The following is a 241,713-nucleotide window of genomic DNA, read 5'->3' on the forward strand; positions in this document are numbered from 1 at the left end:
CTCCCGTTGGTGAGATGACTTTTCTTATGTCAAGTGAAGTTTGACCTTTGAGTCTGAGATGTGTGAAACACTCCCAGCTGTTGGGACACCTTGTGGCGTGCTGAAATTAGGTAATTGCGATGAACTTCCTCATTCAGTCAACCTCACCTGTGAGAAACTGCTGACCACTTTGTCTTGTGAAACATTCTGACTTGTGAAATGACTTCCTGTTGATGGAGGTAAGGGCTGCTTAGAAAGAGAACAAACTTACTGCAGGCCATCTACTTAAGCACATCCCTGATCTTTTGCAGTTTACCTGATAAAAATCTTAGTCTAAAGTGATTGAATTGGTTTCCATCTTGATCCTTTTGGAGTTACGGTTCCATCAGTAAAACTTTCTGTCAGCTGATGTTTGTGCAAAGGTTCTGATGCTCTGCGGGAACCACAACACGTTAGCAGAACAACCTGTATGAAGCATAAAATTCCTCCCAGGCGCCGTTTAACAGCCATGAAGGATTGAACCGCCCACTCAGACTGTTCTCAGATCAGCACCTGGACCATAATCTGCCTTCTGACTCCCACAGACTCTGATTATCACCTGGAGTCACCTGATCAGAGGCGGTTATCAGCCGTCTGCAGAAGCACCTCCACAGTGTGGAGCAGGAGCATCAGAGAGCTGATGAAACTGTTCAGGTGGAAACTCCAACATGTGGAGCAAACATGCTGCAGAATTTCAAGTTCACTGTTAGGGTCGGAGGGAGTCAGGTGGACCGGCCTGGAAGGGGATACATCTGAAACATGTTGGATCAGATTGAAAGTGTGAAAACATCAGCAGACAGCTGTTTGGTCACAACAAGTCACATAAGTCAGGCTGAGTTCTCCTGTCTTACTCTCTTACCCTTTGACCTTCAGAGGTCAGCTTTGATGGCAAGATAACATTTCCTGTCAGAACATTCTTCAGTTTTAAACTGAATTGAATTGCTGCTGTGAGAGTGAAGATGTGTTGGGATGAAACCAGGAAATTTACCTGGAATGTTTCTTGTCAGACAGCACAGGAAACTCCTCCACAATTCACTCCTTCCTGTTCTGAGTTTCCACTACACACTCTTTAATGTTTGTTCCAATTCAGTGTGAACTGAAAGTTTGCACTGTTTAGTTTCGTTCAGTTCAGTGTCACCCAGTACAGTTGAATCCAAATCGGTTCACATCAGGTAAAGTTCATTTAGTTCAGTTCATTTCAGCTTAATTGAGTTCAGTTCAAATAATTTCAAACCTGCTAAACTAAACTCAGTTCACTTCAATACCATTCAGTTTCTCCACTCTCATGCATTTTAATTCTGTCCAGAGTTATTCTAATTATGGTCATTTCAGTTTATTTTAGCTTAATCCAGTTTTCTTCAATTTATGTTAGTTCCCTTCAATTTGATGCAGTTCAAATATTTTCAGATCAGTTAAATTAAGTTAAGTTTAAATAAGTCTTGTCCAGTGCATTTTAGTTCAGTCCATAACAGTTATTTTGATGTGGGTAATTTTAGTTAATTTGAATTTAGTTTATTTTAGTCCATTCAGCTAAATCCAAGTCCAAGTCCAAGTTAGTTCAGCTTAATCCCTTTCATTTAAGTTCATTTTAAGCCAGAGAAGTCCAGGTTAGTCCAGGTCAGTTCTCTTCTGTCCAGTTTATCTATTTCAGACCAGTTCAATCCAGTTAATTTTGTTCATTCCAGTCCTGTTTTCAGTTCAGATTTGTCCAGTACAGTTCATCCAGCTTAGTTCCAGTGAAGTGATTTTAGTTCTTTCTGGTTCGGTCCACTTCATTCATGTTTGTGCCACTTTGCTAATCCAGTTCAGTTCACTTCACTTCACTTCATCCAGTTCAGACAAATTTAGTTCAGTTCAGTTTAATGGAGTTCTGCTAAAGCTGGTCCTGTCAAGGTCAATTGATTTAGTTCATCCAGTTCAGCCCAGTATCGCTTAGTCCAGTCCTGTCAAGTTTAACTCAGGTTGTTTTGGTTGATTTCTGTTCTGGTAATTTGAATCTATTTAAGTTCAGTTTCTCCCAACTCTGTTGTAGGTTCTATCTTTTCCTCCGTCTCTTTTAGCCTCTTTTAGCTGCTTACATGCACATGCTGCAGCTTACATTACCATGTTTATGTATGTCTGCTGGCAGTCATACATAAACAGACTGAAACTGATTAGACACTGATTAGACAACCTTTTAGGGAGGGTCCAGATTGCAGAGAAGAATAAAAAGTTAAACTCACGTTACAATCTTTCTCTCATCCATAAATTGAGCTAATTGTGGCCCAGCGCTGAACAGTGAATGTAACTCTGTATCTGTTCCATTTGTATGACACAGGTATGGCTTGTTACATTTGATCATTTCTCAGCATTAAAGCCTGCTTTTATATATAACCAAATTTCATTATCTCTCCAGATAATTTACACTTAGGGGTTCTGGTCGGGTCCTGAACCTGCACAGAGACAGAATGAATGAACTCCAACAACTCTGTCCAGTAAAATTCAAATGCTGCTGATCTGGAAAAATGTAATGAATCGTAAGCTATTTAACCTCCGGATGGAAGCGCTGTTGTAAGTAAAATAAAAAGGATTTTGAAGCATTTTGAGGTCTTGACAGAAGCGTTGTTGTGTGGAAAGCTCTAAGGAATATTTATCGTAATGTAGGCGCTGTTATCTGTGGGATGCAGAAAATCATTGAAGCACCAGCCAGGAAGGACCGGCGGAAACACGCAGGTATCCTCCCATCAGATCCAGTTTGGGAGCCGCTGTCACTCATCAGAACTCCACAGGAAGCGGAGGGTCTTTATCAACCTGCACGCGCCACCACAGGGCTAAATTTACTCTCCAACTCTGACAGCATATCAGTCCATATACCCTGATACGGACAGAACTTTCTGCTGTCAAACACCAGCAAGCAGAAATCCAGTCCGGTCTGGAGAAATTATTTATACTCCATTACCATCAGTTACCTGTTCAACACCTGCTTTCAGCGACCTGTTCACCTGTTTCTGACTGAACTCCCTGCAGCTGCACACAGCTGAGGACAGATGTTCTGCCCTCTCTGTCAGCGTGATGGGAGCACTTACACTGTGATTAGTGTAATACTCCTTTAAACCCCCCACTCTGACCCATAAACACCCCTAATACCACCGCCAACCCCCACAGCTCAGATTTAGGTAAAACCAGACAGTCACATGACTTCAGAAATGTCACATGACCTCCTTCAGGTGTTCAGCTCTGGCTGTGAGTCAGGAGAGCCATCCAGGCTGAATCCACCTGACTGCAACCTGAGGCCTTGAGGCCCCAAGATGTTACAGTGATTCAATGCTATCCATCACCACAGGAGGGATTCTATCTTTTTTTTTTTTAGCAAAAAGTTGAATACATAAATAATAATAAAAAATAATTTAAAAAAATAAAGGGGGTTCTTAATACAAATTTAGCTCCTCTTATTTTCACAATAATATTATTGATATTCTATAAAAGTAGAAAATCTGTAATGCTGTTTAAACAGCATTCTGTTGTCAGAATAATAATACTAATAATAGTGATAATAATAATAATAATAAAAATAATAATATGAAATTTAAATAAAATAGATTTTAGTCTGATGCAATGCATTTTGTATGTGATTAAAATATGTGCATTTGTTATTTTATTTATTATTATTATTGTTATAATAATAATAATAATAATAATAATAATAATAAAATAATAATAATAACATCCACAATAACAATAATAACAGCAACAACAACAACAATAATAATAATAATAATAATAATAATAATAATAATAATAATAATAATAATAATAATAATAATAATAATAATAATAATAATAATAGATTCTTTAAATAAATGATCAATTCCCTTTTTTAATGGATGAAAAATATTTTCCTTTGATGTTTTCTGACATACCCATTGATGCTGTCTACATGTGACTCATTATCTCAGAAGCCTCTGCGCATGCTCCACCTGACCAGGTGAGACGCATCACCTGTTCAGGTAACAACCTGTGAGCCAATCAGCCGCAGCCTTCAGGTATGGAGCAGAGACCGGAGCGCGTGAACAGTCAAGCTGATCAATTATCCCTCCGCGTGAAGATAGATGGCGCGTGCGGCCACGAGTTCTCGCGGCTGTTTATGAGGCAGAAAGACGCGGTGACAGGCGGCGGGAGGCGGCACACGGAGCGGACCAACCTGCAGTCCGGACTCGCGGTCCAGACCCGGACTGAGAGACCTGCCTGGACCCGTCCGGACTCACCGAGACCCGGCTGGACTTTTTCATTCCGCAGCAGGAAACAGCGGTAAGAAGAACCCTCCGCTGCTCTGCATTCTCTCTGCTCCGCTTCTCACAGTTTACTCCGCGCAGCCAATCAGAGCGCAGCACTTACCTGCACGGCTCTACCTGCGGACAGGTGAGAGAAGAGCCTCCAGGTGGGACGGAGGGATGAATGGAAGAAGGGATGGATTAAAGGATGAGTGAATGGATGAGTGGACCGGTATGTGACAGACTGTGTGACCGAGCTGCAGCTCTGTTTGCTGGGCTTAGATCTGCTTTAATTCCCGCAGCGTATGTATGTATGAATGAATGAATAGATGGGTGGGTGGATGGATGAATAGATGGATGGATTAATGGATGGATGGATGGATGGAATGAAGAATGGGTGGATGAAAGTGAAGCAGCAGAAATATTCCTATTTAAAGCGCAGCTGATTCCAGATCAGCAGGCCTGAATGTTGCTGTTATATAAGCAGGAAATATTCAAAGATGACATCGATACTTTCATTGATGAGTGATTGGAGAGGCCTGACAGATCAACAAGTTGGTTGTTGGGTGTAGTTCGGTGAGGAGGTGGAGCAGGGAGTGTGTGAGTGTCTCTCTCTGTGTGTGTGTGCGTTGGGTGTGTGTGTGTGTGTGTGTGTGTGTGTGTGTGTCCCCTCCTCCTGTCAGACCAGCAGAGACGCTCCTCATCAGAGATCAGGCTGACGGGGACGCGGCTCGGTGCGCGCTCTCCAGCCAACAAAGTGTTGACAAAGTCCGCAGAGAGTTCGGGTCGGGAGTGGATCGGGAGTTCTGGGAGTGGACCAGGAGTTCTGGGACTCGGACCCGGTCTGGGACTGACTGTGTGTGTGTGTCTGTGCCGTTGTTCAGGCAGCAGGAGGACCGGGACAGCCGGAGATGATGGCCCAGAGTCCCCGATGGAAGAGGCGCAAGCAGCTCAACCCCCGCAGAAAGAGCGGTAAGACCGCACACACACACACACACACCGCAACTCCGCTAAGTGTTACAGACTGCAGAAAGTTTGGAGCGGGACGCTGCGCGGAGGGGACCGTTACCCGGAGCTCCGCATGCGGGTCACCGCGTGTCCGGGGAACCGCTCGTCACTCTCTGACTCAGAGTTTGTTTGTTTCTTAGAGGGAGTTCCCGTTTTTCTTCAGAGTTAAAAAAGTATATACATTTATATATATAATTACTAATGGTGAATGAAACTAGATACAGAATCTGTTCTATTTAACACAATGAATTGGAAATGACGCTAAACAAGCTGGACAGGTGCAGATAATGTTTTGTTTTTTTATGTAAAAAATGATTAGAAATGAAAATATAAAAACTCGTAATTACATCAGTCTAGGCGTGAAGTGTAGATCAGCCCTTATGAAAGAAAAACACAAAAACTGCACATCATCAGAGGTTTGGATTTTTATTTTTAGTCTTTATTGTCATAGACATATTCAAGAGGTAATCAGTTTGGTTAAAGGAAAACATATACTCTGTTGCTTCTGACTTCTTCTCATTTGATTTATTCAAATGTACCCATTTAAAATAAACTCAGAATTTTTATTTTTATTATTTTCACTCAGGTTTTTTTTAAATAGTTTTTGGTTCTTGTTTTTGTGCAACTTTGTGCGTTAGGGTTATTGTCCCCCTCCCTCCGGGTGTCTTTGGGTGTCTCATGGCGTCTCAGTCAGCTGCAGATCTAACTTTTGGGGGCTGAAGGGGTCAGAGGATCTGTGGCCTCCTCCACCTCTGGAAGTCTCATCCAGCTGTGTGGCTCCAGCTGTTTGTTAAAGTCTGTTGTTTTCTAATGGCGCTCCGATGCTGTCTGTCTGAAGGTGTGTGTGTGTGTGTGGGTGTGTGTGTGTGTGTGTCACATGTTGCTCAGGCTGCAAAATAATTTTGTGCTTGTTATCCATAACTGTCAAGTCTTGAATAAATGTAGTCTTAAATCTAATTTTCTTTTTTATAGCATAGTAAAATACATTACTACAGTTGAAATATAGATTTTTATTAGAATATATATTTCTGTGTATATTTAATTTGTTTGTATGGAGCAGGACAGGAAAAACAAAAATCATAGATTTAAAATCTGAAATGTAAATAGAAAAATATATATATATTTTATTTTACATGTTGATTTGATTTCTTGCATCAGAATGAAACAAACTTTAACTCATTGACTCAGTTTGGATTGAAGAGTTTTAAGAAGCAGCGCGTTTTGCTCAGGTTAAATCAGGTTCTTCTTGCTGGAGTACGGTGGCCGTCATGCGTGGAACCGTTAATGGAACTGTTTTCAATCCGGATGGTTCTGTGTGTGTGTGTGTTCTCAGTGTCTGTGTGTGATGCAGTTTGATGGTTCCCTCAGAGAGGACTGGAGGCTTTCCATCAGAACCAGAACCACAGCTGTCAGTGAAGCTGCAGTGAGTGAACTGAATCATTCAGGATGAAACCAGAATTCTGTCTCTGCCACAGCTCAGTGTCTCTCTGTCAGCTATCAGCTCGGGTCAAGCCTGTTGGGTTTTTGTCTTCATTTTCATGCCAACGGTTCTGTTCTTCTGACGTTCTACACCGGTGCTGTCCAAACTCTTTAGCATGGGGGCCAAAAACGTCAAGTTGAAATATTTTGTCCTCTTCTTTTTAATAACAACAAAAACAAATTTATTTTAAAAAATTTTATCTACTAAAAAAACAATAAACACAAGAGAAAATCTTAATAAAAATTAGCAAAGCACTTGGATTGCAGTTGGCAAGTGATGCATAATTATTGTAGAATATTAAAAAAAAATAACAGCAAACCACATTCTACATTTTTCAGGTTGATCATCTTTTTCTAACTTTGTTTTAGTTTTATCAGCAATGATAATGGAATATGCCTCACTTTGACTTTCTATTGCTAAGTTTATTCATTTGCTGTTCCCAAGTCTGCATTTTTGTACATTGGTCTGTATAAATTAAATTAAACTGAAAGCAAAAACCTGAATGAATAGTTCATATTGCACCCTAAATTTTAAATTTTAAGATGATTATGTTTTGAACAACCTGGCATCAGTGAAATATTAAAACTTAGGTTTTTCTTGACTTGTGATCAAAGGCCTCTCAAAGTTGTTCTGATGGCCACAAATGGCCCCAGGGCCCTCACTTTGGACACACCCGCGCTATACTGAAACAACACAAAATCTTACCAAATATGTTTAGTCTAGTTTCTGGTGCAAATACGTTAGTAAGTATACTTGAAATAAGACAAAACTATCTTACAAGAAACTTTTTAGGAAGATATGGGAGCTTTCTTTAAGCCAGTAATTCATTTTTGATAACAAAAAATATTAGCTCCACTGGCAGATCATTTTACTTCTGACAAAACATTTTTTCCATGATATAAGTGAAGTAATCTACCAATAAAACTAGTACTTTTTCATCAATATTAAGGAATTATTTATTTAAGACAAGTTCCTATATCTTGCTGAGAAGGTTCTGTGAGTTAGTTTTGCCATGTTTCAAGATATTTGCATGAGAAACTAGACCAAATATACTTACAGACCATGCCATGGTCACATTTGTTCATGTAATTGTTTGTGTCTTATTTTGTTTTCCAACAATTAAGAGGCAGATGGAGGTACCTCTGAGTGACAGCAGTCTGATTGTGTGTATGCGTCAGTTGACCCCAACTTCCCTCTAATTTCACTTCATTAAATCTGATGATGGAAGGAAACTGATTATCATGTGACAGGAGCTACCAGGAGCTCTTTTCAAGCTGACAGCAGCTCTGTGCACATTGACAGGAGTTTCATGGAAGCTGACTCTCGCTGACAGAAGGCCTGTTCATGTTGACATGTTGACTGCCTCACACTCTCAGGAGCTCCATGCTGGTGGAAACTCTTGTGTGTGTTGACTTAAGTTTGGTATTGTTCCCACCTCTCAGCTGTGTTTCTGTCTTGTCTCTTTAATCTGATTCTGGGTGTCTATGCATCTTTAAAATGTCTTAAACTCATTTATCTAAAGTAAGGCCATAAAATGTCTTAAATTCATTAAAGAAAATGCACAGTGGCCTTAAATGTGTTAATTACATTTCTCAAATTTTGTGGCAGGACTATTTAATCCTATGCAGGATTTTTTCTTGATGAACTTTTCCATCAGGCAAAAGCATGTGTTGTGTGCAGATATCTTCACTCACTATGTTTTGTGACTTAAGGCCACCGGTAACTAATTGCTAATACTTGCTAGCTAGCTTGAGAGCCGAATGCCATGTGAGAAACACGTAGCTGCTTCTAAAAGCCACAAAAAGACCCCAGAAGTTTCCGTTTTGGTCCCCTGCATTTCTTTTGTTGTTATATAAGTCTTAAATTTTACTCATAATGATCTTCAATAGGTCTTAAAAAGTCTTAAATTTCAGTTGGTGAAACCTGCATGAACCCTGTGATCGGCAGAAGAAGCTGTGTCGTGTCAGGATGGGATTTTCAGCTTGATGTTTGGTCCAAATTGGTTCTGTCACTTAACTTTGAACTTGGTTAATTTCACTCCAGGATCTTCCTCATTTCATTCGGATCTAAAACTGTCTGAATTTCGGGTTCTGGTGAGCAGAACCATGTTAAAGTGACATGACGGGGGCCTTTTTATGGTTTTCTGATGAAGCGGTTTAAAAGCAGGTCGGAGCTGCTGCTCTCTGACCTGAATGTCTTTCATATCTGCCCCCCTCCCTCGGTAAATACCCCCTCCCCGAGGGCAGAACAAAGAAAGCAGCTCCTCCGCTCCTCCTTAATCACCATTCAGAGGCTGCGAGCGCCGCCGGGGACTCTCAGCTCGCCGCCATCCCAGATGAAAGGAGCTGCAGAAAAGGAACTGAGCGCAGAGAGGAGGAGGTGAAGAAGCGAGGCAGGAGGAGGCGCGGCTGCGGCCTTCGCGGAGCTCCTCCTCCCTAGCGGCAGACGCTTCGATCAGAAACTAAAAACTTCCTGAAAGTTTGTTTTTAAATGAGAAAATTTCCTTAAAACCACCTTTCCGTCTGCAGCTTCTCTACTTCTCCTGACTCCTCACTTTCATTTGGATTTCAGTTCATTTGCTGCTGCTTGTTTTTAGTATGTTTTAATATGTAATGTTTTCTAAATCTGGAGCTTCACTGTGTAGGAGGCCCCTGGTGGCCCCTGGCTGTTCTGTTTCTTTACAGGTCAGGAATCAAGTCTAAAATGCAGCATGTGATATGAATTCGTAATTTTTCAGCCCCGCCCCCCATGAAAGCTTTTATTGTGAAGAAAAGCAGATTATCTTTATTCACCTTCATCCCCCAGTACCTCCTGTCAGACTCCCCTCGCCCCCTCCTGCACGACTTAGGCAGATTTACTTCAGCAAACACCTCTGGTTGGACAGCAGAGGAGGAACCGGGGCCCCGCTTTCAGAAGAAGGGCCCTTTGTTAACAACAGGAAGCCTGCTTAATGCAGCCCCCCCTCCCTCACACCCTCCGCCAAAATAAAGGCATGGTGACATCACAGTCACATGACGGAGGGTCACTCGCATGATGAACCTTTATCTTCTGATCTGAATGAAAGTGTGATACAGTGGGATGATGATGTTTGTGAGGGTCAGAGGTCAGGATGGCTGTGGCATCATCGTGTGTCAGGTGATCCTGGCTGAGAATCAGCATCCTACCAGTCCCTGACCTCTGACCTCTGGCTGTGGACACCATGTGATGAAACCGTTTGTTTCCTGTTGATCGGCAGCAGAAACAAGCAGAAGAGGTCGAACCAGGTTCAGATTTATCCCGATAAACAGAGTTGGGTTGTGTGGCATAGATCAGATTTTTCACGATCAAGTTACCAGGTGAGACTTTTTAGAATAAGTGTGAACACTCAGATGTACCACAAATCTGATTTCTGAAGTCCGATTTGAGCCACTTCCATATGAGATCCTGAAGCCGACTAGCATCCAATCTTTTTGAATGTGATTCCAGTGGGAACAACCAAAGTGGTTTTGATGCGACTTTGACGTCACTTTCCATTGACATTTGTCGTAGTTGTGGACCGGTGAGAGGTGTTAGTACAATACACAAGCATAAAATCCTACCAAGTATTTTTGGCCTCATTTCTAGTTCAAATATTTTAGTACACTAAATATAAGAGAAAAATAACTTTTTAGGAAGCTATCAGCACTCGTTTTAAGTTAGTAATTCCTCAATATTGATGAAAAAGTACTAGCTCTTCTGAACCAGTATTTTTACATATATTTTATAAGACTTCTTTCATATTTGTTGGCTTACAAAACTGAAAATTAAGTGAATGATATTTTCTTTGTTATGAGAACTTACTTTTACTTTTGGTGCCTAAAGTCTGAATTGAATTTTAAATAAATCCAAAAACACCGAAAGGCGCTGTTGTCACGCTGCTTTTAAAACAGTCTTTCATGATTTTGAGAAGAAATCATCTGTTTGTAAATGTTTTACCTGAGGAATCTTTTAACTAATTACGGTGTTAACTTTTTCTGCTTTGATGTGAATATTCTGTAATCTCTGCGTTCTGTTGCCAGTCTTGGACAGAATTTATTTTACCAAAGACACTTTTTAATCTCAGTGAGATTTTCTTGTGAAATAAGCTTTAATAATATTAGTAATAATAATATTGGCCATGCAAAAAAAAAAAAACAGATTTCAGAATAAATTAGATTTGAGCATCAAGTTCTGCAATGTGAATGAAGCCATCTCTGAGCAGAGGGGTTTTAGTTTTGTTTCCAGTTCTGGTGTGTGAATTGGGCAGCAATTAGAAAAAAACACAGCAGACTTTTCCTTTGTCTAAGAAGGAATCTTGTTCTGATTTCCTTCTTATTTTGACGGAACAGTTTGGACTTGAGCCAACAAAAACTAATTTGTCTGAGAGTTATTGACACCCACACAGCTCCTCCGTCGCTCACTGACTTTCACATCTGTCCTGCCTCTTTAAACTTCTGTGCATTAAAACTTATCAAGACCCCCCCCACCCACTGCCGCCACCTTTATTCCTCGGAAGACATGTCTTCTTCTCTTTTCTTGTGAAAGCAGCTCGTCTCTGAGTCACCAGTGTTCCTCCACCTCCCATCGCACCTCGGTATTTGATGTTTTTGCAGTAAAACTCTGTTGTTTTTCATATTTTCAAGGTGACTGACATGCGCTCACTTTCACTGAACCATGCATATTTTGTTCATCAGCGCGCCCGGAGCCGACTGGTGACATTTTGTTGCCGTTAGCCTAAACAGGCTTCATCAAGGTCAGAGCGGAGGTGCATCAGGGCAGAAAGATAACACACACACACACACACACTGAAACACACACATACTGTACCAGACAATAAAGCACACCATCACACACTCTCAGGTCACAGCAGAGGCACATCAGCATGGAGAGATAAGACACACTTAAACAGTCAGAAACCGTCAGAGAACAACACACACCACACACCCACACATTTAGGAGCAGGCGGTGAGATTAGATCAAAACAGAAAGTTACATAGATGAACTTCAAGAGAAATTGTTTGTGAAATTAAACTGAGCTGTTTAATTTCCATCAGCTCAGTAATGTCTTCACTTTCTTCTGGATTCTGATTCAATTTGGACTTCCAGTTCACCTGAGTGATGTGAACTGGGACCAGTCTCCAGAGAAAGCAACCTGTTCAGTCCGTAGGCCCCGACCTAACAGGAGAGGTGCATTTGATTGGCTGAGCTCCTGCGGCAAGGTCACACACATGGAACAATCAATAACGGATGGCTGGATTAAGGTGTCATGACATCTGTGTGTCCAGACCAACACTGTACGCCTGAATAACCTCCCTCCTCCCCACACCGACACCCCCAGGCTCCACCCACCTCTGCTGGGATGGTCCTGCCTGGGTCCACCTCCAAGTTCTTCGCAGGTTATCGTGGGGATGATTGATAGAAAGCAACAATAACTGGGCTGATTGACCGGATATTAAGCAGATACTGTAATGAGCTGAATGGGTTATTATTGGGCTGTTACTGGGATGTGATATTGGCTGGACTCTTGTCTGGGTTTGGATTTTTCTTTTTCTTGTTTTGTTGTGGTTCGTCAAGGTTTTTAATTGCTCTAATGTTGGTCTCGTTTCAGGTCTTTTGGGTTTTTATTATTGGTTCTAGTGTAGTCTTGCTAATTGGTCGGATATTGATCTGGTGTTTGGTGCACCAGATCCAGCAACAACTTCCGGGCTGTTTCTGGATCTTTAAGAATCTAATTGATCTGGTATTGTTCTGGGTCTTTAAGGCTTTTATTGGCATAGCTTTGTTGTAGTTCTGGGTTATATTGGGTTTGGTACGTGGATGTTGTTGGACTGGTGACAGCTGGCTCATTCTGGTGCTGGTTTGTGTTTGATCTGGTACTGGTCAAGATCTGGATATTGAAAGTTGTGGTTTTTATTGGCCTGATTAAGTTCAGGAATGTTCTTCTCCTGAGCTCTTTATCTCTGATAACCAGTGAAATTTAAGACATCTGAGTGTTGAATACATGTCACACTGATGGGCAGTTGATGTTTGAATGTTTTCATTTGAGATTTTGTCAGCACAAGTGTTTTAATGCTCTCGAACATTTGCTTTGACGATTAAAAACTTTTCTTTTGTTTCTCAGTGAGTTTGCATCTCATGGAGGACTTTGTTCACGTTACCTCTGTCCACTTGGACTCCCAGTGTAACCTCCTCAGGCCAGATCAGATCAGTTTCTCTCATCACTTGCTGGTCACAGATCTGCCAATTAAAGTAATGAGGCAGAGGAGCGCCTCTCGGTGCGACCCGGTCGCCTCAGGGAGAGTCCTGCTGGACTGACCTCACAGTATGAAGGTATCAGAGCTGACACTCCTGTCAGAGCTGCTCGCACTGTCCGGTCTGAAGGAAACGTCTCCGCTATGATGACCACGAACAAATGAGTCCAGAGACGATGGGAGCAGGGAAGCTTAATGTGAGGAAGCTCACAGGTTCCTGATCAACTCAAGTTTAAGAGGAATTTACTGATGGGAAGAACTGCAGATGAGCCATTAGGTCAAGTTTTGCTAAAACTAGTTTAAATGATTCCAAAGAAACATATCGCACACACTTTGTTGAGTTATGTTGAAGAGTTGATTTTAAAAATGACAATTGTTGAAAATATATTAAATTTTGAAGCTTGTGCACCTCAGCAGTGTTTCCTTCACTGTTGGTTCCCACGGTGATGAGCACCTTTCAGCTGTGAGACGTCTCGTGCATCGCCTCTGAGCCTCACAGCCGTGTTTGCTGTGGGATTACCAGACTTTGTGAGATTGTTTAGGGCGGGGGTGTAAAGGTAGTCATGGGAAGGGCCCCCTGTTGGCCAGGAATGCCGGTCAGGTCAGGGGGAGCAGCCGGGGGGAGGCGGGGGACACTCGGAGACGGGGCAGGTGCTTTGTAAGTCCCGTCAACCTTCAAAGAGGCAGCAGAGCTGAAAAGGTTAGCAAAGGACAATAATCCCCCTCCCTGGCTAAAAAATACCCCCCCTCCTTCGGCCTGCAGCCTGACAGACGCTTTCTGCTTTTGTCCCACTGCTTCATTTCAGCTGAACACACTCATGTGTCACTCTGTCACAGACTAAAAACTGACCAAATGATGGAGAACTGACCGAACACTCGTCAAAGACCGAGAGTCTGTTTCCATCTTCTGTCATAGACTGAGAGTCTGGGCAAATGATTCATCAGAGGGTGAAACACTCACCCAGTGCTCCATCAGAGACAGAAAAACTCATCACAGCCTGGAAAACTAACAAGGTACTGTGTTACAGATGGAGTAGCTGACCAAATGGTTCAACAGGCAATTAAAAAAAATCCCCAAAGACTGAAAAACCTACTGCAGACTGAAAACAGACTCAGTTCTCCAAACTACAAAGCAGCTCGACTGTTTCATCAGATACTACAAATCTGACCAACCTCCCACCGGAGATGAGAAAAATCACAAACCCCTCCATCAAAAGCTGAAAAACTGACTGATTACTGAGTCACAGACAGAATAACCAACTAAACACTCTTCAGAGGCAGAAAAACTGGCCCAGTGACACATCAGAAATGACAAAAATAACACAAACTCTCCAACACAGCTTCCCAAACAAACACAGCATCGATACAAAACTACCTGGACATCCATGGTGGAAAGCTGACTCATTTGAGACTTAGTATGCATTCACACCAGCCCTGTTTGGTATGCTTTAATCAAACTCTTATTTATTTGTTTAGAAAGTTCAGTTAAACTCTGATGAGGTCCGAAAAAACAAATTCTGGTCCATCTAAGAACCTAGTTTCAGTTTGTTTGAAGTGAGCTCTGGTGTGATTTTAATGCATATGTGAACGCCGAATGGACAGGAGGACAACCCAAAACCAGTTAGCGGACTAACATGCAGGGCCTTCTGGGTAAATATAACAAAACAAAAGTGTAAGTCTGGTGTTAGCTGGAAAAATGCTTTGCTGTCTTTTGACAGATTGCAAAACCTACAACCACTAAAATCTGATGCTACTGCATTTTTGTTTACATTTTGTAAACAAGGAAGTTGTGCACAACTCAGATTTTTTTCTAAGTTTCTGAGTGGGTAACCAGGTTTTTCAAAGAGTTTGGTTCTTTTGACAGCACAGTGTGAAAAAGAAGGGCGCCATATGAAAATGTAACAAATGTTTCAATGTTAGTGCTCAGTCAAACCGAGTCTACCGGACCATCAGCCGGATATATTTTTTGGGTACAAAAACACCCCAAAAAATGTATCTCAAACTCTACGAGTTATAAAATGAACAAACTAATCAACTTGTGGTCAGTCTAAAAAAACAAACAGGTTTTGATTTGCTTTATTTCAGTCCAAATGATTCCCTCTAATTAGATGTCATAGTAGAGGTCCTTCTCTACATCCTGATTGGTTTATCATAAAGTTATCATCCAAAGGAACTCAGACGTTCTCTGATGTCAGATGTTTCAGTCCTAAAGTGAAGCAGTAGAAACTTCCTGGAGCTCCTGGGTTTGGGGGCCGGGGGTCAAACTTCTCTGGGACGGTGATGTGGGGCTGCCGGTTTCGTCATGGGACCCGAGGTGTCCTCTTTTGTGCGCCCTGTCAAACATGGTTAACATGCAGCCATTTATCTGCTGAAGACCCCCTCCCCTGGTGAACAATGGGCTGGCCCGACGGCAGTGGGAGGAGGGTGGGAAGGGAGGGGGCTTCAGTCGCCCCTCTGGTCCCTCTTCGTGCCGACGCTCGTGGTTGTTCTAAGACGAAGTGCCTCAGAATCCACTTTCTGACACGCCATAAATGTGTTGGGGTGAGCATGCTCCAACCAGGCCACCACTTTGACCCAGTGTTCCTATTAAAACCTGAACCAAAGCAAAATAAAAAAACAAAGAAAACGCCTTGTTCAGTACAGTTCATGTCATAGAAACTCTTAAAGTTGTGAGTTCAGATGAAAAGCGCCACATTGAGCCCAGATTTGTTTCAATGTTTTTCACTCTGGATAATATTCCAGACGACCCTTCCTTCTAATCCTTCATGTGGCGAGAGCAACAGCTGACAGAAGCCTGTTTTCACTCCATCATCTGTGCAACACATATTTCCATGCACAGTTGTTGTCCATTATTGTTGTTTCACCATGAACTGAAGAGTGTCTACTCTACTGGTTTAATCAAACTCTTACTGATTTCTCTTATATCAGTCATGGAAACAATTGGAGGAAAAACAAATGGTGTTTTTATCGGTGTTAATCTTTTTGTTAATGAAACTATGCTTTCAGCCTTACTCTTCATTTTGAATTAAACTTCCATAAGAGATCAAGGAGTTCTGCAATGCAAAACCTTACCATGTATTTTTAGTCCAGTTTCTCGTGCAAAAATCTTAGTACACTTGAAATTAGACAAAACTAACTTACAAGTAATTTTTCAGCAAGGTGAAGTAGCTTGTTTTAAGTCAATAATTCCTTAATATTGATGAAAAAGTACTCATTCATACTTATAACATAGGAAAAATGTCTTGTTATAAGTCAAAAATCTGATTTTGGAACTAGTACTTGCTCATCAATATTAGGAAAGTATTTAAAAAAGCTCCTGTATCTTGCTAAAAAGTTACTTTCTACTACTAACTAATTTCAGGTGTACTAAGAAATTTGCACTACAACCAAAATCAAAAATACTTGGTAAGGTTGTTGTGTTTCTGCAGTGTGGTCTTATATTGTGGTAAAAGCCTAACTGGAACATTTTTGTTTCCAGAAGTCTGATGTCCCCCGGGTTGACCCAGGGGACATGAAACGCTGCAGAATGTTTCCAGTGAAGCTGCCGATACGAGATAAATCATGTCAGTCGTCTCCAGATCTGCAGCCCGATGTTATTTGGTTTGTTTGCTTGGCAGAGCGTTTGGCTGTGTAGGCTGAGGTGGCGAGCGCAGGCGCAGCGGCTTCCTCTCGCTGCTCTGCAGTGGTTCTAATGTGGCACATAAAACCCCAGCTTTGATATCGCCTGCTCCAATAAGCCCCTTCAGCCTGCCAGCACCTGCCAGCGGGGAGGTATGCATTCATCTGGCCCCTAACAGGATTATGCTGCTCTGTAATTGATTCATTTGCAGTGAGGGGAGGTGACAGTGCTTTGGAAATGAGAGTTTAGGTAACAGGCGCCCCAGAATTCAGCCGACTGCATGTGTCAATTTTATTACATCAGTCCAGATGAACTTGAAAGGCCGGCTTTGTGCGTGCTCAGAGGGAACAGAGTCAATAGGCCTCATTGATGTGAGTGTGTGTCTGTGTGTGTTCTTTCTTCTCCCACGGCCCACTGGGTGTGTGTGTGTTTACTGTATGCTGCATTTTATGAGTGTGTGTCTGTGTTGTGATCAGTTTTGGGTCGGTGGGAGCGATCAATGTGACACACATGCCAAAGTCTGGATGTGTTCACACATGAATGGAGGTACGACAATGATGATCCGACAGGAAAACAGGCGTAACCGGGTCGATCAATACCTCACTGTGTTAAAGGCCAAATCCAGTCTATCAGACTGTAGGTTAAATAATATCTTAATTTGTTAACATGGATCACATAAATCCTTCTGCACAGTTCAAAACATTTGCTTTATTTTCCCCACATGGATTATGTTGCACACATGAGTCAGATGTGAGTCTATGTGGGTCTATGGCATCCATATGTCAGCTGAATGCCACAATATCTTAAAAAAACCTTTTGTCCCATTTAGACAATTAAATTAAATCACACATAACCAAAAACTTATTTTAGTGCAGCAGACAAACACCAAATGGTCCTGTTTAAAATATTTCTATAAAGGCTGAATACCATGTTGTTTACAGTGGTTCACTACATCATCCCTGCTTGTTTGTAGCCTTTGTTTGAGATGAGTCAATGTTAAGTCTGTCGTCCTTATTTAGACGTCTATATTTAATCTATGTTTAGACAAAGCAAAACTGCCAACTAGAGAAAGTACCATGGTACATTTTGAAATACATATTTGTACTGTCCTGGTGAGAGAAAACAGGATCTCTTTTATTCTGAAATGTCATGAAATATTCTAGTTGAACAGGTTGTACACAAGACCCCTCCTCATTATCATCAAAGACAACTTCCCGGACGTTTACGTAAAAATAAATCTGTAAATTGTTTTGCAAGAATCATCATTTCTAGATGAATTTACTGCAATTTCACCTCTGTGTATTTAAAGCATATTATCAATTTGATATGGCATTAACAAAAACCAAGACTGGAATAAAAACGTCTTGAACTGATATATCATTCTCTTATTATGAAGGTCATCAAGTAAAGTTGCCGTGTTAATAAAGTCAGTTCCTGAGTTTGATGCCAGCTCACTCTATTCTTTTTCTTATGCTTGTTCATCTTGGTTGAAACAGGCCTACATTAAGATGTCTAATAAATGTCTAAGAACACATTAAAAAATACTTTAATTTCTTTGGAATATTTGCATGTTGCTTCAGTGTATTTTAGAGAGAACAGGTCCCTAGGCAATCTTTATATTTACAGCCTTTGTGCTAAATCACATTTAGTTTTCAATTCTCTCCTTGTGTAAACTACATTAACAGACTTTCCTCTGTTAGAAACTTTAGACAGTCTTTCCTGTTTATAGTTCTGTTGCTAAGCTATGCTAATTTTTTCATATTATGTTTGAGGACGCTACACTAATTTTACCTGTTTACGGTGCTCTTGCAAAACTATGCTAACAGTCTTCACCGTTTTCTTGCTAATTTTCACAGCGTTACTTCTTAGTAATATTTAAGAGATAATGGATGTATTTAGAGTTTTTCTTTGACATTTGGTGTTTGTGCTTACCAGTGCCAACAGTTTTACCTTTTTTAAATGAATGATGCTAAGCTATGCTAACTGTTTTTCCAACTTTATGTTCTTTCTGCAAATGCTAAGACATTTACCTGTTTATAGTATTTTTGTAACATCACCTGAACATTACATTGATAATCTTTGTGCTAAGCTATGCTCATAACTGATTGTGTTCAGCTTAAGGTGCAGATATTGCACGTTACTGGGAGTCTGACCAGTTGTCATGAAAACCAGTTCACCTGAAAGTAATGGTCCCACCAGACCAGGCCCCGTTTCGTGCCCATCTTAATGAGCCTGGGAAAAGTTCCCCTGCTCCCGTGGGGCAGAACTAGATGACCCAGTGGACACAGTGTGCCCTGGGGGGTCGGGGAGGGGGCGTCTTCACGTCGTCCCTCCTTTGTCCGGATGTCTGGAAAGCTGAATGTGAGGCACGGTGATTTATGACTGAGCCCAAGAAGCTGCAGCGGAGAAGACGGCCGCCTGTCCCCGTTTCTCTTGGCGGCCGCAATCCTCTTTGCTCCCAAAATCTGGGTTAAATGCAAATTGATCCAAGCGATACCAGACAATAATTACCGTCCGACTTATGTGTGTGTGCAGCAGAGCAGAAGAGAATTCAATAAGACCTGGATGTGTCTGCACTGTAGCCCCCGTCCAAGTCAACCCACTGCGGTCATTAACAAAGGACACGGCGTCCACAGGGGCTGCCGGTGTTTTAACTTCACATTGTCCATGTGGACAGAGACAGAGCAGTTTATGATAGTCATATTTTCTTTTAATTTTTCATTTATTTGGATAAAATCAGAATGTTCACAGGAAGAACCAAAGATTCAATAGTTCAAAGCAGGTCATAGAGGTTTTTGTTGGTTTATCTGTTATAAGTGTCAAATATTTGAATGTTTCTGATTCTTTTTCCAGCAAAAAGTACATTGATATAGTCAGTATCTGGTCAACAATCTCCAACACTAATGTTATTTTGATTGGTTAAGCTTTTAAGAGACCTCATTCCCCAGGTGGAGCTTCGTTTTCTCAAGTTCTTCTCTGGTCTGAAAAGCCGACCTGCTCTGGTGCTCCTGAGGTTTCAGTATCAGTTTTAAATGTTTTTATCTCTTATCTCAAACTAACAGTTTTATTTGCAACGTTCTTGACCCTGAAGACCTGAAGTTTAACCAAAAGTTACCTCGCAGAACACATTGCAAGACAGCAGATAGTGGTTTTAGGAGTGCCGGTAGTGCCGATATGTCACACTGCTCAGGCACTTTTAGAGTCTATCCAAAGTTAAAGCCAAGACATTTTTTCTTGTCTCTTGGAAAACTGGACAGGAAATATTAATCAGACATAAAAAGTGATGGTTCAGTCTAATCAGAACTATGTTAGTGACCATAAACAATGTCAAAGGACAATAAAAGATTTGGAAAATGTTGGTAAAGCTGCTGGTTTTTTGTGGTGCATTGTCACCTCGGAGCCATACAACTGAAGCAGACACAACTATTTATTGAATAACTGTTAGTACATTTGCTGCTTCATGGAACACTCTGTCTTTTTCTTGACGCATTGTGTGTGTGCGCACGTCTACACCAGCAGGTAAGCAGCAGAAAACCGTCCTTGCACCAGTTTCCTCTTTTTGCGTCGTCCTTGAGTTCCCTTTGCCGTAATCTGCTGACACTTTGTTTCACGAGTTGTGTTGACCGTGTCACCACATTGTTGCTTCTCCTTTGGTTCTGAGAACACGCATACACACACCTTCATGCGGTGCCCTCGCACTCTTTTTTTATTTCCTTTTCTGCTCTCACTTCCCACTCGCCTCCTCGGATGCTGGACGAGCGTCTTTCACAGCAGTTGGCTGTTTTTACGTGAAACTTTGAGACTCAGTTTGTTCAGGTTTTAGGAAGTTCCCCCCCAAACGTTCTCTCTGACACAGCGCCTGTTATTTTCAGACCTTTGAATATATTGACGTCCATTACTGATCCTCTGATTGGAAGAGAAGCAGTGCCTTTCTCTCTCTCTCAAACTGTTTGGATTTCTGACAGTGCTGATGAGATTCAGATTGAGTCAGGCCTGTGGTTTGCACAACAGAGTTTGTGTTTTTTCACCCTGACAGTGCCCCGGACTCCGAGGTTATGACCTTGGTGATGATCAGCGGCTTCAGACTCAGTGAGGCGACACAAACTAACGAGGAGGACGGTCACAGTTTGTTCCTCTGATCCAGAAACTGGGAGCAAAAAACTCTGATTTAAAAAAAGACAAAAAGGAAGAATTGTGAAATAAATCCATTATGCTAACAGATTTGAACTAGAATGTTGCAATTCAACAACGTTTAAAGGACAAGTTTGTGGCACTTGGATGTTAGTGAACCAATTGTCATTCAAAAACATTTAAACACCCAAAGAACGTGTCATACATCTATGAAATTACTTGACCTCACATCGGAAACATCGCACACCCTTGCATTACATGTATGACTATAAAGAGACTTTAACCAACATTATCACCTAATTTAATATTTATAACTTTGCAATGTTTCAAACTTCCTCCGCAACAACAGAAAATAACTGCTGATGACTCATCCCACACTTGGGGGCATGATCTAAATCCGGGTCCAGTGAGCTGGTGCAGGATTGTGGGTTTGGTCAACAACCAATGAGCAGCAGGAAGAAGCTCTCTGCTAAACGCCGCCGTTACTCTGAGATGACACGATTGCTGAGATTACACAAGGATTATAGTGGCAGCCATGACGGATTAATAACAGAAAAATCAACCTGCTGAGTAATGTGCGACCCAGATCCTCAGAAACTGTTGAGTCACTGGTTGTCATGGTGATCCCACCCTTTTTTGGGGAGAAGGGCGGAGGGGGAGTCCGAAGCAATGCCCCTTTCTTCTTATTGGCAGAAAGAAACCACAGATAACTAACCAACAGTCATTATGTGAATGTCGTTCACTCATTATCTATTTTTTATTTGTCAGCAGTGGTCTATGTAGGAGGTTTGTTCAACTTTTTTACTTTTGAAAGAATGATTCTAAGCTAAGATTGAATGGTGTTCTATTAGTTGGGTGTGTGTACTTTGCACTCTGGATTGATTTAACAAAATACTGTAAGTCCCCTAGAAATAGGAAACATTCTTTGACAAAGTCTACAAAATTGACTGTGCATTGGTGTATAAATCGTATATATGAAACTGTGGACATGAGTGTAATTTGAATCCAAAAAAAGTTTCTGTGTTTCAAAATCTAGACTGTGTGACATCAACATTCCAGGATAACTTTTTAAAATTTCATGAAACTTAAGCTATGATTGTGTAAAAGCAATAAAAAGTATCAAAATGCAATTTCAGTCAGGGAAAGTCCAACATTCTGTGATTTGCTTAGAATGTAAATTAAGTTCCTTCTCTAAAGTTAGAGCTAAAGATGCTCCAAACAGACCTGGGTTTTCTCAACACTTTCACTAAAATTCTCTTAGGGACTATTCTTGTAATTTTTTAATCTATTTTTATAAACAATATTTGATTAATAATTTTACTACATTGTGCACAGTTTTGATAGTTTCCATTCACTTAGTGTGAGCATGAATTACCTATATGTCTGGGAGTTCCAATGATTTTTGTGAACTGTTCAGTGTGAAGTTATTTTACCATATACTGTATACATTTTATAACACAAGTTCGGTGCAAAACTTTCAATGAATGTATAAAATGCTGCATATTGTCACTTATTCCCTCAGGATTAAATATAGACAACCTTGATGTTGTCCCTTAATCAGTTGCAGCTCAGCTTTTTCTGTAGCAATCAATCAACTGAGCTTTTTTGACCAAAAATATGTCAGGAATAGAAGAATGTGGGAATAAATGATTATGCTTTGGCATCCTACAAGCTAAAATTAATTTCAATTAATTCGTTTTCAACAAACCAAGAAGATCTAATGCTACGCTGATGCATCTTTCTGGTAATTTTCATCAAGAAACAAACAGACCTAGTCATTTTCAGGAAAATGGCCACAGATGTTGCTGCATCGTTCCCAACAATCCAGCAGCTGTTCTCAGCCTGTCCAATATTCTTGCATGCAAACATTTCAGACCCAGTGATTTGAGAATCCATCCAGCATCCTGACAACTGACAGCTCACTGAGCCTATCGCAGCCATCATGTGGTGTCCAACCATTCACTCCTCCTTTAGGGAGAGGCTGTGGAAAACCTCCAGCTTCTTTGCTGTTGTCCTCAAATCTGGTCTGGTACCGGTCCAACATCAGGCTGTGGTCTGATCGGGTTTTCTAACTCCAGTCATCTGCATGTGTCTGTTCCAGGAATATTTTGAGTTTTCAGGATGTTCAAACATCTGCAAGTCAGTCCAAGGCACATGTAGTGATTCTGACTGCTGGGGGGGAATATTTTGAGAGTTGGTTTCTAGAAGGGACCAGTACCACATACTTACTGCTGATGATTCTGAAAAAGAACATGAAGAGCACTTTCAGGGTAATTTTACCAAAAGAATAAATAAGTAATTCTTTAGATGTATTGTATTTATTTTCTTCTTATTCCAATGAGAGAGTTGATGTGCTTCAGACTGATTGTGCTGCATTCAGGGTCCTGGTTGTGTTCACAGAATGAACTGCAGAGTTTCCAGCTCATCTTGTGTTTGAAAGAACTCTGAGAGCCTCTTCATGTTGTCGACTGTAACAAAACTCTCTTCTTCTTCTCCTCCCACTAATTTAGCTAATCTCTGTCTCACACACTTGGGACATGAAGAAGGAAAGTGAGACAGAATCAACTCTGACCACTTTGCCTAAATGCTTTAATTAGCAGAGAGGCTACAGAATAAAGGGCTTTTATTTTGGCGAGGGGTGAGAGCATGGCTGGAGAGGATTTAAACTGCCCTCCCCCATGTCCACTGGTCTGCAGGCAGAGCTAACAGGAGGGGGGCTACAAACATGTCAAATCTCTGCTGACATTGCTGCTGTTGTTGTTGAGTTGAAGCATAATTTTTTAAAATTTAGTTTAAATATGAGGAATGCTTTCCTATCTTGTTCAAAACTCACAGAGATGCACTGATTTCTTATTGGTCCTGATATTGAAAAAGGTTCTAGATTGGGTATCTAATAATGTCTAATTCTCTTGCCCTCTGAGGGACGTTGTTCTTTATTTTTTTATTTTACATTATATTTGGAATTCCTAATTAGGCTTTCTGAACCATGGCAAAACCAAAAGGTTTTTTGCCATTCATTTTTTACATGTTTGACCAAGGTAGTTTCAGTTTCTTTATTGCACTGACTGAACAAATTAAAGTTGTGTTGTTTTTACATATTGACCAAGCTTGTGAAGCTATTGGTGTATTTAAGTTGTTGTACCAGTGCAGAGAAATTAAATAAATTTGTAATTCAGGACATTTATGTCTGTGTTTAAAAAAAAAAGAAAGGTCAAGCTCTGATTTTATGTATTGGATCAGTATCAGCCAATACTAATCCTCAGATATTGGTAATCAAAAAGTGGATCCCTAAAGTAACACTTCAGACTTATTTAAGTGCAACCTAAATAAGCTGCACTTAAGAGTGAGGCCTGCTGGGCTCCAGGAACCAGCTTACCCACATGATAAATAGGAAGCTTTGTTGTCCCAATTGATTGATTTATTTGTTGTTTTATCAGCTTTGATACAATAATTTGGTTGGTAGAATCTTAAGGTGGGTTGGTGAGCAAAGAATTCAAATTTGTCATGTGACTCAGGTGGATGGACAGAACAGGTGTTCAGCTGTCACCCAGGTAACCAAACTGTGAGCTGCGATCTGATTGGTTGACAGTCTGGCATTGAGTGACAGTCAGTGCATGGATTTCTATTTCCTGCAGCCACTTGTTCATTTGGCTGGAAAGTTGGACCCCGGGGCCTGAGCGCCTGTCACTTCCTGTCACCTCAGTGGTAATCAGAGCGAGGGTGGGCCCTGAGTAGATCAGGACTGTTCTCAGGTCACATGACTGAAAAGCACATCTGTCAGTCCAAAGGTGCAACCGCAAGCGCTGACTGACTCCAATGACACCTCACTTCCTGTTTGTCCTTCACCCCCGATTACACACATCCAGATACACACTCTGAGTCTGGGTCTTCGGGGTGCTTATTCACCTCAGAAAAGCTGAAGTCTTATTGGCTACAAGTTCTGCATGCTGATGTTGTTTCTGTTTTAACAGTGACCAGAATCGCCTAAACAATGACATTTATCTGAAAACCTGATAACCTGACAGCAGAACATCAATCATTTAATGACGGTGTTGGGAAGTTTAGTGAAGCAGGTGAAATTTCCCAGTCTGACCTGTATGTGGATCAACTCTGATGTATAAACCTATAGGCATTTTGGATGGTGGGTGTTCGTTGTTTCCCAGGTATTTGCTGGTTCTCAGTCCATAAATGTTTCTTGGTTTTTTTAATGTTTGATAATTTGCTTGTCAGTCAGCAGGTGTGTGTTTGTGATTCTCAGATGTTTGTTAGTTTTCTGGTGTTTGTTGGTTTCCAGATGTTTGTTGTTTCCTAAGTGTTTGCTGGTCAGTAGATGCTTTTTGCATCCCATCTGTCTGGTGGTTCTCAGTCCTTAGATGTTTCTTGGTTTGTTTAATGCTTAGTAATTTGCTTGTTGGTCAGCAGATGTGTGTTTCTTGGTTACTAGATGTTTGTTAGTTTTCAGGATACACAACAACCAAGTGTATTTTGGCTGTTGATGCTTTTAATAATGATTTCCAGGTATTTGTTGTCATGCTTTTATTATCAGATTTTGGTGACTGTAACCAGGTGGTGTTAACAATTAAAGACATCTTTGTGTCGGATAACAGTAATACTGAGCTTCTCCAGCTTGGTGTTTACTGTCAGAAAACAACTGGCGCTGTGACACACCGACTTGTGTGACCTGAGGAAGTGCTGACAGCGGTGTTTTCCTTCTTCTTCTCTCGGCTGTGCCCGGTGCTGGTGTCCGGCTGCAGGTTGTGGTGAAGGATGGAGGTCTTGTGAGTCAACATTAGAGCAACTTGATCAGCAGTTTCACTTCTGCAAATTGTTCCTGGAACAGATGAAAATACCTCTGAAGACCAGTCAGTGTGAAGTGAAGCAATACCTGACACACGCACACAGACACACACCCCTTAAGCCTGTAGTTCAGTTTTGTATTTCAGGTTGCAGATGATTCATTGAAGTTTTATACAGTTTTACTGTGAATATACAGTTTGTAAAGTTTGGTTTGGTTTACTGAGGAAATCTGTCCTCAGTGGAAAGAAAATATGTTTGTGTTGTTTCTTTTGCCACGACCATTTAGCTACACTACTTGACATTATGTCATAACTTTAGAGTCTCCAGGTGATCTATTTTACTGTCTGATATTATTTAGGTTTTATGAATTATTTTCCAATGGATCAGGTTTTTATGTTCCTGCTGCGTTTTCACTGATTTTTCTACCACTACTATAACGTCCTCTCTCCTTCTGGCAGAGCTTTGTTGACCACCAGATGTTTAGTTTTGTTCTGGGGTTGGATTTGCAGTGACTCAATTTTAACTCAGATTTCTTTATGTGTTTTGGCTTGGAATTGGCTCAGCGGACTGAATGTTGACTGTTTTATGGTGTTAGTTTGACTTGACTAGTTTCTGGCTGATCTTCAGCTGTGTGCTGTGTTTGTGACTCAGTTCTGGCTCTAACTCGTGTGTTTTCAGCCTCTTTGGCTGATTTTCTGAACCTTTTTGTAGGTCCGCTTCTGAACCTCAGCTGGTCCACAGAGTTCCCTCCGTCTGCAGCAGCTGATCCTGATGAATTAAAGTCTGACGGCACAAACTGACAAAGAGCTTTAAAGCTTGCAGTGCGCCTCTGCTGCTGCTCTGATGAAGAAGAAGTTGGAGTGATGCTTTTTGAAGCAGCGGGAAGTTAAAATACCTGCAGTCATGAATTATTAGCAGAAAAAAGTTTTTCTAGCGCTGCTTCTCGCAGGAAGAAGGTATTCATTGGAGGGATTTAATAACTGCGCTCTTCCTGCTTTCTCTTTTCATAAGGATTCATCCTCCACCTGGGAAGATAAATAATTCAGACATTTTGGATTTTCTTTCCCCCTCCTTCCCCCAAGGGGGGCTGTTGGGCTGTAAACCCTCAAACTTCCTCATCATAGTGTGAGCGAATCTATCCATTATTCACTCCTAAAGTCTGACTTTCTCTTAAAGTAACCTACATTTTTATGGACATGGCCCCCCTGGAAACCTCGGAGACTGATGATTAATTGATTTCTCACACAGAAAGACGAAGTTTGACGGGCTTCAAAATGCATGTAGAACAAGACTGTGACTTAAAACGGTAGAAAAGTCAAGTTTTTCGTGAGTTTTTGTAGAACAAGAGGAGCGTGTTCATGTTCACCATGAAACCCATTCACGGCTCACCGGCTGCGTTCTCTCTTGTTCACACCTCCGACCTCCTTCTGCTCCTCCTGAAACACACACACACATGAGTGGATGGCGGCCATGATATCGGCGCTTCACCTCTTATCAGAGCTCAGCAGCTCTGTTTTCTCCTCTGTTTGTCTAATCAGGCGACACACCGAGGCCGAGGTGAGGCTTCAACGGACGCCTTGCTGCTGATAAACTTAACGTTAAACTCCTGCACATATCTGCAGACAGAAACAACTTGTTCCCTGCTCATTTAAGGTCTGAACTGAGCGCTTAAATCACTTGAACTACTTTCTTGAAGAGGTAAATTGCTGCAGTAGATCAGATTAACAAATCTGCTGTCTGATCTACAGTCAGAAATTTATATTTAGTTTTCACGTTTTTCTAGAATGCAGATCATCTGTTGTAACATCGATAATCTTAATTCAGTATTTAATGACCGGATCTATCTTTTCTTATTCTCATCCTGTGGGCGTGCTCAGGGGTGTGTGTGTGTTGTGTGTGTGTGTGTGTGTGTGTACACTAACCACACAGTGCTTTAGCAATTTGTCAAACCTATAAACACAAACTGCCATCCAGTTCTAAAACTGGAGAAAATAACTTTAAATAGTATTTAAAAACAGGATATAGTAATTAGCCACTCTCATATCAGTCTTATTATAAAAGCTTTTATTTTCGGAATGCAGTCATTATGAGGTTTTCATTTCATTCACATGAACAGGTTGTAAACATAGCATCATAATGAGATTGGTGAGAGATGTTGATTGCAAAGACTCATTTAGATTCTAACAGATGTACAAATTGTGAATCCAGATCAAAATCTTCTATTAAAAGATTTTCTGACAAGTGACCCATCCAAGTGTGGTCAGTCTGACACTCTAGGTGTGAACTGACTTATGCTGAATGTGTTAAATTAGGAATTACTGGTTTGGTTGGAAGAGGAACTCAGCTTTATACTGTCACAGCTAAACATACTTTAACTATAAACTTTAAGACAACACCACACAGTTTAGTTTTTGCCGACTCTGTTAGTTTTTTTTTTTTTTTTTTTTTTTACTCAGAGATTTTTATGTTCCTTGTTGTCACAAAAATAAATCCTCAGATGGCTGTTTGTTGAATTATTCTTTCAGATTGGTGTACATGGGGTCTATGTGAGTCTGTTGTTTTACTGCTGAATGTTCATTAATTAAAAAGGGCAGAAATGCAACATCAGTGCATGTAAACATGACATCTCTACTGGTAAAGTCATGTCATGGTTTTTAAATGTGTTGTCATTGCAAGCTAAATCACTATATTAGGCTCTGTAAGTGAAATGGATGCCACAGCATGTTAATTTTGTTTTACTAAGAGTAATTGTAATATGTGATGCATGTGAAACATGATATCACTTTCTGTAAATCTAGCATCACTGCATGTAAATATGATGTCACTGCAAACATATTTCCACTGCATGTAAAAGTTTACAGGGCTCCATTAAAAACTGTGACATTGCTGGATTTAAAGCTGATATTTTTAATAGGGCTGAAATGATTAATTTGATTAATTGTGATGACTCGATTACTAAAAGAATCATCAACAAATTTAATAACTGATTGTTAACTGAGGCCATTTGCTGAAGAAATTACATCCTCAGAACAATATTTGAGCCAAAACTGTATTACAAATATATACGTTTTGCATTTAAGATTAAAGAAAACCTCTGCCTGCAAGTGTTTTGTACCCACGTTAGAAGAATGATTTTAGCTGCATATGCATCGTTTGTTACAAATGATCAAGCGCTCACTAAAGAAATGCGAGGTTATTGCATTTTAGAAAATAAAATGTTTGTTTTCTTATTTTTAATTATTTACTTACTTGCATCTTTCAATGTATTTTTAATATTGCATTAAAAAGGCTGAAGTGATTAAATGTAGTATTTGACAATTCTTCTGAATAATTTATTAATCGCCAGAATCATCACCTACTAAAATAATCATTTTACAGCCCTAGATTTTAGTATGATGTCATTGAATGTAAACTTAATGTCCAGTGAGGTCAGACTCGGCGGGCCGCGTTGCCAGAGCTGTTTGGAGATGATTGAGGAAGATGCCTCTGTTTCACCTCTTGTCACATTTAGGGAACACAGACTTCTTCCTCCCTCATCCCTCCACCCCACAGGCAGAATTACAGATTCCCCGGTTTCGTCTTGGAGCGCTCGGCCTCATGGGAAAGTGGGGTTGTGGTAACTGTAATTACACAGCAATTCTCCAGCAGAACATCTCTGCCTTTGGTGCCTCCCCCATCTCTCCCTGCTCCCCCGTCAGCGCTGTCTTTGAGGGATTTTGCTCCATTCTTAGAGGCAGCACATACCTTAGAAATGAGCAGCTGTCGGTTCCAGCTCCTCTTCATCACTCTGCTCCTCTTTAATTCTCGCAATGGTAAGCTCTGAGGTTGGAAGTCTGTTGTTCCTGAGCACGTTTGCAATTCTGTGTACAGCTGGAGGCTTGAAATGATTCACAAACAGTTAGTGTTCTCGGTTTGGTTCTGCAGTAACTTTTTGCAGAGAGGCTTGGGGTTCATTCACACCAGCCCTGTTTGGTCCGCTTTAATCTAACTCTATTTCGTTTGCCTAGAAAGTCCGATTCACTTGGGAAGGTGTGAATGTGCAATCAAACTCTGATATCAACCAAAAAAGTGAACTCTGATCAGCCTAAAAACCTAGGTCTTGGTTCGGTTGACGTGAACTCTGGTGCGTTCGAATGCTTATGCAAAAACAAGAAGGATTAGGGTTGCAGGAATTCTGGGTAAAAACAATCAAAACAAACACTCATATCTAGTGCTAGTGAAAGAAATAGCTTGTGGTCATTTACCAGACCAGAGTGAAATCCTACAGCTGCAAAAGTCTGATGCCACTCCATTGTTGTTTACATGTTGCGAAGAAGCAAGTTGAGCTCAGGGTGTTCTTCAGAGGTTTTTGCGTCTTTCTCTTCAGTAGTTCTTGGTGCAGTGCCACCACAGATGAGGAATAAACAAGTTTTTTGAATGGTTTGGTTTGTTTGACACACTGCAGTGTGAAAGCAAACTGCACCAGCTGAAAATGTAACAAATGGTACAATTTGTTACATCTAATTGAACCAAGTCTATCAAACTATCTTGGTTTATTATTTCAGAGCGCCATGACAACTGCTCTGTCTACTTCCTGACAACATCAGAGGAAGCACAGGAAAGAATAAAGAGGGAAATATTTTATAAAATAATGCTCATCAGGGAGAAACGTGAATCAGATCAGGCAATCAATGTTGTACCAGAGTAACAGTGTATCAGGAACAGCTCTGCTGCTTCTGTGAGTCCGTTACGGTTGATGGTGGCGAGTGGGGCCCATAAACATGGGAGTCGTACCATGTGTGGAGGCGGGCCTCAGGAGGAGGACGGCTGATTTGTGGGGGTGACGATGATGATGTTGGGCTGTGGCCCCCTCCTCGCCTCAGTTTCCAGCCTGTTGCACAGGTCCCTGCAGATAAATGAGACCTTAATTCAATCAGGAACCGAACACAATCAGCGGCTCAATGCAGAAACTCCCCACATTCAGCGAACTCCACGGACCCAACACAACAGCACACCTGTTCAGAGGAAGCAGCAGCAGCTGCAGCGATGCTACAATAAATTGCAAATTGGTTGTTTTCTATTTAACACCTTCCAGGGACGGAGTGGCTGCACAAAGTTAAAAGACTTTAAGACTGCCTGGAGAATATTTGGTCAAAATCACAATAAAATATTGCAGAGGATTCAGGATAACTGGATGAAATGCAAACATTGAGTTCCAGGTAGCAACCTGGTATCCATGGGAACCACATCCCCTCCTCCCTCGGGCTGCTGCTCAGGTGATCAGCTGATGAGGAGGGGGAGGAGGAGGATGCATCAGCCTCCACCTCAGAGTGAGGCAGCGAGCGGACGGAGGAGGACGCAGCACCTGGACCAGCGTTGCAGCAGCTGGAAGACGGGCTGCTGTTTCTGAAGGTTCGAGCTCAACGTGATGTTGAGTCATTAATCGCCAACCAGGTCACATGTCCTACAGAGCCATGAAGAGGACACACTGTTTTCAGTGTGGCTTGTTTTTCTGTCGTGTTGCTGCTGTTGTTTTCAGAGCTGCGTGTTCCATATTTGTTTGCGTTTGCTGTTTGAGCTTTTCAGATTCCAGTTGTGTGTGTGTTTGTGCCCCCTCTGAGGAGTTTCCTCTCAGAAACAGCTGGAGACAATTGTGACAACAGAGAACGTGTCGGAGGAGGAGGAAGATTAATGTGTCTGTGTGGGAAGCTGGAGGAGGAGAAGGAGGAGTCTCAGCTTTGTCCTCGGCTCTCTGCTCAACACAAAGACAGCTGACAGAGATGTTCTCCTCAAGCGATGCCTCACTCTGATGAAACAGAGATGCTCTCCGGTGGAGACCTTTCACTCTGAAACATTGTTGGGTTGCAGCCACAGGTTTGCTGGAACTGATGTGGGGTGGCAGCGAATCATGTGACCTATACGACAGACAGCACTTTGAATGCAGTTTGTTGGGAGGTCAGCAGCTGTTGACCAATCAGAGTCTGGAGTTTTAATGCGAGCCTTTATGCCACTGATAGATCCTGGTTGTTTGACTTATTGGGGGTCCAAAAGAAGGCATCTGGATCAATAAGTATCAGCTTTGACAACTCATGAGCCAAAATTCACATGTGGTGGGTCCATGTGAAGGTGTTCGCCTGCTGCCGTTTGGAGATGAGCCATCCAAGCTCCAATAGGGTTTGCTGAGCCATCAGCATCCCTTCAAGTATGAGGCAATTCTCTGTCTGAAGTGGAGAAGTTAAAGTATCTTAGTGTGTGGTTGATGGAAGGACAGAGCAGTAGATGCATAGACAGATTTGGTCCTCATCTGCAGGCCTCAATCTACCCATCAAGCCATGTTCCAACTCTATATCGGATATCTTGAATACAACCCTCTGAAATAAACTTCAGTAGTAGGGTGGCTTAGAAAAAGGGTGAGGTTCTTTAGGGCTTAGTTTTCTGGGCACCACTGAATGGAAAGAGACCCTTAAGGCTTCATGTACCCAAGTCACAGCATACTGTGTTTGAAAAACACATAATTCCTTCACATTAAGGCAAAAGTTGAAAGTTGGCTGAGTTCTCTGATCAGAAAAAATGAAAATTAGCCGGTTAGAGACACTACCTGATACCATCAGTACGTTAAGACCTAATGATTATTGATCCTGGTTAGTGGTTATTGATCAAGCTGGATAAATCAGCATCCTGCTTTGGAACAGCTGAATATTTCAGCTGCAGCTCACATTCTTTCAGTCAGGAAAGAAAGAAATAATAGAATAATAGAGGGGATGGTTTGGGAGTGTGTTGGCCCTATGGGGTGTGTGTGTGTGTGGTGGTGGGGGGGGGGTCACATTAGACCCCCACGTATACCTTGGACCACACAGCGAGCGCTCCATCTCTCTATGTTTGATCACAGAGGGCTTTAGCCGTCTGAAGCAGTCACACCTCTTATTAAAGCCCGGCCTGTCCCACGCCCCCCCTTCCCCCCACTCCCTTCGCTGACCCCCACTCCCCCTCTCTTGGTATTCAGCCCAGGTCAGCAGATTTGCGCCCAGCCCACCGTGGCTCCCTTTTTAATTTGCACCTGTTGCGCAGTTGTCCGGGAGGCGAGAGCTGCAGCGGCTGCAGACAAAGATCATATTATGAACAGACTAATCTCCGTGTAGCTGAGAGGGTCGGGGGTTCGTTGGGGGTGTGGGTGGTGGTGGTGGTGGGTGGGGGGGTCTGCTGCCTCCTGTGGGAGATCAAATCTGCAGCAGGAAGTGTGATAAGATGCACCAGAGGCGCTCCAACAATCTGTGTTCGCTGAACGAGCCTGAAAATCTGAGGCTGTTTCTGTGGCTAGACTCCCGTCTGCAGGCTGTTCCCATGATGTCATGCAACCTCCCCACCCCCCAACCAACACTCCCCCCCACACACCCCAACCCTCACCCCTCCACACACAATTCACCTCAGTCAGGTTCAACTCAGTTCAAGTCTACAGCCGACACAGCTGACAAACATCACACTAAAATAAGTAGAGCTGCAACTAACAATTATAGTTATCGATTAATTTATTATTCTGATGATTAATCGATTAATCGGATGAAAAAATTGGCATGTGCTTTCAGTGATGCTTTTCTATACAATATTAAAAATTCATTAAAAGATGCAAATAAATAAATTCCTTCTTTAATTAAAAGCATAAACATTTTGTTGTCTAAAATACAATAACACCATTTCGTTAGTGAACGCTTGATCATCTGTGGCGATGGAAGCATCTGCAGCAAAAAATTATTTCTAACATCAACATGTGAGAAGCTCAGCCGTTTTTGCTGGACTTAACATCAATACGGTGTAGCGGTAACCTATTGACTATTTAATCTATTAATAATTGAATCCCAAATCGTGCTTAATAGATTTTTTTACAGCGTTTTGGCTCAAACATATTCACAGACAAAGTTTTTATTTCTCTTAAATGCAAAATGAATATATATATTTTTTAAGTTTTGGTTTAATTACTGCTCTGAGTGTGTTGTTCTTTCAGCATCTGACTTTTTTTTTAGTCTGTATGTGCGGAACAATTAATTGATTAATGAATTAGTTGAAAATTATTTCAATTACTGATTCAACATGATTAATCCTGATTAATCGATTCAGCTCTAAAAATAAGTCATAATGGAATCAAAAGAAGCTTCTGCTGTTTATTCAATGGAAAAGAGATTAAACTATTTTACATAACAAGACAATCAAATTAGTCAATCAATCACACAGGAATCGTATGGTGATTTTTTTTTCTAAGTCTATTTTCTCCAAGTTTATATGTATATTTATTGCAGACAGACTTTAATGAGCTCATTGACAGAAATCGAGAGGAGAGATTAATCAATGTCGTTCATTTAGGAATCTCATCAAAGATTGAATTTCACTTGACTTTTCTGGATGGAGATCCAGAAGAAAAGCTGGTTCCAGATGTTTTACCAGCTGTCTTATCTCCTCCTCCATCTCTGTGTTTCAGTTCTGAACTATGACAGTGTTCTGGAGACAACCTCAGAGACAGATGAGGACGACCAGACGCTGCTCCGTGATGACTGCAGCTTCACCGGAGGAGCAGGAGATGATGAAGAGGCGGGCAGTCCAGTTGCTGTCCCCGCCCTGGAGGCGTCGCCCAGGGTCGGCCACGCCCTGCTGTCCAACCGGGAGCCGGACGACTCGGAGCACCGGGGGGAGGACGAATGTATCGGTGAGTCTCTGATCTGATCAGCACCAAAATGCTGTTTGTTCTTCTCCAGCACATAAAAGATGCTGCTTCTGATGCTTCAATAAGCTTCAGATAGCAGAAAGAAGATAGTTATCATCTGTCTATCAACGTATGTGTCTTGGAACTGTTCTTGTTGAGAATTTTTGATCAATTAGGTTCCTCTGAACACAGATAAGCTGCAAAAACAATTTTTAGTTTACTGAGTCTGAAAGGAGGAGAATAACGGTATGAACCAGGAGTGGAGATGGGATACTAGCTTGTTTTAAGTAAATAATTACTTAATGTTGATATATTTAAAAAGTATTAGTTCCATTGGCGGAATGAAGATACACTAGTGGGAGAAAAAATATCGAGAGCTGGCAAAGAAATAGGGAGAGAAAAGCAGAAGATCTTGGACAACATGAGGAACAAAACAGAAGGATAATTAAGACAAACAAAAAACAAAATGGAGAACCAAGAGGAAATTTATGAGGAGATCCAGGAGGAGAACGGGAGCGCCATATATAACTATAATATATGATTAGAACCAGGAGAAAATACTAGGAAGAGAAAAAGAAAAGAACCAGAACCAGTTTTAAAATCAAGAAAATAACCAGTTGGAGGAAGAAACAAGGAGTATAAAAACCAGTGAAGAACCAGTTTAGAACCAGTTCTAAAGAATTAGAAGGAATAGAAAAACATGCTTGTCTTTTGTTCCTTTAGATGATCGCAGCAGCGAGTACGATGCTCTGGGACCTGAGGCCTCTCTGCAGGCGGTGGAAGACAGTGCAGGTGAGATCAATAGTCAATATTCTGATCAATAACAATACAATGAAGTGAAACAATAGATACACCCAAAATCACACTTTTTTACAAAAATATTTGATTTTTAAACACAACCTTTTCATCTGATTCTCAGAAATTAACTACAATAAAAATTGAGAAACCTTACCTCTATTTAAATATGAATGAGCTGTTTTTAATTGTTACAAACATAATAGTACGTTATAAGTAAAACATGTCTGTGTTCTTTAACACTATTTGCATTTGTGGTCAAACTGTATCTGACAGGAAGATTTCTACTAATTTTGGTAAATATTTAGTCAGTTAGAAAGACTTGCAAGGTGTCTGTTGATTTATATACCTGTGAGACAAGAGTCAGGGCAGAAAGTGTCTTTTTATGCCGATGATCATCTTTTCTCCGTCTACTTTCTGTCAGGGAGGCGACTGGACGGCATCTCCGGGCTGGATGAGTTCTTCCTGAAACGTAAGCTGGGGGATGACGATGGTCACCAGGCAACCATCGCTGAGTACCTGCAGCGTAGCGACACCGCCATCATTTACCCAGAAGCCCCGGAGGAGGTGACGCGCCTGAGCACGCCCGAGGCCGGCGGTCAGGATGAGAGCGAACATGGTGAGTTGATGGTCACAGCAAAAAGATCATAACCAATAACTTAAAAATATGACTAATCAAAAACAACACATTACTCATGATGTGACCTTTCACCTCCCCCTGCAGATCTGCCTTCCAGTGCCACAGACGACTTCGCACAGCTGCTCACCTGTCCATACTGCGAGCGCGGCTACAAGCGGCTGACGTCTTTAAAGGAGCACATCAAGTATCGACATGAGAACACAGAGGAGACCTTCACCTGCCTGCTGTGTGCAGAAACGTTCAACCAGAGAGCCCAGCTGGAGCGGCACATGACCACACACAAACCCACTGTGGACCAGGTGAGAATACACACCTGTACAGGACGGGAAGGAAGGGATGGACGGAAGAATGGAAGGATAGATAGATAGATAGATAGATAGATAGATAGATAGATAGATAGATAGATAGATGGTGATAGTTGTAGCCCCGCCCAGCCACTGCAGATGCATCCTGTGTGGGCGGAGCCTCGTCCTGCGGCAGCAGCTGTGTTTGGGCGTGCAGCCTTTAGACGCAGCTCATCGCTTCGCGCTCTAATCTAATGATGAGGCCGTGTTAAACGCTTCCTGCGAACGCCTGCTCTCTGCTCCTTACATCCAGGAGTCTCATTAGAGTCAGTAACTAAGCTGCAAGTCATTCCATTTTCCAATTACACCACGATCGTAATGGGATTACCTTATCCAGGCAGTCGGCTGTCAGGATCCTCTGGTTCCTCAGACCTCCTCACAGACTGAACTGGGACCAGATGGTCTTTTCCCTGCTGGGCTGGAGAATCCTAATCCTCTCAGTGTTTATCTGAGGACTCCCTGAGTTAAACCGTTAAACTGAGACCAGAGGCTGAACTCAGATCAGTTCAAGTTTCAACATAGAAACGCTCAAGTTGGATCTCTAAAACATCTGAGACATAAATCCTTCGCTTTCATGTCTGTTTGATCACAAACATGAAACACAACAGACAATGAGACACCTTATCAAGACTTCTGACCTTTCCATGGAAAGAAGGAAGGAAGGATGGATGGATGTGGTTTCATCTCCTTGAGAAGCTGAAGGAAAACAATTTCCATATTAACTTCCATCTCTGATGTCATGAAAAGTTTTCTCCTTCAGTCCTTCCATCCGTCCTGCAGAAAGCTTACCAGGGAATCAGAATGGAGGAACTCTAATAATAATGTCATTAATGTGTCCAAATGGCGTGTAACTTGATCATCATGTCTTTTCTCTGGTTAAACTTGTGGTTAAGCAGCGTCAGAGCAACCAGATGATAGAGGAGCTTTATCGGCTGAATAAAGGAAATGACTGTTCAGGTTTGCGTTTCATGTAAAATGAAAAGACGTGAGCTCCCACTCTGCTGTGGGGGGAGGACCCCCCCCCCATTACGCTTTGTTTTTGTTTATCAGGGTATTTGCATTTGAAATGTTGGGAATGCACCTCAACCAGAAACTGCAGCATGTGAACAGAGTCAGCCCACGCTGTTTCTCAGAATGCCTCTTTGCACTCAGACTTCCAGGAGAATCTGTTTCTATCCTCTCTGCTCCACTCCCACTCCTCCTCTCTCCTTTTCTAATCAGTTTCTCCTCTCTGCAGCCACCTCTGCTCAGTGAGGGAGCTGCAAACCGCAAGTTCAAGTGCAGCGAGTGTGGAAAAGCCTTCAAGTACAAGCATCACCTGAAGGAGCATCTCCGTATTCACAGCGGTGAGTGGAGCAGAGGGGTGGAAGAGCAGATAAATACACACGTTTATCACCCTGGGCACTGGCATAACACCAGACACACACACTCAGAGAAAGAACCCAGACAATGCAGTCTATTGGTAATAAAAACACAATATCCTGTTGTCATTAGGAAGTACACCAAAAGTATAACTGCAACTGTTTCCTTTATACAAATAAAGAAAAATAAAAGATGAGGTCAGTTAAATAAAAAACAGGAGCAATTTCCTGAACTCTTCATGATTCATGTTATTTTCTAACATTTCAACCTAAAAAAGCGACATATTGATCGAGTTGTAAAGCTCAGTTTATCAAAAGTGATTCCATAGATTAAATTGTTGGTGGTCTCTATCAAGAGCACATATATTCTGAACCAAAAATTGGATTGTTGGTCTGGTTAATCAGTGATTGGCAGGTTGAGACAGTTGGGTACTTCAAAGCACTGGGTACTTTAAGCAGAGGCAAGTAGTAATGAATTAAATTTACTAGAGTATGTTCTGTACTTTGACAGAACTTACTGAAACTGAGTACTTTCTCCACCACTGAACTTAACTAAGTCTGTGTTGCATTGCAGGTGAGAAGCCATATGAATGCTCCAACTGCAAGAAGCGCTTCTCCCACTCGGGATCCTACAGTTCCCACATCAGCAGCAAGAAATGCATCGGTCTGGTTGCCCTTAATGGACGAGTACGCAATGGGAACAACAGCAAACCTAGCTCTTCTCCAAACTCCACAACATCCTCACCTGGAAGCCCCGCCTTGGCTCACCTCCGGCAAAAACTAGAGAATGGGCGTCTTCTTGGCCTGCAAGACCAGCAAGGTCAGGTGGACATCAAAACCGAGCCAATGGACTTTAATGACTACAGGCTGCTAATGGCTTCACAGCATGGGTTTGGGGGACCAGGTGTCTACTTAAATGGTCGTAGTGGAAGCCCACTGGGTATCCAGGGCTCCTCACAAAACTCCTTTCAACACCTGGGTGGCATGGGAATTGATCTCTCTCTGCTAGGATATGCTGGACCTCTCGGGAGCAGCCTAAGTGAGGTACAGAAGGTTCTCCAGATTGTAGACAACACTGTTTGCAGGCAGAAGATGGATGGAAATCCAGAGGAGCTGTCCAAGCTTAGAGCCTATATGAAGGAGTTGGGTGCCCAGATGGAGGCACATGCCAGCTTTCAGGTGATTGGCAGCAACAGTCCTACCAAGAGCATCATTGACTACACACTGGAGAAGGTCAATGAGGCTAAGAACCTTATCAATGACTCCAAAATGCAAGTGGATGTTAAGAAAGAGAAACCAAACCAATCAGTTGATCTCAGCGGTGAAGAAAAGTTCTCTGATGGACAGAACCAATTCCTAACATTTTCTTGCCAATACTGCAAGGAGATCTTCCCTGGACCCATCCCACTTCACCAACATGAGCGCTACCTGTGTAAAATGAACGAGGACATCAAAGCAGTCCTGCAGCATCCAGAAGGCAGTCCTGTTGGCTGCAGGGGGTTGAGGGCTGATGAACTGTCCCGTACTGAGAGGCCCCACAGTCCCACCAACCTTTTCAAGGACCACATGTCAGTGTTAAAGGCTTACTTTGCCATGAATGCTGACCCCAACTCTGAAGAACTGCTCAAGATTTCCCTTGCAGTTGGCCTTCCACAAGAACTGGTAAAAGATTGGTTTTCACAATGGAAAATTCAAAACAACCACATGGACAGTTTGAGGAAAAAGTTCCCGACTCCCGAGCGTGGGAGACCAGACTGCAGCTTGAGTCGGTCTCCAGGGTCCCTTCCTGTTATAGATTTACACAATGGCTTTATTAACACTGATCCCACCCACAGACTCACAAAGATCAATCAGTTTACAGCCAACAGGCAGACAAAGGGGGACAAACCAATAGATCCTGCTGATTCCTTGAGGAGCAACACTTCGTCACCTCTAAACCTATCTTCCACTTCATCAAAACACTCCCAGAGTAGCTCTTACACTCCAAACAGCCTCACGTCTGAGGATGCCCATGGGGATACTCCTCTAGATTTGTCACTGCCCAAACACATGGCACAGAAGCGACCAAAGCCAAATGGCTTTATTACCGAGCACAACGGTGAGGTGTCGGTACGTGAACAGGGTTCTGGATCTCTAGCGCTGGTCAAGATCAAGAAGGAGGTCTTGGGGTCGGACAGTGGTGGGAGCTCTATCCATCAGCTGGAGAAAAGCACCAGCCCGATTTTTGGGATTAATCCCTTTGCTGGTGGTCCTATGTACACCTCCTTGCCACCCCATGGAGCTTTTCCCCCACCCACCTTCATAAGTCCTGCTCAGGCCACCATCCCAGGCCTCAGGCCCTACGCCGGTCTTGACCCCATGAGCTTCCTGCCTCACATGGCCTACACCTACGCCACAGGGGCTGCAACGTTTGCAGAAATGCAACATAGAAGAAAGTACCAACGGAAAGCAGGTTTCCAGGTAAAACTATGTTATTATATAGATTTTTTTTTTATGATATTCTATCACTATGATCAGTTTTGGGCTTATGTGGTCAAACCTGAGAATCATTATTGTTGGACATAAGAGCTAAGGCCTCAGAAGAGCTAAGACTTAAAGAGCAAGCGCTAATATTTGAGAGTCTCTTCTGCAGAGTTAGACAGGTGTTCTAATCCTTACCCACAGCATTGCATCTTCTACTGGTTCAGGACCTTTTTGGGCACTGATAGTCTCTAATTGATCATGTGAATGAGCAGGGACATTTCTTGATTAGACTGCAAGATAATTATGGGTTTTTAAAACCTGTTATGCACTGTGACAAAAAGAGACAAAAAAGTTGTATTTTTAATTTCTTTTTAGATTTTTTTTTTCACATAAAAAGTGATACTTTCATCACTTCAGCACATGATCAGGTAGATTAGATTGATATTTGTGGGCCTTCAATTTACAGCTAAAGTGAAAAAGCCTTTTAGGTGGTATATAACTCCATTAGTTATGAGTCAATCCATGTCTTCAGAATTTGTACAAACCACCAAAGTTACCAAACCTTTAGAAAGGTTTTCTGAGGTAGAGCTGGAAATGGATCCTTCTCAGAAGCTCTTTGAACCACAATCAGACAGTGTGCCCAACAGTGAAAAAAGGACTGTCTTCATTGTTAAAGGAACCATAAAAAGATTCCAACAGATTAGAGCTGCACAATACATCAAATCACAATCAATTATACCTATATATCAGATATCAATATGTGCAAGTTGAATTAACTTTCCTTGCCTTAATGCCCTCATCTGATATGGACCGGTACTTGTTTGATTGAAATGCTGAGGCTCACTGAGTCATGGCAGCATTGTGTGGAAGGAATTGATAACAATATCAATACAGTATTTAACAATATTTCATTAGCAGGTCATTGTTCAGATCCAGAGGACAGTTTTCATAATGGAGGAACATTTTGTTTTTATAGCTATTGGTGTGTGTCCACAGACTGGAGGACATTCAAAGAGTATGTAAAGTATTGGTTAGTGCTGACTGGTTGAATGTTGGATGGTGTTAGTTGTGTAAGCTTTTAATTTGTTAAATATTGAATCAAAAGTTTGTGAGAGAGGAAGCCCTAAATGTTTTGACTGATGTATGATCCAGCGGCCGCCTGCTTTACGTCAGAAAATTTCTGTTGTAAATGCAGACAGAAAACAACCTTGAAGGAGTGTTTGTGCTGGAAGCACCTGTTTAAGAGGAGCTGTTTCTGACCACAGTTTGGTTCTGTGAAAAGTCACCTTGAACATCTCCTGCACACCCTTGTTCGTTTCATTCCCCTCCCCCACCTGTTTTTAAAAAGTCTCCTGGATGAAGGGACTTACCCAGGTTGGGCCTTTAAGCCCTGTCCAGACTTGGGATCATGGAGCCAGGAGGGGGGTGGCAGCAGAAGGTGTCTCAGAGCGTGAAGTCGACAGGTGTGGGATTATGACTGCAGCTCTGTCTCTGTCTCAGGGGGAGCTGCTGGACGGGACGGCGGACTATCTGTCAGGCCTGGACGACCTGACAGACAGCGATTCGCTGCTCTCCAGGAAGAAGATTAAGAAGACTGAAAGTGGTATGTACGCGTGTGACTTGTGCGACAAAACATTCCAGAAGACCAGTTCCCTCCTAAGACACAAATATGAGCACACAGGTATATATAACACTTGGACATTTCTTTTTAACCCCCCGTTCTCCTTTTATCTCTAATTTCTTCACACTTTTGTTTCACTCCCTACTCTTTACTTCTGTTTCCTACTTAGCTTCCAACTCGTAGCTCTTCTGATCTGTTTTGTTTCTCTGCAGGCTGCGGCCTTTAACACGTTCTCTTCTTTGCAGCAGCTGGTTGGGGAGGAAAAAACATGTTCTGCAGCATCAGTTTCAGATTGTGGTATAAGGGGGAATTTGGCTTTTGTTCCTGTTTGTGTCTGAGTGAAGATCCAGAGGAATAACTTAATAAAAACAGAGAATCGCTTTTTATATTTACCCTGGAAACAATTTGTGATGAAACTTCACTGGTAAAGATAAACCTACCGTCAGGCCTCGCATTAAACATAACTTTAGAAAACATGACTCATTTTTACAGCAAAGGGGTTTTACGTTTACACTGCAAGACAACACAAGTCATGTGTATGGCATCATTCAAAACCAAGGTATAGTGCAAAGTCATAAAATAAAATAAAAGAAATAAGGTAAAGAAAATAACATTAAAAATAAGAATACATTAAAACAGCAAGATACAATTAAGCTTCAGACAAAAAAGAAACAGTAAATAAGATCTGTATCAAACTGCATGCATTAAATCTGTCTAAGGACAACCAGTTGGTGCCTTTTTGACTAATTACAAGTATTCACTACTTTTTCTCAGTCCTGTTTTGACAAGAAGCCGTTTAATATAGCAATGTGATTAAGATGGCAGTAAGTTGATTTTTGTAGTAGACTTTATTTGAAATTTTAAATTCAGGTATGGGTCCAGAACCAAACCACAGTTTCTTGCATGCTTTGTGGTTAGGCCTTATTGAGAATAGCTGAGTTCTGATAACTAATCTTGTGTTTTTTTGCCCAAAAATATTAATGCTTTGTTTTATTTATTCATCTGACCCTTTGGTCATAATATTATGGCTGCATTTAATAAGTGTAATCATGTGGCAAAACAAAAATATAAAGTTGCATGTTATCAGCAAGCATATAGGAAGAGACAGTAGTTCTCTATAATCTGTCGGAGCATTTGAATGTTGAACTAAAGTGTTCCAAAAAAGAAGCCATGAGGGACCCCACATGTAATATTTCTCTGTTTAGATTTATATTAGCTAAATGACTCAAAATATTCGCAGTCTGCCAAGTAAGATCTAAATCAATTTGTAGCAATGTTCCACCTACTTTTCCAGTCTGTTAGTCGGTATGTAATGGTCACTTTTGCCCATAGGTGAACTTTCTGTGTACAACTCATAAATGGAAGTTGTTTCTGGATATAATCTGGAGTCCCAGTACGAGGAGGTGACTTTCTTTTAAAGCTGAGAGAGGTTTTAAGGCAGGATTCATGAAGGTGATTCATTCCCGTCCTACCTGTTTTAGTCCCTGTCTTTCTCTGCATTGCATCATGCCGTCGTCATGTTGGCCAGATGCAGAAATCCTGAGCAGAAAAAACAGGCAGCCAATATTTAAACCCACAGACTTCATGTTTAATTCAGCAGTGTTATGTAAACAGTTTCTCAGTTAGATGTTCTGGATGTTTGAAGTTTCCTGTATGAACTCTGCTTGTTTTAAGTTTTTGCATATTAATGTTTCCTGTTTATTTCCTTTAATATGGCGCTTGAAGCTCAACAGAAAGCTGTTTCAATCTGTTTGTTTGACTGTTGATTGGTTGAGTTAAAAATAACTGCTTAATATTCCAGAAAAATACTTTTTCAAGCTTTCTATCAAGAAAAAAAATCTAAGCACACTCTTGCTTCTCAGGATTGACAATTGCAGTCAGGTACGCCAAATCATACCAATCATAATCAAAATCTTTTTCATAAGAGCAAGTAATTTTTGTTAGTTTGATTCTCTGGATGCTACAGGTGTGTGCTATCACCATGCCAGCAAAGAAAGGCATCACCTTTGAGAAACAACCATTGCTATCTGTCAATCTGGGAAGGATTATAAATATATTGTAATTCCATTTCCTAACAGCTCAAAATTTATAATTCTTGAGAAAGAAAGGTTATTCATCAATGGAAACAAGATAAGACAACTGCCATTCTTCTAGGAAGAGGACATTTCACCAAATAAGTTTAGACTTTGCAATGTTTAGAGAAATTGCAAAATATCTCTAAAGAGCTCCATCCCAGACTCAGAGACAGAGCTGAGAGCTGTTACCATGCTAACAGATCTCAATTAGCATGGTAAATGTCAAAGTTTTGTCTGCATATCAATATTTAAAACATTAGCTGGTTGTTTTCACTTTTTCCCCCCAAAGTTATTAAGAGCCGTTCTGGAAGGTCAAAGAGCCGAGTGTTGCAGATCCGTGGTGTAAACCATCAGTTCAGAACAAACCTTTTCTCAAACCAAACAATGTCTAACAAATTTATTGAAAAACTTAAGACATGTCAGTGTTTCTGTTTAGAATCGGTTTTTCTACTGGAGTCTGTTTCAGAACTGACCAATCGGTTGGTGTCTGTGTTTGAACACCTGCTCTACCTTCATCTCTTTCACTTTATTGCATCATCCTTCATTTGACTCCCCAACACTGGAGCAGAAAGCTGCCACCCACTGATATTTACTACTGTGCATGTACGTGTGTGTGTGTGTGTGTGTGTGTTACAGTATGCTAGCTGTGGTGGATGTTTCAGGTGTTTCCAGTGTGTTTGTAGGAACAACCTGCCTGCATGTGTCTACAGAGCTGTGCAAGTGTGTGTGGAGCTGCGCTTTTAGTGCATGTGTGCGTGGGATGCCTGATTGGATGAGGTTCTGACTGCCGGTTGGCAGCAGACGAAGCATCCTGCTCAGTCAGATGGAAGAAATTTCCGCCCATACGGAGTCGTAGTAAATCCAGCAGAGCGTGTGTGTGTGTGTGTGTGAGACGACTGTGCTCCTCCTCAGGTTAAATCTGGCGCCGTGATGTCGTCGAAGCTACTTGCTGCCTGACGACATTTCTAGGCATCTCACAGTTGTCGTGGCAATAAATTATAACCAAACTAAGTTTGAAGTTAAAACTGTGATAAAGTTTTTTCTTTGATAAAGTTTTTCAGACAATACTGCATGAAACCAATAGAAAATTATTTTTTAGAACAGAATGATATGTATGAACGGCCATGGCATGTCCAAAGTCAGCCCTCCAGGGACAGAGTCCTGCAAGTTTTAGGTGTTGCCCTGATTAATCACACCTAAATCCTTAGCAGGCCTCTTTAGCACTAACTTCCACACTGAGGCAGTTTCTATGTCATTTGAATCAACTGTGTTGGAGCAAGAACTCATCTAAACCCTGCAGGACAACTGACCATTGATGGCTGAAGCCAAACACTTTTATATTGCTTTTATATATATCCATGTTTTTTATGAGAAACTGAATTTTGAGTTCACATTAGCTGCAAACATCTAAAATAAATGAAACACATCACTGTGATGTGTGATGAATCTGTATACAGGATGTTCTTGCAATCTTAAAGTCTTTATTTCATGTATCTAAAATTAAGGGCTTATAATAATGTCTTAAATTCTTTTAAAAACATTTAAGTTGGTCTTAGATATGTTTAGCACAGGTATTAAATTTTGTCATATCAGGTCTTTAACTTTGTATATATTTCACATAGTTTATTTTTCTTGAGGGAGTTTTCTCCCAGGCAAAGGTTTCATTTTCATTACATTCTGTGATTCGAGGCTACCGCTAACTAGCTGCTCATAAACCCTTGCCTGCTAGCTAGCTATTTTGCATATATCTATAAGTGTAATTATAACGCCAATTGACTGGACAAAGTTTGCTTCTCTGCTGATGCCAACCTGTATGATGCTACATGCATTCTCTGCAAAAACATTTGGCACTAGTACATGCAGTTTTCTTTTTGTATATTTGTCATAATATAATGTGTTAAATTTCATTCATAATGGTCTTATAACAGCCTTTAGAAGTTGTTGATTTGAGCTGGTGAAGACTGCAGAAACACTGTGTATAATAATAAAGATTCACTTTTTTAACTAAGAAAATTGAGTTTTTGATCACTTTTTATTTTTTTAAATGAAGCTTTTAAGTTACTTTGATAAATGTGAATTGAGTGTGCTTATAGATATTAGTATAAGCAAATGTTTTGTTACTGATGGCTTTCACAGATAGTCATTAAAAAACTACTTCTTTGTTACTTTAACCTAAAGCTGCTGTCTCTGTCTTTACCGTCTTGCTGTCTCTATCCTTACCGTCTTCTCCGTCTGTCCTCTGTGTCTCCAGGTAAACGTCCACATCAGTGTCAGATCTGTAAGAAGGCCTTCAAACACAAACACCACCTCATAGAGCACTCACGCCTGCACTCAGGGGAGAAACCCTACCAGTGTGACAAGTGTGGGAAGCGTTTCTCCCATTCCGGTTCGTACTCACAGCACATGAACCATCGCTACTCCTACTGCAAGAGGGAGGCCGAGGAGCGCGAGGCGGCCGAGAGGGAGGCTAAGGTGGGAGGGCTGGCTGGAGGTCTGGAGCCCACCGAGTTGCTGATGAGAAGGGCCTATTTGCAAGGGTTGGGGCCTCTCGGATACTCAGATCCCGAGGAACAGCCAGAGGACGGCGGTGGTACCATCTTAAGGGACGGAAGAGAGGGAGGAGGACGGGAAGTGGGAGGAGTGGACAATAAGATGTACGAGGAGGTGACAGATGGACAGGAGGCAAGTTTCAGGAACAGAGAGGAGGAGGGTGACAGCAGGAGCCAGATGGACTCAATGATGGATGAAGGGGGCAAAGACTCGGCACAGCTGATGGACACTTGTTCACGAGAAGGGAAGACAGACGGAACGTTGGAGCAGGAGGACTGACGGAGGAAAGAGAACTCGGAAGATGAAGATTTGTTTGTAAGATCTAGATTCTGCTTCATGATGAAGGGTAATAGAGTGTCTGATTGGTTGGGAGGATGTTTTAAGCTTTGTGCTATTCATCAAACTACCATATAAGGTCAAAACTGATGTCATGAGGGTGTGGTTTACCTGGGACACCTGTTACCTTTATGACAACGTATGGATTTTTAAGGCTACGACTGAGTTAATTCTGTTGTTTTTAACTACAACAAAAAAAACCCATTCTGAGCTCTGGTTTATCACATTCAGTCAGATTTTTTTCTAAAATCTAACTTTTATCTTTATTTTATTTTTGCAATTAGATTTGTCCCCGACCTGTTTTAAGTTTTGAAACCTTAAAAGAAAAAACATTGTAACCCCTGGTGTTTGAATTCTGGAATCCTACTTTATATCGTTGGATAATTAGGTATTTTTATCCAATTTAGAATAAAATAGATAGTCATGTAAAATGCTCACATGTTGTATACAATAGAATTTAATTCTGAAATATTTTCTGAAAGATTTGTATTCCTCAAAATTTCCATTTCTTTTGGGTCCATTTGACCTAGTTAACTCATAAAATACGATGGACTAGGACCCTTCATCAAAATAATAAAATAAATGAATATTTTATAATGCATTTATATTTATTCCAAATATAAATGTAAATACACTAAGATTTCATGAGCTATCAAAGTGAGCATGAATGTCTCCTTGGTGGGACTACAAAGTAGCCCATAGTTGGCTTGAAGTGTCAAACAGATCCTTTTGGTACCCAAACATAAATTTTAGCTCTAGGTAATGATAAGTTTGGTAATTGGGTAAACATGAAGGGGGAGAAAATAACTAAGCTTGCCACTTCTTAGCTTGTTAGCTAGCTAACTGCTATCTTGTTAGCTTACAACTGTAGCTGATTACCTGTTCAGCTAGCTACTTTTTGGCTTGTTCCATCAATCACCAAAAATCTCCTTTTTTTTTTTTTTTTGCCAAATTAAGCTACTTTCCTCAGAGTTGAACCAGAACTTTACATTTCTGGTTTTGTTGGAGGAAAAAGCTGTAAAATCTGACAGACTGAACCTGGTAAATTACAGATGTTTAACGTCTTGAGCTGAAGAGTGAGGTGTTCAGATGAAAGAAGTGTCCATTTTAGCCTGAATAAGAGAGAACCAAGTTTTTGATCAGTAAATTTTAACCCTTTATAAAGTAAACCAACCCTAACCTTCAGGTGTGCAGGAGGACCAATGACCTGAATCATGAAGCAGGACCAACTGGTTTAAAATCCATGTTATGCAAAATAAGAAGAAAATAAAAATAAATAATAATAATTATTCTAATAAACTAAGTGAAGCGCTTGTTAATGTACAGTATTATAAAGGCCTGAAAGCTGTGTGGTGCTCTGATGTTCCTAACCTCTGTGTCTTGTTGTGTTCGATAAAACCACTTCAGGAAATTGCACTTGGCTCCCTGAATCACTACAAAATAATGAAAAAATATTGAAAAATTAAATTGGGAAGCCTGGAACACTCGGTCACGTTCTGTCAGTGTTAATGTTGTTATTCTGTCTCCTTTTAATGTGACTTTTTTTATATATTTTTTATCCGACTTTATTATTTTTGCCATCTAACCACATAACTCCAGGCCTCCTGAGTTGTTTTTTTTCTATGAAGGAATAATTAAACCTGTGTGATTTTTCAGTCTTAAATCGGAGAGGCAGGGGTAGGAAAATAAAGGGCTCGGCTGGAAAAAGAGGACGGAGCCTTTTTCTCCAGAGAAAGCCTTATATGCAAACCTTTCACCTGTCTGTTTCTAAGAAGTGCCATCCCTGTGCAGTGACACATCTGTCCTCTCATCCTGTCAGTATTACCGTAGATAGATGCCATTCTGTAGTTTACAACTGTTGGTGCAATTTCTATTGTTTTTTTTTCATGACAGTACTTTTGACAGTATTACTTTTTGATTTACCAACAAAAAATTCAATTTTTATTTGAGAATTTTCCATTTTATTTATGTGTGTCCTTTTATATTGCTGTCTTTATTTATTTCCTACTGTAGTGTACAGTATTGGGGTTCCTCACAGAAATATATTTTAGTAAAATGGTTCTGTCATCAAATATTGGGACTTAAATGTTGATCAGGTCGTATCTTTGTTTTCTTCATGTTTTATTATTTGAAACTACTGAAAAAAAAATCTAAATTTGGGGAACTTTTGATACAACAATTATTGTGCAAGCACTGTATTAATAAAAATCCACTTTATTCATACCTCTGAAGAGAGGATGAAGAACTGATTACGAAGGAAGTTCTGAAATGTCTGAAGTATTATGGTTTTAATTTTTAATTTTTCATGTTGGAATAAATGTAGCCAAAATAAATTTTAATAAAGCTGTGTTATTCTTCTTGTATCACGTCTGTTTAATTCAATGTCACCCTAATGAAAACGGTGATGATGTTTTTAGCCTCCATATATTAGCTTAACAGGGTTTGGTTCCACCTTTTCCACCAGAACAGCCCTGACCCATGATGGCATGAGCTCCTCTGGATAATTGAAGGTGTTTTGGTATCTAACACTAAAATGGTTAGCAGTGGATTCTTAAATCTTGTAAATTGTGTGATGGGATTCCACTTGTTTGCCCCACAGATTCTTTATTGGATTAAGATCCGGGGAAATACGAAGCTAAATCTACTCCTCAAACAGAAGCTGTGCTTTTCTGTTTCGTTCCATGAAGCACTTTTCTGCTGAAAGGTCAGAGAATATAATTTTTATTAAGAAAAAGGTAAAGGGTGTGAAAAACATCCACACAGTTGTCATAAAACAGCAGTCAAAAATACAAAGGAATTAACTCCTTTAAAGTTTTTAATATATAAATATTTACACATGCCTTGAAGGTGTCACCAAATCTACCAAATCTAACTGCTTTATTTATCTAAAATAATTGAGTTGAGTACTGCATGCGTCATTTATTACTGAAAAGCTAAAAAAAACAGTTGTCTTTATTTTTTAACAAGTTTTAGTTTTATTTCTACTGAGTATTTTTGTCTTATTATGTAAACAAAATTTGAACACCACTGCAACACATAATTTATATAATATTGTGTTGTCATCACTTTATCAAACACACAATTTGGTTTATATAAAAACCAAACAAAGATACAAATATGCTAAAATTTTAAAAAAAATTATGTTAAAAGCTAAGAACTGTAAATTCTTAAAGTTAATAATTAAAAAATCAACTGAAGGTAGTAAAAGCAGTTTCAGTTTAAATATCGGATAATTTACTACATTACATCACAAATTATTTAGCCTTTATTTTTTTATGTTTTGCTTTAAATCAAATCCTAATTAGGAAACAACAGAAGGGGGAAAAACAACGATCCCTACCAATCTTACCCATTTCTATCGACGTGATGACGTCAGAACTAGCGTGCAGCGTGAACCGAGCGTCAGATGCAGCAGTCAGAGGTGAGTGTTCAGATGGAATCAAACATGTGTTTGTTTGTATCCTTCCTTCTTTGTTGCAGTCAGGGACTCAGCCGGTCTGAGGTTATTTGTGCCCGGCATGCTGGTTCCGAACGGGAACCAGAATGAGGGTTCGGTTCGGCTAACGGAGCTAATGTAACTCTTCCAGGAAGTAGACGGTCCCTGCAGAGCTGTCAGGTTAATTTTTGAGAATATAACTGTAAATTTCGCTAAAACAACCTGACATTTAGCAGATTTCGAGGCTTAAAAAGTTCACCTGACTTATACTTTTACTTAAAAAATCTGACGATAAAACTGTGAAATATTATCTTACTATGAGGCAGAGCAGTGAGTTGGGACTCCAACCTGTTTGGATGCAGAAGTGATGGAGAGGTTCTGGGAATGTTGTCCACATTCCTGCTGCCTGGATAAAACGACATGAAGTTTTAGGTGCATTACAGATCTTTGCAAAAGTATTGGCACTGCATTTGACTTTTTATCATTTTATCAAGCTAAAGTCCCAAACATGTGTTTTTTATGATTTGGTGTGACAGGCCTAAAACAAAGTTATGAATTTAATGTCAAAGGGAAATTACGCATGGTTTTCCAGAATTTAACAAATGGAATAAAAGAAAATGTCATCGTTATGCTGCAGGCAAGTCAGTTTTAGGGCATGCATCCTTTTGGTTACTGAAAGTTTTACCCAATGTTCTTTGATAAATATTTCTAGCTGAGTATCTTCTGTCTGTACAGGTCATTTCTAAGTACAGTTTCTCAATTGAGTTTGTGTCCAAAATTTGAACGGTTTAACTAATTAAAATTGAGAGAAATTAACCAGTTAGAGATTTAGGACTAAGCACAATTTATACAAACAAATTTGTAGTAATCAAATATGAATAGCAAACAATAAAATATGTAGCAGTACTTTTTATAATTCTTAATGCTTTAAACTGCAAGAAAATATTAGATTGATCATATAAAACTTGCTAAAACTATTAACTAATAACTAAAATTTGAACAAAAACCAATTTAAATAATCTGAGCAATCTGTGAATCTCTAGTTTAATAAAATTTTAACTGAGTCTAGTTAAAAGAGACGTTCCTGTTTTATCCACATAGCAGTTTCTGATGTTTCATCTCTGTATTCACAATATCATCAGATGAAACTGGGTGAAATTCAGCAAGGGCAGTGTTAGCTTCACAGATTACTGTTGAGTCAAAGGAAAACAGAAAGGAAGTGTAAAGGATCCTGAGAAGCAGATGTTTGACAAAAGCAGATTAGTTTTTGTCAAACATCAACATAAAGATTTTGGTTTAAAGATGATCTGATTGACAATAAGGAGGAGATGTGTTAGTTAGAGGGTAATAATCAGAGTGAAGTAAACAGGTTTCAGTCGGAAATTAAATGAGAGGACATTAACAGGCCTGAAGGACACGAAGACATTAAAATGGACATAATCTGAATTCATGAGTTCAGATGAGTTGGTCTGAACAATGAAGCCATGTAATAGTTGTTCAAGACAGCCTTTTCATCCTGAATATTTCCCTCTGCTCTGCTTGGCGTGACTCAGGGTTTAGAGTGAAACCAGTCGACTCAGATCGAAGCAGATTTCTCCTGGTTCTGTTTCAGTCGCTGATTCTGTACGAAATATTACAGCTACTTCATAATGTCTCAGGCAGGAGCTCTAAGTGGAGTAAACCGGTATAAAAAACTGTTACCGCTGAGATGAGAGACTGGTTTAAATGACAGTTTATCAGTTTAAAGTTTACCTGATATCTGAGATGATGATGTTAAACAACAGACTGTATTACTGAGGGTAAGGCTGCAGTGATTCATTGAGTACTAAAAATTCTCAAAATGAAATGTAGTTTGTTGATACATTGTCTACAGCCACATAAATGTTATTTTTTTAGTAACCAGTGCACTACAGGAAGTTGTGGGGACAGTAGTGTCTCCATTGCAGACTGTGCAAAGCAAAGCTCTTGTTTTTACATCACACAAGCCTCTAAAGTGCATTACCACGCAGCTGTGTGGCGACTCTGGACGGCTGAAACAAAACCACATTGGGATCTCTTCAGCGTAGTTATATGCTGTTGGTTCTTGCTATTATCTTACATAAAACATGCTGTGGTAAAGTACATGGAAGCAGAATAGATCAGTTGACTTCTGTCGCTAATAATTTCTTCAGTCATGATGCACATAGCCAGAACCTTTTTCTGGAGTTACTGTCTAATTCAGATCTTGAGTAGAGAGCTAGAGTGGGGGGGAAAGGTTTACACACCTTTGCTAAAGTACCTTTTTTTTGAGATGTCAAAAAAAATGAGAGTAAAATAAATTATAGCACCAAGCCTTGGACGGCCGTGTGGCGAGCCAGTGGTAAGTCTTAAAAGCTTGGCAAAAATCCGACCTTTCAGACAGGAATTATTGTCGCTTTGCTTTTGATGGTGATGGATTGGTGAATGTGTTGAGTCAGTCTGTAATGACTCACAGAAAGTTTGGTACAGCTCTGACCTTACGTGTGGAAGTTAATACGCTTTCATGTTTTATGCCGAGGAGTTAGATTTTGAGGCTTGGCTATGCCCACATGCTTTATTGCAGTATAAAGGTTTTGATAACTTTTGATCTCTAATGCTTCTAAACAGTGCCGAGTCATTTTGAAGTCTAAGTCAAAAGCTGTAGGAGAAGTTTGCATAGATGCAACGTGTGTAATGGAGAGAAAATGACGGCTTTCATCCAAAATGGCCGACTTCCTGTGGGGTTTAGACCATGGCTTGAAGAGACATTTTTTTTCTAAGTCCTGAGAGGTTATCTATGTGCAACAAGAGCATCTCAGGGTTTCCCCCAGTGTATTATTAGCCTGGCGGCCCGCCATGCTTTACTAGCCCCCGGCCAGGCTAAGCGTTGCTTGTTTATGTTTTTATGTGAAATTAAATTAATTATATCCCAACTTCAGAAGATTTGCCTTTACCTTTACAGAACTCTTTAGTTCCTCTTATCAGTCTGCAGCTTCTCATATTGACGTCATCAAACCAAATTTCAGACCTACCATAACTGACTGACACCTGCTGGCCTCAGGTTTGCAACCAGCTTGTGACTGAGAAACCAGTAACCTCCTCCCAGTGACAGAGTCTCACTGAGGAAGAAACTGCATTAGGTTTTCTATCACTTTAATATTTCTGCTATAACTGATGTATATTTGCATATAAAATAAGTCAATAGAGTTTAATTTACAACTTTTATGTCTTCGTGTCATGAGGCAGATCTCAGCTGGCTGGTGAGAGAAAAAGTAGATCTTGGTCTCAAAAAGTTTTGGTCCCTCTGATGTAGAGGTTGTGTGGATCTGCCGTTTTCCTCATCTAGCGAAAACATTTTGCTGTGACCTGAACAATGTTGGAGGCATTGCGTAACTCAAACACCTTGATCTCATCCAAAAAAGATGACATGAACTTGTTAGTTCCTCTGTCCATTGTAGTAGCTGATATATTGTGAAAATCCGGTAGAAATGATGGACTAATCGAGTCATGTTTACATAGAAACAACGCGCCGTGAGGCTTTGTTTGTGAGAGTTGCGGTCACATGGGTTGGTTGTAGGCGGAGCTTGGTAAGGTCCATGACACAGCTGACTCCTCTGCGCGTTGCCTCGCGCTCTGCCACTGCTTTACCTCAGCGCAGATTGCGCGAGCCTCCTTTTACTCAAAACTGGACACAGACTGACCTGCATGGATATTTACATAGACTTACTGTGAGGAATTATGTCTCTTTGGAGAAATCAAGGTAAGAGTTTAAAACCCGCTCGTTAGCTCTGGTTGCGCAGCTCTATGTGAATTGCAGGAATAACTTGTAGTAGGGAATTCAGAGGTGTGTTGAGCGAGCGGTGAGAACGCTTTATCTTTGTGAACAAAGAATTATATTTTACAGTCTGCCCAGCATGTGGGTCTGTCTTCCCTGCAAAGTTTATGTATTTGGTCCCGGTTGGCCGGAGCGTTAGTGGTTAACCAACCAGCGCTAACCTCATCATGCAAGTTGTCAACTTAACATCTTTTAATACAAAAACACGGTGGGCCACCGGTGGACTGCCTCGGCGCCCCGACCACCTGGCTTAGCAAGTTTTCTGGAACCCTGCATCTTGATATCTGACTTCTGACACAGTTTCAGAAAGGTCAAAATTCAGAGATGGATCTTTCCAAGTGAAAAAAATTACTTCCTATTCTCAGAGGGAGGAGCTTTGACAATGTCAACAGATGACTACAAAGTATCATCGGGCATCCAACATGGATCCATCATACAGAGTTTAGTGTAATTCTGTCTTTCTATGTGAAAATTATAGCATTTTGAATTTTTTGGCGCGTATGCCACACTTGCCACTAAACATGCTCAAACTTTTGATCCCCCGTCCTTTAACTGCATACTGACCACATTTGAAGCCGATAGGTTAAAATTTCTTGGAGCAGTTTGTTAAAGTTCAAGGTTTGTAAATGTCTAAGAAGGTCAAAAACACCTAGTGTAAGACTTGAGTCGTGTAATCAGGAGTCATAGCATGCCAGTATTTAGGCTCTGGTTGTTCCCTGCAGTTTCATAATAATGACCATATAATACCTTTCTAACTGACTACTGTATAAATGACTGGCTTGTTTCAGAAAAATATGTATTCACTACACTTTACTTTGCTTATGTTGCAATACTTGATATACATTTTAATTTATTTCCTATTTAGACATAAGAGCAAAGGTTCTAAATAAAGATTTATAACATGATTTCCTAGAGTTATTAAAAATGATTCAGACACTCCCCTGAAAGAATCAAGGTTTGAATTGGACTTTAAAAAATTAGTTTAAAAAACTGAACATCTCTGGCCTATATGTTTTTTTTTTTCAAAAATAGTTTTTCCTTCCACTCAACTTTCAATTAACATGCTTTAATACAGCACTTTGTGAGCTGGTAGCTTATTTATCTTTCACCTTTTGTGGTCTCGTTACCTTGTCTCGTTACTAAAGAGACATGAAACTTTAGTTTGACTGACTTTGTCTTAGTTTGTCTTAGTTTGACCACTAAATTGAAATGGACCATAACATAAATATAACATTACTTAATTAAAAACAAAAAAAATAATTAATGGCTAATTTTGGATTCTTGTTACTTATCAGCCGAAATCATCAAAATGAACATAAACACTTGAAATGTATAAATCTGTGCTCAAAGAATTTACATTTAATAACTTTCTGTTTTTAATTAAAATTACTGAAGTAAATGCCGTTTTAATGGTATTGGAATTCACTGTGATGCACATGTCGATAATTTATATCAGCATGATTGACCTCCAGCTGTTCTTTTTTTGTTTAGATGAAATGCAGAGGAGTCATTATGAACTGAAATCTGTGGGATGCTGATGTGAAAAATGTGGGCTTCATGCTCTTAATAATCATTCAGAAAACATGATGGTATTTAAATTTCCCACATTCTGGATTAGACTCATCAAACTTGACTTATTTAGTTCATTAATGTTGGTTTTTATTGATCTTCATACGGCTGAAAGTTCCTTGTTTCAGCAGAGGGCAGCTGAAATATTACCCCCTGACATTTAATGCTGAGCCAACACTGACTTGTTGATCTTTCCTGAAACCAGTACAATAATGTGATGTGTACAAAGAAACTGATTTTAGTCAGATATCCGCCTTCGAGAGAGCCGTGAAGTGTCAGAGAGTCAAATGAAAGAAGCTCATCGTCAGAGTGAGAACGATTCGAAAGCTGAGGCAGATCAGGAAACTCTGCCTTCAAATAACACGGGGACTGGCTGCTGATTCATTCAGCAACATTTCATCATCTCACACTGTTAATACACACAAACACAACGGGACGGCTGAGCACAGCCTGCAAAGAAACACTGCGAGGAGGATGGGGAAGGTAGTGAATGTCGGGGATTCTCCAGTGAAGCTGCAGTTTCTGCAATGTAGTTAGTTTTACTTTTACAGTACCCATTCATAATGAAGACTCGTGAAGGTTGATTGTTTAATTTTATTCCAGTTCATTAAAGTTTTTCTAATGCAGCTTGTTGAATAGACCAAAGAGTTTTTGTAGAATGTTTTAGACTTTCTGATAATTAAGAAAGTCTAAAACATGCACATAATGTTGCATATACATTCTGTGAATGTTTATGCAACATTCACAGAAAGTTTTTTTCAGCAGTAATTGATTTGATTCAAAAAGTTTAAATATTAGTGGCCTAAACACTGAACCCTGTGGTGCTCCATAACTATCTGAAGAGTTACCAAACTGGAATGTGTCAGACTAATATATTCCAAACCTACTTTGTGATGTTTCCTTTATTCATACAGTCAGCTTTATGAAATTATAGACTTCTGGATGTCCATGCATCCTTAAAAGTCTTTAATTCATGTATCTAAAATTAAGGCCTTAAATGTAGTAAATCCATTTTAAAAAGTAAGTTGACATTTCATATGTTAATCACAGCTATTAAGTTTTGTTTTTGCAGGACTGTTTCATCTCATATATTCTATGTATTTATTTATTTTTTGTCTTGAGGGACTTTTCCATCCTGCCAAGTCACACTCACACATCTTTATTGCATACTGTTATTTACTCCTAGCATAACTTTGCTTGCTAGCTCCCTTGCTAGCTTTTTTGCAACTATCATGCCTAAGTCTAAATATATCTCCACTTGACTGGACAAAGTTTGTATTTTATATCTGTGGAGACAGAGACAAACATTCATATTTTGCACTAAGCAGTTTAGCAGTCCGTATTTAGAAGTTTTTCAGATCAGACCCTCGGTCATTAACGTCAATTTCTCTGTGGTTTACCACAAATAACTTCCCAAACCTAATGTATGACTCATTTGAATTATTGTTATTTTATTTTATTTTTTTAATAAAAATAAATAATATTCACTGATGAAGCAAATTGTACCTGAGACATTTGGTGAGACATCACTACCTCCACAAATTGCTTGTCGGAGGTCCGCTGTACCTGAGTCACTCTTTTGCATGGTCAGAACAATCTTGTCGTGGCATCGTGTCACTTCTACGACTGTCAAATTATTTTAGCTAATAAAGATTTGATGTAAACTCGAGGACTTCCTTGCATAATTTGGATTTTCTTAGCATACGTCTGTTTATTTTCTCAGAACCATCCTGAGCTTCAGCTCCCGGTCCTGGTAGCTGTCTCGGTTGGAAAGGGTCACAGACTTTAGTTCATGCCAATCCTGTCCACCCAGGAAGGCTACTCCACGGTCTATTGCTTTTCCTGTCTTTGGGTTTTAAAATATTGTGGTGAATAATAGCACAGCAATGAAATTTCAATCAAGTTGATCAAGGTGTGGATAATCCGATTGGACACAATTTGTTGGTTCTAGTCTACTGTAGTTAGTCTAGACCAGACATTGCAGTTCTAAATTGGTTGGATATCATTGTCTTGTCTTCAGATTCCAGTGTTGTGACCTGAACCAATAAGCCTTATTTGACTGGCTACCTCTCTGGCTGGTGTTGGTGGAGTTTGGTGAAGCTGTTGCACGTTGTGTCCATCAGACAGGTGAAGATCAGTCTCAGACATAACAGAGTTATCTTGGTCCTAAATCTGCTGAATATTAGTTGGAGTGACCTACATGTTGGTGGTGGTGGTGGTGAGTCTGAGATGGCATGAAGTCATCAGGACGTCACCGTGGATGAAGCAGCAGACTCGCCCACAGATTCACGACAAACACGGCGAGAAGCGTTTCCAGAGATTCCACCGTTTGGTTTCCAGGCGGCGCGGTGCGGTGCTGACTCAGCCCGGGCGCTGCAGCTGCTGGGGGGATTCCCTGCCGGGGAAACGCCCACATTAACCCTTTGTTTCATGTGTGTCTGCAGCCTTCCATGTTCGAGGCGGTGGGAGGAAAGGTGTCTAAACTGGAATCCCCCACCGTGGTTGTGTTTGATTTAAGGTGGAATGATTGATTTCACATTTACTAACACACTTCCTGTCTGGTTGATCAATAAGCAGCTCAGAGCGGTTTGACTTTCCATTGTCCTCGTTGTCCACATCTGCCTGCCTGTCTGGCCGACTGCCCCGAATCTCATCAGAGTTTATTGAGATTTAATCCTTTAACTGGTTCAATTATCATAGTATTACCACAAAATCTAAATACTTTTTAACGTTTTTCGATTCTTGTTCTTTTTGACTTTTTTTTTTTTCGGCTCTTGTATTTTACTTTCTGTCTTTTTTTTTTTCAAATGCATGTTTAAATCTTTTGGAAAATATTTGTAGTGGTATATATATTGAGAAAAATATATGTACATTCAATGCTTTTATATTTCTATCAGTTTTTTTGTCCTTTTCCTCTTATGTTCTCACTTTTTTTGTACAACTTAATTCTCAGATTATTGTGATTTTTTTTCTCGTATTATAACTTTATTCTCTTATCATTATGACTTTATTCTTGTGATTTTTTTCACCTTGCCCCTGACACTAGTAAAAATTAAATCTTTCAATGTTTATCTGTTTCTACACACAAGGAAAGGAATTAGTAGAAAATATGCTGAAAATATACCTATTGTCAGAATCAAAGAAGATAATTATTTTGTACTTAGTAAAACAATAACATGTTGATAATCACACTATATATTTTCATGTTTGTGTGAAGAAACATGACCATCAAATCTACTTTAATGGAATTCCATGATTGCTAGATTGTAATGATAAAATTCTAAAACCTTTTCAAAATTATTATTTTTAAATGTAATTTTTTTTTCTAGCTTTTTCACTAATTAAGTTTCCCATCTTTGTGTATTTAATTTTTGCCATGTTAAATTGTCGGCAGGCTGCAGACCAGACTGCAGCCTGTGGCTCACATCCTGACATCTGTCTGAGGAGTTAATAAGAGACAAAACATTGAATTATTTCAGTCAGATATTTAGTTTTAATAGGTTTCTGCTGCTGTCGGCTTTGCAGGAGTCTGAACCTTCTTTATCTGGGGAGTAAAACTGTTCACTGGGAGGCCGGGGCAGAAAAACGAGTCGTCAGTTTTTCTTCTGAAGGCCAAAAGGTCGCCCATCCGTAGTTAATCAGCCCTCCTGACACGTTTTCATATTTCACATTATTTGGACGCATTCAGGAAACAGATTGGTCCATTTTTAGCACAAAGGCTGACATTGTGCTTCTGTTTCCAATCAGATTTGTCTTTCTGACACATCTGCATGGCAGAAGGCTCGTTGGTATCTGTCTCCAGCAGAAGAAACAGCTCATTTCCTTCTCCTGATATGAGTGGCAGCGAGCAGATATGGACTGATGGAGCCGCGTGTGGGCGAGCGCTGAGTGCTGCTGCAGCCACATTAGCTCCCATTGTGGGCAGGGTAATGGAGGAACGGACTGGAAATGGTTGGGAGGGAATTCAGAGGAAGAACAGGGGAGCTCAGGGGACCGTAAGCTGTCCACTTCCTGCCGCCGGCTGCGTAAACCTTCCCGCAGCATAATGGATCCTATCAGGACACATTGTGCTGCAAATAGATGGATGTTACTGGGTTTTACTGTGGTTTGTTACTGCAGAGTTAACTGGCTGCACAACAATAGGCTTTCTTTTACAGCCTGAAAGAAGGAGGATTCACTCTGCCTCCATCAGGCCGGTTTTTCAGCTGCATGGTAACTTTAGCACAGTGTCTGCTGCGACCTCTGACCCTCGCCGTGTTAGCTGCTCTGTGTTTCTGCAGCTGACGGGGATTCCTGTCAGGCTGGAAGAGCCGTGTTGTGGAAATGTCGCCGAATTCTTACAGACTGTGGAAACACCGTAGGCTGGTGTTCCTGCTGTTCTCATGAGACTCTCCTTCAACTTTCAGATCAGTTCTTAATAATGACGCAGCGTTCGGTGACTCACGATGGAGTTTTCAGCTGAAAACAAACTCTTTTTAGGTGAAAAATCACTGACGGAACAGGTCACGATCAGAATCTGAGATAAATGACAAACTTTATTTCAAGGCATTTTACAAGACAAAAAGATCAATTTCTGAGCTAAAATTTCATAGAAAGATACAGTTGTGTTCAATAAATGTGAACTAATTATGATGAATTTCCTCTTACAGTTAATGAAAACACAACATTTAGGATTAATATATTACAACAAACGGATAAAAAATATTTATAAACTAGAAATGTAGGCTCAGGCAGCTTCAGAACATTTTCTCATTCTGCCACATCATAATGACAAACTTTAATGTATTTTGTGTGATTGATAAAGACAATATACATGAAAAGTGTGGTGTGCATTTGTGTTTAGCCTTCCCTTGTAGAATCACTTTTCACCACAGTTAGAGCTCTAAGTCTTGTTCATCTGAAGTTTGAATTTATTTCCTATTCCTCTGTTTAGATTTTAATATGCAAAACATCTAATTTGTTCCCACTTCATAGCTTTTATTGTGTTGTAAATCCCAATAAAAAAATCACAGAAGTTTGTCACTGGAAAATGACAAAACCTTTCAAATCCGTATACCTTTGGAAGAGACGTGTACCTAGGACTACTTCTTCACCTCACAGATTTCATATATATATATATATATATATATATATATATATATATATATATATATATATATATATATATATATATATATATATATATATATATATATATATATATATATATATATATTGGCTCACATATTGATGAATGTGCCTGCTGACTTTTAACCTCTCTCATCAGGTCGGCGGCTCCTCCAGCGTTCTGCTGGTCGAAGCGTTTTATGGCGGCTCTCACAAACAGCTGATCGACCTTCTGAAGGAGAACGTCGATGGATGCTCCGTCTTCACGCTGCCGGCCAAGAAATGGCACTGGAGAGCGAGAACAGCAGCTCTGTACTTCAGCCAGACCATTCCTGTCTGTTCATCATACAGGTGAGAGGCACACATGTGACATCATGCAGGTAACTCCTCAGGTAGACTCCAGAATCCAAATAAAAACTAAACGGTATCTTTGTAAAATCAAATAACATTTCTTTGGTTTTTAAGACATTAATCGCCAGAAATGAGCATTCACATGACCTCATTATCAGAGTTCTGGTCATCAATCAGAGTAATCAGAGATACAAACAGAGTCATCAACAAACTTGATGATGTGTCTGCCCTTGTTTCAACTCTGGCACTCATTTATGTATAAAATGAATAAAAGTGTTACAAGGCCACAGCCCTGAGGGGCACCAATGGAGGATAAAAGTACATCAGATAAAAACTACAACCTCTAGGGTCTGTTTGTGCAAACAAACCCCAGTTTGCATGAACGCAAGTACTATGCGGTTAAAAGCTGAGGAGAAGTCAGTGTATTTATGGGTGTGGGTCTGTAGTAGATTTTAGGTCATACCCTGTTGAGCTCGATTGGAGGCTTAGGATGCAGAAGAGTCTTCTGCTGGTTTCAGACGGTGTGATGCTGCTGATCTGATGGGGGATAACAGGAACAGTTTCATGTGCGAGGCTTCTGTCCCTGCTTCTGCTGCTGCTGCTGCTGACTCATTCCCAGACTGGTTTCACAGCAACATGAGCGGCAACCATCACTGCTCTGAACTTTAAGATAACCAGACACAGGTGGGAGATCTCTGAGTGCTTTCATCAGGAACTTCACTTCCTGATGAAGTGAAGTTCATCTCTGATGATGTCTTAGTTCATCTCTGACTAGTCTGAGGGAGTCACAAGATGTTTGTACTGTAAATATATATATACTGTATGTATATATATATATATATATATATATATATATATATATATTTGTTGTGATTAACTATAGAAACTCCTCTCACCTGAAGAAATTCAGGGTCCTCCCAAATATTACATCCAAGCAGTCCTTGCCATTGTGTTCCTACCCACATTTATGTAGCAATGATTATGTTTTGACATATTAGGCAGCTCTAGTAAAAACCACTGGATCAGGAGAACCTCTATGCAATTGTGGACCTCATGATGCATAAATCTGAAACCAAACTAATTAATGTAAGTTTTTTTTTATCAGCTGAGTCCAAATGTTGTGTCTGTTCTGCTAAAAACAACTCGTGGCTTTTATCAATCCGGTTTCTGAGAACAGATAGCAATAGTTGGGTCCAGACCAGAGGCAGTGAACCACATTAAGGTCCTACAGCCAGAGATTAGAGAAGCTATAAGGATGAGTGTGACCTGAAGACCCAGAACTGATCGTCTCAGGGGTCCAGTCCTGGTGCGGATGATCCACATTCAAACAATGGTGTTGGAAACAACATGTTTATGTGTTTTTAGTGTCTGTTTGTATTGATGAGATCTTACAGAAAACTGATTATATTTACTTTTTAGAACCAGTGTCCAATATTCCTAAAGTTTCTGAGACATTTTCATCTCTGTTTATAATACACAGAAACTATCTGAAGGTCTTACAATTTCAGCTTTAGTCCCCCTGCAGTGCAGTAGACCCTGGGTATTTGTGGGGGTTAGAACCACGAACACTTATAGCTAAAATATCCCCTCTAAAAACACATAATCACAATAACCACTTCTATTTTAATACCTAAGATGCCAAATATGCCTTAATATATATTATTATGTATAATAATAATTATTATTATATATTAATAATCTATATTAACATATATATTAACCTAATACCTACAGTCTTCCTTATATTTGGGTTCAGGCAGTCACCACCAAGGAAAATAAATAGTTCTCTCAGCAGTACGTTCAGGTTTCACCACTGTGCTTCATAACTGCTTAAAAATAAAAACAACAGCATGGACTGAAAGGAGAAAATGTCAACAGCTAGAGAAGAAACAGTGGATAAAACAAGAAAGGTCACATCTCCAGTTTGCCAGTATTTCAGATAATTAAAACAAAACAAATAAATCAATAAATATCAATATCAATTGATATGAAATGCTTATACCATGGTACATTTTTCAGTCATTTTTTGTCCATCCTTAGTGTCTGCCCTTGTTTTGACCCTGGCACTCATTAGTGTACAAAATGAATCAAAGTGGTGAAAAGACACAACCCGGAGGGGAGAGAGAGTCAAATATCTTCCTGTCTGTTTGCCCCAAACTTGTGAAATGTTACACAAGAAGACTGTTTCCTCATCTTTATAGACCAGTAGGAGATTTTTGTTTCTCTACTATTATATACATTTACTTAAATGAATTTATTTATTTATTTTATTTCAACTGTTTTTCTCCACAGGGTTTTGTTTAGCAGCTCGGTTCTGAACCTTTGTGAGCTGGTAGCTCTCCGACCCGATCTGGCCCGTCTGAAGAAGGTCCTGTACTTCCATGAGAACCAGCTGGTCTACCCGGTCCGTAAAGACCAGGAGCGAGACTTCCAGTACGGATACAACCAGGTGCTCTCATGGTAATCCCAGTAACACATTCAACCCGACTGATCATTGATCACAATAAGCTGAGCTCAGTTTGACAATGCAAAGGCCCTCTGATTGGTTAGTGACGAGGAGCAATCTGATTGCTTGATTGTGTCTAATTAAAGTACTTCAGGTTATTGATCAGCTGTCTGACTGTAAAACTGATTGTTGTTGATCAGCTGGCAGCTCATCAATAAGCCGCAGTTGCTCCGTCTTCTCTAACCACATTACAGCAGGGATCATTAGCAGACGTCTGATGGGGCACTTAGAGTCCAATCAGTGTCCCAACCCGTCCTCGGGTTCTCTGGTTCTGTCCCCTCTGTCGTTCTGACCGGGTTTGTCTCTGGGTTCTGCAGCCTGGTGTCGGATGCGGTGGTCTTTAACTCCCGCTTCAACATGGAGTCCTTCCTGTCCTCCATCGGCTCGTTCATGAAGAAGATCCCAGACCACAGACCCAAAGACCTGGACAGGCTGATCCGTCCAAAGTGTGTGGTTCTGAACTACCCGGTCCAGTTCCCTGATGTCAGCAGGTGGGTTTAAGGTGCTTCACTGATCTACACTCCCATTGGTAAAAATTTATGTCGTTTTTTTCTTGCATCAGTCTAACTCCTCACAACACCTTTTTCATATTTTACTTATTTTGTATCTGTTTCAGTATTTTTCTTATTTTTTTTAATTATTATTAGTGTTAGTTTTTTATGTGTTTTACATGTTTGTTTCTGAAAATATGAAGCTTGAAGTTAGTGGTGTGTACACTACGTTTATGGTGAATCTAATTGCATCCTCGTATATGTAAACACCTTGGTTCAGTAAGCAAAAATATCAATAAACATATCAATCAAAAAGTGGTTCTGATCTGGATCAGTAAATGTAAAATGAACTCCTCACATCTAAGATTACAATTACGTTTTCATAGATTTGCTTATAATGTTTTCAAGAGAGATGGATGCACAATTGGATCAGATAAAAATATCAAATATGTTGGCATCATTCAGTCGTTCCAAAGGAGAAATCTGTGTGTTTTTGTATTCAGTCATTTTTCCCGCTCTGTGTTTAGATTTGAACCTTGGAGGTTTCTTTTTTCTTCTCGCTTTTTTTTCTAAAAAAGAACTTAAAAATTCCTGAAAATATTTTCAAAAAGTGACTTTTATTTCAATCATCCCTTCTGTGAGTTGTATGATGGAGCATTAGTGCCAGGCTATGAGAATACAGTCATTATATTGGCAGAAAAAAGACGCAATTCAAGATTATGAGATTATTTTTCATGTTGGATTTCTCATAAAATTACAAGTTAATTTTCATAATGTCACAACTTTATTCTGGTAATATTAAGATTTTATTTTTGTAATACTGTAAGTGTATTCTTATATTTGTTTTCCAAAGATTAAATCTTAGCCAGATTCTTTCATCATAGATTTGACCCGAATTTAAAGAAGTTGTGTAACATACTTGTCAAACAAGATGGCCACCCTGGGCATGCTGACATCATCCTGAACTTTGGAAACCCAAGGAGTGTAGTGGCAAAAAATTCAGACCTCTCATGAATCTTAACAAATCAAAAATTTGATAAATTGTTAAAACTGATTTGTTGCCCAGCTCTGGTCTGTTGAGTTTTAAGATAAAACGTCCTGTGTCATGTGACCTCTCATTTCTGGAGCTTTGTTCAGGTTCAGCCTCAAGCCATGAAATGTGGGCGGAGCCAGCTGTGTGAGGGCCTTAGCTGCGTGTCTGTGGTTGCCGTAACGACAACCTCCATCCATCACTCAGCTTCTCATTGTAACTGAATAGTAATCGAGTCCTGCTGAGAGAGACAGACGTTCCATCCATCATGGCTGCTGCTGAACCCCGACTCCTCTGAGATAAATGAGGATGTCACGAACAGCTGAGTGTTCCTTCTTCTACTGCCCCACTGCAGCGAGGGATGGGGACTGGTTCTGGTTCTGGTTTCAGTCTTCTACATGTTCAGAGTGGAATGTGAAGTCAGAGATGATTAACTGTGCAAAAGAGTTCTGATCCAACGAGGCAGTTCAAAGTGCTTTACACTATAAAAACATAATGCAGTAATCAATTAAACAAGAAATAAACATTTCATTTTATCAAATGCCATCATCAAGCAAACACATCAAATATGTTGGCCAGTTTTTCATTTATAATGGTTCAACCTACTCTAAACAAGTAGGGGTTTTAGCCTAGATTCAAAGGAACTCAGTGTTTCAGCTGTTTTACAGTTTTCTGGAAGTTTGTTATAGATTTGTGATGCATAGAAGCTGAATGCTCATTCGCCATGTTTGGTTCTGGTTCTGCGGATGCAGAGCAGATCAGAACCAGAAGATCGGAGAGGTCTGGAAGGTTGATGCAACAGCAACAGATCTTTAATGTATTGTGGTGTCTCCTGGAAATGTTCTTTAGGTGATAGAAGACTGGCTTTGTAATTGTCTTTATGTGACTCTGAAGGTTCAGGTCAGAGTTCTTCACTACACCCAGATTTCAGACCTGATCTCTAGTTTCTATCTGTAATAACTGAAGCTGTACATTGACTCTGGATCGTTCCTCTATAGGTCCAAACATACAAACATCAGTTTGTTTCTGTTCAGCTAGAGAGAGTTCTGATTTCTCCAGACCCAAACTGCTGGATTGAAGTCCTGCAGTTTAGACTCTGCAGTCCCTACATGTTCTGCTCAGTGATCTGTCCTCCCTGCGGCGTCCCTCTCTGATTATTACCCCGATTATAAACCCCGGCAGCCTCGGCGGTCGCTGACCTTCATCTTTAATCAGACTCAGAGGTGACATCATCACTGTGATCATCAATAAGCTGATTGGTTTTACTGCCTGCAGTCAGATTGCTCATTCCTCAAATGGATCACTGAGTCCTGTTTTCCAGCGTCCTCAGAGAAACAGACTGACCTGGAGACGCTTGTGTCCTGCTGTCTGTCCCTGTCTGTCTGGGTTCTGTTTGTGTAATTCTGGTTTTGGTTCTGTCTTCAGTCTGCTGCCTGAACACAAACTGAGACGTCTTCACCGCTCTGCAGAGGCCAATCAGCAGCAGACGTCGAGGTAATCACATGATCAGCTCACTGGGTCGGATCGCCTGTAGGTTATCACAGCTGTTGGTTCTGACTTCATAGGTGTGAGGAGGATCCATCATCTGATCCCAGAACCGTTCTGATACCTGTGGACCAGGTGAAGCCTCTACACATTGTGTGGCCTCATAGGTGGTGAGTTCTGGTTCGACCCGATCTGCTGCTGCTCTGTGCCGCTATGCAGGACCTCCCGGAAAGTGTGGACCAACATATTAAACCAGTAAACTTCACAATCTGCTGCAAACTTAATAGTTTGAGAATACAGGATGAAACAAGCAGAACTGAACTGAACTGATTCATCCAGCCTTTCATCGTTCAGTCATAGCCTAATTAACTGATTTGAAGTGTCAATCTGCATGAATCAACATAAAATATCTAGAGCTGAAACAATCAAATTAGTTGTGATTAATCTATTAAAATAATAATCAAATTAATTAATTAACTGGAGTATACAGACACCAAAAAGTCAATTTGCTGAAAGAACAGCACACTCAAAGCAGTAATTAAGTTGGAACTGTACAAAATATTTTCGTCATATTTTTTTTTCTTTTTGTATCTTTTGCATTTAAGATTAACAACCTTCTTTTTCTGTCAATCAACTCTGAATCCTGAAGAGAGGCCTGAGCTTTTTCTTATGTTAATGTTGGAAATATTTTTTAGTTTTTATTTTTTGCTGTGGATGCCTCTTTTGGTACAAATAATCAACTACAGAATGCTGAGTTATTGAATTTTAAGCAATAAAATATTTTTATTACTTAAAAAGAAATACAAATATTTGTTTGTTGCATTTTTATGTTTTTAATTCTGCATAAAATAATCTTAAGTGGTTAAATAAAAATGTGCAGATTTTTTGTCAGAATAAGTGGTAACTAAAATAATACTTAGTTGCAGCTCTAAAAATGTCATTAGCTTTACAAAATATAATCTATTCCATATTTCCACTTTTTAAATTCGAAGCACATTTATAGTAGAGAAAACAGATCCAAGCACAGAACCCTGTGGGACTCCATTACTAACTTGGGGAAGGTGAAGAAGACTCATTTGTTGCATTAACAAATAGGAATCTGTCAAACACATTATATAATCCTGCCTGGTGCAGAATTATGCATCTCTCACATCAATGATATAAAAGTTATTGAAATGCGGCATGACTGTTCAAACTGGAAATGTTTCAATAACAGCAGGATACGTATCCGACGTAGTACCACTATAGGACATGGCACAAATTGGATTTTTTGGGGGGGTAAAAAGAAATAGGCCATTGAGAATGCCATAAAAAAATATATATATAGGCAACAAAATATTGCACTTAGGTTGAATTCATGGTCCAAACAAAACCTCCTGCCATCTGTGTTTAAAGGGAACATGACAAGAACCCGGAGCTGTTCTTCAACACTTTGATCAAACTGAAGGAAAAACAACTGGATTTCCAGCTGTCAGTGTTGGGAGAGACGTTCACCGATGTGCCAGGTACACACTCACCTGCTCAACACACACAGTGAACTGCATGGAGCTGGAAGCTGCTGTTCGTACCATTCAGGACTGTCGGTTCAGGTGTGTGTTCACCTGTGTTCCGGTGTCTGTGTGTCTCCTCCGGGTGAATTTCAGTGTTTTAATAACGATGTGATGGTGTGTTGATGAGTGTGTGTTTTAGCGGGCCGAGCCCACTCTGAGTTATTGGATCATAAAGTTTTAGTGCAGAACAAACAGCCGGCGGTAAATCAGCCGAGAGCCAATCACATTAGGAGCTGAGTGATTTCACTAACAGCTCTGCGTATTGATCACTTTCACCTGTTAGAGACTCTGCTGGTTTAATCAGAGAGATCTGTCCTCATCAAACTGTCCTCTTCCTCTAATTACCAACATAAACCTCCTGCAAGATCATCACAGCCCAGGAGGAAGAGGAGGAGGAGGAGGAAGGTTAGCAGACTGAAGGCTGAGGGGAAAATGTTTCTATTGATTTTTAATCAAAAATAATATTCCAAGAGTCAAATCACTCGGTTTCTTTAAGATTTTAGTCACATAGAATCAGACAATCTTTTGCATTCATCATCCTTCACAAATTATAACCAACAGGAAGTTCAGCCAATCAGTTTAAAGGAACACTGTGACCTTCCTCACATGACGAAGCTGTGATCTCCTCCTACAGAGATCTTCTCCTCCGCCCAGCAGCTGCTCCAGTCCAACATCCTGAACTGGGGCTTCCTGCCCAGTAAGGACCAGTATCTGAAGGTGCTGTGTGACGCCGACGTCGTTGTCTCCACCTCCAAGCACGAGTTCTTCGGAGTGGCAATGTAAGTTTTTAAATAACGATGAATAATAATAATATAGTATAGAACAGCTAGGGCAAAAATGATTAGTCAATTAACTATGATGAATAATTTTTTCCAATAATCATCAGTTAATTTAGTAATTGATTAAGTGTAAGTTAACAGAATGCTATGTTATTCTATTTTAGGCAACAACATTATTATGTTATTATTTAAAAAGTTAACTGAATTATGTGTTTATTTGCATCTTTTGATATATTTGCAATATTTTATTAAATAAGCTTGAGTGGTTAAATGAGAAATCTGCAGAATGAGGCACTTTTATCCAATTAATGGTCAGAATAATAATATCGATTTCTAAAATTGTTACACACAAACCTGCGTCAAAAAAAGGTTTTGGCACAGTAGCAAGATCTAACTCTATACTGATACAAAGAAACAAACATTTTTGATACAGCTGAAAAAATTCAGATTATTAGGGTGATTCAGAAAAAATCACCCTAATATTTTGTTTAACCCTTTAACCTTCCCTCCAGTTTTTAATAATACGTTGGACAATTCTCAGTCCAAGATTCGTAGTTTCTGCATCTTTGTAGATGTTTCTTCTGCTTGATGTCAATGATTCCACCCTTCTTAAACAAACTAACATATTTTCTATAAAGTGTCTCTGGCCACGGTTGCTTAAGAAACGAGAAGCTATTCTTTGGGTAAAAATATGGTCTCCTGTATGAAAAATGTTAATGTCCTTTACTGATGTATCTTGGATTCAACTGAAAAAGTAAGTGTAAAACAAGTCTATAAATGTAAACCAGGACTGGGTCCATGCATGCTGGGTTTATACTGAGTTGTTGGTTTTCTGCGGTGTTGCACATCTGGAACCCAGAAGCTGTTGTAGACGTTCCTACTCTGGATCGTTCCTGCTTTTTCTCCCAACGCTTCCAGATATTCCAGGATGCAGCTCCCCGTAAGTCAGGCTCAGCTGTCAGAGGTTCTGGAGCGGAAACAACACAATCATGTGGGCCTGAGGCCTGGCTGACACTTTGATCCTCATTAGGTCTGAATCTGGTTCTGTCTGATGAATCCGGATCATCAGCAGAGCTCATTAAGGCCCTGCAGCCAGCAGGATCCGGCTCTGATCGGATAGCTGGGTTGGTGTGTTGATCCAAGATCAGCATCTGAAGGAACCCTTGTCCAGGTTCTGCTCTCAGCTGTTCTTTTAAAGTACTGGTTTTTAGTTTGCATTCTCACCGAAACTCCAAAAAGTCCAGATCTTCGTGAAAAAACCCAGACCCTGAACACATCGTCCACAGAGAGCAGAGGAAAAACGACTTCAGAGATTATCCAGAAAGGATCAGAACCAAGATCTCAGAATGAATAAAGATCTTAAATACATGTACCTCAAATTAAAGTTTTAAAATGTCTTAAATTTAATTTAAAAAATTCAAGTCTGTCTTAGATACGTTTATCATAGGTCTTAAATTTTGTCATGAAAGAATTATTTAATCTCATATGTAGTTTTTTTCTCACAGGACTGACAGTGAGAGATGAAAGACGAAAGTCTTCACCGCTCGGTGTGAAATCCCACACACAGCAAGTGATAAAAGTTGAGGGCCACAAACAGATTTTACTTTTGTTATGCCTAATTGTAATACAGCAGGATTCCCCAAGCAACCCCTTTGTTTTTGGTCTTAAATTTAATTCAAGGTGACATTGAAAAGTCTTATAAAGTATTAAATTTGACCTGTTAATGGAGCTGATCCAAAGCCCGATTCTGCCTGACTGTGTTGATGAATGTTGGTGAATGATGATTCTGGGATGTTTCAGGTTGGAAGCAGTTCACTGTGGATGTTTCCCTCTGTGTCCAAAGGCTCTGGTGTATCCTGAAATATTCCCAGGTAAACACACCTGAGACGGCTCTACCTCTCTGGCTGCAACACCAGACCTCTTCCTACTGCCACTCCTGCAGTGGGACACCCAGAAAATGTTCATATGGGTAGCTAGACCATTAGAAAACGTGTGAATTCACAGCTAAAAAAAAAATAATAATAATTATATGTTTATATTTAAATTATATAACCAATTTATTTATTGGGTTTTCCATTCATGTCTTCACTGAAGAAGGTGACTCTCTATACCTTTCTATGACATAAACATAATTCTTGTGGGTGGTCATAATTTTTCAAGAGGGGGCTATGGCCCCCCCTAGTCCCTGTCTTGGGACCGCCACTGACTTCCTCCTTTTTGTCCCAGATCAGTACCTGTACTCGACCCCTGAGCAGCTCTGTAAGCATCTGCAGGAACTCTGCAGGAGGCCCGACCTCGCCCGTAGACATGTCGTCATGGTAACCCTGTTATTTTTTTTGTTTGAAAGTTGTGTTCTTTATTTTAGAGGCAAAGCAGGTTACAGACAGGTTGTTCTGGTTCTGATTCTGCAGGTGGACACCTCATTGTACTCCTGGACCTCTCTAAAACCACAATTCCAGGCTCTCCTATCTGCGGAAGGTACCTGAACGCATCATGATGCTGGTTACTTCAACTTCCTCTGAGCTCTGAATCAGAGCGGTTCTGTTCTGACTTGAGTTGGATCAGAGTGAACTTTCAAACCCAGGCTGGACTCTAAGTCCAGATTAGAGATTCCTTATGCTCTTAATCTGGCGTGACACTGCAGGAATAAGAAGCCAGGTCCAGGTTCTGGTTCTGAGTCTTTCATGGGTTTACGACTGTTTTTCAGTGAACAAATGTCTGTAAAGGTTTATTTTATTCAAAGTATCTATGTTTTTTTAATAAAAGATGTAAAATAAATCCAGATGTTTAAGCATCTTTGAGTGTCCTGAAAAGCGCCATATAAATCTGATGTCATTTATTAAAGTTTATTTGTTTCCAATAATCATGGGATTATTGGAAACAATTATCGCATGTTAGTTTACAATAACGTGTTGGAAACTAAGATAACATCCATACAGTTGCAGAGACTAGATTCAAAGATAATAAAAGACAAATTCCAGCTTTATATCCAATCAGTTTTTGTATTAAAGGAATCTAAAACTTCTATAACTGGTCCGGTTTGGAAACTTCCAATCGTTTTTTATTTTTATTTTTTTTCTACATGTTGACTTAATGTCTAAGAAAAAGAACACCATCCACATAACCCGTATAGAAACTGAAATCCAAATTGCACATTGAACAATTTGGATTTACTACAACGTCGAAGCTACTTGTTACCATGTTTTAGGTTTGCTTAACTAATCGTTTAGCAAAAGAAAAAATTTTATCGAGTGATTTTTAAAAACCTGCGATTTGTCCTCTATGTCAGTGGTTCTCAAACTTTTTTCAGTGATGTACCCCCTTAAAAATATATTTTTAGTCAAGTACCCCCTGACACGGGCAAAACATTTTTGGAATAAAAAAGAGGTACAGTGCTGTAAAATCACTGTCTGATTTATTAAAGCCAAACAACTTATATCAGTGAACCTGACAAATACATCCATATTACAAACATTGCATGGTAAAACAAAAAAGAAAAACAGAAGACGGTGACCACCAGGAAGGTATAAAACCAGTCAAACCGTTTTATTTTAAAGGATATTGAAACTAAATACTGAATATAAAATTCAGTGCATGAACACACATTTATATTTTATCGAACTTTTTACAAAATAATTTTTCCCAAGACTTATTATGAGGAGCCTACTGATTTTTTAAAGATATTTTGAAAAGCTTCACGTACCCCCTGCAGTACCTCCACGTACCCCCAGGGGTACACGTACCCCCATTTGAGAACCACTGGTCTATGTAGTTTAATCCATAAGATAATCAAATTTGTGTTTATTGAGAGTTTTCCAAATGGCTTTGCATGTTTTGAGATGGATCAAAAAGAAAAATCAGCAAAATTAGTCTTTGTTTAGTTCTTGATCTTTGCAGACTCATCCACGGTTTATTATATAATGAAAGTTTTCTGACAACGTGATATATGGTGTAAAATTTATCCAAAATGTGATGACGTTGACCATAGTGCCACCTATTGGTCGGGAGTAGCAAATTTCTCTCAATAGTTAAGAGAAGTTTCCTGTCTTGTTTTTTGTGTTCAGGCTTCAGATTTTTTATTTTTTTTTTTGTTGGGGGTTTCCTCGGGATTGAACTCCTAAAAACCATCAGTTGTTGTATTTAGAGTTTAAACTAAATTTGTGAAATAAAGAGCTTGATTAGGTTCAGTCAGAGTCTTTGATCAATCATCTCTAAATCCTGAATAAGAGGAGTCCTGTGTTCCTAACTGAGCCTGAATGCCTCCAAAGAAGGTCATCAGTCATAGCAGCTGCTCCGATGGTTTAATCCAGAGCTGCAGACTGTAAATCAGAGCTGTAGGTGAAGCTGGAAGGAAAGTGGAGCTCCTCTGATTTAGAAACCATTTAATCTCCAGCCGCAGTTGTGTTATTTCTGAAGAAAAGCTTCCAGAAAGCTGGAAGAGTTTATATTTTATTGTTAGCAGAGAAGAACCAGAACAGCAGCAGGTTTCTGTTCAGATGTTGTAACTAGGATTGAGATGTTTAAATGGATATTTGAATAAAACCTAGTTCAGTCTGAGACATGTGGCAGCTTGAATTGAAAGAACCCGGCTGGTTCAGATCTTCCATCAGAGACAGAAACCGTTTGCTGCTTCAAGGCTTCTCTGCAGACTGACGTATTATCACCAAACGGCAGCCGCCATGCTGCTGCAGGAGGAACGCTGCTCGTTTCTGATTGAGACTCTGACTCCTGCAGCATCAAACCAACAAACTCCTCCTGATGTCTGTTCATCACAGAGCAACAGAGAGGCAGATTTACACAAACTACAGTCACCGTGAACAGGAAGTGCTCTGGGCTGACTGGTTCAAACATCAGGACGGCATAAAACTCACACACATTAGAAACCAACACATAAAAACAGCAAAGACACTCAAACAAATACATATGTATTTTTTTTTTATTTAAAAATGTACAAAATGTGCATATTGAGCATTAAAAGACAGACTATTTACCAATAGTGACAATAAAAAAATGTGCAACAGTAAAGTTGTGCAGATCAGCATGGATGTAAACACTGAGTTTGATGGGATCAGTTACAGAGTCTGAGAGGAAGGATCTACAGCAGTGCTTCTTTGTGCATTTAGGATGCAGCAGTCTGTCACTAAAGGTGTTCTTTAGTTCAGCAACAGCAGAACCCTTTGTGATTCAGAACCTGATCAATAACAGATATTTTAAATATATATATATATATAATTATTGCAGCTTCTTGAGGGAAACACTTTTTATAGCCAGTTAAGTGAAACAGATATCCTCATGTTGATCTGAGGCATTGCTACAGGCTAATTCTAACACATCATAGGGGCTGATGAAGATGATGAAGAGGAAGAGGTCAGCTAAAGCCTCAGAGTCTGATGACTAATTAGAAGCTGATAATGGAATCAGATTACGCAGATCAATGACAGTGAATGATCTGAGTTCCCATGAACAAACTAAACGATGACTGCAGATTGAAATCAGTCAATTAAAAACATTTTTCTCTGGTTTTCCTCATTACTGTGAATTGTTTCCTAATCTTCCCTCCATCATTTGCTCAGAGCCAATCAGGTTTGAGTTTGGTGACCTCTGCGATCATCAGCTGAGAGACCAAACCTCACCTGAAACATCCATCACCTGACGGCCCGTTGTCATGGTTTCACGATCCAACCTGTTGTTCTGAACCGGGTCAGAACCATCAGAGGGCCTGTCCTGGTTCTGACCCGGTCCATTAACGGTTAACAGCCAGTGACAGTAAACATGTTGTCCCGCTTCGTGTCGTCAGCGCTCCACGCGCGCGAGGCGAGCACGTGATGAATATTCCCGCAGCTCATTACGGAGCTGAAGACGATCCGGTTTGACAGCATCAGAACCGATGAGGATCAGAGTCTGATGGAGCAGATGTAGCACTGAGATGTTAAGAACCAGAACCAGAACTTTTATCCCAGCAATCAAAGAAATAAAATATGAGATTTTTACATTTTATTTCAGCAGCTCAGAGATCAGACAGACTCCATGCAGGGGTGTGTGTGTGTGTGTGTTTGCGTGTGTGTGTGTGTGTGTGTGGGTGTGTGTTAACAGTGGACACATTCAGTTGTTTAATAAATGAGCCCTCGGGGGAGTGTTGTGAGGAGCAACACTGCGCATGCTCAGTGGCCCCGGGCCCGGCTGATGCGATCTGGATCAGTGTCGCCTCTCCTGACGAGCGGCTGCAGACGTCAGAATGCATTAACAAGCTGATGCTGCAGGGCGGACCGGAACTGGGTCAGAATCATTCACTTCTGGAGAGTTTTCTAGAATCGGATCCATCAGAACCGATTCCATGAACCCAGATCTATCAGACGTAGATCTGGGTCCATTCAGAAACCCAACAGGAGTCACATGAGTTGGTGTCTGTATAATCACAGACAGGTGAGTCCAGACAAACCCTCCTCCACCGGGTCACACCGGTGCCGGCCCCAAGTGAGGGTCAGCTGGGGACATGACTCCTCCGTGGAAAATGTTGGCGATCCGTTCTGCTCTAGAGAATCATGTTCAGGTTCTAGAAAGGCCTAAAGAGTCGTCTTCTTCAAATAAGATAAAAATGTTAAACTACATAAATTAATACGTTTCTAAAATCACAAATAACATTTAAAATGTATAGAGAAATTTGGACTAAGAATAGCCAAATTAATCGCGATGAATTGATTATTGAAATTATTGTCAACTAATTTAGTAATGGAATAATAGCTAATCGGAGTACAGACTGAAAAATGGGCCAATTTCTGAAAGAACAAAACATCCAGAGCAACAATTAGGCCAAAATTGTACAAAAAATACCCGAACCTCCTAAAGTGGCAGCTTAAACTTAACCTGATTCATATTCTGTAAAAAATTCCAATTGCTATCCAATTATTAATTGGTTAATAAAAAAACATCAACAGATAAACTTTACACTCTATTGATACTAAATCAAACATAAAGGGCTGAGTTTAAAAGTATTGTAGAAATATCTTTTCAGCTGCAGATTTGCTACAAATGACCAAACATACACTAAATGAATGCTGTTGTTGCATTTTAGAAAATAAAATGTTTATTTTCTTGTTTAAAATAGGAATTTAATTATTTACTTGCGTCTTTTCTAATTAATATATATATATATAATCTCTTCCTAATTTTGTATTAAAAAAAGCTTAAATGACAAACCTGCAGAATTTGACATTTTTTTCTTCATTTAAAAGTTGAATAATCAAATAATTCATAGCTTATAAATTGATAACTAAAAAAATAATTAGTTGCAGCCATAATACACTTACATTATTGCTGTTTCTGAGTACGTTTAAGCCAGTTTTAGGTTTCAGATTTAAACAGATCTGAAACAGATTCCTGATGTGATCATCAGTAAAATGTTCCTTTAATTAGATGTTTTCTTGTTTGTGGTTCTGTTCAGTACCAGAACCAGAGGACATAAATCTCATTCAGCTGAACTCGTTCTGCTTTACAGGACGTCTCCAGTCCTTTCTGTAACCTTCGCTCCTTTTCCTGATCACAACATTCGCTGCAGCCGCGGTTAACGGGCCGTTAACGTCTAACTGGACCTTTTACGTTGATTAGTTTGTTTGTAAAAGTAAATTAGATCTGCTGCAGCAGACGGCTTCAGCCGGAGAGGACGGAGAGCCGGATGAAGATTACTGTCAGTTACATCATATCTGAGCTCACACTGGAAAATTAATCTAAGGAATCTGTAAAATATAATAAAATACAGCAGAAAACAAAGGGATTCATACTTGAATGTTTTCTTTTCTGTATGAAACCTTTGATTCATTTGAGTTGAAATGTTTTGCTCTCAGCTAAAACTTTGGTAAATTTTCTGAGGCACTACATCTAAATGCTTCAAATTTTACTGTCTGGTTTGTGTTCATTTGAATAATTTACTTGTTAACATTTCAAATTTACTTAAACATTCATTCCTTTATGTCCACCTGCTCTTAAATAGGTAATTGCATTAATTTTCTGGATCCGCTGAGTCTACCAGGCCTGGACTACGCTAAAATAAAAATAGCCTGAGATGGAGATGGAGCCCTGAGGAGCTCCTGAAACGGCAGATCAGATCAGATCAGACAAAGACCAGAAGCAGCAGCAGACGCTCATGTTCAGAGCAGTTCTTCAGATCCTCGACAGCAGATAATCTTCTGACAGAAGGTTTGGGGTGAGTGAAAGCGGTGATCAGAAAGTTTGAGCATCCGGACGAGGATTTCCAAGTGTCACTGCTCAATCTTCAAGCAGGGAGATTAAAAAGGGAATTGCATCTTAATCCAAAATAATCCAAACAGCACGGACCCTCCGAGTTGTTCCAAGTTGTTCAGAGGTCCGACGGCTGCGTCCATCAACGGCAGGATTACGGTTAAAATTAGCACGAGGACTGGGTGGTTAATTTGTGTTGAAGCTGCGAGGAGATGATTAATCTGTCAGGAAGCTGCAGGAGATCAAATTGTGATTAAAGTCGGAAACAACAAGAGTGTTTCTGGGACTTCTGGTGAGAGGTCAGAGATTTTACAGTCAGTCTGCAGAACTCTGCTCTAAATCCAGCTCACATTGTTTATTAAATACATTTAAATGCTAAACACTGTTAGAGAATAATAGATCTAAAGAGCACTGCTTATTTATTCTATACCTTACCTGGATAAATAAAGGATTTGTTTGCAGCTTAAAAACTAACAAGCTATAATAAGACTGGGGGACATGTCTATTTCCTGGAGTAAATGTTTTCTGAGGACCTACAGACCGAAGGAAATTGTAAATCGAATCATTCAGTCTGTTTTTAACCCACAGAAATGTTTCTGTGGTGGTTTCACATGAAGCTGACAGACTTCAGAATCACTTAATTATGAAATTAAAACATCCTGATGTGTTTTTATGCCCTGGACAACAAGAGATGGGATAAATATTGAAAAAAAACTTTGTTCAGATTGTTTCATCGTTTATCTGACGAAGCTCAACTTGCCTGCAGAAACTAAAACGCTTTGTAATTAAAGAAAAACATGTTCATCTGGGTGTTAATGAGTGTTGTTGGGGCCCTTAGGGGCCCCTCAGGAACCTGATGTCCCTGTGCTTCTGCTCTGTCGCCTTTGCAAAAACTCTGATGGTCTGAGTAGTAAAGATCTCAGTGGCATCTGAGAAGTTTCTGTAAACTTCAGTGTTTCTGAAGCTGCTTCCCTCCGTCACTCTGTGTGTCCTGCTGTCAGTATTCATTGTGCATTCGACCCGCTGAGCCGCTTTACACATCTGAACCTTTCTTTGTGCAATAACTCAACTTCAGTCGCTCAGTTTTATTTCTGACAGGATTTCTTCCATCTTCTGATCTCCTTTGACAAGCTTCCAGTAACACATTGTGTTTAGTTACTTTCTTTTCAATGACCTTACAGAAACTGTTGCCTTTGGCTTGGAAATCTGCTGACAGTCTCTGACACACCAGTATCCATTTCTCAGAGAGGCGATTACATTGCATGAAGCGATAACACCAAGAAGCCCCGCCTGCAAAATCTTTCATATTTATCTCCTTGACAGTTATCAAAGCATGGAGATGTATCGGCACCATTGACCTCTCCTTGCTGGACGTACTTCAAGCATCCATGTGCAGATCACGTTTTTTCATGGCTGCAGGCGGAAACATTTCATCCTCGGTTCAGTATCAACTTACATTTAAGGCATCAGTCAAAAAATGCATCATGAAGAGGAAGAAAAACATAGAAGTCACACCTGACTATGAGTCACAAAACTAGTCATGGTACTGAAAAAAAGTGTTGCTTATAGTCTGAAAAATTCAGTAATCATCTCCTTGTTTAGTCTGTCTGCTTTGATGGGCCGTCATATCTTTGTACAGTTGGAGTTGTGTTAAATATTTTCCATTTTCCGATGATGGATCGGCGCTCTATCAGATGTTCAAAGCTTTGTTTAATCTTCTAAGTTTGCTTTAAACTCCTCCACAACGTTCTCCATCTCGTCTGCTGTTCCTCTGCCTTCATGATGCTGTTTGTTCAGCAATGGTTTCTAACAAACCTCTGCGGCCTTCAGAGAAGAGTTGGATTTATACAGAGATCACGTTTACTAAATTCACACGTGTGGAAGAATCCCAGTAAAACACCTAGAGATCAACAGTAACACATGGAAACGTTGGATCCTGGTGCCGGGTTGCTGTTTGCTGTGTTCTCCATCGTTTCTCTGTTTATGTAGCTGCTTCTCCGTTTCGCTCGTCCCTGAACCCTTGGAGGTGCGTCCCGTTGGACCTGCTCTGACCCGTCTCTGTTTCAGGCTCTCTGTTGCTCGCGGTGACATCAGACCTGATCAGGTGTCAGCATCACCGCAGCAGAGGTGGCTGATGGGAAGGAAAGAAGGATGGCCGTATTTATGCAGCTGCTGTCCTTCATCCTCCTCCTCTACCTCGCCCTGAAACACAGCGACTTCCTGTCGCTCAGATATCGACACCTGAGGGCCTCGGGGGCCCTGGGCCCCTCCTAGCTGTGGGCACCAATACAAACAGAGACAGAAACAGGAGCCGCCGCTGACCTCGGATCAGAATCTCAGGTTGATGTTGAGCTGATGGGAAAATATTCCAGTGGAAATAAAGACGGGATAACAGAGGATGGATCCGTGTTGTTCTGAAAACTCCATCAGCTGCAGACGGGTCGAGATGGTTCAGATTTAAACCTTCATCTTATTTGAAGTTAGTTCATTCTGATCATTTGAAGCTGAAATCTTTGCTAGTTTAGACATATATTGATTCCTCTGAGACTTGTTTCTCTGTGCTTGTGTGATCTGCTCGGGTTGTTGTCTCCAACTCAGCTTTAAATCAAATTCAACTCTGGTTTTAAACACAAAAAGACCTGCCAGAGGCTCTGGTTCTTCTCAAAAGGCTCATAAAAACTCCTTTAATGATGCAGAAATAATAAAAAAGAAGCAGAAGTTTGAATGGAGCTGATGAATTTTTCATGCCGGTTTGAAGCGTCCAGCCCGAAGCCTCCGCAGAGGAAACAAAGACGGGATCTGGTGTCCGCGGCGCCGCTGAGACTCCCATCATTAACTGCTGTTTGGATCTTTGCTGCAACAAACAATCTGCAGAAAACAGAAAACAACAACGAAGAAACAACAGCCGGATGATGAAACCACACCAGAGGTCAGACATTATTGAGAACCACAGAAGACAACCTAGAATTGTGAGCTGCGTTTCCATTGACAATATAAATGCAGAAACTGGAACTATGAAAATAAATTTGCTTAATGCCAACTTTGGAAAACTGCAGAATTTTTAATGAAATGTTTTTGCGCTTGGATGAGGTGGTTTTTTTGCTGCATCAAAATCTGTGTATTTCGCAAAGATGCAATTTAACACTTTTTTTGCATCAGACCAGTCACATGATCAACAGCCGGATGTTACTACTGGCAGAAACATGAAGAAAGCAACGGGAAGTAGTTGGACGATGATGTTTTTTACTGACTTATTGTGTGAACAAATTTATTCACATCTGATTTTAATTGTTTCTTATTTGATGGAAACACCGCAACTGTGAGGCCAGACGTAGGGATTAAAACATCTAATGAAGAAAAGATGCTTCAGTTTTGTTCCTGACGACAGCTGCTTCTCCTTCCCATCATCGTCAAGGTACAAAATATTTATATCAGTGCTGGAAGAAAACAGACCACAGATAAACCATTTCTGGTACAAACTGATCCACTGATCAGAACTGATCCAGAGACGACCCAAACATGATTAGTGTAAGACACGTAGAAGATCTTAAGAGGTTTTGTGTGGCGGTTCTGTTGAAATTTGGTGTTTCCTTCTTGAAACTGGACTCAAACTGAACCAAAAAGAAAAAAAATAGAAGATAGTACTGAGAAAAGACGATGTGCTTAGCTAAAGCGTAAATGAAAAGTGAGAGGAGATCTCCATTCAGGCATTTAGAATCTATTAACAGATTTCTCTGTGTATTTCTGTGGTAAAGTATCATGACTAACCGAGAACAGCAATAAAATCATTTCCAGGATGTCCAGAGGTTTGTTGAGTCAGAGTTCTGATCCAGTCCGGTTTGTTCTGAGCTGCTGTGTGGAGGTGATAAGGATCTGTTTGTCCCCAGACCAGCTGCTGCTGCTGCTCTTAGTGATGTGGTGATGCTGACCTCCGGGCCGCCGGGATCTGAACCTCATCAACATGTGGGCACCTTTCGTGCCGTCCAGATGAGCCGGAGTTAATCTGCGGGTTTTAGCGGTCTGATCTTGGCTCGGCGGCAGAGGAAAGGTATTTTGAGCTTCACTCTTCAAAGCTGCTTACGGGCTGAAGTGACTTTAATTTGGTTCTTGAGACAAACAGAGAGAGCAGGACGGTGGTGGATTAACGCCCAGATTACAAGCTGGATGCCAACTCTCCATCTCTGGGTTTACTTCAGGAAACATGTTTGTTTTCCATAAATTCAGGTTATTATCAGCAGGATCACAGCTGGATTCAAGTTAAACCACAGGAACACAAACCTCCAGTTTTAGAGAGTGATTCAATGTTTTTCAGCAGATCTTAGTGATTCTGTGTAGGACTGAAATGATTCATAGGATTAATTGTAATGAACAATCACTAAAGTAATCATACAGACTCAATAAAGGCCATTTGCTGGTTGAACGATATACTAAAAACAATAATTAAGCAAAAACTGTATTAAAACTTTATAAGGCACTTTGAACTGCCTTGTTGCTGAAATGTGCTATGCAAATAAACTTGAATGATTGTTTGATTGATTTAAAACTATTTACATTTTGCATTTAAAACTTTCCCTATAAATGTTTTCTACACACGTTAGGAGAATTTTATTAGCTGAAAATGCATTTGTTGTTGCAAACTTTACGATATTAAAATGTAGGCAGTACAATTTTTATTTTCTTATTCAAAAAGACATTGAATTATTTGTTTGCTTAAATCTTTAAATGTATTTCTAATATTGTATAAAAAAAGACAGAAGCAATTAGATGAAAAATCTGCATAATGTGTCAATTTTTTATCCGATTAATCGATAATCAGAATAAACGATTACTAAAATAATCGTTAGTTGTGCTTAATTTTTCACCTCCGTTACAACAAAGACAAATAAATCCTTCTTGTTGTCTGAATTGTTTTCCGAATGCAGCCGTCAGATAATGATCCATTGTGTGGGAACATTCCTCCACTAAGGCCTGATCTGATGAAACTGTTTTCCTGCACTTTCACAAGTGTTTGTTCCTGTAAATCAGTCGGAGCAGCAGCACTCGGCTCCCTATTGTCACTGTAAGAACTGTAGTCCATGTTTAATTTAGCAGCCGTTTAAAGCGAAGTGTCGGCAGCAGCTCTGCTCTTTAATTATTCAGGACTTTAGTGGAGGAAAAAAGACCCTCAGCTGCTGCCATATTAAAGAATCTCTTTCTGTTTCATTCATTTCAGAGACGCCTCTGACTGACGGCTTCTTCTCTTCACTGGGAGTCGGTGCAAACAGTGAGAGCAGAAAGAGCTGGAAGCTGCTCAGAAAACATCTGCAAACATCTCCGGTCACCTTCTTCCACTCTTTGCTCCTCCTTTACACCCAAAGCCTCGTATTTCTAACTGGAAACACAAAATGAAGAGCACAACTCTCTAACTCTTAAATTCTTATATTTCCTTTCAAAAAATTTTAATATTATTGGAAAATTTGTTAATTTCAGGAACATAATTCACAATGTAAACACATTGAAAAGGTTAATTATACACAGAGGCTGTTTTGTTTATTTCAGTCATAATCATTTTCTGCTTACAGCTCATAAAAATATTACATTTAAGATTAAAATATTACTCCAGATGAATAAATAAACATTTTTAAAAGTTGTTATTTTCAAAAAGTGTTTTTTGGTATTATTTTTTATATATTGTAAGCAAAATATATGTCTTTTTTAAATTTTTTAAAAATTTTAAAAGTCTCACCATCATTAGAATACTAACAGTGTATTTTGTTTGGCATTTTTAGTTTTTGTCAGAAAATGTTTTTAAAAGCTTTTTTTGTTTAAAATGTATCTATATAAAAACTGAGTTCTGTTCTGATTAATAAATTAGTAAAAATAAATATAGAAAGAAAATAATATCTAAAAACCAACAACAGTCCGACTAAATATCAGTAAACTAAAACATGTGTTTCAAGATTCCTGTACTTAAAGTTCATTATTTTAGTCTGACCACCTTTCAGATGTTTTTCTTATTTTTCTGTAGAGATCATAAATTAAATAAACATTTTCAAACCAAAGAGACTTTTAGAATTTAAGATTTCAGTGTTTTATCACTTTTTTTCTGATTTTGTCAGAGATGTTGCAGAGTGTTGGTTCCTCCATCCTGTGGTTGTGGTTCTGGTTCTGTTCCACAGAGGAGATCCTGACCTTTGCATCCCTGATTGTGATTTAACAGTAATGATGTTGTCAGTGTCTCTGTGATGCCTCTGAAATGCTCTTTTCCTGATTTGTTGTTTGCATGTTTTCTCTCTTCACCTTTGTCCCTGCTGAGATCCCCTCCTTCAGACGACTGCAGGAGCTTATCTTCGCTTTTCATTCGCGGCTGAATGAAGCAGCGGAGCTTCCTAATCTTTAAAACCTCCTGAAGCTGGAAGTGTTTCCTGTTGTCGGGACGATTAAGAGGAGGCTCGCCTTCATCGCCGTGTTCTGGTCAGAAAAGTTTAATCATCCTGCTGCAGGAAGCTGCTGCTTTCTTTAAGATTTAAGAGGATTTAGAGATGATTGTGAAGTGAACATCACAGACGTTAAACTCCTGGTTCTGGGTCAGACACGGGACCTACAAGGTGGGATGTTCCAGCTGGGATTCATCCATAGTCCTGCATGCAGACGCTCCACCTGAAGGGTGTTCATTTTAATTTTAAAGTTCACATTTTCTGCTTTCTTAAGCTGTGAAGTTCTTTCAGAAAAAACAAAACACTGGGGGTTAATTAATTTAACATCAGGTCAATATTTACTTTAGTGGACAAACAGATCAAATTCATATGCAGTATGTAGAAATATATAGTCAGATCACTCCAACAAAATCTTCAAGTCAAAGTGAAGTAAATCAAGTGAAGGTAATAAGTGTGGAGTGAGAGGGTCTGCTTTGGAAAAAGTGCAAAGGACAAGCCTTTTTTAAAATTTAAAGTAAAAGTTATATACATTTTCTATTAGAATCTATACTTTACTATAACAAAAAATAAAAATAAAAAACACGTCTAAACACATTTAATGCATGTGGAGAGAATGATTTGTTTCCATCCCGACCGAAACCAATAATTATGTGGTTTCTGCTGCTCAACATACCCAATAACCACATAGCAGCTGCTATATAAACTCTTTTAGACGCAGTGCTGTATATAGTTAGACCACAGTTCCTTCTTATTGTTAAAGGTCAAGGGTTTTCCCACAGAGACACACAAAAAAAAACCCACTTAAGAAAAGAGGAAGATATGTAGAGGCTGTTTCAGTGAAAAGTATCGCCTTTTTGACTCCTTTAGAAATCGTAAATGTGTTTTAGTCTATTACTTTCCAACTTCTGGATTTAATGTGATTAAGTTAAAAGACATGAATCCCTTTTTAACAAAGTATGCAAGAAATCAGTAGGGCCTCGAAATATAAAAGTGAAGTATTTTTTATGTATGTGGGTTATTTTTACCCTGGAAAACTGAAGTATTCAACAGCCTCATCAGCAGCTTCATTATTGCACACAATATTTTATAAACACGCGATGACATCTTCTGATACTTCCTCTATTGCAAACCAAGAGTTTCAGATCTTCTGATCAGTCATAACTCTGGCACCATAAAGTCGGAGCATTTCCATGTTTCTGTTGTTGTCTGGGTGAATAAATACAGGAGAAAAAAAGCTTCAGATTGTCACAACTGTCTGAAGAGAACCTAAAAGCAGATCCAAGCTCGGCACATTGAGTTGTTCTGTAAAACTCAATGAATGCAAATAATTCAGAAGGCAGCCAACAGGAGGGTGTGGAAAAACACAAACAGAATTAGGTCCACATATTACTTAATTAAATAGATCAATAACTGCTCCCTCAGAATAATTGTCCTCTATGTTGATAATTAGCTTCAGTTGAGACTTATTTTCTCTGTGTCTGAGCTAAGTGAAGGAAAGTGTCTTCAACTGCTGCTACAATCTGACTGATCAGTTTATTACTAGACTGGAAGAGTTTATTTTGACTGATGCTGCCTTTGGAATAACGTTTGTAGTGCAGTTAAACCTTCACAAGCAAAACACAGACAGTAAGATTTGTGCGACTACAACCAAGCTTCCTGATAGAAAGCAAAGTGACATTTGGTTGGAGAAATTTTAGTGTTAATGCACGTGTACGTCATCTGCTCTCTGGTTACATTTCACCTGAATTCCTTCTCTTAAAATCTTCAGCTTATTAATGCATCCCTGGTCAAACTCACCTGAATCAAATTAATAGCTCATAATTCCATCTCTGTAGAACCTGAAGATGTGCTCACCAGATATTAATGCAGGTGTGCTGCAGCAGGACGCTCATGAAATCATCTGGATGGCGGCTGGAGACACTTCCTGTTACTGCTGTAGTCATGAACATTATGTTGGGCGTTATTACGTGAGTTTGATTCTACAAGTGTAATATCATCAGTTTTTATCTGACATCCTCAGGTTTTCTCTTTCATACATTTTTTTTTTTTTTTGCATATTGTTTGTTTGTGGACAACCTTAACAAACTAAAAAGTAAAATTGTAAAATGGATTATTTATGACCTGCAGTCCAGAGAGAAGGGTTTGAATCTAACATAAAGTGAGTTTGTTCATGTTTTCCTGAATGAAAGCTGTAAACAAGATTCATCTGATCCTGTTTGTTGGGATCCTGATGGTCTCTGATCTTTTTTATCTTCAGAGTAAAATCTTTAAAGTCGCCTTCATCTTCAAAGTTCTGACAGAAAGACTTCTGATCATCGCCAGGCAGAGAAAACGCAACGTCAGTTCTGCTGTTCTGGTTCTGATTTCATCTCAAATGGCCTATTTAAAGGCTTTAGCTGTTCTCTGTGAGCCGTCTTTTGATGAAGACCTGCGCTCAGGTTCTGTTTCGGTTCTCCCAGCTCTCCTTAGTCACATTAAAAGTAAGAAACAACAGATAAATGAAGCCGCGCCTCTCCCAGCCAATCAGAGCCGCGCAGCACCGCGGCCTCTCCTCGCAGGGGGAACTAATTTATTGAGCTGACGGATGGAGGAAAATACACCATTAAAGGGCATATTTAAGCACATTTGGAATCCTTAGAAGAAGGTAACGGTATTTGAATTTGCCCCGGCTTGAAGGAGAGTCTTTAATGTTGTGTCCACGGGACAAACGCACATCAAAGGCAGAGGACGATCCTGACGCTCCGAATGAAATAGTGCCGGATTAAAGCGAGGACCAGGTGGCCCCCAGACTGTCCTGTCTGGCAGCGCTGCCGGGCGCGCCGCCTCGCTCAATGCGCTCCGACTGCTGCCTTGCGCTTCGCTATCGTTCCCCGAATGCAAATTAAATCCAGGCTGCTTTGAATTCCTGCAGGAGGAGGGTTCTTTCCCCTTCCTCCCTCTCTTATCAGCCCCGCTCTAGGGGGAGCATGGGGGTATTTATATGAAGAGGTGCTCTCCTCGCTGTTATTTCTACCCCCTGTGCACCACTTCCACCCTCTCCTCTGCTGCACAGACAAGAGGAGGCCATGTTTGATGTTCCCACAGGAGGAGCTGACCTCAGATCAGAGGACAGAAACCTGGAAGACACAGCTCTGGGCTTAGCATCACCTGGTGGTCAGGGGAGCGCAGGAATCAGAGAGAGACACCTGCTGATGAGGGAGGGAGTCAGGGGAAGCTCAGTGAGAGAGAAACCTGCTGGACCGAGATCTGGGTTTACGTTACCGTGGTGATGAAAGCATCAGATCCAGCAGCAGGTGGAGATCAGGGGAGACACCTGAGGGGAAACTCAGGTCTAACAGAGGGTCAACACTCTGATGTGAAACATTCAAAGAGAAAGGTTCAAAACTCACACTGGTAACAAAGTCTAATTAAGACAAATGAAATCTTTCTGGGTTTCATTTTTGTTTTCATTTTTCCAGGATTTTAGTTTTTGTTGTTATTTTTTTAATCATAAAGTGGAACTTTAACACCTTTTAACTCAGACATCAGACCTTCATTGGACACATCTGAGCTTCAGCTTCGAGTCTTTTATTCGTTCACCTCAGATCTGTCACAGTGAAGTTAGCAGTCAGTCCTGCTGCTGCCTTCACCTTTAGTCAGGAGCTGAGCGACTGGAAGAACGAGATCAGAAGAAAAAAAATGGCTGCAAGGAACGTCTTCTGGACGAGGACCGGACTGTCCAGATGTTCTGACATCTGTAGAGTTGATGTGTTCATCAGTATATTAAAGATTCTGATCACATTAATGTTCCTCTTTCAGCCGGTGAAACAAATCATGATGAATAAGCTTTACATTAAAAAACTCGTTGGGAACATTTACTTATTTCATTTTGAATTAATCAGTTTCCACTTTTTCTACTTTGGATCAGAACCATCAGCTGAAACGAGACACCAAAGTTTAAGAATATTTTAGTCCAAACTACCTGGATGGAGTCAGATCTGCTCCTGTTTGGTCTTCAGTCAGTCTGTGGTTCCTCAGGTTTGGAACCACAGATCTCACATCAGCTCTGTGTCTGGCTGTTCTCAGGCTGCTGAATCAATAAACTTCAAACGGAAAACAAAAAGACAAACCGAAGGAGAACACCAACAGTTTACACACGGACAGACGGAGAGATGAAATAATCCGACCTGCAGGACCGGATTAAACCCAGGAGATAAAATCGGGATTAAACCTCGGAATAATCCTGCTGTGTGCCGCTGCCGTGTTGTCGGAGTGTCGGAACGGTGAGCAGCTGCTGGAGGCGTGACGTCGGGATGCTGACGCTTCGGTCGGCTCCCGGTGTTGGATCACAGCAGGTCTGATCGGTAGCATCCTGCAGAATGAGGTGGATCACATCTGGAAACTCACATGAAGGTGGAAGCAGATCAAGAGCTGATAGTTTATGCTTTACTTTGGAGAGGTCAGAGGTGAGATTCCTCAGGTTGGTGTTCTCTCCTCAGAGATCAACCAGCAGATTTTCCTGAACACAGAAGTTCAGTTCTGCTGAGAGAAATTGACTTTCACATCTTTCTTCAAGTTAAACAAAACTGGCGTCTAATGTTTGTGCACCACAATGTTTTGTTTGTCATTTTAAAGATATTAACAAATTATTCCAGAGGTCATCAAGGTCAACCAGCCAGTCTATATTTGCACAATAAAACAAACTATGATGTCAATTAAATCAAATGTGCTGCATGTTAGTTTGTGCTGCAACAATAACAAAATCACACAATATTAATATAAATTAATAGTGCTGTTTGTGCAGCTAAAACGTTCGCAGCACAGTTGATTGACACTTTTTTTAATTTTGTAAATGTGGGGCGGACTGGTTGACCTTCGATGACCTCTGGAAATGTGATATCATCTTGAAAATGGCAGCAGCTCACACAAAACTTTTTAATGCACAAACATTAGACACCAGTTTTGTTTGATCTGAAGAAGGCAAAGTTTCTTTTAAGTGATCTTTGATATATAAATATAATTTTTATAAACTCTGAAGGTAACATAGTTACTATGAAATGACACTATGTGCCTCGATAAGATAACATCCTCATTAATATCAGCAAAGCTCTGATCTGCTGAATAGTTTCTGTCACTTTACTTTCCTGAAGGATCCCCAGAGTCTGTCTGTTTCCCCTTCAGGTGAGTCTGAGACTCCAGCTTCTCTCTGTGGTCTCAGGGTCGATGTGTGGCCCCTGAGGGCCCCGTCGTCTCCTCCAGGTAAACATTAGCTCAGTAATTACCCTCTGCTAACAGAACAAATTACCTTCCAGCTGTTGTTTCCTGAACCCGCCCCGGCGGAGCAGCAGGTTCTGGATCAGAGCCAGAAACAGAGCAGCTCCGGTTGGTTCTGGTGGAGCAGAGCCAGAGGTGAACTCTGTAATCCTGTTAGCACTCAGAGGCCCGTCAGCCCTCTGAGGGACCCACCGGCTCAGACCGAAGTCACACCGGTGGAGCCCGATCGGTTCTCCTCTTCCTCTCCGTGTTGAAGAGTTTAATCATCAGAGGAGTTCCTGCTCGGCTGCAGCTGCAGGTTAGCAGAGGTTCTGTCTTTATGTGGGTCAGAACCGCTCCCAGTGCTGCAGGTGATCACATCCACTTCATCTGATCACTTTAGATAATTAGGAAGCAGATAATTGGAGCGATCTGCTGCACATCAGACATGAGGAGGAGGAGGAGCGCTCTTCCTCCTGGGGGAGGTCAATGGAGCTCCAATAAAACCTGCAGGATGATGAATCTCTCAGGTTCTCTGAGGTCTTTACTGACATTTTTCCAGTTTTTCCCAAACACATGACTTTCATCGACTGTTTATCTGCTGAAACGAGTTCCTCACATCTTCTGCCCTCCAGTTTCGTCACACAAGAAAAACAACAGGATTGTGATTCTGCATTCATGCTGGACGGTTGTTGGAATCAGCTCTGAGCGCGTTCACATCCATTATTCATGTGGTCAGTCTCAGAGGGACGGTCTGCTCTCTGGGTCTCTGTGGTCAGAACCTGTCGGACTCCATCTGAGATCCTCACAGCAGCACAGATCTTCCTCTCAGATCAACTTTAAAACAGGAGAACTTGAACTAGACCTTTATTTCTGTTTTTCCATCTTAACCAGATTTTATCTTGGATAAGATCTAATTCAAGTAAACCTCCTAATTTTGCTAAGCTAGCTTTGAATGTAATTGTTCCATGTCTTAAACACTCAATTTCATAGAACTAGCTTATATCGTTGATAAGAGAAGATATACTGCAGTTTCTGCAGCTCCCATACCTGGAGTTACCAGGGTGGGGTAGGGGGGTGAAACTACTGGAACATGAAAGCTAAACACTCAGCCATTAGTCTGTGAGAGATGGAAGAAATAAAATGAAAGAAATAAAGATGAATAGAGATCCTAATTGTCTTTTACAATAGGTCGAAGTTCGAGTTTGGCTGTTGGGGAACCAGGTTTGAAACTGTCAAGTGATTGTGACTTCTGTAGTGTGTTATAAGCATATGGCACTTCTGTCTCTAATTTACGTCTGGTCGACACTTTAGGATGAAAATATCCTGAAATATCTGTATGATGGAGAAGAGAGATATTCAGGAAACCAGGTCACCTTTTTATTCACACCTAAATCACATAATCCTGAAGACGACACTTAAATCAGCTTCAATGTGTGTTGATTGTAATTTAGGCAGAACAAGTGACTAGATTTGAGCAACCTTTCTAAAATTGGCTCAGGTTGCCATGAAGATCAGCTGATTGGTTCATGTGGTCAGGCAACATGATCATGAAAAGAGGAAGGACAATTTGAGGAAAGCTGTTAAATCACAGATTTGATCCTTTAGATCTTTACCAGACTGTCTTTGTATGAGGTTTTCAACCTGAATTAAAACTTTACAGTGTTCCTTAGCAGATCAGTGGGATTAGATCTGCTTAGATTCAAACCCTGAGGTGGAAACAGGAACATGTTAGCATCTGAGCTCAGTGTGAAGTTCAGGGTGAGTCAAAAGCTTCCTGTTCGACTCTTTGACGCTCCTCCGTCTCTTTTTGGGTTCCTGAGTTTCCATCGCCTCGACCATCAGCGACGGTGTCGCTGTTTGTTTGTTTGTTGTGAACGCAGTTCGGTGTTCAGGGATTTCTAATGGCCTGTTGTCATCACAGAGCATAAATCACCGCTGTCAGCAGCGACATGACTAATGTCGGCCACTCCTCGGAGGACCCGACACGTTTCCTGAAACCATCCCAAAGCTCGGCCGGTTTTAGGCTCTGATTGGTGCGTAATGATCCTGGTCTCACTCCAGATTCACACCCGGGGTTTTTCACAGATTTACAGAAAGATGTTTTCCTCAGAGAGATGCTCACAGCCTCATTAATCTCACTGATCTACTGCACTTAAACTGTCAACTTGTGGACAAAGGGCTTCTCAGTGTTCAGCTGAAACTTTCTGCTGATGGAGATCCAAAACCTCAACTGGATCCATAAACTTATTTTATCACATTTGTCCTTTTGCATAATCATAACAGATATTCTACCTCTGGTGTCCAAAAGTGCAGCCTGGGATCCATTTGTGGCCCTTGGTCATTTTACTATAGCAAGTGGTTGACCTATGTGGAGCCTTTTTTATTGTAATCAGGGTAAAATTATTGCCAAAATTATTGTCTTAGAATGAAAAATGTTGAGTATATCATAAAGGATGCATCTTTTTACAGCAAAGCTTTCTATAAGTAGAAGCACATCTTTTCAGAGACTTTAACTGAAAAGCTGATATTGCTGCACCCAAATTAGCTCTTACTTAATGTGTTAAACTTGACTAAATTGAACAAGTACTTTGAAAGAAAGTGACCTAAACCAGCTTTTTTCAACTGAAAATGAATTTGTTCAATTGAGCCCAAAAGAATCCGAAATATACAATAGATGTATTTCTTTTAATACAGCAAATGTGCAAAAATCCATTAAAGGTTTTGGGTCTTTGATGAATAAGATCTGTCTTCAAAAAGAAAAAAAAAGCCCAGAAAACAAACAATTTTTCACAATAATCCGTATAGAGTTTTGTTGCAGTAGGTTCCTCTGCAATTGGAGCTAAAAATGTCCCACAGAATCACAGAGTGTGGGTGGAGTTTGTCTACAGGAACAGAAAAGGTTCCCATCAAAAGTTGTATGAACATCTGCTTTCTTGCAGTTTCCTAGTGAAGTAAAGAGAATAGTGAAAAAGTGGGCTTGTGTGCATGCATGTGTGGTGTGTGTGTGTGTGTGTGTGTGTGGTGAAATATGGTTCTATATGGTTCATAGTTGCAAGAAAACATATAGAATTGGACATTTTTGTATCTTTCTTACCCTTCAACTTGACTGCTGGGACCCTAACAGTCTCTGTGTAAAACGTAGGGTGGTGCAAATGTGTAAAATGAATAAATTTTCAATTTATATGTAGAGTGCACCTATTAAGACAAACAGAAAAAGTTTCATGCAAAAAAATACTTCCAACTATTTTTAAAACATTTTTAAATTTAACATAACAGGAGGGTTAAAAATGTCCTGATTATTTACAAACATCTGAGCAGCGATCTGCAGACCCCCAGGTTGGATTTTTTTCATCACATCTTGAACTCTGATCCATAAAAAATGTAGGAATTAAGTTTTATGATCAATGAGCACTAAACAATCAGTTCATGAAGTTGTGAGTTATGATTCATGAGGATGTGCTACTGCCCCCTAGTGTTACTTTGCCTTTCCTGCATCATGATATTAAATTACCTATAATATTATATCTTATCTACAATGTTCTCCCTAAAATCACATTATTTTCAGCCACTTTTCTTTTGGGTGAGGAAAGTGGTCCTCACCTCCTGCCATCAGTTCTCCTTTCTGTTCCTGTTGCTGTAAATAAACTTCTTACTTTAACAGCGTCTGTATTTGTAAATGTTGTCTGATATAACTAACATGACAGTACGATGTCTGATCTTCATGAGTTCATCAGTGTGTTAAAGATGCTGCTGACATTAATGTTCCTGTCATTTCTGTCAGTCTTTTCTACAGATCCACCTGGTTCCTCTCACCCTGGACCCGACCTCGTTCTGTTCCATCCCTCCAGCAGAAGGTTCTGATCCACCAGGACAGGAACCCAACACAACCAGAACCGCTTCTTCCCCAAAGCAGTAAGTCTGCTGAACAGTAATCCAGCTCCTTCTCCGTCATTTTTGTTTATTATCTCCTTTTGAACTTCTCAAAATACCGTGAATCTATTTTTTAAATATGATAATATGACTCAGTTTGTGTTGAACCTTTGCTTTGTTTTCATCTGACATTATTACAATAGAGTTGTTCTTGATTCTGAACATTTTTTTAATCAGGTTAGGTTTTCCTTCTGCTGCTGCTTCTGCTTCTCTTATCACTACAATTTGCGTACCATCTGTCATACGACCTAAACACCAATACTTCAATAATTGATATTTGATCATTTCCACAGTAGAAGGCTGATTCAGCAGATCTCATCTCTCCCTGAAACATTTCTGCCTGTTTTCTCTGAATAACAGAATCCTGACCATCTGTGTGCTGCTGGAGGGGCTCAGAGCATCTGCAATGTGTTCATCACCACCGGCTGAATGAATGAATGAATCATGTGGCATGTTACATGTTTCTCTACAGAGACTTGGACAGGTCCAACATATGCAACTTCTGCCTGATAGAAAGCATAACTTTGCTGGTTTTACGTTGCTGCCAACCTGTCAGGAACATTTATGTGGCATATTTAAAGAGGAAAATCCTCCACTCACACCAGTCTATCATCATGTTGATCATGTTGGGTTATGTTCAGGATGTTTTATATGTTCCAACACTTTTCCTCTGACACGAGCACATCACCGTGCATGGCGAGCTGCAGGCGCTGCAGGTGTCACATGATCCAAACGACTGCCAAACGCCGGTAGGGAGCAGATGGAGCGTTGAGGAGGGCAGTGGACCCCGACCCTCTGTCACTGGAGGTAAGTCCCTGCCGACTCCTGGATGCCTCGTTAATGAGCGCCGAGCTTCCTGTTGACAGATTCACCCATAAGGGCAAAGGTTTGTCCTTATGGGTGTAACACCCTGTAACACCAAGAGAAACAATCTTCTAAAAGTTCCTATAAAACTGGAATCACGGTGAAAAAAATCAAATAAAACTCCCCTCCTGTGATATGAAGGGAAATGTTGAATAAAGCTGAACACTCTTGGTGACGTAAAGGAGGAAGATTCAGAATAACCTGAGATGGAACCAAGACTTCCTGTGAAAACATAAAAGTTCAAAACAAGAAGTAAAACCTGCTGAAACTGGATGTTTCTGTTCACGCTGACTGGAAACAAACTTTAAATAAGATTTAAAAAAATAAACTGATGAGAAGGAGAGTTAATAAAAAACCTCAGTCATTAGGTCTTCACTGGTTTCAGGTTCCGACTTAAAGGCATTTATTTAAAGTCTGCAAAATAACCAAACATTGAAACTGATCTCTAAAATTGCTAAATTGATCTCCAGTTGTTGACAGAAACTGTTTTATTGTTTTATTGACCAGCCCTCTGATTGGGAGTGGTGTATTTCTCCCAGTAGAACCACTGGGAGGAGGCAGAGGACCTAAATTATTTTACAGACTATCTGTCTCATATTATACTGTCAGGATATGGTGACAGTTTTAACAAATATGTAAAAAATATATTGTTTATAAAAGTTACATAGTGCAGCTTTAATGTCCTGAAACTTTTTCACCTTGAACTTGTTTTAGCTGCACAGTTTCCTGCAGGTGAAGCCATTTTGTTGCAAAATGATGATGACCACATGTCAGTTTGGATGTAACCATTAATAACACAAAATCATATTATTTCCTGTCACATCCATCTTTTTTCATTGTAATCAGTAAACTATTAAGATTGATCAAATGATTTCAGTTGAACTGATTTACTGCCTCACCTGAGCTGATGATATGGATACTGAAATGAACTCAGTCTGTAAAAAACACAGTTAAGGTTATGAATCAATAGATGTGATATAGATTTGATAATAAATGGTGACACAGGTTTTCTGTGGAATTTAATTCAAACCTCCAATGTGTTGCATCTTAAATCTCTCTTTCATCAGGAAACAGATTGAAAGAATCAAAATCAACAGGTTCATCTCTGGGTCAGAGGTCACATGACCTGCCTGTTAACCACGGAGGTCACATGACCGGTCTGTTGAATACTCGGGTCCTGAGCAGCTGTGGTTTACACACAGCAACATCTGTTCTCAGATTAAAGGACACTTAGTGGGAAATTTGTCCGTCTGAATTAAAAGTGGACTTCAGAAGGATTAGAGCTGAGCTGCAGGTTGATTATCCTGATGTCCAGGAAATAAAACCTTCATCACAGGCTGGAAGCAGCTTCTGTAGCTGCTGTTTGGAGTTAGACAGGCTGAGAGAAAACACAGAGGTCAGAACGTGTGAAGATATGTTATATATAAAAAAAATAAAACGAATATTGAAGATGATCTTTAAGATCTATTAGTGCCATCAGTTTGGTGGCTGAGCTGAAAATGGAGTAGAGCTGATGGATGGATGACAGAAGGATGGAGGGATTGATCAGGTCTCTGAGGATGAAGGGTTATCCAAATGTCCCGTCAGCCCACCCTGGACAGCAGAGTGGACCGGTTGTGGTGCTGAGGTCACTTCCTGTGGGAGCTGCAGACTGCTGATCTGAGGACAGCTGATCAATCTGCAGGACAGCTGACAGCCGGCCTGACTCAGAGATTACACCCCTCCCTAGGAGGTTGGGATGTTTTCCTTAGGAAAAAAAACTGGGAAAAATCAGGATTCAGCAGGATGGGAGGAGTGAAGGATGAAGAGGAGACATCTGAACACAAGGTGGATCAGATTAAAAGGAGATCAGGTGATCTCTGCTGATCTGGAAAAGAAAAACAAACAAAAACCTGACAGTAGTTGAAGAAACTTGCAGAAGTGAACATCCTAAAAATAAAATAAATTTCTTGTTTCTTCTCCACAAAGACAGTTTGAAATGGACTCTGAACTCGTGATGGATGGTTTTTCTTCCATTACTAGATAGCAAAGCAGCTCAAGCACAGAGACATTTAATGGCGTTTGTCTGTGAACATCAATTGCAGGTCTTTTCTAGAGATTTGCCAATCCAATATCGATATCTGTATCATTCCTGAAATTGAAAAAAGTTCTAGATTGGGTATCAGTAACAATGTGCCAGAAGATGGACTGAACAGAGCTCTGTGATTTATTCAAAGAATCCCTTTGCTAGTCCAGATGCATTTATAGAAAGATTAAATTGGAAGAAGAAGGTGACAGGCAAATTGATTACACTGGACTTTATTTAGACCAAGAAGCGGCTACAACTCGTTAAGGTTTGTAATTGTCTCTGCTAGATAGGTGCTAACATATTGGCAGAATAATACCTCAGCAGGTATTTGTTTTGGATCCCATGTTTTCCTCTCCTACAATATCTGAAATAAGTAGTCAGTAAATGCTACACTGTAAAAAGAACTCTTTAAATTTATGGTAAAAAATGGTGGAATACCAACAGTTACTGACCGTAATATCCAAAACATTTTATTACCGGAAAATACATGGAATTACCATAAGTCAAAACTATAAAAAAAAATCTGTAAATTTACAGTAGAAAATTGTGAAATACCAACAGTTACATCCATCCATCCATCCATCCATCTTCTTCCGCTTATCCGAGGTCGGGTCGCGGGGGTAGCAGCTTCAGAAGGGAGGCCCAGACTTCCCTCTCCACGGCCACTTCTTCTAGCTCTTCCGGGGGAATCCCGAGGCGTTCCCAGGCCAGCCGAGAGACATAGTCCCTCCAGCGTGTCCTGGGTCTTCCCCGGGGCCTCCTCCCGGTGGGACGTGCCCGGAACACCTCACCAGGGAGGCGTCCAGGAGGCATCCTGACCAGATGCCCAAGCCACCTCAACTGGCTCCTTTCGATGTGAAGGAGCAGCGGCTCTACTCTGAGTCCCTCCCGGATGACTGAGCTTCTCACCCTATCTCTAAGGGAGAGCCCAGCCACCCTACGGAGAAAACCCATTTCGGCCGCTTGTATCCGCGATCTCGTTCTTTCGGTCATGACCCAAAGCTCATGACAATAGATGAGGGTGGGAACGTAGATCGACCGGTAAATCGAGAGCTTCGCTTTTTGGCTCAGCTCTCTCTTCACCACGACGGACTGGTACAGCGCCCGCTTGACAGCAGACGCTGCGCCAATCCGCCTGTCGATCTCCCGCTCCCTTCTTCCCCTATTCGTGAACAAGATCCCGAGATACTTAAACTCCTCCACTTGGGGCAGGACACCCCCCCTGACCCGGAGAAGGCACTCTACCCTTTTCCGGCTCAAGACCATGGCCTCGGATTTGGAGGCACTGATCCCCATCCCGGCCGCTTCACACTCGGCTGCGAACCGCTCCAGCGAGAGCTGCAGATCACGATCTGATGAAGCCAAAAGGACCACATCGTCTGCGAAAAGCAGAGATGAGATCCTAAGGCCACCAAATCGGATCCCCTCAGCACCTTGGCTGCGCCTAGAAATTCTGTCCATGAAAGTGATGAACAGAATCGGTGACAAAGGGCAGCCCTGGCGGAGTCCAACTCTCACCGGAAACGAGCCCGACTTACTGCCGGCAATGCGGACCAGACTCTGACACCGGTCATACAGGGACCTGACAGCCCGTATCAAAGGGCCCGGTACCCCATACTCCCGGAGAACCCCCCACAGGGCTCCCTGAGGGACACGGTCGAACGCCTTCTCCAAGTCCACAAAACACATGTAGACTGGTTGGGCGAACTCCCATGCACCCTCCAGGACCCTGCCAAGGTGTAGAGCTGGTCCAGTGTTCCACGACCAGGACGAAAACCACACTGCTCTTCCTGGATCCGAGGTTCGACTATCCGACGGACCCTCCTCTCCAGGACCCCTGAATAGACCTTGCCAGGGAGGCTTAAGAGTGTGACCCCTCTATAATTGGAGCACACCCTCCGGTCCCCCTTTTTGAACAGGGGGACCACCACCCCAGTCTGCCAATCCAGGGGAACTGCCCCCGATGTCCATGCGATATTGCAGAGTCGCGTCAACCAACACAACCCTACAACATCCAGAGCCTTAAGGAACTCCGGGCGGATCTCATCCACCCCCGGGGCCCTGCCACCGAGGAGCTTTTTAACCACCTCGGCGACCTCGCCCCCAGAGATTGGAGAGCCCAACCCAGAGTCCCCAGGCTCCGCTTCCTCAGTGGAAGGCATGTTGGTGGGATTGAGGAGGTCTTCGAAGTACTCTGCCTACCGGGCCACAACGTCCCGAGTAGAGGTCAGCAGCACACCATCCCCACTATAAACAGTGTTGGTGCTGCACCGCTTCCCCCCCCTGAGACGCCCCCCCCCTGAGACGCTTCCCCCCCTGAGACACCCCCCCTGGATGTAACTGGATGTACATCCAGTTACATCCAATCCATTATATTATCATAGAAAATACATGGAATTACAATAACTCAATAAACATATATTTCAAGTAATTTTGACAGTCATGCAATGTAGAAAACACAGAAATATATTGTAAAGATATAAGTAATTGTAAAATTCATAGAAAAATATTGAAATGTTGCCAGCAGTTAATTACCCTAAAATTAGTGGTACTAATCATGAAAAATGACTAATTTTGCTGATATTTATATTTACAGTGTAAAGCCGTAAACTAAACTGCAAAAGTAATTTTTACAAACAATGGAATGCTGGTGTGATATTTTGGTTTCTTTTTCAATAATGCTTTTTCTACGCCAAACTGAAATCTCAAAAGTAGACCAGGGACCGATCTGGCGATCCACCTATTGCAAGGCAAACTCCTACAGCCGACACCACCATCATTTATGAGAGGCTTATTACATGTTGTATTTGGGATTATTTAATTGTATGTCGCCCATAGATTTGTCATACATTAAGAGAACTGTATGTTCGGCCCTGCTGCTTGGAAGAAGTTGAAGTTGGTTTCCAAATACAGCTTTTAATTTGGGAAATGGCTAAAGGGCGATTCTACCTAATTTTTCACTACCGTCAGCATCTTTAATGACTAAACGTGTTTAATGACTCTGCATCCTTGCGGAGTAAGGCAGTGCACTAGCATTAGCCTTTTTCCTAAAATAAGCATTTTATCTATTTCCTATACATTAGCTATCTTTAGTATACTGAATGGAGGAAGTGAATGTAAGACAACATGCTAGTGATACCCCACCTGCTGCTCACCTCATGCATGCTAACATTAGCATTTTGGCTAATTCTAGCCCTCTGGCTCTGTCCCTGCTCACAAGACATTTATTAAATCAACACATTTGGCCAAATGGAGACACAACTCGAATAAATAAAATACAAGATTCTTTGATTCTTTGATTGTTTTTGTCACCTGTCCTGGTGGCAGACATTACAGCACTGTGGGACAGAATGAGAACAGTCAAGCCTTGTGCTTGGTTACTTCTTGCTTGTTGCTCCTGGGTTAGTGTTCATAGTTGAACATTGTTTATTGTTAGAGCATTACATTAATTGCTATGTTTAGTAGTGCAGACTGTGGTGGTTTTTGACATGGGCAATATGGGCAATTGATGTTATCTTGTTTTAGGGATGGCAACTTGGTCTCTGTGGTGGATGTTCCTCCCACCACCACATCGTGTTAGTATTTTTTCTTTATATTATATTACAGTTTATATGTTTAAGTTAGTTATTTCATTTAGACATATATTTTCTAATGGGTGCACACTTTAGTTAATGTCTGTCTGAATGGTTTTTTATTTGAGGTGCTGCTGATACAAACCAGCTGGAGGAGGAAACCTGGAGCAAACCATTTGTTTTTTGAAAGACTGAAGGGGGAGACTTGTTTCAAGTTGTTTTTAATTAGTTAATTTAGTCACTTAAATATTCACTTATTGTTTCTGCTAAGTAAGAGTTAGTTTTGCTTTATTTGTTTCATAGAATGCTTTAGTTAATTTTGTATTTATTTGTTCTTTTGTTATGTCGTGCCTCCCTCATATGGTAGATTTAGGTTACTCCACCCCTATTTAAGCAGCGTTTTGTTCTTTGTTTGTGTTCAGTTAGGGTTCAGTTGACCTCACTTGACCTCAGTTAAATTGGGCCCAAATTTGTTATTTACCCTTTGATTTATCCTTGCATTAAATCTTGATATTTTGCTCACTATTTTTTGGAAGAATTCAGTTGAATTTTGTTCTACTTTGAACACTTTTTTTTGTCCTTGTTTGAGTCTGATCCCTCACAGTCTTTGACCCTAAAGTCTTGCTCTTGTCTCAATACTCACTGGTCTTGGTCTTGACTTGGTCTCGGGTTAGGTGGTCTTGACTACAACACTACATCAGAGCAATTAAAAAATATTTTTACTACAGAAATGTGGGTCTAGAGAAAAGTATGTTTAATACTAAAAGATTATTTTTTAAAGGTACTTTTAATCTGGCTAACAATCCTTATCAAATCACAAATTCGAATTCATTGAAAGGTACCTGCATGTATATATATTTTTTTTGTTTTACTAGAAGCTCAAAACTCAAGAGGTTACTTTTTCTTAAATCAAGCTTGACTGAAAAGACACATCACGGCCAACTGCCATTATAAACTCAACCTGACTGCAAGGATTCAACTGAAATATATTTAATTAATTGGAATAAATTTGTATTAATCTGAATGTATTCAATTGAATTGAACTGCTGGAGATAGACGCCTTCTCCTCCATGGCCCTACAAGAGGAATATGATGCAGACAATGGATGGATGAATTTAATTTAAATTGTATTGAACTGAATTCACTTGAAATGAACAACATAAAGATTGCCCGGCAGTACTCCTGTCATCCTTTAGAGAGGAATCTGGAGAGTCACAAGATGAAGAAATGTCTGATTTTCCACTCAGAAATTGCAGTTTTCCTGTCCTGATCCCAGAAAAGCTAAAAACAAACAAGCATAAAATCCCATATGGATTAACAGTATTTGTAAAAACTATATTTAATAAAGAGTTGTAAATATTACTGTATCTTCCTATCAACTGCTAAACACTGCAGCATCATGCAGACTGCAAATGTCACATGCATTACCAGTTAGCAAAAGGTTGAGATGTTTAGACTTTGCTCTCCTTTATGTTAAGATTATTACGTAAAGCCTGCTGGGAAATCATATTTGTTATTCTTTTATGACATTATTTGTTGTTTTTTTATTATTTTTTTTTAAATGGCACAAACTATTTTGATTGCTGCAATGTGATACATTCCTGTTTTCAACTCCATAAATTCACTTCAGGTTAGAATTTACAGGTTGTGGCGATTCACAGGAAAATAATCTGGGATTCTCTGGCGCTCTGGAAATGATTATGCTGCTAAAAAGGAGACAAGAGGCTGAAAGAAAAAAAAACTCATGTTCTCATATTGTATAAAAGGTCAAAGATGCTTAAACTTAAAATAATATTAATGGAGAAAGGGTCAGTGTGCCATTGATTTACACTTAACCAAGAGTTTCAGATAAGATGTAATGTTGCCTGTTCTGATCCTGGGGGCTTGGACTATATGTTGGTTTTTCCAACAGCACTTGCAAAGATCAGTAAATGTATTACACATACCTTTATCACTAAAGGAGACCGACGAGTCACTAAACATCTGACAAACAGAGCAGGAGAAAGGAGGAGATTCAGGCAGAAATGGAGAAACAACAGGAGAGAAAAGATAGCTACAGTAGAGCTTAAGCTAATGCTAAGTTAGTGAAACACCTTACAACATCTAGGAAAACTGCATTAAACACAAAGCATTCGTAAAGTTTGAAGTCCTGAACGAAATATGTGCTTTAGTGTACTTATGTGTTGGATTAACTCAGAAATGTCACAATTTAGATCAAATTGAGAGAGATCAAAACCCAAACAAATCCAGATCTGGTAAAAAGAGACAAGAAATGTTAAGCAGGGATGTTAACAACAAAAGGTAAATGGTAAATGGCTTGTACTTGTTTTTACTTTATCAAGTCCACTGGATCCCAGAGGCCTTTACACTACATTAAATCATTTACCTGTTCATAAAGACATTCACAGGCTGTTGGTGGCAAGTTACTGGAAAGTAGCCACAGTTGCCCTAGAGTTGTCTGACAGTCTGACACAACAAGCCACAACTTGAAAATTTTACCAAAGTAATAGCCTGCCTATTGGAAAAAAATGGGAAGACCATTAAAACTATGACTTATAGTAAGGTGACTGGAGGGGATGTGTCCGTGTTTTATGACATCTTTTGATCTCTTTAGATATTGAAGAAGTATATGAGTTCCAGTGAGAGAAAAGTAGAAGGGTTAGTACTTGTTCCCTTCACTTTTTTACTGTATCACAACATCAAGTTATCTAAGTTTTTTACTTAAATCTTTAGCTTATTTGTCCAAACTCCTTCAAGTCTGTAGATTCTTAGGATTAGCAACAAGTGACTGTCATAGAGACGTTTTGCACGTTTTAAGTCTTTTCATTGTTTGTATTTTGATCACTTAGATCATGTGTATCTGCAACTTTTGTGGATCCCACAGGATATTTGAATTTCCCATGGGATTAATAAAAAGCTATCTTATCTTAACCTAAGTAACTTTGGTATGTCTCTCAGTGTGGATAAATAATGTTTAACACAAAGTAAAAATTAACCACATAGGTTGGTGACCTCAACAGAGCTTTATTGCATTTACTGGAATAATTTATTGTTATCCTTATCAGTGTTCCACCCCTATGTGTCAAAGATTTATGTTCTGAGAAATGAGTCTGCTGGGAAATTATTACTGTTATCACCAGTTTTCTGTTTTAATCTTTTATTGTCATCTGATATGAAAACTTCAGTGCAGCTACAAAAGACTTTTGTGGTACAAAGGGCAGACCAGGAACAACTGTAAAGCAATCACTTTCTGATTTGAAGGAACAGTTGCTCTAGCTTTTGTGTAGGGAAATTTCTGCAAGGAAGTATTTTTAGATAGTCTCTAGATATTATTTGACTGAAGAAAGACAATAAGGCTTATTAAAATGTAACCTTCTAGTAAGACTCAAACCAGTCAAGTACGGTACTAGAAAATCTGACCCAGTTCTAGAGTTCTGATAGGACTGGCGTTCTAATTTACAGAATTCTTAGGAAAAAACCAGCAAGTTCATTGCAGGTTCTGGTAGGATGGAGTTTTGAAACAGGAGGGTTTGTTTATTTGTCAACTTTGGCAAATGAAGCACAAGGATTATTATTGGTTTTGTTAATGATTTCAAAAATGAAGGATTCCCCTGGTTTTTTCAGTTGTGTGTCACAGGGAACTTGTTCAGACTTTGGCCATCTCCAGTCAAGTTAAAGAGAACATGTATAACTGGTTAAAGTTACCAGTAACTATGTGAACTAAGATAACAGAAAAAAGTTCAGATAGGGCAACATCATTTACAGAGACCTTGGAGATATTAACTATTGATCACTTTTAAAGAATGTCTTAATTTGCGTGTTGATTTCTTAACATGTTGAGTTAAACCAAATTTTTTAAGTTTATGATATAATTCTTTTGCACATCTGCCTTGAGGATCAATCCTAATCAACTCATATCAGAGAGAGTTGGTCGTTTAAGATTCGGACTGTATAGCAACATATTTCAATGAATTCAAGTTCCCAAATGTTTCTTGAGGCACTGTAGTTATTCTTCAAGTAAGGTGCCAAATTGACACCTCTTTTTGTTTATTCTACATTCACAAATATAAACATAGGACAGCTGGGTGCTAGCTGGCTCAGTTGGTAGAGTGTTAGTATCTTATGCAGAGGCCATAGTCCCTAACACAGTTGTCCTGGATTCAGGGGTGGAAATTTACATTTTTCTCCACCAGCCACTGTGGCCGGTGGAGAAAATGGTTTTTCTTTCAATTACAAACTCCATCAGTATCAGCAAATTATATAAAATATATGATATATTCTTATTTCTATGAAAACCAATTTATTGACAATAAGATTACCATACATTTAGGCCATAGACTGAAGGCTGGACTTACTGAGGTTCTTCTGCTAAACATGTTTAGGCATTTAGAGGCGGAGCTAAACTAGCCCTCACTGGTGCTGAGAGTTTCCTTATTGTGCTCACCTTTTCTTCTTAGTTGTGCAACAGATCAGTTTTTACCAAGTGAGCTTCATTTGAAGGTAAGGTGTTCCTTTTTTATTCGTTTTCTAATCTATTTTATTCAATAATTGGTCTGAAAGAGACATAATCACATTGTTAATCATTTTTTGTACTGTCAGTATGTTGTAAGGGTTTGTTTTTAGATTTCCTGCTTGTTCCAGATAATTTAACAAGATCAGTCAGGCTGTCCCCAAAGAGTTAATTCAACTTGTAAAAAAAATCACTTGAGTCAAAATGAATTTAGAAAACCTCTATCCATGCTCACATTCAAGAAATAAAACAAACAAAAAATGTAACAAACACAAACATCAGTTCTTTTTGTTTTGTAACAAAAACAAAACAACAAAATATCCAAGAATTGACTTCACACTTATTTTTTAGTTGTGACATATCCAGAAAGTTTTGGAACGACTGAGTCTATTTTTCTGTGCTGCTAAAATTATTATTCTCATTAAACTTAATCATATTTTTTGCTATCAAAGAAAATTGTGAATGTGAACACATGTTGAGCATTATCATTTTTATATATTTTTTTATTCACAAACAATTTCCAAACTCCAAACATAATATAACTAATTTTCCATCAAAACTGGACTTTCTAATTGAATCCTACAAACAGATTACATATTTTTACTCCATATTATTTTTTTCCTGCATTTACTTGGTATAATCTCCCTTTATCTTGATTAAATTTATCTCCCTTTATCTTGATTAAAATGATCTTTCATTACCTCATAAAGTTTAACCTTTAACTGTATATCTTGCATTTTGTTTTTGATGTGCTGTTCCTTAATGTACACTTTGTTTTTGTAAATATTTGTTCTGTAAAAATTGCATGAAAACTCCATTACTGTTTTTTCACAAAGTTTAAATATAAAATCATTAAAATTTTTATGAAATTTTATGATGTTCAAAGTTCATCATAAACTTCAAAGTTCTTTACATGACTAAAATATAATTTAATCATCAGTTATGAAACAAGCAATAATTATTACATTTAGTCAAAAGCCAACAGAATCATCAAGCAGTTTGGTAAATTGTAATTCTGTGAATATATATTTTTGTTTATGCCTTCAGAGACTATAATATATTTCATTTGAATCAATGTTAATTTTAAAATTGCTTTAGAAACATTTTTAAACATTGGCTAACTTTGTTTGGGTTCAATCCATTTATTGAACAAAACTTAGTTTAAATGCATTTTAAAATTTGTATAATATTGATTTCTGATGTTCAGCTGTAGTTCAGCTGCATGGCTCCATCTAGTGGACTATTAGTAAAGGTGCAGCATCTTGTTTTGCCTCTTGACAACATTTAACTGATATGAAGCAGAGAATAAGAACCAATCAGATCATCAGCTGATATTAACACAGTGCCAATGTTAATAATGATTATAATAAATATTTAGATAATAATGAGTGTTTCTTCTTCAGATGAAGGTAGAACCTGTGGGTCAGCTGTTGTGAACTGAACAGAATGGCGGAGGGCTCGAGGAGAAAGGCTGCAGTCCATCCAAGGAATATGAACTTCAGCAACAAGAGGTCAGATCAGCATCTTTAACTGTCCAGGATGTTATTGTTGTCAGAACTCAACACTAAAATCACTAAATCATCTTTATTCATAGGGAATATTCATCACCAACACATGAATCTGATGCAGAATCTGGTTACAGCAGTCAGTCCTTCCGGAGCGACAGGTCAAAAGATTTTAATATTGAATTTAGATCAGAGCGACCGTCAGGTGTTGAGAGGTGAGTTGGATCTAAATCTTGTGACTGAGTCAGTTTGAAATGTTTTATTCAACATGTGTTGAGTGGAATTTTAAAGGAATATACATTTAGGCTCTGATTAGAACCTAAACTTGGAGTGTTTAGGATCGTTGTCCTTCTGCAGAACCAAGTGACCTTGATCTGAAGGTCATGAAGTGATGGCTATTCTTTGTCAGAAATATCTGCTAAAGAGCAGAATTTATGATTTCATCAGTCACAGAAAGTCATCCAGTCCCTGAAGCAGCAAAGCATCATATTGTTTGTCTGATGGTCAGTTTCTGAAATTTTAGATCAGATTTAGTTGAGATGTAAAAACCTATAAACATTCCTAAAATGTTCCACTTGTTTCTCTTCAGTCCACAATATATTTCCCAAAACCCTGAAAGATCATCAGAAATGTTTTTTGGATCAATCTGAGAGACGAGTCGTTGTGTTCTTTTGGGTCAGCAGTGGGGAACTCTCCCATGGAGGCCATTTTCTCTCTCTTAGTATTGATTCATGACCTTTGACCTTAACTGACACAGAGAGGTCTGCAGAGCTTTAAATGTTGTTCTGGGCTCTTCTGGTACATCCTGGGTCAAGCCAGATTTATTAATTCTGCCAAATATACAAAAACAGAAGAAAATGAAAATGTAGTTTCTCCCTGACCCACAGGGAGTGTTACAACATGAAAGACAATCACAACAATACAGATAAATAATAAAAATGAACTAAAAACATGGTTATTTGTGTAAATAGTCTATAACTGCATCCTTATAAGTTAAAATTTCTGGAGTTGTTTCTCTATGCCTCATTTTTTTTATTTAGTCCTGAAAGTGGTCTTGAAGAATTAAAATATATATATTTTTTATAAAAATGAGGTGGATGAGTAGGTACATTGGTTCTAGTGAAAAGGCAGTAAATATAAAGTTGTGTTTTTAAAAATTAGACTAAATGACAAAATAGATTTAGTCTATGATATTTAACAAATCAAAAAAATCTTTCAAAATGGTGAAACATATGACCAGTAAGAAAACAGAGTTTAACAGAGTTTCTTTATCAACTCTTAATTGTTTTCTTCCTCTTCTCCTATATTTTTCTGCTTTATATTTGTAAATGTAACTTTGGTTTTGTTTCAAAAATGAAGTTTGATTGAAAATGGACGTTTCTCAGAAAAATGTGGTCAGTCACCTCAGTCTTTCTCTGCCTGTCCTGCAGGTAGATCTAGGGGTTATAGATCTATATGCAGAAGCTTTTATTATGAGGTCAGAACCACCATTTTTGAAAAAACACAGCAGAATATGCAGAACATTTTTTTACAGAGCAAGTTCTTTGTAAACAGTTTTTGAACTATGTATGTAAGAAAAGAAAATGACTGTAAATAACATCTTGTTTTCATGTTTAGGCTCTCAGAAAAATCAGACTCTTCCATATTCATGAGCCACAAAGATGACAGCTCTAACCTTCCTGATGATCGAACAGGCAGAGTGTAAGTTAACACCAGTCATAATAACCAACATTTCTTTTTTTTTACCCCTCCAGGGGTTCTTGTTGTGGGCTCTAGTGTCCCTTATTTGATAGTAGGCTGACAGGAAACGGGGAAGGAGAGGGGGGAAGACATGCGGCAAATGTCGTCGGGTCCGGGAGTCGAACCCGCGACGGCCACGTCGAGGACTCAAGGCCTCCGAATACGGGTCGCTCTAACCGCTACGCCACCACGGCACGCCCCATAACCAACATTTCTGATCTGATCACAAACTTGTCAGATGTCTTCTACATATTTATACAGATGATTCTGTAATTTACTGCTGTTCACACTCAATCATTTGAATCTCTACTCTCTGCTTTGGACCAAAACTAAAGAAGGTAGAGGACTTTAATACTCAGCGTCATTGATCCAGAGCAACAAAAAAAAAAAAATTACAGATTTTTTTTCTTATTCTTTTCAGAGAACTTCAGCTAATACCTCCCAGGGTTAAACTCTCGAGGTAGTGTCTAGTTTCAGTTATCTGAGTAAAACTGCACAGATTAATGCACCAATCGTTAAAAATCCTGACCTGCCAATTCCAATTTTGGCCAATACCATTTTTTTCTTGTCTGAAAGGTTGCTACATATAGCAAGAAAGTAGATGAGTTGACAACAGTAGGGTGACTATTATTAATCACAAATGTGCAGAAACGACCTGGTGGGCCGGTCTGTCAGTTAAACCTCTCAATGTCTTCTTCTGCTCTCAGCGCAGAGCAGAAGAAGACAGTGGTTGATTTTTAAACCTCTGCCAAGGTAGATATAGTCGGGAGATAAGATCGGTTTCACATGTGAGTATTGGCCGATCACAAATCTCCTGCAAATTTTAAGCACGTAGAAGTTTTAGAAATTAAAGAAATCAGCATCAATAAATCGACTGGTCGATAAATCAGCGCGTTCCTGGTTTAGAAGGGTCTCATTGACTTGGTTCCTACTTAGTGATGCTCTTTTCTTTGGAGAACTGAAACTGAGAACTGAAGGAGGAAGTCCTTCAAAGTGTTCAATGTTTTAAATTTTCAACTATTTCTGTTTTTATCTTTTCTGTAATAATTAGTTCCACATTTGAAACTAATTATTGTCAAATTGTTTGCACTTTATTTATATGTTTTGTGATTGTTTTCCATCTGTCTCCTTTGTGAAAGAGGTCTTGATCTCATCTTGTTTTAAATGGTTAAATGAAAATAAAAAAAATCAACATTTCATAAAAGAAAACAATATGGCTGTAAATAATATGCTTTCATATTTAGGGACCCTCCAGGATCAGACTGTTCTTCATCTGGATATAGCGATGCGTCTTTTAGGAGCAACAGGTCTAAAGACGCTGACTGTGACTTTGATAGTCACACTCCATTTACACCTGAGTAAGTTTCCACCAGACACTGAAACCTGCTATGCATATATGGAGCTATAGAAACCTGAACCTGTTCTCAATTTAGGATTAACAGATTAATGTAAAAATACCTTAATATGTGTTGCAGTTAATATAAATTCGGACTAATTTTTACTCTGACAATCTGAATTCTGTTTTTCACTGCAAATTTTAAACACGTAGGAGTTTTATAAATATGTATGAGAAGCTCATACAAAGCCAAAAGGAGGTCAGAAGCCAAAAGGAGGTTATACGCCAACGGGAAGATTTAGTACGTCAGCGGGAAGATTTAATTCGCCAACAGGACGTCATACGCCAGCGGGAAGATTTATTAAGCCAGCGGGAAGATGTATTAAGCCAGCGAGAGGATTCCCTACGCCAGCAGGCAGTTCAGCAGGAGAACCAGGAGGCCCAGTGGAAGATACGGTAATAATAAATGCTGTGGGTGATAAACAACATTTGAACTGTGGAACGACTCATTCATGTGGATTAAAATGGTAAAATATTACATTAAATACCCTTCAGGTTTATTTGAGAATCCTTTTTCATAACAGATTTCAGTTCATCAGATGTCAGAATTTCTTAAAGCTCATCCCTTCTTTTATATCTGATAACCCTTTGGAAAGGAAATTATATTTACCAATATACAACTGGAAATATATTGAAATATATTCTAATATATTTTTCCCAATATGTTTTCTATTGTATTACATGTAAATACAACATATTATTCATTTAATAATTCAAAAATATTGCTCAATAGGTCATGAAGTGATGGCTATTCTTTGTCAGAAATATCTGCTAAAGAGCAGAATTTATGATTTCATCAGTCACAGAAAGTCATCCAGTCCCTGAAGCAGCAAAGCATCATATTGTTTGTCTGCTGGTCTGATGGTCAGTTTCTGAAATTCTAGATCAGATTTAGTTGAGATGTAAAAACCTACAAACATTCCTAAAATGTTCCACTTGTTTCTCTTCAGTCCACAATATATTTCCCAAAACCCTGAAAGATCATCAGAAATGTTTTTTGATCAATCTGAGAGATTACACATATATTTACACAGACAAGGGACTAAAATATCCAGCATGAGGCCCACAACAAAAACTGAGATTAAATTGAGGTTCCAAGTAACATCAGGACAACATAGTGAGTCAATGACTATCCCTTTCATGTATAGTGATCATGCAGTGGACGGCTATCTAAAAGCCACTAAAAATCTTTGTAAAAAGAAAAAATGTTGCCTTTAGAAAATCAAAAACACTTTGGAAAAAAATTCTGACGTAAAGGATCAAAATTCATGTATGAAAGGGTTATAAAACAAAATGGACCCATCGTAATTTTGACCCACTGATTTTATTTAATGGAAGATTTAAGTTCAAATGACTAATCATATTTATTTTCTGGTGTTTTCTACTTGCAACATCTTATTTAGTATATCATTTGTAAAGATGTGGCTTTTATTAAAATGGAAAATAAAAACAGATTCACCTTTTAACTAACTCTTTAAACTTTGACAGAACAACCAGCCAGAGTAAAAAATGTTTTGGTTTGTTGAAACTAAAGAAAACTTATAATTTTTGTAGGATCCAAGAGAAGGAAGTTGCTCAAGAAAAGCAAAAACTGAGGTAAGTAATTACCTAATTTAAATTTTAAGATAATGTATTCTATAGTTACTGCCAACTGTAAATGAAGGCCAAACGTGCTCAGATATCAGCTAGCCAATACCATGTATTGGCTAGCTGATATGCACATGTAAATTGAACATGTGGATTGAACATGTGGATGTTCAATTTACTATTGAACATCCACATGATTAAATCAGCAGAAATAATCAATGAGACTGATTGTCTCATCAGACTGTGGCCAGTGTTTGTTCAGTTGATGGTTTTGCATTGATTCAGGGTGAACTGCTCATTTTACTCCACAGATCTCTAAAAGACAAAGAAAAGGAAACTGAAGATCTCAAACGAATGTATGTTACATCCAGTGATTTAAAACATAAAATTAACTTTTCTTTTTCAATGACTATGAGCTGATGACACACCTTAAGATAAATAACTCTGATGCTTTTAAACAGAATAAAAGAGAAGGATGTACAGCTTCAATTGATGAAGTAAATACATTCATTCATTCATTCATTCATTTATTCATTCATTCATTCATGCAATGTGAGCTGGTTTTCATTGTTTGTATTTTACTTTACAGATCTGCAACAGCAGAGACAGAAGCTTTGGTGCAAAGGTAGTTTTTTGACACTTTGTTGCTATGATACCTTAATAACACCTGTAGGAAGATCTTATTTACCATCCATGTGATGGTAAATAAATGACCATCACATGGAGTTGATGGTCATTTATTTATGTTTCTCTGTTCTACTGTCTAAACGCAAAAGCAATGAAAAAAACAACAAGGAAACGTAAGAAAACTAAAATTGTGTTGTGCTCTACCGTCTTGCATGCTGAGAAAATGAGTTGTTGTGAATGTTGTTAAATAAACAATTTGTCTTTAAAATTGAATGGTCTCTACTTTGAAAAAGAATCTTAAAACAGGACTTTTCAAGAGTTTGCCATTTGTCTATTCTTCCTATTTTCTTGAAACATTGTGTGGTTACATTGAACACATTCTGATGAACATGTCCACTGCTTTTACAGAGTTCATGAGATGGAAGCACAACTTCAAAAATCAAGGTAATAAAGCACAAATGGAGCTGTCACATGTCAGGTGGTTGATAAAGCGAACTTGACACTGGATAAACATAAGTAAACAGCTTGTACAGGGCATCAGAGTTACTTGTTGTTTCAACATGGTCCATGTAGCTGGAAATCCCTGAAGAGTCCAGAAGTTTAATAACATGGTGCTTCCATATACTGTAGTAGGAGAACATCAATAATATGCAATGCAGATGATCTGTAAAATATTCTACAAGATTAATCCAGAAGACCCACTGTCTTGCTCAGCCTGTAATTTTTTAAACAGTACAAACTTTTTTTTCTGTCTTTGTTCACCAACAGATCTGCTCTGACAAAAAAGGAAGATGAACATAAGAAACTGAATCAAAGGTAGAGTTAAAACAACATCTGAAACTTTTTAAAATACAGTATGTCTACATTCAAATTTTTTTTCAGCTCAATTTGTTTACCTCAGTCTAACTACAAATTTTCTTGATCCACCAAAGGTAAAAAAATACAATAAATCACGTTCACAGCAATAGTGACTCATTACACAGCCTTGTGGTTCACCAGTATTTATAATTATGGTTAAGAAGCTGTGATGGTCTAATTAAAAATGATGGAACCTGCTAGTCAGAAAGTCCTATAGTCAGCTACAGATTGAGGCTTTATCAATGTGGTGATTAACTTAAAGTGGATTATTAAACATTATTGGACATTATTAAATTCAGAACTGAAGCCTGCAAACAGCATTCTAGAGTTATTGTCCAGATGTGAGCAAACACACTGCATTATAGATGCTGGATGTTCAGAACCTCCATTTTGCAGTGGGCAAGTTGATGAACATTCAGGGTTGGGGTGAGACAGAGGCTAAGATGTGCCAGAACGCAAATTCATCAGGGTGGTGAGTGCTGCTTTGATACTAATACAATGAGTATCAAATATATTTGAAGCAGCTCATCATAACAGTAAGGGGACAACAGAATCACAATGCAAGGTGAGCAATAATATTGCTTTCTGTCATTAGTATAAAACAGGCATTTTACATATTTAATGATCAAATGTTTAGGCTTTGAACCTGACAGAGTTAAGAAATCAGGATAGTCGAGATTCAACAGAATAAAAGATTCCCTTTTTATAATAATTAATTTCATGAGATTCAGTTATCTTAGACTAACATTTGTTTGTTTTAAAGAATTACGACCCTTGAAGACATTGAACAAAAGGAATATGAAGGCATGGGGTAAAGTGAAACTAACAATGTCCATCATGTTAGTGGAAAATCTTGATAGATTTTTGAAAAATCTATCAAGATCATTCTCACTTTCTGACATCTTTTTCATTTTTATTTCTCCACAGAGCTGCTTTGAAAAATGTGCAAGAAAACGTAAAATCCCTCACCCAATGGTAATGTACATAGATTAAGTTTTTATGCTAAAATATTGTATCCACATCAACATTTAGAGAACTAAAATCTTAGCAATTATTTTTGATAAATTAGTTTTCTGTCACTCTTCAAATGTTATCTTCCAGTAATTCTGCTGCTTTTGCATCGTCTCTAACTAAAAACGCAGATACTGATCCTGTGTTACTTGCCTGTATCTAGAAGTCAATTAAAATGACAGTTGAAGGGACTGAGACTGACTTGTTCTAAAACTAAAAGAACTCACACTAGTTTCTAAGGATTACAGATCATTTGTCTCATAGTCAACCAGTGAAAGTTGAAAAGGCTGATTAAAAAACTGGAGATTCTGGATATGATTGTGCAGAGAAGGATGTTTCATGAACTGAACAACATAATTGATAACCCTCCTCTTCCCAAGAGAGCAGTAAAACAGCAGAGGCTTTTTCAAATCTGCAGCTACACATACTGCTACAGCAGAACCTTTCTGCCTGCAGCCATCACCACCTACAATGCTTCTTTAAATAAACCTGGATAATCAGAGCTAATCCTGCAAATAATTTTCTAATTTAATTAATAAGATAAACAAATAAATAATAATAATACTTTATTTTAAAAAAAAAATTATTCAAACTCAAGTTGCCATTTCGTCTCAGCATTTGTGTAATTATAAGCCTGTCATCTCAAACACATCTCACATTTAATGAGTGGATCGTCTAATTATAATAATAATAGTTTTGTTTTTGTTTTTCTTAGCATTAATCAGATGAAAGACTTTCAACACCATCACCAGCTTGGGATGAGGTAAATAAAGATCTGTTTGTACTTTTAAAAACCATTCATCATCCAACATGCTTATCCCTCGTGGGGTAGCGAGGAGAGCTGGTGCAGCTCTCCAGCGGTCAACGGGTGTGAGGCAGGGTACAGCCTGGACAGGTCGCCAGGGCAACATAGAGACAGACTGGACACTAAGGAGAATTAAGAGAAACCAATCAACCTAATATGTTTTTTGACTGTGGGAGGAAGCTGGAGTACCCAGAGAGAATCCACACATGCACAGGGAGAACAAATCAAATTCCATTTTGATAAAGAATTTGTTTAAAGGCACTCCACTTAAGATAAGATAAGATAAGATAAGATAAATCTTTATTGTCGTTGTCCTTGTGACAATGACAATTCAAAGGGTGCCATCAGTCGGTGCACATGCCCAAAAACAAAAAATAACTGTCTCACAATTCACACACAACGCAAGAATCAACAAACAACTGGCAAAAAAAAAAAAAGTAAGAACAGCCACATTCTCACATACATCATTTATGATGATTAACAGTTGTTTTTGATTGCATTTAGTTTTGTTATTGCTATCGGGTAAAAACTGTCTCTGAGACGGTTGGTTCTTGTTCTGGTTGCTCTGTATCTGGTGCCTGAAGGCAGCGGTGTGAACAGAGAATGTCCGGGGTGAGAAGTGTCCTTTGTGATGTGTTGTGCTTTTCTTAGACAGCGGTCGCTGTGCAGGTCCTCCAGTGAGGGGAGAGGGCAGCCAATGATTTTTTGGGCTGCATTCACAACCCTTTGGAGATCTTTCCTTTGAGCCGTAGTGCTGCTGTTATACCATACGCAGATACAGTAGGTCAGTATGCTCTCTATGGAGCACTTGTAGAAGGACACCAGCAGCTTCTCCTTGATGCTGTTCCTCCTGAGAACCCTCAGGAAGTGCAGTCTTTGCTGGGCCTTTTTTATCAGCTCGAAGGTGTTCATGTTCCATGTGAGGCCCTGCTCAATGTGGACCCCCAGGAAACGGAAATCAGCTACCCTCTCCACACATTTTCCCCCAATGGTTAGTGGTGTAATGTCCGTTTTATTCCTCCTGTAATCTATTATGAGTTCTTTTGTCTTTGAGTTGTTGAGGAGCAGATTGTTCTCCCTGCACCACTGCAACAACCGCTCCACCTCACCCCTGTAGTTGGACTCGTCGCCTCCTGAGATGAGCCCCACCACTGTGGTGTCATCAGCAAACTTGATGATGGTGTTGCTGTGGTGGGCAGAGGTGCAGTCGTATGTGTACAGACAATAGAGCAGGGGGCTCAGCACACAACCCTGTGGAGAGCCAGTACTAAGGCTGAGGGCAGTGGATGTATGTTTCCCCACCCTAACTCTCTGCTGTCGGTTGGTCAGTAAGCTCAGAATCCACATGCAGGTGGTGTGAGGGAGGCCCAGGTCCCCCAATTTGTCCACCAGTCTGTGAGGGAGGATGGTATTAAAAGCAGAGCTGTAGTCTACAAAGAGCATCCGCACATAGCTCCCCTGCTGCTCCAGATGTGACAGAGCAGCATGGAGGGCCGTGATCACAGTGTCCTCTGTGGATCTGTTGGCTCTGTAGGCGAACTGGTGGTGATCAAAGCCGGGAGGGAGAAGTGCTGTGATGTGACCCTGGACCAGTTTTTCAAAACACTTCGTCACCACAGGGGTTAGTGCCACTGGCCGGTAGTCGTTGAGGCAGGAGATGTGAGGTTTCTTGGGTACGGGGACTATGGTGGAAGATTTCAGGCAGGATGGGACTGTAGACAGGGCTAGGGACTGTTTGAAGATCCTGGTGAAGACTCCAGCCAGCTGATCGGCGCAGTCTTTCAGGACACGTCCAGGGACGCCATCAGGTCCAGCAGCCTTCCTTGGGTTGACAGCCCGCAGTGTGCGCCTCGCCTCGTGCTCCTCTACAACGAGGGGTGTGGTGTTGTGGGCCGCTTGGTGTAGTGTGGCTGCCTCTGTTGGCTTCACCTCAAAGCGGGCAAAGAAGAGGTTCAGCTCCTCTGCCAGCGTGGCGTCGCCTTCCGCAGCTGCGAGGTTGGTCCTGTAGTTGGTGAGATGCTGGATTCCCTGCCACACCTGCCTGCTGTTGTTGCTGTCAAGGTAGCCCTCTATCCTCCTCCTGTAGTCAGACTTAGCCATTCTGATGCCGCTCTTCAAGTTAGCTTGGGCTGTACTGTAGACGGTCCTGTCCCCAGACCTGAAGGCGGTATTCCTGGTCTTTAGCAGTCGCTGGATCTCCTGAGTCATCCAGGGCTTCTGGTTTGGGAAGACCCGGATGCGTTTATCCACAGCTACAGTGTCAATACAGTTCTTGATATAGCACAGTACACTGTCTGTAAAAACCTCCAGGTCCTGATGTTCAAAAACATCCCAGTTTGTCCTGTCGAAACAGTCCTGCAGCTGCTGTGTCGCATGTCGTGTTTTGATTGTTGATTCTATGTTGCATTGTGTTTCTGTGTTTGATATGATGTAAAGCACTTTGAAATGCCTTCCTGCTGAAATGTGCTATACAAATAACATTTGATTGATTGATTGATTGATTGACTAGCCTTCGAGTTCACTGACAACTTCATTCAGTTTCTGGTAGAGTGGAGTTTTGTCACAGGAGGATTTGTTCATTTGTCAACAGTACCAAATGAAGCACAAGGATTATCATTGGTTTAATGATTACAGAAATGAAGGATTGCCCTGGTTTCTTCAGTTGTGTGTCATATATGTAAAAGCAGACTTTACAGATGTCACAGGGAACTTTGAGTTCAGACTTTTCCATCTCCGTTCAGCTTTTTAACACTCCCTTTTTGTCACATCTTTTGGTAACACTTTATTTGACGGGTTGTGAATAAGACTGTCATGACACCGTTATAAACATGACATAACACCTGTCATCAACATGAGTAAGTCTTCATGAATATTTATGACTGTTGACTTTAAGAATTATGCAGCTATATGTTATTAAAGCTAAAGTTAAATCAGTAATACTTTTATAACAAATTTATGTCAGTTCATGATTTCTTGGTTAATGTCAACTTGTCGTAACAAAGACATTTTGAATAATGTCAACTTTGTATTAAAAGTGTCATGATTTACCAAATGACACTTTATGACAACAGTCACCTCAGTCAGTCTGGATCGGACAACACACCTCCGATGTCATCACCCTCAGCACAGGCTCCCCTCAGGGTTGCGTCCTGAGCCCTCTGCTGTTCACTCTGACGACACACGACTGTGCCCCCAGGTTCGCCACCAATCACATCGTGAAGTTCGCGGACGACACAATGGTGGTGGGCCTCATCAGAGACGACAACGACCTGGACTCTTTTTGCGCTGGCAGCTGAAGGAGGAACAGCTTGTCCTGCTCTCTCTCGTCTTTACTGATAACTTTGCCTGAGTTATTTTTAAAGTGACAGTTTTTATAGTTATATTCACATTTTCAACATCATAACTGGATTACTACAAACCTAAGGACTGGGGGATTTTCTTACTTTTATTTTTACCTTACTTTTCTTCATCTCCAAGTTGAACCAGGACAAAATGCCTCCGGCCGACCCCAAGGACATTAGCAGTATTATACAACGACTTCAGTCTATAGAAATGAAGATCAAACAGCTGGAGGTGAACTTTGAAATCAACACTAACTGTGGAAATCAGACAACTCTTCCTCAAATCAACGGAGAGGTTGTACGCCTTGTATCAAGCAGCTCATCCTGGAACGCTCTGGGTGCCAAGCCGAAGCAAAAGTCTCACACCGCAGATCAGATGAGGCGACTGACAGGGAGAACCCCTCACCTGGACGAATCAGCGTGGCCGGCTCTGAGCCGAAACCCACCTTGAACCTCAACAACTGCTCCACCAAAAAAAACAAACAAGCAGCTGCAACCAAAACGGTTCCACCGACCCCGCTCCCAAGGACAGAGCGACCAGCCCGAGCCTCAAAACATTCTGACTCTGTGGGAATCCCACTGAAAAACAGATTTTCTGTACTCCAGCCTGAGCCTCTGAGTGAAACCTCGCTTTCAAACATCAATAATGAGGCAAGACCAACACATACATCCCCCAAAGCTCCAAAGGACAAAGTGGCTACCATGAAAACGAAAGGTATGCCAAGAGTGCTTATTGTTGGAGATGAGGAAGTAAATGGAATCAGTCATGTTTGCAATCCCAAGAAAACGAGAGTGATTTATTTTCCTGGTGACACTGTATCTGATTTAACTCGTAAAGTTCTTTCGCTGACCTCTGATCAGCCAGATATTGAGTCCTTAGTTGTGCATGTTGGAGCCAACGATGTGGCAAAGCAGAAATCTGAGATTCTGAAAAAGGACTTTAATATTCTACTGAACACTATGGGAAAGTTAAAAATGAAGTTATTTCTCAGTGGTCCAATTCCATCACCTCAATGGGGAGACGAAAAACACTCCAGGCTGGACATGATAAACAAATGGCTGATTAAAAGCTGCTCTGCCAGCTCAGTGACCTTCATCGATAACCTCTGGATCTATTGGCAGCGCTTTCACCTCTTTGGAAGAAGCGGACGCAATCTTAATAAACATGGGATAAAGCTGCTCACTGCAAATCTTTTTCACTTTATCAACAAGGACAGCAACGTGATCATCGCTTCAGAAGAACAGGCTCAAGGATTTCTGACTAGGAAGAAACCGTTCAACAGTTGTTCAACAGTTGAACAAACAGTTGAACTGTTTGTTCAACTGTTTTTGAACAAACAGTTTCAAAAACAGCTGATATAACATCGACTGGAGATGGAGCGACTGGTTCCCTTCCTCCTTCTTCCCTCCCTCTCTGCTCACCCACTCATTCACAGGATTCACAAGATACACATGGAGAAATGTCTTCTGGACCGGAGTTTCTTAAATTTACAGATGGAATGAATCAACAGGTTGTACTTGGGACGTCGCTCCTTAGCGCTCACGTAGCAGACCTCACTTCATTTAAGCCACCTGACTCTAACGTCCCAGAGGATCCATCACTCTGCGTTTCTGAGGTCTGAGGCCGGGGTCCAGACTTTATCTATACACCCTTCTTGCTCCAGAATGTGTCTGGCCCCCCGGCACTGCAGAACAGGACATTACCTGTCCGGATCACTACAAGAAAATTTACAAGAAACAGAAACATAAAATACAGCTGTTTTAATTCAAACATCAGACTGATCCCCTGCCTAAAGAAACCTCAGACTGAAGATTTCTTGGCCTCCAAGTCACTTAAACTAGCTCTTTTAAATACAAGATCTCTCTGTGCTAAAGCTCTATTAATTAATGATTTCATCACTGAGCATAATATCGATGTTATGTTTCTGACAGAAACATGGTTGAATGACAATAATGAACCGATCGTACTAATTGAATCTGCGCCTCCTAACTACAATTTCTTCAGTGAGAATAGAAAACACAAAAAAGGAGGAGGCGTGGCTTCAATATTTAAGAATACCATAAATTGTAGTAAAATCTCTTTGGGTCATTTCACCTCTTTTGAGTATCTTGGAATTGAGGTTAAAGGCCACAAACGAACTTTGACTGTAACTCTATACAAAACTCCAACTTTTGTGGAAAATTTCTTTACTGACTTGAATGAGCTTCTATCTCTCATATGTATTGATTATGGTTGTTTAATAATTGTTGGTGATTTCAACATTCATGTTGACAACCCCCAAGACAGAGGGACAAAAAAGCTCGCTAATATTTTAGAGACTTTTGGTCTAACACAACATGTCAAACAAGCAACACACACTCAAGGACACACACTGGACCTGGTTATCAGTAAGGGTGTGAATATTTCCAATGTCTCTGTAACTGATGTCACCCTGTCGGATCACTTCGCTGTTATCTTTGAAAGTTCTTTATCTTTTAACCCACTTGGACAAACAGCAACCATCACAAAACGTTCTCTCACTGAAAACACAGCAGAAACTTTTAAACAAATCTACTCTTCTTCCTCACCCTTAAGCTGTAATGACGTAGATAAGTTGGTAAATGATTTTCAGTCTAAAGTCTCAGATATTATTGATTCCATTGCCCCAATTAAAATGAAGGTTGTGTCTGGTAAAAAGAAATCTCCATGGAGAAATGCACAAACAGTTAGATCTGCAAGACAACTCTGCCGTAGGGCAGAACGAAAATGGCGTAAAACTCAACTCCACGTTCATTGTGACATATATAAGGAAAGACTACGTAACTATCATTTAACACTAAAACATGCAAGAGAGGCTTTCTTTGCAGATGTCATAAACAAAAACATTAACAATGCTCGAGCTTTATTTGCAACAGTTGACAGAATCACAAACCCTCCTGTGACATTACCGCCTGAATTCCAATATATTGCCACCTGCGACCAGTTTTCCAGCTTCTTTTCAGAGAAAATTCAAAAAATCAGAGGATTAATCTGTACATCCACTATAAAGTCAGTACCAATGCTGTGCCCAAACAAAACAAATACAGGAAAAATGACCCAATTCCAACTACTTAATTATAAAACCCTACAGGAAATTATAAGTCAACTAAGCTCCAGTTCCTGCTGTCTGGATGTTTTACCCACACATTTCTTTAAGAAAGTCCTGCCTGTTATTGCTGCTGATCTGATCCAAATAGTAAACTCATCGCTCTCATCAGGCGTTTTCCCCCAGGCTTTGAAAACAGCAGTAATCAAACCACTTATAAAAAAGAACAATCTGGACAAATCACTAATGCAGAATTACAGGCCGACCTCTGACCTCCCATTCATCAGCAAAGTTATTGAAAAAGCTGTGTGTAAACAATTAACTAGCTTCCTAACTATAACCAACCTCTTTGACTCCTTCCAGTCTGGTTTTCGTGCTCACCACAGCACAGAGACCGCCCTCGTAAAAGTGTTCAATGACATCCATATAAATACGGACTGTGGGAGAACCACAGTGCTGGTTCTGTTGGACCTCAGTGCAGCTTTTGACACTGTTGACCATGACATATTACTGAATCGACTGGAGTGTTGGAAGTCTATTATGTTGAATGAAAAGAACAAAAAACATAACATTATTTTAGAATTATTGTACAGCAATGGAGCGGAGTGGAAATTTGTGTTCCAAAAACTGGCACAAAGTCGAGTCTGACTTGTTTTTACCGAACTCTGGTTTGTACTGATGATCGGGTATGCTCATCTGTGGACAGCATTTGTAAGAGACAAATTATTAACTTTGCCACAACTGTGCATGTTGGAACATTCTAAACTAAACTTATCTTAAACTGAAGACAATCAATCAACACTGAACAATTGGTGTCAATCAACTCGGCTACGTTTGTGCTGGTTTGTGCAGCAAAAATTTTCGTTTGTGCCGCTATCATTTTAAAGATATAAAGAAATGTTTTTAGAGGTCATCAAAGGTCAACCAGCCCCCCACCTTCTTCAAATCAGACAAAATGGGTGTCAATCAACTCGGCTATGTTTGTGCAGCAAAGATTTTTGTTTGTGCTGCTTCGGTTTTGAAGATATTAAGGAAAGGGTAAAGGTCAAAAGGTCAACCAGCCCCCCCACCTTCTTCAAATCAGACGAAATGGATGTCAATCAACTCGGCTACATTTGTGCTGGTTTGTGCAGCAAAGATTTTCATTTGTGCAGCTATCATTTTAAAGATATTAAGAGGGCTGGTTGACCTTTGATGACCTCTAAAACATTTCTTAATATCTTTAAAATGATAGCGGCACAAATGAAAATTTTTGCTGCACAAACCAGCACAAACGTAGCCGAGTTGATTGACACCAATTTTGTCTAATTTGAAGAAGGTGGGGGGGCCAACTTCACTCAGGTGTTACCCAGCTATCCTACGAGTCTTCCATAATGGAAAATCCCTCGACTTCAATACTCCGAAAGAAGCACGAGCTTACTGCAACCAGCTGGTGGTTGGAGAAGAGGACTGACATGGATTAGTCGGGTCGTGTGTACCTGTTGTGTGGACACCATCTTACCGCTTGGAAGACGCTCTGACACGTATGTGAACTTTCGCCAAAGTCTATTTTGGGTAACCTAAATGTTTTTGAGAATTTTGGATGTTTTCTTTTTCTTTCTCTTTTACCTATATACTTAACATAACTGAATGTAAATTAACGGTATGTTTAACGTTATGCCTTTACTTTAATTTTAATACCGGAAAGGTTTCAACTAATATAAGCCATCCCTGATAAAAGATCATAGGCTCTTCACAAGTTAAGAGAAGAGTGTGTATCGGAAGGTTCAGGAGTTAGAAGAGAACCTGCAGTCTGCCCATGTTTTGAGGACAGGCATAGGATATGTTCAGTTTGGGGTTAAAGGGAGATTTATTTTTAGGAAGGGTGGGTTTTTTTGTTTTTTGGTTGTTTTTTTTTTTCCTTTTCTTTGGACGGAGACCTCGTTCTGCTGTCTTGTATTGTTTGGGCTGTCTTTGTTTATTGCTGGCAGATATGTGGAGGTGCTCAGCCTGCTTTTCATTTTTGAAGATGTCATATGTCGCACAACATTGATAGTGTTAGGGCAGATATAGGTGTAACACCAACACGTTTCATTACCTGGAATGTGAGAGGGATGAATGGGCCTAACAAGAGAGCAAAGATTTTTTCTCACTTAAAGAGACTGAATGCAGAAATAATATTTTTACAGGAAACTCATTTGAAAATAGCGGACCAAATCAGGCTTAAGAGGAATTGGATTGGACAGAGTTTTCACTCTAACTTTAATAATAAGGCACGAGGGGCGGCCATCCTGATCCACAAAAAAATATTATTTACGCCATCTCGGGTCATCTCTGACCCCCAGGGACGATTTGTGATGGTAGCTGGGTCGCTGTTTAACTCTCCTGTAATTCTAGCTAGTATTTATGCCCCAAACTGGGATGATGTGGGCTTTATACATAAACTCACTTCTCTTTTCCCAGACTTAAATAGACATAGTCTTATTCTATCGGGGGACTTCAACACGGTCATGGACCCAATTATGGACCGCTCTAGCCCTAGAAACTTAACTCGCTCTAAAATGTCTCTTGCCCTCGGTGAGTTTGCTGATAAGGCAGGTTGGGTTGACCCATGGAGGTTCTTTAATCCTAACAAAAAAGAATTCTCCTATTTTTCACATGTTCACCACACATACAGTCGTATCGATTTTTTCTTCATTGACAAGACACTTCTCCCTTTTACAAAGAGAATTGAATACAATCCTATTGTTGAATCCGACCATGCGCCGGTCTCCCTGGATATTTTGTTCTCTCAAAATGTCACACAACCAAGAGTTTGGAGATTAGACACTTCTTTACTATCAGACAGTCATTTCTGTGAATTTATTCGTAAAGAAATAGATGAGTTTATATATTTTAACAGATCTGATTCCATATCCCCATCCATATTGTGGGAAACACTTAAAGTAGTTATAAGAGGGAAGATAATTTCTTATTCTATCTCACGGAGTAAGGAAAGAAAGCAAAAAGCAAACGATCTTTTAGTATCATTAAAACAAATTGACCAACAATATTCTACCACTCCAACACCTGAGTTATATAAAGAAAGGGTAACATTGATGACCCAATATGACCTATTGTCAACAGAAATAACTGAAAAACACCAATTTTGGTTAAAAGGACAATATTATGAACATGGGGATAAGGCAGGCCGTCTCTTGGCCTATCAGCTTAAATGTAAAACAGCGTCCCATCTAATACCTCAGATATGTAATACTCCACAATCTTTCACTGTAGATCCAATAGAGATAAACAACACCTTTAAGGATTTTTATTCCAGACTATACACATCTTGTTCCCTGCAAGACAAATCCAAAATGATTAGCTTTTTAGATAATATTGATATACCACAAGTAGATACGCAAGCCAAAGACAGCCTTGAGGAAGCCATAAAGCTACAAGAGATTATTGATTCCATTCATAAAATGCAGAATGGCAAATCACCTGGACCTGACGGTTATACCGTTGAGTTTTATAAAAAATTTTCTCTTCAACTTGCTCCCCTGCTACTTGAAATGTTTAATCATTCCTTTAATCAGAACCATTTACCACAAACCCTAACAGAGGCTTCCATTTCACTTCTTTTAAAGCCAGGCAAAGACCCAAATGATTGCGGCTCATATCGACCTATATCTTTGCTCAATGTTGATGTCAAAGTTTTAGCAAAACTGCTAGCATCAAGGCTAGAGAATGTTGTACCCAACATCGTCTCAACAGAACAAACTGGTTTTATAAAGGGTCGTCAGTCTTTTACAAATATTCGCAAACTTTTAAATATCATTTATTCCCCTGCGTCTGGGGAGATTCCTGAAGTAGTTGCCTCTCTGGACGCGGAAAAAGCATTTGACCGAGTGGAATTTAATTATTTGTTTACTGTACTGGAAAATTTGGCTTTGGTTTAAATTTTATAACCTGGATACGCTTGTTATATACATCACCCAAAGCATCTGTTCTTACAAATAAGATATCTTCCCATTTATTTTCTCTCTCAAGGGGCACATGCCAGGGTTGTCCTCTAAGCCCACTTTTATTTGCATTAGCTATTGAGCCTTTATCAATAAAATTAAGGACAACCCCTAATTTTTTCGGTATTCGTAGGTTTGATACCGAATATAAAATTTCTTTATATGCCGATGATTTACTTTTGTATACTTCTGACCCAGTGTCATGTATTCCTACTATTGTCAATATTCTTAATGACTTTGGAAGTTTTTCAGGTTACAAATTAAACTTCTCTAAAAGTGAATGCTTTCCAATTAACTACCTAGCCCTTCAGCTACCAGACAATGCGCTCCCTTTTCATATATCAAAGTCCGGATTTAAATATTTAGGCATATACATCACCCGTACGTTCTCTGATCTCTATGGAAAGAATTTCAAACCTCTCTTGCTTAAATTGGAGGCTGATTTTCAGAGATGGTCCTGTCTCTACTTATCTCTTCCGGGCAGAATTAACAGTATAAAAATGAATGTATTACCCCGCTTTTTGTATTTGTTTCAGTGTCTCCCAATATTTCTGCCTAAGTCTTTTTTCCAGTCTTTAAATAAATTGTTCTCCTCTTTTCTCTGGGCAAATAAAAATGCTAGAGTTCGCAGAGAGTTTCTAGAAAGGCCCAGAGATAAAGGCGGTCTGGCTTTACCTAATATGAGAAACTATTACTGGGCATCTAATATCCAAAAAATTATATATTGGTATCAAAGCCCGCAGCTGGATTGGTGTAGGATTGAAGCAAACTCCTGCACCTCTTCCTCTCTTTCTGCTTTGGTTACTACTGGATTACCACTTTCACCCTTTAAATTCAACCATAATCCTGTAGTATCCTCCTCTCTTAGGATATGGATACAATTCAGACAACACTTTAATTTAAAAGAATTTTCTTTATATAGCCCTATTTGTAATAATCACCTTTTCCCGGCTGCCAGGATGGATCACACCTTCGCTTTATGGAGGAGGAATGGTTTGGAAACTTGTGACCATTTTTATATAGACGGTGTTTTTGCCAACTTCACTGACCTGTCGGCCAAATTCCAATTACAAAAAACTGATCTTTTTAGATATTTCCAGGTCCGTCATTTTATTCAAAGTCAAAGTCCAGTATTTCCTGCCTCTCCAGCAGACTCGGGGCTTGAGAGGATTTTGCGTAACCCTTTGTATCTCAGGAGGCACATTGCAAACATCTCAAATATAATAACATCTCTTCAGGAAACAACACTAGATGAGCTTAGAATTGCATGGTCTGAAGAACTTGGTTCTGTTATTTCTGAACATTTCTGGGAACGTGCTCTGGAAAGAATCAATGGAACATCGTCCTGTGCACGGCTTAGCCTTATACAGTTAAAAATCCTCCATAGAACTTACTATACCAAATCTAAACTCTCAAGAATTTATAAGGACATTGATGACAGATGTGAGCGGTGCCATTCTGCCCCAGCAAATATGACCCATATGTTTTGGAATTGCCCGAAATTAACCGAATTTTGGTCATCCATCTGTAAAACATTGAATGAAGCATTTAATACCAAAATCAAACCGTTTGCAGGATTGGCCATCTTTGGAGTATTGTTTGAGGAGCACATGCTATCTACTGATCAAATGAATGCGTTCGCCTTTGCTTCCTTGGTAGCCCGTAGACTTATAGTCTTACTCTGGAAATCCTCTGAACCACCTAAAGTCTCGGTTTGGCTCACTGATTTAATGTCTCTCTTGAAATTAGAAAAAATTAAATACTTTATTAGAGGCTCAACAAGACAATTTCACAGGGTGTGGGACCCTATGATGGAATACTTTAAAAATCTTAAAAATATAGAATCACCTCCATAAGCCTATAGAGCCCTAAGATGTGTATGTATGTATATATATGTATGTATGAATATTTATATATATAATTGATGATGACAAATTGTTGTATTGTCGACACGTAATGCTCCCCGTCATTTTCTTTTCTTTTTTTTTTCTTTCTTTCTCTTCTGTTGAATGTGGGTGGGTGGGGTCGGGTTGTTAAAAGATAAAGCAAATTTAATTCATGTTACCGTATTTTTATGTACCTTACATTGTACTTTTTTTGAATAAAAATATAAATAAAAAAAATATATATATTGGAACTAACATTTCTTTGATGTTTGAGTTTTGATCCTCAAAGCCTCCAGAAAGACTTAAGGTAATAATTTGTCTTTTAAACCACAGGTTGATACAATTTAAGCCATATATTATTATGATTCTCCATCAGTACTGATTTGGCATGTACCTGAGGCCAAAATTTGTCAATTGACATTTGCTGGATTAATTCAGTGATACTATGAAGTTTATTAATATTTTCTTTTTCTTTTCTATTTTTGTTTTCACAGCTTGACTCAGAAGGAGAGAAAAGAAGCACAGAGAAATCTGGAAAAAAACAGCACAAAAGAATCAAAGTATTCAAGGTATATTTTTGATATGGGAGTAACATTATAACATGGTGTAAAGTTTTAAAAAAGTCAATTTTACATAAAATCCCTCCACCTTAAGAGAAAAGGATTAAGAATAATACACACATTTCTGAAATAATTCTCTATGTCGACAGTTTACATTAGATATCAGTTGTTCAAATTGCTAAAATATCAATTTGTCTCTAAACCTTTGGGATATATTACATGACAAAGAACCTAAAATTTAACCATCTAATAGTAGATTTCCTTTGAATGCGGGCTGTTGATTTTATGAGTATAGCTCATGTAATTTATTACAAACAATATTAATTTTTTAGGTTAGGAGTCTCTTTGACTGATGAAAGTCACTGCCAGGAGATAAGGTCATAATTATTGACACAAAGTTTGAAAATCCCTTTTAAAAATTCTTTAATAGTATTAGCATCACTGATTAATAAATACAATAAAATGTAATAAATGCTGTTTGATATTCATGTGATTCTTTTTAAAGAATTGCCATGACTGAATCCGTTCAACATGATCTCCGTAAGATAAGGTAACTGCATGGCTTACTTAAATTTTATTAATTGTAACAGTTTCATTAAACTGAAGAAAATATTAATTGAAAAGATCTCTGTGATGATTCTACAAATTATCAGAGGCAGATGATGAAAGTAAGTTTTAAGAAGCATTGAATGTTCGCCAGATTCAGCCTATGAATAGTTACAGCTTTGTTAATCTTGTGTCCAGAAAAAAGCCTTTCTGAGCGAAAAGCCACTGAAATGAGTAATATAGTTTTTGTTAGCTCCTCCGTAGAAGTGATAGTTTAAAAAAAGAAATCCCACAATAATAAAATATCTGCAAATGTTGTGTAATGTCCTATTATATTGTTGGTCTGGACATGTGTCCCTCTTATAGCTCATAGACCCATAGGCTTTGTCATATCTATCTGTCTGTCTCTGTGTCTCTCTGTCTTTCTCTCTCTCTTTGCCCAAATATCTTTTGGAATGATGTTATTTAGTTTTACTCAGATTTTATGCTATGTCCTGAAATGCCTAAAGTTTGATATCTTTATCCATTTTATTACATATTTTCTGCAAGTCAAACCAGATGTTCTATTTGTACTAATTTACATGTATCCTAACTCCACATATGTCGGTGTCAATAGAAACAAGGGTCCCCATCCAGCAAACAGAAGAATCTGAAGTAATTACATACCAATCCATAGAAGTTTTTATCAGACAATAAGTTTGCCACATGCTAGATGTCTACACTAAAAGTGTGTGACTTTTGCACAAGTGTGAGACAATCAGAAATCCACTGTTTTATAGAGGCCAGTACTTCTGACTTTGTTTGATATACTAAATAACTGTATATTTATTGTTTTATTCTTTGAAATTTGTTTTAAAGCAATGCAGTAGCCCAAGCGGAGAAGGAACTCAAATCACTTGAAAAAAGGTGAGGTACATGCAACCCGTTTTTCATCTGTATGGTAACTTTTTCTTCAGGTAGAGGCTTGAATACTTTTTACCAAGTCCAACGTGAGGACATTCTCTCTCCAACACTATTTACATAGAATGGTCTGTCTCTCTGAAAAAAGTTGTGTAGCCCTCACCAGTATTTCAATTCAGCATAAATTTGATTTACTAAATACATAATCTTTTTCTATTCTATTTGTTTTTTTAAATAAATGTGTATTTTTACAGGATGAATAAAATGAATGAAGAACTTGAAAAAACAAGGTATATACATGTTTTATACTTTCATTAAAGTCAACTTTTACACTAACAGAAAAATAAATAAAATCTATGTGACGAAATCTTCTACTAAAACAAATTTAACAACTATATATTGTTTCATACAACACAAAATGCAATTCTCATACTTTTTATCCAATGTGCATGGACAAATCAAATCATATGCTTTAATGATTTTTGTGAACTGTACATTTTTTGTAGTGTTGAAAATAGAACACATGCACATTCACCCACACACACCCCAACACGCCCCACACACACGCAAACACACATATATACACATATATATACACACATGTATACTCTTATTAAATGTTATCAAGCTTCAGACAATGTGGCCATATTTGTCCACTTATATATGAGAACTGGTGGGACATGGCTTATTATAGCAAAGCTCCTAAATTGAAGCCTGCTTCACCTGTTAAAACAGTTTTGATGTATTTTTGCGATCATTGTCCTTCTGGACTCTCATTGTGTTGAAATTTCAACATTGTTTCCGCCTCAGATGGAGATAAACTTGTTTGGGATGTTCAGGAACAACCCTGAGTTTTGAACTGTCAAACAAAATACTGAAGGTCTGTTTTAGTGCTGTTGGATGTCACTGCATTGCGATGTACACAGAGAAACAAACTGATTTTTCAGGTGATTATTTGGACATACATTTACCAAGGCATCACTTGTTGTAGATTTGTTGACATAAACATGATCTATAAATCTGAAATCTGTTTGGGCTTTTTCTCATAATACAATACACATTTCAAAAATGTAAGTTACTGGAAAAGTTACTTTTAACAACTCAAAACTTCAAAGCAAGGTTTATACTACAATTGAACAGGTATCTGTCATAAAATAAAACAATTTTTTGAAAAAACAGCATGTTTTCATTTACATTATGTATTTTTGTTAATAGGAAGGCTGTATCTGACAAAGATGAAGAGCTGGAATCATTGTACGACAGGTAGAGTACACATGTACATAGTTTTTGTACCTTTGAGTACACACTGACTGACTTACTAATGTTTCAGGTACTTAAATTTAAAGATTGTTATTCTGATGTACAGAGTGGCAGGAGATGTTGCTTCTTCAATCAAAACAGGAAAAGCCATCAACCTTAACAATCCAGTTAGTCAACCAAGGATAATAGAATTATATGACAACTTGAGACAGAAATGGCCAAAAATCAAATCTAGTCTGAAATCAAAGGGAGGCGATGGGAACTCATCTAAAATCAGACATCTGATGCAGGTAAATTGTATTGTATTTATTGATCAAATCAAATAAATTTGTAGTTCATTTTTATTTATTATAAAAGTTCTTTCTGAACTTTTAAACTTTTAAAATATAATTTTATTTGTCTCTGTTGTTGTTTGTAATGAATGGAACCAGAAAGTGTTTGACGACGCAAGGACTAAAATGACAGAAAAGATTAATCACCTAGATCGTGTATTTGAACTGAATACGGCAAGAAGTGATATAGCCAATTCAAAGGTACTGGATCAAAAATCTTAATATTACATCCAAGTAATTTGTATTGCTACTAATTCAATATTACACTTGTTACAGGTTAAGGAGTATAGACAGTTAACTATTCAGAATTTGCAACTCGCGATCTACAGTGAGAAACAACAAGATTTAAAGGTTTGTTTTACTAAAAATATTCTTATGATAATCTACAAAAGGACACCCTGCAGCTTGTAATTCTGGGTAAATGTAATGTTTATTTGGAATAATGTGATTATTGTTTGTGTTATGTTTTTGTACCTCTTCACCGTAGGACCTCACACCACTAGACCAATGTAAGACCTCTCAGGATGTGGAGGATTATTTGAAACATGAATGCTTCTGGTTGGGCCGCCTGATGGCTCTGAATGATCCTCCTCTTGGACCTGATTGGCTCAGTCCTCGCACAACATATGACAAATGGGACCTTCTACCTCACAATATCATTTATTCTCCAAAGTATTAAGAAAACATTTCTAAAGTGTGAAAGCATTTAATTTTCATAGTGATTAAGGATGTTGTATAGATTAATTGCTTGAAATTGTGCAAGGTTTGTGCCATTGTTTCATTTGTGTAAAATGCTATATTAGTTGTCAGCTTCACTGAAGTATATTTAAAAATTTACTGAAGTATAAAATAGCTTTGGCATAATTTTTATCAAGCTTGAGGTTTTGAATAGACTGTCAGTTATTGCAATTATGTAAACTACTGCATTTGAAAACTTCTACAAATATTTTCATTTTGTATATCACTTTTATGATATATTTACTGCCATTTTTTTATGCTTCTCAAATTTTATAGCTGAATGTTCCATACAGCCTCAGGCCACAGGAAGACTCAATGTTTTAGTTTGCTGCATAATAATCTTATCCAAAACATGGTGATATCTCTTTACCGACTGTCAAATAAAGCTGAACAAACATAAAGTACCTATAATAAATTCTGATTTAGACTGAAAATATATTTTGTATGTCGTCCCATAAGAGTCTCAGTGGTCTATCTTTGTATTGGGAACCAAATCTGCAATGTTTCAGTAAACCTTACCAGGGCCGTGCCAAGACCTTTGCAAGGGCAGGGCCTCAAAGTTATAAAAGGGGCATAGTGAACAAGATCACACTGTACTACAGTATAGGAACAACCCATATTAATCAAGAATCTAATATTTAATGGGCTCATATATCATTTTGCACAATGCAAATCAAATGAAGTCTATGTTTTTGCCACGGGGGTAAAATCCCAGGGGGTCGAAGGTGTCCAGACCTCACAATCTCTGAAAAGTCTAGAATTGCCCCCCACCCCCTCAAAAAAAAAAATTTGAATAACTGTTTGCACTTAAACAATATCAATATGAAAAGGCAAAAGAAACACCGAACAAACTAAATTTGTCACTAATCTAATAAAAAAATAAGAATTTATTTTTAGGTCCGCCTTACCATTATTAGAACAATGGTTCAGTCCAAACTGTTGGAGGAGCAACAGCAACGCTGAGCGTCAAAGGCTCCATCAGAGCCGCTGAAGTGAGGAGCTAGCTGTTAGCTGTGGCTCTGCAGCATGAATAAAACACCCTCCAGTAAGTAAATACTTATCTACTGGAGGGTTTAGTATTTAGAGGAGGGTATTTAACCTTCCAGTAGGGTTAAATACTTACATTCACTCTTTTATTTACATTCACTGCTCAATAGAGTGAAACACATTAACAATAAAAATCAGACTGCAGTTAGTTATTTCATTACTTTGACTGAAGTAAGGCAACTTAGTTAGTTAGTTTTTGTTCATAGAAATGTAAAAAAAAGTTGAGGCCCTGTCAATTACAAAATTATTCATATTGTATTTTCGAAGATTGTTATGAGCAGGAAAAATTGAATGTTACCCCTCCCAGAGCAAAAACACACATCCATATTTGCCCTGAACCCCCTGGATCGGCATGAAATGGTTCATTCTTGCTTGGAGCGCTTGATGGTGACGATGTTCAGCAGCTGTCAGTAGAAGACAATAACAACTGTGGCAATTACTATGCTGCTAAGAAAAATAATAAAGTCAGGTTTTCAAAATAAATAGAGAGAGAGAGAGAGAGAGAGAGAGAGAGAAAGGCAAGAGTGTCAATTTTTAACCTAGTTTTTCTCCAAAAGAGATGGGTAGACTGTGTGAGATTATCAACCATTTAGCATAGTTAGCTTAGCTAAAGACTACATTTCACTAGCATTTAATGAATTAAGGAAAATTATTACCAAGATATTCATATACTTAGCTTGTCCCTGTACCTTTTACCATTTAGCAACAGATGAGTCAGTCAGCAGCAACTCTAACCCACATCCTTCCTGACCTGCCCTCTCCAAAGTGAAATTAAAGCTGCAGTATTTAACTTTTATAAAAAATGTATTTATTTTTCACATATTTGTTAAAACTGCCATTATGTTGTGACAGTAAGGCATGAGAGACAATCTGTGAACAATCTATTTCGTCTGCTTCTCCAACCAGTCAGTGGCAGGAGAGTTTTAGTGCTGTCAATCACAATCTCATGTGGCTGCTCATCCCTATGCTGGAGCTAGCATAACCTGTTGTGTATGCTCAGTCTAGTTAGAATAGCTACCAATGACAGCAAATAAAAACATTTCCTGTAATGATAAGTTATTTCTCCACCATTAGCACATCTAGCAGTGAGTGAATGAGGTTGATTGACAGCGCTAAGACCCTCCTACTGGTTCTGATTGGTTGTTTTGGTCAGAATGTTGGAATACTTTAGCCAGTAATAGCAGCTAATGGAGGAGGTGGAGGAGATTGATTGTTTTCACAGATTATCTGTCTCATAACAAACTGTCACAACATGGTGACAGCTTTAACAAATATGGAGAAAACATATTTTTTATTAAAGTTATATATTGCAGCTTGAATAAAATGCAACAACATAGCATTTTTTGAGAAGTCTGGATTGCTTTATCTGTATTTTGGACGTTGCTTTTGACTGTTCCTCGTGGGGAGAGACATTTCAGTAAACTAAAACTAATAGAAAAAATTTAAGCAACCTACTTGCAAACTGTATGTGGACTGTTGCATGTAAAATTCATGAGCAGTAAATATTGTACTAGTATCAGTATTGAACCAAAGAAAGCAGGGTCGTTGCAAGCCTTTTAAATTGTGACACTTTTGATGAGTCAAATAGATGCAAAAAATTGTAACAGCAGCTGCGTGGGGGGGCCCAATTTAATTTTTTGTCATGGGGCCCAAGATTCCTGGCAGCACCCCTGGCCTTAGGGCATCCAAATGGCTAGCAACAATCCTGGCTAGCACTAATCTAGAAACCCAAATACAAAGAAAAACATACAAAAATAAATAAAAAGCTAAATTTATTAGTAATATAGCAAGACCTAAGGTAATAAACAAGCAAATAATCCAAATAAAAGACTGACATATCCATATTCAAAGTAATTTGAAAATAGGTATGTTCATGATTATTGCTTTAATAGCTCATTAATAATCTTATAAGTTTGCTTTGTTAGTTTTTTGTTCTTGTTCTAGTGTTAAGGGAGTTCAACATCACAAATTTAAAACTGTTTGGCTGGATGAGGGGTCACAGGTCAGCCCTCTGATGAAGCTATCCCAGTTTCATATTGTCATGAAATGGTGGTGTTGAGGTGGTGAGGCAGACGCTGTAGACCCAGGATGTGATAATAAATGATTTTAATAATGAATGTCCAGCAAACACAGTCCAACCAACGGGCAGCACGGCCGAGCGGAAGCCAGGGCTCGACGCCGGTAGCAACCGCTACACAAATGGACGAGACGATGGACTGGGTACAAAGACGACAGACTAGAAGTCAGAATGAGACGAGGACCCAACAAAGACACACAGGTGACACTAAATACACAGGAGGTAATTAGGGAACGAGAAACACCTGGGAGTAATCGAAGGGAGGACAGGACAACACAGAGGCACAGAAAACTCGAAATAAATACACAGAAATACACGGATCATGACGCATGTCAAGAAACACAAGAATTACTTGTTTTTCCACTAAACTAACATTTTGTAATATTGTCAAAAGTTTCAAACAGATTACAAATCTTCAACAACAAAAACATACTTCAATAAGGTAAACCTTTTTTTTTCTAGTTGAGTATGACACATTTTGAACCACTGTGTATCTCTGAAGCAGATACACAGTGCAGTAAATTCAGTAGGAGATTTTTTTGACAACCTGAGGATGTTTGTCAATAATGTGTATTTTACTTCAATGATCTGAACTGCATGAAGAAGAAGAGCGTCTAAGATCAAGGTATAAATTAAAGCAGCGGTCCCCAACCTTTTTAGTCGCACCGACCGGTCAGCCTTTCTCAATTTTGCTGCAGCCCGGGGGGAGGGGAAGTGGTGCGCCGCAGTACTCCGATGTTGTTTTGTTACTCATTCTGCTGCAAGTTGGCTCAATTTTGACACGCAAGACGGTTTAGGATTTTCAAAATAAAAGATCCGGAAGTAGTTCATTATTTCTTGCGCGGCCCGGTACCGATACCGATACCGGTCCGCGGCCAGGTGGTCGGGGACCACTGAATTAAAGGAAAGATAGAAAATATTATTTTGATAAAAAATTTGAAAGCATATTTCTCTGATTAAAGAAAACTGCCAGTGGATTCAGCTAAACTACTTGAATTAATTCTGTAGAAACAGCAACTAGACGGAGAACTTAAATGTTACTTTCCACAGAAAAACTAGGCTTATTGATGAATATTTAATCCTTTATCATAAATTAATGTTTACACATTTATCTTCAATATTACAAGTCCAAATAAAGTTGGATGAGTAACAGGAAACTATTCTCTCAGCAGTTGAGTTACATGTTATTTTTACCACATATTCAAATCAACTTTTGAGACTGAATTGGAAATATTAACCAAAATTTTCAAAGAAATCTCCTAAAATACATAATATATCATAATGCACAACAGGAGTTACACAAGTTTAAAGTAATTAGATTTGTAGCCACTAGGTGACATCCTATTCACATAATTTGTTACTGTGACAACAAAATATGAATCCATGGATTTTACACCTTAAATTTAAAAAAATAATAATTTCCTCAGAAATAGCAGGCCTGTAATATTTGAAGTGGCACATCTGTATTGGAATCCATATTTACTTTTCTTAGCATAGTATTAAATTGGGAAAATAACCTTTCTTTAAACAAGAAGGTTTTTAGATTGCTGCAATTGTTTCTATCATTATTTTATTGTTTTATTCTGTTTTTCAGCAACGTGAACAGATCAACAGTTTTCCAGATCGTGACGAGGCCAGTGAGATGGATGTTCAGCTGTTTCACTAATAACTGGAATGGGACTGGAAACCAGAACCCCAGGTAATGTATGCTGGCACATGTTGCATTGTTGCATCTAAAAACTATTCATTTGTGTTGTTTTTTCTTTTTCTCATTTCTTTTTTTCAGTTAATGGCTGTTATAAATATAGTAAATATGATTTCTTTTTCCAGCAATCATCAGCATCTGTGAAACACATTGTGACAAAATGCTGCCTTATGGGTTTATTATCTTTATTAATGATTATCAGATTCTGTACCTGCTCAATGTTTGCATTATGATGGGAAGAACCTAAATAGAGTCACATCAATTCTGGGACACATTTTGACTGAAGCGAAGGAATGTTGTACATAAACTACAAAAGCAATAATCAATAAATATTTTCATTTGAACAATAGCTCTAACATCAAATGAGGTATATTATAGATAACATTTTTGTGGATGTTTTGATTAAGCCTCCAGTATGTTGATGAAGTTCAGCCACATTCTGAGAAAAGGTAAATATACGACTTCAATTTGAGAATTACAGACCACAAACCACTGTCATGTTCTCCAGTTTAGAGACCTGAACAGATACTGATAAACCAACAGCAACCAGCCAAATGGAACAACATTAAATCACAGACAGGAAGAATAATTTGTGTTTTCTCATGTTTTGAAACTTAATGGAGGTCTGAATAATAGACTCTCATTGTCTGTAATTTGTATTCCAAATTCAATTGGAATACTTTAGTACTTAAGCTTCACTTTAAGTACTAAATTATTACCTTTCCCCATGCTTTAGTTAATCTATACACAACACCCTAGTAATAATATTACTTAAATATTTTGGCCATTACAGATTTGATTAAAAAGTCATATAAATTGTTTACCAAAATGTGTGTGTGTGTGTGTGTGTGTGTGTGTATGGGGGGGGGGTGCGGGCGTGTGTGTGTTCTGGTTTGCATGTTCTCTAACCAATGCAAAGTAAATATTCAGTAGAAAATGCAGCAGGATTATTTTTGGAGACTCTTCCCACCAATTTCAATGTTTGTTTCTCAACAAGTCTTAGAAAACTTCTGAATGAGTCGATTTTCATGCTGGATATTTTTCTCCACAGAGCATCCGTAGAAGAAAAGGAAACAGATCCACTCCTGCAAAGGTGTGTAGTATTAATTGATTAATTAATATAAAATGAAAATATAAAAATCTTTGAGTTAGAAAAGGTAAATGCCTTCATACAGAGCATCTGGGCTCTCACTTATTGAGAAACTGTTGCTTCCTAGAGGCGTGAACTTTGTTGAGATTCCAATTTTTGTCCAATCGTTATATTTGTCAATGATGTTCTGCACATTGCATGTGCTGTTAAAAAATAACACATTCCTCCTCTGTGAAGAGAGAAGTGCTGAGCCAAACAAGATGGCTGCTGTTAGATCAATATTTGGTGATTGTAAAGAACAGTTTTTCACTCCACTGTGCATTTCTAGATACTAAATGGGGAACTCTGGACATGATCTTCAGTGGCCAGTAGTAACATCAAATTATTGCTTCAATTTGCTCAAAACTTTACAAAGGGTAACAACAAGGGTAACACTGGATAAACAGGATTATTTTATCAGGATTAAGATTATTGTTTTGTAACATTTACATACAGACTGTATGTAAATGTCCTCTAGTTTAATTTGCTTATCAATATTTATGTCCTTCGAGTGACAGGCTGAAGGTGAAATACAAACGCTGCAGTAGGATGAAAAAATCCATTTAATATTGTAGATCACTTCTTCCTGATACAACTGTGATTTAATATGTTCATCATCTTTTTATTCAAGCTGATCCAATTATATGACAGATTACAGCACGTTTAAGAGTTATTTCCTTATCTTTCCAAAGTTAAACTCCCTCCTGACTGTTCAGATCAGGGTCACCTGCTATAAAAAACATAAACATCTTTTCAGGTAAAAATGACCTGGAACATTAACTTCGCCCACTTCCTGATTCAAACTGCATGAACAGTATAATTGTTCCCCTACAGTATTGACCAAAAACAAAATGTAAACATGGTTTTAACATTATTTAATTTCACTCCTCTGACCAGCAAGAGTTTGACTCCTGCATCAATTTGTTCCTACTATTCTTATTTTGTATAACTGTTCAAATTGTTTCTTTCTCTTTCTCTGGCAACAGTTTATTTATCCTTTAAACATCATTTTCAGGTAAAGGTGACCTGGAACATTACCATCGCCCACTTCATGATTCAAATTTCACAAACAACAAAAATATTCCCCTACAATATTGACATAAAACAAAATGTAAACAAGGCCAGCTACAGTTTGACTCCTGCATCAATTTTCTCCTGATCTTAATTTATATATGTCTGTTCATCCTGTAGATTGTTTCTTTCTCTGGTAACAGAGCTGCTGTCTCAAAGTGAAGACAGCGAAAACTAACTGGAGCTCTTCTCTTTCACATCCTTACAGATTAGCATTTATTTAAAGCTACCATTGCAGTAAAATAAATAATATATCTTAAAACAGAGTGGTTGGATATTTTGTAATGCATTTCATAATGGGACTTTTCAAATGTCCTGTATTTTTTATTCTTTCTTATGATGGCTGTAAAACCTGACAGGAAACATCAATATAATCACTACTGTGTTGTTTTTACACAGATTAAATTATGAAGAACTGCAACTTCAAAATACATGGTAAATATTTTTTCTTTTAATTTCTGTTTCTTTATTCTTGTCTCTTTCTGTTTTTGTTTTTTTCTTTCAGCTTTGTGAGCTGATTTTCATTCTGTTTGACTTCTTAGATTAGCACTAAAAGAAAAGGACATGAAAATTAAAGACTTGCAGGAAAGGTATTTAGATGTTTTAATGTGAAACACTGTGTTGTTTTTTTTTATTTGGACGATAAGAAAAGTTTAGTGATTTAAAAAAACAAATGATATTTTGCTGACCTAATTTTGATTTCAGCTATAATCAGAAGTTATTCACTTTAAAGGTCTTAATTGTGAACACACAATAACTCAATTTCTTATCTGATTTGCAAAGTTGCTAATTATTTATGGGGATTTACTGTAAAAACTATAATGAAACAATTGTTAAAGAATTATTAGAGTTTAAAAAAGATAGATTTGTGTAAACAGACATTCATGAAATCATTTACTTGTTTGAAGGATTGAAGACATGAAAAATAACGAACAGAAGCAACATCACTTGAGGTAAATATTTGACTTACATTAAATTCAGTAGAAAAAACACTAAAAAAGTTTATTGTTTTATCTAACTGTGGCCAGTATAGCCAGTATGTTTGTATTAATTTAGTGAGTTGCTCATTTTACTCCACAGATCTTCTCATAAGGAAAATGAAAAGGAAATTGAAGACCTCAAACGAACGTATGTTACAGTAAATGATTTGAAACATGGAATTTGTTTTTCTTTTTTAATAACTTTGTGAGCCAATGGGATACATCAAAAATAAATATGTGTTGGTTTTAAACAGAATCAAGGAGAAGGATGAACAACTTGATAAATTGATAAGGTAAATATTTTTCAACATTCATTCATTCATTCTGGGTATTTCACTCAACATATCTGTGCTTAAAGAAAAGAAAAACATAACTGAGGTCTTGCAGCAAAAGTATTTCATGTTCCTGGATGTTAACAACAGTAACAGTTTCTAAACTCTGGGATTTTAGGTGATTTAAAAATTTAACTGTGAAACTTTTCTACCATTGAAAAAGTATTTTTAATAACTATTCATGATTTGAGCTTGTAAATGTTTTACAAACTCAAATCATTTAGAGTCCTCTCCCTGCAGTTACTTGTGTTTCCAACAACTTGTTAAAAGTAGAAGTTAAATTTACACAGACAAGGGACTAAAATATCCAGCATGAGGCCCACAACAAAACTGACATTAAATTGAGGTTCCAAGTAACATCAGAACAGCATTGTGAGCCAATGCCTATCCCTTTCATGCATAGCGGTCACTGCAGAGGACAGCTATCTAAAAGCCATTTTCTAGTGTTTTTTGTGTATTTAAATGCACACAAACTACAGAAGAGGAAACTAGTGGATCCACTGCAAGTGAAGAACATTTTTTGCTAAATTTCATATGGGAGACAAACAAAAAAGCATGCAGATATACTCAGCAATATCCAGTGCCTCCTTTCACTGTAGAGGACTCTAAACATTATTGTGACATCAATAAACCCCTAAAGATTAATACTACTGTTGTATTTTCCGGATAACAACGTTGTATTTGGAGAAAATTACAACTGATAGAAAAAAAAAAAATCCTAGATTTTTTTTTTTTTTACAAAAAATCTTTGTAAAAAAATGCCTTAAGAAAATCAAAAACACTTTGGAAAACAATCTTGACAGAAAGGATTAAAATTCATGCATGAAAGGGTTATAAAATAAAACGGACCCATGGTGTTGAAATAATTTTGACCCACTGATTTTATGGTAATGAAAGACTTGAGTTCAAATGACTAATCATATTTATTTCCTGGTCTTTTCTACTCACAACATCTTATTTATTATATCATTTGTAAAGATGTGGTATTTACTCAAATGAAAAAAACAGATTCACCCTTTAACTAACTTTTAAAACTTTGACAGAACAACCAGCCAGAGTAAAAAAACGTTTTGGTTTGTTAAAACTAAAAAAAAAAACTTATAATTTTTGTAGGGATCCAAGAGAAGGAAGTTGCTCAACAAAAGCATAAACTGAGGTAAGTATTTGCCTAATTTAAATTTTAAGATAATGTATTCTATAGTTACTGTCAACTATAAATGATGACCAAACATGATCAGATAGCAGCTAGCCAATACAGCTAGATGATTAAATCAGCAGAACTAATCAATGAGATTGATTGTCTCATCAGACTGTGGCCAGTGTTTGTTCAGTTGATGGTTTTGCATTGATTCAGGCTGAGCTGCTCATTTTACTCCACAGAGACAAAGAAAAGGAAACTGAAGCTTTCAAACGAACGTATGTTACATCCAGTGATTTAAAACATGAAATGTTGTTTTTTTCAATGAGTGTGTGAGCAGAAAAAAAGATCTTAAGATAAATATCTCTGATGCTTTTAAACAAAATAAATGAGAATGATGAACAGCTTCAATTGGCAAAGTAAATAAATAAATTCATTGATTCATTCATCCACTGTTAGCTGGTTTTCATTTTGTGTATTTTACCTCACAGATCTGGAAAGCAAAAGGAAATTGAACCCTTGCTGCAAAGGTACTTTGTATTTCAAGAGGTTAACATCAAATTAAAGTTTTCTAAATGTTGTCACTTTAAACATTCAGCTGATTTAAATGGTTAACTGTAAAACTTTCGCTTAATATTTTGAAGAAAAATTTTGTAGAATTGAATGAAAAATTCTTTCATAACCGAACATTCATATCTCGTCATACACTATATTGGTTCAATATGACAGTGGTCCAGCCTTTGTGGCTAGCACAGCTTCAACTCTGCCATCCATGTTTTTATTAAGCTTGCTTTTGCAGAGCAAATGTTGGGTGAGGAAGAGTCCAGCTCCAAACTGACAGTAACAGTCTATGAGAAAGTGTTACTGTCATGAAGTGCGGTTGGATGAGGTGAGGCAGACACAGTGGACCCAGGTTGTAGGGAATAAATAGTTATTTAATGGTGAAAATACAAATCCAAAATCCAGGCAGCACAGAATGAGCTGAAGGCTGAGGCTCAAAACTGGTAGCAACTGGTTAACAATAGACATCTGGACAGACAAGACAGATTAGACAAGGACCCAACAAGGAACACAGGGGGGATTAAATAATTAAATACACAGAGGGTAATCAGGGAAAGAGACACAGCTGGGAACAATCAAGGGGTAGACAGGACAACATGGAGATTCAATTGACACAGAAACCTAAAATAAACACAAAGGAAACTCAAATCCTCACAGATACATGTGGCATTTCAGTTTTAGATCTGTGAATGTTCTACTGTTTAAAAGCAAATGCAGCGAAAAAACAGCAAAAAAAAAACCCCCAAGAAAACAAGACCTACTGTCTTGGACGCTGAATAAAAGAAACAAGTTGTTTTTATTAATGTTGTTACCTAAACAATTATTGTGTCTTTAAAATTGTATGGTCATTCTTGACAAGAATTTTAAAACTAGACTTTACAAGAGCTTGCCATTTTTCCATTCTTCCTGTTTTCTTGAAAGATTGTGTGACCTTGTTGAACACATTCTGATGAACATGTCCACTGCTTTTACACAGAGTTCATGAGATGGAAGCACAACTTCAAATATCAAGGTAAAAATGACCAATGGAGTTGTCACATGTCAAGTGATTGATTAAGTGGCCTATCTTTAAAACTAATCAATGACCACCAGATAAACATAATCAAATCAAACATAATCAGGGCTTCTGAGTTACTTGTTGTTTCAAAATGGTCTAGAAAGCTGGACACCCCTGATGAGTCCAGAACTCTAATAACACACCAGTACTTAAATAAAAAAAATACCTGGACAACTTTTTTTGTTTTCACTTCTAGTCTAAATAACATCTACAGTTATAAACATTTATATATATTTCTGTCAGAAAGTTTCTATGTATTTGGTTTGATTTTTGAAACAATAAATTAAAGACTTGGAATGTTTTACAAGTGGGTTATTATATTGCACAGATCTGCTCTACGAGAAAAAGATGAACAGTTAAAATCTTTCAAAGACAGGTACTGTATGGGTTTTCTTTTGTGTTTTTCATAGTTGGATTGTCAGTTAAAGTGGTTTTGTCACCAAATACTACAAAGCATTAAATGTAGAATTAAAATAGTTTTCTGTAAATAAAGGTGTGGTTTTTACAGAGTGGCAGGAGAAGTTGCTTTGTCAATCAAAACAGGAAACACAATGAGCCTCAACAACCCTGTTAGTCAGAACAGACTAAAGGAAATGTATGAAGACCTGAGGTGTGACTGGCCAAGAATAAAAAAAAACTTAAAGTCAAACAACAAACATCCAGATTCTGTGAAAGAACTGATTCTGGTACAGTTGACACAAAATTCAACTTTGGACTTCATTCTTGCACATCTGAAACAAACTAATGTTGCTGTTTCTCCCATTACTGTTCCTGCTTGTCTCCATTTTTTCCCATAATGCCAGAAAGAGTTCAGGGAGGCAAAAATTGAAATGAGGAACAGAAGAAGGATGATAGATAAAGTGTTTGAAAAAGGGAAGAATGCTGGAGGAACGCCACAAAAGGTAACATCATGTATTTTGAAGTCATCTCACGTGGTCCAGTCGTGTGTCTGAACTGAGGTTTGTTCTTTCAGGTTGATCAGTACCGACAGCTAACAGTTCAGAACCTGCAGATGACTCTCTACAATGAGAAGCAAGATGCTGGTTTACAGGTGGATTTGACTTGTCCAAAAATACTTACCATTCATAAAATTAACAAAGAAAACTGATGATTTTATTTATTTATTGTCAACAGAAACCTTTTCTTGAAAATGAAGCAGGAAATCCTCAGGATGTGTTGGAGTATTTGGGCTCTGAATGTTATTGGCTTGGTTGCCTGATGGCGCTGAACAACCCGCCTCTTCAGCCTGACTGGGAGAATCATCCTCCGTTGATGGATAGATGGGACTTTTTCCCCCGAAGTATCAGAAATGCTTCTGAAAATGAGTGAAATGAAATTAATCAAGAAACAATATCGCTTTCTACATCTTTAAATCTGTGAAAAAATGTAAGTGTGAGCTTTAATAAATCTTATTGCTGCACCTTTTTAATTTAGTTGAAAATAGATGTTTGTGATTATTGTTTTTAAAAGCTCAATAAAACCTAATAAGTTTGCTTAGTTGTATTTTTATATTTTCATACCTTTTTAAAACATCATAAATTTAAAACTGTTTGGCTATTATATTTAATTTGTTTAATCATCTGAGTTTCCTGTGAACCTGAACATGTTTCTCTCTGCTACTCTTGATTTGCCTCTATTGTGCATCATCTTATTCTGAGAGACACAAATTGTAGTTCGACTTAGAAAAGATTTTATTTTAATTGAAGGTGTAGCAGCTCCCCAGCAGTTGAATTAACCAGCCAGTCTCCACGAGTGAATTTAGCGTTTTTATTTTCTTCTACAGGTGATTCAGAATAACCTCAGTCACCGTGAAAACTAAAACTTATACAAATATTAGAATACAAACATAAACTTACAATAGAAACAACAAAACCAAACGTACCTCGCTGCTTTCACTGGGGAACACTAAGTGTTGATTTCTTCATGCTACTCAGCTTGACAGTTCAAGTCATTGATTAACACGACGATTCTACCAGCGTTTAAAGGGCCTGCCCTCATTAGTTACGGCAGCCCAAGAGGTACAACAAAAAAAACCCAAAACATTACAAAGTGTAAATACCATTAAACAAAACAAAAAAAACAACAAAAATGCTAATCAAAACAGACAAACATCCATAAACAATCTGCGTCATACTTAATTTAGAAAATTCTTAATTAACTTTAGTCTACTATCCGTTACAGAAGGGCTGTTTTATATAAATCTGTGCTACTGCTCAATTACCAACAGGCCAGTAATTAGCAGGTTTATTTTTAAGAGTATTGCAAAATCATCTAATAAACCTCAATAAATCTGGTTTATTGTCTATAGAACAGTGTAAATTTGAGAAATCAAACCTGATTAGATACTTTCTATGTGTTTGCAAAATGTTGAATTCTGAAAAACAAAGGCAAAATAAAAGTTTGAATGGTCTTTTGATGAAAATAAAAACTAATTTTAACAATGTATTAACTTAGCTTTTTATTGTGTCTACCTACAGTTTTCACCAGTTTTCTTTCTTTCTATCTATATATACTGCAGCTTGAATAAAATGCAACATAGCATTTTTTAAGAAGTCTGGATTACTTTGTGTATTTTGCATGTTGCTTTTGACTGTTCCTCGTGGAGAGAGACATTTCAGTGATCTAAAACTAATAGAAAAAATTTAAGCAACCTACTTACATACTGTATTACATTATTTCACATCAAAATATTGGTTAGAGTTTCATTTATTATGGTACAAAAGCAACTCTAAACAATCTCTACTTACAGACACAATCTTACACAACATGGTAGGTAAAAATGTCTGTTCTGATTTAGAGCCTGTTTCCTCATTCTGGTTAAAGGAAGTATTGTTTTCCATCACATTCATCTTATCACTGGTAGATGAGCAGTAAAGATTTTCTGGCAACAAGTGAGGATTATTTAGATGACAGGAACGCCTCTTGCTCAAAGTGTAAAACTCATAACTTGTTTCTCTGGTCAAACATGCAGTTGATGGTTTCGGTAAACTTTGTGACACATAAAGCAAACATGTTGCAATCTGAAACTGAATGAGAGCGTTTAAGCTCTCGTTCATCCAGTCATTATTAAAGTTTACCTAACATAAGAGATCAGAGATGGAGTTGGTGAAAGAGAATTTATTTGTATTACACATTTCAGCAACAAGTCAGTTCAAAGTGCTTTACATCATAAAAAGTAGGATGTTTGAAATAGGATCCTTCAAAGATTCTACTTCACATTATACACTGCTCAAAAAAATAAAGGGAACACTCAAATAACACATCCTAGATCTGAATGAAAGAAATATTCTCATTGAATACTTTGTTCTGTACAAAGTTGAATGTGCTGACAACAAAATCACACAAAAATCATCAATGGAAATCAAATTTATTAACCAATGGAGGCCTGGATTTGGAGCCACACACAAAATTAAAGTGAAATAACACTACACGCTGATCCAACTTTAATGTAATGTCCTTAAAACAAGTCAAAATGAGGCTCAGTATTGTGTGTGGCCTCCACGTGCCTGTATGACCTCCCTACAACGCCTGGGCATGCTCCTGATGAGGTGGCGGATGGTCTCCTGAGGGATCTCCTCCCAGACCTGGACTAAAGCATCCGCCAACTCCTGGACAGTCTGTGGTGCAACGTGACGTTGGTGGATGGAGCGAGACATGATGTCCCAGATGTGCTCAATCGGATTCAGGTCTGGGGAACGGGCTGGCCAGTCCATAGCTTCAATGCCTTCATCTTGCAGGAACTGCTGACACACTCCAGCCACATGAGGTCTAGCATTGTCCTGCATTAGGAGGAACCCAGGGCCAACCGCACCAGCATATGGTCTCACAAGGGGTCTGAGGATCTCATCTCAGTACCTAATGGCAGTCAGGCTACCTCTGGTGAGCACATGGAGGGCTGTGCGGCCCTCCAAAGAAATGCCACCCCACACCATTACTGACCCACTGCCAAACCGGTCATGCTGAAGGATGTTGCAGGCAGCAGACCGCTCTCCACGGCGTCTCCAGACTCTGTCACGTCTGCCACATGTGCTCAGTGTGAACCTGCTTTCATCTGTGAAGAGCACAAGGCGCCAGTGGCGAATTTGCCAATCCTGGTGTTCTCTGGCAAATGCCAAGCGTCCTGCACGGTGTTGGGCTGTGAGCACAACCCCCATCTGTGGACGTCGGGCCCTCATACCATCCTCATGGAGTCGGTTTCTAACCGTTTGTGCAGACACATGCACATTTGTGGCCTGCTGGAGGTCATTTTGCAGGGCTCTGGCAGTGCTTGTCCTGTTCCTTCTTGCACAAAGGCAGAGGTAGCGGTCCTGCTGCTGGGTTGTTGCCCTCCTACGGCCTCCTCCACGTCTCCTGGTGTACTGGCCTGTCTCCTGGTAGCGCCTCCAGCCTCTGGACACTATGTTGACAGACACAGCAAACCTTCTTGCCACAGCTCGCATTGATGTGCCATCCTGGATGAGCTGCACTACCTGAGCCACTTGTGTGGGTTGTGGAGTCCGTCTCATGCTACCACGAGTGTGAAAGCACCACCAACATTCAAAACTGACCAAAACATCAGCCAGACAGCATAGGTACTGAGAAGTGGTCTGTGGTCCCAACTGCAGAACCACTCCTTTATTGAGTGTGTCTTGCTAATTGCCAATAATTTCCACCTGTTGTCTATTCCATTTGCAGAACACCAGGTGAAATTGATTGTCAATCAGTATTGCTTCCTAAGTGGACAGTTTGATTTCACAGAAGTTTGATTTACTTGGAGTTATATTGTGTTGTTTAAGTGTTCCCTTTATTTTTTTGAGCAGTGTATAATATAATGTGAATATATTATATTCACAAATATAATATAGTCAAAGAAATTTCTATTTCTATTTGTGGAAATAGAAATTCCACAAAGAAAGATTATTGCAACATTTATTTCAGCAGCTGTTGACTAGCATGTTTCCTGTAAATTACCCACTAGTAATTTCAGTTATCAACATTGTAGTAATTAGCTCTTCTGAGCTTCCATATCAGGCTTGACACCCATTTTCAGAGAGTATAGATGATGATGTTTCCTCCTGGTTTCCACCTACCTTAGTATCCTTGCTGTACCTCATCAGTCTCTAGATGTGAAGTTGTTCCTGAGTTAATGTTGATGTGGAGTTTCAAACTTTCCATTGCTCCCACAATCTCTGTATGTAACCTTGTTCTGGTTCATGTTATCCACTTCTCATCAAAAAGGGATGAGAGGTGACCCACCTCTGTTATTTCTTAACATCAGAGGTTGGCTCTGGTTCATCTGGGCTACATTTCATTGACATAACATTATTTTTACGTCTCTTGCTCATAATCAAATATCCACTGCATCTACATGCTTGTTCAGTACAAAGTCAGTAACTCGCTGCAGTCACATGGGTTTGCTTAGATATTAAACTTTCATTCAACTGGCTACACTGAATTTGAATGCCTTGTTTCATCACTGAAATTGTATTAGAGTGCAAGCAATTGACCTTGAATCTGGACAGATTAGGCTGCTGAGTTTATCTTTCATCTGAAATACTTATTGCTGTCTTTGTGTGTTTTACTCTTCTAAATTATTATCTTATTATTACAGTCAGATAGAAATTATTTTTTGTTGTTTTGCACATCAAATCATTGAGTTTAGATTTATGAAAACTTTATTTGAACAATGCTGTTTTTAGAGTGAAAACTGTCAAGAACTCAACTCATCTTCATAGCGCCTGAATTGTTGTAAAACAGGCTGTGTAGTTGGTGACCGCACAATCAATCACATAATGTATGCGGATGATTTGGTAATCTTATGCCCATATAGTGCTGGCCTTCAACAATTACTAAGGGTCTGCTCCCAATATGGATGTGATTTTGATGTCAAATATAACGCTAAGAAAAGCAATGTCATGATTGTTAGAAGTAGAGCAGATAAGCATCTGATAACCCCTGACTTCTCTTTATCTGGCATTGTCCTCAATATATGCAATGAAATTAAATATCTGGGACATTACATAACTGATGACCTATCTGATGATCGTGACATTCGTAGGCAGTATTGCATGATGTATGCACAGGCTAATGTTTTGATTAGAAAGTTTGGTATGTGTTCATCCTCTGTGAAGGTAGCTCTTTTTAAAGTTTTTTGTACTTCATTTTACACAGCCCATCTATGGCGAAGATATAAAAAAAGTAGCCTGCACAAACTTTATGTGGCATACAATGATGGCCTGAGGCTCCTACTCAAAGTGCCTAGATGGAGCAGTGCCAGCCACATGTTTGCACATAACGCTGTTCCCACATGTGCAGCTGCGCTCAGGAATCTCATGTATAAATGTATGTGTAGATTACCCGTGTCATACAATAATATAATAGCAATTTTAGTAAACCCTGTTTTTAGTACAGCGAGATTTTTCTCAAGATTGTGGAAACATTGGCGTCATCATTTATTTGTGGCTCAGTGACTGTCATATTCCTTTTTGTTTTCTTTTTCTTTTCTTTTTGTTTTTACTATGGACCTCTTTTGTGTCTGAAATAAAGATTGATTGATTGATTGATTGATATGATTTAACAGGGGAATTTGGAAATTTTACAGAGAAAAGGCTGCAGCATTTTCAGGTTAGCCTTAAAGGACCGTTAAATTCTGCTTTGTAGGAAAGTTGCAGGTTTGAACGCCTCTTGTCGACCATATTCCAAGGGGTAAGTAACTGAAAACACAATGTATCATTCAATTTATGACACATTGTGGTGGAATTACTCCCTTTTTACCAAATTTGCATAGATTGAGCATAAAACTATTTATTTCATTTTATGTCTGTAATATTATCTTTTAATGTGCATTGAGTAATTGCATTCAAGAAAATTTAACTTAACGTATTTGGCTGTTATTCTGTACCAATGTGAGATTTTGACTGAGTAATAAATATTGAATGGTGGGAGGGAGCTTCTTGTCAAATTTGTTTTCCTGATCTGATGGCAACAAGAGAGCTTAAAGTGACCACAGTTAAAATATAATCTGATCTTTTTCAGTAAAACTCTCTTTTTAAAATCTAGACTTCTCAAATTTGAAGAGCTGGTGGAATTTAAAAATGCTCAAATTATGTTTAACGTATCTAATAAACTGCTACCTGAGCACATACAGAGCATGTTTTTTAAAGAGAAGGTTGATTTAACTTAAGAGGTTACTCAAACTTAAGGATTTATAGTTTATGAACAACAAGAAAGAGCTTTTGTTTTTCAATTCATGGGGTAAAGTTATGGAACAAGTTAAATGAGGAGTTAAAACAAAGTAAAAATTTAATACAAGGAAATATAAAGAGGTTATTTTCACAAGATATAGAAATGTGGAGGAGAGATAGCACTAAATAGCATATAATCTATATTTACTTGTGAATTAAGTCATGACTTACATATATCTTTTTCAACTTTATTTCTGATGCCTCTGATCACCTTACCAATATGCTTTTCTGTTTTCCATCTTTGTTGCATTTCTTAAAATCTTGAATTCTTTCCATTGATTTTCTGTTTACTACAAGTCAGCTGATTGGATCAGTCTAGCAGTTTTACTTTTTCTCTGAAACCAGTTGTTGCTTTTCTTGGTTGCATTTTTTACTGATTGTCTTTATTGGAAATCAACACTAACTTCCTGTTCAGATTCTTTCAAAGGAAAGGCCCAGTAAATGTTTTACATTATTGTTCCTGAGAAGGGTTGTAATGGGGAAAAAATGTACCTGCTACTTCAGCATTTTTTAGGCCCTTCATTTTTGACTCCTTAACAACTCTTCTGATTATCACTTCACTTTGTTTAACTCCACGTGGTCTATATTTATGTCCTGTACCATTCTCTGCTTCATAACATGTAATGTATGAATAGTTTTTTCTTTAAATGTGAATTTGAGATGTTGAAAAGTTGAGTTTTTGTGGAGCAACATCAGGTTTTAATTCCATGTAATACTAGAAATATCTCATATAATATTGTCACAATATAATGACAGTTTTAACAAATATGTAAAAACATTTTTTAAAATAAAATGACATGATGGAGCTTTAATATTTGTTTTGCCTGTTTTTCATTTCATCTCCAAATTGATGAAACTCTTCAATATATTGATGCAAAGCTGATGAAAGTTGCATGTTGATCCATTGCTCATTGATATTACATCATTATCTTATTACATAAAAATATGACATTGACATTGTCTCAAATTATGACACAAGTGCATTTATCTCTCTGCTCATCATTCTGCTGTCATGTCAAAATATCATCAGGTCCTGGAAGAAAGAAATGGTGCTGAATGATTCAACTGTGACATAGCAGCGAAGAAACCTGCAGTTGCATATGGCATCAGAAATAATCATGAAACTATCACACTGGTCAGGAGCTTAAACAATGGTTCCTTGACCATTTACACTTCAGCTTCTCCTTTGCCTCTTTGCAACACAGAACTCAGCTTCATCTACCAATTCATATGTATGAGGTGTTTTCATTAAGATTAATTTAAAACTTGATTAATTGATCTTGTCGGTTCATGTTTTGTCAGGGAAAAAAAACTTTATCAACACAGAAGCAAATCTTATCAAAAGGATTTAAGAAAAATTAGACTCAATATGTGTCAGGTTTGACACCTATTAAAGACAAATATAACAAACACAGAAAAGACAAGAGAGTTAGATTCTTTTCATCTCGCGAGGAGAACGGATAGAGATGTGTTTCCAGTCACAAATCTCCAACCGCTCTGAAAACACATTTGTCCGCTCCTCTCTTTTTAATACTTTCGGAGTCTTTATCACAGACAACACTGCAACTCTAAGGGGTGGGGGCAAAACGCTTCATCACTTAGTTGCAGTGTTAATGACAATCACTAACTAAAACACATGGTATTTTGCACTAGATTATTCGGTTCCAGACACAGAGTAGAACAGAGCAAGTTGTACATCTTCACAGCGACGGTTTTATAGCTATCTAACAGGTCAAGGAAGAAGAAGTTTCTGCTGAGTGATAAACCCTGTCGAACACGGTTGTCACTGCTTTTCTTCAGAGAGGCCTTCTTGAGAAAGGAAACAGAGTAATTCAACAACACAAAAACATTCTTTATGCTGAAATAAAAGAAAATAATAAAGGCATATAAGACAAGAACATTATATAGGTGAAACTATAAAGCTACATGAAACAACAAATATTTGATAATAATATATACAATTTACCTAACAATATGAATGTTGGATCTAATATAAAAGTGCCCTGGGTCTCTTAAAAAAACAATTCTTGCATCTATATTTTTAGTTCGGTAACATACAGGCAAAAAAGGTCAGACTTGAGCCACACGCGGCTACTGTCTATAATATAGAGTTTACTGGTGTTTTTACACCTAAAGAGCATATTACTGTTGTAGTAAATATATATTTAAAAAAGTAGACATGAAAACAGCAGGAGGCACAAATGATTCATGAATCTTTTCAACAAAAGGATTTGAGAGGGGAGTGAATGAATAAGAAGGGAAGTATGACTACATGAGTTGAGGAGCTTACAGTAAATAACTCAACCAGAATTCACTTCAAGGAGCCTGGAAATGACCAAACAGACTAAAGATAAAGAATAAAACCAAAACTAAATCTGACAATGGAACTCCAAGGAGATAGGATCATGAACTCCAAACAGTGACTTTGTTTTTATTCAAAAACAGGAAAGCAAAAACGATTGGGAAAACATGTATATTTTATTTAGGTTTTTATTTTTACTTTATGTGAAAAGTAGGTCAAAGCAATGTTAGATTTCTGAAGTACATTAACCTGCAACCTTGCAGGAGAATATTAAAAAACAATGTTCAGTTTTTTTCCACAAATTTTAAAACAGAAGAAAATTGGTAGAAAGAATAAGTTTTATTACAGCTGAATTATTTTACATCATAAATGCATGAAAGAAATAGAAATACAAAACTTAAATGTTCTCATTATATTCTTTACACTAGTCTACATGTTGCTTCGTTTTTTTGCACACTGCAGGATGTATATGCTGATGATACTCAACTATTTTTATTCATAAAGCAGAACAAAGAAAATCAACATCACATCTCTTAAATATATTGCAGCCTGGATTATTATTTATTGTACTGCTTTTACATTCAGAAAAGACAGAAGTGGCCATCTTTGAACTAAAGGAGAACAAACTAATTTAGTGTGAATTGCATTTCTTTGACCCCCCTCCACCAAATATGTAAAGGGAACAGGACTTATTTTATTGATCTCTGTATTAAAACGGTTTTTAGGACTTGTTCCATTTACATGTGAAAAACAGGCAAAGATAGACTGAAAAAAAGTTCTAGAAATCTTTACTTCAATCCTCAATTTTTTTGTTTTTTTTTCTTGTAAGCACCTACATCTTTGAATATTATATTTAGCTAAAATGCTTAAGCAAAACTTCTGGATGGAAAGATATTTCTTCACATTTTGTTTGTCTTTATTGACTGCTTGCTGACTGTATCTTATGTATAGTCAACAGAAATATAAACACCACATGTCAAATATTGTTGCCATGTAAGTTAACAACTGTAAATGAGCATTTGCTGACATTTTATTGTACAAAACTAATATTTCCCTTTATTTGTGTTTAATTCTTAATTCAACTTACTGTCAGTGAGCATTACTCAGTTGACAGTTCAGACAAAATGAACAACTGGACAATCCACAATAAAAGGACATCCATGTCAAATTTTGTCACAAGTCATAATGCCTCAGGTGTTGCAAGTTATGCAGGAGCAAATTGAAAGGACTGTCAATCTGCTACAAATGGCCATACAACCATGTTATCAATGCGAAAAAGAAATATATTTTGAGTTTCTCTATTTGTTGTGTAACACAAATGGTCATAAAACTCTTATATTTGACATGGGAGGTTTATATTTTTGTTCAGTGTAGGTTTCAAAATTGAATTTCTTGCATACCCATCTAAAAGAAGTCACCACCTAGATTAGTAAATAATTAAAATCCTGCTTTGCATAATTACTGTGTGGATGATTATGTTTTAGCTTTTAACGTTTTTTAACCCTAATTGATGCAGTGAGTAGCTTCTTATTTTTTAAATGAAGATGCATTTTAGATGGTCCAATGGTCATTTGCACTGTGGTCAGATTCTCCCATAATTTCTACAAGATCTTGGCAAAACCGTTACACAACTCTACATAGAAATAATGGTTATAACATTGCAGGAGTCTTTAGCAATAATGCCAGAGGAAACATGTTTTGTAATCACAACTAAAGGTAGTCCAAGAAAAAAATGGTGTGTGACTTTTTTGGACAGACTGTGTGCGAAGCCCTGAATTATCAACAGCAATGTCACTCTGGAGAACTGATTGTTCCACCTGTTACCTGCAAATCATTTTGATCTCAGACTCCAGGCTTACTGGTAGTTTTTTACATTTATTAATGCAGATTGCCAGATCACTTTTCATTTTTTCTGTCTCTTTAGAATTTTTCAGCCTTTTCTTCTAAACTTTTAGAAGGGTGAAAACAGCACAAGGGTTAATATTTGAATATATTATACTTTTTAATATTTTACTTTTCTTAGATGGACAGTTTTAATAATTTGGTATTGTAAACTCAAATTAAATATTAAAGTAAGGCCAATTTAGATTTCTTACATGTTTGTACTGTGCATCTTGTTCCTTGCATTTTAATTTTGGCGTGTTTGTATTCTATAATTAATTTGTCATGAAATTTAGCTTGACTGTGTGTACTGATCCTGACTCTCTGTCAGTGCCTGTTGCTGTCATTTCTGTAAAGCCAAACTTCATTTCTAGGGCGATCAAACGATCCATCCCAATTGAAGTGTCAGGAGACTCAACAACAAATGAGCCAATTTTTTCCACGTTTGGCTCATCTATATACATGGGATTGTTTTTATTTGTGCGATAAAAATGAAAATTTATCCGTGTTTGGTCTCTTTCTACAGGATAAAAGGAGTACTCTTTGGTTTCATTCCAACCAACATCATCATCAATTTCAACCAGTTTTACAAAAATGTTGCTACACCAGTCCCCCTCTTTGTTTGTGTATTTCTTGTCTTCTCTGTGCTTTGACTGATTAAACCTCTCTGAGGTACCTACCCCATAAGTATAGAGACTTTTTCTTGATGCCACTGCACCTTGGTGTCTTCCAAACTCTACAGCTCCCTTTAAAATGGCTTCTTGGGGCCTAAAAGGACACAGAACTTTGCAGTTGCCAATAAACTCATCAGTAATGTGTCTCCGTAGAATCTGACTTTCAGCAAAACCTCCCACTAACAGAATGTATTTAATGCTGCGGGTTTTGTCAAAGATTTCTCTGAGATTCTTATTGATGCTCCACAGACTCTCTTCAAAGAAAGATCTCAGTGTCTGCTTTGATATTTTAATTACTCCATCATCATAAGATGCTCCTTGGACTTGTTTAAAAAATTCTTCCATGTCCTGTTTTTTCTGAGCCATCATTCCCAGATTCATTGGACAGATTATTTCCATATCTTCATCTTTTCTTTTGAAAAGTGTGAAGTCATACATAATTCTTCTAACCTCACTGGGATACTTTTCTTCATACTCATCCCAGATTTTAGGAGAGAATATGTTTTTAAGGAACTCTTTAAATTTTCTTTCCACAGTTTGTCCTCCCCTATCATTTCCTGAAGCTTTGTGCAGCTCCTTCAGAAATCCTCCTTCAAAAACTTCATGAACAGTGATGTCAATGGTTCCCCCTGAAACATACAAAGTGGAAGTCTTCACATTAATGATCTTAAACTGCATTCCTTAATTGCCAGAGTCCTGCAACGTTTAGAAGTGTGTCTTGTCCTACCCACTTGAATTCAATGGTGAAACTGCCTCACTAGCTTAGCTCTGCTAATCAGTTCATATTGGAGCCAGGTGTGCTGAAGCAGAGATGTGTAAAAGTTGCACAACTCTGGCCACCGAGGACTGCAATTTGAGACCACTTCTTCAGACAAAGAAGGGAAGAAGACTAAATAATGCATTTTATGAACTTGACTTCCCTTTCAAACAAATTTTAAAGTAACATATTTTTTTGATTACATTTAATTTATAAAACATCAAAATATTATATTACAATTAAAACATGATTATGGGGAACATAAGGAGTTCAAAAGGACTTTTCATTCAATGATACAAACCATGCTAGTGTTTTTATATTATTATACAATATTATTATTAGAATGTGTCAGAATGTGTCATATTATTATACAATAAAATATTCCATAATACATTGAAACCAAAGAACAAAACCTTTTTACAGGCCCAAACATTTGTTTAACCAATAAAAGTACTGTATAAACTTTTTTTTTTTTTTTTTTTTTTTACAAATAACTACTGTACTGTAAAATAATAATTTTAATCATCAATATGAATTGAAGGCGGATCCCCGTGCCCAAATTGCGGAGATCAGCGCCGCCCCACCGCAATCCGAGTCATTGGATTAAAACGGGAGAAAATGAAAAAATGATTATGAAAAAAAAATACAAAGTACAGTAGGACAAATAGTGACTCTCGTGTATTTCACTGCTTTTTTGTCTGAGCTGCTGCATCCTGACTCCGCTCAGCGTCTTTTTTTTCCTTCTAAAACTCGCGGTGCAGGTGTGTTTTTTTTCGAGAGAAGAACATAGTTATCGGTACCTGTTGTGGCTCTTTTTTCTTCTGGGCAAAAAGATTCTTATAAACCGACATGCCACCATCGATTATGTTAAATTTGGCAAGCTGTTTAACGTACGTGTACATAATAAACCGCAACGTTATGGACCTTACCAAGCTCCGACCGCAAGTCTCACAAGCAAAGCCTCGCAGCGCGTTGTTTCTATGTAAACATGACTCGATTAGTGCATCATTTCTACCGGATTTTCACAATATATCAGCTACTACAATGGACAGAGGAACTAACAAGTTCATGTCATCATCTGGGAGGAGGTTACTGGTTTCTCAGTCATAAGCTGGTTGCAAACCTGAGGCCAGCAGGTGTCAGTCAGTTATGGTAGATCTGAAATTTGGTTTGATGACGTCAATATGAGAAGCTACAGACTGATAGGAGGAACCAAAGAGCTCTGTAAAGGTAAAGGCAAATCTTCTGAAGTTGGGATATAATTAATTTAATTTCACATAATTACCATGGTAGAAGCCATTTGTTTGTTAAAATTTTATGAGATATATTTGTTTTATGTAATGTTTGTTGTGAATGACGTAAACTCACAAACAAACGAGGTAATTAGTCCAACGTTTAGAAACTACAGCGGCTGTAATGCGCCACAGCAAAGGTAAACAAAGGTAAAATAACCTGAACAGGTGATCAACTCAAAACCACTCCTACCTTTTTACTCTCTCTCTCTCTTTGTAGTTTAAGCACACCTGTTACCATGGCAACCGCCTGCGCCCCGCAAGACGAGCAAAGATTACGTTAAAAACATAACATTCAGTCCGTTACGGTATCAAGTTTCCAGGCTTGATATTTATTTCTCGATTATTAATCAGCGCTTCCCTGAACACAGATGGTTGATTGACTAGCTGTACTTGGTGCTAGCGTGGCTAACACGAGTAACAGTTTAGTCCAAAGCCTTTTCTGCTAAAATAAAATCTTTAGTGCATGTCAGATACAGACACATTGCATATTGATCTGTTTAGGTAACGTAAGACTGTGTAGCAGACAGGCTTCAAGGTGTAGAAGTTGTATCAGTTCTGCCATTATGCTGTACTTAGCTAACGGGAAGCTAAGTGTGTTTGTGAGACGGCCACGCAAGTGACCACGTAGAATGGGCATCAGCCAATAAAAAGCGGCCCCTGTGGTAAGGTCCATTGACACACAGGTAGAGAAGAAGCTGAGAGACTGTTTAGCCAATCAGAATGCAGAACACAATGCACGATGCAAATCCGTGAAGCAGCGAGACCATGAAAGGTGAACCGTGATATAGTGAGGGTTCACTCTATATATATATATATACATATGTATATATATATGGTTCGCCATGGTAATGGCGAACCAACCAGACATTGTCATAGTGGATAAACAACAGAGGAAAGCCGTTGTGGTAGATGTAGCAATACCAAGCGACTGCAACATCAGGAAAAAGGAGCACGAGAAACTAGAGAAATACCAGGGCCTCAGGGAGGAACTGGAGAGGGCCTGGAAGGTGAAGACCACAGTGGTGCCTGTGGTCATCGGGGCCCTCGGGGCAGTCACCCCCAAACTGGACCAATGGCTACAACAGATCCCAGGAACAACATCAGACATCTCAGTCCAAAAATGTGCAGTCCTTGGCACAGCCAAGATACTGTGCAGAACCCTCAAGCTCCCAGGCCTCTGGTAGAGGAGCCGAGCTCAGAGGATAAGAACCACCTGCGGTGGGTGAGAAGGGAATTTTTTTATATATATATATATATATATATATATTTATATATATATATGAGCATGCAAATAGCTAATAGAGACAGAAATAAAAAACAGAGAATTATTTTTTCCCCAACAGCTAAAATTCTAACAGTGGTGATGCAGTTGGTGGAACTGTTACTTTGCAGAAAGAAAATCCTGGACCACTGTGCATCCCAATATAACCATTTTTTTTTTTTAATCCTCATATTCATTTAAAATAGCCACCATTGAAAATGTCATACCTCCACAATCAACAACGATGTACCGAGTTCCTGGAGATTGGTCCAGTTTGCTTTCACCACGGTTTTCTGCTATGAAACCCTCTAATGGTAGTTTCTTACAGTGGACTGAAGCTGCTTCTGGTTCCAGAGCAAACACCAGATTGTGTTTAGTTCCCTCTGACACAATTCCTGCCTGCAAACAATGATAAAAGACTCATATTTTTGAAACAATAAGGACATGGTACCGCTGTGGTGTATAACAGTCTGTGGGTTTTACCTGAGTTGCAGCTTCTCTCATGAACTGTTTGGCTGAATGATCCCAGATTGCAGGAACCGTCAGAACCCAGGTGAAGTCAGAGGCTGTGAACTTCTTTCCTTCAGTGTTTTGTTGAATGGTCTTCAGAGCGTCATCTTTCAGGAATCTTAAAGCTTCTGTAAAAACCTTCAGAGCCTTCATTTCCCTCCTATTGGCTGCTTTGATTGTCAAGTCTGTGCTGACTCTCTAGAGATATTTGATAATTATATTAGTTCAATGAAGAGAAGCAGAAAGAGATCATCATACTGAAGAGAAAATCCTGCACTGTCAGAATTTTATTTACATATTGTTTTAATATCTTAAGATATTAAAATGTAGTTTAATGGTTTGAATTAAATTTAAAGCATTTTTCTGTAGCCATAACATTCTAATGATAATGTAAGATATAAAATGTACTTCAGTGATTACAAAGCTCAATTATATCATTGTTGATAAATATTTATTACTCACTTTGCCATAGAGTGACATCTTAAAGCAATCAAAGAAGAACATTGCTCTGCCATCTTTGCCTGATGTTTTTAAGTAAGTCTGTTTGGCTTTATATCCGAAGCTGACAAATTGTTGATGTTCATCAAACAGGATGCAGGTTGGAGTCTTTGGGGTTTCTAGTCCAACTTCTTCACCCCAAAACTTCACATGAGGGTTTACTTCTTCGTCTCTGGATGTCAAACTAAAGGTATATCCACTGTATGTTGTTCCAAAGTCTATACTTATAATGTAAGATTCCCCCATTGCTGGAACAGGTCCTGCAGGTTGTGTTGTGTTGAGGAAAAGAATCAGGAACTGAGAGGCAGGTGTTTCAGGTAGATATTTATATTTTCTCTTACTGGGCAGGACTGACTGGAAGTCCAACCCTTCAACGAAATGACATCTTGATTATTATGAATGTCATCTGTGACGCATCCAGTTTGAACAAAACAAAACAGAGCAACAGGAAAGTGATACAGTTGTAACTCCAGGTAAATTCATTAGTTCAAGCAGAGTAATAAAATTAAGTTGTTTTATAGAGTAGGTGTACTTTATATTTTAGACTAAAGACATTTTTACTTATCAATCCAATAAATCAGAGCTAAAACATACAAAAGTTATAAAGTGTTCAGAGGTCAGCACATTGCATAAAAAGAACTAAAGGTGATATTAAACATAAATCATCCAAAAATAACATTGATTTTGGTTGATAATTATTTATATTGGCCAGAGTTGACATCAAAGCACCTTTCTTTATCACCTATCTCATATGTACAGCTGGATAATTGCAGAGGGACACGCAAAACTACTTAAAGAACATTTCTGTTAATAAGCTCAGTGGTGTTCTTGAAAAAAGCAACACCATCAGTCATTTATGTTTGTTTTTGAGGACTAATAATGGACATACTTATGTGTGCACTTAATCCAACAATTCAGGACTAATTCTGTAATTTCTGGGACAATTAAAGAATATGTAATATCATGGATGGTATCATAATTAATACTCTTGTTACTTTGAACAAACAGATGTCTCTTATCTTCATTCTCACAATGAAGTAAGCTAAAGGTAATTTCACTTAGAAACCACATATAGATATATTTAATCTCTTATAAATACATAGTGTGAATGTCAGGTGACCAATGAAACAGAAATGTCTCTTAGTAAATCCTGTTTTATTATATGTATGTATAGTATGTACAGATCTAATTTAGATGTTCAGTCACACTACCCCAGGTAGTGCTATCATTACTGTGTGAATGTGTGCTTGAATGGAAATGACTGATTTCATGTTAAGCATCTTTGAGTGTGCTAATAAAGCACTACATCGGTCTGATGTCATTTTATTTTAGAACAAAGAAGAAAAACTGGTTTCCCTAGCAAATGGTTCTGTGCCTCAACAAATAGTGAGGTTCTTCCTCCCACATTCCATCAACACTTTCTCTAAATTCTCTCTAGGTGTGAGTGTCTGTGTGCATGATTGTTTGTCCTGTGTTGCTCTGTGATGGGCTGGCGACCTGTCCCGGATGTACCCCACCTCTCAGGTCCATCCTCCAGTGATCATCCGCTCCAGTCATCTGCACCCTCTGTTGGCAGCCTGGAAAATCCAAGAGAGGTCACCAACCATACAAGAACTCCACTGATTGCTGCAGTTGTTCTATTTGTGTATAACAAGTGCTCTATAAGTAAAGCACTTATAGAGCTTTACTTAGAGCTTTTATAAGCTTAAGTTTTATTAGCTTATAAAACTTTTATAAGCTTTTCTTATAAAAGCTTAGAGAGCTTTTTTATGCTCTCTATATAAGCTCTATATAAGCTTTACTTATTAAACGTAAAGCTTATTAAAGCTGAGGCTCTTTAATGACAAGAAGCATCTTAAACTGAAAGTACAGAACTGATAACTTGTTTTACTGGTCAAACATGCTGGTGAAGGTTTTGATACACTTTGTGATACATTCAGCAAACATGTTGCAATCTGAAACCAAAAGAAAATGTTCAATCAGATCTTCAAGTTACAGTGGCTGTACAAAGTATTCATCTTCTTGGATGTTTAACCATTTTTATTGTTTTATCAGCCCTGGCTCCAGTTTAGCAGGGGGCATCGGCTTATTTTGAGGGGGCATGGTAAACAAGGTTTTACTTTAATATGAATACAAGCAAACCATTATGTAACCTTTCAAATAAAATAACCATGTTTATTAGTACATAATAAACAATAAGGATGTAAACAATGACATGTATAAAATGTTGAGTAATTATGTTCAAATTTACATAAACATTAGCTCATATGTAGCAAAAATCTAAGAATCTAACATTTCCAATCTCTGAAGTTTATTTCTTTAAATGCAAAATCAATCTACGTAGCAATTATTTCTGAAGTAAATGACAACAGTACAGTGCAGTAAAATTACTCATATAAGTACCTTTTTTCCCCCAAAAAGTTGCCAAAGTAAATGTAACCTGTACTACCCACTTTTGAACGTAAACAAGCTTAAATTGATATATTGGCATTAGCTAGTCATCTTTTAGCTAACCTAACCTGCATCTGACAGAATTACTAAACTCACTCAGTATAAGTTTGGGGGAGGAGAAACTGTGCAAAGTTCTTTGCATTTTGCTGGTTTGCTGCCATTATTCTGACATACACCTGTGCAGCTCTGCACAGCAGCATGTTTCCCTGTCACAGATGTAAACCCGGTGCAAGCGTCTTAGCATTCATGTTGCGTTTAAAGGTGGCTCGGAAAAACACATTACGATGTGATGATGACTAAACAGTTGTAACGGCGGAAAAAAGTGACTACCCCACAGATATGGGAAGTGCGGAAGCCTCTACTGCATCAAATCGAGATAGTTGGCCACTCTGAGGTAAAAAAAAAAAAACAGCCTCCAGTCCAGGTTGGGCACAGCTGACTTTATGGGCGGGCAATGCCCTCCAATGCCCACCCATGCCACCTGGCCTGCTTGGTATTCAGCTCTCCAGAGCTATTGGGCTTCATACAGATTCTTGGATAGTAGAAATGATTACATGTTCTGACCACATAATGTCAATTGATGGGTGATTATTAAGATTTTGCTAAACTGCAACGGTCTGAATCAAGTGTGCCAAAGCAGGAAAACATCTGAGACTTGAAGGACAGTGTGCCTAGAGGACCAGGGTTGAGAAACATGGTACCACCAAGTGTTTGCTAATTGCAGCGGTTGCTAATCTGTGGGTGAGGAGGGGTCATTTATGGGGTGGAAACTTGGCTGGGAGACCGCAGCTCTACAGTGGAGCATTGGGAAAATGTGCAGCCTATTCTATTAAAAGATAATATCCCCATCATTAATCAGGCCTTTTTGACATTTCTTAATTTTTTTGTGTCTTCTTTTTTGCTCTTGTTTGTATATCAGAATTAATTGTCATGAAGTTTAGGCTGACCATATGTACTGATCCTGACTCCCTGTCAGTCCTGTTACCATCAGTTCTGTGAAGCCAAACTTTATCTCTAGATCAATCTGACGTCCAGTCCAAGTGATGTGTCTGGCAAGGGCGTAGGTTTGGTCTAAGTTTTGGTGGGACCTTAGAACTTACTGAACTAATCAATGTAGATTTTCATTTATTTATTTTGTTTTTGTTAAAGAATACATCTGTTTCTTTTTTTGTAATTAATATGGCAAAAATTGGTCGGGACTATTTTATATCCCTTGAATATTGGTCGTGACATGTCACGACCGTCCATACCCAAACCTACGCCCATGGTGTCCGGTGACTCAACAACAAATGAGCCAATTTTTTCCACATCTGCCTCATCCACATACATGGGATTTTTTTTCTTTGTGCGATAAAATCCAATAATTATTTTTGTTTGGTCTCTTTCTAAAGGATATACTGTGAGTGCTCTGGTTTCATTCCAACCAACATCCTCATCAATTTCAACTAGTTTGCCAAAAAGATCACCACAGAAGACTCCATCTTTGTTTTTGTATTTCTTGTCCGCCCTGTGCTTCGACTTCTTAAACCGCTCTGACAGATGTACTCCATAAGTATAGGCACTTTTTCTTAATGCCACTGCACCTTGGTTTCTTCCAAACTCTACAGCTCCTTTCAAAATGGCTTCTTGGGGCCTAAATGGACACAGAACTTTGCACTTGTCAATAAACTCATCAATAACGTGTCTCCGTAGATACTGACTTTCAGTAAAACCTCCCACTAACAGAATGTATTTAGTGTTCGCTGTTTGGTACAAGATTCCTCTGAGACTCTTAGTGATGCTCCACAGACTCTCTTCAAAGAAAGATCTCAGTTTCTGCTTTGATATTTTGATTACTCCATCATCATAAGATGCTCCTTGAACTCAATTAAAGTATTCTTCCATGTCCTGTTTTTTCTGAGCCATCATTCCTAGATTGATCTTTTCTTTTGAAAAGTGTGAAGTCATACATAATTCTTCTCACCTCCCTGGGATACTTTTCTTCATACTCATCCCAGATTGAAGGAGAGAATATGTCTCTGAGGAACTCTTTAAATTTTCTGTCCACAGTTTGTCCTCCCGTATCATTTCCTGAAGCTTTATGCAGCTCCTTCAGAAATCCTCCTTCAAGCACTTCATGAACAGTGATGTCAATGGTTCATGTGACGTCAATGTAGATTTTTACCTTTTTGTACAAAATTTACAACAATACTGAGTATATTTCAGCTTATCTGAAAAGAATAAAATCGCATACCATTTTATTTTATTTTTCAAAGTTTTATTTTATGCAAAATAAAATAAAACTCTGATTCCTCTGAGGGGGGTTTGCCAGAGTACCATTACTGGCAAATACTCAGGCGTCGAAGTGCTGGCAGTCTGCTCCTCTTAAGCTCCAGGATAATGGGAAGATGAAACTCGGGTGCGCTGAACTGCAGGCTCTCCCCTCCAGGGTGAGACAGAGAGTATGGGCCCATGTGTGATATCTATGTTATTTTTATCACAAAGTTATTGATGATCACTGATGTACATTTTAAGTTCAGGGGCTTTTTCTGATGGCCAGAGTTAAGAAGTAAAGACAAAATTATCTGAAAATGGTCAAATAGTGAAGCAGAAAGAAATGTCATGAAAAATAAAATCTTTAGAAAACCTGAAAATCAAGCGATCATGATCACATTAAAGATAGTCTGACTCTCCTTTAATAATTTATCAATTATTCTGATCGGTTTACAGTCATGTTTAATTATAATGATAGATTATCTGAAACAACAGCTCTGCTGGTTTTACATGAACACATTGATAATTAAAAAACCTTAAAAGTATTTTAACAAACCAATAAAATATTTAAACATTTTATTGGGTATTTAACAACCTGGTGTTATTTAACCATGTTGTAAAAACAATCTGGTTATGTTATTTAAAACATAACCAGATTGTTATTTTAAATGATATCAATGACGGAACATCTATGAGTTTGTGTAGAAAACTTAAATTTAACTGTTGCTTCCTGTTTCTTTTGGTTTTCGTATCAAATCATCAGTTTTCTAACTTTTATCCAGCATCATGTTTGAGACTAAATTCTAATTAACCATTCAGCCACATTTTTAAATTCAATTTCAGTACTAAACCCAGATCTGATTACTGTTAAACCATCAGAATCAAGAAATCAGGTAAACAGAACCTGCCTAACAACATGAAGTAGGCGATGTCATGGTTTATTCTAAATAAAGTTAAGAACAAATGAAAAACCAAGTTATTGAGATCAGTCTAGAAGTTCAAATTCAAAAATACTCTTTTGACTCCAAAGTGAAATTAAATAAAGTTAGAAAGTCATTTCTAAGGTGGTAGAGCCTCAGTGAACAAAGTGAAAGTTATTATTCATAAATAGAGAAAACAGTGAACAGTGATGAACCTTCACAGGAGAAACTGACCAACCAAAATGACTCCAACATCAACGACTCAAAGAAGAAGAAGAAACCAGAAATATCTAAAGGTCTGCAGGCCTCACTGCCTCAGTCAAGGTCAGAGTTCAAGTCAATGTCAAATTTATTTGTATAACTTAAACGACCGCAGATGTCCAAAGGTCAGCCGAAAAAACCCAAACTCTTGTGACCTTCATTCTGGTTTTTGGAAAACCAAAAGCAGCTGATAATTCAACAATAAGAAAAAGAGACAGACTTGGTAAAACTGACCTTCATGGGAAAGTTTAAGACCAGAAACTAGTTTCATAAAGGCCCGGTCCACAAGAGGTCTGATGATATCCAAGATTTATAAGAAAATCTGATAGACTCAAGAAAAGCTGAAGGAAACCAGGAAGTCTGCCCCTGATTGGTTAAAAATCTGTTTAAGATGCTGAGACATCGCCTCAAATATGAAGTAATACTGGAAAACTCTCCAATGTGGCTGGATTAAAATTATTCAGCAATAAAGAGTGAAGCAAAATTCCCCCTCAGTGATTTAAAAGATTTATTCCCAGATTCTGGGTCAAGATTGAAACAATCAGTTATTAGATTGAGGAGGAAATTATAATTTCTCAGGTTGGTTTTAAAGATGGGTGAAACATTTAGGAACAAAAATGTAATAAATACTTTTACATGATTTGATTCCAAACAATTAGTCCAAACAGATCACCTAAAGAATCCATTCATATATTACAGTTGTCCTGTAATACAGACCGAAATCTGTCAAATGCTTGTATGCCAGACGTTATAGACACAGTACCGTTACAGCTGGTATCAGGTTCTGCTGCTCCTGCAGGTTGATCCTGTGAGTCTCTGCTGTGGTTCTGTGTGATGAAACCATCAGACTGAAGCTTCAAACACCAGGTCAAAGATGCTTCTGACTCCAAAACAAACATCAGTTTGCTTTTAGTTTCTTCTGTTACAAGACCAGCCTGGAGGAGAAACCAAAAGTCTGATTCTGCTGAACATTTCAGAGCTGATGTTGACTTTAAAAACATGATGTTACCAGAGTTGCAGCTTCTATTATTAACTTTTTCCAAAAATCCTTCAAGATGTCAGGAACAGTCAGCACCCGGTGAAGTCATCAGCTGTGAACTTTCCACCTTCTGGATGAGATCTGATGGTTTTCAGAGCATCGTCCTTCAGGAATCTCAGAACTTCAGTAAGAACCTTCTGGGTCAACATCCACTTATCGTTAGCTGTGTAGATTATCTTCCTCCAGTATCTCTGTGAACAGGTTCAGTCTGTTAGTTTATATTCAAACCCAGGTTAGTTTATCAAATCTACTGATGGTGAACTACTGTTAGTCCAAGCAGAAACTTATTTTTTTAATGTGCCGAACAGCAATTATTTTTCTGTTTAGGTTTCTCTGTTTGATTTAAATATGAAATAACAGATTTTACAGGTTAAAACAACAAATCAGAGATGGATTCTGTGTTTATTTAATAGATATATACTATATATATATATATATATATATATATATATATATATATATATATATATATATATATATATATATATACTGCTCAAAAAAATAAAGGGAACACTTTAAGTGTTAAACACCTGTTTAAGTGTTCCCTTTATTTTTTTGAGCAGTGTATATGTGTGTGTGTGTGTGTGTATTTTTTTGCTTTTTCTGCTGCCCACCAGCAGAAAATACATTTGAGTCCTTTGTGTGTTCTCTTTAGTTCTGTAGGTTTGCTGTGCTGTGCTTGTTGATTTAGGTTCTCTAACAGTTAATAAGTTACATTTTAAAAATATTCTTGATATTTCTCTTTCCAAGACTTCAATAAAAGGTAACTATGGGAAGAGAGCTGAAATTTTTGGTTCCCCCCTCATAACTTTAGCAAATAAAGAGCAAAGGTTTCCATATTCACAGCATTTGTTGTTCATGAAGAGAGAAATAAAACTTTTCGGTAAAAATAATTTCTCCCTCAATAACATTAACAAATTATTTCGGACAGCTGAAATATTTGGATCCCCCCTTAACCTTGATAAATAAAGAGCAAATGTTTCCAAATTCTCAATGATTGTTATGTGTGGACCAAAAATGAGCAACTAGAAATTTATTTTCTCCAGTAATCTGTCATATTTTTCATTAGAACAAGATTTTCCAGAAAGCCTACTCTCTCATCTATTCAGGAAGTCTAATCTTTGTGCCCTGCTATCAGCCAGCTTCCCTCCTCTTATATTGGCAATGAAAAATTATAAATACACACAATGTGTTTTGTCCTTAACATGGTAAGTAAAACTAAATAACTACAGATAAATGTTCTTCTTTCTTGGATCCAATCATGTTTTCTATGAACACACCAGAACACACAAACCGTTTTTGGTGACTGACTTATTTGTCAGGCTTAAGTGACAAAAGTTGGAAAAAGACTGATTCTCTTGGCGATTAGAAAAAACACACAACTGTGTAAGAAGACCTCCACAAAAACCTAGTTTATTTATTTATTTTACAATGTTGTTATTGTTGTTCTTTAAGAGCAGCTGCCAATAAAAGTGAAAGTTACAACTTTAACATGATTATACGAGTTGTTTCACTGAGAAATCGACCAGAAGTGCCATGAAAATGGTCGGATCCGCCTCTCTGGCTGCAGTGACGCCCCGACACAGGAGGAACAGATTTTCACACAATAGTCTGAGTCAGGTGATGCATTTAAATACACCTCATTATTCATGAGTTCATTTGCATTGAGGAGGAATCTGAGGAGGAATTTTGCATGCCAAGAGGTGCAGGTGTGATTTATAAGGGGGAAGTTGCTTTCTGGTGTGAATGCAAATGTTTTTAGAAATCAGGCTTTTTTTTGACAAGGAATATTTTTGGATTTTGGGCGTACCTACACATTTACTATGATACATGTGGATTTTTTTTTATAAATGAGACCCTAGGTAAAATTCTGCTTTTCTGAAATGCTGTTTGTGCAAAAACTATCAGACTAATGGTGTCGCCTGGCGCAGTGACGCCCCCTACAGGCTATAGACATCGACACAAACATAATGAGTTTGAGTCCTCTCTACCTTTGCTGCTTGTCTTTCCCCCCTTACTGTCAAATTACTGATGAATAAAGACCACCAATAGAAAAAACAAAACAAAAAAAAGCTATTAGACTACAACTGGAAATGAAAGATATATTATTATAATTATAGAGATCCAGTGTTAAGACCTACAACAGGTGAAAAACTGTGAAAGGAGAAGAGTTCAGGTTTAAAATATCTCAGATAATTCATATAGTGATTCAGTTTCAAAATGAGAAAACTGGTGTGTTCATAGAAAACATGATAGGATCCAAGAAAAGAAGAACATTTATCTGTAGTTCTTTACTTTTACTTACCGTGTTAAGGACATTCCACTTGAAGTTTTCAAAGAAATAATGTTTTTCAGCTTCTTCTCCTCTCATATTATTAAATGCTGTTTTAGCTTCATAACCAAACTTCATAAATTCTCCGTGTTCATCAAACAGGATGCAGGTTGGAGTCTTTGGGGTGTCTAGTCCAAGTCCATTACTCCATCTCTTTATCTGGGTCTCACCTCCTTCCTTTCTGGGTTTAACATTGAAGGCGTAGCCACTGAATCCTGAACCAAAGTCTATGGCTATGATGAGAGAGTCAGGTCCAGCTGGATGGAGAAGAGAAGAAAGTTAGAATATAATTAAAGAGAAGTTTCTGACTGTTTTCACAATAAGTTGATACTGTAATAAAATCATAGACACAATTACATTTATTAGTTTAATCCTGCAATTGAAAAACTAAACTGAAGCATCAAATTTCAGTAATTTAATATTTATTTTACACGGATTATACTGGTCCACCGGTCCTATGATGAACTGGTGACCAGTCTGGACTGAACACCAGTCTCAGTCAATGGTTATAGGAACCAACAGCTCAATGTCATATGAATGGATAAGTGGGTCTGAACAATAGATGGATGAAAGGATGAATACTGATACTGATTAAAATGTAACAGTTCTACATAAAACCCAGGAAATACATTTTGCTTCATAGTCAATTATAATTAGTATTTCTACTGTTTATTACATAATTTCTTTCTTTATTATTATATATTATATTCCTGCAACATATTTCCTCATTCTAACCTTCATATTAATAACTCATAATAAGGACAAACTCCATTATTAAATATATTATCTATGGAATATGATCTATATTTACTGCACTGACCTTTGACATCAAGCAGCACATGTTTCATGGTCAGGATTTTTCCTGACCCATATTTGTAAACGGTGCAGCTGTAGGTTCCTGTGTCTCTCTTTGTTGGATTCTTCAGGATCAAACTGTAGTCTCCAAATTTACCTTCTTTCACAATCTTCGTTCTGTCTTTATATTGATCGTGTCCAGACCAGTTCTTAAAATCTACAGAACACATAAAGACCTTCCTGTAACATGCATGGACCGTCCTCCCAGTGTTGTGTCTCCATGTTACTGTGACGTCTTTAGGCAGACAGGCTGCAGTTTTAAATGGCAGCAGAACAGACTCCTCTCCTGAATCCACCTCCACCCTGTAGACTGAGAAACAAAACAGATGAGCTGCACTGACAGCAGTAGAACTGATGATGTTGATGTTCACAGTAATGGAGCCTCAGTGATATTCCAGGAGAAAAACACTTCAGTCACAATGTGGAACTCAGGATTTATTGACCAGATGCTGACAGTGGATCCATGTGATCTAAACTTCCTTTCAAAGAAACACAGAAGAAAAAACTCACTATCATCCACATGTTAATTCATAAAGAGAAATCACTGCAATGTTTCTGCTTTTTAACCAAAAGATAAACTACATTGCTGTTGTTTCCAACTAACAGAAGAGAAAAATATTTGATGGATCCAAAGCAGAGAAAAGTTTCAATAACTTCATGTCATCATCCTGTAATGTGGGTTTGATTTGTATTTAGTGGATGAGAAAAGACAGCAGGAATATTCAACAGGACAGACAGAACTCTGGTTCTGGGAATTTAACAGGATGAGTGGGTTAAACATTTTGATTAAGGAACAATCCATTAGAAAAGTTTAACATCAAGTTTTAATCATTATTAGGTAATTATTATGTAATTTGAAAGTTTTGTGCTGCACAACATAAATCTTACAAATGATAATCACTCTGATAACTAGCTGAGTGATTATCATCACATAGTTTTGATTAATACAAACTTGCTGGTTTGCAGCTATGTTGCTGTGAAAGTTATCCAATCAGGTAACTTTAACTTTAAAACTTTAACTTTAAATACTTTACACTGCTTCTGTTTCTGGCTTTATTTTGCCAGAAACAAAAAGAGTTTAAAGTATTTCATCATATACCGTAGCAGAGGAAATAAAAGAAACTGTAAAAATATTCATGTGTAATTTTAACGTTTTAATCTTTCATATATAAATATTTCCAATTTTGAATTAGTCAGTTTTGGCCTTTAACAGCAGGATTATGATATTAAAATCAAGAAAGATAGATTAAATCAGACAGGATGGGGAAAAATGGAAAATGAAAGCAAAACAGAAGAAAGCCTTTTCCCAGCATGGACACAGTGTCTGGTTAGAAATGATGGGAAGATGGATGGAACCAAACTCAGGACAACCCTAGAAGAAAATCTGTTAGAGGCTCAGAAGAACTTGAGACTGGAGTGAACGTCCATTTTCCAGCAGAACGACAATAAACCTAAAGCTGAAGCTACAAAGTGACAGTTTAGATCAAATCAGATTCATGTGTCTGAATGACCAACTCAAGTTTTATTTCTAAACCCAGCTTGGTTTTTGTCGCACAGACTTATACATTACAGCTTACAGACTCTGTTCATCCTGTGTGACTGATTTCTTGCTTTGGTACAAAGATTTCAGTGAAGCTCATGGAGATAAATCTCCAAAAACCAGACAGATGTGATATCAGTGAAAGATGGTACAAAATATCGACTCCAAGGTGCTGAATACCATTATTTGACAAACTGTTCATAAGTTTATTGTTTTTAATTTAGCAAACAATTATTGATTTCTTTTCATTTGACAATGTTGTACTGTGTGTTGTTCTTTTGCATAAAATCTCTAAAGGGGAATGAAAACTTTTGTAATGTATTATGTTAACCGTGAAATAACACGGAGACTTTAAGGAACACGGACATATTTTTCTAAAAGCAACAACTCTGAACCTGAACAGTCAGCTGAACTAGAACTCCGACACCAGAGCTGCTCTACTGTTAAGCTATGGGCTTGTTGTTCCTCGGGCTTCACAAGCAAAAAGCCTGAACCATAAAATCCCAGTTACTCTGACGCTAACGACAATAAACCACGTAATATACTTGAAAATATGGTAAAAATATTGTCCGTTATAATGGATGAAAAATGTTTAGATACTTAAATAGCACATTTTTACAAGAAAAATGTCAGAGAATATTGCCTACTAGCATAAGCTAAAGCTAATGTTAGCCACAAAGTTTAAAGAAAGTAAAACTCACCTTTGTATCTGTGAACGTATAATGAGGCGTACATCTTAAAACCTTTCTCCAGCTTACTTGTAGGGACTTTGGATCGATGTACATCATTAACTGTTACCTTGGACAAGTCCTGCAAACACCCAGTGGAAAGAGCCATTTTCAATAGATCGGAAACGACAGAGCCGCTTTTCCCCGAACGCGGAAGCTGAGGTGCAAAGAGCCCATTAGACTTAGTTGAACTGCCTATGTCTGACCCATAAATAATGAGACTTTATAAAGGTAAAGTATTTATTTACCAAATTTCAGAATGAAAATGAAAGTAGACTGTCAGGTCTAAATACCTATTAAAGACACATTAAACAAACACAGGAAAGACAAGAGAGTTAGATTCTTTGTTCTCGCGAGGAGAGCAGACAGAGATGTGCTTTCAGTTACAAATCTCCAACCGCTCTGAAACACATTTGTCCCCTCCTCGCTTTTATTGCTTTTAGGAACCCTCTCACACTGGGCGCTGCAACTCTCAAAGGGCGGGGAAAACAATTCATCACAAGTTGCAGCGCTAAATGACATTCACTATCTAGACACATGTTATCTACACTCTAGATTCTTCTGCTCCAGGCACGGCGTCGAATAGGACACGTTGTATAGCTTCAAAGCAACGGCTTTGTAGCACAAAGAAGAACAAAGCAGAGTTTATTGCAGGACTGATAAACTCAGCTGGGAGCAACTAGCACCTCTGTCTCGTAGGAAGTCCTGCAGGGCAACAACTGCTGAGAGTAGCTGTCACCTCTATTTCCCAGGGAGGCCTTAGGAAGGAATCAAAGTTATTTAACACACAGAAACATTACCCATACTTAAATTAGGAGTAAAAGAGAAAAAACATATAAGTAAAATTATCTAAATGTAACTACAAGGCTACATGATACAACGAATATTTGATAATTATTAAAAACAATACAATTTACCCAACATAGACCACATGTGAAATTGTGGAATATACCATCACACTGAATAGTGTTACTAACCGACCTTATGTCGGACTGAATGAGTAGAACTTAAAAAAAACAGGTATTATCCTTTTGCATTTTCTTTACCCTTTCAAGTAACCAGAAGAATAAAACAAATAAATAAAAATGCAACAGTCTTAGTCAACCACCTGGTTTACAAATAGGGACTTTCCCTCTCTTTTAAATGCTTATGGAGTTCTAACTTAAATTATTTTGAACAGTCTCGAAAACATAAGAGTCCTTTAGTCTTAACACAATACACAGAAAATAAATGATTTTAATTAGTGGGCCCAACAAAAAATAAAACAAATGAAAGCCGGCAATATAGTCAATAAACCCTCGTTGCAGGCCTGATAATGACGCCACTCACCACTGGTCCTCAATCCACAGTGACGGGTTCATATAAGGTCCTGACGACTCATCTCTCCAGGTAACAGTCAGTTAATCCACGCCTTTCTCGGTAAAGGCGGAGGAAATCCAACAGCGGGCCCAGCACAGGCATAGGTAGTCTCTCCCTCTCCACGGGCTCTTATGCAGACCTCCAGCATCCAGCTAACCGTCCGCTTCGTCTTCGGTCCATCAGCTGTCCCTTGGCGCTAGTGCTCAGCTAAGTTGTTGCACTTTTTAGCCGGTTTTCCACCAAAACGGCTCACCACAGTTCCAGCAAACTCCACCGAGTCCCCTTGTAGTCTCTCCTCTTCTCTCTCTTTGCTTCTCTCTCGGTACTCCGGTTAGTCCCGCCTCCCACTCAATCAGAATTCAGGAAAAGTGTAATCACCCAATAGCAACTGACCTTAGGCAGAACAACCAAAAAAACATATACATAGCACTCTAGTCTTTCACATCTCGTGTTGAGCTGTACTTTACATACAAACTATACAATAATTGTTCGTTCTTAAAGCGACAGAACACAATATTTTAATAGACCTTTTACTTCAACTGTTTATTTTCTTTGTAATGAACTCTTGCCCATTTCAAACTCCTACTGTGACCGGTGGACTTCTGCGTTGTGTGTTTATAGGACATAAAAACACCGAGTCTGAGTTTGGAGGCGGACCCCGTTTATTCAGCCTGTCAATCAGGAGATACTAGCATTAGCACGTAGCATGTGCTCCAGTTCTCCAACCCGATCTCTTCCCAGTGGAACGAGTAACAAAAGGGCGCACTAACATACCTGTCAATCAGGAGATACTAGCATTAGCACGTAGCATGTGCTCCAGTTCTCCAACCCGATCTATACAAAATAATAATGTTAGCATGCATCATATGTTATAAAGGCGTAATAGCAACTCGAATGAAAATATTGAAACACCTAACATTAATACAGAAGAAAAAAAATAAACATTTGAACAATATAAATGAAAGGATTATAATAGATTATAAAACTTGCCTCTTCCCAGTGGAACGAGTAACAAAAGGGAAGAGGAAATGAACAACTTAACATTTATAATGGTGCTGGAGGACCCCAAACAAAAGAAGAAGAAAGTAGGGCGGAGCTGGAGGACCAAACCCCTCACAGCAGACACAGAGGAACACAAAGACAGACAAGTATAAGAGGACAAATAAATTAAAGAAAACATTTTGTGAAAATATACAACTAACAATATAGACCCAGTTACACTACCATAGAAATTTTTATATCTTATTTTAAGATATTATGTTGCATACATTAAATTTGTTATTTTTCAAAACAACAATAACATATATATTCCTGGGAACCCAGGGGGTTACACCCTCCCCGTCCTAAATGTCTAGTTGTCCACTCTCAAAGTCGCATCTTGCTGCTCTGTGAACTGGGATATTGCAGGGCGGATAACAGACAATATTAGGATCTTCCTCAGTGTCTCTGGTTATGTATATCCTCATCCCCCTGTGCACAATGACCAATGGTTTGTCAGTGGGCTTTCCAGGCTCATTGTAGCTCAAACGGATGACAGACTTAACCAGTTGTTTAGCAGAAGTAACTCTGGTAGAATCAACTTCATCATCAGACACACTAGATGTTGGGACGTCTCCCACTTCCAGTCCTGTGTCCGCCTCAGGGTCCGATGATGAAAGTATAACACCACTGGTGTCCTCTTCTAAAGCTGCATCGTGGTCAAGCAATCCCTCCTCATTGCATGACAGAGTAGCTCCACCAAGATCTCCTTCAGAGATGACATCAGATCTGTCATTAGCAAGGGACAATAACTGGACAGTTGGAGGATGTGTTAACCAGGCATCATGGACAACTCCTCTGCAGTAATATGGAGGGGTGTCTTCATCATCTTCCGAATCTTCATTTCTCACTTCCTCTGCTGAATGCTGCACCTCATACTTTGCTTTAGATACATCAGTGGATCTGGTGGAAGGTCTCTGGGGCAGGCAGCTAATTTCAGGAATTTCTGGAATCCTCACCAGAAATCCTATTGATAACAGATGGTCTCTGTGAAGAGTCTTTACTACACCTCGTCCACTTTCGGGTTTTACCCGATAAACAGGTAAGTTAGGGAGCTTTCCAACAACCACATAAGGTTGCAGATTCCACTTCTGCTTTAATTTGCATTTTCCAGGGATTCCCAAGGCTCGAATAAGAACCAGATCCCCTTCCTCCAGGTTCTGGGGTCGTACCCTGCTGTCATAGCCTCACTTGTTTTTCTGATGATTCTTGTTGGAAGCCTCGGTCGCAAGCTGGCAAGCATGACATAACTCTTTTCTCAGTTTGTCCACATATTGATGATGTTTCATGACTACTTCTCCAGCTTGAGACAGACCAAAACACACATCCACAGGCAGGCGAGCCTCTCAGCCAAACATCAGGAAGTATGGCGAAAATCCTGTTGCCTCATTACGAGTACAGTTAGAACCATAGATGCCACATGCTGACTCCATTTCTGTTTGTCCTTTGGATCAAGAGTGCCCAACATACACAAGGGAGTACGATTAAAGCGCTCTGGTTGAGGATCCCCTTGGGGATGATAGAGTGTGGTTCTTGATTTCTTTATCCCCAGCATATTAAGGAGCTCTTTTATCAGTGAACTCTCGAAATCACGACCTTGGTCAGAGTGGATTTGGCATGGGAGGCCATAGTGCACAAAGAACTTTTCTCGCAGAACTTTAGCAACTGTAGTAGCTCTTTGGTTGCTGGTAGATATGGCCTGAGCATACCGAGTAAAATGGTCGGTAATAATGAGAACATTGGACACCCCACGAGAATCTGGCTCGATTGACAGAAAGTCTATACAGACCAAGTCTAATGGGCCTTGACTTGTGATCTGGTGTAGGGGACTCGTTTTGCAAGGCAAGGTGTTGTGAGCCACGCATACCCCACAAGTCTTGACATAATGCTCAATGTCGTGTGCCATTTTTGGCCAATAGAACCGATCCCGCACCAACTTGGTTGTTTTTTCAATACCGAGGTGCCCAAAGTCATCATGCAACTGCTTTAATACTTGAAGCCGATGTTTTGGTGGAAGCACCAACTGGAACACTTCCTTCCCTGTAGGCCTTAACGTCCTCCTATACATCAGTCCATTCTTTATCTGCAACTTTTCCTTTTCTCACTGTAGCAGAATGGCCTCCTGATGATCTGTCTGGAAGCTACAAGGCCATTTTCTGGATTTTATCTCATTTTTAATCTTTCCAATAGCTTCGTCTTAGTCTTGTTCATTTTGTAGGTCTGTCATACTGAATTGTTGCACTGGGTTCTCACCAAGAGAGATGGGGTACACATACAGATCAGGAATGGCAGATGGAGATACACCCAGTTGATCCACACACTACATGTTTTCAGAGACCCCAGCGACACTTACAGTTTTGCATAGGGCTTACACTCCAGATAGAGGTATCCACCACTCCTCTTCAGCGTTTGCATTTCTGGAGAGCAGGTCAGCATCAATATTCTCCCTGCCTGGCCTGTACTGTATACCAAAATCATAGGTGGACAGTGCAGCCAACCATCTATGACCTGTAGCACTAAGTTTGGCCGTAGTAAGAACATAAGTCAATGGGTTGTTGTCGGTTCTCACGGTGAACTTGGCTCCGCACAAGTAATCGTGAAACTTATCAACAACAGCCCACTTGAGGGCAAGAAACTCAAGCTGATGGACCGGATAATTTCTCTCAGAGTTCCTCAGCTTTCGACTGGCAAAGGCTACAGGACGCAAGCCTTCTGGATGTTCCTGGTTGAGCACAGCACCTAGCCCATCAAAGCTGGCATCCACATGCAATATGTAGGGCTTAGTTGGATCTGCAAATGCCAGGACTGGCGCATTTGTAAGACACTGTATTATTTTCTTGAAAGCAGTAGTACAGGCCAAAGTCCACCTGTCTCCAAAGGGTTCAGATTTTTTAAGGTAGCCAGAGTTGGAGTTAACTGCTTTCTGTCCTTTTTTAACAGGAGGGTAGCCTTTGGTTAAGTCTGTCAGGGGTCTCACAATGGATGAGTAGTTGGCAATGAATCTTCTGTAGTAGCCACAGAAACCCAAAAACGACTGAAGGCTCTTAAGATCTGTAGGTTGTTTCCAGTTAAGGACTGCTTTGATTTTCTCTGGGTCGGTAGCTATGCCTGAAGCAGACACAATATGGCTGACATACTTAACCTGAGGTTGACAAAACTGACATTTATTAATAGACACCTTCAGACCATATTCTTGTAATCGGTCCAAGACTTTGAGGAGACGTTCCTTGTGTTCCTCTAGTGTCCGGCCAAATACTATTAGGTCATCCAGGTATACTAAACATTGCATTAGGTTCATGTCTCTGACAGCCTTTTCCATTAACCGTTGGAAGGTAGCCAGGGCTCCTGTAATGCCTTGGGGCACACGCTCAAACTGGAAGAACCCTAGGGGGCAGATAAAGGCTGTTTTGTCCTTGTCTTGGTCAGCCATACAAAACTGGTAATAGCCATTTTGAAGATCCAATACAGAAAACCAGAAGCTTCCTGTCATACAATCCAATGCTTCATCAATCCTAGGAACTGTGTATTGATCAGGGATTGTTCGTGCATTCAGGGTGCGGTAATCAATTGTTACGACTGGCTCAAGGTCATGGCAATAACGGGAGACCATGCAGGGATTAAAGTGCATAAAAAGTAATATTTATTAACACAAACAACAATGGATTGAGGATGTTAGTATCAGTGGTGTAATGCAAATGTTTGGATGTGATGTATGAGTGCATATGGAGTTGTTGATCTGCAAAAACAAAAACAAACTCAAATGTGCAAAAGGAGGGGAGCTGAGGCCTGGCAACAAAACACCGCAAGCATCAAGGCAGAGTGGATGCCGATGGCGACCCAGAAGGTGGAGACAGCCAAGTTTAAATGCTCTGTGCTCCAAATGAATAAAATCAGCAGCACCTGTAAAGGGGAGGAGCACAAAGACAAACAGGACACCTGCAACCCAGCCCATAAGGCCCAGGGCCGTAACATCAATACACATCTGGATGGAGCCATTCTTTTTTTCTTGCAATCACGATGGGCGAAGCATAAGGACTACATGACTCCTTTATTATTCCTGCTGCCAGCAGTTTTTGCAGATGGCTTCGGACGTCACCCATATCCGCAGGGGCAAGACATCTTGATCTTTCTCAAAAAGGTCGCGAGTCACTGAGGCGGATGGTATGTTTGACTCCTCTGGCCAGTCCAACATCCCATTCCTCAAGGGAGAACACTCCTGCTTTCTCTGATAGCTTACGAGCAAGCCTCTCCTTCCAGGCACTTGTGATTGGAGAGTTGCCAAAATCAAACAATCCAGGATCTATTGTTTGACCTGACTCTTTGGCTTTGTGCAACTCGGTCACAACGTTGGCTTTATGAATACATGCCAGAATGGTGCCTTTAGGGATGGCTTTGGGTTTTATTGTCTTGTTTTTTAGCACCAGAGAGAAGTTGTTTACATTCATGTCAGATGGTAAGAGAACACATGGTGGCACCATTATTCCATGTGGGAGAGAGAGCTGCTCAGGAGGCTCAACCACCAACATATCCTGCTCCCAGGACTCTTTTGCAATTACTTTACAAGCGGCCAGGGCTGAACCACCAGGGGGGACCTTAAGAGGTCCAGGACCCATCCATTTTATGTGTCCAACGTTATCATCCAGCTGGCCTGGGGGGTGTTTCTGTTTAAATGTCTTTGGTGTGCTGACAGAAACTCGCCATGACTGAGACTGTCCATGGCATTCTGCTTCATCTGGAGTCTTGGGCTGGTGATGAAAGCGACAGGCGTTGGTTCCCATGATTACTGGGGCCTGATCTGGACCCTTAGGATCAGAGCAGACTAGGTCTAACACTGTCGTTGGCTCCGAGTGAAGACCATCCTCAAAGGACTCAACATTCATAGCTATGTAGCAGCATAAATGGTACGCTGCCACTTTAAGGCCAATTTCAGCTGCTGCATATAAGCAGGTCTCTACCTGTCACAAGACTACTTGCGTCATGACGTCAACTCATTCTGCTTCCTTTGTTTGCTGAACTATGCTGGGTACGTGTGGCTGTTTCTTTGTTTGTCAGCTTTTATCGTAGCAATTAATGCAAGTTGGTCTGATCTGTTTAGCCTCCCTTGCTGCTCCTATTGAGGAATTTAAAGGTGCCTAAGCTCATAGAGTATATAAATAAAGGTTAAATAAGACTCGGAACTCCATCTGCTCATAGTCAAAACGAGAAGAGATTTTAATGCACATCTGCCCAACTAAAACATCACATACACATCGTTACAGTAGTCCCAAAATCTGTCTTCCTTCTACTTCTGGTATTAGTTTTTTATAGGATCCGAGCTCTGCTGGTGTGTATTGGAAAGCCTCGACCAATGGCGTTGCTTTCCTCCATTTACGTAGTTCATTTGGCTCCTTCTTACACTGGATGTGTATTGGAAGTTCCTTGGAAATATTAAGACCTATTGACCTCCAACATCTGCTCCATTTCAAAGGTGCAAAACAAGTCAATTATTATCCTTATCTATCCAAACAGTTTATTTCCCAGACATTCTTTCCGTCTCATTTCGGCTTGGTACGCCAGGGGAAGCTGGGAGCTAGGTCAAATTGACCTTCTATGGCGCACGATTTCCTCAGTGCAAAACAACTCCATAAAGAGTATTTCCGCTCTTACATAATCCCAATCCATTTGACACAATACATTTCTTTTAGGTTAAAACATATCTTAGTGCGAAACCAACCAACAAACATAATTTTAACTATTAATATAATTATATTCCTCTACACTCCTCCAACTCCTGGACCAATCTGTTCGTTTGTTTGTTTGCTGCCGGGAAGGTAAGCGCTAGCGTGGCTAGGTAACATCCATCTCATGTAAACGAAGCCTTTACGTAGTATTTTGTTACAGCTGCGCTGCATAGGCGAACTTGTGGATCTGTTTATCTGGCAGTGTGGTAATTTACAGGTAAGCAGCTACCATAAGTCATAGTTTTTATCAGCAGTTGTATTAATAATCTACTCTATTTTTTAGCCTCCTGCTGAGTCCCTGATGACTATTATATTTGGATGTACACTCGCTGCTGTTTTGCCTACGATAAAATGTTTTAAAAGATTTGTATGAACTTTCCCCCGTTGCCGGGAGCATTGATGGCACTGCGAACGGGATAAAAAGCAATATTGTAGTGCTATTGTATCACTGTTTTACTCATATTGTTTCATTTTTTGTCCTTGTTTTAGGGACTGAGGCTTCTGTGGTGGCGGTGGTGATCCCTGGTGGCAGTGTCTTGTCTTGTGTGTTTTGTTGGAGCACCCTTTTTTGTGTGTGTTTTTGTAGTGTCTAGGGTGATCCCTTTTTCTTCACTAGATGTTGCCCCTTTCCTCACTACTCTCCCCCCACTGGTAAGCCTCAGTTTCCTTTGAAATTTAAACATTTTATTATAATCAACTTCATTAAAAAGGCATTCACTGTTTTAACCATTCAATTTCAGGTTGTTCATTTAAACAACATATTGAAGTTTAATAATTTTTTTGTAGAACTGTCTGAATCTTGTCTCATTTCCAGTAGAACGTACCTGTGTCCTTATTACCATTCTATTTTCCTGGAGTTATTCCAAGTGGCGTTGTCGGTTTCCCCTATCGTAAACTTTAACATCTTACATTTGGGTTTCATAATAAAGAAAATCCACCCCAGGTTGCCACAGCTATATAGCCCTTGTATGGATAGCAGGATTCACTGAGTCCCCAAAGGGCCAAGCTGAAAATAAGATGGAGAGGTAAGTGGGACAAATGGTCTGTGTACCAGCTTTCAAATATTATGGTAACACTAGAACCACTGTCCATCAGGGCATTGGTTGGTTGACCTTCAATGATTACTTTACTGAGTGAGGCCTCCCCTACTAGTCCCTTAGGGATACCTGTAGCATGTTGGGCATCTACTGCATTCCTTTTGACAGAGCAGTTGGTGCTTGAGGTCTCTTTTTCCTGTTTGCTTGTCTCATTTGGTGACGTCTCACTAAAACCAGGAAGATAGAGCACATAACACCAGTTTTAAAGTCCCTCCACTGGCTCCCTGTAGCTCAAAGAATAGACTTTAAAACACTGTTTTTAGTTTACAAATCACTGAACGGCTTAGCAACACAATACATTAAAGATCTACTGTTGTTGTATCAACCTTCCAGACCTCTCAGGTCTTCCAGTTCTGGTCTGCTCTGCATCCCCAGAACCAGAACCAAACGAGGAGAAGCAGCTTTCAGCACCTATGCACCACAAATTTGGAACAAATTTCCAGAAAACCGTAAAACAGCTGAAACACTGACTTCTTTTAAATCTCAACTAAAAACCCACCTGTTTAGGATTGTATTTGAAATGTAATCAATTACAAATTTATTGATGGAACTTGACTTAATGATTGATTCTATATTGCATTGTGATTCTGTGTTTGTTATGATGTAAAGCACTTTGAAATGCCTTGCTGTTGAAATGTGCTATACAAATAAAATTTGATTGATTGATTGATTGATTGATTTCTTTTTTGTCTTCTTAGAGAACAAATCAGTTTCTGAATGACTTTGCCATTGTCTTCAGGGGCTGTACAATGAGTAGACACATGTCCTCCTTCCCCACACCTGTAACAGAAGAAATCTTCTTCGTCATGGTTAGTGCGAGTTGTTCTTTGGCTACTGAGGTGAGGGGGAGCTTTATTCACTTTATTTGCGTTGTTTTCTGGTCTCCATCTTGCACCTTTAGTCTGAGGAGGATTTGTGTGTGTCACAGTCATCATATTGAGATGATGTTGCACATCCTCAACTTGTTTTCTTAAACCCTGAACTTCATAATTTTTTCTGGGTTTCATTTCATCTGTGTGGAATACTTTTTGAGCATTCAAGGTGGCTTTTAACTGACCAGTTGTGAGTTCAGACACTTGGGACTGCAGCATCTTGACTTGAGCCTGCAGCTCCTGAACTTCAGATTCTGACTTATTTTCATCTTCCACCCTCACCTGCCTGACTACTGGTCTAGCTGAAGGAGCAATATTTTTCTTCCTCACTGATTGTTGAAACTCTTCTTCTCTGATTTTATTCAACAGTGTCAGGAAGGGAGGAGGATTACGCTTTCTTTCTCTTAGGCGTAACTGTAGTAGCAGTATTTCGGACTCTGTGGTTCCACGAAGGAGCTGGTCCACACGTGCACTGTCCCTCAGGTTGGGAGTTATCCCTCCTCGCTGAACAACTTTTGTTAACTTTCGCTCCACTCTCCGTAAAAAATCTGAAAGTCTTTCACCTGCGCTTTGGAGTAAGACTTTGAAGGAGAAATAGAGATCCCCAGGACTCTCTGGTGATCCAAACGCTCTTTCTAGAGCTTCAATATATTCCTCTGGGGATGCATCTGGATCATTAGTCTGTACGGCTTGAGCAATTTCCAGAGCAGGTCCTTTCAAGCTTTCTACAATCCTTTTCCGTTTCTCTCGAATGGAACAGTCACTCATCCACCATTAGCTGTGCTTGCTCCATCCATGTATCCAAACTCTCCTCTCCTGGAGGTGTGGGACTTATGCCAGAATATGCTCGGAGATGCCTGAAGACATTACTTTCTTGGGCAGGCCTCATTGTCTTTGCTAGCAGATCACCAACTGCTTTTATGATTGACTCTGCAGAGTTTCCTGGCATAGAATCTGATGACAGCATTTCTGGTGCTGCTGCTTCTTCAGTTGATGTGGAACTATCTTGTGAGAGAGGATCTGTTTGTCTCTTTTCCGTGTTGACATTTTCTTCATCTGCAGGCCCATGCAATGTCCACAGTTCACTTCCTTCAATAGGTGGCACATCCAGAGGTATAGTTTTTGTGTTTACTCTTTCGCTACACTCGCATAAGACTATCAATGACTGTGATTGAGGGTTAAACATACGTTCTCTCACCTAACTTGTCCTAAGGCTTTGATAGTCATCAAAGTTTCTTCAATGTGCTTAACTGTGGTCTCGACGGGGACCTATTTCACTACAAATGCATGGATGCATCTAAGCCCTCCCCTGTACACCAGTTTTCGCAGCGCTTTGCTGCTCGGGCCTAATTAAACTTCCAGGGAGCAACACTAATTTATCAATCAGAGGAATTTAAGTTTTCAAACATTCACACCTACTGTACATGTTGACCTTGTAGGTTCAAACTAATCTTCTAAAGCAAAAATCAAATGACTCAAAATAAGAATAAAACCACAACAAACAGAAGGAAGGAAAACCAGGTTAAATAAAAATGTACTTTTATTTTTAATTCAATTTACAAATTCAAGACTGTAAAACTGATTTATTGGTTTCTAGTTCAAAACAGCAAAAGATGGACCATGGAAAAAGTTTTACAATTGTATCAATTAGTAAAGCAAACAGACCAAAAACAAACAAACTATACACATTGTCTGAATTATTAAGAACAAAAGAAAGAATAATAAATCTCATGATAAACATTTGAACCAAGCTGGGCATTTTCTCTGAAACGCCACCAACTTTGGGTTTCTCCCCAACTCTACGGCTCCTTTCAGGATCGCTTCCTGGGGTCTAAGAGGACACAGGACTTTATACCGACGTCCAAACTGATCAGTGATGTGCTGACGTACAATCTGGCTCATGGCCAAACCCCCCACTAATACAATATACCCAATGTTCAGATCTTTGTCTAATATTTCTCTGAGTTTCTTGGTGATTTCCTGCAGACTCTCATCATAGAAAGATCTCAGTATCTCTCTGGAGATTCTGATAGATCCCTCATCCCAGGAAGCTCCTTCCACTGAATCAAAGAACATTTCAATCTCTTTATGTTTCTGAGCCAACATTCCCAGGTTAAGTGAGCAACAGATGAGAATATCTTCATCCAAATGTTTGAGATGAGTAAAATCATACATCATCTTCTGAACCTCATTAGGAAAGTTTTCTTTGTATTTATTCCAGATTCCATCAGAGAAAATTTTCTCCAGGAACAGTTTGAATTTGATGTCCACCTGTTTTCCTCCCAGATCTTCTCCAAAGGCCCAATGCAGCTTCTTCATGGCTCCTCCTTCCAGGACTTCATGAACAGTGAAGTGAATATTTTTATCTGTTGACAATCAGGTAGAGAATAAAACAGATTAATGGGAAAAAATCTCAGGAAACAAATTATCGCACATTACTACGGAGCCCCCTAGGGGACATGGGGATTTTTTTTTCTTTTGCGTTACCTCGCAAAACTTTTGCGTTACCTCACAAAACTTTTGCGTTACCTCACAATACTTTTGCGTTACCTCACAAAACTTTTGCGTTACCTCACAATACTTTTGCGTTACCTCGCAAAACTTTTGCGTTACCTCACAATACTTTTGCGTTACCTCACAATACTTTTGCGTTACCTCGCAAAACTTTTGCGTTACCTCGCAATACTGTACTGGTCAGTTATGCAGCATAATTGAATACTGCAAGCCTTTCTTACGGTGCTTTAATATAAGATTATGTGAGGTTTTTCCATGAATGTTAGTATCTTTTTGTGAAATATCTGAAGTTTTATATCTTTCTTTAGGATAGAAAGGCACCACAAACCTACGATATAAACAGAAACTTTCCGTAAGTAGGAAAGAAATAAAAATACATCCTAATTTGGACTATTTCTGAGTTATTATCGCGGGTAATAAATCATCTGACAGTTTTGATTGTGTCTCTGTTGTGTTCGTAGTCTGAATGGTTTAGAGAGCTGCTTTCAGTGCCGCTCCATCTTAGCCTTATGTTGGATAAATTGTGTTACTAGTATTATCAAATATTCGTTGTATTATGTAGTCTTGTAGTTACATTTAGATATTGTTTGCTTATATGCATTTACTCTTTATTCTTAGTATAAGTAATGCTTCTGTGTGTTAAATAATTCTGATTCTTTCCTAAGGCTTCCTTGAGAGAGAGAGGTGATAGATATTCTCAGCATGACTCCCTGGGAAATGGAGGTGTGAGTTGCTCCCAGCAGAGTTTTACAATCCTGCAATAAACTCTGCTTTGTGATACAAAGCCGTTGCTTTGAAGCTATGCAACGTGTCTTATTCGACGCCGTGCCTGGAGAAAGAAAGATTTAGAGTATAGATAACATGTGTCTAGATTAGTGAATGTCATTAGCGATGCAACTATGTGCCCCTCCACCCTTTTAGAGTTGCAGCGCCCCGTGTGGCAGGATTCCTAAAATCAATAAAACAGAGGAGCGGGAGATGTGTTTTTCAGAGCGGTTGGAGATTTGTAACTGAAAGCACATCTCTGTCTGCTCTCCTCGCGAGAAACAAAGAATCTAACTCTCTTGTCTTTCCTGTGTTTGTTTAATAGGTATTTAGACCTGACATTATTTGGTCCTTCGCAGCCGGATGTCAATATACCGGAAGGATTCCAGCGGGAGTGGTCGACTCCAGTAAAGACCGTGCGCACGGCAAGTTTCCTAGTGGAAACTTATCAAAACCTGTTCAAGGGCTGGCGCTCGGCCTGCCTGCTGGGATCTTACGGTTGACGGCTCTGAGGGGAAGACAGAGGGTGAGTGGATTCTTGTTTAAAAGTGTGGCGAATGACTGAGGGTCATTGCGCGAATAAGAAAACCCTGTAAATTCTAGACTCTAACAGGTAAAAATAAGTGAAATCCGTGAAGGACGTCCGAAGTCCTTGATCAAAAATTTCGTGGAAAAGGCGCACGGAGCCTAGTATAAACCTGCAATAAAATTTAATCAATTAGGCGATAAAAAAAATAAAAAATAAAAAAAAAAAAATAAAAAATTTTCAATTCGATATATAATGATAAAAAAATTTACTCAACAATAAAAATATTTAAATCAGGCACTAAAATTGTAATTGGAACGGATGGCGGAGTCCGACGAGGCGGGCGTTTAAATTCCATGTGAGTGTGATTGGAGATATAAATACCACTTGGTGTTTTATCTCATATAAAAACAGTAGGGTTGTAACCAGCAAACCTGTCTTGGATGCACAGGTAAGAACCTCCCACTCGAAAGAGTTGAAGCGGAGGTTACCACTACAGGTATTTTTAATTGCTGGCCTACTGAAAAGATCTCCAGTTTATAGGATTCCCTAGGAGTCGGAAAAAACTGGGCAAAATTTTTATAAAAAAAAAAAAATGGGGAAAAGTATAAGCAAGAATAAGCCAACAGACAGTTTAAAAACAAATGACTGGAAATATGTTGAAAATCAGGATCCGCATAAAATAAAACATTTAGATAAATGGATAACAAACTATAACTTTGACGGCCGTCTAAACTCACAAAAACTAACAGTACTACAGGATAAAATAAAACAAAAAACAAAGTCAAACCCAAAGAAAATGTGCAAAGAAGGGTATGAGGATGTAAAATTTTGGTTAGAATTAGCACAAAACAGAGAAGAGGGGGAAAAGAAATCAAAGAATTTGATGTTTTATAGAAGGGAGGATGATGAGACAAGTTTCAGAAGTGTGAAAAGGCAGGCAGACGAGCAGGGAGCAGCAGGAGGGGGAGGGGAAGTAGCTGAAGTTACCAAATACCAAAATAACAAAACAGAAGGGGAGAAATACAAAACGCAAAACTATACCCCGACTTGCCCTCACCCCCACAATATGAGGAAAAAGGTAGTGAGGGACCTATTACTAGATCACAAAAAGCAAACTTTAAGTGGTCTAAGAACTGGGGAGAAACTTTGGTGCAGGGAGCTGCAGCTCCCACTGGGCTTTTTCTCCCTCCCCCATGTTGCCCTTCAGAAGAGCCAAATAGTCAGCCACACACGACTGATCTTTATCCTATGATACAAGTAGCAAATCCTAATGTAGGGGAAGATGGAGCAGCGCCCACGATTCTGGTGTATAGAACGTGGACCCTGGAGGATATAAAAAAGGCGCTAGAAGGGATCACACCTCTTAAAGAGGATGTGAACCGCTTTGTTGAAGACATGAATAACATACGTGAATCTTATCATTTAAATGGAAATGAGGTTCAACAAGCCTGGATGACTGCTCTAGGCAGTGACTGGCATCATGTTCGAGGAGACTGGACCCCATTATTAGCAGGGAACCCTCCTCAAGTTCTTGCACACAATAGTAATGAACTAACAAACAGAGTTAATGCTTTAGCAGCAAGGACAGTTCAAAGATATCAACGCAGAGCAAACTACACTGAGATAAGTAGAGTCAAACAGAAGGAGGAAGAATCGTTTGACGAATACAGCCTGAGAATGACAAAAGTATTTAGAACACACAGTGGGTTGGTGGAAAATAATGATGAAAATGGTCCATATAGGCAGCAGCTAAAAAATGCATTACACGCAGGATCGAAAGATGCGATTAGAGCATGGGTAGCTAAACATTACATAGGATTGGGCACTGGGACTTTAGATGAATACATTAACCACGCTATACACGCAGAAAAGGTCTCAAAAGAAAAGAAAAAGGTTTCAGGAGCCTTTTTCCAAGATGAGGAGCAAATATTTTATCAAGAAAGGAGAGGAAGAGGAAGCTTTAGAGGTAGAGGTCAGAACCCCAGAGGACAGAGAGGGAGATTGGGAAGAGGGAACTACAGACAAAACAACTTCAGACAGAATAACTTAGGAGGATGTTGGTGTTGTGGGAAAGAAGGGCACATAGCCAGATATTGCCCAGAAAAATACATAGATCAGTCAGCATGACTAGCATCAGAAAGTTTAGAGAGTGAAGAGGTCCAATTAAATCTACAGGATTTATTATCTATGGACAGTGTAAGACCAGAAATAACTCTTTTTATGAATGGTAGACCTGTAGTTTTCCTTTGTGACACCGGTGCATGTAGAACAACATGCAGAGAAAACATTTCTGGGGTAAAGATTAGTGGGGAAACTGTCGTCGTGAGGTCAGCTGGGGGAAAATTAACGCAAGTCAATGAATCAGAGCCAGTCTGGCTTAGAGATCCACAGGGACAAGCTTGCCAGTTGTCCATTTTGATGCTCCCAGAATGCCCAGTAAACTTATTAGGCAGAGATGGCCTTATACAGCTAGGATTAGCTTTGATTCCAACCACTGATGGGCACATAGCAGTTAAAAGGCAGTCAGAAATAAAAAAAGGAGATTTCTTTGTTGTTAAAGGAAATGGAAATCCACACTATTACTATACATTAGATGTGCCCAACAGACCTCCACATAACTTTGCTCAAGCACTCCTGGCAGAGGGGGGTAAGGCCATCTCTGCCCCCCAGGATAAAATGCCTCCAGACAACTTGCACATAATTCTTTGGTTCAAAAATGCGGCTGGGCCTGATAAGAATTATGAAGACAGGCTCAACAAGGTCACTCCAACTAAAATCACAGTGACCTATCTGTATACAGATACAAAACACACAGCCGTTGCAGCTGTCGCTCTTCCTGATGATTTAAAATCTTCAGACAGAACGTGGACCTCCCCGCATGTATCTCTGTTTAAACAAAGAAATGAGCAGTGGAATCAATTAGGTAATCTTGTTGAGGAAGGAGAAGCAGCTACCGATTGGGTAACTACTTCCTCAAACATAGAAACTAGTGCTTCTACTGGTTTAACTAGAAAAGCATTGTTCTGGACAACAGGAGTGCAAAAGGGACAGCATTTGTACTCCAAACAAAACTGACAAATGTTACTTACAGAAGAAGAGGAAGTTCTTTTAAAAGACGTTCCTGATAAATTATGGTCAAAGGGGCCCACAGATGTGGGTCTTGTGAAGGAAGCTTTGCCAGTGCAAATTAGACCCAAAACAGAGTTTAGACCAAAAGTTAAGCAATATCCTTTAAAAACAGATGCACAGGAGGGTATAAAACCAGTAATTAAAGATCTTATTGAGGCAGGAGTCATAGTGCAGTGTGAAAATTCTCCATGTAACACTCCTATTTTTCCTGTTAAAAAACAACCACCTTCTGTTGGATGGCGCATGGTTCAAGATTTACAAGCAGTAAATAATGCCGTCATTCAAAGAGCACCGTGTGTACCTGATCCACATACATTGTTAAACTCTCTAAGATCAGATGCAAAAGTATTTACTGTCGTAGACATCAGTAATGCCTTTTTCTCAATACCAGTAGATAAGGAGAGTCAATTTTGGTTTGCATTTACATTTGAAGGGAACAGGTACACATACACCAGGCTGCCCCAGGGCTACTGTGAGAGCCCTACAATTTACTCTCAAGTGATGAGTGCCAGTATGTCAACATTCCAACCTCCAGGAGGGAGCCAAGTCTTGTTATATGTAGATGATGTTTTATTAGCATCTCCAAACATGGAAATCTGTAAACAAGACACTTTAGCGCTTCTAAAACATTTAGCTGAGGAAGGTCATAAGGTCAATAAAAATAAACTCCAACTGTGTAAAGAACAAGTAAAATATTTGGGTCATAATTTAAGTGCAGGAGGGCGGACCATAATGGAGGATAGAAAAACAACGATTCTCCAGGCACCAAAACCGCAAACAAAAAAACAGATGATGTCTTTTCTGGGGTTAACTAACTATTGTCGAAACTGGGTGCCTAATTATGCAGAAATTGTGGCCCCTTTAAGCAAACTAATATATGAAAAAGATCTAAAAATGTCTTCCTCTTTGGAATGGACAGAGGCAGCAGAAACAGCACTAAGTGAAATAAAGCAGGCCCTAGTGTCTAGTGCTGCGCTCGCCTTACCAGACTATAAAAAACATTTTTTCCAGATGGTGGATTGCAAAGGTCAGTATATGACCTCGGTGCTAGTTCAACAACATGGTGATAAAATGAGACCAATAGCTTATTTTTCTTCCAAACTTGATAGTGTGGCGTGCGCCCAACCTCCCTGTGTGAGAGCAGTGATTGCTGCTTCTATGGCAGTAGAAGTTAGTGCTCCTATTGTACTGTTTCATCCGTTAACATTAAAAGTACCACATGCAGTTTCAGCACTATTATTACAAACAAATATGATTTTTTTATCGCCTGCGAGGCATCTCTCCTGTATGAGTACATTATTATCGCAACCTCATCTAACTATTGAAAGATGCACAATTTTAAATCCTGCAACTTTGTTACCTCTTCCAGATGATGGTACAAAGCATGATTGTCAGGAAATGGCAGAACAAAACGCAAAGAGTAGAAATGATTTAAAAGATCTACCATTAGATAAAGGTGAAATACTTTTTGTTGATGGTTCCTCAAAGAAAAATGTACAAGGGAAAACTCAAACCGGTTATGCGGTAGTGACTGAAAAACTAGTGTTAAAAGCTGAAAAACTTCCCTCGCACTATTCAGCTCAGGCTGCAGAATTGATAGCGCTAACCACCGCTTGCAAACTAATGAAAGATAAAGAAGTGACGATTTACACCGATAGTCAGTATGCGTTTGCAACAGTACACACGTTTGCACAGTACTGGAAAAATAGGGGTATGATAACTTCTACAGGAAAACCAGTAACTCATGCAGACCTATTAAAAGATTTACTACAAGCTGTGCAGCTACCAAAACAACTAGCAATTTGTAAATGTGCCGCACACACCACAGGGAAAGATAAAGTGTCTCTGGGGAACGCCTTCGCTGATGAGATGGCAAAAGAAGCAGCGGAGGGACAAATAAAGGTCTTATATATGGAAGAAAAATCAAACATATGACAAAAGATCCTAAAAGACATGCAACAATTAAGTCCTGAAAAAGAAAAGGATCTTTGGATTAAAAATGGAGCAAAAATAGAAGATCAAATCTATAAGTGACCTGCAAATAAGCCTATCTTGCCAAAAAACTTGTATAGGTGGGCTGCGATATTGAGCCATGGCGTTTCGCATGTCTCAACAGGGGGGATGGTAGGACAGGTACATCAACATTACAAAACTTATGGATTTATTTCTTTTTCAAAAACTTTTTGTAGAGCTTGTTTAATTTGTGCTAAACACAACTCTCAGGGAAATTTAAGACCGCGCAGAGGACGATTTCCTAATCCGCAATATCCATTTCAAACAATACATATGGATTTCATAGAATTAAATAAAAGTGAAGGGAAAAAGTACTGTTTAGTAATAATTGATGCTTTCTCTAAATGGATTGAACTCTTTCCTACACAAAATCCAGATGCTTTAACAGTAGCAAAAGCACTTTGTAAAGATATCATTCCTAGATATGGGATTCCTGAAAAAATATATAGTGATAATGGAACTCATTTTGTAAACCAAATTATAAGAAAAATAGGAACTATGTTTCATATGGATTTAAAGAACCACTGTGCCTATCACCCTCAGAGTGCCGGATTGATCGAAAGGATGAATTCGACAATTAAAACTAGGCTAAAAAAGTGCATTGAAGAAACTGGTAGGCCTTGGACGCAGTGTTTAGATTTAGTAAAATTATACATTAACATTACAAGCACATCAGGGCTTACACCGTTTGAAACTCTATTTGGAAGACCGTATAGACTGCCACAGTTTAAAAATCAATGGGAAATAGACGATGAAGCTAATTTAGCTGATTATATGAGAGCCATGTTAGAAAAACAAAAAGAAAAACAAACTGAAGATCACTCTTCTGTGTCTCAGCAGGAAAATCTCTTAGTGGAACCAGGAGATTGGGTGCTCATAAAAAGCATTAAGAAGAAGCACTGGTACTCTCCGAAGTGGGAAGGGCCGTACCAAGTGTTGTTGACAACGCCTACAGCTGTGAAAATAGCAGAGAGATCAACTTGGGTACATTTAGTACATTGCAAAAAGGTCATTTCATTTTAAAAGTAGCTAAAAGAAGACAAACTTGGGACGCTCACTGACCTGCAGCGGAACAGCCCAGGTAAACAGGGGGCTAAACTGAATAGAGGTTTGGTCGTTTGAAACTGGTGAAGATTGTCCACAACCCTGCAGTGTCTTTAGGAGCTGAACAAGTTTGCAAATTTAGCAAAATGACAAATCAATGTATTGTTTTTGTTTTTATTGTTTTTGGTTTTTTGTTGTGTTTTCATGTGGAGAAACTTTATGCAAGAAAGAATTCTTGTAGCACTACTCATGGAATGAGAGTAGGGATTCAAGTGTGTATTCCACCTCGTTCTAATACTATTGTTTCAGTCTCCTGGGCAGGTTTAACATCAGCAAAAAAGAACAAAGGGATAAATTACAGGGACAATACTTGGTATATGACAAATGATATTTCTAATACCGGTTGGAAAACTTTAGTAGCTGACGAGGGTAATAGATGGACAAAGATTTGGGGTACTACAACTTATGCACAATATCACAAAAAACTACTGACTATTTCACGCACAGATGAAGGAGTACAGATAGTTATAAACACGATCAAATATCCTTTAATTCCTCCTAGTTTTAAAGGAAAAACAGATACAACATGCTGGGGATTTTATTTATGGGCTCACACATCAGGGGCTGATCCAAAATTTTTAATAATCTTTTGTGAAGAAATTAAGGAAGAAGGGGGAAGTGATACTTCTCCATGGACAATAGGGGTAAAAGTGAAAGAGGTAAAAACTGTTGATGACTGGTTCAGGGTTGCCACAGGTGTGTCAGGTAATAATAATAACTGGTTGTTAATGGTAGAACAAGCTGCAAAAATGACTAAAAAAGATTGTGTAGTCTGTATGGAACCACGGCCTCTACTTCGTGTGACTCCAGCGGTAATCACAAAACAATGTTTGTTAGAAGTAATGACTAAAACAAATCTAAAAGGCACCTGTGTGATTTATGATGCAATATTTCCCCTTGCAGCAGCAGATGAAAAGAAACCTTTATTTTCTAAGAAAATAGCTCCAGCTAACTTCACATGTGTAAATATAACAGGAACTGGAAAAAGAATAGGGAATCTTACTAAAACTATGTGTACTACTGTAATCACTGTAATTGATGACTTTAACCCTATTTCTCGTGCAGATGTCTGGTGGTGGTGCGGTGATGACAGACTCTTTGATAGATTACCTCGAAAAGTAACAGGGTTTTGTGCATTAGTTTCTCTGTTATTACCTGTATATGTCTATCCTACATCTGCTGAAGATCTAATACTTTCTTTGTCTAGTGTTTTGTTCCAGAAGAGGCAACACTTACAGAAACGTGAAGTGACATGGAAAAATACAGATACTGATCCGACATACATCGATGCCATCGGGGTCCCTCGTGGAGTGCCTGATGAATATAAATTAGTTGATCAGGTTGGGGCTGGTTTTGAATCTACAATTTGTTGGTGGTGTACGATTAACAAAAACGTAGACAGAATAAATTACATCCATTACAATGTACAAAAACTGGGCAACTGGACACAGGCTGGTTTCGAGGCAGTGCATGAACAGCTGGCCGCTACTTCACTGATGGCTTTTCAGAACCGCATAGCTCTTGACATGCTGCTGGCTGAGAAAGGAGGGGTGTGCATGATTTTTGGAGAAAAGTGTTGCACATTTTTGCCAAACAATACAGCAGCTGATGGGAGCTTGACGAAGGCCATTACAGGGCTCCGTACCCTTAATGGCAAAATGAAGGAACACTCTGGAGTGGATACTTCCATGTGGGATGCATGGATGGATGCCTTTGGGAAGTATAGAAACCTTGTGTCCTCTGTCTTAGTATCAATTGCAGTTTTTGCTGCAATTTTGACTTTGTGTGGATGTTGTTTTGTTCCGTGCCTGCGTTCTTTGTTTAACCGTCTCATTACCACAGCGATTTCACCCATGGAGGACCAGATGGCACAGATGTATCCTTTATTAGAGAAAAAATCTGATGTTGACAAAGAATACTCTGATGAGGATTCTTCTGACAGGTATCCAGATCCTGGCTTTTGGACTGGGTATGACCCCTGAGTGTAAACATGTTTGCTTTCCAAAAAATGAACTCCCAGCTGAAAATCATTTGAAGTGGCTGTTCTTGGAGGGATATGAGATATGGAACAATATGTGATAAACAGGCGGGAAATGTTGGATAAATTGTGTTACTAGTATTATCAAATATTCGTTGTATTATGTAGTCTTGTAGTTACATTTAGATATTGTTTGCTTATATGCATTTACTCTTTATTCTTAGTATAAGTAATGCTTCTGTGTGTTAAATAATTCTGATTCTTTCCTAAGGCTTCCTTGAGAGAGAGAGGTGATAGATATTCTCAGCATGACTCCCTGGGAAATGGAGGTGTGAGTTGCTCCCAGCAGAGTTTTACAATCCTGCAATAAACTCTGCTTTGTGATACAAAGCCGTTGCTTTGAAGCTATGCAACGTGTCTTATTCGACGCCGTGCCTGGAGAAAGAAAGATTTAGAGTATAGATAACATGTGTCTAGATTAGTGAATGTCATTAGCGATGCAACTATGTGCCCCTCCACCCTTTTAGAGTTGCAGCGCCCCATGTGGCAGGGTTCCTAAAATCAATAAAACAGAGGAGCGGGAGATGTGTTTTTCAGAGCGGTTGGAGATTTGTAACTGAAAGCACATCTCTGTCTGCTCTCCTCGCGAGAAACAAAGAATCTAACTCTCTTGTCTTTCCTGTGTTTGTTTAATAGGTATTTAGACCTGACACCTTAACAGACAGAAACATACAATAATAAATCAATTTTCAATTTGTTTTTTGCACCAAACTGTTTTTACTATTAACAAGTTTTTATTATTAAAAATACGACAAACTAATGATGGTAAAGGGCCGCACTGGGTTAACTCGGGGAATCTCATCTGTCTGTGTATCAATCAACTCCAAACCTTTTCTTTATTCTGTCTCAATTATCGATTTATTCCATTTTGATGATTATGCTCCAAACTTTGCAAGGACTGACCGCCCCGCTCACCGCTTCCTCATACACACAAAGCCAGTATCCTTCCCATTCATACCTGGTGACATCACTCCCACGTCGACACACCTAAGTGTCAAAGCCGCTGCTCCTGTCATATCAATAATTACTTATTTCATTCATATGGCTCTTACAGAGCCTCAGTGAAAACTTGTTTATTATTATTAACTGTTTGGTGCAAAAACAGATTGAAAATCGATTTATTTTTTACCGGCATGTTTATGTCTGTTAAGGCTAAGATGGAGCGGCACTGAAAGCAGCTCTTTAAACCATTCAGACTAGAACACAACAGAGACACAATCAAAACTGTCAAATGATTTATTACCCGCGATAATAACTCAGAAATAGTCCAAATTAGGATGTATTTTTATTTCTTTCCTACTTACGGAAAGTTTCTGTTTATATTGTAGGTTTGTGGCGCCTTTCTATCCTAAAGAAAGATATAAAACTTCAGATATTTCACAAAAAGATATTAACATTCATGGAAATACCTCACATAACCTTATATTAAAGCAGAAAGTACGGAGCCCACCGTAAGAAAGGCTTGCAGTATTCAATTATGCTGCATAACTGACCAGTACAGTATTGCGAGGTAACGCAAAAGTATTGCGATCTAACGCAAAAGAAAAAAAATTCCCCATGTCCCCTAGGGGGCTCCATACATTACAACTCACATTAGACAAACATTAATCAAAAAAATTATTTCAGCCATCCAATTGTCCCCACACAGTGGTGGGGGACAGAGAGACCAATTAACCTAACAGTCATGTTTCTGGACTGTGGGAGAAAGTCGGAGTACCCAGAGAGAAACCAGACATGAACAGGGAGAACATGGAAACTCCATGTAGAAAGACCCCAGACTGGAATTCAAACCCAGAACCTTCTTGCTGCAAGGCAGCAGGGAAACCAGCTGATCCACAGAGCAACACATCATCACTTCAATATGTTTATTGTGAACACAAAGATTTTTAAAACTCGTCTCTCACTAAACATTTAAATAACGGTGAGTAACTTTTACCTCCACAGTCGACAACAAGGTACCGTTTCCTGTCTCTTTGGGTCTCCAGCAGGACTTTGGTTTCTGTTGGTTCTGTAGAAACACAGAAACTCACTGAGCTGCTCTGTGAACAATGATCAATGTTTTTACAGGTAGATTCAGGTTTTTAGTTTATTTATCCCCCATCTCTGTTGCCATGGTGACACTGGAAATCTCTATGGAAAAAAGTTTCCAGATCAATGATGATCCAGAGTTAAAGCAGATCCTCACACCAATCATAGAAAGAGAAGAAAATAATAAAATGAACAGAGAGACTTTAACAGAAATCTGAGCAGAAAAGATGCAGAAGGTGTGTGGATTCAATGTTAGAGGAACTGATGTCACTCTGACTGTTGGGAAAATTATTATCTAAGTTAATTTAATTCTGAGTTTATTTGAAAGGTTATGTTTTCATATTATTATTCTTTTGTGGTACATTATGAACTGTTTTTTGGATGTTTGCTTAGAGGTTATAAACGCTTACACATTCCTGTGTTATCAGCTGTCTGTTGTTATGAGCTGCCTGTAGAAGCTGATTTATAATGGTCAGACTTGTGCCCTTGTAAAGGCATGCCCATAGAAGGTTCCAGAACATCCTGTGGTAGAGGTCTCTGATAAACTGTTTGTGTGACTGTGTGAAAAAGCCCAACTTCTTCCCTTGTAATCATAATAAAAGGCAGGTGGGGACTGAGAGCTGGCGGAGTTGACCCCATACAGTGTTTGACACTGTATGGGATGACTGTGGCTCTATGGTAGAGTAGTCGTCTTGGAATCGGAAGGTTGCAGGTTTGATTTCAGCTTCCTCCTGCCACATGTCGATGTGCCTCTGGGCAAGGCACGTAATCCCAAATTGCCTACCAATCTGCGTATCGGTGTGCGAATGGGTGTTTTTGTGATTGCGACTGGGTGAATGCAACTCTAGTGTAAAGCGCTTTGAGTTGTCAAAATGACTGGAAAAGTGCTATATAAGTTCAGTCCATTTACCATTTACCATTTGACAGCGGTTCTCCGCGTCTGGCTCTGCTCCACTCTTCTGCAGAAAAGCAATTTATGTCTCTGATTGATTCCTTGCAGGTAGGGAACTAAAATAGACCCAACACTGACAGTAAAGGACTGAGGTGTAAAATCGATGTATCCACATGAAGGAGGAGAAGATGGAGCTGGATGCTGCTGCAGCAGTTAAAATGCTGCTTCTAGAAAATAAACTGGAAGGATTTAAATCCAGATTGTTGGTTAAATAACTGTTGGCTCATCCTGTGGTTAACTTATAAGATTTTACATCTTTGAAAGTTGTTGGATTCACATACAGGTTATTTCTTTTTTTATGGTAGATTAAATTCATAAAGAGCAAATAGAAATAAATATTTAGACATGAAATTAAAAATATACAATATTGTGCAAATGTTTCTGAAGGCAATTTCTTGCCATTTTCCCTCTGAGAAATAAAACTTTTTATCTTAACAGTCTTGATCATTTATTTTTCTGACTTTTAGAAGATTTTACTTTTTGTCCTCAGCAGATTAACAGAATCTGAAAGTCTTTAGACCTGAATGATCCATCATCCTGATTCTTTTAGATCCCAAGTTTTCAACTAAAGACTCTTTGGAGATAAAATAGTCTATCAAACAATTTTCTATATTATTTCTATATTATTTTTATCACAAAGTTATTGATGATCACTGATGTACATTTTAAGTTCAGGGGCTTTTTCTGATGGCCAGAGTTAAGAAGTAAAGACAAATTTATCTGAAAATGGTCAAATAGTGAAGCAGAAAGAAATGTCATGAAAAATAAAATCTTTAGAAAACCTGAAAATCAAGCGATCATGATCACATTAAAGATAGTCTGGGTCTCCTTTAATGATTTATCAATTATTCTAATCGGTTTACAGTCATGTTTAATTGTGATGATAGTGTCATATTCCGTGTTTTTCTGTGTGTTTATTTCGAGTTTTCTGTGTCTCTGTGTTGTCCTATTCTCCCATCGATTACTCCCAGGTGTTTCTCGTTCCCTAATTACCGCCTGTGCATTTAGTGTCACCTGTATGTCTGTGTCTTGGTCGGGTCCTCGTCTCATTTTGGCGTCTGTTCAGTCGTGTGTTGGCGTCTAGTCCATTTGTATGCCTTGTTGCTACCTGCGTTGAGCCCTGGATTCCGCTCAGTAGTGCTGCCTCAGTTTTTGGACTGTGTTGGATTTTTGTTTGTAACTCTGTGCATTAAAACCACCATTTTTACTCCGTACCTGGGTCTACAGTGTCTGCCTCACCACCACACCCCGCACTTCATGACAGATAGGTTATCTGAAACAACAGCTCTGCTGGTTTTACATGAAGACATTGAGAATTAAAAAGCCTTAAAAGTATTTTAACAAACCAATAAAATATTTAAACATTTATTGGGTATTTAACAACCTGGTGTTATTTAACTATGCTGTTAAAAACAATCTGGTTATGTTATTTAAAACATAACCAGATTGTTATTTTAAATGATATCAATGAGAGAACATCTATGAGTTTGTGTAGAAAACTTAAACTTAACTGTTGTTTCCTGTTTCTTTTGATTTTCTGATCAAATCATCAGTTTTCTAACTTTTATCCAGCATCATGTTTGAGACTAAATTCTAATTAACCATTCAGCCACATTTTTAAATTCAATTTCAGTTCTAAACCCAGATCTGATTACTGTTAAACCATCAGAATCAAGAAATCAGGTAAACAGAACCTGCCTAACAACATGAAGTAGGCGATGTCATAGTTTATTCTAAATAAAGTAAAGAACAAATGAGAAACCAAGTTATTGAGATCAGTCTAGAAGTTCAAATTCAAAAATACTCTTTTGACTCCAAAGTGAAATTAAATAAAGTTAGAAAGTCATTTCTAAGGTGGTAGAGCCTCAGTGAACAAAGTGAAAGTTATTATTCATAAATAGAGAAAACAGTGAACAGTGATGAACCTTCACAGGAGAAACTGACCAACCAAAATGACTCCAACATCAACGACTCAAAGAAGAAGAAACCAGAAATATCTAAAGGTCTGCAGGCCTCACTGCCTCAGTCAAGGTCAGAGTTCAAGTCAATGTCAAATTTATTTGTATAACTTAAACGACAGCAGATGTCCAAAGGTCAAAGTTTAGGAGCCACAGCCGAAAAAACCCAAACTCCTGTGACCTTCATTCTGGTTTTTGGAAAACCAAAAGCAGCTGATAATTAAACAATGAGAAAAAGAGACAGACTTGGTAAAACTGACCTTCATGGGAAAGTTTAAGACCAGAAACTAGTTTCATGAAGGCCCGGTCCACAAGAGGTCTGATGAAAAGCTGAAGGAAACCAGGAAGTCTGGCCCTGATTGGTTAAAAATCTGTTTAAGATGCTGAGACATCGCCTCAAATATGAACTAATACTGGAAAACTCTCCAATGTGGCTGGATTAAAATTATTCAAAAGAGTGAAGCAAAATTCCCCCTCAGTGATTTAAAAGATTTATTCCCAGATTCTGGGTCAAGATTGAAACAATCAGTTATTAGATTGAGGAGGAAATTATTATTTCTCAGGTTGGTTTTAAAGATGGGTGAAACATTTAGGAATAAAAATGTAATAAATACTTTTACATGACTTGATTCCAAACAATTAGTCCAAACAGATCACCTAAAGAATCCATTCATATATTACATTTGTCCTATAAAACAGAAAAAAACTGTTAGATGTTAAATGTTTGTTTGCCAGATGTTATAGATCCACACAGTACCGTTACAGCTGGTATCAGGTTCTGCTGCTCCTGCAGATTGATCCTGTGAGTCTCTGCTGTGGTTCTGTGTGATGAAACCTTCAGATTGAAGCTTCAAACACCAGGTCAAAGCTGCTTCTGACTCCAAAACAAACATCAGTTTGTCTTTAGTGTTGTCTGTTACAAGACCAGCCTGGAGGAGAAACCAAATGTCTGATTCTACTGAACATTTCAGAGCTGATGTTGACTTTAAAAATATGATGTTACCTGAGTTGCAGATTTTATTATGAGCTCCTTAGTGGAATCCTTCAAGATGTCAGGAACAGTCAGCACCCAGGTGAAGTTATCAGCTGTGAACTTTCCACCTTCTGGTTGAGATCTGATGGTTTTCAGAGCATCGTCCTTCAGGAATCTCAGAACTTCAGTAAAAACCTTCAGGGTCGACATTGACTTCCTGTTGTCTGTGTCGATTCTCTCCCTCCAGTCGTCCTGTGAACAGGTTTTAGTTCGTTAGTTTGAGTCCTTTGTGTGTTCGCTTTAGTTCTGTAGGTTTGCTGTGCTGTTCTTGTTTATTTAGGTTCTCTAACTGTTAATAAATTACATTTAAAAAATATTCTTGATATTTCTCTTTCCAAGACTTTAATAAAAGGTAACTATGGGAAAAGGGCTGAAATATTTGGATCCCCCCTCTTAACTTTAGCAAATAAAGAGCAAAGGTTTCCAAATTCTCAATCATTGGACCAAAAATGAGCAACTAGAAATTTCTTTTCTCTAGTAATCTGTCATATTTTTCATTAGAACAGGATTTTTCAGAAAGCCTACTCTCTCATCTATTCAGGAAGTCTAATCTTTGTGCCCTGCTGTCAGCCAGCTTCCCTCCTCTTATATTAGCAATGAAAAATTATAAATACACACAATGTGTTGGAAAACCTTTCTTGGTGACTGACTTATTTGTCAGGCTTAAGTGACAAAAGTTGGAAAAAGACTGATTCTCTTGGCGATTAGAAAAAACACACAACTGTGTAAGAAGACCTCCACAAAAACCTAGTTTATTTATTTATTATACAATTTTGTTATTGTTGTTCTTTAAGAGCAGCTGCCAATAAAAGTGAAAGTTACAACTTTAACATGATTATATGAGTTGTTTCACTGAGAAATCGATCAGAAGTGCCATGAAAATGGTCGGATCCGCCTCTCTGGCTGCAGTGACGCCCCGACACAGGAGGAACAGATTTTCACACAATAGTCTGAATCAGGTGATGCATTTAAATACACCTCATTATTCATGAGGTCATTTGCATTGAGGAGGAATCTGAGGAGGAATTTTGCATGCCAAGAGGTGCAGGTGTGATTTATAAGGGGGAAGTTGCTTTCTGGTGTGAATGCAAATGTTTTTAGAAATCAGGCTTTTTTTGACAAGGAATATATTTGGATTTTGGGCGTACATACACATTTACTATGATTCCTGTGGATTTGTTTTATAAATGAGACCCTAGGTAAAATTCTGCTTTTCTGAAATGCTGTTTGTGCAAAACCTATCAGACTAATGGTGTCACCTGGCGCAGTGACGCCCCCTACAGGCTATAGACATCGACACAAACTAATGAGTTTGAGTCCTCTCTACCTTTGCTGCTTGTCTTTCCCCCCTTACTGTCAAATTACTGATGAATAAAGACCACCAATAGAAAAAACAAAACAAAACAAAAAAAGCTATTAGACTACAACTGGAAATGAAAGAGATATTATTATAATTATAGAGACCCAGTGTTAAGACCTACAGCAGGTGAAAAACTGTGAAAGGAGAAGAGTTCAGGTTTAAAATATCTCAGATAATTCATATAGTGATTCAGTTTCAAAATGAGAAGACTGATGTGTTCATAGAAAACATGATAGGATCCAAGAAAGAAGAACATTTATCTGTAGTTATTTACTTTTACTTACCGTGTTAAGGACATTCCTCTTGAAGTTTTCAAAGAAATAATGTTTCTTAGTTTCTTCTCCTCTCATATTATTAAATGTTGTTTTAGCTTCATAACCAAACTTCATAAATTCTCCATGTTCATCAAACAGGATGCAGGTTGGAGTCTTTGGGGTGTCTAGTCCAAGTCCATTACTCCATCTCTTTATCTGAGTCTCACCTCCTTCCTGTCTGGGTTTAACATTGAAGGCGTAGCCACTGAATCCTGAACCAAAGTCTATGGCTATGATGAGAGAGTCAGGTCCAGCTGGATGGAGAAGAGAAGAAAGTTAGAACATGAAAAAAGATCAGCTAGACTCTGTTTTTACAATAAGTTGATACTGTAATAAAATCATAGACACAACTACATTTATTAGTTTAATCCTGCAATTGAAAAACTAAACTGAAACATCAAATTTCAGTAATTTAATATTTATTTTACACGGATTATACTGGTCCACTGGTCCTATGATGAACTGGTGACCAGTCTGGACTGAACACCAGTCTCAGTCAATGGTTATAGGAACCAACAGCTCAATGTCATCTGAATGGATAAGTGGGTCTGAACAACAGATGAATGAAAGGATGAAAACTGATACTGATTAAAATGTAACAGTTCTACATAAAACCCAGGAAATACATTTTGCTTCATAGTCAATTACTATTAGTATTTCTACTGTTTATTACATAATTTTTTTCTTTATTATTAAATATTATATTCCTGCAACATATTTCCTCATTCTAACCTTCATATTAATAACTCAGAATAAGGACAAACTCCATTATTAAATATATTATCTATGGAATATGATCTATATTTACTGCACTGACCTTTGACATCAAGCAGCACATGTTTCATGGTCAGGATTATTTCTGACCCATATTTGTAAACGGTGCAGCTGTAGGTTCCTGTGTCTCTCTTTGTTGGATTCTTCAGGATCAAACTGAAATCTCCAAATTTATCTTCTTTCACAATCTTTGTTCTGTTTTTATATTGATCGTGTTGAACAGACCAGCTCTTGAAATCCACAGAACACATAAAGACCTTCCTGTAACATGCATGGACCATCCTGCCAGTGTTGTGTCTCCATGTTACTCTGACTTCTTTAGGCAGACGGGCTGCAGTTTTAAATGGCAGCAGAACAGACTCCTCTCCTGAATCCACCTCCACCCTGTAGACTGAGAAACAAAACAGATGAGCTGCACTGACAGCAGTAGAACTGATGATGTTGATGTTCACAGTAATGGAGCCTCAGTGATATTCCAGGAGAAAAACACTTCAGTCACAATGTGGAACTCAGGATTTAGTGACCAGATGCTGACAGTGGATCCATGTGATCTAAACTTACTTTCAAAGGCACAGAAGAAAAAACTCTCTATCATCCACAAGTTGATTCATAAAGAGAAATCACTGCAATCTTTCTGCTTTTTAACCAAAAAATAAACTACATTGTTGTTGTTTCCTGCTGACTGGAGAGAAAAATATTTGATGGATCCAAAGTAGAGAAGAGTTTTGATGACTTCATGTCATCATCCTGTAATGTGGATTTGATTTGTATTTAGTGGATCAGAAGAGACAGCAGGAATATTCAACAGGACAGACGGAAAGTCATCAGAACTCTGGATCTGATAATTTCAGAGTTTGTCCTTTGATTAAGCTTAATCAACCCTACAAGGCAGCTTAAGAAATTTGTTTTAGGAAGATTAAATTAGAAAAATCTTACATTTAAGTTTTTAATTATTAGTAATTATTTAATCAGTACTGCATTTGAAAGTTTTGTGCTGTGCGTATGTCAACTACGGTGGCCCTGAGGTACAAACCACTTCAACAAATTCAAAAACACAACAACATTAATGGAGCACAAATACAACTTACAAAAATACTACATTAACAAAACGGAACAGGTATGTCTCAGCGTGAGACCTGAGAAGTCGCTGATTGGACAATAGGCATGAATACGAGTCCTACTTCCGTCGCCGCCATCTTGAAAGTGGCGGTGGAGTTTCAACCATTTTACAGTACATAGTGGACCCACTGCCTTTACCTTTCACGGGTAAGAATTAAAGATAATAATAACGTAAATTTACGAGCAGAATTTCCTGACTTTGCGGCCAGTACTGTGCATTTCCTCTAAACAACAGAGAAATATTTCCTTTGTAACTAAATTGCCCCAGTTAACTACTCTGATTATTGTATTAGCTTAGCTAACTCTTTTATATACTGTATTGTTTTTCTCTGAGAAAACCTGTAACTGGCGCTTTTGCCGTTTGTTTATTGTTGCCATGGTTACTTAGAAGCGTGCAAGACAAGTCGCTGTTTGTGGTCAAACATGGTTACTTCAAGGTAGTTGTCTGCAAGATGTTTGTTATAATTTATGTAGATTAAAATAATTTGTTTGATATAACAGCGAACCTGAAGTGAACTGAAAGTACATTAACCCAGAGAGCAATGCGGAGACCCGGGAATTTCATCAGGACGGGTCCATGAAGATCAGAGCTGGAGATGTTTTTCTTCAGACTTCTGTTTCGCAGCTCATCTCCACAATGTCTGTGTTTAGATGCTAAGTCAATGCCCCCATATGGTGAAGATGTGTTTTTTTTTCCTGAATGTGAACGAATCAGGGACGTATTTTTTTATTACACTGTTAGATAATTTTTATCATTTGCTTTAACCTGTGGCTAGCCAGATGTCTCAGACGGCCCAGTCACTGAACTGCTCCCAGCTTGACCAGCAGACTGAACCCCTGCCTGTGCTCAGTGTTGCCAGTATATTTACAATAAAGTGCCTAAGAATGTTAATGAAATTAAGATATTTTATTCATATCTTGAAATAGGAAATGCACATTGAATTATTGAATTGTGTTAATATGTTCATGAATACATCACTGTAAAGGTGTGTGTATGTGTTCATTAACAAAACAATTTATCAGAATCAGCTGTATCAAATGTGATTATTGTGTCCCAAAACAATTAAATAATCACATCAAAAAGTTCGTAATGTTGTCCTTTGAGTTTTTTTTTTTCATTCTATATATAATAATGTGTGAGAGATTGTGTCAGTGGCATTCAGTAACTTGAAATACTTTGCAGAATGGCACTTTACGAAGTTCAGTCCATTTACTTGTATTAGCTTGCTGGTAGATAAGCCACTTTCAATATGGCGGACGCTATAATGTATTGTAACAACGGGCTGACCCGCCCAAGCGATAACTTCTGGTTCGAAAGCACTGCCGTCCAATCAGCGATCTCTTAGGTCTCCAACTCGGACCTACCCTTTCCGTTTTGTTAATGTTGTAGTGGTTTTGTTAATGTTGTTGTGTTTTTGGAATTTGTAATTGTGCTATGTTAATGTTGAAGTGGTTTGCACCTCAGGGCCACTGTAGTCAACCTTACAAATGAGTCTAACACAGGGGTGGGCAATCCTGGTTCTTGAGAGCCAGTGTCCTGCAACTCTTAGATGTTTCCCTGATCCAGCACACTTGAATCCAATAGCTGAATCACCTCCTAAGTGCAGTCTAGTTCTCCAGGGGTCTGCTAATGACCTCATCATTTGATTCAGGTGTGTTGAAGTAGAGATACATCTAAAAGTTGCAGGAGACCGGCCCTCAAGGCCTGGAGTTGCCTACCTAACACCATAGAAAAAAATTGATGGTCTGAAGCTGATGTTAACCAATCAGTTTGGCTTTATTTTCCCAGAAACAGCAGCAGCTCCTTAAAGCATTTCATGATGTACAGTAATAGAGAAAATAAAAAAATATAAATATTTATGTGTGATTTTAATGTTTTAATCTTTTATTTACCACCTGATCAGAAATCTGGCCCAATCATGTAATTTCAGACTTGATCGGAATTGAGCAATACATCTCAACCAGGGATCATCTTTATATGTATATTTATTCTGGTTCTGTTCTTCTTTTGCACTTTTTGGACAATACTCAAAATCAAAAGACTCTGATTCGGGGGCTAAAAACTTGATCTGGACATCCCTAATAAATGTTTCCAAATTTGAATTTCTGTCATTTTTGGTCTTCAACAGCAGAATTATGATCAGGGGATTATAGTTATAGTGAAACAGAATGCCAAAAATCAAAGCGATGTGAAAACTTTTGCAAGGCGTTTTGGCTTGGAAAAACCCAGATAAACCCAGGAGAGTGTTGATGTGAGGAAGGATGCCATGATTTATTTATCTTCATAACACAAGATGGATGAGTATCCTTCTTGGGGAATACTGCAGTACTTTCTATTATAAACTTCTAGAATATTGCTATTCTTATTTACCCAGAAAAGTATATTGAATTAGGTTCATGTAGGTTCAGTTCCTTGCCATAGAAACATTGAAAACTCAGCATCTTAGGGAACCCAGCCCATAATTGTAAAAGGCAACATTAAATGACTAAATGTTATGTCATTTACATAATTGTAAATTTACATAATTGTAAATTTACATAATTGTAAATGACAACTCTGGAACTTCGTTCACCTTTCTGTATCATTTCATAAGTCATTGTCTGAAATGGTCACAGTCTGTCTCAGGAAAACTCAGAAAACCTCACCATGTTAGACATTAGTGTTGATACTGATGTAAGAGGAACTCACCTGATATGAAATAATGTCGGAAATGAAATAAAAGGCCTCCAGAAACAAGAAGTAGAACCAACAGAACCAGGAAAATTCTGGCCCAAGTTGGAAAAATCTCTATGGAAAAACAAAGACCAGTTAGAGGTTAGACATTTTTCTATTCTGAGAACATTTGTTTTTGGGTCTTTTCCCCCCTTTTTGTTTCCTTTAGTAATTTAGTTTAAATGAAGTAAAAAGCATATTTTAAATATATTGTCAGGTTTTACAAACAAAATATTTTGTCCAAATACCAACATTTGAAAAACTCAATTCAATTATAAAGTTATAAAGTTTTGGCTTGGAAAAACCAGATGAATCTGGGAGAGGAGGAGTGCCATGATTACTTTATCTATATTCATAACCAAAATGTTAAGACATATAAGTTATATTTTATAGTACAACTCCATCCATCCATCCATCCATCCATCCATCCATTTTCTTCCGCTTATCTGGGTATAAAAAAGCATCATTATACAACTCCAACTTTATATTTTTAAAGTGGTTATGTAAACCTTTTATTACCATTTATCTTTATTTATTGTTATATGATAGCTGAGTTTTTAGCTCCACCAAAGGGATGGTGAGAAACATAATCTTGATTCTTTGTATGTATAGTACATATGATGAATTGACAATAAAGTAGATTTTGATTATGAATGTAGATACATGGAAATGTCTCTTTGTCATCTGAAAAGACCAAAGAAATAAATCCTAAAATATACACAACTGACAGCATCAATACATCAGCTAACTACATAACCCCAAACAAAAACATACATAAAGGTATTCATGTTTAATTTAAATATTTCAATATTTCCTTCTTTAAAAAGTTACACTTCAAGCAAAAATGTTTTTCATTGCAGTTTTTTCAGACCAGAAAGTATTAAATCTCTTCCCCTCTGGAAAAAACTGAACTACTGAATAAATAAGAATCTTTATAAACCCGACGGCTTTCTTATGGATGGATTTATCATATAATTATTGGAATAAGAATTGTTTTGAGCCAATAATCTTAACTGCCTGATTGATCAACTGTAAAGGGGAAAACACTCAGTAAGTAACCTATAATCTATGATCAATGTGTGCTTACTGACAGTAAAGCTTTCCAGTTGTTTCAAGATAAACATGTGTTATAATGAATTTAAATAAGAATAATCTGCACAGAATTCAAAGAAAAATCTATTATCCATAGCTCTCTTCAGGTATTTAAAATCAGTGACCTGTTTTACTTGAAGCTTCACAAAATATAAAAGATTAGACTAATTTCAAGGTGACAATTATATCTTAAATGTTTCCATCCAAGTCTCAAGGAAAGGCATGATAGTTTCAGGTTGGGTTTGACATCAAGACATTTAATCTTTAATCTTTTAACTAACTTGAAATCCGAAACAATAATCCGTGAAAGGTTCGAGCTCCTCTGCTTTCTCCCAGTGTTCCCAGTGCTAACTGCAGAAATGCACTGCTCAGTAAGAAACAACCAATTAGAGCCAGTTGGAGGGACTTAGCGCTGTCAATCAAGCTCATGTATATGCTGCTCACACCCTGCCGCTTGCTTTCTGAAATGTTACATCTTTCTCCTAATAGCATAGCTTGCCATGAATGTTCAGGCTAGTTAGCATGGCTATTGACAACAACGGTTAAAGAGTTTTCCTGTAAGTTGTTCCTCTGCCCATAACAGATTGAGCAGTGCATTCATGAGCTTGATTGACAGCGCTAAGACATTTCTTCTGGCTCTGATTGGTTGTTTCTGATTGAGTGGTGTATTTCTGCAGATGAAAACAGCACAGGGGTGAAGGAGTGTGATCTTTTCTCAGATTATCTGTCTTATACTGTCATGACATGATGACAGTTTTAATAAATGTATGCAAAGCAGTAATCACAGCAAAAGGTTGCTACTTTGAAGAAACTAGAATATAAGGGGTATTTTCAGTTGTTTTACACTTTTTTGTTTAGTGCATATTTCCACATGTGTTATTCATAGTTTTGATGCCTTCAGTGTGAATCTACAATGTCAATAGTCATGAAAATAAAGGAAACTCGTTGAACTAAAAGGTGTGTCCAAACTTTTGGTCTGTACTGTGTATATATATTAAAAAAAACACTTTTTGTTTTTTAAAATAAACGTTACATCCTGCACCTTTAAGTACCGTATGGAAATTAGATAGTGTTACTGTTAATTAAGTTTTAGCTCTCTCCCTGGTGATAGTAACATCCTCCTCAGAAAGTCAATATTCTTCTAAGGCCTCTACTGAACCATCATTTGGCTCATTAGAGGCCTAACACAGGTGTGCTAAAACAGGAAGAGAACTAAACCATGCAGGATGCTGGTCCTCCAGGACAGACTTTGGGCACCACTGATTTAAGTTTTCGACACATTGGTTTTCCTAACAAAAATATATTTTTTTCCCAATTCTGTTAGAATTGGGAATAATGAGGAGTTGCTAGAAACAAGTTGCAAATGAATAAATATTTAATTGATTAAAGAAATGTATACGTGACCACTCAAAACAGTGAAGATGATCTGAACAACAATGTATTTTATTGTAACTGGCAATCTGAATCTTACTAATTTGAATGTGAAAAATCAATTTTTAATAGAGTCTTTAACCTATAACATACATTTGTGATGCATCACACCTAAGGATGCAGCATGCATGTTGCAATAACACGATGAGGAAATACTGGTAAAAAGTGAGGGAGCACAGTTGTGCACTAGGTAAGTTTTCATTGTGACAAACCTTCTGCTTGTTCTAAGATATCAGGGTTCAAGTCATAGTGATTTTTGTGTGGCTATCAATTCTATAGTCTTAAAAATTTGTGTGAAGACCTTTATACTCACGTTCTCAGGAAGACATAAAAAAATTGGAAGCATAAACCATCAAGAGTGGAGAATACTAAATCACCCTATGGGACATGGGGGACTTTTTTCTTTTACATTACCTAGCAATACTTTTGTATGCAAAAGTATTGCATTCTCTCGCAATAAATAAGGGAATACACCTTGGTTTATTTTGTATAGTCACAAACGTCAATTTAAAATTGCAAATATATACAGAGCCTCAGTGAAAATATGTATATATATATATATATATATATATATATATATATACACTGCTCAAAAAAATAAAGGGAACACTCAAATAACACATCCTAGATCTGAATGAAAGAAATATTCTCATTGAATACTTTGTTCTGTACAAAGTTGAATGTGCTGACAACAAAATCACGCAAAAATCATCAATGGAAATCAAATTTATTAACCAATGGAGGCCTGGATTTGGAGCCACACACAAAATTAAAGTGAAATAACACTACACGCTGATCCAACTTTAATGTAATGTCCTTAAAACAAGTCAAAATGAGGCTCAGTATTGTGTGTGGCCTCCACGTGCCTGTATGACCTCCCTACAACGCCTGGCCATGCTCCTGATGAGGTGGCGGATGGTCTCCTGAGGGATCTCCTCCCAGACCTGGACTAAAGCATCCGCCAACTCCTGGACAGTCTGTGGTGCAACGTGACATTGGTGGATGGAGCGAGACATGATGTCCCAGATGTGCTCAATCGGATTCAGGTCTGGGGAACGGGCTGGCCAGTCCATAGCTTCAATGCCTTCATCTTGCAGGAACTGCTGACACACTCCAGCCACATGAGGTCTAGCATTGTCCTGCATTAGGAGGAACCCAGGGCCAACCGCACCAGCATATGGTCTCACAAGGGGTCTGAGGATCTCATCTCGGTACCTAATGGCAGTCAGGTTACCTCTGGTGAGCACATGGAGGGCTGTGTGGCCCTCCAAAGAAATGCCACCCCACTGCCAAACCGGTCATGCTGAAGGATGTTGCAGGCAGCAGACCGCTCTCCACGGCGTCTCCAGACTCTGTCACGTCTGTCACATGTGCTCAGTGTGAACCTGCTTTCATTTGTGAAGAGCACAAGGCGCCAGTGGCAAATTTGCCAATCCTGGTCTTCTCTGGCAAATGCCAAGCGTCCTGCACGGTGTTGGGCTGTGAGCACAACCCCCATCTGTGGACGTCAGGCCCTCATACCATCCTCATGGAGTCGGTTTGTAACCGTTTGTGCAGACACATGCACATTTGTGGCCTGCTGGAGGTCATTTTGCAGGGCTCTGGCAGTGCTCCTCCTGTTCCTTCTTGCACAAAGGAGGAGGTAGCGGTCCTGCTGCTGGGTTGTTGCCCTCCTACGGCCTCCTCCACGTCTCCTGGTGTACTGGCCTGTCTCCTGGTAGCGCCTCCAGCCTCTGGACACTACGCTGACAGACAGAAAACCTTCTTGCCACAGCTCGCATTGATGTGCCATCCTGGATGAGCTGCACTACCTGAGCCACTTGTGTGGGTTGTGGAGTCCGTCTCACGCTACCACGAGTGTGAAAGCACCACCAACATTCAAAACTGACCAAAACATCAGCCAGACAGCATAGGTACTGAGAAGTGGTCTGTGGTCCCAACTGCAGAACCACTCCTCTATTGAGTGTGTCTTGCTAATTGCCAATAATTTCCACCTGTTGTCTATTCCATTTGCACAACAGCAGGTGAAATTGATTGTCAATCAGTGTTGCTTCCTAAGTGGACAGTTTGATTTCACAGAAGTTTGATTTACTTGGAGTTATATTGTGTTAAGTGTTCCCTGTATTTTTTTGAGCAGTGTATATATACAGTACAGACCAAAAGTTTGGACACACCTTTTAATTCAATGACTTTCCTTTATTTCCATGACTATTGACATTGTAGATTCACACTGAAGGCATCAAAACTATGAATAACACATGTGGAAATATGCACTAAACAAAAAAGTGTAAAACAACTGAAAATACCCCTTATATTCTAGTTTCTTCAAAGTAGCAACCTTTTGCTGTGATTACTGCTTTGCACACTCTGCATTTTCTTGATGAGCTTCAAGAGGTAGTCACCTGAAATGGTTTTCACTTCATAGGTGTGCCCTGTCAGGTTAATAAGTGGGATTTATTGCCTTATAAATAGTCATGAAAATAAAGAAAACCACATACCAAGGACAAGGATACCGACTCAAAAATGGGGCCAACATCAGTCACCTTCTCTACATGGATGACATCAAGCTGTATGCTTGGTAAGGTGGCAGCTCCTCCATGGGCTGCCACCTTATCGTGGTGGAGGGGTTTGAGTGCCCCAATGATCCTAGGAGCTATGCTGTCTGGGGCTTCATGCCCCTGGTAGGGTCACCCAAGGCAGACAGGTCCTAGGTGAGGGACCAGACAAAGTGCAGCCCGAAGACCCCAATGATGAGTAAAAACATTGGACTTGGCGTTCCCTCGCCCGGACGCGGGTCACCGGGGCCCCACTCTGGAGCCAGGCCTGGAGGGGGGGCACGATGGCGAGCGTCTGGTGGCCGGGCTTTTACCAATGGAGCCCGGCCGGGCTTAGCCCGAAGAGGAAACATGGGCCCCCCCTCCCATGGACCCACCACCTGTGGGAGGGGCCAAAGGTGTCGGGTGCACTGTGTGATGGGTGGCGGCCAAGGGAGGGGACCCTGGCGGTCCGATCCTCGGTTGCAGAAACTGGCTCTTGGGACGTGGAATGTCACCTCTCTGGTGGGGAAGGAGCCAGAGCTAGTGCGTGAGGTCGAGAGGTTCCGGCTAGAAATAGTCGGTCTCACCTCGACGCATGGCTCTGGTTCTGGAACCAGTCTCCTTGAGAGGGGCTGGACATACTTCCACTCTGGAGTTGCCCAGGGAGAGAGACGTCGGGCAGGAGTGGGCATACTTGTTGCTCCCCATCTCGGCGCCTGTACGTTGGGGTTTACCCCGGTGAACGAGAGGGTAGCATCCCTCCGCCTATGGGTGGGGGGACGGGTTCTGACTGTCGTTTGTGCTTACGGGCCGAACGACAGTTCAGATTACCCACCCTTTTTGGAGTCCTTAGAGGGGGTACTGGAGAGTGCTCCTCCTGGGGACTCCCTTGTTCTGCTGGGGGACTTCAACGCTCACGTGGGCAACGACAGTGAGACCTGGAGGGGCGTGGTTGGGAGGAACGGCCCGCCCGACCTGAACTCGAGCGGTGTTCTGTTGCTGGACTTCTGTGCTCGCCATGGATTGTCCATAACGAACACCATGTTCAAGCATAAGGGTGTCCATATGTGCACTTGGCACCAGGACACCCTAGGCTGCAGTTCGATGATCGACTTTGTCATCGTTTCATCGGATCTGCGGCCGTATGTCTTGGACACTCGGGTGAAGAGAGGTGCGGAGCTGTCCACTGACCACTACCTGGTGGTGAGTTGGCTCCGGTGGTGGGGGCGAAAGCCGGTCAGACCTGGCAGGCCCAAACGTGTTGTGAGGGTCTGCTGGGAACGTCTGGCGGAATCCCCTGTGAGACGGAGCTTTAACTCCCATCTCCGGCAAAACTTCGAACACGTCCCGGGGGAGGTGGGGGACATGGAGTCTGAGTGGACCGTGTTCCGTGCCTCCATTGTCGAGGCGGCCGATCGGAGCTGTGGCCGCAAGGTTGTCGGTGCCTGTCGCGGCGGCAACCCTCGAACCCGTTGGTGGACACCTTCGGTGAGGGATGCCGTCAGGCTGAAGAAGGAGTCCTATCGGGCCTTTTTGGCCTGTGGGACTCCGGAAGCAGCTGATGGGTACCGGCGGGCGAAGCGGCATGCGGCTCGGGCGGTTGCTGAGGCAAAAACTCGGGCGTGGGAGGAGTTTGGAGAGGCCATGGAGAAAGACTTCCGCACGGCTTCGAGGCGATTCTGGTCCACCATCCAGCGTCTCAGGGGGGGGAAGCGGTGCAGCACCAACACTGTTTATAGTGGGGATGGTGTGTTGCTGACCTCTACTCGGGACGTTGTGGGTCGGTGGGCAGAGTACTTCGAAGACCTCCTCAATCCCACCAACATGCCTTCCACTGAGGAAGCGGAGCCTGGGGATTCTGGGTTGGGCTCTCCAATCTCTGGGGGCGAGGTCGCCGAGGTGGTTAAAAAGCTCCTCGGTGGCAGGGCTCCGGGGGTGGATGAGATCCGCCCGGAGTTCCTTAAGGCTCTGGATGTTGTAGGGTTGTGTTGGTTGACGCGACTCTGCAATATCGCATGGACATCGGGGGCAGTTCCCCTGGATTGGCAGACTGGGGTGGTGGTCCCCCTGTTCAAAAAGGGGGACCGGAGGGTGTGCTCCAATTATAGAGGGGTCACACTCTTAAGCCTCCCTGGCAAGGTCTATTCAGGGGTCCTGGAGAAGAGGGTCCGTCGGATAGTCGAACCTCGGATTCAGGAAGAGCAGTGTGGCTTTCGTCCTGGTCGTGGAACACTGGACCAGCTCTACACCCTCGGCAGGGTCCTGGAGGGTGCATGGGAGTTCGCCCAACCAGTCTACATGTGTTTTGTGGACTTGGAGAAGGCGTTCGACCGTGTCCCTCGGGGAGCCCTGTGGGGGGTTCTCCGGGAGTATGGGGTACCGGGCCCTTTGATACGGGCTGTCAGGTCCCTGTATGACCGGTGTCAGAGTCTGGTCCGCATTGCCGGCAGTAAGTCGGGCTCGTTTCCGGTGAGAGTTGGACTCCGCCAGGGCTGCCCTTTGTCACCGATTCTGTTCATCACTTTCATGGACAGAATTTCTAGGCGCAGCCAAGGTGTTGAGGGGATCCGATTTGGTGGCCTTAGGATCTCATCTCTGCTTTTCGCAGACGATGTGGTCCTTTTGGCTTCATCAGATCGTGATCTGCAGCTCTCGCTGGAGCGGTTCGCAGCCGAGTGTGAAGCGGCCGGGATGGGGATCAGTGCCTCCAAATCCGAGGCCATGGTCTTGAGCCGGAAAAGGGTAGAGTGCCTTCTCCGGGTCAGGGGGGGTGTCCTGCCCCAAGTGGAGGAGTTTAAGTATCTCGGGATCTTGTTCACGAATGGGGGAAGAAGGGAGCGGGAGATCGACAGGCGGATTGGCGCAGCGTCTGCTGTCAAGCGGGCGCTGTACCGGTCCGTCGTGGTGAAGAGAGAGCTGAGCCAAAAAGCGAAGCTCTCGATTTACCGGTCGATCTACGTTCCCACCCTCATCTATGGTCATGAGCTTTGGGTCATGACCGAAAGAACGAGATCGCGGATACAAGCGGCCGAAATGGGTTTTCTCCGTAGGGTGGCTGGGCTCTCCCTTAGAGATAGGGTGAGAAGCTCAGTCATCCGGGAGGGACTCAGAGTAGAGCCGCTGCTCCTTCACATCGAGAGGAGCCAGTTGAGGTGGCTTGGGCATCTGGTCAGGATGCCTCCTGGACGCCTCCCTGGTGAGGTGTTCCGGGCACGTCCCACCGGGAGGAGGCCCCGGGGAAGACCCAGGGCACGCTGGAGAGACTATGTCTCTCGGCTGGCCTGGGAACGCCTCGGGATTCCCCCGGAAGAGCTGGAAGAAGTGGCCGGGGAGAGGGAAGTCTGGGCCTCCCTCCTGAAGCTGCTACCCCCGCGACCCGACCTCGGATAAGCGGAAGAAGATGGATGGATGGATGGATGAAAATAAAGAAAACCCATTGAATTAGAAAGGTGTGTGCAAACCTTTGCTCTGTACTGTATATATATATATATATATATATATATATATATATATATATATATATATATATAAATGTGGATCTGTTGGAATGCTACTACTCAAGTAACCCTAATCAGAGAGGTTACATGCAAAGACTGGTGAAGGAATGGCTACTTCGACACCCCCAGTCCACACTAAGCACTAAACAACTAGTAGCTCAGTGTTCCAACATCCGCAAACGGCAACTGCTATCACAACTTGAGATTGACGAGATACAACACAAATGCTACGGCAAAAAGGAGGAACCTGGATGTCAGAACTGTGGGGACTTAACTACAAGTCCCCACCCAGTCAGGGGATACACGGCCCCATTGAACCAGACCTCCTCGGCGTTAATTACAACTTGGATCATTTAATGCTTAGAGATGTATAACATCAACAGGACTCTGAGAGCCTTCATTGCAAACTCGATGAGGCTGTGGAAAACCACATACCAAGGACAAGGATACCGACTCAAAAATGGGGCCAACATCAGTCACCTTCTCTACATGGATGACATCAAGCTGTATGCCAAGAGTGAGCGAGACATCGACTCACTGATCTACAGCACGGACATTGGGATGTCATTCGGACTAGAGAAGTATGGTTGGCTGATAACCAAGAAGAAGTCATCCGCACAGAAGGGGTCTCACTCCCAGAAGGAACAATAGCAGACATAGAGGACAGTTACAAGTACCTAGGTATACACAAGGAGCCACAATTTGGCACTCTATAAATGGATCATGTCAAGATGCCACTTTAGAATTCACTAAACTTCTGAGAGCGACCCGTCACTTGCTGGATTTTATCCCTGCAGCCAAGTGATGGAAACATCTGAATTCACTGGTTATGACTTTTAGATATATACCGTGTATGTGTGTGTCTGCATCCAGAAGGATTTCAGGATAACATAATTTGATTTCATATGTGTTAGAATAATTATGCTTTGTTATCATTCTTACATAAGTAGTTACCAGTTTGCTTTTCATTTAAATGTTTAGTATTGACACCCAAGAGAGGAGGGATTTGTTAAAGTGTGTGAGACATAGCTAACCTTTCTTTAACCTTAAACATGTTCTTTGTAGATGGTCTTCTGAGACAATCCTTAGTCATAAAACTGTTTATACTCTGTGCCCCCCTATGTAGAGATTTCTTAATCGTAAAACTGTCTGTGTTCTCCTAATCTTATCAGCACCAGCCCCCTTGCTTTTGTTTTGTGTTAATAAAAGGCAAGCTCTACTGCAGAGGGTCAGAACACATGGTGAGCTGCTCGGAGGAGCAGTTATCTGTGTCTTCTTCTGCAGAAGCTTGGTTGAAAACTCATAAATGTTGTCTGTGGTTCTTTCTTTGTATCTAGGTAAACAAAATACCTATCAATATGTGTATCTAAGCTATAAAAGCAAAAAATGTCAATGGAAACTCCAAATAAGAAAACCTCTCTTTTCTAAAAGAACATAGCAAATATGCAACATTACTTGATAATGAAGAAGAGATTACAAAACCATCCCAGGTAATCAACAGAACGATGATCTCAAACATACTTTTGCAGTAAATTAACAATTGATGATTTGGTGGGTCCTCAGTGAAGGTCAATGTGCATCAAACTTGAAAAGACAAGCTTCATGAATGTCTGCACCACTGACCTTTGACAAGATGAAGAATCACTTTCTGTCTGACGATGCCACTTTTTCTGTAGAAGGTGCAGATGTAGACTCCACTATCTCTCTCTGTGGGGTATTTGAGGGTCAGACTGAGGTCTCCACTTTTTACTTGCTCTTTATTCATTATTGTACGGTCACTAGAAAACTGGTATTGTTCTTTAGCTTTGTTGCTGCCATTCTGATACACATGGATAATCATGAATTCTGGTTCAGTACGGGTCCACTCCACAGTGTCATCCTCCTCCACATGAGCTGTTGTTTTACAGGGCAGAACTCCAGACTCTTCTCCCTCCTGCACCTTTACCTCCACCTGTGGATCTGAGTCAATTTCACATGACTATATTTCATACTGCTAGTTACAAGGGATATGACAAGTGTTACTGTTGAGCAGTTATATTTTATTCTGCTGTTAAAAACACATTTTCAGGGAACCAGACAAAAATTTGAAAGCTTGGGTTGTTTCAGTGGAAAAGGAGGAGTATGAAATAGACCATTAAGTGGCTTTTACTTAAGGATCATTTTCATGGATGGATGACTTCAAAATCTTTGTTTTGTATTGTATTTTTAAGTGAAATATCTCACTTTGAAGTATTGGGGTATTAAGACTGTTTATGTAATAAAATAAAAATAATTTAGTCAGCTGGAAAAAATGTTATCACACATTATCTATGCTGTCCACAGCAGAGTTGACATACTGAAATAAGTATTTTTTTTCCTGAAAAAAAAGTTAAAATATGTAGCTAATGTTTGACAACTGATTTAGCAAAGTTTGTCTTTACAGTAAAATATCTAAAAATTAAAAGGAAATTATGTTTTTTTTCTTTGCATCTTGAAATGGCAAATGTACATTAAATTATGGAATCGTGTAAATATGTTCATGAATATGTTGTACGGGGGAAAATCCGATTGTGTTTTTATTTTTACTTTTGTTGTGCCTTGCATGTATTGTTTGGGGTTTGTCTTTTCTTTTTTCCCCTTTAACAATCCAAACGCACTGGACTGAAGGCGCTTGTCTAGGGAGGCGGAGCGCACTAATTGGCCGCCCATACAGGTGTCAGCAGAGGCTGATTAAAGCCAAAATAAAAGGAGCCTGGATGGAAGGAGGGAGAGAAGGAAAACAACCTGTTTCTGTAGGCTACAGAAACTGACACGCTGCGGAACGAGAGGCAGACGGAACCTACACGTCAAGCATAGAAGACCGGGAGTTGAACAAACGGCCCAGTACAGAGGACGCCTGTAAGTAGCGCTCCATCTTGATCAGAGAGTATTTTCAGGAAATACGTTTTCCGACGGAGTTTTGGTGCGGGGATGCTGGCGCTTTCCTGCTCTTTCTTTTAGCTGGATCGGGCGGGAGAGGGGCGTTGCACGCCGAAGAGTGGAGCGGTGCTGAAGCGTCGCGCAGTCAGCTGTGGCTCGGCAAAAGAGTGCGCTGCAGACGGATTACCTCCACCAGAAGCAACCTAAGAAGCGGAGCCCAACCCGTGGCCTCTGATTGGCCACGGAGTGAATGGAGTGACTTGTATTAAGGACAATTACTGAGCCCTGGATCTTATTGAGAAAAAGAGGACGGTTTTATTGAGTCACTATTTGTGACTTTTTTTGGTAATAAAATACTTTACGCCTGATTGCTTTGCTGTTTGGGTTTTTGAGTTGTTTGCTCCCCCTTGTACCAAAGACAGAGTGTGGGGCCATATTGGCTACAACAAATACACCACTGTAAAGGTGTCTTTGAGTTCATCAATGTAAATATAAAAATTATTTATCAGAATCAGTTGTATCAAATGTAAACATTGTGCTCTTTATTCAGAATTCTCCCAAGACAATTAATTAATCACATCAAAAAGAGATGCGTTGTCTTTAGTGCTTTCTTTGACTCCCGAATGCGAGTATATGTGGGAAATTGTTTCAACAACAGACATTAACTTAAAATAGATTGTATAACAGTGCTTTATGGAGTCCGGTCCATTTAGTTGTATTAGCTTACTGGCAGATATGCCACGTTCAATATGGCGGACGCTGTGATGGGCTGACCTGCTCAACAAGGTGTCTATTGAGCTGAAAAAGAAACCCATAATGGTTATACTAATTCTATCTCAATGGCTGGTAAAAGTAAAAAGAATAAAAAAATCAACAGCTGTTAAATTAGCTAGCAGCCTGAAAATTGTGATTTCCAAGAGTCCATCACAACTGAAACAGAATTAAAATAGCAAAAAACAAACTACTGACAGCTAACTACATCTACACTGAGCAAAAATGTAAATGCAACATTTTTGTTGCCATTTTTCATGAGCTGGAATCAAAAGTCTAAAACATTTTCTATATACTCAAAATAACTTCTCTCAAATATTGTTCACAAATCTTTCTAAATCTGTGATAGTGAGCACTTCTCCTTTGCATATATAATCTATCCCACTTTGCAGGTGTCCCATACCAAGATGCTGATTAGACAGCATGATTATTGCACAGGTCTACCCTAGGCTTGCCACAATAAAAGACAACTCTGAAATGTGCTGCTTTATCACACAGCACAATTGCACAGATGTTGCAAGTTTTGAGAAAGCATGCAATTGGCATACTGACTTCATGGACCTCGACCAGATCTGTTGCTGGTGAATCAAATGTTCATTCATCTACCATAAGCCACTTCCACAGGTGTTACAGAAAAGTTGGCAGTACATTCAGCTGGCATCATAATGTCAGACCACATGTAATTACACCAGCCCAGGACCTCCACATCCAACATGCTCACCTTCAAGGGCAGCTGAACAACTGCTGAAACAATCAGTTTGCACAACCAAAGAATTTCTACGAAAACTTTTAGAAACCGTCTCAGGGAAGCTCATTTGCATGTTTGTCATCCTCGTTGGGGTCTCAACCTGACTGCAGTTCGTCGTCATAACTGACTGCTCACATTTGAGGGCGTCTGGCACATTGGAGATGTGTGCTCTTCACCGATGAATCCTGGTTTTCACTGTTCAGGCCAGACGGCAGACAGCGTGTGTGACATCATGTGGATGAATGGTTTGCTGATGTCAACATTGTGAATGGTATGGCCCATGATGGCGGTGGAGTTATGGTATGAGCAGACATATGTCAAGGACATCAAACACATGCATTTTATCAATGGCATTTTGAATGCACAGAGATGCAGTGACGAGTTGAGGCCCATTGTTGTGCCATTCATCCACAACCATCACCTTCATGTTGCAGCATAACACCCAATGTTGCAAAAATCTGTACACAATTCCTGTAAGCTGAAAACATTCCAGTTCTTGCATGGCTAGCATACTCTGCAGACATGTCACCCATTGAGTATGTTGGGGATGCTATGAATCAGAATATACAACAGCGTTTTCCAGATCCTAGAGATCAAATTTGCATAGCCATTATGCATAGTGGACCAACATTCCACAGGTCACAATCAACAACCTGATGGGCTCTGTGCAAAGGAGATGTGTTGCACTGTGTGAGGCAAATGGTGGTAACACCAGATATTGACTAGTTTTCAGACCCTCCCAAATAAGGAAGACAGCGCATTTCAGAGTGGTCTTTTATTGTGGTCAGCCTAAGGCAGGGGTCCCCAAAGTCGGTCCTCGAGGACTGGTATCCTGCATGTTTTAGTTCTCTCCCTGGTTTAACGCACCTGGATCAAATGATGGCTCGTTAGAGGCCTAAGAAGAGCATTGACATGCAGAAAAGGTTGTTGATACCACCAGGGAGAGAACTAAAACATGCAGGATGCCGGTCCTCGAGGACCGACTTTGGGGACCCCTGGCCTAAGGCACACCTGAGGGATAATCATGCTGTCTGCACATGTTGTGCCAAACCTATGAGGTGGAATGGACTATCTATGCAAAGGAGAAGTGCTCACTACAACAGATTTAGACAAATTTCTAAACACTATTTGAGAGAAATTGTTATTTTGACTATATAGAAAATATTTTAGAGTTCAGCTTATAAAAAATGGGAGCAAAGTGCTGAATTTATATTTTTTGTTCAGTGTAATATTAAAGCACCCACATTTAAAGTTAAAGTTTAGAAAGAATAGAATAGTAAAGAATAGAATATATTTTATTGATCTCAAAGGGGAAATTGCTTATTTGCTGACAAGCTACTCCATCCAAGGAATATTAGCAAATGCAAATGTAACCATTAGCAATATAAAATTTACAAAAAATACATAGTTACTGACCTTTGACCTCCAGTTGAACATCCATCAGTCTTAATTCCTCTCTGCCATTACTGATACTGCAGGTGTAAATACCACTGTCAGAGAAATCAGGTTTTGTCAGAGTGAGGCTGAAGTCACCAGAGTCTAAAGCATCAGATTTCATTGATGTTCGTCCAATGAAGTCTTCATTTTGTCCACGAAGATCATCTTTTTCTCTCCGCAGATGGATAGTTTGTGGTTTGAGATCTTTGCGGCTCCAGATCACTGTGGGGTTTACATCTGGTAAAGCATCTATGTGGCATGGTAGCACAACTGTTTCCTCCCCATCAGCATATTCTCCTAAGGCCAAAGAATACAGAGAGTGTTAAAGAACAAGATAGAAACATCAGGCATGCTTAAAAATAAAACAATTAACATACATCTATCAAAGCATCAAACAGCCAAATGAGTCTTTAACACCTTATTAGTTTGCAAGATTTGGCACATAAATATTCTCTTTGCTTATGGAGGGGATGTCAGTTGCATGGAGCAGAGATCATTTTGGCTAGTTGTGTCAAATAAAATCCTGTCAATCTATTTTTACCATCAGTTTTCAAATTGATAATGCATTTAATTTTCATCCTGTTTAATTAATATTCAGCAGGATGAACAGATAATTCACATTATGTCACCATCAAGCTGAATACATTTAACTTTTTCTCTGCTGTGTTTGACTGAAGATTGACTTCATGGTTGTTTTTAACCGCAACAAGATTTAGGCTTTGCATCAGTAATTTAAGTTGGATATGTGTTACTCTTCCTACCGAGTGTGTGATCCCAGGCAGGCAGCCTCAGGGAGACAGAGAGGATCCACAGAAACAGCGATTGCAGATTTTTTGACACTCAGAAAACATATGAGAGTCAAGGTTAACTAGTGTTTTACTAAAGAGCTAAATGTAGTACCAGCCCTGCTAATGAGGGGAAGGAGAGAAACGGTACCAAAAAAAATAAAGGGTGTATCAGTCAGATGCAATGATAGAGTTTTCTGTTTCCACTGTGATATTTTCAGCTCATTGATACGTCACAGAATGCAGAGGTATGATTTTTACTTTATGAATGTTAGCTTGAAATTATGTGCTAGTTTGCATGTAGTATCAAGGACATGATTAAATTGATTTCATTTACATCTCTAAATAAAGCAGTTACTATAAAGAGATTTTGCCATATTTATTTTGTCATTATTTACAATAAACTGAAAAGAATGGCAGATGTTTCTGATTATCATCAAGGTTCTACATTTTTAAATTGTGCTGTGCACTTATATATACCTGGTAGCTACTTTACTGACTGTGAAGAGGAAAAAACCAACCCCAGCTAAATAAACATGTTTAGTGAGGAAGAAGATCTTACCGTAAAGAAGTATCAAAAACACAGTGAAAAGCTTCATCTTCTTAAATATAAAAACACCAAGTCTTTGCAAAATGATTTCCTCTGAACACTTTGAAACCGTTTCTGACAACAAAGTAAAAGCAAACTGAAAGTTTACTCTGCTGTTAATCTACCATCGACCAGTAAAACCAGTTTTTATTGTTCTGGGTTGGGTCAGAGCAACTGGTGGGAAGTAAATAAACCAAGTCTGGACAAGAATGACAGATTACATGATGGTTAGAACACCTTGTGACAATCTATATGCAGCAGAGATACTGGTGCTCTGTAGACAGACTGATTTGAACTGAATTTAATTTCTTTCAGCTCCTCAGCATCCAGGTACATTTCATCCTATGTGGGATAAAGAATGCAGATATTTACAAACTTATCCTGACCAGTTAAGAACAATGGTCTCAAGTCACTGCTGAGTTTTAGTCTAGGGTGGAATCTCATAAAACACACAAATCACAGGATTTAGTCTATCTGGCCACTACAGGATGATTTATTACAAACTGAAATAAATTATAGCTCCACTCTTTTAACAGAACAGATGAATATGTAATGTAGTGAGGTTCATTACAGTGAGGAAATAAATAAAAAAACACCAGCAGATAATAACAGAAAAAATATCTGTTTTTCTGTTAAAGTTTTCTGTTTTTCTGTTTAAATATTCTCTGAGAATAATTAATCAAATAATTATTCTCTGATTAATCAGAGATATAATCAGAGAATAATTATTGGACACTGAAAGTAATTAAAGCCACAGAATATGAAACAATATGGCTAATGTATTTGGGGGCTCAACTTATTTCCTAAAGTCATACAGGGTGAGTGTTTTCTACACATGAATCAGTTAAAGTTTAGGAGACAAAGATCATTTTGCTATGTGAGTTTCTGGTTAGCTCACGTTCTCTGGAAACACAATAAAACAAGAAAAGAATGATAAAAACCGGATCAGCAGGCACACCCACACACTCTGCTGTTTCCCAAACTATGACAACTCACTGTCAAACACTGACTTGATGAACTCTAAAAGTTCTTATTAAAACCCTCTTCAAAGATTATTTATTAGCTGTAATCAAGCACAAAAATATGTTTCTAGATTAAGACTTGTTTAAATCCAAGGAAAAAATAATTAACACATTTTGTTAACTGGGTGATTTTGTTGCTCTGATGCAAAACTGTAGAAAATACACTATGAATTCTGAACAGAGGAGTTTAATGTAACCAGGAAATTTTTTCTATATTAGATTTAGTTTATTTTACTTTCCATTTTGTTAGATTTAATTTTATTTATTTTTATTTAAAGGTTTAATTAAAATCCTCCTTTCCTTAATCTATTCAACACCAACCAGGCGAGAACAACATTGTTCTCGCGCGGGTTTGACGTCATGTGACAGCTGCACGTCAGCGTCCTAAATTGACAGCTATGGCTTATATGGCTGCTAATCGCACCTTAGGTAGGAAACGCTGTCGGACCCTGACGTACAGGTAGGCTTCTGGTCTGTTCCCCAAAGCGGTTTTCAGATATCTATTGTATATCCTTCAATTGTGTACCTCTGTTAACTTGCAGACGGGTGATTAATCAACCGAACGTTGTAAAGATTAGTGATGGTGAGATGAAGCCTCATGAGGCATTGAACCACTTGAGCCAACTGGTTCGAGAAAGGGTTCATTTCTTGAGGCTTCATGTGCACACGAAACCACCTACTGGCCAGGTGTATAATCACAGCCAGCTGTATCTTAATACATGTGATGCATTGAATTTTTATCTATTATGGCTCTTGGGAATGACTTCACAAAAGGTGTAGGACGAAATCATTTGTCTACATAAATTATGTATACACATATGTGTATAATAAAATATTGTTTGAATGCATTCTCTGTGTGTAATTATTCCCAAAATAGTAGTGTCATGTGATATGGCATGTTGTGTAATAATGTTTTTCTGTGACTCTAGAAAAATGGCCTGGGCTTAATCAGGCAGAGGACAGTGAAAGTGCTTGTGGAACTAGGGAGGGGGTAGTGAATAGGCTAATGCTTGTGTAACTTGGATGATTTTATGCATTTTTATTAAGAAACAACAATTTCTCCACAGTTTTTGGTTTCAAACGATTTCTCTTTTTTAACACTACATGGATGAGGTGTTATTATTGTACCCCAACTCCTTGGAGCACAATAAACACCTCACCTTTACAGAAAATAAGAAACAGTGAAAAATACAGTTCCTCATAAGCAAACCTAATGCATCTGCAAATGTTCAGTTCACCTTACCTTGTTAGGGCTTATCAAATCAAAATGTTCCCACATAGGAGAAATCCTCCTCTTTCTCGCCGGCTCCATCCTACTCCTATCCTGTCCTCGCGCTACTAAATCTCCTATCTATCTATCTCTCTCCTAAACTCTCCAAACACCAAACTAACTGTCTCAGACTAAATAACCACTATCCAAACTCTGCTATCCAAACTATCAAAACTCTATCCACTCTCTCAACTGACCGCAACCCGCCTACAACAACCCACATTTTGAATGGAGCCTGTGGGGTTTCTAAAGCTGTCAAACTCCGCGCCAACATCTGAGCCACTTCCCGAAGCAGTCACGTGGTACAGCCAGGCAGCGAGGCTTCGGACGTCATCGTTTTCGGCTCCTCCCCTAAATGAACCAAGCCTTGATACGCGCTTTACGGAAACGCCCCCTCCATTACTCGACACACGCCTCGAAGCCTCGGCACATCACGTAACATCACTAATCATTACGTATATTTATTCTGAATTTGATTATAAAATTCTTGGCAAATATCTGTTATATTTCTTTCCTTAATATTTGATAATGATCTGTCTACATGAATATATGTCCATGTAGGTCTCAAAGGCCACAATACTGTTGGACTAAATTCTTTGTTATATACATTAAATGTTTTTGCTCTGTCATCCCCACCCCACCCAAAACTATTCATTTGTTCTTTTCCTCTTTCTTAACAATTTTCTAATACTTTCTTAACTGGATGATCTTCATTATGTCCTTTTAGGTTTATCCAATAATTAACCACTATCTGTTGTCCTCTGATACATAATGGTATTTCTCCTGATTCTATTTGTAAAGCACATACTGGAGATGATTTAACTGTCCCTAAACAAATTCTCAATGCTCTAGCTTGAATAACATCTAAAACGTTTTATCTAGTTTTAGCCGCTGAACTATACACCACACTCCCATATTCTATTCATGACCGAATTAGTGACACATAAACATTTTTAAGGGATTCAAAACTTGCACCCCATGCTAAACATCTCATAATGTTAAGAACCTTTTTACTTTTCTTCACAATATGTTCTGATTTTCCTAAGTTAGTTTCTTATCAAAAACTACACCCAAAAAATGAAAACAGTCAACCCTTTCTAACTCTTTTCCATATAAATATAACTTTTTATCAACCCCAATTTTTTTATTTGTAAAAAACATAACTGAGAATAATGTTGGGCTTATCACACTTCCTTGAGGAGTTCCATTTTCTATTTTACATGATTGTGAAACATGAGATCCTATTTTAACTTGAATAGTTCTATCACTTAAAAAATCCCATAACCAATTAAACACATTACCTCCTATACCTATCTGATATAATTTAATCATAAACCCTTCTCTCCATAACATATAGTATGCTTTTTCCACATCAAAAAACACAACAACAATTTCCTTATTAATCTGAGTTTTTCTAATATCTTCTCAAAACAGGATCTATTGCTCCTCTCCCTCTACGAAAGCCACTCTGATAAGAAGCAATTATATTTCTTGAATCCAAATATTGTATTAATCTCTCATTCACCATCCTTTCCATCAGTTTACACATATTAGACGTTGAAGCAATCGGTCTGTAGTTTCCAGGATTACTATGATCTTTCCCAGGTTTCTTTACCGGAATAACAATGGCTTATTTCCATTTACAAGGCAGACTCCCCTCTTTCCAAATCTTATTATACAAAATTAATAATGTATTTAAAACATCATCACTCACATGTCTTAGCATAACATAACACACTTCATCTTTATCTGGAGCACTATTCCTAGTTCTACCCAAAGCTCTTTTCAGTTTTCCAATAGAGAAGGAATAATTCATCAGATCATCAGTAGGCTATTACTCTCCTTTTTTCTTAAAATTTCATCATTTTTCCTTTTAGTTTTCTCTCTTCCCTGTTTTTCATTAACTGATCAATTTTTCCCACTATGTATCTCCACAAACATGCTTACTAAAATATCAGCCTTTTCCCTGACTCAAAAGACACAGAAACCTAAAATAAACACACAGAAAAACTCAAATCCTTACAGTGAGGCACTGACTTAATCATAATCAGATATACAAATGTATACCACATGCATGTTATTGTTTACATAAGGAAATTTCGTGCATGCGGACAACCCTGGAGGGCAAAAAGACGATTCTTCTACATGTCATGCACAGCCGCGCTGCCGCCGTAGAATAATTCTGTTAACTCAATCAAACTTGGACATGTAGATATTATTAATTTCGTGCTGTGCTCCACAGCAAAGGGGAAAAACCGTTAAAGTACAACTCAAAACCACTTCTTTCTCGCTGTCTGTTGCCATAGCAACTGACAACAGGGCCACAGAAAAACACTCAAATTTCCCCAACAAAGAGCAGTCTGTTGCAGTAGTATGGTTTTAGGCTTAATGTTTACTTTGCGATTATTAATAAGTGATTGTTGAGGTAAGAGGAGAAAACTATAAACATATCACTGCACTCAGTGTTGTATAAAGTACTGAAATCTCAGAGTCAAGTAAAAGTACAAGTACCTCTCCAAAATACGACTTTGGTAAAAGTCGAAGTCACTGACTGAAATGTTACTTGAGTAAAAGTCTTAAAGTATCTGAAACGTCTTGTACTTAAGTATGGAAATTACTGTAAAAATGGATGTACTCAAGTAATGTAATGAAAAGTACAAGTAAAAAGTAAAACAAGGCAAGTGTGAATGACATTTCTTATATTTTGGTAAACTTGTCAAATAAACTTAAAATAATGTACCCAACCAAGTGCAGACAAAATTAAACCTGCTAATAAATTGTTCCAGTTTTAAAGAGTAGCACATGTTAATGGTTTGTGGTTTTGAACTTGCATGCCTTTCCTATATTCGTTAAATTTAGTCTAAATTGCTATCGCTATGGCTTCTGTCCCCCATTGAACTAGGGTGACCAGACGTCCTCTTTTTCCCGGACATGTCCTACTTTTCAGACCTAAAAAGATGTCCGGGGGGAATTTAAAAATTGTCCGGGATTTTGGTCAACTGCCTCAAACACATTACATAGCTTACAGTGCATTATAGGGCACGGCGCTGCGTGTCACGTAATCCCTGAGCCGCGTCAGTGCGGGCAGCACTCTTCTGTGTTCGTCCCTCCCTCCCACCCGCTGTACGGTGTTCTGATTTCTGATTTCCCCAACAATGGGAGAAGCGAAACAGGTGTATCCTATTGGAGGTGATGAACAAGCCCAGGCAAGCAGGCTACGGACTTTGTTCGGTAGCCTACTTGCTAATCAGTAGGTGGGGTCAAAACACTTTGTTTCTCTCTCTCGCTTTTTTGTAACGAGTAACTAAACCACACATTGAAAATGTATCGGAGTAAAAGTACGCAATTAAGTTCGGAAATGTAGTGAAGTAAAAGTGAAAGTCATCAAAAATTTTCATACTCGAGGAAAGTATGAAGTACTCCAAAATATACTTAAGTAAAGTAGTGAAGTATTTTTACTTCGTTACTATACAACACTGACTGCACTTGACTTTACTGTATGGCTAGCTCATTGTTACTGTCTCTTACTCTGCAATTGTGGAATCACAATGTCTGGGATCATGAGCGCCCCCTGCCAGGAGGCAAGAGAACTGCCTGCCTCACCTTGAAGCTGTTCTTCTTTATTTGTATATACTTTACCTTTTTAAAAAGCTACCGTTTTATTTTTACAACTGCAGACTGTGTTTTATTGCACTCCGTTTGTTGCCCAGATAAGGGCACATTATGCACATTTTGTTTTGTTGTTCTTTCAATCGCATACTTAACGGTGATTATTTACAAAGAGCGATCATTATGCAAACTGCATTTGGGAGCAGATTTTCCAAGTTTCAAAAGGAATAAAAGGACCCTTTCCCGGTCAATCTTCATAATAAAAAGGACATAAAAAATCAGATTTCTTTATTGCATTTCTTTAATTTTATCTATGCAATGAAACATAATACATTAATATTGTAACGGAAGATAAACTTAAAGCACCATCGTACAACAGAGTAGTCACGTGGTGAGTCATTCCTTCCAGGATGCACTGCGGGAAAAATACAAATTTAATCATGAATGCTAATTATGTATACATTTAGTCATTTTGATACTAGGCTAATATAAACACTTTAAACCTGTTTTGCCTTCATTACAAGCCTTATATAAGGCGTTTAATTTTTTGTGGCTCCAGACAATTTGTTTTTTGTTTTTTGTTTTTTTGGTCCAATATGGCTCTTAAACATTTTGGGTTGCCGACCCCTGGGCTAGAGTTTTCTTCCGGTTCAAAGGGAGGTTTCCTTTCTGTTGCTGCTACAGGCATGCTCAGTTTGAAGGATTGCTGCAAAGTCAGTGATCCAAGTAAATTTTACCTGTCTTTACATGCTAATCAAGGAGGAGTGCAAACTGCAAGGCAGTGACTCAATTCTTGGTTTTCTTAGAAATAAACCTTTTAACAAATTTGAATTTTAGACTGAGCTTGACTGCATTGCTTGATAAAGAGGATTGATAAGTCTTTGACTTGGAATCTGTCTCTATAGTTTGATTGAACTGACTCTTTTGTAAAGTGCCTTGAGACGTGTATTGTGAATTTGTCCTATATAAACAAACTGAAATTAACTTAATTTAAAATAAGGACTTACTCAAGACAAATGCTTTAGAATATGGTGTTGCATGACAATATTTTTCAGATTCAATGTCAGGGGTGAAAGTAGTTTTATATTTTTGCCAGACAAAAATCATTAGTGACTCATTGTGCGCACCAAAATAAATAAAAACATATACTGAACAAAAATGTAAAAGCCCCGTGTCAAATATTGTCGCTATGTAGACTTAACAATTGTAAATGAGCTGACATTTTATTGTACAAAAGTAACATTTTTTTAAATTTGTGTATAATTTTTAATCCAAATTGCTGTCAGTGAGCATAACTCAATGAGTTGTTGTTTTACTGAGTGAATGGGTGGTGCAGTGGGTGATCAGATGAAATGAGCAACAACTGAATAATCCTTGGACTAGGGACAATAAAAGAATACCCCAAACTGTCAAATTTTGTCACAAGTCATAATGCCTCAGATGTTGCAAGTTATGCAGGAGCGTACCTTTGGCATGTTGGATGCAGGGATGTCCATCAGCGCAGTAGCTGCATGGCTTAATGTCCATTATTGGACCATCAGACGTTTACAAGTTTGTTTCCAACAGACTGGCACTACTGCAAATCGACCTCATCCTTGTGGCCCACGTGCAAAAATGACACTTTTAATGCAACTTTTAGAGCAACTTTGCATTAAAGGCCCATCAGTCAAACCTCTCACTGCAGAGCAGAAGAGGACACTGGCTGACTTTCAAACCCTTACTGAGGTAGATATGATTGGGGGATAAGATCGGCTTCACATACCAGCCCATTATCAATCTCCCAAAATTAGGAAATTCTTATGGTTCGTAAAGTTGCAAAATGTTGAGTCTGACTTTTTTCCCCCCAAACACTGGTTGGCTCTGATTATTGGGTATGCTAATTTTGGATAGTTTACTCTATAGGAGTCAAATTATTACACACATTGACCACAATTGTGAATGTTGGAACATTTGAAATATAGATTTATCATGAACTCAAGACAATTAACAATGAATAAACTGTGCTGGTTTCTGTGAAAAGCATAATTCTCATTTTAGAGTATACCAATATTGACAGTTTTTCTTCATCAGTGTGTCGTTTTGCTTATTGTAGGATACTTATTTCAGTGTGTAACCAAACCTACAAACTAAAAAATATTCATCAGTAATTCCCTTAACCTTTCATTGTTCCTTAAGTTAAAAATTTATTTTGTTCAATCGAAAACCTCAATTCTTTCAGGTGACATTACCAGTACTGTATTTAGGGGAAACATTATGTGTGATCTGTCAAGTAAATTAAATATTGCAACTAACATTTCTTTGATGTTTTTGAGGAAGCACCGACAATATGAAAGACTTTTCTCTAGACCTCAGCAAAGAATTAAGGTAATAATTTGCCTTTTGAGCCACATGTAGATACAATTTGGGCCATGTAATATTTTGATTCTCAATTAATCCAGAAAAACTGATTTGCTAAAATTTGTCTGTGTACATGTTCTGGATTAATTTAGCAACAGTATGAAGTTTGTTCATATTTTCTATTTTGTTCTAAAAGCTCAACTGTGAAGGAAAGAAAAAAAGCACTGAAAAATCTTCAAGAAATATGCATGAAAGATCAAAAGCAACACTCCGGGTATGTTTTTGATGGGAGAATGACATTATACCATGATGTTAAGCTAAAACAATTCAATTTTACATAATATTACTGCACCTTAAGAGAAAAAGACAAAAACTAATACATTTATTTCTGAAATAATTATCTGTTGACAATTTAAAATAAATATCAGATGTTTACCCTGCTAAAAGATCAACTTGTCTTTAAATATTTGAGATGTACTATATTTTAGAATGAGAGTTGTTAATTTTTTGAATATAATCTGTTTTGATTTACTACAATTACCATTCATGTGGTATTTTTTAGGTTATGCAAGTTTATGAAGGCTGAAACGCACTGCGAGTTAATAAGGTAATAATTATGCTGGTATTTGTTTTTGATCTAAAAAATTTGACAGAATTATTGTATTGTAACATCACTGATTAATGAATACAAGAAAATGTAATAAATGCTGTTTGATATTCATGTAATTTTTTTTAAAGATTTGCCATGACTGAATCTGTTCAACACAAGCACGAACTGATAAGGTAACTGTATGGCACACAAAAATTTTAATAACTGCTAAATGTGCGGTAAACTAATAATCCATGAGGGTCGCACTGGGTTAATGCAGGGAAACTTGTCTGTCCAAGGCGTGTTTCAATTAACTCCAGGCCACTTCTTTGTTCTGTCACAATTATCGGTTTATTCTGCTTTGATTGTCATACTTCAAACTTTACAAGGACTGCGACACAGACGGACAGACTGACCAGAATCAATGGCACTACAACACGGTCAACAGAAACTATGATCACCTTGTGCGCCCGCTTCCTCATGCACACAAAGCCAGCGCGCCAGTAATCTTCCCATTCATACCTTGGTCACAGTCATGCCCACATTGACTCACCCACCACCCAAGTGTCAAAGCATGAGTGCTCCTGACAGCTGCTATAGTTTAATTGAATTCATTCAAACAAAGTAAATAAACTGCAGAAAATTACAAAATGCAAAAAAGTTATTCCAATAGTCATCACCACAATGATAAAGTAAGATTTAACGAGCATTGACTGTTTGCCAAACCCAGCCTACGAATAGTTATAGTTTGTTAAAACTAGTGTCCAGAAACAGGTGTTACTCACATACTCAAACATTATGAGGGAGAGGCCACTGATATGAGTAACAGAGTTTTGGTAACCTCGGCCGTATAATTTGGAGAATGAATAAACAACAGATGGTAGAAATAAAAGTAATCCAGCATTAATAAAATATATTCATAGCTTGTGTAATGGCCTATTATTTAATTTCCCTGGATATGTGTCCCTCTTACAGCCTGTGACAAAGCTGCAGATGTAATGATCTGCAGCTTTGTCACACTGCAGATCATTACATCAAATTTCACTGCCTACTACATATTACGTTAGCAAAGATGGGTAGTATATCGACTAAGTTACATTTACAAAAGTTAAAACATATTCTTCTGGGAGTAGTTTTATTGCACCATAGTTTATGCATATTTGTCGGTGGCATTATTTTGAAGCAAAGCTTCAGCTACTTGAGTACAATGTCTGGCTACTGTGCCCAGCCTTAATGACTTCACAAAATGAATGACATTTTTTGAAAATGCACCAGACACAGACACATACTTCAATTTAATTAAATTATATTCAAATAATTTACATTATATTCAATTAATAAAAAAAATATTCATCCCAAAGGGAAATTAATTGTTGTTATGACTCATTTAATTAGAGTTATGTACTTATGTTTTAAGTAAAATGAGACCAGTTGTTTGTACACAAGCTTCTGTGCTTGTTGTATCATAAGAACATACAATCAGACAAATACAGTAATCAGTATACATTGCCAGTGAGTCACTTTGCAACCTTGCATTGTTCTAATATAGCAGTGCAAGGATGTCAATGTTCAAGTGCCAATTGTCAAGAAAACTGGCATAGGGTGTGAGATCTTTCCGGGTGCATGCAGAAAAGGTGCATAGAGGCCTGAGAGAAAATAAGTAATCTTGTAGTTTGATTAAAAGTTAATTGAGTTGAATATGAATGAATATAATTAGTAAAATGACTACAAATAATCACATAATAACCTTCTGAAATGTATTTTTTGAAATATGATCTGTAATGATTTCTGTAATGATTTAACTATGTAATGATTATGTTAATGATTAACAATAAGGAAAAAGATGTGATTTATTGTCAATGAGTATGAAGTTGTGATCTTATGTAATCAATTCAAACAGGTTTAACAACAGATTGAAGGTGTTTAATGAATTATAATAAATGATAGTGAATTATAGAACAGAGAGAAATGCAGTACAGCCCTGATAACAGGAAATGTCGCAAGCAGTTCTGAACAGATGGCCAGAGCGCACAGAATGGGTGGTGCGGTGAGTTTGGCTGAGGCAACGGAAAAAGGGGAAGTACGGGACTTTCCACTATGGTCAGCAAAAACAGGTTGGGAAATGTGGGGACTTTTTCATGAGACACAGCAGATGTGAAGGAAGTCACGTAGACCAAACCTCCCCATACACATACATGGTGGAGAAATGGATAAAAACGGGCTGAAAAGAGGAACCAGCTGTTCCCAGTCCGGCGGCGCAGAAGAAGAGACAATCTGCAGGAGCAGATTGAGCTACGGACCGCACTTCAGAACCACGGGGGAGCTCGGACTTCGCACCGCTAAGAAAGGACTGGGTCCCATCGCCCCATCTCTGGTTCTTTATTCGACCGTTGGTCTCGTCTCAACCCAGCAATTTCAAACTCTGCAACAAGACTTGGAGGAAGGACAAAGGTCCCTCAGGGATGAGGAACTGGGTTTTGATTCGGACCCGTTCTGCTTTGTTTCCTTACTAAGGAGGGTTTTCCACACAAGGCAAAGACCTCAACCAAGGACGCTAGAAATTCCTGTTGCCAAAAGATCCACCATCGTCTGGGTATGAGTTGAATCTGCTCATTGAAATTCCATTTCAGAAAGTGCGACTTGAGTTAGGGAAAGGAGACAGGGTAGTAGGATTGTACATGTAAATTTTATTACACTGTTTTTGAACTATATACGATTGATTATTGATTTGTATGTCGCATATCCTTGCTTAAGCTTGCCTAATAAATTTATACTACAAAATTCTAATGAGGTTGGTGGACATTGGAATTAATAGAGTCATTTAATCTTTGTCCAGTTCTTTTAATTAAGGTAAAACTAATGTACATGATTCCAGTAAATAGGAGGCTTCATAATTTCCTTTGGTGAGATTAAATAATGATCCTGGGACTTACATCTAAGTCACTAAACATAATCTAGCCGGTTCCAAGTGCAAGTTATGATTTAGAAAGTGGGCTACCGTTAACAGAAGTGGTTATTGGAATTATGCAGCTGCGAGGGCTACTCAGCTGATTGTTTCTTAACTGTAAAGGGTCATAACTTCTGGATTGGAGGTAGTTAGAGCTAGACGAATCACTTTCGCCACCAGTTTAAATAGATTATCTTTTATAGAGTACTCTTAGGGTAATACCCAGGTCTCAGAGATTTTCCGGACCTGTTAGACGGAGAACTGGTCAGTAGGCAGCCCTGGGGAGTAGTGAGGAGTGGGCGGGGCTGACTATTGCAGGATAACCTTCATGGCGCCCAACGTGGGGCGGCGCACAACTGAGTAGGCGGGCCCCAAAGATACCAAGTCAGTAAAAACAGATGTGAGACTCTGAATAGCTCACTTGGGTCACTAACTCTTAGGGAAGAGGGTTAGTGGTGACTGATAAGGCCATCAGTCACAACCCTTGCAGTAACTGTATAGCATACAGGTGAGGGAAAGCTTCTACTGAGGATAGAATGACCAGATCCAGACAGTGAAGCCAGTAGCCAACACAGCCTGGACCCATCCCTACTCGAAAGCGCAAAGAGAGGCTTTGGGGGATAGGCGACTCGAAGACAAAGACAAATATGGATGGAGAAGAAAGAGGGGAACGGGATCCCCTACAAAAGCCAGCAATGGAACAAGAGGCAAGCAACATCAGCCGAGACGAAGAGAGTCATCGACCTAGTCTTTCCCAATCCACGGTATCACAATTTCCTGTGAAATTGATATTACTCGGTGATGGATTGGAATCCTGGACTAAGATAAATCAGGAGACTTTCTATGAATCCCACTACACCCTCGACAAGGGGGTGGCCCAGAGACTGATGAAGCACTTAGTGCAAACTCGGATATACTTTTGTACCCAGCTTGAGAGTGGCCACCGACTGGGGGTCGCCAAATGCCCGACGAAGGTGGCTAAGAAAACAGAGATTAAAGAATGGCTGGAATGGTTTGCTGAACTCCTTGAAAACTGGGAATTTGGCAAACTACGGGTTGTCTACAGCCCCTCCGAGAAGTATGACGGCGTAGTAAAAACAGCTACATTGGCAGCGGGCATCGACGGGATCCTGGTGGACCGTCTCGCTAGAGGGGTAAAGCAATACAAAGAGTGTAAGGAGGCTCTGCAGAGACTTACGACCTACAAAGAAAGCAAAGAAAGGGAACTAGCCCCAGACGAGGCAGGGTCGGAGGTGGCCGAGGCTCCGTCCCGACTGCCCAGCAGAGCCGCGACACCGACTCACCAGCAGAAGCAACCTTCGAGGGTTCTGATAGACCTGACGGGCGGCAGCGACGACAACGACGGCGGTGACAGCAGCGACGACAACGACGGAGGTCCCTCAGCTCCACCAGGTCCATCGCGGAACGAGGACATCCCACCTGCACCGGCCAATGAGGACGACCCCGAGGGAGCGCTCGTCGGCGGACTCACAGAGGAGCAGTGGAAGGATGTAGCCGAGGAATGGTCCCCTCAACGGGACCCGGAGCTCGGGTTTCATCCCCGAGTCCATAGCACGGAGAGGAAGCATCCACTGCCACCTACGGAGACTCCAGCGGCCAACAGTTCCGACGAGGACGAAGAGGAATCGGACGAGGAGCGGTGGGAGCCCAACCGCCCCAAGAAAAAGACTCAGAAATCGAATACCTGGAGGATGGCCCGAGAATTAGCTGAAATACCACCGGGGGCCAGCAACTTTAGACTGCAGACCGGCCTCCGGATTTATCAGGTTATTGGAAGAATATGGGATCTTGAGGGTGACGGACTGATTGTGTTCACCAATGACAGATACAAGATCCACAATCGAAAATTCAGACGCAGCCTTGAGGACCAAGCAGGGCAATGTTACATAACAGATTTAAGATTGCTGGAAGCTAGCTGTAGCCCAAAAACAAGGGGAGAAGTAGTCTTGATGAACGGCTATAGTCTCCCTTATGGTGCTGTAATCCTGGTCCCGATTGACGTCTACCGAGAAGGAGAGAGTTTGGAGGAATATCGGAAGAAGATGTGGCATGGACTCGAGCGGGGCCTGGTGGCAGCCAGCAACGAATGCATGAGAAGAGTGATAGTGAGTGTACAGGGACTGAGATCACCGGATCTGCCAAGGGACACCGCCAGATCAATTGCGGAGAACGGGGTGGTGAATATAGCCAAGAACAACAGCCATTTCTTTGTGTTCAAAGAAGTGGTGGTGGTGGTTGACCCCCGTCTACATCGACTCCGCACTGAGCAAGGGGTGAAATTGGCGGCTGAGATGGAGGAGCAATGCCGCATTAGCCATCCATCACAAGAAATCAAGAAATACCCCTTAAAAATTCCCCAGAGTGAGGTTTCAAACACCACCCAGAAAGGTAAAGCCAAGGCCGTGCAGCCACCCAGGATAAAGATAAAGGAGGCACCTGTTGAACCAGGGTCCTCCGCAGCAAGGTACGTTAAGGAGTTCTCGTTTGAAGAGAGCCGCAGTGAACTGAAAAAACCCAATGTGGGAAGAGTCAAGAATGAGCAGCCGACGGTCCCGAAAGAAGAAGGACCGATGAAACCAGCTAAGATTCGACCGCTGAACTCCCCTGGGAGAGAACCTCTTCGACAACAACAGTATGAGGACCTCAGCGACTCGGAGGACGAAGAGGAGCAGCCGGAGATCGAACATCCTGGAGAAGAGGAAGAGGAAAGTGATCACGGCAGCATCTTCTCCGACCCGAAGCAACCACCGACAGAGCACAAGACACTCCGAACAGGACAGCACCGGGGGAAGAAGAAAGAAATGGAAACCTTTGACATCGAGAAATCTTCTGAAAGACTAGCGAGAGACGTGACCTGGGGTCCAGTACAGGCTAAGGACGGACGGCGTACGTATGTACCCGAGGTCGGCCAGACCGAGTACCAGATCCCAGCGGGATGGGCCAGCAAGTTGGGAGACCGGGTGCAGCTCGAGGTGGAAGCGACAATCGGAGAATGGGCTAACATCCTGATGACACCATCCTGCTCCACCCTGACAGCACACTATTCCCTGACTACCAACTTCAGGAACGCATACATTGGAATTATGTACGATGTGATGCTGCGACGACTGAAGAAAGCCGCCTACAAGTACTCCAGGGAAACTCAACAGCAGCTGGACGAAGTGTCGGCTGATGAAGAGGAACCTCAGGCGACGTCTTCGGAGCCAGGACCGCAGATCCCGGCAAGACAACCAGAGGTGTCAGCTCACCCACCGGCCACTAATACAGGTCAGGATGCTTACGCCGAATTGAAGAATCTAAGGCTGGTGATTAGGAGTAAAAACGCAGACGAAAACAATGAGGAGTATCTGAAAGATGTTTGGCCAACCGTGCTGTCTACCACCAACCACGAGGGAGCCAAAAAGTTGTGGCTGACCAGCGTGACCTCGGACCCGATGGTTGGAACAGATTCAGCACAGAGCAACTATGAAAGGCTGGTGTTGGAGGACATGGATGATGAAGAGTCCCAGGTGAAGAGGGCCAGAGGACGGCTGGACAGGGGAAGCCGATTGGAACCGCTTTGGCACACACTTAAGCAGACCATTTCTCCTGCGAGATATGTGAAAGTACTGCGAGAGGTGACAAAAGGACGCAGAGGAGAGATCGTGTTCGTGAAGTTGCCAGTGAGAAGCACAACAGTCGCTCAGATGGATGTAGCAGTGCAAGGATTCGACCTAGAACAGCAGTACTACGAGGACAAAAGGAAGAAGGAGGCTAGCCAACCGGCAAAGCCACCTGGAAGGGTTAACATCAGACAACCATCTAACTTCCAAGGTAGACCGTTTCAGCAAGGAGCACCGCCATCCAACTTCCAGAGCAGACCGTTTCAACAAGGAGCACCGCCATCCAACTTCCGGAACCGACCGTTCCAGCAGAAACCACCAGGACCACAAGGGAAACCGACCAACCCTCCGGCTTCATCAAACCAGCCAGGAAAAGGTCAGTTCCTGACAGATGAGGAGTATAGGAAATTGAGCCCAGAAGAGAGGACGGCCCTCCGTGAGTCCCGTAAAGCCGGGGCCGGAGGGTCACCAAAGTAATGGCGTCCAGGTCGCGGGTCATTTTAGAAAATGCCTACTGGGAGGGGGACGAAATCTACGCTAAAGTGGAGGGAGTACCCTACCTGGTGGACACAGGAGCGGAGGTGTCTATGACCCGCAAAGACCTAAAAATAGCAGGACACCTAAAGGTACAGTTTGCTAATGGAAAAGTAGAAGAAATGCCGTATGGGACCTGGAAAGGAGTAGTGTGGGTGAAAGGTCCCTACAATCTCCTCACAGTAAAAGACTTGGACGAACTCAGCAAAAAGAAAGGCACACATCGCAGACTGGAGCGAAGGCTGACAAGCTTGAAAGCAAGGTTGGTGAAAGTCGGCCCGACCCAAACAGGATCAGAAAAGCAAGACTGGTACAAACCAGTTGATATACCAACGGTGACAGAACAGAAACTTGAAGAGAGTGACTTCTCCCCGGCTGGGAAAGAGAAGCTGCGTGAGATCATCGTTACAGCGCAGGTGGCACGGTTCAAAAATGATTGTGGAGATTTGGGCCCAAAGTTTGTTCATCACATCGAAGGTGGGGTTCATCCACCTGTTCGGCAGTACCCGTTGAACCCAGGAGCAGTCGAGGAGATGGACAAGATCGTGAAGGAACTGGGTGCCCTAGAGATCATCAGAGAGGAACTCAACCCGATCACCAACAGCCCCATCCAGGCGGTGAAGAAACCTGAATCGGCTGGAGGGGGTTGGAGGCCAGTTATCAACTTCAAGGCCCTGAATCGGAGAACAATAGCAAACCGAGCCAGCCTAATCAACCCACAAGGAGCGCTGAAAACTCTTCGAGTCAAGAAGTTCAAGTCTTGCATCGACCTAGCTAATGGATTTTTCTCCCTACGCCTCGCCAGACAATCGCAGGGTAAAACTGCATTCACCCACAAAGGCAAAAGCTATGTGTGGCAAAGGTTACCCCAGGGGTACAAGAACTCCCCAAATGTGTTCCAGTCAGCAGTGATGGAAGTACTGGGGGACGTAGGAGCAACTGTGTACATTGATGATGTTTTTATTGCTGATGACACAGAAGAAGAACACTTAGAAAGGCTACAAAAAGTAGTTGAAAACCTCACTAAGGCAGGTTTGAAGCTAAACCTCAAGAAATGTCAATTTGGACAGTTCCAAGTGAATTATCTGGGTTTCCAAGTCACGTCGGACTTGGGACTCTCGGATGGGTACAGAGAAAAGCTGACGAACATTCAACCACCACAGTCAGAAAATGACTTGCAGAAAATATTGGGACTGTGCAACTATGTCAGAGACCATGTGCCCAACTATCAGAAATATGCCAAACCCTTGTATCACTGCTTGAGGAAAAGTGAGGACGATGAGAAAGACGGAAAAAGACCCTGGGTTTGGACAGCAGCCAATCAACAGAACCTAGAAGAATTGAGGAGAGCCATTCAAGCAGCGGTGAGACTGGAGCCAAGAAGTTTGTCAGAAAGACTGGTGGCGGAGATCAGCTGCGAGAATGACGACGCCATGATCAAAGTGAGTAACGAAAATGGAGGCTTGGTTACCCTGTGGAGTTACACCCTAACTTCTGTTGAAAAGAAATACCCGCAGGAGGAGAAGGAGCTAGCGGTGTTAGCTCGATATTGGGGTGTGCTGAAAGACTTAGCACAGGGACAACCAGTTAAAGTCATCACACAAAGCCAAGTTCACAAATACCTAAGAAAAGGGACTGTGGAAAGTACTAAAGCAACTAACACTCGGTGGGGAAGATGGGAGGACATCTTGCTGGACCCGGAGCTTGAAATTGGGCCAGCGCAACCCACCAGTAAGAAAAAACCACAAGAAACACCTGAGAAGCCAGGACAACCGGAATGGACAATCTACACCGATGGATCCAGAAAGGGGTCCGACCAGTCGGCATACTGGGGATTTATTCTGAAGCAGGATGGCAAAGAGAAATGCCGTCAGAAAGGAAAAGCCCCCGGTAGCGCTCAAGCCGGAGAAGTAACGGCAGTACTGGAAGGATTGCTGGAGCTGGTGAAAAGGAAAATCAAAAGTGCCAGGTTAGTAACCGACAGTTACTACTGTGCTCAGGCCCTTAGAGAGGACTTGGCCATTTGGGAAGAAAATGGTTTCGAGACAGCAAAGGGCAAGCCAGTGGCACACAAAGACTTGTGGAAAAAGATTGCTGAGCTAAAATTGCAGTTGGAAATAGATGTTGAGCATCAAAGACCACACACGCATGAGGGAGCTCATTGGCGTGGGAATGATGAAGTGGACTGTTATGTCCAACAAAGGAAGATCGTCTTTGTCGGTACCGAGAAGTGGGACAGAACTCCCAAAGGACGGGAGGTCCCAGAAGAATACGTGGTCGAGGTCGTGCGGAGCGTGCATGAGGCCCTTGGACATGCAGGCGTGCGACCTACACGTAAGGAACTGGAGGAGCAAGACCTTTGGATCCCAGTGAAACAAGTCCAACGCGTGCTAAGGGACTGTGAAGTGTGTGGTCAATACAACGCAGGTCGCCGAGGGCAGCGGATGGATGGGTTGTCCATCAAAAGCACGGTCCCCTGGGGCTCAGTCAGCATGGATGTTGCAGGTCCCATGGGGATAACAGGAAGGAGAGGTGAAAAGTACCTCTTAGTGCTGGTGGATTCTATGTCGGGGTTTGTAACTACAAAAGCAGCCAGGAAAGCAAACGGCAATAGCGTTGTCGGCATGCTGGAACAAGTATGCAGTGCCCTGGGAATCCCGAAAGAGCTGCGCACGGACAATGGGACTCATTTCCGTAATTCACAGGTTGACCAGTGGTGCCAGAAGTATGGAGTAATGCGAGTTTACTCGCCACCCTACACCCCACAAGCCAACGGAGTGGTGGAACGAGCCATTGGGTTAGTAAAAAGCTGGATAGCTAAAAATGCTAACACCAACAGTTGGAGCACCCAAGCGGTGGAAATAGGGCAGGCCCTGAACGACAGAAGCAGAGCCGAAAGACCCGCCCCTGCGATGGAACTCAACCAACGGCCGTTCACCACGAAGGAAGTGGGGCGGGGCTCCAGCGACAAAAAGGAGAAGCTGACGCCCAGAGTGCCATTCCGAGAGGGACAGCGCGTATGGGTCAAAGCAAGAGAGCAACCTGTACATGCAGCAGTAAAACCCAAGTTTGAGACAACTGACATCGTCAAGCAAGTACTGGACAGGAACACAGTATTGCTGGAAAGAAAAGGGATCCAAGGAGTTGAGCAGCTCAAGCCAGTTCCTGACTAAAGCAAAACAGAAGCCGGTGAAATGGCCAGTGAATCATGTACCATTCCACCCTATCTCGGACTGGCCACCGTGAAAGGGGTGGTTGTAGTTAGAAGAACACCTTCAGGGATTTGGGCAGGACGAGCCCTGAAGAAATTGGATTGGGCTAAAAATGGAGTCCTGTCGGAGGAGAGAGAAATGCTGATTTGGGGAAAAGCTAAGGGTCGCTGTCCAATCTGTTTGGCAGGCAACCAACTCCCCATCATCTGGGAAGGACCGGGCCGTGAAAAACCCGTGCGACAAGGAGCTACTGCGGAGGCACTACAACATCTTCGTGTTTCCCCGGTCACGATTTTGAGCAACCTGATCTGCGGGAAGTGCCGTGTGGGTTACCTACCCCGGATTAAGTTGGAGACCCACTGGACCTGGCAGGAGGACGAACCAAGTGGTTGTTTTTGCATGTGGGATGGAGACGATCTAAGCCACTGTTCTGTATGCCGGGACCAGCTGCGAGGGGGAGAAGTGACCCTAACAGGTGAAGCTGAAGGATGGCAGGTGGCACGGTTTTATAGCTCGCTGCGATACTACAGAACGTATGGACAAGTACAGCCAAACTATGGGAGCCCCATACCCATAGGATTGCTAGGGCCTTCAGCTCCCCCGAACACCCCAGAGGAAGCAGACCAATGGGTATGGAGAAGGGACGAGGGGCCCCATGATATCCTGTGGGAATCTGTTAACGCCGCCTGGCCGTATGACCCCGCTAGAGCATCCCTGTCATTCCCACCACTGAACACCATCCATTACCCCATGGTCTTCCGTGTCTTACGCCCGCAGGAGTACCAACCGTCGGCTGGGGGGCTTAATGCACTTCCAGATGACACAAAAGAACAGGCCATTGAGGGAGGTTGGACAGGCCCCTGGGAGCTGACTACGTGGGCACATCTGATTCTGGAGGTCATCAATGACTGCACCATTCCTGTGACGGATCTACCGGACGTACCGAGGGAAAGTGGAGTACGCAGCTCGGATCTGTATTATTACACCACTGAAATAGACGGGTGGGGCAGTAGTACGGTGAGACCGAAGGAGAAGTCCCGCCTATACAGAGTGACGGCGGAGTCCCGGTTTCGGGATGGGATTTTGCAACACCCAGGAGGCGTGGCCCAGAGAGTGGGAACGCCCTCTGATCCCAGCACCACCTGTCAAGTTCAGCTGTCAGTGCGCATGGTCACCGTCCCCTATAAAGGGATCTACTCGGTCGGAGCGACCATTACAACGGTGCCGGACGACCAAACTTTTGCCACCGCGTCCTGCACGGAACCAGAGCCTCCTAAGAAGAAACCAAAGACGCACGCCTGGCAAAAGCTCACTTCAGCATTTCCATGGAGGAAGAAAAACCAAGACTAACGGACAAACCGGACGGAGGAAAACGAGTCGTCAAGACTAGAGGTCAGCAAAAGCCCAAAAAACGCAGCGGAAAACTGTTTTTCATGACTAAATTGTTCAAGGTGGGAACAGGAGTCTTATCGAGACTGTCCGACAAAGGCCCTTTTCTGAAACTACCTACTACTTCCATCCTACTAGATAAGCCAAGAGAAGATTTCACAGTCCCCTATCCACTTACCGAGGCCTACTTTCTCCAATACTTCATATACCTCCGACCCACTGATTTTCAAAACACAAAGGAGGTGAGGGAAAGTGAAGAGTCCACATCACCCCCTGTACATAAGCCATTTTTGTTCGTTCCCACATTGCCGGCCACGTGGCAAGGACGAGGGTCCCCTAACACGGTTAATTATGCATCGATTTCACCAATGTGTCCGAGACCCCTGCCATGGACTTTTAACACAGTGTACCTGAGAATACGGGGAATCGAAGTGCGGATCAGATGGGGTCCCCATTACCTTGAACCATTGCAAGGACTGTATTGTGAAATTTCGATTAATGATATGATCATCTGGACTACCTCACCAGGTATGGCGAGGGCTATAGTAAAGAAAGAAATGCACCCAGAAGGTTATGTATTTAACAATACCAAACTTCCATTACTGCTGCAAATAGACAGGGTTTACCCCAATCCACCGCACCAGAGGATTTTTACTCCGTCAGCCTGGGGGTACCGCACCAGACTGACTTTGCATGGGCAATCATTGTATACCTACATCACAGTACCCGCCCCGATTGGGTACAACCACGACCTCTGGAACGATCCAGCATTGAAAAACGGCACCGCCCAAGGCCCGTTTCCTCGGCCAGACTATTGGAGAGTCTTCCTCTGGAAGTGGGTGTGGAGGGGGTTGGAGCCTGATTTACCCTACCCCTCTCCAATATATAAGACATTGCTGCAGGGACGAGCCACCAGACGGGTTGCGAAGAACCCTGCCACACAAAACCGCCTCAAGGTTTTGAAAAGAATTTGTGCAACGCCTGATGCAGCTGATCCCAGAGAATCACTGATCTGGCCCTTGTACTAACCAGGATGGAAGAAATCTACCTGCGGCGCAAGCCTACAGACCCGAGTTTGCTGGATGTCACCTCGGATTCGGACAGCTCTACTGACACTGACGACGACTCGGAAACCTCTAACGAACCCTTGCTACGGAAAACGACTACGATAACAGGAAAATCCCTATGCCTGAAAGGGCTGCTAACGCTTCTTGCCCTGCTGTTTGCTGCTGCTGTTCTTGCTACTATCTTCTACTTCATCGGAGTTGGACCATGGTATCTTACACATACAAGAGTCACCTATGGGCATTCCAAGTATGCTACCTTCAACTGTTGGAACACAAACACCACGGCTATTTTTGTACCATGGGACAACGAAACTTCTGTCCAGAATCGAACCGGATTGTTCGCCAAAGACAACGGTAAAAAGTACGTGGAACGCCGAGCTTTCGGATTGAACGACTCCACTCTGGACGACCTTCTGAATCGCACCTGGGAGATCTACAACTACGACTTCCTCGAGACTGGAGTGCTCTGCTGGATACGGGTTCTGCAAAACAAAGAACGTCGGACCGTCAG

General features: G+C 39.6%; 7 protein-coding genes and 1 long non-coding RNA gene across 18 annotated transcripts; 5 read left to right on the top strand and 3 right to left on the bottom strand.

Annotated features, from left to right (window-relative positions):
• Positions 1-4,180: 4,180 nt before the first annotated feature.
• Positions 4,181-48,768, top strand: LOC102217514 (zinc finger E-box-binding homeobox 2-like). 3 transcript variants are annotated; one of them, XM_023336937.1, is made up of 11 exons: positions 4,181-4,305; positions 4,371-4,416; positions 5,153-5,240; positions 34,001-34,225; positions 34,946-35,014; positions 35,442-35,636; positions 35,742-35,956; positions 37,239-37,347; positions 37,937-39,822; positions 41,326-41,506; positions 45,773-48,768. In XM_023336937.1, exons 3-11 carry the CDS (start codon positions 5,180-5,182, stop codon positions 46,348-46,350), a joined length of 3,519 nt encoding a protein of 1,172 aa, XP_023192705.1. In that variant the 5' UTR covers positions 4,181-4,305; positions 4,371-4,416; positions 5,153-5,179; the 3' UTR covers positions 46,351-48,768. The 3 variants fall into 3 exon arrangements, with proteins under 3 accessions (XP_023192705.1, XP_023192704.1, XP_023192706.1); XM_023336936.1 differs by lacking the exon at positions 4,371-4,416; XM_023336938.1 differs by lacking the exons at positions 4,181-4,305; positions 4,371-4,416 and having other exon boundaries at positions 4,941-5,240; positions 41,326-41,428.
• Positions 48,769-49,765: 997 nt separating this feature from the next.
• Positions 49,766-82,361, top strand: gtdc1 (glycosyltransferase like domain containing 1). The gene is made up of 13 exons (XM_023337644.1): positions 49,766-49,828; positions 60,511-60,701; positions 62,994-63,161; positions 63,525-63,698; positions 66,154-66,222; positions 66,294-66,383; positions 67,609-67,718; positions 68,398-68,542; positions 70,343-70,413; positions 70,769-70,860; positions 70,954-71,020; positions 80,665-80,825; positions 81,990-82,361. The coding sequence occupies exons 1-12, from the start codon at positions 49,814-49,816 to the stop codon at positions 80,697-80,699; spliced, it is 1,227 nt and encodes a 408-aa protein (XP_023193412.1). The 5' UTR covers positions 49,766-49,813; the 3' UTR covers positions 80,700-80,825; positions 81,990-82,361.
• A 258-nt stretch (positions 82,362-82,619) lies between these two features.
• Positions 82,620-93,403, top strand: LOC111609376. Of its 2 annotated transcripts, none has more exons than XR_002753098.1 (3): positions 82,620-83,230; positions 92,210-92,340; positions 92,719-93,403. It is a non-coding gene; the product is annotated as an uncharacterized LOC111609376 (long non-coding RNA). The 2 variants fall into 2 exon arrangements; XR_002753097.1 differs by having other exon boundaries at positions 93,039-93,403.
• Positions 93,404-103,262: 9,859 nt separating this feature from the next.
• On the top strand, positions 103,263-129,946 carry LOC102221002 (interaptin-like). 3 transcript variants are annotated; one of them, XM_023337122.1, is made up of 24 exons: positions 103,264-103,362; positions 104,776-104,883; positions 104,967-105,092; positions 106,495-106,578; positions 107,862-107,975; positions 108,167-108,409; positions 109,568-109,609; positions 109,912-109,956; positions 110,062-110,097; positions 110,190-110,225; positions 110,636-110,671; positions 110,996-111,043; positions 111,849-111,896; positions 112,013-112,060; positions 112,812-112,859; positions 125,671-125,745; positions 126,242-126,286; positions 127,141-127,188; positions 127,437-127,472; positions 128,398-128,445; positions 128,549-128,732; positions 128,874-128,975; positions 129,051-129,125; positions 129,262-129,946. In XM_023337122.1, the coding sequence occupies exons 2-24, from the start codon at positions 104,819-104,821 to the stop codon at positions 129,451-129,453; spliced, it is 1,824 nt and encodes a 607-aa protein (XP_023192890.1). In that variant the 5' UTR covers positions 103,264-103,362; positions 104,776-104,818; the 3' UTR covers positions 129,454-129,946. The 3 variants fall into 3 exon arrangements, 1 of the variants encoding a protein (XP_023192890.1); XR_002753067.1 differs by lacking the exons at positions 128,874-128,975; positions 129,051-129,125; positions 129,262-129,946 and adding an exon at positions 127,993-128,129 and having other exon boundaries at positions 103,263-103,362; positions 128,549-128,593; XR_002753068.1 differs by lacking the exons at positions 128,874-128,975; positions 129,051-129,125; positions 129,262-129,946 and adding an exon at positions 127,993-128,062 and having other exon boundaries at positions 103,263-103,362; positions 128,549-128,565.
• Positions 129,947-138,969: 9,023 nt separating this feature from the next.
• LOC111609284 lies at positions 138,970-141,938 on the top strand. Its single transcript, XM_023336637.1, has 8 exons — positions 138,970-139,009; positions 139,483-139,521; positions 140,529-140,564; positions 140,938-140,985; positions 141,118-141,295; positions 141,413-141,511; positions 141,583-141,660; positions 141,744-141,938. Exons 3-8 carry the CDS (start codon positions 140,539-140,541, stop codon positions 141,936-141,938), a joined length of 624 nt encoding a protein of 207 aa, XP_023192405.1. The 5' UTR covers positions 138,970-139,009; positions 139,483-139,521; positions 140,529-140,538.
• A 7,392-nt stretch (positions 141,939-149,330) lies between these two features.
• LOC111609306 (heat shock 70 kDa protein 12A-like) lies at positions 149,331-153,865 on the bottom strand. The gene has a single exon (XM_023336858.1). It carries the CDS (start codon positions 153,365-153,367, stop codon positions 152,291-152,293), a length of 1,077 nt encoding a protein of 358 aa, XP_023192626.1. The 5' UTR covers positions 153,368-153,865; the 3' UTR covers positions 149,331-152,290.
• Positions 153,866-155,919: 2,054 nt separating this feature from the next.
• Positions 155,920-176,564, bottom strand: LOC111609285 (heat shock 70 kDa protein 12A-like; the record flags this gene model as incomplete). Its single annotated transcript, XM_023336638.1, has 7 exons — positions 176,348-176,564; positions 167,087-167,278; positions 166,391-166,523; positions 156,975-157,125; positions 156,486-156,710; positions 156,230-156,401; positions 155,920-155,954 (listed from the first exon to the last, which is right to left on the bottom strand). Coding segments are annotated over exons 1-7 (1,125 nt in total), but the record flags the coding sequence as incomplete, so codon positions are not given.
• Positions 176,565-181,046: 4,482 nt separating this feature from the next.
• LOC111609305 (heat shock 70 kDa protein 12A-like) lies at positions 181,047-219,732 on the bottom strand. 6 transcript variants are annotated; one of them, XM_023336854.1, is made up of 10 exons: positions 219,577-219,732; positions 218,209-218,526; positions 213,999-214,082; positions 203,795-203,893; positions 200,030-200,377; positions 199,183-199,466; positions 197,509-197,730; positions 197,263-197,434; positions 193,504-193,575; positions 181,047-181,841 (listed from the first exon to the last, which is right to left on the bottom strand). In XM_023336854.1, exons 1-10 carry the CDS (start codon positions 219,611-219,613, stop codon positions 181,204-181,206), a joined length of 2,274 nt encoding a protein of 757 aa, XP_023192622.1. In that variant the 5' UTR covers positions 219,614-219,732; the 3' UTR covers positions 181,047-181,203. The 6 variants fall into 6 exon arrangements, 5 of the variants coding, with proteins under 5 accessions (XP_023192622.1, XP_023192621.1, XP_023192623.1 ...); XM_023336853.1 differs by having other exon boundaries at positions 213,999-214,334; XR_002753049.1 differs by lacking the exon at positions 181,047-181,841 and adding an exon at positions 197,120-197,193 and having other exon boundaries at positions 193,498-193,575; positions 213,999-214,334.
• Between the last annotated feature and the right edge of the window lie 21,981 nt (positions 219,733-241,713).

This window comes from Xiphophorus maculatus, chromosome 7 (genome assembly GCF_002775205.1).
Source record: "Xiphophorus maculatus strain JP 163 A chromosome 7, X_maculatus-5.0-male, whole genome shotgun sequence".
Taxonomy (NCBI): Eukaryota; Metazoa; Chordata; class Actinopteri; order Cyprinodontiformes; family Poeciliidae; genus Xiphophorus; species Xiphophorus maculatus.

Excerpts from the sequence above, each read along its gene's own strand:
- LOC102217514 (XM_023336937.1), top strand. The coding sequence starts at position 5,180 with ATGATGGCCCAGAGTCCCCGATGGAAGAGGCGCAAGCAGCTCAACCCC. Across the intron at positions 37,348-37,936 it reads GCATCTCCGTATTCACAGCG|GTGAGAAGCCATATGAATGC; the intron begins GTGAGTGGAGCA and ends GTTGCATTGCAG. Across the intron at positions 41,507-45,772 it reads ACACAAATATGAGCACACAG|GTAAACGTCCACATCAGTGT; the intron begins GTATATATAACA and ends CTGTGTCTCCAG.
- gtdc1 (XM_023337644.1), top strand. Across the intron at positions 66,384-67,608 it reads ATTGTGTGGCCTCATAGGTG|GGAACATGACAAGAACCCGG; the intron begins GTGAGTTCTGGT and ends CTGTGTTTAAAG. Across the intron at positions 71,021-80,664 it reads GGCTCTCCTATCTGCGGAAG|ACCAGCTGCTGCTGCTGCTC; the intron begins GTACCTGAACGC and ends GTTTGTCCCCAG.
- LOC102221002 (XM_023337122.1), top strand. The coding sequence starts at position 104,819 with ATGGCGGAGGGCTCGAGGAGAAAGGCTGCAGTCCATCCAAGGAATATG. Across the intron at positions 110,226-110,635 it reads ACAGAAGCTTTGGTGCAAAG|AGTTCATGAGATGGAAGCAC; the intron begins GTAGTTTTTTGA and ends CTGCTTTTACAG. Across the intron at positions 128,733-128,873 it reads AAATCAGACATCTGATGCAG|AAAGTGTTTGACGACGCAAG; the intron begins GTAAATTGTATT and ends GAATGGAACCAG.
- LOC111609284 (XM_023336637.1), top strand. The coding sequence starts at position 140,539 with ATGGAAGCACAACTTCAAATATCAAG. Across the intron at positions 140,565-140,937 it reads GCACAACTTCAAATATCAAG|ATCTGCTCTACGAGAAAAAG; the intron begins GTAAAAATGACC and ends TATATTGCACAG. Across the intron at positions 141,296-141,412 it reads CTGTGAAAGAACTGATTCTG|AAAGAGTTCAGGGAGGCAAA; the intron begins GTACAGTTGACA and ends CCATAATGCCAG.
- LOC111609306 (XM_023336858.1), bottom strand. The coding sequence starts at position 153,367 with ATGCAGTTTAAGATCATTAATGTGAAGACTTCCACTTTGTATGTTTCA.
- LOC111609305 (XM_023336853.1), bottom strand. The coding sequence starts at position 219,613 with ATGAAGCTTTTCACTGTGTTTTTGATACTTCTTTACG. Across the intron at positions 218,527-219,576 it reads GTTTTTGATACTTCTTTACG|GAGAATATGCTGATGGGGAG; the intron begins GTAAGATCTTCT and ends CTTTGGCCTTAG. Across the intron at positions 197,731-199,182 it reads AGAGGAATGTCCTTAACACG|GACGACTGGAGGGAGAGAAT; the intron begins GTAAGTAAAAGT and ends ACCTGTTCACAG.